The following is a 227,726-nucleotide window of genomic DNA, read 5'->3' as shown; positions in this document are numbered from 1 at the left end:
ATGCCTGGTTGAAAAGGTGTGGTCTTAATTACTTTGGCAAAGGATTAAGTGTGGTATGGAAGGAGGGCATTTCTATTGGCCAGAGATATGAACAATATTGGTTGCTTAACAGGTGGACTTCTGCAGGAAGGGTAGAGAATCATAGAGTTGGAGAGGACCCTTGAATCCAAGTTCCTGCTGACTATAAGAAACTGAAGCATTCTGGCCAGATGGCTATCAAGTTTCCACTTCAACATATTCCCTGAAGGGGAGCCCACCGCCTCCCCTTTGGAGGTGTCACTGTCAAATTGTGGTTAGGAAGGTTTGTTTAGTTTTTGTTTTAACATTCAAGAGGAATCTGCATTCCTGCAACTGAAACCCATTATTCTGTGTCCTGTGCTCTGGAATGAGAGAGTACAAGTCACGATCTTCTTCTTTGTGGTATCCTTTCAGGGCTATCATATCTTGCCCAACCCCCATGTTTTCTCAAGACTAAAAATACCCAGTTCCTTCAATCTTTCTTCATAGGAGTTCATTTCTACTTCCTTTATCATCCTTGTTGCCATGTTCTGAACATGTTCCATTTTCTTCTGAATCTTTTTAAGCTGTGGTACCCTAAACTGGACACACAGTTCAATGTTATGTTTGACCAAAGCAGAATAAATGGCAAATTATACCTCTGTTGAGGCAGCCTAAAAGTGCAGTTGTCTTTTTTGCAGTCACATCACACTGCTAGCTCACATTCAACTTGCACTCCAATACTATCCCAAGATGTTTCTCCATAAGTATTGTTGCCAAGCCAGCTATCCTGTATCCTGTATCTGTGTATTTTTTTCTTTCTTTCACATGAAGAATTTTGTATTTGCATAGCCTCCTGGGTTCTCCCCATCCATTACCATTTGCCTCTGTTAAAGTTAATTCTGTTACTTTATAATTAATTTTTCTGTCAAGATATTTCTGATTTTTTTTGTTTTGTTTTTCCATCTGTCTTCTAGGATATTGGCAATCCCACACAATTTTATGTCACGTACAAGTTTGATAAGCATTACCCCCATCTCTTCATCCAAGTCTTTGATAGAAATATTGTAGAGGACCAGGGCTGGTCCTTGTGGTACTCTACTGGATGGCTCTGTCTAATTTGATGAATAACCGTTGATAAGCACTCTGAGTATTTAAAATTCTGTGGTAGATCTTAAAGTTCATAATGACAGATTTAATTTTCCACTCTCTGGAATTCCAGGTTTCTTTTTAAAAAACCTGAACAGCACACAGCTGTAGTAGGAAATTATGAAAGTAGGTCCTGACTACATTCCTACCTTGAGAGGGGCTATTCTGTGCATGCAAGATCCAGCTTGTACACACTATTTTGACATCAATAGAGCTTTGATTTTATGGTAACCTAAATTTTGAAGGAATGTTTTGAAAGCAGCACTGTCCTGATTAGTTCTACAGTACATTTGCTTAAGACAAGCCATGTTCAGTGGAGTGGCTGGTATAAAGCCATGTAAACCTGACTGCCTTTTTTCTGGATTGGAGCACAGAATAATTATCTAGGACTAACAGTGGTTTCTCTTAAGAACAAAACCCTCAACAAAGTTTATAGGATGATCTCTGCATAATACCAGAGTGTTAGGGCATGTTGTCTCACTGTTAAAATCAGACATGCATCGTAATGTAGGAGTGCTTCAGCCATGGCCCTTTTCTATGTGGGATTATAGCAAATGCAACATTTGCTTAGAATTGGTCATAAAGAACTAGGGCAGTGCCTGGGCATTACAAAAAGCTGACTTCCTACAGACTGAATTGTCTTGCTGAACATATAGCTCAGCATTATGCTTTTTAAAAAAATATGTATATATTAGAATGAAATTACATCAACAAACATGTAACACTAGTCAGATGTTTTTCCTGACTATATTGGAATGTTGCTATGATCTTGTCTTCTATTGTTAATACATTTTCATAGTGTAGCATATGGAAAAGCAGTTTCTGGAATTTATGTTATCCCCCACAATCCAAAAACTGATATGTAAGGATATTATAAATACCACAGAGTTGGCCCATCTCTTACCAGGTTTGCATATGTGTCTGAGTTAAAAAAAGCTTAGAAATTCCACTGGCTTTGCAAAAGGAGATGGTCTCTACTTTCCAATTATCCCTCTCTAATTTTTGGAATCGTGATTCCTTATGTTCAACATTTCAAATAACACTCTAGCAAACTTTAATTGGCAATGCTGTACTGTATGATCACCAACAAGATGTAATCATGTACTTCAAGCCATTTTTATTAGAAGTCTCTTCAAGGAAAAAGAAACACAGAGATCCTTTGCAAGTAAGAATTCAGAGTCAATTACCTGAAAACAGGTATGAAAAACATCTTCTATTAAAATCAGATACAGAATAGAAACAGTGCTTTTTAAAAAATACCACCGGTGACAAACAAGTCTTCCATCATAAATGGCATCAAAGATCATTACTGATTTCACAGCAAAGCTGCATGCACATTTAGCTTATAATGAAAAGCCTTGGAAGTATCAAGCTTTTGCCATGAAATTTGCAGTAATAAACACATGCAGCACAAAGATGTTTCTTTTGCCATCCTATTGATATTTCTCCATATTAAAGACATATGTACACTTTAAAAATTTGGCTGGTAAACCATATTGTTATTCATAAAACTTTTGCTTTAATTGCTAATTTACAGAAATGCACTATCCAAGTGTGCTTATATGTTGGAGGAGGGACTAACAAAATGAGGAGCCGATGTTTTATTGGTGGAAAAGGGATGAGTTGATTAACAACATGATTTTTTTCCTTAAAAAATCAACAATAAAATGGCTCTGTACAAAAAAGCAAAGATATGTACAAAATGCTACAAGCCTACAAATTTATGAGATCTGTCCTTTACCACAATAGAAATGCAGTAAAAGATTTTCTGCTTTGCTGGTAAGGTGCCAGCAAAACCAAATCTGGACTGCTTTACATAAAATCATAGATATGGTAAATCCTGTGTTTTCATCATCTGCTACTGATGTCTAAATTTGCACACACACAAAAAGATATTGCGTTCAATATTTTATACTGTTCCAAAAATGAAAATCCATCCACATGCACTAATTTTCCTGTTTGTGCCTTTTTTGCTTCTTTGTTTTAATGCTATGTTGCTAGAAAGAAAACACAGTTCAGGTCAACTAGCAAAAGATCAGCATCACGTAATACTCGGTGTAGATTTCCCCAATTCTCCTGCCTACTGTGACTGTGCTACAATCAAACAGAACATTAACGTTGCTCTTTCGTTACTGAATTTTCATGTGATAAATGAATTAGACTTTACATACTCTATTGCATGTCCAACACTTTTTTTTACATATAGCAGACATTTATTCATGGTTAGCTTGCTTCATAATGATTCGTGATTTTCCAGTATTTCTGAGCTTTCCTAACGTCAAGTAGCAAACCTAATTTCCTTTCCATGAGCTTCAGGAGTTAGATACGTGTAACTACAGGATACATGCCTACTGCAATTACACATATCATAGCTATCCCTCTTTTCCTGCAGAGAGATCCATATGCTGTAACTGCACTGGAATCGTCCACTTCATCCTGTAGAGACATGCGCACACTTCTCTTCACTTAATTTAAGACATTAATTACATGAACATAGAAAGTACATCCAACTCAAGTTTCCTGTATTTGCACATATCAATAGCATATGACACATTTTCCCTATTGAGACATCACTGCATTGGGAATTTTTCTACTTTATATATTCGTACATGCAGGTGCAGGAAATCTAACTCATGCTTCTGTACTTGCTAAATTCATGTCTAAAGCTCTTACTATTTGGAAAAAAAATGATTTTAACCAATTTATGACCCTCACTGACCCAATTCTAATAAAAGATCTTATGAGATGCAACTGGAAATCATGGCTTATGAAGTATTCTAGTACCAATTCTCCTTTGGATTATTTCTGCTTAAAAATTTACAGGCATTCTGCAGATGTTGCAACATATATTTGGAAACAACCTATTTTTAGTACTTATGGTATCTTGCAAATTGGTAAAAAAAGAGGCAAACTTGTGACACAGCAAACTGACAGCAAGATACATTTGCTGAGCTAAAAATGTGAGAACTCAAAAAAAGAAAACCCATTAAAATGTAGTAAATCGCAATCCGTTCTATATATTAGGTGAGAGTAGATAATTTTTTTTTTCCCCGCAAGGATACTATTGCAATTTTCCCCAAATAACTGGTAACATTTTGAAGTGCCATGCTATTTCTTCCATGAAGCATTTTTTATATGCGCTTTCCAAATTGGCATTGGCAGACAACAATCGAAGGCATAAAAAGACATATTTCGCATAGAACTAATTCCTCTTGTTTCACAAAAGCTCAGGGATTCCATTATAGCTGTCGAATAATACTGCTGGCTGGCAGATGGAGATGAAGATGGTGAATGTGAGCTAGGTGACGTCTACCTGGAATTGCAAAGCAGGAAAACTGAAGGCTGGTGGAGGATGTTTTCTAGCAGTTTTTATGCAGATGTGTGGCAGAGATGCAGCATAAATAAGAAAGGAACAAAAACAAATAATCATTTCACAGCCTCTTGACATAGTTTCCAGGGAAAGTACCAAAAAATTTTGTTCTTCTGGAGGTTCCTGAAAGTAGAAGTAATAAATGAAACATGGCAGCAAGAATACATATTCATGCTCTAAAGACAGCCTTTACATTTCATTTTAGGATTGTTCATGAATATATTCAATGCTACCCCAGTAGGAAAACATGGAATATTGCATTACATAGCCATACAATTTAAGTTAAGCTACAATACTATAGGCATGAAAAATATAATCATAATAGATAATGCAATACTATCATAATATATTTTACTAAGTAACTCACATGGCTGAAAAGACAAACCACCATTAAACATTAAAATGCATCTTGTCTCTTTGGCAGTTATAACATCCAAGAAACCTTTGCAACGTCTTAATTATCCACTGTTTTTTGAACAGTGGCTTGTAAGGAAGCAACAGTTAAATTATAATGTCAAAAACTAGGTTTCAATAAATATTGAATCAATCATTTGTAAATAAAACAACTAAACAAATGAATGCTCTCTCAAAGATTTTCATTCCAACTTAGCAGCTTTTTAGCAGATATTTTGCACATCAGCTTCCACAGGAAGAAGGGAATCCTTAATCCCCTATTAGAATGAGAAGTTCTCTCAATTTATGAGTATGTGACAATGATACTTTCTCCATCAAAGTTAATGGAGAAATCCACTATGTCAAGGTTTAGGACATTACAGTTGCAGGCATTTGCCAAGTCCCATAATATAGTTACCTTTCTAGTGCGGGAGACTGCCCACACATAACAAGGAAGATACTGAGATACGGGTAGATCTCATGCAGCATGTATTCTTTGCTAACCAGTTCTGCATGCTTAGAACTGTGCCCCACAAACATCATTTATTACTGGATATATTCCTCTAGTATTAGAGGTTAGATCCAAGTGGTTATGGAAGATGGTCCAGATGATGTTTGATTTGGGGAGCTCACCAAAAAAAGAAGAAGAAGAAGAAGAAGAAGAAGAAGAAGAAGAAGAAGAAGAAGAAGAAGAAGAAGAAGAAGAAGAAGAAGAAGAAGAAGAAGAAGAAGGAAGGAAGGAAGGAAGGAAGGAAGGAAGGAAGGAAGGAAGGAAGGAAGGAAGGAAGGAAGGAAGGAAGGAAGGAAGGAAGGAAGGAAGGAAGGAGAACTGCTCTGGTGTAGAAACTGCATTTTGCAACAAGAACTGGAAATCTCTGAGGCAAAACAGCAAGGTAGGGGTGATTATATTATACGTGAAAGGACCAATGGCATTTGGGAACATCTCAAGAATGTTCTTTATGGCTGGCAAACTAGACATAATATGATCAGTGCAATAACTCTGTATAAAAATTTGCCAGGCCTAATAAATCAGAGCGTTTGGCTTTCCCTAATATGGTACCCTCTAAGTGCCCTGCTGGATAGAAATTCTGAGACTGCAGGCCTAATAAGATTGAGGGCACCAGGCTAGGAAAGGCTGGGCCAAGTGGTACTTATATAACCTAAGGCTCTATTAAAGTTAAGGAAAACGTACCCACAAACCATCCATCATCACACTTTTCCATCACATCAATGACATCTCCCTCTCTCAGCTCCAATTCATCTTCGTTCCTAGGAGTATAGTTATACAGAACCTGAAACCTTAAACAGGACAAATGGATGCATTTAAAGAAAAAAAAAGCATCTTGCATTTTCACTAAGCTAAGGCAGGTTGCTAAACAGTCCTGCGAAGATAAAAATAAGCTATGGGTAAAATTCAAGTCAGCGACAGATGGAAAGGCCTATATTGAGTAACGCATCAGCTATTGAAGCAGAATATTTTTATTTCAGTCCAAATAAATGGACTAAAATGGAAAAAATCCAAATGAGCTTGGTTACAATCAGTCTTAACTATTTGACACACCGGCAAAGCATGCAAAATTTAAGTACACAATAAATACAAATTTAAAAAAAAATTGTTTTAAATGTATGTGTTGGGCAGTGCTTCGGATTCAGTTCCCAAAAGGCGCTTTGGAGCATGCAGGAGCATGACCATAGCACCTGTCTGCAACTTATTAAAGCAGTCACATCTTCCTTGGATCACATTGCAGCTGTGTGCTGCAAAGGACCTTTTGGGAACTGAAATTTGGAATGCGTCACATCTTAGTATGGAAGAATGGGGAGATAAATTTCAGTTCTATGAACTAAAGCAGACATGTTGACATCAACAGGAGGTAAAAAACTTAACTCTTAAAATGTTTCTTAAGTGACTTGCAGTTTCCTAATGAGAAACAATATGCTTAATATTGTATTGGGTGGTGGGTTGGGTAACCCAATTAATAGGCTTAGGAATTAAACTATTACCTTTTACAAACTGATCAACAGATTTAATTTGGGTTTAATTCCATTGGTGCACTTTTTTCAACTGGATTTCCAAGTAAACAAATGAAACTTCCTAAAACTTTGCAAGCCTAAGTCTGGTCAATGTTTGGATGGAAGATGGCCTGGGAAATCCCAAAAGTGCTTCCCTAAGGGAAGAAAGGTGGAACATAATATGCACTAAATAAGAAGTTATTCCATTTAGTGCAGATCTTCATATCTCTGTGTGTAGTCTTACAGCCTATTTCAACCTCACATCGCCACCACGCTTCCCAGTATGGTACATGGCAATGCTGACTTCCCTTACAATTTCCAGAGGCTCCAGCCAACACTGCTAACAGTGAGAGATGCTGGGAGCGGCATTTCAGCAACATCTGAAGGGCCCCGGGGTCCTTCTCCTCCCTTACAGTTCTGTTAGAAGAATTATGAGATAATCCTAAGTATTTGGAAATTATACTAAAAAGACAATACTGATGATTTAATTAAATTAGCTCTGTTCCTCTTCTAATTACGCCCCGTTCTTTGGTAAATGACTGGTTTATTGCTTTTATTATTATTATTTTTTTACACAATAATAGCAGAGCTATTTGCCCAAGAATATCATTTTTTTCTTCTTCAAGGCAGGGCATCTTCCATGAAGATGTTGTATTTCTTGACAGAATTCCAAGTATATTATCTGGTAACTGGAAAATGTCTTAACTTTATTCCTCCTACCTATTTAGTTCATTCAAACTATTTGTTTCATGACATCTTCAAGGGTGCTCTGTTCCAAGAACAGGCAATCTAAGACCCCCCCCCCCGAGGTCTTCAATTCTTGCTCTCATAAACACCAACCAGCATGGCCAATGGTCCAGCATTATGGAAGCGGTAGTCCAATACATCTTCCCTAGTTTTCTATTTCATGGCCACTGATTTGCATATGTACTGTACGTTGCTCACTTATGTTATTTTTCTGTTGTATTTCTGGAAATGCTAGTTTCCCCCCAAGAATGTTAATAATTCCCTTTCACTATAAATTTGCCAGCAGTTAATAGCCATGCTGCTCTTGGGAATGATATACTCTTCTATTGTTATCTTTCCATTAAAAATATCTTATTTATTTAATAACAGCTTGTATTCTGGAAGTGAATTGTATTTGCTTCCTATATCTGTACCAATATCTGTTGGATAAAAATCAAGTTAAAGAAATCAACATGTTAGTTTTTTTAAAAAATTATTTAGATTTTTTTAAATTATTCAGATTTTTTTTTAAATCTAGCTATATGCCATGCCATAAAAATATGTGGGTTAAAAGAATTCCAAAATAAAGTCTAATGACAGTTATTAACATTTGGATTCATGGCCTTCTTAGGAGATACACTGAGATAAAGTCTGAGATATATTATCAATCATGTATTAAGTCACAAAAATATGGCTTTATCAGTTGTGTATTCCATGCATTATTGTCCCAATTATGCATATTTAGAAACTGTATTATATTATACAATGCCTAATTGTATACATTATAGAGAAACATCTGCCCATTCACTGTCAGTTTTTGCCTCTGGAAAGATCTCTGAGTTCACATTGCAATTGTATATCCGCTCTCTTGGAAATAATCCCCCCCCCCCGCCCTTTGAACACAATGGATGGTGCTTATGAATGGAAACAAAGGATTGCATTGCTAGTTTCCAAATAAGTGATCTTGCTTAATGTCATTATCTGACCTCTTAGCCTAACCTGAGGATAAAATCGGGGAGAGGAAATCATATTCTCCAAGTTGAGTTCCTGGAGATTAGGCAGGATATAAATGAAATAAACAAAAGTCAACAAAGAATACCAATTAAAAATCCTTCATTTTTCAGTTTCTCCTCTATGAATAAATTACAGAGAAGGGGAAAAAATGAATAGGACTGTGAAGAGACCCACTCCCACGCTTCCTAAATAAATCAAATTGCACAAAGTCCTAAGGGCTGTGTGACTGGAAGTGGTGGAGGATTATGACCCTGGTTCAGTAAGGAATCTACTTAGTTACAAACAGATATGCTTTATTTGTTGTAGCAGCCAATTACTCTTTTTGTTTGTTCATGATATACATGAGTTGGAAAACTTGGAACTTGATCTGAATGAGTCACCAGCAGTTGAGCTCAGTGTAAAATATGCGTTCATTTTAAATACAGTAAAATAATCTACCTTGTTAAAGTCTAAATACAGACATTATATTCTAAAGTTTTAGTACCTATACTTTTCTTACTCTAAACACTATGTCTAGTGTATCACCTGGGAGTATTAGAGTACAGTAAATATTGCTTCTCCACAATACACTGCAAATCTGGCCCTCACTAATGATAAATAATATGTGTGTACTCTAAGTTTCATTCCTGAACAAAAAATAACAGATTGTAAGTCTCTGATAGATTTAAAAGCTACCTTCTACCCAGGGCTCTTCCAGACAAGAATACAGTTGTAACATTCACATGAACTCAGACGTTACTGAGCAACTCATGAGGTCACACAGGGCATTTACTATGCAATATATCCTGTAATCTTCCTACTGCAGTTGTGGTTTTTGACAAAAGGAGAACTCCTATTTTCATGCAGTGAGTCTAATTTTAATAGTGGGAAGAGCTTACAACTTTGTCTTGCATGAGAACGTCTACACAGTCATTAAATGGGATGATTAACTTGCCTGCCGCCCAGATCTTATTAACTATATCCCACTTTAGTGGAGACACGATATGACTGTAAGGGGGTCCAAATACAGAACTATCATGTCAAGGTAAGCAGATGGGAAGCTGGCAGTTTCCTGTCTGTTCTAGCAAGAGTGGTGTACAAATTCCTTTAGAGTGATATCAGGCCATGGACATCAGGCATTACATGAAACTGCATTTCAAAAATGGCTGAGATCAGGGTTTTAAAGGGTTAAATTTTGTCCTTTTAGCTCCCTAACCCCCCCCCCCCCGCCCAAATCTGGGTATTTGGTCATGCTTATTTTAAAGGGACTTGTTGGAAATTCTTGGACTGAGTTACGGTCCACTTTCTGATGACTATATTTATTTGCTTGCTTCAACTTTGGTCTCTCCTTATGAGACAATACATACTCAATTTTCAGGTAAACCTGTTGCAGGTCAGTCTGACACAGCTCTGTGACCGTGTTTTGTGTTTGATTCCTTAGCATAGTGCGACACCTTCATTTTCACTAGACACCTTGATTTCTCTTTAGTTCAGTGTTATCACTATCTTTGGCCCCTATAGAAATTTTAAACATTTTGTGGTTTGGCTTATGCCTGCATTCTCTCTTCCTTTTGAATAGGGATGTACAAAATTCACCAGTTTGAGAAGGAAGACTGTTCTGGAGATCTCTGGAATTTTGTATTCTTCCTTCAGACCACAGAGTAGTTCAACATTTTCTGGAAGTAATTTGGAATGGAAGCAATTTTAGATAACCTGAAAGTAGTCCTATCAAGCAGTTCTGTTGTGTTCAGAATGCCATGCTCAGGACACCATGAATCACTTGCAGAGATTGTTTCCATCTCTGGTCCAGAGAAAGTTTTTGCATGGTTGGGTTGAGGTCGGAAAATAACATTCTGGAGTTCTCTGGAATGTTCTCTGCCCCAATCAGTGAATTTTGAAGATCCCTATGCTTGGACTTAATAGGAGCTCAAAGTGTTCAAAACATTGTGAATGGATGGAAATATGGATTATGGGTCCATGTATGCATCATGGTAAGAAAGAGGAGCAGACAGGACCTTAGTTTAGCTCCTCCCTGTTTCTGTTGTGTCCATTCCTATGTAGGGGACCCCGGGATGATACATGGTTTCTAGGATGGCTATTTCTCCCCTTTACTCAATTAGAAATTTAATACTGTTATTTAAAGAAGAACTTGAGTAGATGAAAATACTTACGGTTCCCCCCCACTGTGTATATTTTCATGAGCAAACACAGGGCGCTGTGGCTGAAATGAAATGAGTTGAAATGTAGTAAGAGTATACACTATAATCAATTTAATTTAGCACAGTCTTCCATAAAAGTCAGCTCACTAAGTCCTTTAAACCAGTCCCTGATCTGGGGCTGTATGAAAACCAGGTTTACTTAGCAGCAGATAAGATACAGCTTAGAACTGTACACACCTGAGGGGGCCATGAGTTGTACAAGTCTATTCTAGTATCTGCCCATATTTTATTTGGCCTCATTAAGAAAAAAAAAGCTGGTTAAAAGATGGGAAAAAAGAAGAAACTCTAGGCCTTTTCCACTGTGCAAGCCTCTTTATCTTTCTCAGCCTAAACCTTGCCATGCCAAAGAGAGCAGATGAGTTTTAGCCTCTGTGTTTTCAAACACCATTAGTGTCACAGAGATTACAATAGCATTACATAAGCAAATAGTGGGGGAAAACAGCCTCATTACAATTCAAATGCTTTTCATCAACAAGGAGCAGCCATTCCCTATGACTAGTCAGGAGGATAACATTCTTAGAGAAGTACCCTCTCAGAGAAACTCTGCTTTCATGCCACCTGGCCTTGAGAGGTTTTTGTTTGTTGGCTTGTTTGCTTAAGGATTCCTTAGAAAGGAGAAGAGAGCAAAAGAACAGCAGCTGTTTATCAAAAATCAATGTAAATGGGTTCTACCCAGTAAGTCATTAATTCAGTATTACACACTCCTAAAAAAGTTGTAGAAAATGGCCTGATGACTGGAAAGTTAAGTTGAGGTTATAAATAAAACTTAAGGTAAAGGTGGGAATTTGGCAAATATAAATGGGAATTTATATTTTAGGATCCATTTGTTTCTCTTGCCCAATCTATTATTCCAGAGAATAGCCCTTGAGATGTATCTATATAACCTCTCTGAAGTTTCCTTATGATTTAGGTTTACATAAACGTCAATCTTACCAATTATTTCCAAAAAGACATTGGCACAATTGGAATTATGAACTAAATCATACACCACAATCTTGGTAGCTATTCAAAGGATGAATGCATCTTAATAAATTGTTTAGTTGAGTTGTGATTCACCAGTTTCTGTGTCTAGTCACCTGTGCCAATATGGATTGTGCAATTTCTAAATTACTTCAAACTTCTGCTTTAATTCTATGGGACATAATTTAGCTAAAGACGACTCTTTCAATCCTATCGTTTTCAGTAGGAAAAAAGGAATGCTTAATTAAGAGAAAAACTAGATTCTATCCAAATTTGTTAATCCAGATAGAGAACATTGTAATCTCCTCTGATTTCCATGCAATAACATGTTCATACATTAACCTGAACTTGTTTTATAAAAGACACAACAGTTCTGGTTTGTTACATTATACAGACTATGTCAAAACTAACATTGAAAAAGCATGAGAGCCATTTTAATTTTCTAGACAGAATAATATAACTATAAAACATGTTGCTTGATAGAAACAGTATACAACTGTTACTCTAGAATATTTTTCTAACTGTCTGCAGAAATTAGAAAGCAGTTTATTTGTTGCTTCAAGATTTCCTGAATGGGAATACATGCAATGATATTACTTGAGATTCAGACTTAAAATAGGACCTTGCAGACATCAGAAGTAACTCAAACTTCATCGATTTTGGAAGGATTACTTTAAATCTGAATCTAAGTCTTATGCAGTTGCCATTAGGTACATGCTAGAGCCTAAGAGTTTAACACATACATTTAAAACATTCTCCATATGCAAATAACAATGCAAACAAGTGAATCAGTCAAAGCTTGAAAATAAGTTGATCAGAGGCTGTTTATAAGAAAATGCATTACACTCTTTTGTTTAGTACATGCATGAAACTCTCTTGTGCCAATATGCTCATTTGTTTAGCTAATTTCATGGCTAAACTGCTGTCTCTCTTGACTATGTAGCACTTCAGATTGGATTTCCAAAATGCACTTTGGAATGCACAGGAGTGTGAATATAGACCCGCATGCAACACCTTAAAGCAGCTGTGCCTTTTCTTGTGACTGCATGCACGAGAGAATTAAAAGTAAACTCCTGAAAGTTAAAATAGGTTAGATTTATTTAAGCTCCACAGATATCTAAGCCTGCTATTACATGTTAACTGTATATTTACTTTAGAAGATGCTCAGATGAATTATGTTCAATCATTATAGGGCACATGTGAACACTTCTGTGACTACCAATTATTATTTAAAGCCCCTAAAATGTTTTAATAAGAAAGGTCCTGACATTTCTTCATCAATGCTACTGACTGTCCACAACTGAAGTTATGATGGTGCCTAGGAAAGAAAGGATATTTTATTATATCTGATCTGAGCTCTTCAGAATTTTTTTCAGGTCTATTCCTATGGTTTGATTTTTTCCCAGAGAGTTACAAGAAGATAGCGCAATCACTGGAGCACAGGTATATAGTGGAGGACATTAGCCCACATCAGTTACAGAATCTAATCAGTGCTCAAGAATGTTCCTGTCAAATTGCAATGGAGGAATCAAAAGCAGAGAGCAAGGAGTCATCAACAATGGTCAAGAGCTATGAATCTAATTGAAAACACTTAAGCTTTCATACCAGATGAAATTGGTTAAGCAGCCCTACTTAGTATTAGCTTTACAGGTGGGTATGTAGTAGTTCACCCATTTAGTTGGATACTGTTACAACACTCAGCAATTTTTCAAATCTGTTCACTTCAATCGGCCCCCATCTGGTACTCTTTTATAACTTTGAGCCATTATGAGCCATTCAAGTTGTTCATTACCGGAATTGACACCAACATAACTGAAAGTTCTAGAATGCTTTATCTGAATACACTGTTTTCTTCTTCCTAATCCTTTCCATGAAGTTCAGACAAACAAATCTTATTATGGAAAACAGACAATTGGATATATTTAACATCTGGCTTCAACACAAAATGTGTAAATCACACGTTTATCTATGAGCAGAGGAGGTTGAGAATCAAGTTACTAAGAAGAAACTGCAATTTGAAAAGGATATATGTTTTTAAGCATATATGCATGGAAAAGCTAATGCAAATGACAACTCTAGAAGAAGCAATGCTATGAGAAAGCATGTTATCAAATCAATGCAATATATGTTGCTATAGCAGCAAAATATTTTGAAAAACAGGGGCATGCAGTTGAAAACAAAGAACAATGACTTAAACATTATGGAACCCATGAAAGGTACAAAGAGGCTTTCTTATGTAGCCACTGTTAACAGCCTCATAAGTAAAATACTTTGAAACAAGAGGAGCTATTTACAAGGGGAGAAGTTAAATACAAATTCGAGTGGTTAAAGATTTGCTTTTTTAAAGGATGGTTTAGTGGCCACATGCAATAGCTTCACTTTACATTCTACCAATGGAACTGTGCAAATCAAGCACAAGGTACTATGGCTTTCACACTGTTACCACTCAAAACATTTTCAACAGCAGCACATTAGAAAGAAAGACCATTAGAATTATTTGAACATGTGAATTCCAGATCCAGTAACCAGTTCCAAATTCCGGTTCCAGCTAGGGGGAAACCTGGTAATACATATGGGGCCATGTCGTACCATACCCTATGTGAATAGCTGTGCCCTCTGACAGCTGAGCCACAAGATCTCCTAGTCAAAACAGGGCTACGAGGAGGTTTGCCGATGACAGAGATCTCTCTTTTTAAATCATCCTGGAAAAACCATAAACACTAGTCAATTCATCTAAAAGCCTAGATGGGCAGTCTCTTGTGGTTTCATTCCTGCAAGCTGGGAAATCAATTTTTCATCTCCAAAGAACACAAATGACATGCAGATCTGTTAATCTACTATGCCTGAAAATGACTGCTGTCGCCTTCCTTTCAAAGAGAATCCCTTGCATTTAAATTCATAATGCCTATACAATTGGACTGCTTTTCAAATCTGCCTGGGATAGAAGATTTGATCAGCTATGCAGATAACACTGGGGGGAAATCCAAGGCTAACCCACTGCTAACACTTCACAGCCCGAAAGAAAAAAATAACACACAAGAAAGATACCTGTAAAAATCTATATATGTGCTTTGCATATTCACCTGTGTCTCCTTAACTTGTGAAATGCTAAAGCCAAGAATGTGGGTTGCAGATTTCGTATTTTTGTTACCACTGAAAAAAAACTCAAAATAAGAGTTCTCTTTGAATTAGAAAAAGCAAATGATTGGCAATTTCTTGGTGGTATTGCAGCAGTTCTTGCACGTATAGCTGTTAAAATGCCAACAGGATTCCTTGCTGCATTAACAGTTGATGCCTAACTTTATAATGGGCAGGGACTTTTAAGCGGAGGGTTATAATTGTCACCTTCTACTACTTCTCAACTTTTGTCCATATCATCTGTACGTTAATCTGGGGCTGCTGTAGTCTCTGTCTCTCTCTGAACCAATCATGAGATGAAATGACATTAATCCAAGAAGAGACCCAGAGCCATGTGAAGTCTTTTCCTAAAATGAATTAACTAGAACAGAGTTTGTTAATTGTCTCCTCCACTTGCTCATTCCTAGAGGGTTTCCCAGATCCCAGATCATTTTCCTACTCATCTTAAGAAAGACTGCTAAATGCTTCTGTCAGTTGGGAGCAATTGCATATTGAGATGTTGTTTCTAGGCTAGCTTCTTTATTCACTTGTTCTTGATTTCTGCTGGCAGAGACCCATGAGAGGAATAAGTCTCAACAGTGAGAGGGAATACGCTGGCTATAGTATTAAAGAAATTGATTTTTGAATATGTGGTTATTAACGTCTTCAGAATTTCAGCACCTTCAAAATCTATACTGGCAGATAATTCTAGCATTAATGGGACTTAGCAGGTAAAGGTCTTGGCCATGAAAATGGATGGTAATTTTTTTATTTGATTTAATAGATTTTGAATGAGATCTTAATTGATAAAATTTATATAAGAAATGGATTAGAAGAACTGGGAAACATAAACATTGCCTGATACTGTGTTCCAAAAATGGACCTATGATCATTCCAACCCCCTATTTCAGTGAGCCTTGCATACTTGTAAGACTTGGGTACTAAGTAATTTCAATACATTTAAAACATTCATCTAAAAACATTTGATTTGATTGCATGCTTGCAATATTAAATATTAGTCACCAGCAAATCCAAATTTTAATAATAGGTTAGTCTCCAGGCTTTCCATTTGTCAAGCAGTTGAGAAGACGTGCAGTATCTCCATAGTTTGCAGGTACTATTACCTTTAACTTGGATGAATGTTTCTCTTGTCTGTATGACAGTTTGGAAAGGAGAGGGGGTGAATGGGTAGCAGTGGCCTTGGAAAATGCAGAAACAGATTCAGGAAAAGATGCTTTGGCTGAATGAAATGGAGAACTAGAAGCAAGGCAGGAAGGAGAGGTGGAAGGTGCTTGCATCTCATGGGAAAGTGATGCTGGCTTAAACATTTAAAGAGAGACAACTGTAATTCTGTGGAACAGCAATTACAAAGGGAGAGATTAAAAAACAGAGAATACTGCACCCCCACCAGTGAAAGGAAAGGGCCCCACCTGGCCCACCTGCTATGTTAAGAAGATTTACTTAGTACATATAGGTAAAGACAGGATTATTATGAGAACAAAGCTATGATCTCCAGGCTAAACTTTCTTAAACAGCAGGTCCCACCCACTTTTATTGAGTGTACAGTGCTGCAAGTTTACCTTTTGAAAATAATTCATACCTAAATACAATCCACAGTGAGGTTAAGAAAGAAAACCCAGATCTTACATTGCAATACAACCACATCATGCCTACAAAAGCATGATCATGGCTTATGAAATAACAGTTTGGAAGACCAATAGCTTGAATCAAGGACAGCTGTGTTATTCTTGTTTCTGTTTTCCAAGTAAGGGTCTGGAGTGTATTCGGTCATAAAGATAGGCTCTTAAAAAGATCTGCAGAATTTCTAACTTCCCAAATTGAACAGGAGCTACTGAGGGCCTCAGCAGAAAGCTTTTTTCTTCCTTTCCTGTACTAGATTGCAAAAAAATGCATTTATGTAAACATTGCCAATTATACCAACATTGGTGGTATAAAATCACAAGTCTCAGTGTTTGCTGTATGAAATCAAAACACTATTTAAGAAAAAAAAAGCCCACCTACCTAGAACCTTAGATTTACTGCCAACAGCACATAATTTACGGTATATGCTTATTAGCCATTCCTCCTCCTTCATGCACCAATCAGGAGGCAAGCTGGGTGACACACTTTCCCAGAGACTAAAGCTGGAAAGCATCACCCCCATTTCCTCCTGACCGTTCTACTATGTCAGTGTTGTCCAAACTTGGCCACTTTAAGATGAGTGGACTTCAACTCCCAGAATTCCCCAGCCACCATGGCTGGCTGGGGAATTCTGGGAGTTGAAGTCCACTCATCTTAAAGTGGCCAAGTTTGGACAACACTGTACTAGGTGTTGCTTGTTACTGCCCATTTATGACCCTTCCACCTCAAACATTTAAGGACCAATTTTCTTCCCAGCTGGATGAAGCACGGCTGGGGTAAAAGATATGTCCAGGGAAATTTAGATTATGGTAATCCTAGTTAAACTGTGGATAATTCCTATTTCTTATCATTTTAAATATTCTCCTTACCTTTTTAATGAGATTGCGAGCAAACATTTGGCTACATCCGGATTAAATTTGCCTAGAGACACCAGGATTATTAAAATGGCTCGGGAACTAGAGAGCTGATTGGACATTTTCCTTAATTATCCTTAATAGGACTGGAACAAGCAATATGAATGATGCTTTATTCAGCAAGCTAATAGAGGCATTTAGGGAAGTAACTGAGCAGAGAAGGATCACACTTCTCTGCACTGCAAACGGGAGTCTTGCACTGAAGTAGAGCTTATTTTAGAATAATAAAATAATAAAAGGAGCCAGCGTGTTACATAATTTGCAATTACATAAATTATCTTAGTGCTACATGTTTCTTCTTTGTTATCAAGCAGACAGAACTTTGTACTCAGTGATTATGTAAACTGATTACCACCCATCACTGTAAAATAAATAAGTGCCATTTATGGCTCACATTTCACTGAATTCAGCATTACATATGCTTGAGTGCCAGGGATTTTGAGGCTCTGTATACGGATAAGAGAGAGCAGCAGCAACTTCAGTCAGAATTTTGGAGAACACTCAGACTTAAGTTAAATGAACTACATAATGAACTATTGTATTACTAAATAATGTCTTGAAAGCTCTCTGTTAGCCTTCTTCAACCTGGCATCTGCTAGATGTGTGGAACTAGGTACCCATCATCCCCATCCAATGCACCTTAAAGACATTACATTTGGGAAGACTACACTGAATGCATAATTGCATGTTCATGTATGTGAGAAAATAGCAAGGGGGGTGGATCTCAATCTGGATAATGTACAAGGAGAGGGAGGAATCAGCAGTAATCAGAAGCTGCTATCTATCTCTAGAAGGAAAGTGCTATGAACACTAGGCAAACAGCAACTACTGAGTGAAAGTGAAGGATTTTCAGGGGTAAATGCAATTTTATCTCCCCATCCTCCATACCACAGCTATAAAAAGGCTTTCTTCTCTTTCTGCATGCCATGATTCCTATTCAAATAGGGCCCTCTGGCATTTTGTTTAAAATGTAATTAAAATATGCCACCATAATGAGACATTAAATGCATCTTCTGGTTTGATGTAAAGATCCACCTAGGGACTGCTTGTTATTCTTGGAAACAGCCAAGGGTTCTACATTCCTGGTAAAAGTCAGAGTTAATGGTAGATACAGTAGCTGTTTTCAAAATCAGTTAAGAAGCAATTAGGGTAGTCTTCAGCCCATCTCCAAAAGGAAAGAACCAAAGAAGGAATTTTGTGTGTTAGTGTGCTTAAACGGTTCTTGAAAATTGCAATGTATAGTAGAAAGCCACATGCGAAAACACATTGAAAAAAATGGACTAATGATGTAAATGCAGAAATTTATTGTACAATGTTTAAATACCTCTTTTTTAGTAACTGCTGAACCGTTGCCTTCAAAAGTTATCCTAGGCTCTCTCTTATTTGCCACTGGTGACTCTAAATTGTCAAGGTCTGGCTCTTCCTCTATGTGAAGTCTTGCCAATTCTTCAGTCACATCAGGGGCACGTCTGTAGAAACCTAAATCTTTCCTTTTTGACTGTTCCTCTCGGATTATTGATAGCAGCTCCTCACAGAGTTCCTCCTGTTTGCCAACCTCTCTCAGTGTTTTGGATAATAGGTCTTCTTGGGAGGGGGCAAGAGCATGGCCTGCTATTTTTTGCACTTCTGGAAAGGGATTTGAGGAGCATTTCTTTTCCTTGATGGTGGGAATTTCTTTCATCCCTTTGAAATGGTTCCACTCAAGCTTATGCGCTTGGTCATGAAAACGAGTTGCTGGAGGAGGCGATATACATGTAGATGAAGAAAATGGCTGAGGTGAAGAGTCAGGGGAGGAATGGGAGGCCTCTGGCGAGGTAACTGGAACAATGTCACCATGCTTTATTTGAGGAGTGACATCATCTGAGAGGCCTACTGTCCTCTCCAAACCTGTTAAAGGCAGAGAGCCAAGGTCCTCTAAATCAGAAAGAAAGCTTTTAGGAAAAGGAGGAGGAGGAGGAGGAGGAGGAGGGGAAGGTGTGCTTGAAGATGAAAAGCCAAGAGTCAGTGACAACCATTCATCAGTGATGGCCTGAAGATTTCTTTTATTAGAATCTGGATAAGAAGAGGATCTGTATCTGGGAGGAGGGGGTGGTGCTTTGGTATCCCACTTGAGAAATAAGGGAAAGCACAGGAATTAAAACAAAGTGAAGAAAAGAACTGGGCTCATGAAGGATGTTTTTTTTTTTAAAGTTCTATGTTAACTCCTGTTTATAAGGTATTACTTCACTGAGCATAAATTTCTGAATTCATTAGCACATCAATCAGACAGCAGAAAGCATATCTGAAAAGTGAAACTCTATCAGGTTCTTGCCCAAGACTAAATGTCAGACATAAGACAGATTTGAATCACCGAGTTCCTGAAGTGAAACTATGTAAGCCAGTGACTAATGGCCCAGATGTGATTACCAGAACTTTCCTATCCACAGCCTTATTATTTTGAGAGGAGAATGGTGCTGCGTAACAAAGGAAAATGCAGTTCAGACTGGGATAGTTTTAGAGATTAATCAAAGTTAATCCCAGGTGGTGCAAGCGTTTAAGTTTTTCATCAACTGACACAAGAAACTTGCAATAACAGATTCGATAAAATTGCACATTATGATTTATGTTCCCTGCAGCTACACAATCTATTTTTTTAAATTTAAATTTAGTATCACTTCGCACATCATCACATTTCTTTTAAAGGTAAACAGCATCCAAATGCTAGTTAGTGCATATAATAGAAAATTATTTTAAACTCAAAACTGTTTTTAAAAATATTGTTATTGACTGCATAATACAGTTAAGCTGAAATATTGATTGAAGTTTTCTTCTGGTAAAATAAAAGTCCTTTTGTAAGCATGGAAGAGCTGAGATTCATACGTATATTGCATCAGTAGATATCCATTGCTTCAGTAAATACTGAAAATGTAGTTTTTGTTGTTATTAATTTTCCAAGTTAAATCTTCATTTGAAAATAAAAAAGTCTGAGATTTTTCTTAGAATGGCTGATATTAGCATTCTTAATATGTATATAATTTAGGTACACAGGGCGAAAACGTATACATTGAACTAATTGCACAGAAAGCCCAAAGTTATCATTCTTAGTCCTTAAAAATGGAATTGAAATCATATAGAAAGGATCTCAGCTGTCACTGAGAAACAGAAACAGAAGAAGAAATCCTTTTGTAAACTTTAAAAATAGTCTTACTAACATGGTTTTAATTAGCACCAGTTTTTAAGTCATACAGACTTAATATGGACAATGACAGCCAATGTTTCATGCAGACAGGCACAAGATGCTGAGCAAAATTTGAAAAATAGAAAAATTATCCTTTTTTAATTCAGAGGTATTTTAAAAAGAAAGTATTCTTTAAAAACTAATTGCAGTGATACAAAAGGAAATTCACCCTACAACCCATTGCAGATATAAAAAGTTTATTAGATAAATTATGTAATATGTTATAAATACAATACTACCACATTTAAGTATTTTATTATAAAGTTGTTATCTGTTTTGTATCTTATGTTCATCTCTGGCATTATGCATAATGCTTGTTTAGCAAGAACTGGAGGCCAGAGACAGGGAAAACTGAAGAACTACATTATGTTTCCATGAAGATTTGAAACCAAAGAGTACTAAATTGATTATTGGGTATCAGCACGCAGATACACACTAACTTCCCTGGCAAAGTGCAGACTGAAATTTGATGGGCTGCTGTTGGTCCCCAATACTAGAAAAATCCCTGAGCAAAAGTACATGTAGTATTTGCATCATCTGTGTAACTATGTGTTTGTGCAAGAATGAAATTTAACTTATGCTAGTTACTGTTACACTTAGGCAAAGAAATCACCCAATGCTAGTTACACCTTTTTTACTGAGAAATTTTATGGGAGTGAGACCTAGTGCTGGAAAATGGCACAGTTGGACCAGGAATCTCTCAAGTCTCCCCTCCTTTTACAAGCCAAGCATGAAAACATCTGGTGAAGATCCAGTATTATCTTAATGGTTTCTTCTTGGAGGATCCTAAAGCAATTATAATTCACATCCGTTATTGTTATTTCCTTTCTTTTTCACTGAAAACTATTCCGCTTTTATCCAAGTTGAACAATGGTAAAATATACAAGTGTCTATGTACATGAAGTTTTACAGACTAAGCATATTCATGTGGTAATTTATATTGGGATCCTACTTGCTGGCAGGTTGTTGGCTGGTGGCCTTATTTACGCTAGTACATTCCCTTTTAGAGAAAAATAAAGAGGGAGATCTCCTGCCTGGGCACTGTAGCCATTTTGCACAGCACTTTCCCAACAAAGGCACTCAGATTTACCATGATTTTGACTCTGATGAACAGTCTGATATAATGACTGGAGCACTGCACAGCTCTCTTATCTGGGACTCCTTTTGGCCTCTGGACTTTGAGGAAGTGGAGAGGGTGCTCTTTGGTATCACCTCAGCCACTTGAAGGCTTGGTCTACGCTCTTCCTGGCTCCAATGTAGGACTGGGTGAGTGTATGATGACCTGGCTCTGGGAGATTATTAACCCCTCTCCTTAACAGAACCTCCCTGGATCCAGAAGTGTTTGACAACCACTGTCCAGTCTCCAGCCTTCCCTTTCTGGGAATGTTGTAAAGAGCACAATGGGATACAGCCAGAGAGAATCTAGAGAAAGTGGATTATCTGGAACTTTTTCAATTAGAGTTTGGATATGGGCATGGAATGGAGACAACATTAGTCTTTTTAGTTGGATGACCTTTCTCAGGACCTTGATGGATGGAAAGTGATCAACAGGTCTTACCAGCAGTTTTTTTTTTTTTTTTTACCATCAAGCATGGTATCCTGGACTACAAGATTTGGGGATCAGAGGCTATTGTCTGCAGTGTTTGCAGAACACTGCAAACCTCAGTGGGCGATTCCTGTCAATGGTAGTGGAGGAGGAGATGTTGGCCCACATGCTTCCCCCTTTTTGGGTGCCACAGGGGTCAGTCCTTCCCTCTCCCTCACATATGAAGCTGCTGGAAAAGGTCATTTAGCAATTTGGGATGTGATACCATGAACAGGCTGATGGTATTTGGCTTTATATTGCCATCCCAAGCCCAGCTGAAGATGCTGTTGATGTCTGTCCTGGTGTCTGGAGACTGATGGGATATGGATGGGACAAAACAGATTAAAGCTGAACCCTAACAAGATGGCATTGCTGGCCGTTCATCACAGGCGAGCCAGTTGTGGGAAGGCCTTACTGTTCATGCTCTAATCACCATGCAAATAGAGTGCAAGGTGCTGTATATGGGGCTGCCTTTTAAAACTCTTCAAAAGCTGCAACTGGTCTAAAATGCAGTGGGTGTCTGGCAGTAGTCAGTAGGATGATATTATAGCCATCTTCAGGCTGCTACACTGGCTCTGGGTGGAATTCAAAGAACTAGTTTTGGTTTATAAATCCCTCTATGGCTTGGCACCTACGCACTTTAACGGCTGCCTAGTCTTGGGAAAAGCTACTCGTGGCACGTCACTTCTGTAAGCTGAGGGAGGCTGAGGCCAGGAAGGAGTGCTTCTCCAAAAGAGTGCCCCTCTAGAGGTTAATTGACCCTGCTCTGCTACAGCCTTCTAGCAACTCTAAAAGACCAAACTATTCCAGGGGGCCTTTAGGGAATGGCTATTAGTCATCTTTATTCAGATATTATTCATTTATTTGAAAAAAAAGTATATATCCACCTATATAGACAATAGTTCTAGGGCAGCTAATGAACAAATACACAAATAATAAAAACACAAAATTAAAAGTCTTACACATCACCAGTGTCATAACTGTATCCGCACAAACCAACCAACCAACACCCCCTCATATATATATATTTTTAAAGTGCTGGTCTCACTTCCCATCCTGGTTCAATTCCTGAGGGTAAAGTCAAATTTTCAAAGCCTCTGGAAGGCAAGGAGGGTAGGGGCCATCCATATCTCAGGGGGGAGGCTGTTCCAATGGTAGGTGCTACTATGGAAAAGGCTTACTTCCTAGGTCCCACCAGATTACAATACTTAATGGAGAGACCTGGAGAGAGCCCATCCTATCCAGCCTAGTGGGACGGGAAAATATCCTCAGGAATAGTTGGTCCCTCCAATAACCTGGCTTCTTGCCATATAAGGCTTTAAAGGTAATAATCAGCACCTCAAATTGCCCTTGGAAATAAACTGTAAGCCAGCGCAGCTCATACACCAGCAACGTAGTACAGGCGAAGTGCAGGGTGCTCAGAACTGCACATGGCGCTGCATTCTGGACCAGTTGAAGTTTCTGGGTGGTCATCAAGGGCAGCCCCAGTAGTGCATTGCAGTAGTCCAAATGGGAAGTGACTAAGGCGTGAGTGACCCATGAGTAGGTCCAGGAATGGGTGCAATTGGTGCACAAGTGTGATCTGTGCAAAGGCTCCAACTTGTGCATCATCTCTTTAATTTATTATTAGGCAGCATATTATTGGTTCTTGTGGTGTATTGTATTGTGTTACTCTTATTTACTGTGTCAAATGTTATTGTGTTTAGTACATTGTTTTAAATTATTGTGAGTCTACATTTGGAGGCATACACATTTGATAAATAAATTGCAATAAATAATACATATTCAAAATTGTCATATCCAAATTACAACAATTAATGGTCCTTTAAAGAACTGGTTTAAGAGAAATGGCTTCCACCATTAATCTGAGGCAACATTCATCTGCCAAACTCCTTAAAAATATATCTTTGTGTGTACTTTTTTTTTTTCAGATAAGAAATTGGCTCAGGTCTGTAAAGCTAAAAAGAGTAAGTGTGCCATTTGCATTATGTAAATAATGTAGCAAGACACTGGATCAAGTTAAACTAGTCTGCATACAACAGCATCAAATAAACTGGGCTTTCAAATACTTTTCATGGGGCTTAAACTGTGCAAACACATCATTTTTAATATAAAAATGCAAAAATACAAGAACATCATAAAAAAATAAACATCAAGGTAATGTAAGAGAGTAAAAACACTGCAATCTTCACTAAGAAATAAAAATGGTATAATTTATTCTTATTATATATTTGATAATTGAAATAAATAAATATTAATGATTATTTATAACCGGTTTTCTCAAGATCTCGGCATAGGATTAAACTCTAAAGATGATAAAGAGAACAAACCATTTCTTACCTTAGTTGAACTTAAATGGTGGATTCTGTCACTTGAGTAACTCTGGGGTATTGGAGGAACAGGATAATCGTCTTCTCCTCTGGCCACACTCTTTTTGACTTCTACATAGGACACTGGGAAGATTCCTTGCTTATTTGTTCCTGGTAGTTTGCCTTCATACCAGTTTTGATCAACCCGTCTAAGAAGAATGACTTTGTCTCCCTGAAAGGCAACACTCAATTACAGCTGAAAATTTTTTGTCCTGCATGAATGTATTCAATATATATTTATGGCAATGGAATATGAATTCCTTAATTGCAATGGAATATTAATGAAAGTGAATAGAAAGGCAGGGTCCAAAGGTTGCATTTACTTCAAAATGTTTGTGATGGTCAAGGAAGTTCACCAAGAGTTTTCTTCCTTTGAGGCACATTGGCCAAGGAATCTCTGTATTGACCTTTGAAACATCCCTTAGCACAAAACTCTGCATGGGGAGACTTTCACATGGTAACATGGCAGTCCAAGAAGGGTTACAGAGGGAGAAGCCTCTTTTGAAGGGCCACTAGGGAAGGTACAGAGTATATTAGAAATAGAGAGATTTCTCTGTCAGATGTAGGGGGAGAAATGTCTTTGTAAAAACCTCACTCCATTGGCAATGTATGGGGAACTTTAAAAACAAATGTTTTTAAAAGAAAAGTATGAAGAGATTTCTTGATCTCATTTTAAAAAGTAAGAACTAGCCATTTTTTTTCCCCTGTGGATCTTTAAAATACAGGCAGTCCTCACTTAATGACCCTAATTGAGACTGGTAACTCCATCGTTAGGCAAAGCAGTCATTAACTGAAACATCACATGATCACCCTGCATAGCAACGGCAGTTCTGGCAGTCCTAGTTGTGGTCATTAAGCAAATCACCTGCAGTCATTAAGCAAGGCATCACATGACTGGGACTTGTGACCTCCTGCCAGCTTCCCCATTGACTTTCCTTGTGGGAAGCCAGCTGGGAAGGTTGCAAATGGTGATCACAGGACCGTGGGACACTGCAACCATCGTAAATGCACGACAGTTGTCAAGCGCCCAAATCCTGATCACGTGACTGCAGGGACGCTGCAACAGTAGTAAGTGTGAGGACTGGTCGTAAGTCACTTTTTTCAGTGCCATCATAACTTCAAACAGTCACTAAACAAATAGTCGTTAAGCGAGGACTATCTGTATGCAAGACCCCCCCCAAAAACTGGACCAGAAAATGGCCTTCTCAAAGTGGGTTGTAAGATGCAGCAGATTTTGATGTTATGTGTAGCTTACATGGAAAAAAATAAGCTTTAATCCTTTGCCCAATATACTGTTCTGAGACAGATTACAGTCTAGCATTTGCATTGAAAAGAAACTCTGATTTAGTCCCAAACATCTCCAAATACAGTGGTACCTCTACTTACGAACTTAATCTGCTCCGTGACTCTGATCGCAAGTCGAGTTGGTCGCAAGTCGAAGTAAATTTTCCCATAAGGTTCAATGTAATTACCATTAATCCATTCCGGCATCCGTGGACCATGCGTCAGGGGCGGAAAAACGGCCGCTGATCATGCGGCAGGGTGGAAAATGGCCACGGACCACGTTGGACGGGCGGGAAAATGGCTGCGGACCACGTGGAATGGGCGGAAAAATGGCCGCGGACCACGTGGAACGGGCGGAAAATGGCTGCGGACCACGTGGAATGGGCGGAAAAATGGCCGCGGACCACGTGGAACAGGCGGAAAATGGCTGCGGACCACGTGGAATGGGCGGAAAAATGGCCGCGGACCACGTGGAACAGGCGGAAAATGGCTGCGGACCACGTGGAATGGGCGGAAAAATGGCCGCGGACCACGTGGAATGGGCGGAAAATGGCTCGTAAGTCGAGGCGAGTTCGTAAGTAGAGGTAAATTTTTGGGGCTGGAGCTGATCGTATCTTGAAAATTTCGTAAGTAGGGGTACCACTGTAGTATATAGGTAGTCGTCATTTAGCAACTGCCTTAGCAACTGTTTGAAGTTATGAAGGTGATGAAAAAGTAACTTTGTGACCAATCCTTGCATTTATAACTTTTTCAGGTCTGTAAAACAAAGGAAAGCTGAAGTAAGATCATAAGCACAGTCACTGTTTCACTTAGTGACTGCTTTGCTTAATGACCAAGGTGCTGATCCCAATTGTGGTCACTAAACGAGGACTACCTGTATTGCACAGCACTCTCTTATTTGCATTGTACCAAAGGGAGGGGCAGGAGGAGGAGGAGGAGGAGAGAGAGGGAAAGAGGGTTGGTACCAATATAGGAAAAAAGAGAAGATTAGCAGAAAGAAAAACGGGCAGCAGAAAGATGTAGTAGCTTTACCTAAAGCCAGAATATGGCCCAGGGTAATGTACACATGGGTGAATAAGCCCCTTAACAGAGAATCTTTGTCAAACAATCTTTAACAACCAATCTTAGCAAATACCTTTCTCAGTGAAAGTTCCACATTTGTGTCTGCATTGAAATTATATTTTGCAGTAGCTTCTCCAATTTCGGCAACATGTGCTGGGGGTGGTGGTCTTGCTGGCTGTGCTTTTTCTGGGGGAATAAGTTTCTGAAGAGAGAATGGTGGTTATTTTAATCAGCCTATTCAATTTGTGCGCCTATTTGTAAAACTCATATGCACAACTGTCGCAGGTGTAGAGACAAACCTCAACGTAAGAAATAGGAAAGATCCCCACTCTTCCGTAGTGTTCGCCCTCATACCAGTTCTGATCCACTTTCCTGAGGATATAGACAGTGTCTCCTTTCTTAAAGGGCAGCTCTCTGTAACAAATGTTTATAAACAGTGATGCAGGTTTGAACTTTGTAACTACATTTTGAACTGAATTGAATGTTAATTGATTATTATTTTAAACAATAAAAGAAGAACCAGAAATACCTAGCAGTTGGAAACTATATTTGGTGATAAGGTCAAACAAAGAAGCTTACTATCTTTTTCTTGAATACTTTCTTGATTTAAGTTGATTAACATCTCAGATGGAACATCAACCTTGGTTATTTTATCAAGGAAACTAGCTTTATCTTCTTGTAAACATGACATTGATTGCTTTATAGTTTGCAAATGACAAACTGTGAATTGTGGTAAATGAAATATAGAACTGCTTTGGCCCTTTGCAGAAATAATACCTAGTTATCTCTGTTTTTCTTAAGCATGGTTTTATGTTCTATCTTGTGATCACTCCTCAACCATATTAATCTAGATAACGACAATAGTTTAGTATGTACAGACCAACATAGGTGTTATTTGTATCTAGGACTAAAGGCTCTTTCCTTTAGGTTCTTTCTGTGCTGTCCCCCCAATTTTTTTTTGCCACTACTATCACTGTCAGAATGACGATCAGAGAAACAGAAGAGTTGGCATAAGAAGCAGGTTTCTTCGAAGGAAAACTCAACTCAGCCACAAAATGTGACCTCCTGGAGCACTTTGTGGATAGGATGGGATGAACACACCAGATGAAAATACTATCAAACCAGAGAGTGGGATGGGAAGTATACATTTTTATGGTGGTCTATGACCATAATGAAGATTTGATTTGAGGAAACTTTTAAGCTAGCACTGAAAATGGTCTTCCACTTGAATAAAGCAATTTATTCTTCAGTTTTGCTATATCACATTCCTTGTTCCCTTAATTGTGTAGGTGTAGAAATTTTCAGTTCATAGGCAACCCTGTACTGTTTCTGCCACACATAAAAGGTATTTATGTATTATTTGAATATGTACAGGGATGTAACAAAGAATACAAGCATACGTTCAGTTTCAATGTACACATTTGTTGTTACAGTTTTTGATGGAACCTCATTATCCTGCAGAGTTCCTTAGGATGAATTAGGTTATTGAGTTACGGAAGACCCATAAAAAGAGGAGGGAGAAGGAAAACAAAATAGCGGAAGACTCATCAAAATCAAACTACTAGTAGAATAGGGGAGGGAATTAGGTCGGCCCACTTAGGAGGCCTGTTGCACAAATTCACCTTGTGTGCCAATTGTACCTGTTTCTGAATCAGGAGGCCCCGCTCGTGGTAATTCATGCCTTAATCACCTCTCACCTGGACTACTGCAACATACTCTATAGGATGCTATCCTTGAAGACCACTTAGATGCTGCAACTGGTCCAGAATGCGGTAGCGCAAGTAGCATCTGACACAGCATTCCCCCATCCCACCCCAAACCTCAGATTGTCCTGACTCTGCCAGCTTTAAGAAAGGCTGGACCTCTATGGACTTTGGCAGGCTTAAAGAGATTGTTTTTCTCATAAGACTATAGGAATCCAGCCTAAAAGCACTTTTTGTCGATCTTAATGCTAATAAAATAGCATCAAATATATTCAATATAATAAAACTATATTGGTGAGAATGTATAAGAAAAAATGAAATTAAACCAACATTGCATATTTGAATCCCACATTAACAACATGTATATAAGCCCCTTTTATTTCACTGTAAAATTGTTCCCTCCAAGGTAAATAAGATACAAGAAAACAATTTCAGTTTTAAAAACCAATGTTTTATGTATCCTCTATTTTATTATGCACTAAACACTTTATGGGAATGAGTCATACATTAGTTAAATACTGCAGAGACTACTTACTTAAATTATTGAACATCTGTATATTGCAGAATGCTTAAACAGTAAAACATTAGTTTAACTACATTAGAAACAGAGACTTGTTTGTAACGATTATAATACTATTGTACATATACTTTTCTGCCTTGGAAAATTGCTTTAACATTCATTATGATTCTTCTGGATAAAAAAAAGGGACTAATACTTACTTAGAGGTCTGAGCCTTAAAATCATATACTGCTCTAGCTGGCAGTCTCTGAAATAGAAGCAAAGAAATGAATCTAAATAACATTTAAAATAATATGTAAAATTGAACAATATGCATTAATAAACATGCCTCAGCAGATACGTAGCAGCACAGAGCTGACCTTGGCTGATCTCAGAAGTTCAAACTGGTCAGTCCTGGTTAGTACTTGAATAGACAAGCACTGAGTATTCCAACAGATTGCAAAATTGAAAGCACACACTATTTTATCTAAGCTAATTGAAACTTCTTGGCTGAAGTCTTAAAATGAATACTGAGTATTACTAGAAACAGCTTTGGAAGACTTCACTCAGGGTCAGACTCTATTCTATGAAATCTGTGGCCACATTTAAGGTGTCTGGGTTTGGTATATTTGTTTCCAGTTGCAATGAGGAACATTTTTCTGATGGGGGGGCACACACAGAGGTGGTTTTGTGTCTCTCTGTGTGCATTTAATTTGGCTTCCAAGGGCTGCAGGGGACATATCGGTAATTCAGTGTTTTTGGAGGGGACAATGTTGAAATTGTCATTTGTTTTTAAAAAAATTGGGGATGTCTATACAGAACACATTATATCACATGGGTGTGTCAGGTGGTTTAGCAAATTTTGGTTCCTTGTTATTGTTGAAAACATATACATATGGAAGATTATGCCCTTCTGGTGATAGCCAAAAATGGGCTGTGGGGCTGCATATGCTTTGTATGCTACCTACACTTGCATTTAAGTAACTGTTGCAGGATGGCTCTACTTCATGGTCCCTCCATGTAATCCTAGATAACCTGCTTTTATGGTAGCCGGGAAGAGGAAGTACCAGCCTATTCAGTAGCAGTATTTACTAATTAAGATTTGGTTCCAATTTACTGGTACATGTTGGGCCCTTATATAATGAAACTATCTTCGGACACCCTTGATAGTAATAATTTTTAGTATAGCTACAGTGAAAGTAAGCATATTCCATGAGAAATATTAACGAATCTCTGTACGGAGACTTACAGGCCTACATTTATATTTCAAATATTGTTAAAATATTGATTTTATTGGGTAAAAGGAGGGATTCACCATTTCTGCTTTCCCAGCAGAAGGAGCAGAAACTCTGAGAGAAGGCCTGAGATTCACTGACTCAAAGTTGTTCTGACTTTTAGATAGTAAAGGCCCAAGGAGCAGCATCAGCAAAAGGAGCTGGTTTTGGTATCTTAGAAGGGAGCTGAGTGCTTTTATTGGGTTTTGGTTTCTTTTCTGTGTGAGCATTGGGTACCTCTTGGGAGGCCCTAAAAATGTACTGACATTAATTGCTTGTTAAACACATGTTGCAATTTTGGTTTCAACTTTCATCTGCAGTTCCATTGCATACTCTTTCTATCATCCAATCCCTCACAAAGGAGTTTGAAAGCAACCTGCAATTATCTTCACTTTTCTTGACCTCAAAATGCAGAGGATATACACAAATCATCACAAGCCAGTCTAATCAACTGTAAAAAAGCAAAGGGACTGAAATCCACTAAAGACTTCCTGATCACCTTGTCACTGTTCCTTGGTTCAACCTCAAAGCCCTGTGAGATGGAATGCAAGTGGCTTGGCAATTTAGGGCATCTGTCTGAACAACTGTGATCATAGTTGCATGTACTGTATAATGTGTGAATTGGAGGAAGGCAAAAGGGAAAGACAAGTTCTAATCAGCGCATATAGAAAAAGAAAACTCCAAGAACAAGATTCCAAATCTCTAGGGAACTGAGCAGAGAAAGAACAGCTCAGTCAAATGATGAAAGAATTCCTGCCAATAGCGGGGAAATGAAAAGCCCAGAAGGGCTGCAGAGCCACAGGGAATCAAAGGAAAATACCAGCTTTGCTGCAATTTCAAATTCAGAAATTAATTGATTCGGCGGTTCAAAACAGGTAGATCAATCAGTTCTGGAACCAATCCTGAAATGGTACAAAGCACTTATGCAGAAATGCCCTAATTGTGGTCCATGCTCTGCTTCTCTTTCTATTCCAATTGCACTGTTTGCAACCCTGGGTGATGAAAGATAGCATTGCCAAGAAGCAGTCATATAAATGCCTTCTAAAGGTTTCTAGGTTATTTCAGAAGTACACTTCTGGCTTCAAACATGTTTGCCTTAGTATGATTTATTGCAATTACCTCTCTGTCTGGAGTTCCTCTTCTTTCCTTTGGAATACATCGATTCACATCAGTGAAAGCAGAATAGTTTCCAGGAGATTCCTGGTCTACTGAAAGTAAAATGCCATAGGATGAAAATTCATGAAAAATAACTGTGGAAGCTTATTTCAAAGAAAACTACATCTACATTCATATTAATGTGAATCTGAGATTAAAATAACATAATGACAATTACACAAAAACTGACAAACAAAAGCCTACAAAGAAGCTATGGAAATATTTCATATACTACTTATACAATTTCAAACTGAACTTCAAGCATTAAAAAGAAAAATCAAGACCAGCAATATAGCATCTTCTCTGATTCTTACAACTCTTGGTTCGAGAGGAACAGAAGAATGAGATACTGAAGATGCAAAAGGTAAGAAAGCATAGCACTGACCCATAAAGATAATAAACATGTACCCACATGCAAGGGAATGTGTCAAAGCATGCCACAATGATGGAATGAATTTTTGAGGTGATCCAATAGAAGAGAAATGCCTGACTCTTTTATGTTAGACCGGACTAGATTATACATTTGCCACATTACAGTCTGTTCTGGGCTTCTTTTAGAACAAGTAGACACAGAAAGATGATCTCCAGATTAGGAGTGCAGGGCTATCAATAAATAGCTGTGATATTTTTCTGCTCTCCTGCTCTCCTATTTTTCCCAAAAATGCCATTTGCTGCAAGGGAAACTTTGGGGGGAAAAAATAAGCTTTGGGGACACCTTTTGGAAGGGACTCTGAAAAGAGAGGATAAAAACTTCTTGCATGCCACGCCGTCATTCTGAAGCGCTCCTGCTGCTATTTTTTTAAAAAACCATCACAGGTCAAACAAATCATCTGGTCTCCAGGCAAAACGGTCTCTAGAATTCTATATTTCTAGCTCTTAAAACTCAATTGTTTATACAGAAATGTCCATGAAAAAGGATTGCACCCTCTGAGTGTGATCCCAAAGTTTATTAGAGAAAAAGTCCTATTAAATTCAGTGGATCTATTGCTGAGTAAACATACTTAAGAGTATTATATGACAAGCTGAAAATACCTGTTTAAGTACGGTACATTGACATGAAGAAAAAATAATGTAGTTCATTAATACTTTCCAAGAAGCTCCATAAGTCTATACTTCAAATTTACAGAAATCCTAAATGAGAAATAATTCTTCTATTTGTTATTTTCAAATAATGGTTTGTATTTATGATACTCTAAGCCAGGGTTTCTCAAACTTGGCAACCTTAAAATGTGTGGACTTCAACTCCCAGAATTCCCCAGCTGGCTGGGAAATTCTGGGAATTGAAGTCCCCACTTCTTAAGATTGCTAAAATTGAGAAACATTGCTCTAAACTAACAGTGACTTGGGACAGGCAAAGACTGTAGACATTAACAATCAGAATCTTATGACATAATTCTGGTACAAGATAATCTCACCAGCCAATGTAGTTTCAAGTGCAACTTGTATTAGCTATACCTCTCATGTCAGAAATTACTACTGCATGTAAGAAATGGCATAAATGCATATATAGCTTGACATCTAAATAATATGACCAATTTATTACATTTACATGGAGCAAGAAAAGCCATAAGCTTCTAGACCCATTTTGCACAATAATTCTGTTGATTTATGGTAGATGCAAAAGCACAATGAGGTTTGGACTCAATTCTTCTCCTTTCTTTGTATTCTTCCTGGGCAAAGGAGACTGGCACATCCATTTTTAAACTAATCAAGCAGTAGGTAACTCTGTAAACTCTGGCTAGTGTAAAGCAGTGTTGGTTTACCAGTAAGCTAGAGGTATAAATTATAGCTTGATCCTGCTTTATTTCAAATGAGGGGGTAATAGGTGACTTTACAGATGTTGCTAAACTATAATTCCCTGCATTGCTTACCAAGGGGATCTGCTGGGAACTGTGGTTTAGCAACAATTGCTGAACGTTGCTCACTCCTGGTTTAAAATAACCAGATCCACGCTCAAAGTCACCATCACAGGAAATTTGATTTAGCTTTAAACTAGAAGAGGATGCTTCCAATCCCAGCCTCACTGGGGAAGATGTGAGGGGCAGCAGATGAACCCATAGCCTGCTGTTGCTGAGGTAACCACCAAAGGATGGTTGAGCTATATATGCAGAGGAGACCATGACTGAGTTTATTGTTGAAGGATTCTATTCTATACTGTTAATAGAGATCATTTGCTCATTATTATCATTTTTGTTGAAACATCAACTTTCACTAAGTAGATGAAATTGCAACTGTAATACTCCTTACCTTGGTTTATCCCATGGGACTTGTCCCTCTCAATATTCACTGAAGCCATTTTAAAATCAGTAGATTTTAGTTTTGCCACCCTCACTGCATATATGAACATTTAGATTAGTGGGCCAAACATTTCATTCACACAGCCATAACTCTATGTTTCTACAAAGCTGAACTATTTTGTAAACTTAGATGGAAATAATGGGCTTCTTCCATTATGATTTCATCTTACGCTTATATTTAGGTGACCATATATTTTATTAGGAAATCTTTGTACTTTTTTCCCCAAAAATTACTGGTATGAAAATTAGATCAATTCTTTGAGTAGAGATCTTTTTTCACTGTATGAAATTAATTTCTGTTATGAATCACTGCTCTCTTATTTCAGTAACTATTCAAATACTAATAACAAAAGGCTACTTTTTCCCTTTGCTGGCTAGTCTGAAAAACACAACTTTGTACACTGTTGCTGTTTTCCCTTCCTGATTTTTTTTTTCATTCCTATGACTTACAGTACAACAGACAATTTCTAGGCTGTATAAAGTGCACAACATATATGTAATGGGAACAAACTAGAAATGAAAAGGATAAGGGTGGATGACTCAAACACAAGCATAGAGAAAAGGAAGTAATCCACCTTGGAAACATAGTGCATTATCATGTTCCTGGTTGCCGTTGTTGGTAGTATCCACATCTTGATAAGAGGCACTGAGAGGTGAACTTCTGCATTCATTCTGGTACAACGGACAGTGAACAGCACCATCGTGAGGCAGTGGATGAAAAGGCTGGCGCAGGGGACTCTTTCTAAAAGCTTTAAGGGAGGAATTCCTTTCAGGAATGTCTGGAAGCAATTCAGAAATAAGTCTGTGCAATATACTATTGTCAGGCAAGCTTCCCCTTCTTTTTTCTGCTTTGATTTGGTCACAGATATCTTTAAGAGCAGAGTCCAGGGCATCAAAGACAGATGATTTGCATTTAGTCTTTTCAGCCTGCTTTTTGGGGATTGTATTTTTTTTCCTCCGGAAAGGCACTGGGCTGACTAGGAATGCAATTTTAGAGAGGCCGGCATCAGAATCTTGCCGTCTAGGATCTTCTGGGGTAGTTTCCTGTTTAGCCCTTTCATGCTTTAGCATGGTGGTGAAGCGTGTATATGATGCTGGGCATCTTCCTTTGCAGGAGCTGATAAGATGCTTATGGTGGTGGTGGTGGCCTGATCCATAAAAGCTTTCTGAGGATGTAAAGGAAAAGTGATCAAAATCACTTTCACTGCAAAAAGATGAGCCTTCTATCTGTATGAAGTCACTCATGTCAGAGACCACCCCATCTTGGTCACTGTCTGAATAGTCCATCTGAGATCTTTGTGGTTCCTCGCTAGTGACTTCAATGTGAATTGGCACAAGGGTTTTAGACTTGTAATTCCTTTGCACCTGAGTAGTGTGCCTATTTTGATTTTCTTCCTCCAGCAAGGATTCAATAGAAAAACGTCTCATTGCACAAAAGCCATTTTTAGGGGGTTCTAGGAGGCTAACAGTTGCTAATGCTTCTTCCCCTAAATTTGGCATTGATTTGGATTTCTGAATTAGCTTTTCAAATTCAGATATTCTATTGGGCACCATGTCCCTCGGCACCTCCTCAGTGGAGGATTCTTTCCAACCACGTAGTAAGCTTTTATGTTGTTCCTTTTCATACTGTAGCACTCTGGATTTGACAGAACAGATCACCTCGGAATTAAGCAAGTCTTTGCGATTGATGCGGTGCATTCTTTTGTACATTTTTAGGAATCCAGGAGCATCATGGGCAGACCTAAGATGCGCCCTCGACCGACTGAAACCACGACTCTCAGAAGAATATGGGGAAGCCCAGGTGAGGGAGGAATCACCTTTGGAATTGTCTGCACATAACAGAGACACCATGCTTTCAGATTTATTCTGTGTCTCAGAGAAGCGACAATGATCATCAGCTAGTAGGTCGTCGTAGCTGCGAGATTTACGTTTGGGAGAGGACGTTTCTTCAGTGCTGCTCCAGACTTCTGCATTCTGACGGGCCATTTGCCAGCCATTCTTGTAGCTGATGGCTCTTCGTGAGTCGCTTGGGACAGCTAATTGCTGCCCGTAATTTCTACAATAATCTAAATCGTTTGAGGTGTTCTGGTTGGGGACTGAATAACTGGAAAGGGAGGAATATATTTTGCTAATATCCCCACCTTTATAATCCACAGAGCAGCATGGTGAAAAAGAGACATTGCCAGAAATTAACAAATTCAAAAATAGATAGAAAAATAACAATTAATACATTCCAGAAAGAAACCAGGGCGGAAAGCACGTTGATTTTCCTAACACAGAGTTAACCATTATTACATAGTATTTATTCTCAAAACACACCATAACCATCAAGCTAATTTTTAGATTGTACTGTTAATATAGAAAGTTATCTAATAATAAAAGCCTTCTATATGTCTTTAAATTTTTGAAATGGAAAATCATTTCTCATCCAAGCTCCCTCATCCAATTTCATTTCTGTCATGATATAAAACTGTGGATCTGCATTATCATCTTTGTCAGTCTTTAAGGTAAGATAACTAACAAATTTTAATTGTACCTCCTGTTCAGAAATCTGATCCAGGCAATAAAATGAAAATGGAAAAACAGCCCAATAGATTGCTGAAAATGGACAAAAATGAACTGGTGATTTCTGGATTTGCTGATTAAAAGGGTTGAATATGGGAAGAAGGGAACTATATAATGTAACTCTAAAGGGGGAGAAATGGTAAAAGTTTGTAACTGCCATAAAGAAGATTGGAAGCCACTTTTTAAATTTTCTTTTTCTTTCTTTATCTGTACTGTTTCTAGCACCTTTTCCTTTATCTTCTTTCTTTTTCTGCTTTCCTTTTGTATATTTTTTCTTGTTTATCTTTTAATTATGTAAAAGCGTTCAATAAAAATTATACATAAAAAAAGAAAAACAGCCTAATAGAAACCCAGATATAGACGTACCCCTTTGGAAGAATTTGGAACAGTTTAGAAAATAGGTAGCCTACAATAACTTTGTACCCCTTTGGTGTTTTTTCCATTTTAAATTAAGTTTCTCCTTTGATTTCCATTTTTCCCCACACTCTCTTTCTTTCCTCCTCCACCCTTGATATTTTGTTTTTACCTTTCTCTATTCTTTCTCTAGTTGTTCTCTTGGATTGGTAATGTCTATAATTTAACATAGTGAACAAAGGGGAAGTTTTTAAGCTAAAAACTTTAATCAATGGATTTACAGGGAAGAGAAAATAGTTAACTGAGGACAGCTTCTCCCAACCAAGTGCATTCCAGACATGCTGGAATACAATTGTGGTAACAATGGGAATGATGGGGGTTGTCGTTCAAGATTTGAAGATCATCAGTTTGGGAAAAAGCAGAATTTAAGACACCTATCCATAACTTTCCAGAATCCATTGCCTGGATTAGATTGGCCAAGGCTGTATATTTGCACATTTGAAAGCATCCTCGTTTTGAACATTTGAATGTAGACAAATCTTCTGTTCCAGCGGCATGAAACAGTAGAGAATGTCCAGCAAATACTAACTTGTGCTATTTGCCCAAGCCACTAACACAGATTCTGGAATACTACATAGAAAATGTTGCAAATATATACAATTATCCCATCTTGCCTAAAATAATATTAACCCAGTATTAATACTAATTACTAATTCTGTATCCTGAGATATTAAAAAAAGAAACATGTTAAATGTTAAATTGGCGTGTAATTAAATAATAATTAGAAGAAAGTATCTTAAAGGCCTCAGATTTTAGGCTGCTTTTTGTATAAATAAATAGTAACACACAAATAAACCCTGTAACAAATGATAAAGATTCAGGCAGAAAAATGCAAAGGTCCTGGTATTGATCCATTCACTATATCATATATATAGTATTTTCAGATGGGAACCATCTGCCATTTTAACCCAAAAGGAAGACAATCCAAAGGAAGAGCAGATTAAAAAAAATCATAAACACTGACAAAAATCATGTGCAATGCCTAGCTTTCCCACTTTTTCAACCAAGGATTGTCAGCTTTAGTTGAAACCTATATTAGAGATTGCAATGAATGTGTGCAAATGATACACACGTGTGTGTGTGTGTGTACACACACATGCACATAGACACACACACGCACACACATACATACACACATACCTGCCAGAAGCCAAACTCCAAAAAAGATAGGTCCAGGAAAAAAAACCTACATTTATATTATTTGACTGAATACTATATTTTTAACTGCCTATAAAACAAAGACCCCATTTATGAAGTCAATGGACCCTCTATATACATATGCATTGCAACCGTTCCTTCTCTCACCATAAAGTACTCTTACATGTGTGTGCACATACACCCCTCCCTCTTTCCAACATAAACAGCAAAAAAGAAAAAAGAAGGCAGAAGCAAAAAATAGAATATAAATGGGTTAAAGGGGAGGGGTAGCTGTGTTGGGAAAGGGACAAGAAGGAAAAAGGATAGAGAGAACAAAGCTGGATGGAATTAGGGCAAACAGATGTACCTAAATAAGGATGAAAAGAAAAAATAAAGGTCTTTTTAGGTATTACAACAAAGACTAATTCCACAGACAAACAGCCTCTCCCACACAACGGCTAATCTTCACCCATTTGTTTATCTTCAACAGTCTTGTCTATTCTTCTCAGCAACTCTAAGATAATCTTTACTCTCCCTTCCCCATTTCACAATTACGAGGATGTCTGCATTAGTCTGGTCCAAAAAGTCAAGATGGCAGCTATGATGGTGCAATCAAAGTGACACACCTAAAAAGTCAGGTGGAGCTTCAATTGCGCTGTTATGGTCATCTTGGCTTTTTTTTAAAACCATACCCTGCAGACACCCTTGGGTAATTATTTGGGGAAAAAAAGTCATATTCCAATTGGGTAAATGGTACATGGCTGCCTTTGTCAATGTAAAATTTTGAATCATTATGGTGGCATTGCAAGGGTGTGGGGAACCAAAAGAAACACTTCTGGTGCTATAGGAACATATTACAATAACCAGGAAACATTAGCATATACGTAAGACATGAAAGTACTGCTGAAATAGTATATGGCAGAAATAAACCCTTACTGAGTGCATAGCTGGAAGGTTTTACTAAACCACCCGAACTGGCCTGTGTTAATAGTTCATTTCCCATAAACATTTGCCACAGACAGTAATTCAATTTCCTATTCGGTTATTAAAAAGGGATAATTCATTTACTAAACATTAGGAGGTATACAGACTTCATTTCCTTTGGGCACATTTATGTTTGTGATTTATGTCTTGATTTAGTGGTGTATGACAATCACACTTTAAAAGATAAAATTATTTCTGGGAGGATAAATGCCACCAAGCCCTGTCTTATCTCAACTTAGCTGATGAAGAATAATTAATCAACTTTTAAGTTTTTTTAAGCTTTTAATCAGCTTTTTTTTTTAAAAAAGAAAAGGCTACGAAATCTTCATATGACTTTCTGACATTTCTAGATTAGGAGATTAATATGAATATAAATACTGGATTTCTCCTCCTTTGCAAATTGGAGTGGGGAATTTTGATTGTCAAGTAGCATTTGGAATCCGTTCATATTGTTTTGTAATTCATGAATAATTAATTATTCCTGCTTATTTTGTAATTCATGAATAATTATTCCTGCTTGTGTTCATTTCTTACCTTTTGCTCTTGACGGAGAAGATGGAGAAGAGGTTGTAACAGGCTTCCGAAGTGTTGAATAGGTGCTCTGTGTATCTGTACGACCAAGAGTGGAACGATTTGCATTCTGATCTGTGTGGACTTTCTGATGAGTTACCGCAGGCTCTGACTTCCTTCTTTTTCTGTAATCACTTGCAGTACTTGCAGAACTGGGGAAGAAAATAATAATGTAGAAACACATCTATAAAAGGTCTCCTTAGCAGTGAGCAAATAGTTAAGCTCATTAGCATACAGTACCAATACTAAAAGTCAAATTAAATAAGAAATTTAGCTATGTCAAAAATGTCACACATACTTCATGCTCTCTAGCAGTACTGTGTTAAAAATTTATTCTGCCTTTTTTCTTCTGCCTTGTTTTAATCTTTTTTTTTTTTTCAGTGAAAAGAACATGTTTGTGAAATTCTTCAGGATGAAGGGAAAGGTTCTAGTATTTGCTTTCCTTAAGAGGTGGCCAAGTAGTGTCTTGAAGTCTTAATCACATCCACTTGTGAAAATTACTACCTACGCTAGTTCTGAAAATCTACCCTACAATTTCCAAAACTACAATGTCTAGCAAGAATACAAAAATGCAGTGTTTGTTCTGATGCAATATTATTTATAAATAAGTGACAGAAGGGTAACAGAACCCTAAGAGGAAGCTACACCAAGATAGAAAATGAAGCATTCCACATTTTAGCTATCCTGTTTGCTTATTTAAAATGTTTATGCCATTGTTTAGAATAAAAATTGGAAATAAAAAGCATTTAAAATCAGTATACAAAATATTTTATTTCAAAGCGACAATAGAAACCCATTTCAACCAGACCAGTGTAAAAACATATGGTCATTAAAAACAGAGATAAATGGCATTTTATATGTAGAAGTTCCATGCTACTCTTTACTCTGTCAGACAGTGAAAAGAAAACCACGTTGGAGAAGAATGGAAGAATGGCACCTTCTTAAACCATGTTTATGAATGTTTGCCTGCTTTACATCAACACACATATGCGTTTGTAGAAAAATAACATATCCAAAGTGTGACATAAATAATTCTTCTAGTGCTACATATACTACCTAGTCATCTTTCTTTCTCTTTGCTTTGCAGGGACAAGAATGTTCTTGTCTTGAGCAAATCAAAGCTAATATGGATTCATAGTATCTCTATAAATATGAACCGTTGTTGCTAATTTGCTAGGAATGTAAATTAGGATTTCTGAATGTTATCACTCATATTTTATTTTATTTTGCTTTACACGTCAAAACATTCTCGCCCAACATGGCCCCTCCATACATGAATCAATGTAAAGACTAAGATTCCCAGAACTGTGAGTTGTAATCCCAACATATCTGCAAGATACCAGGTTGAGGAAGGCTGCACCAAAATGTATATCTGGATTAAATACATTTAGTTGAATTCAAGTTCATATTAATACATTACTACCATAATTAACAGCAGTACTTACTTATATTCTTTTATTTAAAGTTTGGCATTTCTAAAGCATGCAATATTATACTGATCGTAAACTATTTGCCCACTCTTGTGTAATGTCTCTATTGTGGGTCCCTTTTCTTGTTAACTTTTTGCTATTAAAAATTAAAGCAAAATCCCATTAACTCTGGGAGATTTATTGGTCTTGCTGCTATCAGCAAGCTCTTGCTGGTTGAGAAATTCTTTTGCTTTTCTGCTTTGTTTTTGTATGACTAGGTAGGATGTGGGGAAGATATATGATGGCACAATCACTTTGTTAACATTTACACAAAGAAACAAATTAACTTTTCCTAAATTATTTAAAATATGTTGTAATACTAAGTGAACTGGTTGCAATCTATCTATCATCTGTTAATATTTACCTTCCCTGGCTCTAATTCTATCCATAACTCTAGCTCTCTGATAGATGGAGGTTTTTCCAGAACAGGATTCTGAGCCTTCCCCAGATCTGTCCTTCCCCCTACAGTTCCCAACCCCATCTCCCCTCAGTTCCCTCCTCCCTCTGAAATATAAATTGGGGGGATATACACTGTGTTGCCATGCTTTGACTGGAAGTTCCACCATCCAGTCATCACACTCCCTTTACAGAATCTTCTGAAAATGACAGAGGATACAGGATGGTCGGGAACTCTCATCCCATAGCACATGGGGACAAATTATGTTTAATTCAAAGAGAAAATGGCACAAGGAAGTTATTGGAGCTGTACAAGGGTGAGAATCCTTGTAGGAAGCCTCAAGTCTACACTGTGCTTGAACCTAAAGAGGGACATGGAATTATCTTTCTGTAAGGAAAAAAAAATCCAAGCATATACTATAAGAACTGTTCTAAGGATGGATGGAATGGGGGATTTTGGAATAAAGAATTATTATGCATGCCCCAGAATTGACCTTAACTAGTTGTTAAGATAAATTCTGGGGCATGCATAATGTTTCTTTATTCCAAAATTCCACATTCCATCAGGATAAGCAAGAGGTTTTTCACAATTTGAAAGAGCTTTTTTCTTCCTACTTATATTTATATATTTGATTTCTCTTACCTAGAAGGTCTGTCCATGCCTCTGTCTGTTGGACCGTAATATAAAGAGGTCTGAAGAAATAAACAAGCATCTTATATTGAATTCCAAAAATATTCACAACAAAACATTATATATTGACTGTTTGAAGACTCTCAAAAACATTAGTATTATTAACTATGTAATTAAAATTTAGGTAGCTATCAAAGCTCATTTCAAACACTGTTTTTAATGTTGGACCTAATGTCCAGCAGCATTTTTTTCAGTCAGTTTCCCAAATTAAACTTTATATCCCTATATTGTATAGTATTGGAAACTGTATCAATGAAAAAACAGTAATTAAAAATTACAAGGTATTACTTGCCACAATATTAATGTCAAATCAAGATGGAAATTCTCTGCGAACATAGCTTAAACATCTGTAATTTACAATGCCATTTGTTGACCTTTTAAACTTCATCTTAAGCACACAATTTGGTTTCCCCAACTTAAAGATTTTGCTTTGCAACAGGAGTGAAATTAAAGTGATACATGGGAATGCAAATACTTTAAACTTGTCAATATAAATTCAGACTTTAGTAACAACCATTTTTAATCCAGCATTAGCAGTTGTTAAAACTTGGAATAGATATATATACAGGTAGTCCTTGTTTAACAACCACTTGTTCAGCAACCATTCAAAGTTACGACAGTACTGAACGAGGAAGCTTATGACTGATTCTCATAGTTGCGGCCATCGCAGCATCCCCCATTCACATGATCGCGATTCGGGCGCTTGGCAACCGGCTTGTAATTATGTCAGTTGCAGCATCCCACAATCACGTGATCACCATTTGTGACCTTCACTGCTAGCTTCTGACAAGCAAAGTCAATGGGGAAGCCAGCAGAAGGTTGCAAATGGCAATCACATGATGTCATGCCTAATGACTATGTGGGATTTGCTTAACAACAGCAACTGGAACTGCCACAACTGCCATTGTAAGTCAGAGCGGTCATGTGACATTACCCTTTACGACCGCATCACTTAGTGACAGAGTTGCTGTCCCAGTTACCATCATTAGGTGAGGACTATCTATATAACTAGCAGGGGTTGGAAAAAGAAGAATCTCATGTCAGGGACAGCTTGTCATATACATAAACCACCTGTGTCATTCACGGTACACATATTTTATGTTCAGGTCATGTCATTTCAGAGATTATTTGAGAAATCACAATCAAAATTTCAAACTCTGAACTACAGATAGTCCCCAGTTTAAAAATGAGTTCCGTTCCCAAGGTCCTTAAGCCAAATTTGTATGTAAGACGGAAGTATTACTGTATAATATTGTACAAGTAGTATTGTGTAATGAACTCAAACCATTGTATATTTAACTCGAATTTTGCTACAATAGGCTCTGTCCTTAACTATGGGTGTCTGTAACCCGGGGATTCTTAACCCAGGGACAACCTGTACTGTTCTTTGTACAAAAGCAAAAGCATTGTGGAAAACATATAGAAAGACATTGCTTTAAATTGCATTACAGCCCCTAAACCAGTATTGCATTGCATTTGTGCAGAAAACCACTGGAATTTTACTGTGGGAGCTGGTGAACTGTATCCCAGTCCTGTCCACCAGGGCTAGCAACAACACTGCAGGGTTTCTGTGAGGCAGGATTTCCCCTTCTATCACTTGTTACCTGCTCCTTCTAACTGGAGGTGCTAGGAATTAAACTTCTTAAGACAAAACTTACACTCTACAGCAGAGCTACAGTTCTTCCCTAGTAAAACAACCCATAAGTTGATATCTGAAAACAAACTCTTAGCATAGGTATTTCTTGACATACACATTTATCTTACTGTCAAACATTATTTCCTCTCAGGGTGGTCTAAGTCATTTTATTTGAGGCAAAGGACAAAGATGATTTCAGTGCGATTCTACCAATAGAAGCAGTATGGACTGACAAATGTTACTTCATTGCTTGGGTTAGGAGAATGTCCACTATTGCACCTAAGACAGGCAAATTCAGGGGTGTGGAACTCCCCTTTTCTATTAAAAAGGAAAGTTCAGGAGGCTGCAATATAATCTCTGCCAGTTGAACGGGCTGTATACTTTGCCTGGTAGGATAGCTCTAATTCCCTTTATAAACCCAGAAACACTTTGTGAAAAATATCAATATGGCTATATTAATATATTAACAACAACAAAGAAATAAGTAAATAAAATAATGGCAATAGTAATAAGAAGAGAAATTTGCTTTTTTTTAAAAAAATGTGAATATATTTCATGAAATTTGTTTGAAAACTAAATGATCAACATTGAAAAGAAGTTCAGGTTAATTTAAAGTGTACCAAGTTATGGAGTAAAGCATTTCTATATTAGCAGGGAACTAGTTTTGAAACAGATTTAAGCAAAGTTAGACAGCATTAAATAAGAAGATAATGGCAGTAAAATTTGCAGAGAAAGTATTTTATAATTGCATTACACACATCTCCAAGAATATTTGTTTTTTATTTGCATGAAATTCTTTGGACTTTATTCAGCATTACTCTGCAAATTGTATCTGCAGAAGATGTATGAGAATGTAATTCTGTATTCAAATTGTAGCACGCAGGTAGACATTGGTCAGACTGGGTTTTCAGAAATATACACTAAACCTAGCCGTTTTTAAAAGGCAAAATCAACTATTAAAAAAAGAATTTGGAACACAAGCCTTTAAGAAGAGCTCATGAAGAGCTCATGAACACAGTCTCAATTTAGTACTTTTATTAGAAAGACCATTATACATATTAGTAGGCCTTTTAATACAAAGTTCTCAAATTCATTCTTTGACTATTGCAGTTTACATAAAGAGTCCAGATGATAAATGCTTGTCTTATATGGGATAGAAGCTGAGTTCATCATTTTCTTTCCATTTTGGCTTTTGTGCACCAGCCTCTTGGAATTCTTTGTGAAAATCTCTCCTATGTATGCTTCAGGGATATCCAGTAGACAAGACTGGCTTTAGGCAGAGTGAGTTGGTATTCTTGGGTTCAGATGGACAGAAAATATCAGCAAGATCCACCCTGAAAATTGCTCTTAACTCTCTAAACTGCCCAATAAAGGTGCATATTTTGCTCTGTAAGCTAATTACAGACATGCAGTTGGAAAGCCTGAAGAACATAGTCTGTGAAGAAGTACTTTATAGAAAGACGACCAAAATGGCTTAAGATGTTCCTCATTATCCAGATATATATTGAAGGTGTTTTATTATCATAGAGGTATATGAAATCTACTGGAGACGTAACACACCTATTAGTTTTATTTCTTGGGTATGCAAATGGAAACTGTGCAATACTATTGAAGAAAACTGATTTGGGTTCTTTAAAAATGCTGAGTTTTTAAGGAAAACTAATTCACCTGATGCCAGAAAGATCAACGTTCCATAATAATCAAAACATCCAAACTAAAAAACAAAAAAGATTGGAGAAATGCTATCTCCTTTTTCAAATTTGGCAAGTTAAATTGCAGTGAAGCATCACTGTGCAGCAACTATGGTTAGTATTCTGAAGATAATTAGGCTGCATTTAACTTAGATACTTCTAGTAATCAATAAAATGTATTCATTACAAAAGTATTTTATTTGTCATCAATAAAAGTTGTACTATAACTTTTCCATTGTAGACTAAATAAGGTCTTTCAGTATCTTCATTAAGACTCCCACAATCCTGATGTTCTGGATCTACAGTAAGTTCTTATTTCTTTGTAGATGCAATGTTTTTGAACTGTTTATTGATTTGATTTCTATGACTATCCATTTGTACATAACTCTGGGAGGCTTAAAAAGGTTAAAAATAACAATATAGACAAATTAAGACTAGGAATGGGCATGCCTGGGGGCAGGGTGGGGAGGAATCCACAACAATTAACAATAAACAGTTCAAACTCAGTAGTGGGCTCACATGATATTCTGTCCTGTACCACTGCCTGTGGAAAAAGCCAGGTTCTCAAAGCTCTCTAGAAGAAGGCAGGGTTGGGCTGCATGGACCTTGGGGAAAATGCTATTCCAGATGGAAGATCCAGTGACAGAGAAGGAATGCCTCCTGGGTCCCACAAGAGTGTAAGATTTTACCAGACAGGCATAGACAATTGGAGACAGGTAAATTATTGTGAAATTGTTGTTTTAAAGTGCTATACCTATTCTGTTATTTTTTATTTTTAGACTATATTCCATTTTTTATCCTTTATTATTCTGATGTTTAAATTGCCACAAGTATACTTTGTTAAAAAACATGAGTAGAATCAGATGTAAATTAAGTTATCACTCCAGATACAAGATAGGCCCTAAAGCATTTCAAATTATAGGGACTAACACACACACAGAGGGAAAAAAGTCCTTGTGTCTAGAAACTTTCCATAACTTAGTAAAGCCAGCCAAAAGATGTGAACCACTGAGTATCTAAAATCATTGCAGAAAATAAAGATAAAGTTTGTGGAATCCATCATAAATTCATTTTTATATTACTTTTAAATTCTTAATTCTCTTCTGGTTATATCAATTTTGGATTCTAAACCAGTATTAAGACTTTTGGAATTAGTAATCCACTCTCCCAATTCCCAGCAGATTACTGTAGGTAGTTTATACACCCTGATGGAACCTCAAATGTACGGCTAGATTAATGAGTAGACATAACATGACGCCTTAAATTCATGTCTCTCTAATGTCCCAGTGTAGTATTTTGTTCAAATAGCAGAAAACAGATTAATAACACCTATCATTTGTCATTTCCCTCCCGTTTCCCATCTCCTAGTGCAGCAGCAATGCTTATTGTTAGATGGTTATGGAAATGAGGATTTTTCTATCCCAAATTACCTTCCATTCAGCAAAGGTAATTGTTATATTCTTTCTGTTCAAAAGTGTTGCCGAAGTCAAAGTCTTGTGATAAACTGGGTTGAGCTGGGAGTTTGTTTGGTCTGGTGCCTGGGGAAAGGGTGATTTTGTTTTTATCCTTGTTTTTATTGATTGTTGTGAGCCACCCAGGATTATTATATGAGATAATAGTGTAAGTTCTGTAAATAAATAAATAAAATAAGAAGAGCGCTGTTATGTTCTCATTGAAAGATATTTCATATTTCTGGCATTGTAGCTGGGCATTTGTGTATGCGCTAGAAAAAAGAACAAAGTTATAATTGTATAATTAGAAGGAGTTTTGCAGAATAATATGTAGGTGAACAGAATATACTAGCAATTAAACCAGAGAAAATTCATGACTTCAATATTCATGTTTTTCCCAAATTTAACCATCTATAGAAGAAACATGCTGATTTACCTCTTTGGAAAGACCTGGAGGATTGTCTTGAACATAATCCAAAAGCTTTTTAGGAGGCTGCATCATATAAGCAGAATTGCGAGATGAAATGGAGGAGAATCAATGGCAGCAAGGAATGAAACATGTGGAGAAGGTGACATAGTTAGAAACTGAGTGTTGACAGATTACAAGAGTGGTAAAATGCAACAAAATGGGAGGATCAGACTCAGGTAAAGAATATGTGATAGTAGCTAACCAACTATTTTAATAAACCTTCCACTGTTAGTAAAGCCTTAGGTAAAAAACAAAAGGAAAACACAACATCCCCAAATCCAACAGCATTAAATTGGGAAAGATGGAAGAATGATGGGGGCGGGGAAGGAGAGAATATAATCACTTGATCCTGTTTGAGGCTTTGCTGTGTTTTGAGTGAGGCTGATGCTTTCTGGGAAATTATGGATACAAACAATCCACGTTCCGCTATTCTGATTGTCTTCATTCACTGGGTTAGACCTGAAGAGAAGTTGGGTCTGGCATGGAAGCACTCATGATGGAATGTATTTCAGGTCATGGGGTGAATTGTAACAAACACCTCTTTCCAAGACCAGATAAAAAATACTAGTATAATTAGGCTAGGCTGCTGGAAAATAAAGAATAGAGCGTAACTGCTTAAAATAATTCCTTCAACATAGCAAATTGTTACAGTACATATCTGGAAATGGTATGTTTGAGATTTAGGGTCAAAGTACACTGAGATCCAGAGACCAAAGTAAATGGACAGCTATCATCAGAATAGCACTGAGAATATGTTTCCCCATTCCTCTCTGTAATGTCTAGAAGAACATCCCTTATCTTCCTGATACATGGAAGCCATTTATATAAAGGGGGCAGAGATAGGTGGGTGATTGTAATAAGTAAGGATACAGAAAAGTGCAAGGCAGAACTTTGCTGTGATTTCCAGTAGAGGCTGAATTTACCAGAATACCTAGTTTGGCCACAGGTTGCACTGAGATGGTTGTTGCAGAGGAAGCAGCAGCTTTTGAGAAATTGAAAGGTCTTTGGTAGACAATTAACAATGAAACTGTCAAAAGATGAGTCGTTAATGACTGTTCAAAGTTATCTTTCGTTTGTGAGAAATAGGCATCTATTTCTTTTGGTAGGGTTCCCAAGGGAGCTTTCATATTTGTTAGTGTTGTTCTGATTGGATTTTTCTCTTTATGGCTAAGAAAGCTGAATTTGTGCGAGATTCTTGCTTAGTTTGGTGGTAGATGGACAAAGCGGAAGGATGATGGAGGGCTTCTCTGTAACATCTTGTGTTATGATTATGAATCACAAGAAATAATTATGTAACTTTCCAAATTCAAGATTGTCTGGCTATTGTAAGCATTATTATTTCAGTAAGCATTACTGAAAATGCGACCAAAAATTGGTCTTATTACCTTCCCACAGAGGACTGAGGAGTACCTAAGTTCAGTTTGAGACCTGTTCCTCAACAATTCCTGATACACAGAACTGTCCTAGCTTCTAGCAGCTGTGCTGTTTCATAGTTTTGCCCTCAAACCTGGGCAGCTTATGCTTAACATCCATCAAAAAATTGCACATTTTTGGTGCTAATAGTTTCCTTCACACCTCATAACAGCAGTGCTATCACAGAAGCACAAGGCAGTTGTATACCAAATGGCAATGGGTTCTACAAAATCTGCAGATGGCAATGGCATTGTGTATTCTATTTATATCTAGAAAGATAATAAAAGTGGAGGGCTGATGCTTGATAATACCAAAAAAAGAAGAGTTTCTTTTCAGAGAGTGAATATTTATTCTCTTTAAATTTTGGTTTATTTCTGCAGGGCAAGACTCCATATAACTTTGCACTAGACTATAGTAATAATTATTCTCTGTTAAATCTAAATTAGATGATAGCTAGTAACACAAGGTGCTATTTGTCTAGCTTTTAGTATGTAGCTTGAATGCTCACTCAGTCCAAAGAATTGATTATTATCAGTTTCTTGTAAAGTTAAAAAGCTTCTTCAGCAAACATATAAGAAGTAGTTTATTAGTGAACCACCATCGAGCTATTCTTAAGCATCCCTATAGGAACTCTCCCCACCCCACCAATGAAATTTATATATGACACCTGCAACACAGAAACATATATTCCAAATACAATTGCAGTAATTATTCCTTTCTGAATGCACTTTCAGAATCTAGGGTTTTTACTCGAGAAATGTGTGAATTGGTCCAATTCCTAAAACTGATATATTAGTATTCTAGCCTCACTTACCGGACGTCCAAACTCCAGTTCTGAAAAGAATTTATACCAGGGTTCATTTTCTAAATCTATGTCATCTGGATTTATGCGATCAGTCTGGAACAGTTGTGAAGGAAAAAGGGAAGGAAAAGGCACACACTGATGAAAGTGTCAGAAATGATGTCACTCTGATGACATACCAACATTAAACATGCATAATAGGAAGGGAAGAAGGTGGAACAAAAACAAAGGAGTGGAGAAGGGGGATTTCATGGTGAAATGAGATTTGATCTGAGAGTTGTCACACACTGACTGGATTCCTCCTTTCCAGCCTGTCCTCCAAATAGTTGTGGTGCATGCACACACTACAAAAAATGCAATGTACTTAAAATAAAAAAAAACATATAAGTTTTATTATGCAATTCTTGTAACTTTTATGGACTTTTATGGATATACGAGTAATAAAAGATTCTCATGTTTTTTTAAAAAATAAATTGTTTCCTTTTTAGAATGTGTTACAAATGTTAGACAACTGGTGATAATTAGATGGACACGATTTGGAGCTCTACTTGGACCACCCAAGCAAAGTGTGTTAATTCTACATTTTAAAGCCAAGCATATAGTAGTAGTATAACAACCACTCAAACATCTCTAAACCTTGAGCCAAAGTTAAAAAAAAAAATCTCCCCATAATACTGATGGGTCCTCTGTGTGGAAAGTGGTTCTGTGTACTTGTAAAAAGCAGGATGGAAAGAGAGGAGCCACACACAGTGTTCAGGATAACTACATGATACTCAGCCACTCAATTAGTGCTTACCAACAGTTTAACGACTGAAAATAAACCTAGATATCCATTATAAATCCCCTTACAAAAGTATATCAGAACTAATCCATTCTCCAACATGCTTGAGATTAGAACCTATACTGAATATATTTCAAACCTCACTCAGACTTGATTTTCTTCATGGAGGAAGGATGGTATAAAATGTAATACACAATATCTTTTATTGCCAATTAAATAGCATTTCTCCAGCTCCCTGATTTGCCTCTAATGCTGATAATTCATGAAGCAAGCAATGGCAGCTGAAAGGAGGTTTCTGCAAGCTCAATTCCTTATCTTCAGTCAGGCTTCTTGTGTGTTATTTAGAGTTGTGAGCTATATTTCTCTTTTTAGAGCATCTTTAAATATACAATTTAAAGATCTAGCATTTGGGGCATGTCAGTGTTTTTTTTCCCTCTCAGTGGACGGCAGAGGGCAGCAAGAAACAGGTGTTCTGTTTTCTGAGCCTTTTGTAGGTTGGGAGCTACATGCTGGAATACGTCTATAACTGTGAGGCTGAACTTCGCTTTTCAAGACAGAGAATTTATATTGAAAGTTAAGAGAGTTCTGACAACATGATTCATGTTCGAAGCAGCACAAATATTAAATACTGTAGCACCTTCCATCCTATATTCTATGCACAGGCAAAAGTGCAGGAATAGCTGATGTTCCACTTTGTCACAACTGCTGACTGATGGCATGACTTCATAATAGTTTTCTCTTCTTTTCTTGGCTACTTAATACATTTTCCTGAATGCTGATGGGAATGGCAACTGCTGACTCTTACTCCTTGCAGGTGTTAGAAGTGTTTTATTCCTCCTGAATGCTAAAAGGTATTTCCAGTCCCCCTCAAAATAATAATAATAATAATAATAATGATGATGATGATGATGATGATGATGATGATGATGATGTAATTGCTCTAAACATGTTTCCTCCCATCTGAAGGACAATGCCATGGAAAAAACAGAATAATAATAAATGAAGCAAGATCAGCAATGCTTTTGCCCTGCTCTTCCCTTACCAGAATATAAATACAGCAGGAGAACAACTGTTGCAGGTATCATGAATCAAGGACAAAAACAGCAGCAACCTAGTTAAACCAAACCAGAGCATATGTCCAGGCACCACTATGAAAACTCTTAATATCCTTCTCAATCCCTGAAAAGTTAGTGGACTTTATCAAAATCCTCTAACTTTTCTTTCATTTTTATTCACCTGTTATTCTTATTCTTCCCATTGTTTCTTCACCGGCCATCACCATCACCATGAGCAGCATCCTGCATGTTTAAGCAAGAGAGCACCAAATACCTTTGCTTGTGGGAGAGACCACTGCCTGCTGAGGAGCACAAAGACAAAGCAAGACTGGGAATGGCTGTAAGTAAGGGAGTGTGCATCAGAACACTGGGCAGCCAGTACCTGCTGGAGCAGTGTCCCAGTGACCTGAGTGGATATATATTTAATAGCAAATATTTGCCGGTCAAAGGCTTCTGAGAGTTCCTAAGATTGGAAGAGTAACATTTATTTATCTTCAATGGCTGTTCTTAGAAGTAGACAATGGAAATCCTACATAACAACTGATAGGAGAGGCTATGAAGGACCATATTTGAACAGAACAGGCAAAAGAGGCTTTGGGTTGTAGAGCTAATAAGAGGTAGGTTGGAGGGACAGACAAACTCCTATTTTTGAATCATCTATCAACAATATCCAAATGTCCTATGAAATGGGAAGATGTTTTCTGGTCTTAGAAAAAAAAAATGAAGGGAGCTAGACTATCGGGTAGCAGGAGAATTCCTGCATCACTATAGGGAAAAGAAAAAAAAAGGCAAGCAAACCCAACCCAACCCAACCCAACAATAAAACAGCTAGATTTGTCCCCACTTCAGTCTTATATTATTTATGAGTGATGCTCCCCCATTTAAATTAATGCAGAACATGCACATCAATAAATCTGGACTTTAAATTTGTCTTGAGAGCTTAAAGCTTGATCATACTGTTTATGTTATGAATGCTGATACCCTCTAGATGTGTTGGATTACAGTTTACCAAATTCCTAACAAACAAGACTAATTATCATGTTGGTGTAAATTCTTGGATTTACAATCCAGCTAGAGAGTAAAAATTATTCTAGAGGGTTATTCTAGTTTGGGAAAGGTAATTCTAGAAAAATTCTAGGAAGAGGTGTTTTTTTTCTGATGTGTCTGGAAAAAAACCATGCATATATTTTCCAGAGATAAAGATGGTAGGAAATTATGAAATAGTATACTTAGGGTTGTTGAAGATTCATCCATTCTTCTGCAGTAACTAAATCTATTTGCATCACATGTGCTGTTGATCTCACAAACTGTCCCAAATTGAGACAGGCACTCTATCCAGATTCACAAGAAAAATAATTTATCATGTAACATTTGTATTATCAATGTATTGTACACATTTGTGAAACAGAAACTAACCAGATGAACTGTACATTATATAGCTGTACATATTCTTATATGCAACAATAATGAAGACAGAAATAGTGGACAAAGGCTAAGAAGAGAGACCTTTATCCAGATCAGCTATCAAAAGATTTTGTTCCCTTCATGAAGGCAACCCTGCCTGTAAGTAGTGAGTATGTGTGTGTGTTTGTGTGCATTTGTGCAGGTGTGAAAGGGAATAAGAATTAGCAGGCCAACAAGATGCAGATGGTGATGAAATGCTAGGAGAATTGGAAATGATGAAAAAAAGTCAAGAAGATGATGATCAACTGGGGCTAATCAGTGAGAAGTCCAGGTTCTCCTGGTATTCATAATTTATTTAAATGCCTATATTTCCTGTTCTGTTTCAAATAAAAATAATTTTTAATAATGGCAGAGTGCAGTGATTAAGAGGCTGAGGCTGCCAATTGCTCAGTAGTATCCCAAATACTACTTGTGGTGTACAGAACAGATTTATTTTGCTACATTAACGGAATAATTAAAGAATAGAACTGATGGAGATGTGTAAAATGAAGCTTCCAACAATTGTGAGAAAGTGACCATTACAGGAGAAAAACAGCTGTACATTTTTTCCAGTAACTTTTTAGCTCATGCTGTGTCACAACTAGCATGCCAACAAAACAAAATCACAACCAATTATACCCTCTATAATTTTTATGCAAATAGACTGTTGTACAGTTAACATTACTCATATAATGGAGACTTCTAAATTCTCCATTCTCGTTAATTGATTTAGAAACTGTCCAAAAGAAAATGATTCATGGAAGACCATAAATATTGTATAAGATCATAATTCTTTAAAACATAATTATTCATTCTTTTCACAACAGGGAAAATGCTTGGACTAAACAATACTTGGCAACTGTACTTCCAAGCTTAATTTGAGTAAAACCAAGAGAATCCCATGGGTCAAGGTTAAATTAGTTAGAGGATATATACTTTTTCCCCTAATTTAGAAAAGCTGATGGGAGAATATTTTGGCTGGAAAGATAGCCAGAGGGAAAATGGCTATACATCTGGCTAGCGTGCTTCGTTATTTTTCTGATTAAGTTCACAACCTCCTGGTGCTTTTCATGAAAAACGGACAAGCAGCTGTGCAATTCCCTGTGTAATTTTGAGTCAGATTGCCAGGACTGATATTTGCAGGGTAAGTATGGACTAGAATAATAACTTGCAATAGGACATAAGGTTAGATCTCATTTTGCTTGCTGGAAGTGCTATTTACTGAATCTAGATAGTCATAAAATGTTTCTTAAAATGGATGAAATCCCAATTTATTCTCTGATTCTGCTTTATTCACCATCTGGGAACTGTTTGCAGTTGAAAACATTTTTAAAAGGCTCATCTCACATTACACAAATTCTACTGTAGAAATGCCAACAAGAGCGCCCCCCCCTTCCAACTCCGATAAAACGTTTTGTAAATACCATCCTGGGCAATAACCACCAAATTTCTAAGCCCAGGAAAGCCTGCATATCATTAAAATGGCTAATTAGTTCAGTTTGTTTGGATTCCACCACTGAAACAAAGCCCAGATTCTAAAAATTAATCAGATGCGCAAACAGAGGTCACTGAAATGTAAATTGATGCAAATGTTTGTGGATTTATGTCCAAGAAAAGTTGTGTAACCTATGCCAAAATCTCATCTCACTCATCCAACATTTTATTAGCAGGCTTTGGAGATGAAGTTTGGTTTCTCAAATGGCTACCAGAATTAGCCCAGTGAAAGTTAATGCTGAGATGAAGTTAAGCAATTTTACCGAATGACTACATCTCATTAAATATTGAAAAGTAGAAATGTAATTGCAATTGCATGGAATTGAACATTGCAAGATGCACGGCATGATCCCCCACTTAGACATGATTCATTGTCATCATTCCTTTGCATATCACAAGAGGCAGGAAAGTACTTTCCTTAATAATCTCTAAACATTACATAGGATGAACTACACAGTAGAGGATGTTATGCAATAAATCATTATATAGAATAGTGGTTTTCAACAGCAGCCCTGTGTATCTTATAGGGTTCATTTACCCAGATTGAAGACACCCTACTAACCATTTGCCAAGGACATGTCCTGACAAGTGAATCTCCATTTTGTGGCCAGCTTGTTACTGAGGCAGGCTGGCACTGAGACAAGGTGTTCTGGCATCTTATGTTGGCATCAGATCTCCCTCATGGACAATCCACAACACACACAGGAGAGACTTTGGAGTTGGCAACTTGCTTCAGTGGCCTAGCAGGTCTACTATAAGACTGACTCTCTTCTACAGCCACTAGGTTCCACTTGTGTTGCAGCTGGCAAAGACTGGAGACCTCTCTTGCACAGCTATTCCTTTCTTTCTGATGTGTGTGCGTGTATATGTGTTCAGAGATGGGAATACTGACTTCATGTAACATGTGTTCCAGAAAATCAATATTCCAATTCTTCCATAAAACATGTGATTTGCTGAACTCAAAGATGAGCTGGATTCAGAGATTCAATCTTGAGAGAGCATGTGTGATATGTATCTGTGCATGTCTGTGTATCTGCATATATGGATATATATATATGTAAGTAGGTCTGTATGTGTGAACATGTATACACACAGAGAAAGAATGTGAGATCTGCAACAGACAGACATTCTAAAATATTCTTCCCCTCCCTCTGATAAACACAAGGTGGATTGTACCACCATTCCACCAGCTGCATTCTCCAAGATTTGACTGTGCACGAATCCATTCAGGCTTCGATGAATTTGCTGACTTCAGCCAGATCAGTAAGTTAAGCGTCTCCTCTATTATGCACTCAGGGAAGAGGCAGCGTCAGAACCATCAAAGCCACAATTCGGGGTGGGTAGAGAAGACAACCAGTGCTCTTCTACCACCATAGTATGATCTCCCTGACACAGAGCCAGTTGGTGATTTTACTTTTGATCATCTCTACTTTTAAGTTTGTCTCATGCCAACCTGGATGTCAGCTGGATTGTGTTGTATTTTTCCATTGACAAAAGCCTGGAGTTTTCAACTGCCTTGATCACCTCACTTCCCCCCTCCTCTCAGCAGCAAAGTAACAACAACAGGAACAACAACCAACCCAGACCCTTATTTTAAAGAATATACAAACTGATAAAGAATCTGAGCAGGCTGCTTTAGATTTAAACAAACAAACAATGGTACAACAAAAATAAGTATTAAATAATTATGAAATACCTAAATAAATAAATGATACTTAATGATAATACAACAAAGACACACCAACCACTGGTTAACCTGACAGGACACGTCCTTGGGGACAACCATTGGGGTGGCTGAAGAGGGAAGGTGAAGGCAGGGCAAGACTTCCAGTGGGGACAAGAAGGAGTAGCAAAGTCTTGGGATGCCTTTGTGGCATGCTTTAGCACAGCTGCTTTGCACTACACAGGCTATTTTTGTCACGGGCATATCAACCACCCAGTCTTCCAGGAGAACAAGAGACTGATAGTTCCCTAGAATTAAACAAAGAAAGATAGGAATACCAAGCCTGATCTATCAAAACCAAGCAACCCTCCCCACCATCCCTGAAAATATTCTAGCTGACTACAGATGAAGGGAGAGGGAGCACCTGGAGTCCCCAGCCCCCACTGGCCACACGCTCAGGATGGTGATAGGCAGGTCATTTTCCTGCTGTAGATGATACTGGAGGTGGAAGAATGGCATGGAATTCCTCAATCACTGCCCATTATACCAGCATGTGTGTGGGTAGCAACACTGACCACTCCTATTTCTGAGGGCAGCACTTTGGCTACTGATGTACTTTCCTTCAACAGAAGGACAGAAGGAAGTAGCATGTAACTCAAAATTTCTCTGGATGCCATTGCATATTCCCCCAAGTTGACACTTTTAAAACCCGGGATAAATATTTTCCATGATACTCACAAATTTCCCTGTCTAGAGTGAATAAGACTTGATTGCATCTATGTCCAACTCATTACTTAAAAAAAAAAAATCACAGGCCATGCTGTATTTGTTATGTACTCTGGTCTGTTACAATTAACTGATGAGGATGAGGATGATTGGGCAGTAGCAGAATTGGGCTCCTGGTGCTCTCTGAGCTTGGTTGTTTTCTTGCAGACATTTCATTACCAGGCTAGGTAACATCATCAGAGCAAGGGAGATTCAGTTTGCTGGCCATTTATATACAGTAGCTTGCCCTATCAATCCTGATGGAGATGTGGCTTCCTCCTTGATGATTCCTTGATAAGGGTATTGTTTTTTTCCCTGATTGTTTATCTGGTGCTGTTTCCCATTACCCCACTCTACCTTGCACTGATGATGTAATTTAGACTGGGGAAAAAATGTCTGCAGGGAAACAACTAAGCTCAGAGAACACCAAGAATCCAATAGTTCAACCCTGAGTTACAGATATTCTCTGCTATTAGCAATATATATATGCCAAATATAATTTCATCATGAAATGTGCTGGTTTGAGTTACCGCCCAAATGAAAAGTTCTCCACTTCTACATAACCCATGTTATAGATACATCTTAAGAAATATAGGAAGGTTGGAAATGTATAAACTATGGTCTTTCCCAATCCAATACTCTCCAGTTGTGTTAGGAATTGTCACATCTGGAGAATACGAAGTTGGGGAAGTCTATTCTAATTTATGGCATATGTAATATGACAAAATACAACTTCAAAGATTAGCATCACAATGTTACATCATAAGATAATAATAATAATAATGCTTAATAATCCACCTTGGCATTTAGCATATAAACCAACCAAGACAAAGCTGAAGTTTCTGAATGATATTGACCATGTTTAAAGGGAGCAATTCCAAAATGCTATATATTTAACTTTGCAATTAAAATATTTAGGAACAATTGTTGCTTCCATGTTAATCAGCATAAAATGTACTGATCAAGTTAGAATCAGTTTGTTTAGATCAAGATGTGGCAGTCACAATGCCAGCACTCTGCATGTGTCTTTCTATAAACACAGTTACTCCATGAATTAAGTACTCACGAGCAGACATAGTGAAAGAAGCCCCTTGGGTTACTGGAAAGGTTAGCGATCAGTATCAAAATGTAAGATTGCAGCCTCATTAAACATGCTTTTAATTAATTTAATTCTTAGTTTTAAAAAATTCTAATGAAGAATTTTAGTTACCAGTTAGTTTGCACTGAGCTATTATATGTGAAATATCAGTAATAACAAAATCACATGTGGATTTAATTTAATTCCTGGAGTGCTTTGGAACAAAGGTTTGATCTGCAGGTGTAACAACTCTCATGTTACTTCTATACATGCTGAAAAAACTACAAGGACAGTGACAAAATCTACACATTTTCATATTGCATCTAGAAGCTTGCAAGTATTAGCTAATCTATGCAACAAAATGAATGTGCATGTGTTTTACACTGAACCCACAATCCCCACAGTACCATATCAACTCAAGTAAAATAATTTTGTCTCATTGTTCTATGTTAAATCTTCAGTTAAACATTCTCTTCAAGAAAGGAACCCAATATTAGGAATGTATTATTGGGATAGGGGATACTTTATTATTTATTACTGGGGGTAGGTCAAGACCAGGTCCCCACCATCCCCTTGGGACCTTCTTGAACGGCTCTGCTATTATGGATGTTAGCAGACCTCTGTGAAAATTAATGGACAACTTGGCGGAAGAAGCAAAACATCTGCTCAACAGCAAGTTGTGTGGATGAGTCTCTAGGGCACTCTCTTGCCTTGGGTGTGAGTAAACACCTTAAAGGCAGACGAACCCATCTGATTTGGTCAGTTGCATGGAATGTGCAAGAGATCAAGGCAATCTATAGTCAACATGAGTCAAAGCCGACACAGTGAAGACTCATGGTCATCAATCTCCTGGAAGGAGAAGTCACTTGAACAGAATGATCTTATTGTACTTGTTAAAAGCACCTCATTACACTTAACAAAAGCATGTTAGATTTAAAGAATAAATGTTTCATTAAACTATTTATTGTGCATAAAAGTGGATAAACTCCACTCACTGGTCTTTCATGTTCAAGGATTGAAGACTTTCCTGGCTCATATTCAAAAATGCTTCTTGGTTCTGAACGAAATTTGCGGGTATCTACTTTTCTATCAGGAGGCTCCCACTCGTTTCTAAAAATAAAAATAAATTGACAACTGATTTATCTTCCAATGCATGCATCACAAAGGTTTTTAAGGTCAAATTAATGGATATTTTTCATAAAACTGGAATAAAAGTTCCACTACAATAGAGATTCTCTTGATTTTGAATTGAATTTCTAAGATTACTACACAGAAAATTATATGCCATATTAATATAATTATATTACATTTAAACATCAAAAGGCAAAAAGGTACTTTTTTTTTTTTTTTAAACTAAATAAATACTGAAACCTGGCTGAGTGAGATCTGCCTGCCTAGGTTTTGGGACCTTCATTGGCCATGATACCGAAGGAGTGAGATGGAGTGGTGATCTGACTCCACCACTAAAATTGGTGGCAGCCAGGGGCTTTGCGCATGAGGTAGTGGGCTGTGAGTACCTGTTTGTAAAATTGAGCTATAAGGACAAGTTGGGCATTTAGCCTGCGTACCACCCATCTTGCTGCTTGACAGAAACCCTTGCTGGGCTCCTAGAATAGTACCAGAGCCTCCCCAGCTTATAGTGCTGGGGGGCTTCAATTTACATGTCTTATGATGGGCTCTGAGTAGAGTTCAGGAATTGCTGGCCTTCCTGGCCTCCATGGCAATTGTGGGCTTGTCCCAAATAATCTGTGGCTCAATGCACATAGGTCGTCACACATTAAAATGAGTCTTCACTTTATAGCAGTAGCATCGTGATTAAAAAATGGAAGACATAGTTCATGATTCTTTGCTGTGGCCAGATCATTCCCTGATTCCCTGCAGGGTGGAAGGACCCATTAAATTGGTCTGCTCTAGGTGTCTTCTGGATCCAAATGGATTCCAGCAGGTGCTGGGGATTTCCATAGCAATCTTAGTCAACTCAGCCAAATCCCTAGTTCAGCTCTGGAATACAAAGGTGACAAGAAGGCAAGGCCAATTGTTCCTAAGTAGCCTCTCGTTGTAAATCCTGAGCTAACCTATGTTTGCTAAGTTACTCTGGGAAATGAACTAGCAGAAGAAATATCTAGAGCAGTGTTTTTCAACTTTGGCAACCTTAACATATGTGAACTTCAACTCCCAGAATTCCCCACCCAGCATGCTGGCTGAGAAATTCTGGGAGTTGAAGTCCACATATCTTAAAGTTACCAAGGTTGGGGAACACTGATCTAGAACATTAGACAAAGGCTAGAAGTGAATTTCACTGAATATGTCTATGATGACATGGTGATAATGGTAGCAGAGTGCTCCCTCTTTGCCATATTTCTTGCTTTGGTAGACAATGCCCCAGCAATTGTGTTTAGAACTGCTCCCTTCTAAGAACTGGCAAAATCTGCCTATAGGCTGCTGTGAGAATTTTGGGGCATGGTATGATAATAGTATTGGTCATATTGATTAATGACCTGAGAGCTATTTTATATGTATACATAACACTGGGGCTGAGGGCTCTCCATTGGTTACCAATAGGCTTCTGGGGATAATTGAAAGTGCTGGTTTTGACCTTAAAAGTCCTCCATGACCTAGCTCCTGGGTAACTGCAGGGCCATCTTTTTAAAGTAAATCCCACTCTCCAGTTTGCATGTCTTGGGTAAGGATGCTGAGGGCTCTTTCCCCATGTGAGATCTAGGGGAAAGTGAGAAACTGTTATTTTCATCAGTGGCACCCATCCTTTGGAAGAGCTTCCCACCAGAAATCCAGATGGCTCCATTGCTACTGACTTTTAGAAAAGTCTTTAAAACAGAGCTGTTCAGAAGGGCATTCATTTAAGACATGTCATCAATGTATCTATACATTTTGTTACAGTAATTCATGATATAGTTAGATAGTTTTAAATAAGATTATTTCTGTACTATTTCTATATTACTATTATCTTCATTGTGGTTTATTATACAGCACTATGATTGCACTGGAAATTGGCAATATATACAAAAAGTCAGTCAATCAATCAAATGAATCAATCAGATGCTTCCATGGAAAGTCATGCTGTATCTCTAAATACAAATCCAAACACTGAAATAATAGCTCTAAAGCTAGTATTGAATCTGCCACTTCTGGATTAATTGTTATAAAGTACTACAGAGCTTACTTTTCTGGGGCAGATCTTTGCCAAGGACGAACTGGTGGTACTGGAGGTGGTGGAGGTGAAGAGACCTTAAAGGCCTCAGTGCCATTGTCAGAAGTACTTTTTCTCAGTGGTCTGTATGTCTGAGTCTTTGCAACAGGGTGTGCTTGAGTAGAAAGTGATGGACTGAAGTTACCTAGTGAAAGACAAAACGAAATCACAAAGAATCTAAATATTAATACCAGACAGACAGGGGTATACACACACAAACACATGCACACACACGCACAGAGCAGTGTGTAGTATTAAGATGCTGGACTAGGAATGGGGAGACCTAGGATCTAGTTCTCCCTTAGGCATGGAAGCTGACTTTGGGCCAGTAACTCTCTCTCAGCTCCAGACTGAGTACATGGAAGACATATGTCTACCAATTCTTACTGGACCACTGTGTTACATTATAGTCTGTAACCTTTAATGAAGAGGCCTTCATGCTGCAGTGGACACAGACCCTCCAAACATGGATTTAATGGAATGAGCTTTCCTATTACCCTCTAATCTCCAGGGCTGAATAAAGGAAGTATCTTCTATTTACTCACCACTACTTTTGGATTGAAGCTAGTGGCCTTAATTCAGATCTCTCCTGCCATATTGGCATGAAATATGACTAATGCTACTTCTTCCCCAGATAATGGTGATCATCCATTTAGTGGGAAAATAAAGTTGCCTACATTTTCTCTTCACCTTTGAAACAGATAGTTTACAGCCCATAGTGCCCTCCCTTGAGCATCATGAACCATAAAGATCAAGAGTATTGTACATGCATACTCTGTTGCTGGGGATAAAGTTGCCTTTCTGTGTCCTCCTGGAATCTCTATGATTGCACCAGGCAGACTGAGCCATTTGTTCAATATTTTTCCACGTAGACTTCTTTCTTACTGAATCAGGATGAGCATTTGAGAAAAGACTTGTACAGCAAGTGAACATATGCTGTCTTGTCTATGGCTTAACTATTTTCCTTTTTTTATAGTATACACCTCTGCGATAGTTTAAAGATAGTTTAAGAACAAATGCACTGATGAAAACTGAAACTTGTCTGAGCTATGAGATCAAATGAAATAATTTAATGATGGCCTCTAAGGTTAGCCTGACTCTTGACCATTACTAAAAACTCAAAAGGAAACAAACTGATGTATGTTTATATATTTGCATATGTACTCATGCCTTATTAATATTGTTAAAAGATAAAGCCTTTCTTGTTAGTAATAATTTTCAGCATTAAAAAAAATATTATCCAGGAATATCACATTAGATGAAAATTTCTTTTTTGTGCAAACAAATACAGAATGCAGCATAAACTTAAAACTGAAAGGATATTTAAAATACATGCTATGTTCTGTGGTACAGTATATTTCGCATCATTGTGAAGCAAGGTGTAACATTCACATTTCAAGTAGGCTTTCTGTTTGAATAACAGAAACTTAAAATATTTTCACAATTCTTCCAATGCGTTCTTACCATATTGTCCATGTTAGTAAAATGGACGGACATTTATGGTAGATGCAACTTTTTAGAATTCATGTTTTGTCTTGTAATCCAATGAAAATTAGAGAAGTTAAATCACTGCTTTCAGTGCTCATGCTCAATGTGGGGCAGAATATATGCAGGTTTTTTGGGTTGTGAACATCTTTTATGCTGTGCTTAGAAACAAAGTAGTACTCTACATTGCTGCTACCTTCAGCACAAGATGTTATAGGAAAAGTTGTTGCAGATGCTATACTTTCAAACTCTGCTCTAATGAGTTATCTAACACATTACTCTGTATCAAAAGTGTTCTTGTCCAATCAGTACAAATCCAAAAGACAAGGTTAATAATATATATTGGATTATTTGTGAAAAGAAGCCAATAATGTTTGCCATAATGAAACAAAAACCACATACAAAAATTCAATACAGTGATAAACCTAGTTACTGTATGCAAGCACAATAAAGTATGGTCCAAGGGGGTTAGATACTGTTATGAGTTTCTGGCACTAAAAAGAAAACAGGCATGTAAAAGGAAGAAATAATTCCTACCAGTATTATATGCATATGAAGTATTATACATGTCAGTGTCATCATCTACAAAAAGAAAGACAAATGTTATAGCAGCAAAATATCTGTCCATTGATCCACAGCAAGGCAGCTTTGTCTTTGCAAACGTAAACATTCTCCCTTCAGGTAAACATTTTACTATTTGTGGTGTTTATTCTCCAGGGGGTTATCTTATTTTTCAATCATCACATCTTGGATAGCATAGACCTCAACCTTTATAATAGCATGGGTACTCCTTCTCCTTGGTTTTTCTCCCAACACTTTTCTAATATACACCTCAAGAAAGTCCCTGGACAGGATCGATAACATTGATATTACCTTGGAGGTCAGTGTGAAACTAGCATTAGATATAACAGCACAGGAACAACAACTCTGCATCACTAATCTGAGTCTCAGTAGGAGTATAATCCAACCAAAATTAAACATTTTTAAAAAGGCCCACTGATTTCAATAAGAAAGATTTTGATAAGAGCTCAAGTTATAAAATAAAATATGGCTTACTCAATATTTATTTTAAACACTGGTGTTTAAAAGCCCTGGGTGAACAAAAAGAATTTTCTCTTCTGCCAAAAAGACCAGAAAGCAGAGACCAGGCTGGCATCTAACCCTAACCCTTTTGAGACAGACCAGATTAGGAAGCACACTCTACCAGAAGATCAGAACTACAGTATAGTTTATTGAGATTGGCTATAATAACAGAATCTTGCAAGTCAGCTTGTGTCCCCCCTGCCCTCTTCTACCCTAGTAATTCAGGAAGGAGTCAGCCTGAGTCTACTCTTAATATTCTCTCTTCCCAGGCCTTAAGGAATCCTTCTGTCTTCTATGTTTACATAACAGGTTCTGAATATTTGCTTCAAGTCCATCTTCTGGTCCAGACTGTCTGATGAAACTATACTTACAGCACCATCTTTAAAAAGACTTTTTCCTCTCACCTCAAGGATTTGTTTTCAAAAAGGACAACTGAAATATCTGTTAATTGTTTTGTGAAAAGATTATTATTAATAAACAAATTAAGTCATCAGGGATACTGTGATGCTTGCAGTAAACCAGCCAGTTATGAGTGGAAGAGGAATTAACTGAACATTTCCTCATGTCTCTATCAAAAATATATTGCCTTAATTTCAATGAATGTAGAGTTATTTCAAACTCCACACAGAAGGTTAATGAGTATTTCCTGAGAAGGCAGCTATGAAGCGATACAGAGAAAATCATGGCCGACCCAGTGTGTCTACTGATACAGTTTCTGCTTCCCATAATGGAAACAGGATAATTAAAAATGTGCTGCTGTATTTATGCAAAAATTCAGTGTGATGAAGCGCTAGACTTGTACTCACAATACCAGAATTCAAATTAAGATGCCACAGATGAACTATAACGGATATGCAGAGAAGCTTTAATTTCATTCCATTACTGAAGCAGTTAAAGTGATTTGTTGCCTCGGTAGACAGTAGCAATGGGAATCATGCCTTGCTAATTCCAAGGAATGCAAATGAAAACTTGTTTTGTTTGGTCTCCTTAACCCATTCATCTTAAGCCCTTCACTCTCTTCTTCTTGAAAAGACCGCTAAGTAGGGGTTTTTTTAAACTGAAAAAAAAATAGTGAACTGCATTTGAGAGACTTACCGGATTGAAGATACAGTAAATAGACATTTCATGACATGGGACCCGAGTCTCTAAGAGATTCCCAAATAGTTTCTGCTGCCCAATCCAGGTAGTGAGGGAATGTCTACTAAGAGTTCCTATCTACTAGGTGGTGTAGTGGGAGAGGGCCCAGTCGCAGGTGTGAGAACTCCCCTGCTGTGGAACAGCCTGCTCCTCAGGCAAGAGTAACCTTACCTCTTGTGGCCTTCTGGAAACTGGCTGTTCTAGAGGCCTTTGAGAATTGTTTGTAGAGCCATTTGGTGCCTCCATTAATCCAGTCTATAGAACAATTAGTTCTGTATTGTTTTCAATGTTGGAAGACACCTAGTGTTGTGCACAAGTAGGCAGCCATGGAAATGGAAATTATAATAATTATAATAATAATAAAAAATAAAGAAACAAACACATAAATAAAAAATGGAAAATGTAATTTATGGTTGTTATTATTATAATTAATTGTTGGGCATTAGTGTTGCTTTTCTTACGTTTTTTAATACCTACAATCAGTCTACTACCCCTCTGGATTGAGGTGTGATGTATCACACCAATAAATGAACAATAAAAGGAACATCTATATAAATTCTAATCTGTTATGTAGCAAGTCTACAAAAAAAGGAAGCAAGAAGTAGAAATTATACATACCAGGCTTATGAACCATATGGATTTGCTTGAACATTGTCTTATACCAATCCTTTGGCCTGTCAACAGTCTAAAAAGAAATTAAGTTTTAAACAATCAGCAGGTAAATAAGCAGTACAAAAGCCAGACTACTTACAGAATAGGTAACTAAGTGGTTCATTTAGCTCTTGATAAATCCTCATAAATAGTTGGTGTGTCTTGCTTGATTTAGGGTTAAAATGATACAGTATACTGATTATACGCAAAATAAAAATGTGGTGGGAAAGGATCCTGGTCAAATGAAACAAATAAGATGGCAGTGCCTTTCATCAGATTCCATGTGTCTGAAGACCAGTACTAACATCAGGAGTTAATGTTATCTATTGATGCATGCAACTGAATTACATTAAACTACATTAGATTGTTAGGCATATTTTTTACTGTAAAAGACTAGATGTCACTGTTACATTATCATGGAATAACAACATAAAGGAAAAGAACAAGTACTATTTAAGAGTCTGACGGAATATATATGTGACATTTATTGATGATGATTAATCTGGAAAGGTACCATTAACAGAAGCTTTATTCTCACTAGAGTTTTTCTTCTTTTCCCTACATTCTTCCAGTAACAGTCCATAATCAAGTAACCCTTTGTCAAAGTAGGCTCCTAATTTTCATTGGCCAAAAGCCCTTGTTAAAACCCCCAGAAAAGCAAGCTACAGTATTTCAACACTACTTACGTCAAACTAATCCAGATGGACCAGGTTTACTTATTCACATATAAATGATAGATTTATTTATCATCCAGATAATCAGAAGGCTAACAATGAAGCCAACAGACTGAACTGTGTGATTAAAACACATACACCACCAACTATGCAGACTTTTTGTGGGCAAAACCCTTTTTTTGACAAGAAGTTTTGTAGTGACAACAAAATCCAGTTAAAGTAAGAATCTTTTGTTCTTTTTGTGGGAACAAGCACACTCAACATTTGTTATTAGGAAAAACAACATCACTCCATTATAACTGGATAAATTATAGAGTGCTATTAAAATTCCAATGACCAAATGTTGGAAATTTTATAGAAGGCAAGGCAAGAAACTAAGCTATATATAAATTTAAGCTGATTTCATTTCTCTTGAAAGCAATGTAGATAAAAATTGGCTTCAGCCCAAAGTCTTTGCTTAATTTGTACATAAACTGGTAAGCGGTAGAGAACATAAATTCAGAGAGAGTGCAAGCAATACCTCTTTATTTTCTTTAACTTGTAGGAAGAAGAATGTATTATTGCTGTTGATGCTTTCATTAGTTGAGTTTGGGCAAGACCTAATTTTCTCCTAAACATGCATCAAACAAATTTCTATAACATGCGACAATATACATGGGTTTCTCATACTTTCTAAATGGACATTATTTTCCACACAGGTGATTAAGCTGTGATACCAATAGAAGAGAATATGTGTAGCTCAGGGTTGAACTGTGGAGTCCCTGTAGTTCTCTGAGCTTGGATGTTTTCTTGCAAATGTTTCATTACCCGGCTAGGTAACATCTTCAGTGCACTAAAGATGTTACTTAACCGGGTAATGAAACGTTTGCAAGAGAACAGCCGAGCTCAGAGAACTCCAGGGACTCCGCATTAAGCTGTGAGTCAGCTCTTTGAAATTATGGATACAAACCCAAGTAATCCAATTGGAACGACCCATTATTTCCTATCCAGCTCCTCCCTGCCTCCCCTCCTCAGTGGAGGAATTCCCAGGCAGGATTCTAGGAGTGGTAAGGTCTGTCATAATTCTAGGGACAGATATTCCACTATATTCCCAGAAATGCAACTCCTCATTTACACTGTCTTCTCCTGCCCTGGTGCAAGACAGGAAAGAGGGTTGGTGTTCAACAAGTACTCATCAGCCTTTGGTCAACAGGCAGATTGTATGCTTGCATAACCTTACCTCCTTTGGGGAAGAGATCACATACGCCCAGAATCTAATAAACACACAAACATTTCTAGGAAAGCATGAATTGAAACTAAGCTACAGCCACATCCATATTATTTAATGCCCATAATTTTCTTGAAAGTTCATCAGCTATCTGTAGTGTGGATGAGGCAAAATTACGACAAACAAGAGCAAAGCAACCAAAGGCTGCCACTAACAAGTGCAGCTTTAAGAAAACACACTTTGTAAACTGTCGTATTTGGAAACAAATCCATATCTTCTGTTTAAATGCAGGAGGATGCAGATGGATGGTTAATCGTGGTAAGAAAAGTAAGTGCAACTTTCCAAAATACTGGATGGTGGAAGTGCAGATTTTCATTGGATAAATGGATGGCCCTATACATTTGCTTAGTAAAAATAAATAAATGAAATGCAAAACCATGTACAACCAGTATCTCTGGAAGTGATACAATGTTATCTTGTAATATGATGTAAATAAGCTAAGCCTGTGCCCCTGTATCCTTTCTAGGAACAGATTAATCATTGCACATAATAAAAACAGAGGACATAATTCTATTAAATGGAAATCATGCATACGTATGTACTTCATATCTTACTATTTGGAACTGTGCTTTTAAAATGTACTTTAATACATTTATTTCCAAAACCTTCTTCTACATCTGAAATAATTTATTCATACATTTGGGTAGGGGGGATTCCATTATTGTTCTACATTGTATCTAGCTCTACACTTTTGCCATATATGAAGAAATCTAAAATTATATTACAATAACTACATTTATATTCATAAACTAGCTTCTATTTTACTCATAATGCATTTTAATATTTACACTGCTTGGGTCCCAAAAAACACAGAAATGAAATTATATGAATTCTAAACATGAAAAATTAAAAAGACCAATGTTTTCCATAGCCAGCATGTTGGAATCTGTATTTTCCAAAACAGCTTCCAAAATCTAACAGATATCCTCATACTTTATAGTATTTTCAGTGGCCAATTATTAACAAGTCAATACAACAATTCTAACATAGTCTCAAATGTTCGAAGTATTTTAAGTAGGCCTTAACAGAACTGCTGGAGATTACCCAAGTTAGAATATTTTATTTCCATCCTCCAGAGGCTAATAGGGTGCATAGCTGCTGTAAACTCTTGGAAAGAGATCAGAATTCCTAAATGGGTAGACATTACATGTTGCAAAAATATGCCTTTCCAAACCCTTGGCTGAAAGATACTTTTGTTCAGCAAATGGCACAATATACAGTAGTCAACTTTGCTGCACTATTAAAATCTCCTTTTCTTGCAGCTGGCCTTTACTTGATGTAGCCAAAACTTTTAATTTCACACTTCATTGCAGAAGTCAACAAGCTTAAAATATGGCTTCTTCTCATTCAGTGTTCTGTCTTTGGGCAAAGATACCAAAGAATAAATATGCATGATTCTGAAGTGCACAGAAGTGCATCATATTCCGCTTGCCCCATGAAATGCGCAGATAAATTACTTTAGGCATTCAAGTTACTGGGAGGTCCAGACCAATACTGTTGAGACCGTCTGAGTAAAACTACCATCAGACTTGCTTGTATTCACTAATTCTACTTCAAAAATTGCATGTATATTCCTGTAACTGCTAAAACAATAGACAAATAACAAATGGCAACAAATGTCATTATTTCAAATGTAATATGTTTAACTCTCTGACTGTTTAGGACTCGATGCTTATATGTTTTCTTATCACTGATACTTCTAGTGATAGTGACTCACATGCAGTTGCTGAGAGGAATCATAAGGCTATTTCAGTGCAGACATCAATATGTTAAGCATCCTCAGATATAATTTTCTTTTCTATCAAGACTGGAATCTGAGTATCCTGGATTGGATGAAGAAAGGCTACCGGTAAATCCAGGTTAGTTGGAAGGCATATTCATTGTGGCAACTAGCAAAACCAATTTCCATGTCAATTAAGGGTCGCGTTCAAAGCTACTTTTAAAGGAGCAATGAGCACTTTGGCATTCTATGAGTCATCCAGGCACTATATTAAGTATATTAATTTCCCAGCAAAGAATAATATTTCTCGCAACTGAGCTTGAACAGAGCACTGCATACATATTTAATGAAAGGGCAACATAGATCAGAAAACACATTTGATTTTAAAATAATACTCTTCTATTTTCCATAGGAAGGGATAAACTGGAGTCAAAGGCTAATGTAAGTAGCTGAAAACAATGACACTTACGTAATCATCATGAAGTTGTGCCATTGATTATAATAAAATGAGTTGAGGTCTGGCAGAGCAATATCAGGCATATCTACTTGGAAGTAAGTCAGACTGAGCTCAGAGGAACAACTCCCTGTTCATTTAGGTTAGAGCAGTTACCTACTACCTGTAGTTATTTATTTATGAATTTTATCAGCCCATCTTTCTTCTACCAAGCTGGGCATGGAGATGCACACATTTCTTTAAAACAAGCTTTAAAACAATAAATACATCAAACCCTGTTTAACTTAGGAATACATATTTGCAAATAAATGTAAATATCCTCTGCAACTGAAAATACCAGTGAAGTTGTAGATTCACTTTATCTGAATCTGAAGGTGAATTTGTGTGTATTGCATTTTTAAAACAACCTTGTAAATAGATCTAAATTGTGGTGCATGAAACATAATGCTTTATGCCTCTCATCCTTGTGTAGTTGTGCTAAGATATAAAAAGTCTACTTCTATGCATACTTTCTCAAGAATAAGCCCTCATAAACTCAGAAGAGTGACTTCTGAACAATCTTATGCAGAGTTGAACAGGGTATCATGAAACATTTATGCAATTTTTTTTAAAATGCTAACCAAAACAGGATATCATTACAAATCGTAGATAACCAAGAATTAATTTGAAAGATTTTAATTTATAGCTGGTTATAAGCCCAGTCCATTAAATACAAATTGGAGGAATTTAATTCATATGTTAATATAAATAATAACCATTCTATATAATCAAGCTATGGCTTTAAAAAATCATAACAATCTCCTTGATATCATTAAAGGAACTGTCAGTTTTAAATGAGACAGAAATCTACCATGGTTACAATGAGAGTTAGTTGTTTTAAAAAGACTGCATGAAAACCATACTTAAGGGAAGCAAGGATCCACTTAACTTCCGCCCATCTTAGGATTTAAAGGATGTCTCATCTTACCTGACTCAAAACTTCCCAGAAACTTTGCTTCTCTCCATCAGTTTCCCCCCTCTCTCCCCCGGCCCCCAACTTAATCTCCCCTGGAGCCATTGGCAGGTAAGCTACTCCCACTGCTGCTGTAGCACTGCTTTGCTCAAAGAAGTCACCTGAAATCTGAACAGCTCTGCTGGTTTCATTCCTGCTCCTCCTTGTCCTTTTATTCCTCTAGCTGAGAAGATTGGCAAACTGTTTTTCCTACCAGTTGCAGCAGCTACTGCTGCCGCCTGGCCCAGACCGAGCGGGCTGCTGGAGAAGCAATATGGAAAGAATGCTTCAGCTGAAAACAAAACACTTCAGTGGGGCTTCCTAAAAGCACTCAAGCATTAACTAGTGGCAAGCTTTCCATGTTGACCTGAAAATGTACTTTCCTCTCTGCCTCTTTCCATGTCAGCAAAGGAGAGAGCGTAGTTCCGTCCCGCGCTTCCCAGTGCTACCAGCTAAGTCAGAGATTGTTTAGTGTGGGGGTGTGTACATTCTTTCATTCATTTTATTTCTGCTAACTCATGAATACAAGGAATGGTAGGATATGCAAGGGCATCTTGATAAAAGTGGCAGAAGGTGCCAAACTTTGAGCAAACTTTAAAAGAGGTTGGAAAGATAGAGCAAACAAAGCTTTTTCTAACAACTGTATAGTGGAGAGTGAAAATAGCAAATTAAAACAGGGCTTTTCATGTATACCTGTCCTTTTCCCCACTGCTCACGTTTTATTTCTGTGACTGTGTGCATATTTTACTTCATGTTATGTAAAGCCAAGAAGAATGTGAAAAAGCCATTACCAACAAGACAGTCATTGTATGAAGTGCACACACACACATTTCCTACCGTTCTAATTGCTGTTGGAATTCCTGATTCATCGACTGGCCCAATTCCTGCATAATGTGGTGCTTTAATGACTGTGACTTTCTTCTCTTCCTCTGAAGTCCTACAGATCGGTATGGTGGTGGCGGTGGTCATGCTGCTGCTGCTGTCACCACCACCAGCAGAGTGTGCATGCTGTGAGTACGTCTCTGTGGATTCTACAAAGATAACACAAGGTGCTACAATGGTTGAATTACCTTGTTTTGCTTGCATATTTGGCAGTGCATTTTCAAAAAGCAGACAGACACACATTGATGAACTTCTCTGTACCACTAGACGGAGAGCAGCGTGAGAACACAGCAGACAGCTCTCCAGGGCAGAGAACACCTGATCTCTAGGTCTTTTGCTTCAGATGCTGGAAGGCTTCTACAAATCAGGGCAGATAATTTGGGCTGCAAATGTCAGGATGGCTTACCGGTAGCAACAAAGAGATAATACTCTTTAACTTCTTGTCGCCATCTTGCGGCCATCCAGATTTTTGCAGCCTCAAACTGGTAGCCCTATGTTCACACCCACCACTAACCCATGGTTTATTTTTTCATAAATTTCTAAATGATGCACAACTGGCTGAGTTCTAATCCATAAATCATAGTTTACAAACCATAATGATTAGGTGCAAGCCAAGCAGACCCAGGACAAATTCTAGGCAGATGGGAGTTTGAATAGTAGGAAGGGGAAGGCATTTTATAATTGTAAAATCATAATAATGACACTTGACTTTGAACAGAAACCTCAACAGGCACAGCGGTTGCTGCAAGGGCTGCTATTGTAAACACAGCAGGTTAAATACAGAAGCTGCTTTGCTTTGCTTTGCTTTGCTTTGCTTGATCTGGGAGACCCTCACAAATATCTATACCTCCATCACATAGGAGCTGCAAGTATGTATAGAGTATACCATACTTGTTTTCCCCACCTTGAATTCTTGAGGAAAGAATAAGATTATAGCAAACCTTTTAATCCATTTTGTAATCTGTGGGTTAGATTTAAATTTAGTATTGCTCTAAGAAGATCTACTGAAACAAATGACTAATGTAAACATCAATAAAATTGGATACAATCCCATGTCATGGGAGTATTGTTGCTATGACAATAGAAATACATAACTATGATAAAATGTGTTTTTGGGGATAAATGTTCCTGAAGGTATGCTGGGTCCCATCTTTTCAGGTAACAGGAAAGGTTCAAGGAACTCCTGACTAAGACTTTACTGTATGAGGGTTGCATTAATGGAAGCTTATTAGGACTGTAGTTCCAGGTTTAAACCCTAGCTCTCAACTAGTCAAAAGTTATTAGCTAATCTGGAAACGTTTGTCCTGAAGAACATGATTAAAATGATTTCTAACCATCAAATAGATTACTGTGGTTTCTCCATCTGGTAGCTATAGATTGAGGTTCCTTGGGAGAAGGACAAGGTTGTAGCTTTCCAATCCCCAATTTTGCACAGCTTAACTGGGCTGCTAGGCTCTATCTCTGCAGATGTCTCTAACTTATAAGAGTAAAATTCAGAACAATGGGGAAGTCACATATCCATGCACTCCCCCCCCCTCATTTTTTAAAATACAAAATTAAATCTGAGTCCTTACAAGTCAGATATTTTCACAGAAAATTTTCAAAATTGCAGAGCAGATTTGATCAAAGGCAGTATCTCAACATTCCCATTTTACAGATGAGAAGGACAAACACTAATCAGGACAGAAACAGCCATAGCAGAGTTTTGTTAACATTCCGATTTAATTGTGTTACTATTATAAACTTTTTGAAATCTTGCTGATGTACTGCAACATCACCTATGGTTCTAGAGTAAATCTAATCTATTTTCCTGGTCTGAAGTAGGTATTATTTAATTAATGTTTTTAGTTGAACTACTAAATGAATAGTAGGGCTATTAATATCTGACATCAACTCTTTTCTTGTTTGTTTAAATTTGCAAATCTATAAATAAGCTAGTTAGGTGCATATATGGTAAGGTGGTTTAGCGTGTATAAAGTATCTAGATATCTGGGCTTTTCTCCAAATACGTATAATACTAAATTTAGGAAAAAAAGGAATGTGTTTCTACAGCCCAAGAATGGCAAAAACAGCCTGCCTTCATCATGAAATTCTAAGGCACAACGAGACTTGACATCAAGTGCATGAGTTCAATTAATCTGCAGGCTTTTAAAAAAATGTAAATATAATCTGCAGGGAGATTGAAAAGGGACTTTTGCAAACTGAGGAGAGAATTTAATCTTTCTCCTTATTATGGCTGTAGCAGAAAAAAATTCTCAGAAACTTTGCTCATAATAGGAAGATTATTTAGGAACCTTTCATTCAATCTGTAATATATTTTTGATGTATATCTCTAGCTATACGTATTCAAATATTTCTCGCCACATTCAAGGTCTAAATTATAATGCACAAAAGGGAAGGCCAGATTAAAATTTAAAAAAAAAACCCCAAAACAAATGTTCTGAGGGCATCAGGCCCTCAAATATAACCTCGTGGAGGTTCAGTGATGTAGAATATCAATTTAGAGGAGAAAAACTGACAATTGATTGGAAGAGAACATGGACTGCAGCAGGTAGAACAGAAAGAGACAGAAAGATATAAAAAGGTGAGAAAAAGATTCTCTTTGACCATGTTCTCACTTGTGCTCACACGGCACAAACATGCCCTGGTCACTTTTGTTTTTTTGTTTTGTTTTTTGGCTTTTCCCTAGACACTGTCTTCATCTCATCTCTAGTCCACGAGTGAGACAGGCTTAAGCCGCCACAAATTATACCCATATCAAAGTATTTTCTCCCTTCTCCAGCCCACTGAAGGACAGCGTCAGTGAGGTACATTTTGTCACCAATTTCTTTGGAAGGTAGGCAGGTGAGTGACAGTGATTGGGAACATGGCAGTAGAGGCAAGATTGGGAGTGCCAAATTTTATGCTGGTATGGTTTTCTGCAACTGAGGGACAGGGGGAGAGGATTTTTATTTGGCAGTGGTGAATGACCCAAAGCGTGAGCAAACTGCACTGTTTTTAAATGTTCCCAGGAATAAAGGGAGGGAAAAGTTTATGAAGAAACCTGAGTTTTTGGTGGAAGTTGGACTGGATACTACCCAATGGTCTACACATTTCCCAAATAATAGTAATTTTAAAAAAGGATTTAAAAAGGAGAGGAAACACCATTGTTATGGGAGAATCTGTTCGATGGGGATGGGGTACTACAACTGATGGAGGGAATATTAAAAGAGAATGTGTGGGACAGGAGACAATAGAATGAAATTGCTGGTAATGTAATCCTGCATATTCCACATTGCAATATTTTGTGGCATGGACTCAGTAGCTTTACTTAAAAAATCTACAATACACTACACTTGATTTAAGTTCAACTTTATGAAGAAATATTTAATCCTGCTCACAGTTGTGAGGTTATCGTTGCTCACAATTTTTTCAAGATTTTTTAAAAAAAAATATTGGAAGAACAATTGTTATAAATTCATAAAGGATATGTTGACCTATAGTCTTAATTTATATTGTGGTGGCAGGGATACAGTGTAATGTTTATTTAAAAGTTTCATACAAGCAGTACACTTCCACTCTCACTGAGCAAATTTACATATTCTTAACTCCAAATGGTCCGGGTAGGGTTTCTTTCCAGGTTTTTGTAGAAAAACCTGCTGGCTGCCACAAAAACCTGCTGCCATATTTTCTATCCAGGAGGACAGTATTTCCAAGTCCTTTGGAAGCTAAGAAAAGAATGGGTTTTTCTGCTACCATTACCAGTACGTGTGATAGCAAAATAAGAACAACAAGAGCTAGAACCTATTATGAGAAAAGTGAATTATGAAGCATACTGTCTGCTGGAAATCAGGGACAATTTCAACGTACATTCCTATTAATCAGTGAATAATGCTTACAGACTTAAAGAAATGTGTCATTTTCATTTGCATGCCAAACTCACCCATTGTCCTGCTCTGTTGCAGGAGAGAGGTGCTTGAACTGAATGAGACTGGTGGAGAGTACGCCAAAGAAGGGGAGAAAGGTCTCTGAAAGTAACTCATTGGGCTGGTTGCCAAGCTAGAATTCCCATTCACTGTTATCTGAGCCTGAGAGGAAAAAACCAAAAACGAAATCCCAAAATCATATCCAGTCATATGCAATAAACCACTGAAGTCTGAATTCCACCATCGAAATATAAAAAATGAAGGAAAAAATGATAAAATGTGTAACAGTAGCCAGCTTTCCAGCGTTTACCTACAATCCATAATTATTCCTGTTACAAAAGGCAGCTAGAATTACAGGGAAATTAGATTATATTTATAGACTGACTTTTTCCCAAGAGTTCATGATACCTTACATAGGAATTGGATCTCCCTTTGTTTTATCCTACAGCAAGAATTCTGTAAGAGAGTCTGGTCTGAGAGAGACCAACAAGCCCATAGTTTCTCAGTGAGTTTTTATGGCTGAGAGCAGATCTGAGCCTGGATCTTAGTTTTAATACAACACCTTAATCACTACATTATATTAGCTTTCACAAAGGCCTCAGTTAAAGCAGCATCTGCATAACTGCTTACAAACTGAAGAGAATAGTCAAAATTGCACTCTCCATTCTCCTGAAGATCTAGCTTGACTCTTACTACTATTCACTTGGAGTTCTCCAACCCCAAATATGCCAAGAAAAATAAGAAAATCTCCTTCAAGTGACAAAAATCAGTGAATATTGGTCAGGTTCAATGAACGATATGTACATTTCTATAAGAATTACACACTACCTGCTGAATTCTGTCAATATTCCTACTATTTTCTTTTGAAAGAGTGCCAACATTTTAGACATCCTTCCATTTCTTATGATCACACTGCTGCAACTTTTTCAACACTTAATGGGTTGCTAATTTTTTGAAAAATCCAGATAAGCTTTGGGCACTGAAAAACCTTTTCAAAATCAGGAAGAACTGAAGGAAGATTACTTTGAGTGATGTGTCAATTCACTCTTCTCCACATTTCTACCTGTGTGGATGGAACTGAACTTGTAACCTGGCACATGATAAGGAGGAACTACAGCATGTATAAAGCTAGCTACAGTTTCCAATGTAAATATATTTAATTGGAAGCAATCCCCTCTACTTTCCACTATTCTGGTAAATGATGGGTGTTGTCTGACAAATATTGGGCTAACCTAAAAACTTTCAGGTATTCCATATCATGTTATGGTCTTTGGTTAATGTTGTTTTACTTTTTGACAGGTCATTTACAATTTAAACTGTTGTACTTTTGGAATAATTTGTTTTATTAAGCAAGAGTCAGGGGTGTCTATTGGTCATAGTCAAAAAGCCAGGATGGTGGCCATGATGATCAAAGCTCTGCTGGTTTTGTGTATAGCAACATAAAAAATAGGCAGAGCTTCAATTGAACCATAATGGCCACAATATTGACTTTTTTTACCATACCCTGAAAACTCCTCTGTGTAAGCCCTTACCAGTTTACTCTAGCCATACAGCTGTCATCTATAAAGTACACAGAGTGGCTACAGGTAATAAGAATAAATGGATGCTATGATTAAGTTGCTGATTCTAACCTGGGCACAAATTTTATTTATTCATTTATTGGATATATGTCTTATCTTTCTGTCAGTTTGATAATTAGGGCAAATGTGATTGTCACCTGTTTAGGGTTTTTTGCTTTTATGTAAAGATTTAGGCTTTTAGTCTGTTACTTTCCTTGAATTTTTTAAAAAAGATAATAAAACAACTCATATGCACTGTAGAAACTGGAATGTAAAATTATACTTTATTTCTGTCACACACACACATACAAAGGGCAATGTTAGTTCAGGGGAAAAACTGACTCAGAAGCAATTTCATGCAGTCAGTGATTACAACTACTAGATATCAAAGTTGTGTTACATGTGTAGTCTTCAAATATTTTAAATTCCATTGTAGGGGCAGGTACAGCTTTCTCACTTCTTTCTCACTTGTTTGCAACTTGCCTAAGGATTCTGTTCATATAAGCTAGCATCTTACTGTAGATTTGCTTATATTCTAAACTCTACTCTTCTTTAATATGAGGGACTGAAGAATTATAATCACTAGACTCATTCACGACAGTTGGAGCAATTGGAGCAAGGGTGTGTTGCAGTGAAAAAAACTTGATACTGAAATGTAGAGAGCAATGATAAATCTCTAAGGCTCATTCCACACAGACAGTGATTATACCCCCACCCCTGGTAATCATTTCTTGTTAGAGGCCCAGTTGATGTTCCCACCTACCTTTCCTTGCACCACCAATTGCTCCTTCTAGCCAATGGTGAATCTCCCAAATATTAATGCCTTTGGGCAGGGGGTAAATCAAGCTGGCCATTTTTGTATTTTCAGTTGGCAAGAAAGAAAGTTGGGTGTGGGAGGGAATGAAAAGCTAAGATACTTCGGTTTTTGGAGGTGGGCGAGGAATCCAGAAGCAGAATGCAGGATGTGGCAATGTTCCCGCCAATGGAAAGCCATCTCACCCCCACAGCTCAAAGGAACTGCTCAAAACTGTAATTGCAGTGTTTTCTGGATCAGGATCCAAACAGATTAATTTTGGAAACTAATCAGCTCAGGTTTCCAAGACAGCCAGAAGCTTCACAGTAAGGGTTCCACTGAGCTCAATCTGGAACATTGCATCTGGAAGGTGCCTGAGTTTGTGTTAGTTCCTTTTTTATTTTCTAATAAGCAGTGTAATAAAGTTACAAACTGAACACATGTGTGCCTATGCATGTGTGCTTTAAGCTTCCATCACATTTCTGTTACAACCAAAATACAATCTTTGCAAACTGTAAGTTAGAGTCAGATAGCACACTGATGACAGAAGGTCAGTTTATGCATTTCTTAGATATGAAAGGTCCAAATAATAAATATGAAGTCCTGTGTGAGGAGGAAGCAAGCACAAATCATGTGTATTTTCTTTTTACTTCACCAAATCCAATCCCCAAACTCCTTGCCCTGTAGTGGTGGATTAGGGTAGCTGGAGTTCTATGTAGAAAGTTAAATGTTTATAAAATGTATTGTAAAAACACTTTTCATTAAAATATTTATATGTTGTTCTTAATTATGGCTATTATCAGGGCATCTATCAATAAAAAAATACTTAAAAGTAATCTACAAATAGAAAAAAAATTAAAGTCAAGAAATATAAAAAGAAAAAAACCCAAGTGTGTGTGAGTATATGTGCATACACACACACACACAATAATGCAATAGCAACTGTGTTAGTAAAAACATAGTAACCACCATCACCATCACAAGAGCTGATAATTGCATATTATCAAAAAGCTGTAAAATGAGCTCCCTCAGGAAATTACTGCAAACATTATTTTAAATGTAGAGAGTGATTCAGGAACCCCTAACTTGGAAATATGAATACTGTCCATTTTTTTTGGGACCAAACCATCCATAAATCTGAGCTACAAGTATAATGATAACTCAGTCCAGAACATCTGAAGGACATTTGAAGAGCTATTGCAACGGTTGGCATCAGAGGACCCTCTCAGCATTCCCCAGAGATCACAAAGTGGGCAAAAATTTTGTTCTTGCCTTTTTTGCCCTGAGGTGTTTGGAGGATTGAAGGGACAAATGGGCGCCTTAAACTTTCATCGCTTAGTCTTACCCCCAAATGGGTATGGTTTTTCCCACTAAGGGCAAAATAGTGTATTAAGGCTCTTTTGCACCTCCCTAAGCCTCAACATGCAGAAAAAATCCAGTTGAACACTCCAGCACCATCCAGTTTGGAAGGCATCACTAGCCGTGCCCCTTGCAGGCCCTCAGCTGGGACACAAAGTACAACCCCTGGGCCAAAGTAGGTTGCTCCCCCAGACCTAATTGAATAGATAAACAATTGCTTTCTATTTCACTGATATTGTAAAAACCACCATTTTAGAATGTTGGAACCGCCTTCCTCCCACCGTATTCTCTGATGCACAGAAAAGGCTGAAAATCTTCATAGGACAAGGTACCACCACTGACCAGCATGTCAATTAACTAAATGAGGTGACAGACCAAAACTAGTTCTTTTCTGCCTTGACAGCCTGGTCAAACAGAATGGAAGAGAAAAGAGGAAGGATAATTACATGAGAGCTGGCAGCAGTGGAGGTTAAGGTGGTGCCGTCAGACGCAGCAGACGTCTGGCTCAAGGTTGGGGAAGGTGTTTCAGAACAGTCAGTAGTATCATAGTTACAGTTCTGTAGCTCATCTAGCATGGCAGTGGAGAACTCGCTCACTGGCCGAGAGGAGAACTCACTCATGGCTGACAGAACAGAGTCAGTTTCAGTCTTGTGGAGCGTAGTGTCAGGTGCTAGGAAAGGGTATGTATAGGAGAACGGTGAAAGGACCGGGGTTCTATAAAAGTGTGACGGCCAAAAATCATCACGCGGTGATAAAGGAAATGACGTTGCATGGGTGCCACTGTCAGGTGAGAGGGAGGGTTGGTGAACTGGTACCATGGGAGAAGGAGGTGGTGAGGGAGACAATGGTGCAGCTTCAGCTGAAGTTTGTCTGTGTGTCTGGGAAGCATTTACCTCCATCACATTGGCAGTCACTTTCTGGTTTCCAAGCTGAAGTTTGAGAAACAAACAAACAATCAAAACATAAAACATATTACTAAAACTGATTTTTAAAAGCGCTTTCCTTTTGTTGTGTTCAAGAGTATACAAAAAAAGACACACACACTGTGTGTGGTTTTTTTTCAGGCTTTGAAAATAAAAATCAGGTAGAAAAGAAAATAAAGTTTATTTTAGAAGGAAAACATACTAAGTGAATTTGTCAAGTAGTAATAGAAGCAACGCCAGAAACTACAGTGTACTGAAATAAACATTTATATTGGTTTCCCCGGCTTAAATTGTTTGAAGTTTTGTTTAAATTAAGTATGATTAAGCTTAATTTATCTATCACTAAAATTAGAGGGGCATTTTTAAAACACATAATTGCATCTGCCTTTTTTGATGGAAATAAACAAAAACAAGCCCTAATTCCTAAAGGGCTCCTCTATCACGGTTTCAATGGATGGAAGCAGTGTACACTAGGAGAGTACAAATTACGTGCCATTTTTCTAGAGCCAATGGCAAAAGATACTCATTCCTTGCATGTGTAGGAAAACTCTATGCCATGAAGAAGAAATGAGATTGTGCCACTGAGTCTTCTCCTGGCATCTGAATGTGGATATACAAAAAAAAAAGAAGTCCATCTTAATATCTGGATGGGGGTGGTGGAGGCAGGCAAGAAGAAAGGGATGCTTGTAAGACTAGGGGCAAGACCACCCGTCTGATTTTACTTCCCCTTCATCTCATGGAACGCTTTCACCAAATAATCAACAAAGAGGAATGGGCTTACAGCTTATTTAGACTCCATGGAGGGAGACAACATGGGATAAACAGTCTCCACCAGCTGAAAGCTTTCACATAGGTATCTTTCCCATTATTAAAATACAACTCTTTTGGAAGTACATAGATTTCTAAGAGCAAAAGTCCCAAATCTAAATTTCATGCCAAAGTCATACAAATTTCCACAGGAGACTAAGACTGCTAAGGTCTTGATTCAAAATCAGCTTACACTGGATAAGTGTGCAGGCAACATAAATATGTATAAAAGAAAAACGTCTTTATAACAGAAAAATATTTGTATAAGAGTAAGGGAACTGGGCCATTGGTAATTGCTCTAATAAGCCATCCCCCTTTCTAAAAGAAATAATTCTTTGGGAAGGAGATGGAAACCAGGGATGGCAAAGGGACCTTTTTAGTTTGTCTTCTTCTCTGAAGAAACTGCGGGGGAGGGTCTGCCCATATTTAATTAGCATATGATTACTGAGCTTACTAAACATATTTTTGCCTCATCAAAATAATTATACTGCATTGTGTATCTGCTTTTTTTGTATATACACTATTTTGTCTTAGGAAAGTGTAGAGAATTTTAGAAGCCAGTATTAAACTGGAAGGGTGGAATGAAGAATCCTAATGGTCTAAGCCATCATTATAGTAAAGGCTTGTAATTTACATGATATAATCAATCTATTATATCTATTATAGTACACCGGGACCAAATAAACAAACTGACTTTGATATTAATTTTTCATTCTCAGATTCAGTACTAAAGTAATAGATGAAGTGGTTGGTCAAGGATCCGCTTAGTAGCTGCCAGCACCAAGAATATATTTAGTTATTACTGGCATACTATGAAACATAATTGATAGGAAACTGCTCTTGATTTTTAGCGGCAACGTGTTCCCAAAGTTTAGGAACTGTTAAGATTATTTCAAGAAATACAAGCTGTTAGGTATAGTTTTTTATAAAATATAAAACATCAATTATCTCTCTACATATTCTCATATCAGAATTAATCAATGTACAGCAAATATTAATTTAGTATTAGCACAAATGTAACTGAGATGTTGTACCCTAGAGTTGGGAAAGCTATGGCCTTGTAGTATCACTAAATTACAATTTCCCACATTCTAAAACCTCTTACCCCGACTACGGGGCTGGGATTGTTAGGAAGTGTAGCTCAGCAACATCTAGATGGATACAGATGATATAGCTGGTTCAAAGCATTATAGTGGGAAGGCAAAATTTGAAATTATGAGCACATTATGAATTTGGGTTTGTACATTGCATATGCCTGCCAGTTCATGGGATGCAGGTAATGGTATGCTGGTTTGCAAGATGTTCTCTAGATTACAGGCCCCAGCTTGCATAAAATAGCATGAACGTGGTTAGATTAAAGCTAGCCTTTGGTAGGACTTGTCCTTACTGTTAGAGGGAATGCTACACAAAGCATGGATTTAACAAAGACTATTAACCTAGTCTATATCAACTCTATCTTACTAAAAAGTTATGTGAAAAAAAAACCCTTAACTGATGAAAGCCAAAATGGATAGTGGAGGTCAACATCTATTGGCCCATCTAGTGATGAACATAACACATTGAAGAATGAGACTGGAATGCAAGAGGAATAAGTGGTAAAAACCTTGAATTAATAAAAGAAATTATGCAACATTCTGAATGAATATGATCCAGGGGAAAATTATTTTGCTAGGTGACATGAATTGATGGGTGAGAATGAGACAAGAGACTACATCATTTTGAAACTCCTAAACAAATGAAAACAATGTCAAGTGAGTATCTGTTTAGAAAAATGTCTGTTTTAAATATGTGGTTTAAGTATATATATACTTATACATGGCAAAGGAATTAATATAAATTTCAAATGATTGATTCGATTGTTTATGACAAAAAATTGAGAGAAGTGAAGGATGCAAGGGTAACGAATTGTTCTGATTGTGGGACAGGCCACAAGAAAGGAATGAAAGGAGTGAAAGAAACAAGATTGAAACTGTAGGAACAGAAGGTAAGAGTCCTGTAGAAAAAAGTGTCAGAAAATAGATTAATCTCCCAACATAATGAATGGAATGTTGACATAAGAAAGATAATCTGAACTGGCCTCCTTTGTTTATTTCCTTCCTAACAAACCATGTTTGATTTGTGGAGAATCAGGGCAGGAATCCTGATTTGAGTAATAAAATGATAAAGTTATCACAGAATCAATTTCTGCCATTTGTTTTGTCCTCTCAATTGGCAGAAGGAGCAGAGTGGAAGCAATTGAGCAATGTGTATCTGCTCATTTATGATAAGCTGAAATCCTTGGAAATTCTGGCTTATTGTATTTCCTTTACATTTTCAGGCTACATGAAAAAAAGCACTCAACATACTAGCAATTTTTTTTCTTCCTAGTGTTTTTTCCGCAGGTGAAGGGTCCATTTTTTTCCGGATCAACTGAATGTTGATCCATTGGTTGCAACAGGAATTGACCCACTGGCTTGTTGCCTGAATCTGATGTTGTGGGCTGAGAGAGAGTGCCTGGCCCAAAGTCACCCAGCCACCTTTCATGCCTAAGGTGGGACTAGAACTCACAGTCTCCTGCTTTCTAGCCTGGAGCCTTAATCACTAGACCAAACTGGCTCTCAGCTCAACATACTAGCAAAGATTTTACAATATATTTCTATATATTTCCTGAGAAATAGTCTCAGTAGGTGGCAGCACCTGGCTGACCTTAACATTTGGAAGCTAAGCAGGGCTGGATCTGATTAATATTTGGGTGTGAGACCTTCAAGGAATATTATCCTGGAGCTGTAGGTTAGATCATCTGGGAAGGTGATCAAATATACTGAAATAAGGCAGTAATAGCCCACTGCCATACTGTTTTGAAGAAAATTACATGGATGTATCCATGAAGTTCCCAGATTTCAAAGGAGTAATAAGTCTCACATAATTTGGGGGCATAGAGTTAGGAATTCACCTTGTATTTCCAATTTATCTCCTACTTTATCTGTGAGTCGGTGACTGCAAATTTCATAGAATTTCCTTCCTGCTTTAGTTTTGCAAATATACACTTTATCTCCCTGAAAAGAATGGAGGTAGCTAGAAGGTAGACTTTCACCTCTCCTCCATTTGTATTTCTTACAAAAAAGCTTTGTTTGGTTACAAAAGAGGTGCTTCAACTGTCTCTGCTTAACTTAGATCCCCACTCTCAAGGGATACAAATGACTTCCTCCAATAAAACTTTAAAACCATTATGAAATTTATTATTTCTTACAGTCTACAATTTTTACTAATAGTAAATGTTCTGGCTAGACCCTAGTAACAAATAGCAAGTGTGACACTTAATTGTTTCCGAGCAATGCACCTCTTTAACAGTACAAAACCTAGTTCGGTATAACTGCATCTGACTCTAGGATCTGAATGTTAATTCCATATGCTCAACCATTTTTTCCTTTAAAACCTGCTTCTGTTAGTCTGTAATCATTTTTCAGAGCACTCAAAAGTGCTTTAAGTATTCTGTAATATGTAAAGAAGTCTACTTTAATCATTGCATTAATGAGGGACTCTAGTTGGCTTTGAGCAAATCCATTAAGCCTTTCCATTGGTAAAGCTTATTTTTGTTCTTTTTTCCAGGCAAGGGACAAGGACCAGACTGCAGCTTTTATTTCCAAGATTGCCTGGGGCCCTATGGGAGGCCCAGATGTATTATTGAAAATAAGGGTAATTATAGAAACTGGCTCTTGTATTTTCCCATTTTAAAAGAACCCCTAAACAGAAAATTATAAATCAGGGTGGAGCAGAGAATTTGATATGTATCAAGAGAAGTATCCAAGGATACTATATTGCTTATCCCTTTGACATTATAATCATTATAACATAAATTATATTTATATTAAAACCATGTATATAATTATGTATATAATACAGAAATAATGTCTTTCTGTTCTACACTTTTTAAAGTCTGTACAAAATTGTGAAAATTCATTATAGATTCCCATTATCTGGTAGGATCCAATGTCCTAAAGCAGTTTGTTATTATCATGGCTCCTCCCCACCCCAGCAAAACAACTCTCCTTCAAGCTTGCTGGTAAAAAATGGGAATACTCATGTCCTCTCTCTTTTTCACAGCAATCTGCTTTTCTTCTAGGGATAGAGAGGTCACTTGGAGAAGGGAACCTATTTACTTCTCTCTCCTCCATGATCCTAGAAAATTAACTTCTTGCTGGTAACAGTGGTCATTCAGATTGTTGCACCCAAGTTTGGTAGCCTAAATGTTTGTATGGGGGTTCATATTCATGCAGCCCTTGACCTGACAGTCAATGTAGAACTCTGGGACAAGAATATCATCTAAATCCAATGACTGAAATTTTACAATATGGGTCACATTCATAGGAAATTATCTTTGCATTAAAAGGTAAGATAACAGTCACCTTAAGCCATAAGTCTTGCATATCAGAAAGATAGCACCCTGTAAGACTTCTGCTTATGAAATTATAGACATTGAAGTCCAAGATTTAATTCAGAGCACACGGTATCTATTCCTGTACTTCTGAACAGTGGTTGTGGGCAGTTCATGGAGTGCTATTTCTCAAAACAGCTACACTGAGATACATTTATCAGGTTGTCTAAGCTTTCATGAGTAAGGAAATTAAATATGCAAATACAAGTGGATTACAGACACTGTGGACAATATCTCCAATTTTAATGTAAGGTTTACAAGAGTGCAAGGTAAATAATGACACCACATTGCTGGCCTTGCTTCAAAGGACCAAGACACAAATAAGAATTTAAGATGAAGAAAGTGAACTGATTTTTGTTAATTAACGCATAGAACAAAACAGCACAAAAAATTCATCTTTTAACACACACACACACACTCACATGGGTAAAAATACCTTATTCAGAGCTATGCTCAATTTTTAAAAACATGGTTGTTTATTAGAATGTATGAAAGTATCAGGACAGGCTTTATATCACTTCAGTAAGGGTTGGCTGATGTTATGAAGATACTTTAAGTGACTAGTGGAAAAATGGCTTATATAAATAACTGGTGATGGTGACCGTTAGATATCTGTTAGATATCTTGCATTTTTTATTGCTGTTTTCCTAGAAGCTGAAATATGTCATCAGCCAAATGACACTTCTTTTACTGTACATCAAAGATCAAAGAGGTACCTCCTCCATGTTATCCACATAAATCTAAATAATCATGCCAGTGATATTAGAACTACCTCAGAGACTTCCATACTAACCATGTGGGTTAAAAACTACATAGGGGCCAATGAACAATGCAACTCAGGAATGCAGAAAATAAAGATACAAATGTTGCAAAACCACTACTGCTTGTCATGGCTCTATACGTAATGTCTTTGTAAAAGAAACCTCCATATCCTCAGAAAAATCCCAAGCTACTATTAGGAATAGCCAATACTGAAATGAGTTTCTTCAAACAATATAGAGGTTCTGTGTATAGAAAGGCAGCTTATTTTATGACATTCCCCTACAAGTAGCTATGCAGTTAAGTATTCTTCTAAAGTTGTCTGTAGTCTTTAGTGGCTGTCTATATGGTTTGCTGTGGGTGCTCTATCTCTTTTTCAACCATTCTGACGACTTACGAGTGGTTAAGGTGCACTGCTAAAGTAATGCACTGCTAGTTAAGAGTGGCTTTCCTCCTTGTTAAACAATGCACTGCCCTTCTGTAGGATGAGGTACATAGTTTGGAGAAATTCTTGGACTCCACAATGTTACTAGATGCCTAAGGGACCTTGATGACATGAAGGACCTTTATCAACTGGCAAACACTATTCCAGTTGATTGTAATAACCTTGTAACAGTGATTCACTTTTTAGGAACTTATGTTTGTAGCATTAGTTACCCAAACTAGCATATATGTAGTATTAATCAGCAATGTTCATACTGTACACATATTATTATTATGTAGTATTAATCAGCAATGTTCATGCTGTACACAAAATTATTAAATTATGAGGAATTATACAGACTGTCTTTCTCATAAAACAATATGTACTTTTTCCTTCTCTGTGCACTCCTCTAAAACCATTGCCATATTTATCTTTGGCCTTAATTTATATGGCTTCCTAACTTTTGTTTCCCATGTTTTTTTTGTGATATATATCATGCCCTACATTTTCTCCTTTCACATGAAGAATACAAGTACAATTACAGTCATTTCTGCCATTTTGTCTTTTTTTGACTCCTGCTCTGAAGATGTTGCTAGTATCTACCAATAATTTCTACTTCAGTATCTTTGAACCAAAGCAGGATGTAAAAATATAACATATACTGTATCAGACAGGAAAAGCCTAAAATTTAATAATGACAAACACTCATATGGATGGATAACCTTGGGCACTTATTTAATTTTATTGAAGTAGTGTTGAATTTATCAGAATCTGTCATATGTCCATCCCATCAAAATGAAAAGAATTTAAGTGAGAAGTTTTTAATGAATATTATGCTTGATTTGATAATACAATTGCTGAGCCTATGTTTCATCAGAAATTGAAAAGTGGTGATTCATATTATACTGAAGTGGAGAAATATGCATGAGTGATTCCTACAACTTGTATGAAATGAACCTCTGATGAATTCTATGAGATCCTTAGGTCTTCTGGAACCCATCAGTCCATAATGGATAAAAAGCATTAAAACCCATTTCACTCTATGCAGTAGAATGGGAATGCAAAGAGTGATGCAAGAGAAAGAAGTGTGAACCAAAGGTGGTTTTTTTCATGCTTCCAATAACACTGGACCTTATCCTTTACTAAGGATTTTCTGAAAAAAAAAAAAAGTTTTTGCAAACCTGGGCAACTTTTGAAGAGCACTAAAAGTAGCTCTTGATTGGAATGAAAATCTCCAGGGAATGTAAGTAAAAATATGCCCGCTTGCTTTTTTGGTTAACTGCGTAAGCCACAGAATGTGACATTTTATTCATGCCAGTTTCTCAGAGATAGAGCAGCATGATGAAAAATGCTCAGTTTAACTTTCTGCTTAGATTAATCCCTTCTTGCTCATTTAAACATTCCTCTATCAATTGGTACATCAATTTAGTTGCCTTCACCTTCCTGAACAGCTTGACTGGGATCTAAATTGACTTTCCTTTGGAGATGGGAACTTCTGTCAGCTGAAAGTAAAGAAGACTTAGAAGAGCTCATTCTGAAAGTGAAAATGGAAAGTGAAAAATCTGGGTTAATATTAAATATGAAGAAGTCAACAGTAGGTTTAATCTGTAAATTATCTACTATTGCTGTTTATTTTATATGCTGTTTTATTTTCTTGGGCCCAAGAATAGATAAAATAGAAAACATGCTGAAGATGTAAAGTAGAGATTAATATTATGAAGTAATGCAGTGAGGAACTTAGACAAGAACATGAAAGATAAACTGCAAAAAAGATTAGTTATAGCAATGGCCTTTCCAGTTGTAACATATGAAAGCTGGGCACTTAAGAAAGAATGGGAGAAGCAAGATGGACACTTATGAATTATGACTCTGGAGTCAGTTGCTAAGAGCAGCATGGACCTCAGGAAGAACAAGTCAGTCAGCCTTGAACCAAATAAAAACTGACTGCTCCCTTGATATGACAATTAGAAAGCAGAAACTCAAAAAATTATTATGACTGGGACACTGAGAGAAGAATAAGTGAAGTCAACAGATAACATAAATGAACAGGATCAAAGAGACTACTGGAATGACCTTGGAACAGCTATGAGTTATTATGAAAGAAGGTCAAGATGGTGAGCATTTGTCCATGCAGTCACCAGGCACTGAATCTGACTCAATGGCATATAACTAATTAACTATTAATCTTCAAAATCAGCCTCAGAGATAGTTAAATTCCTTGGTTCACAAAAATGCTCTATGTATTACTTCAATCTAGCAGTGAATTACTCTTCTGAAAAATAGCCTTGGAGTCAGACATTATTAAGTACACTTTAAATAGAAAGTGTTAACATAATTTTAAAATAAGAAGGGAGTTAACTACTGGACTTATAAAATGATCCTGCTTTTAGTCAGATGTACTATATTGGTTGGTCTGGTATTTTCTCATTGATGCATAAATAGGAATTGTTTAAAACCTGCTCTTCTCTGCCAAGAAGCATGACTACCACAACAGCCTCAAGTGAAATATGCCCACGTTCACTATTAACAGTTATTCCTATTCATTCAAAATCAATACATACATTACTGTTCAGTTTACGACCTTCTCTGGAGAATTGAGAACTTCATGGAGAAATGTCAAAAAAGTATGGATGCCTGCCCACCCTCCCTTTTGTTACTTCAGTGCAATAAAAGGAGAAACCTGAGAATGTCCTGTTTTAATAGTGCAGATACAGAACATAGACATCTTACACAGCAAAGCTGAAATGCTGTTTGGAATATTCATATATTTTTCTGTAAAATGGGAACAAAGTCACTGATTTCCTAGTTCAGTGCTAAATCCTTGTTCTAATGAAATGCCTTATTGCTGTATCTCCTAACTTTTGAATGCAACTTGAACTGTGTGGGAAAGGGATAGGTGAAATCTTTCCATGTAAGCATAGGAGACAATAGGTGACTCTTTTGATTCTGGGCACTGCCTTTCAAAATGGGCAGTGCTGCCAATTAATGACAATCAGAAAGTTCATAATCTGTTTTTGGATCGAGTGTCCTTTCTATTGATCACAATTTTGCCCCCTCTAGAACACAAAAATGTTCTCTTTATATGACTGAAACATATTATGCTCTTTGCCTCTCTCCCTTCCTTGGACTAAGATGGGCTGGAAATGTATTTGGAATGAATAATAATAGTAATAGTAATAGTAATACAGTGGAATGGATTTTTCATTATTGTGACAGGTAGTTTTACCCAGGAATTGTGGACATTGTCAGAACCAGGTGAGTATGCTAAAGAGAAAAGAGTTAGGTGATACAAGAAAGAGCTAAAATTAAAAAGAGAGAGAAAGAGATAAACATAATATACCACATGGCATTGTGCAGGCGGAGGATCAGACATTTGCTGCATATTTTCTGGTGGCATCTTTGAAGTTTCTGGAGAAAATCTGGATGGATGATGTTGGCATTCAGGCGCTGCTTTACAATCAGGGATGGGAGCTATCTGAATGGAGAGAGATGCTTTGTGTATCTCAGGCACGGGGTTACAGACAGGTGAGGCAGGCCTCCGTGGAGCTGCTGAGGCACCAACAGACTCAGGCTTTTGCTGTGTACGACAAGGAACACTACTAGATGCATTCTGTGCCTGAGTTAATTTCAGGGTAGAAACTCTACGCTTTGGAGACGGTTTGTGGCCTTGATGAACAATAGTTCTAATGCCAGCTATTGTTTTTGTGCTAGAAACCGAGGCCAGTGGTTTTGTGCTTTTTTGTGTGCAAGACATTCTTGTGTTAGACTTTTTAGAATAAATTGTCCTCTGAAGAAACTCCTTGTTAGTAGAGTAGGCAGCATCAGGATATGTCTTAGTTTGGTTGGTTGTTATGGAATAGGAGTTACTTCCACTCTTCTTCAGATTAGTTATTCCAGATCTACCAAAACTTTCTTTCCTAGGGGGCGGGGGGGGTGCCTTATTTGCCAAAAGCATCCACACAACAAAAGAATATTACAGGAGAAAGAGACAAAGCAAAATGTTAGCAGGAAAGTAAACAGAGTTAAGATATGTCTTTTTAAATTTAGGCACCAATATAAACACAGGCATAGCAACCACTGCTCTTGAAATACAACATTCCAGATGAAAACATTTTATTTTGATAGATGGAAAATCAGTACATATTTACTGACACCCTACATCTCTACCTTTAAAAAAGCAACATGGAGTTGAATGAGGCTTTTACTCAATTCAGTGCAGATAGGATTGCATCAAAAACACTCTCTGTGTAACAATATGAATATAAGATATTTTACCTTTAGAGCAATACTACTGGTTATCAGAACTGTAAGGCAGAGAGAAAAAATACACATGCATGGGACAGATCATGCAAGCAACAAACTATTCTGGTGGAAAACTGTATGTGTGTGCGTGCACATACCCCCAAATTATTGATTTACTTATTTACTTACAATTCTTGTATGCTGCCCATTCCCGCACGCTGTAGGCAGCTAACAATGCAAACAGATAAAATACCTCCCAAACTACTAATATATGTAAATACATACATACATACTTACATACATAAATACATACATACATACAAACTTCCAACAAATACAAATATCATGAGCCTGCAACCCCACCTTCCAATCAAAGAGCACCCATCTCCTGTGTATGATGAAAAGGTAAGTCTTCAAGGTTTTCCTGAAGACTAGGAAGGATAAGAATTTCTACTGGGGGGGGGGAGTTTGGAAGAGTTGGAATAATGATTGAGAATGCCCACCTCTGAGACCTGTCAAGTGACAGTTTCACAGAGACAGTACCTAGTGGGAATTGTCCCTACTTGATCTGACTGGATGGGCAGATTAATACAGGAGAATATGGTCCCTCAGATAACCAGGTCCGAAGACACGTAGGGCCTTAAGAATGACAACTCCACCTTGAATCACACTTGGAAACCAACTGGTAACCAACACAGCTTATAAAGAAGTTGGGCCACTTGAATATACTGAGATACATCCATTGCTAGCCAGGCCACTTCATTCTGCACCAGCTAAAGCTTCAAGATGTTCTTCAAGGGCAGCCCAATGTACAGTGTGTTAGAATAATCTAAATGGGAGGTGACTAGGACATGACTAACTGTAAGTATGGCCTCCTGGTCCAGGACAGACCACAATTGGCAAACAAGATGTAAAGGTAGTCCTCGACTTACAACCATTTGTTTAACGACCAAAGTTATGATGGCACTGAAAAAAGTGATTTACAACCAGTCCTTGCACTTATGACCATTGCAGTGTCCTCATGGTCACGTGATCAAAATTTGGGTGCTTGGCAACCGGCATGTATTTACAATGGTTGCAGCGTCCAGGGGTCATGTGATCACCATTTGTGACCTTCCCAGGGGCTTCTGACAAGCAAAGTCAATGGGGGAAGCCAGATTCAGTTAACAATCATGTGATTCACTTAATGACTGAGGCAAAAAAGGTCATAAAATCAGGCGCAACTTACTTAACGACTGCATCGCTGAGCAATGGAAGTTCTAGTCCTAACTGTGGTTGTAAGTTGAGGACTACCTGTACTTGTGTAAAAGTCTTCCTAGCTACAACTGCCACCTGCTCCTCAAGCAGCTATATTTCTAGGAGAACTCCCAAATTGTTGGTCACCTCTGAGCAGGGGAGTACAACTCTGCTCAGAGTCAAAGATGGAATTTCCCTAGAATTGTTAGGCCCAAATCACTCCATTTTTGGAAACATACATCATTTCAGTAAAACAGCTTCTCCTAACTTGGTGCTGAACAACACATTTTCAAGGCTGAGAATTGTGGGCTTTCAGTTTAATGCATGTTGAAGACATCTGATCACAGGAGGATGGAACAGGGTTTTTAGAAAAAGAGGTCTACACCTATATTTTTAACATGAAGGAGGTTTCATAGCTGGATGCTTTACTCCCTGAAACAAATTTAGAGTAGGAGATAATGACAAACTGTGTGTAAGTAGTATAATTTTTGTCCATATAGCCAAGACATACACCTGACTAATATAAGTAAGGTTAGGAAAGCATCCAGGAAACTTTCATCCAAAGGAAACAACTCCTTCTTTCTGTGAAATCACAGCATTGGAAGTGGAAAGGTGAGTGTACGTAGCTTCCTGTTTACCTGAGTTGGTGATTTCTTTTCTTGTAGGTTTGGCCGGACACTTCGAAAGCCTTTTGCTGCAAGAGAGGAGCTGCTAGTGTCTCCATTCAGTGTCTCTCTACTTCCACTGTTAAATGATCTCCAAGCTTTTATATGGAAAGAAATCCAAGCAAATTTATTTCTGATACAGAAATACTTTGATAATGTAACAAGTGAAATCAGTTTTTGTTGTTGTTGTTGTTAAGGAAAAAGTGGTCTCTTTGGATAGAGATGGTAGCACCAGTGTGAAAAATGAAAGGGTATAAATACATATGAATCAGCAACAAAGGACAGAGTTTTATTATGAAGAACAACGCGGAAGTGATGGTGGGCCCACCACTATTGTTCAGCTGAGACAAATCACTGTTTTGTCCAGTAGCATCCATAAGACACCAGAATGGCATAGATGACAATATGAACATGATGTCATCACACATGTATCATCATTTGCCCTTCCTTGCCCCCCTTCACCCCATGAATGCCCTATGACTTTTTATAATAGTCTTTCTCAGTGGCCTCTCCACCAGTTCATTTTATAACTTAACAAAGAACTAAGCCTTGAATCTGCTTGTTTTCTTTTTATCTGGAGGTGGGAAATCCAAGTTCCATCTATAATCCTGACACTGAGGAAATAATTAGGACTCAGGTAAAGATCTCTTTCAGAAGAAATGTCAGGAGATCTATCACATGCGTTCTTATAAACAAATTACAGGTTTTCCAGCAAAAATGACCACCTTTTGATTTTTTTTTTCTCTTGCTATGGAGAAATTTCTACAGTTTTCTAGTTCTTAAATATAACTGCTAATCAAATAACATCAGCTGGAAAACTCACTTAATTTCACATATGGAATGTTCCTAGACTTGGGGCACATTCAGACAGCTGTTTTCCAGGCTCTGAGTCAGCACAAAGTATGCCAGCATAAATTCATAGCTGATCTCTGTTCAGCTTCGTTAACAATGCCAGTGGATGGACTTTCTTTTAAGAGTATACTGTGGAAACAAATAAGGTGCAGTGATTGCTGAATATCCCTGCCAGCAGAAAAATTAATCAGTTTTCCTAATGGAGGATGGGGCAAAGGCCGATGGCTAGATCGGTGGGTTTAACCATCTGTGAGAACCTGAACTGAAATAGGTTGGAGCTTTCCATTTCAACTTACCTCCCATCCTGCGAATCACCTGTAATGACTGATCTACAGTGGTGAGATAATGGAAACCTTCTGGTAGAATAAGCATGCGGGGGGGGGGGCAGTCCCAGTAAACCAGGAAAGGCTCCCTCTTTATGCTTTATTGGAAATTCCCAGCCTCCCCCCCACCCCCGGCATGGAGTACCTGTAGCACTTAATTCACAGTGGTGTGTGACAGAAGTTCGCAGCCTCTATCACTCTACCCTCTGCTATAAATCAGATGGTTCAAGCCATCCATAGGGTAGGGTGGAGCTGATGGGCAGGATGCTTGGAAGACTGCTTCTAGTGATGGTAGCTCATTGTTAATTCACTGAACGTGCCCTGTTGAGTGACCTGCTTGTCAGAGCTGTCAATTATGCTACATGTGTCAATCTGTATAGAAAAAAATACTCTGCAAAAAAAGCAGGTGGTTTGGGGTAATGCAGGCATGCATACCCCACACACTCCCAGTTCATGACTTGCCAGAAGCAAGTCCCACAGCTTGTCTTGTCATCACCATGGTTGCCACCAAACTGCCGCACCCTGTAAGTATCTCAGGCTTGGGTCGGAAGAAGATGGAAAACACCAATTTCACACTGGATCAGAAATTTCTGAAGTCAGATGGCCTCTTCTGTGGACTGGGGATCAGAAGAAGGCTGCATTATGAGGGGATGGCTTTAAACACTGGTTATTGAGGCATCCCCAACATAAAGATAGGGGAATGTGTGCAATAGTTGATCTGGTGTGATGGAGCCCTCAAAGACTAAAGGGCCTGCTTTTCTGTTGGTAACTGACTGAAGTTGGACAATTGACCTTATGTAACAATTATTTGATAGCTTTTATTATTATATTTAAATCTCTCTTTGTGGTGGGTGGGGGTATAAGAATAAAGTATGCATCTAAATATGTCACATTATCAGATATTTAGGAAAAACTGACTTGAAGAAGACAAAAAGTACAGAAACCCCAAATGTAAATGCACTGATTCGTCTAGATGGCAAGGACAATTGTAAAAGCAAACTGCAGTCACATATTTTAAAAGTCTGTATCTTTAATTATAAGGAATTTTCCAAGAACTTTTGCTAATGATAAAACAGTTACTTCCTATAAGCAACTTTTTTTTGGTTTTATGCCATTTTCTAATAACAAAAACATATCAAGAATTATCTGTTGAAACTGATGGCTGCATTCACATGACATTTTGGTCCAGTGTTAATTTACCCAAGTTAATTTAGTCAATGAATCCAATCTTCTGGGTCTGTAATGAACTGTAAAATTAGCCACACCAACTGAGTTGACCCAATATATTAGACTAAAATGTGGTCAGCAAATTTTGTGGATCAATGTGTTATGTAATGTAGGGTTTTCCTTGATGAGTTGACTGAATCTAAGCAAATCACTCAGAATTAGAAGAAAAAGATTCAGTAATATTAAATAAAATGCTTTTAGGTCACACATTCACAAAGTTTCTAGTCCAGGGTAAGATCAGTCTCAAATTTAGTAAGATTCATATAGGAAAACAGCATTAGATAAAAGTATGTCTTGCTTATTCCATATACACACCAGCATACAGTACAAACTCTGTAATGATGCAAAAATGAAAACGTGTATTGTGACAACATGAACCCTGGACTTTTGTACTTATGTCCTGACATTGGACAGAAGAATGTAAGTCATGAGGTTTCAATGAAATGTCACGACACACATTTTGTCATGGATGCTATACAAACACATGCAATACTATAATTTTTTAAAAAAAATTACCTGAATCTGGTGAATGGGAATCAAGTCCTAGAAAAAGTAAACATTGAAGTTAATATATGAGGTTTGATTAGTATTCTTACAACTTGTTTTAGTCTCTGAAATTCAAGGAAATTTACTTACCAAACATACACTCTTTGAATTTAATGAGATTTTTAAAGATTAGCATTTAAAACATCTACTTTGGGAACAATCGTCATGAACTCAGTGGGATGTACATGAAAATAAGCAGCATAGAACAAGGGTTTTTTTAAATAGTTTTAACTTTTGCTTGGTCCAAACTCTCTTTTATTTATAAGAGTTCAACAACTTGGTTCATACACATCATCCTAAACCATTTGTGACTAAGTGTTCTCTGAATCAGTATTAATTCAGATACAATACTGAGCCATAAACCACGGTTTACCACCTCTATGGTGGCAAGAGTAATATAATATTAATGTCTGTCTACTACTATATGAAACAGCTAATATTTATAATACTTCTATTTCAAAACCAAAACTCTCTGGCAATTACAAATTGCTAAAAACATTTAATATTAAATACATGAGAACCAGCAATGTTTTGAGGGGAGACTCATGAAAAATGAAGAATAAACGATCTGGAACAAACCTCAACAACCTTCCAGCCAGGGAATTCTAGGAGCTGAAGTCCATATACTTTAAAGTTGCTGAGGTTGAAAAACACTGATCCAGAGCCTCCAGAACACTGTTTCTCAGCCTCGGCAACTTTAAGATGTGTGGATTTCAACTCCCAGAATTCCCCAGCCAGCCATGCTGCTCTGGAAGCTCTTTTCACTTTTATTGACCATATTTTGGCAAGATCACAGTTAATCTGTGATGTCTTTCTCTGTAGAAACTATTTTAAAACTGTGTTTAATTAATTAATTTTAATTTTAAAATTAATTCCTTAATTATGTGAAAGATATATTAAAACACTTTACAGATAATTTGATAATTAATTTAAAAGGAGCCATAATGGCTGTAGACGTTAACTTCTCTAAAGCAGCTGAACAGTCAATTTTATATACTGAAAACAAGAGTGTTTTCTCAATGCTTAAATGCATTTACTCTTTGCAAATTCCCTGCTTAAAAAATAACCATGAAGTATGCATGGATTATCTGAAATTACTCTTCCCTTCTGCTACCTACCCACTGCTCAGGAGACTACAAAAACACTGAGTCAATACCTGTGGCTCCATTCAATTATACTCAGAGTTATAATTCTTCTTCTGATATAATTCATCTGAAATAATTCATCTGATTCAATTCCCTGGGCTACTATCAAACGCATTTGTTTAAAAAAGCATTTAACTCAGAATTGTTTTTGAATGTTGGTGACAAAATGACTTGACACTTTTAAGAAACACATGGCTTTTGCCATTTTGCTATCATAATTTTTTTAAAGCAAAGAGCTTCATTTTTCTATGTTGACAGTGTCTGTGACAACATTTAGCTAAGGGTTGAAGGTAATTGCTAAAAGCTGCTAATATCTGAAATCTAGTTTATGATTTCTAATAGCCAAAGGGAAAACCTTTCAATCCAATGTTCTAAAGGGCACTCAGAAAATGACAAATGTTCCACTGCTTTCAGTTTGGTGAAATTGTCGAAGCCTGAAAGCTACTTCCTAGTCTTGCACTACTGAGTGTCTTCTACTCCTTTTCAATAGGGAATTGTAAACAGTGTCCATCTAGTTGAGCAAATACAATCACAAAATAGAAAAAGTAAAGACAGTATTTTACTTCAACACACAAACTTTTGGGGGCATGCTACTAATTTTGTACAGTTGTTCTTAAACCAGTTTATTCTTCAAACTATTACAGTGCCCTTGTTCTTCTATTGTCACTGGCAATATTGTATCCTGGAATGGGTAAGTATTCCTCTTCTTTCCTGAACATTTGAGCTGAAGACTCTCACTGAGGCCTAATTGTAGACTCTGCTCACATAATTCCTTAAAAATGCCTGAGGCTAAGCGGAATTAAAGTTCAATCAATGGTTCAGCATGATAAGCAAGTATCATTGCCTGGATTGCTTCTGTTGAAGCCTCTACATCAGAAATGTGCAACCTCACATGATCCCTCAAAATAGCATGTGTGCAGCCTACAGACCCTCCCAAAGTTGCAGTGGAATTGAATTGAATATATGGAAACATTATCTATAATGGAATAATTGATGTTAACTGAATTCAATTAATTTTCTTTAATACAAGTAGTCCTTGTTTAGCGACTGCCTGAAACAGTGACCATTTGTTATGATGGTGATGAAAAAGTAACTTTGTGATCAGTCCTCGGATTTACAACCTTCGCAGGCCTGTAAAGCGAAGGAAAGCTGAAGTAAGATTGTAAGCACAGTCGCAGTTTCACTTAGAAACTGCTTTGCTTAATGACCGAGTTGCCAGTCCCAATTGTGATTGCCAAACAAGGATTCCCTGTATTAATTACATCTAATTTTAATTTAAATGTAATCAAATGTCATGTTGATCCTGAACATTTGTACTTTTATCTCTGGCTAACATTCATTTTCTAAATAATAGCCTACCTATGAATAAAGTATGTTAATCTGGAATTCCTTTTTATAGTTTAAATGGGTGGACAGTGTGTGCAACAGCTTCTCATGTGTTCAAAGTCTATTATTTCATATAAATGTTTGGAATGTCTGTAAGGTCTAGTACTACGTTTAGGACCACATTAAAACATCTGTGCTTCCTTTTTATTTCTATACTACATTTCCTAGACCACTGATATCTATCTGATATGTGATGTCTCCATATGTTTGCAATACAAATGTCACAATTCTTTGCCACAGTATATGCTGGTGGGGGCTAATTCTAAAATATCTAAAGGATATCAGGGTTACCTACCCCTGACACAAACAACTGGAATGTCCTGTATAGCACACTGCTTAATTCTAATAATTAGAAGAGAAACACTGAACAGTGATGGAATGACAGACTCATCACAATAACAATTGTGAGGATCTGTGGTTACCAGTTCTAATATTCAGTTCTAACGCACAACATATAAAAAACAACACAACGACACTGAAGTGTGGCATTCCATGGTTAACAGCTATACCTGCAGTCAATAGGTTTGGAGAACTCTGAACTCTCTTCACCGCTGTTAATTTGACAGACATGGCAGCACGTTTGCGAGCACACCCACCACTATCTGAAAGCAGAAAAGGACACAGGCACAAGCCCACAACGTAGAACGCAAGCACATGCGACGTACACAGTGAGGATTATTGAGATATGTAAATGTGGACATAAATCCATGCAGTTAGAATTTGTTGTTGATCCTTAGATATTTGTACATACGTACCAAAAGGTTGAGGAAGCTGTTGTTAATTAATACTGCCATTCCAAAGAATACACCAGCCAAAGAGATTTAGCGTGTGCTTTCCAGTATTTGAAAAATCAGTTGGGTGTACCTAACTCACCACAAAAAAAGACTAAAAGGCAGGATTAAAACTGACACATTGAAGTAAGGAACTAATCATAACGCAGAAGTAGGAGGTAGTGTGTGGCCATCCATGGAATATTTTGATACAGATTATTAAAATGATAGCCTGAATTATTTACTAGAAGGCAGATGTGCATGGACAAGTAACTTTTTACTTTCATCTAACTATCTTCCAGCTCCATTAGAAAGATTAAAAAAAAAAGTTTAACATTAATTTATAGTACTGCATAGCAAGTAGCCTTTTGGTGGCTCAGGGCCACCCTTAATATTTGTTGATAGAAGAATTGTAGGGGACAACAACGCAAAATGGGTATAGCTGCTTTTTATTTTTTTTTTCCTGGATTTTTGGAAACAAGTTTAGGTTTTCTCTTAAAAAAACAAAACACCTTAAGCCTATTTTAGAAACACGACAGTCTCTGCCTAAAATGGTGAGAAACCACAATATTGATTTTCAGCAGTCATGACTCTAGGATGCTGCAAGTTCTTCAGAAAGAGTCTGGGGCTGTAACTATTCCTGATTTATAGTAGTTTATGAGGGATGTGGAGAATGCTAGAATTTGGTTGTGAGCAAATGCCCTTTTAGTTCTTCAGAAAGGGCAATGAAATTTCTCACTAGGGATTATTAACTACTTAACAGAAACAAATGTGGCAGAAAGTTCTGGCTGTAATTGGAAAAACCATGGGAAAGGATTTTCCCAGTCAGAATTTATAGGATTTATGCACGCAATAATTTTGAATCTTGGAGATTTTGCATTTATAAACTTCTTATTTTAAATCTTGAAATTAACTCCCCTCCCCCACCCAAACTACTATTCCCAAAAGTAAATGAAAGAAGAAGATGATCAGCTTTGATGTTATGTTATGTTTAAACATATACAAAGACATAGCTGTCAATCTGCCTGCTGTTTATTAAGATGCTGGCATATGTTTTAAAAGACCTAAAAGCAAGTGAAAATATTAATGGAAAGCACCAAAGTAAGAATGACCAAAGTAAGAAGTTAAGAGTAATACTAGGAGAGCTCACTCCAACAGATCTTGAATCAAATTTCATGACTTAATATAAGAATGAGAAAAGGGCCAAGGAAGAGACCAGTGAGGAAATTAAATCAAAGCAACAGGCCAACCCAAGCAATGTTATTATCCTCAGCCAACTCAGACTTTAGCATATACTGAGTGATATGATATTGTTTAAACTTCCCAACCTGGTATCCTTCAGGTATGCTGGACAACAACTACAATTCAACTGCCAGAGTAGTCCAACACATCTGGATGGCTGCTATAATACATTAAGGTCCTTTTCTCCCCCTCCAAATTAATTTCATTTTTTAAAGTCTATCAGTTCTTGTGCATTTTGCCCTGCCCTAGATGAATAATAATAAACAGGTAACCCATTCCATGTTCCTGAAATGCAAGAACGTATCATTCATAGCAAGGGACCTCATGTGCTGTAAGGCCAGTATAAGAAGCGGCCTTCCCTCTTTGTTGGTGTGGCCCTCTAGGGCAGAATAAAATTCTAGAAAATGTCCGTCATACTGGGGTGCATTATACACATTCAAAACCATCTAACACTTTCATCCAGGGTCTTTTGTGTGCATCATCTTATATAGCCCATTTTTTGGGGGAAACACAAGGAATGTACCAGGATATCTAACCACAGGTGAACTGTATATTTTGTATACAAGGCGATTTTATTATGAGCACAAATTCTGAATTTAAGTTGCAATGGTCAAATTTTTACAAGTACTTGAAGATTTGGCTCTTGTGCTTCCCATATACTTCATGGCAAAACCAATTATTGGATTACTCAGCCCTAATTGTGCATAAAGAGAAGACAATTGCATGGGGCATGCCTACTGGATTTAAAGGAAATCCAGTTTGGTTGATTAAAAGTTTCTGTGATAGCATGCAAAGTTTTTTCAAAATCAAAGAAAGCCCAGAATATTCTGATTATCCATCGCTGGAAAGAGTAAGGTTTCTATCTAAAGTAGGTGGAATCTGCAATACTAACGCTGGTAGAGCTGAGCCTCTAGGATACATACTATTCTAAGTTTAGGAACTGCTCTCAAAACAAACTGTTTATTCAGCAGTGCATATAGCATGCAGGCTTATTTTGATGTGTTTTGAGAACATACCAGATGAATGGCAACAACTTTGCATGATGACAATTTAACACTGACAAAGTTAAACCTCATAGATTTTTGCACTCTCCAAGGACTGTGGTTGTTTTTACAAGGTTTGTATTTATGTCTTTCATTTATTATAAAGCAGTTGGCTTATTTAATCATTTTAAAATGAGATGCATTTATCACAATATTATCCTTGCCTAAATATTTATGGAAGGACACTAAGGATCCATTTTAGCAAGTTAACTTTGGGCCCTTCATTATCTATGTGTGAAAAAGGTTTGCATATAAACAGTCTGCCCACTTTATAAATTATTTGAAATGTTGTCTTCTTAGAAGGAATTTGGGTAAGTGGAAAGCTTGGTCTACCGATCCACTTAAATCCATTTTAAATTAATGCATTTAGATTTAAACTGTTTAATCCCACTAAAGTTAAAGACAAGAATTCTTTTTACATCTGGCGAGAGAATATTTACTGGTAGATTGTGGATGTGTGTTATCTCTGCCAAGCACTGTACAAGTAGCATCCTAGAGATTTTTAAAATCAACATTTACAGTCCCTTTGGCGTTTTGTTTTACTACTGAATGGAAGAAGCAATGCTGCAGCCATGCACACTTCTTTATGAATAAAATACTTTTGTTCTGGGATCCAAAAAAAGGGGCTGAACTCTCAATTTTTGCAAATTGAGGTTGAGGAATTCAGATCTGCAGTTGAATCACTTTCATTTAGCCCTTTTGGAGTATTCCTTGAGTATGCATGAATAGTTTACCATGGTTTCACATAAAAATATGTCACTTATTTAGAATCAAATTATTGATGCCTACAGTGTTTGTAAAATACTATGAATGAAAAAAAGAGTCAATCAATGAGAAATGACTATGATATACCTACTTGAGACATCTGGATATACAACTGTGCATGAATTTTGCTTCGATCATGACATTGCATATTTTACACTATGTACATTTGATCCTGGGCAATAGGAAAAGTGGCTGTATCATTCTGCCTTAAATGAGTGGTTAGAGGCTTGTTCAGGTGCCTCATAATCAGCAGTCCCCAAACTGGAGCAATGTCTCAAGTAAAGGTTGGCATATGCTGAAATCTAGATGTTTTAGATTTCAATTTCCATCTGCTGGGTCAATGTCAAAAGATAATGGTACTGAAATCCGAACCATCTGGATGTCATTGGATTGCTTGTACATCTATATAATGGAAAAATCGGAGAGAAATGGAACATTTAATTTTTTTTAGATTTTTTTTTATCCTGCCTTTATTATTTTTATAAGTTGGCGAACATACCTAATACTCCTTCCTCCTATTTTCCCCACAGCCCTGTGAGGTGAGTTGGGCTGAGAGAGAATGACTGGCCCAAAGTCACCCAGCCACCTTTCATGCTTAAGGTGGGACTAGAACTCCCAGTCTCCTGCTTTCTAGCCTGGAGCCTTAACCACTAGACCAAACTGGGTCTCAATTTTGTTAAAGACAAAATTAAGAAAGAAAAGAAAAACAGTTTAAGAAATGGGCAGGGTCCAGCCCAACCTAAGTGCTAGTATGTCACTTTAATTTTTATAGGAGACATTCATGGATATACTTAATACTTGTCATAGACTTCAACAGGATTTGCACTAATTTGTATTATAAACACATGATGGTTGCTATCCTTCAATTATATAGATTAACCTTTAATTGATTTTGGAGAAATGTGTGGATACAGGATTTTTAAATGGGTAATGCTTGAATGCTGTTTTTTTTAAGGTGGCTGCTTAAAGGCCTACTAGTGAAATATTTATTAAATTTCCTCTCACAGCCATGTTGTATCCTGTTTCAACAGAGGTGAACCTCTATTGAATGTCTTTAGAAAACTAAAGGGTGCAGTTATGGTCTAAAGTAGAGGGTAATCAGCTATCTCTAGGTTTCATCTCTACTGTACTCTAAAGTCTTTCTAATCTTTTGCCATAGAAAAGGATGTCCCCATCTGGCTGCTTTAAAGACAGGAGAAAGAACCTTAATTCTTAAGGACTGCTTCCTCCCATATATTTATTTTCATACAGTTGGTTAGATATTTCAGATTTTGTTTCCACTTTTCCATTGCTAAATGTGATTCAGAGGGTGGGCAAAAGGGGCTATGCTTTGGGGGTGGGTTGTGGCCAAGACTTTTGGATGTACTCCCTGTAGTAGTCTGTACAGTCACATCAAAATTTGCTCCCAGCAGCTGGTGGACATCTGGCTCTTGAAAGAGCTCTTTGGAAAGACACATAACTGAACATTTGTTCTCTTTGATGGTTCTATGACTAGGTTAGATTATTAAATTATGTTTGACATTGTTTGGACTGTATTACTATTCCCTAGATTGCAGGACAGAATTTACACTTCCCAGAATAAAGATATATAGGCATCAAAAAGAGGTATTTGGTCATTGGTGGCCATCACAGAAACTGATACCGATAGGTTTTAAATACAGTTTTCCAAAAGGCGATAGATAATGTAAGACATATATCATGTATCTCAAACACTATATATGAAAAGTTATTTAAAATACTCCAGTAGGTGAATTTAAAACAAAATAAGTAAGCGACAATTAAATCATTGTAAAAGTAAATGGTTCACCATTAAAAAAAAAACCCTCTTGATTTATGCCACTGTGTTAGACTACATGGATATGCTCTTTGCCCCAATATATTTTACTAAATACCTGAAAATATATTGAAACAAAATGCAGATGCTTATTTACATATGCATGTATTAATGCATATATTTATACATACCAGCACATCTAGACAGATATACACCAAAAGTTCATACGCACACATGTAAGAAAGCAAAAAACTTATCTAAAGTTCTTCAAAATAGCTTTAACTTGCAAAACAATTTGCTTATTTCTTGTCCCATGAAAATGCATACCTGTGTTCATTTTGACTCTGGAAGGTTTGCTATTGAAGTCTTCAGTTTGCCTAGAGAAATAAACACAATCCGTTCATTTATCGATAGTACATGAGATAAAAGTCTTTTGAGTAGGGAGACAGAAGAAGAATAATGGCATTCAGGCTGTGCATGCTTCAAAAATGATTTGGGAAAACTATTTTGGAGTGAGAACACCGCACGTCTCCACTTTTAATTAAAGTATCCCATCTTTTCTCTGGCTTCTGAATAAATCTGAAAAAAAGCTACTGCTTTAATGAGAGAGGTGCTGTACCTGTGTGAGATCCAAAATGTTTCTTCTGATGCATTTTCAAAGTATGCACAGCCCTAACTGGTATATCTGTGTTATATCAATATATATTGTGTTTGGGACCAATCTTTATTCTATGCCTCCTTATGGTAAGTCAAAAGATCCACTGTTTCCTTCATTTTTCAAGAAGGAAGAACATTTCAGAGAAATTATCATGGATGCAATGGATGGCTGAAGACTGCTGGAAGGTGTCTGTTCTTCCCTTGTTCAATTTCCTCTTCATGGTCTCCAGCCTCCCTAGCTTCTCACACTTTGATTCAGTGTAAAGAGAAGACTTCATGAGGGAACTCTTTCATTGGGCTTTTTCAAATCAGAAGCATGGTCAGCCAGGGAAGCTGCAGAGAGTTGGGGCTGTCTGCAACATAAAAACACAACACCAGCACTCTTCCCTACTTTTTAACAGAAATTAAGCCCCAAATCACAAAAAAGAATGTGAAAGAAATGAACAATTTAAATGGGGGGGGGGGGAAGGCCTTGGGTACACAGGTAGAAACTGGGAGACAAATTTCAGGCAATATTATTCCCCCCCCCGCCTTTTTTTTCATTTGTTCTGCACTGTATTTGGACACACTTATTAGAGAGTGAAAGTAGTCTTCAGAAACTTGCTTAGGATTGCCCAGGCCCAAATTCACATCCTTAAACTTAAATGATTTGAAATTCTTTTTAAAGCAGGTATTGTTATGGTCACAGACAGAGCACTTGTCCATCCATCCATCCATCCATCCATCCATCCATCCATCCATCCATCCACCCATCTTAAGATGGCAGCTACACTCCTTTTTACCTTCTCCTTCAGTGTTTGAATTTGGACCCTTTGAGGGTCTGTAGCATGAAAAACAATTCCAAGATATTTAAAGGACTGAACCTATTCAATAACATTCCTGTTAATTTGCCATCTATGTTTATATATAGGGGGTCTTTTTAAAAGACCGTAAATTTCATTTTTTATAGTTAATAGACAAATCATTATCAGTGCACTAGGAGTAAGTTGATCTTAATGCTCTCCTCAGTCCAATAGGTGAAGATATGATAATCATTGCATCATATGACTATAAAAGTAAGGCAATAAGTCTGCCAGCCCAACCCAGCAAATGATGTTCTGGATTTGTGAGTTTTTATACCATATCATTGATACAAACATTAAATAGGAAAGGGGCTAAAATACATCATTGTTAAACATCCTTGGAAGTAGGCACCACAGCAGAAAGCTGACTTTATTTGAATATATTTTATTTGGATATATTATTGTGCAACAATAAAATAAGTGCCAGCAGATGCCAATCAGTGGATGAGGTCTCCAATTAGTCCCATAATGGTTCTCTAGAAACAGAGTCAAAAGCTGTTTCTAGTTAATGACTGCCATGTACAGGCTCCTCTGGGGACTGGTAGGTATTTTTCAATAAGATGTTGTAAAACCAAGCACTGATCCACGGTTGATCTTCCCATCCTAAACGCAGCGAAGAGCTTAGCAAGCATGCTTTCCTCTTCCATGCAATCCATTAATTACAAAATAAGTATCTGATGTAGAGCTTTCTAATAAGATTTTATAAACTGATTGGCAATAATTAGAGGGTCAGACCTGTTTCCTTTTGTAAATATGAGGACCATAATACAGATATTCCATTTGGGGGATATTTTCAGTGTGCAGTTTATGGCTGTGAACAAAACCACCTAAACTTTGGCCAGCCAGATTTTAACAGATGAAGTGGGATTCTATTTCTTCCTGGGGCTCTCCCATTTTTCAGTTATTTATTTATTTACTTAATTTATTAGCTGCCCTTCTCCCTTTATCCAAGCAGCTCTTGGCATGTACAAGGTTAAAAAACAAGCAATAAATACATTAAAAAGTATGAAAAATATAAAAAAACCCCAAGTGAAACAAAGTAATAGATGAAGGGATGTTAAAAATAATGGAGTCACCTCATAAGATCACCTGTCCCCTGGGGTCCCCAGGCCTGCTGACACAACCAGGTCTTGAGGGACTTTTGGAAGCTCAACAGTGAAGAGGCCAACCTCACCTCAGGGGAAGAAGATTCCATAGCACAGGCACCACAGCAGAAACAAACTGGTAACCAATGCAGCTCACGAAGCAAAGGTATAACGTGTGTTCTACCAGGAGCATACATAATTGCTCACACTGCTGCATTTTGCACCAGCTGAAGTTTCCGGATACTCTTCAAGGGCAGCCCCATGTAGAGCACATTGCAGTAATCTAACTGGGAGATGACCAGGACATGAGTGACCATAAGTCCCCCTGATCCAGGAATGGGTGCAATATGGAGTTATGCAAAGGCCCTCCTAGCCACAATTGCCACCTGCTCATCAAGCAGGAGTCGTGAGTCCAGGAGAACCCCCAGATTGCGCACAGGGTCTGTTTGGGGCAGTGTGACCGATCCAGTACCAAAGATGGCAAAGTCCTAGAACCAGAGGGATTCAAAACTCAAAGCCACTCAGACTTGCCAGGGTTCAGTTGAAGCCTGTTGTTCCCCATCCAGACTCTCACAGCCTCCAGACACCGGGACAGGACATCCACAGCATCGCTTAGTTTGCCTGGGACTGAGATGTTCAATTGAATATCATCAGCATACTGATGATACCTCACCCATGGCAACAGATGAGCTCACCCAGCGGTCTCGCGTAGATGTTAAATAGGGGAAGAGAGAGCACTGATGCCTGTGGCACCCCACACAGCAGGGGCCAAGGGTGGGATCTCTCCTTCCCAATCACCACTGACTGAAACTGACCCCGTAGAAAGGAAGTGAATCAGCACAACACCGTGCCACCCACTCCCAATCCTCTGAGTTGATCCAGAAGGATACCATGGTCGATGGTATCATAAGCCGCTCAACCACCATCCTTCCCATGCCAGAGATCATCCAAAAGCATGACCAATGTTTCTGTACCGTACCCGGGTCTGAACCCTGACTGAAAAGAATTCAGATAATCCGCTTCATCCAAGGTCCTCTGAAGCTGCTGTACAACCACCTTCTCAATCACCTTTCCCCAAAAGGGGAGGTTGGATACTGGACAAAAATTGTCCAGTATCATGGGGTCCAGAGACAGCTTCTTGAGGAGGGGGCAAAGCAAAGCCTCCTCAAGAGGCAAAGGAACAACCCCTCACTCAGAAGAGAATTCACCACCACCAGAACCAGCCCACACAATACCCCTAGGCTGCTTTCGCAAACCAGGAGGGGCATGGATCCAAGGAGCAGGTGGCTGAGCTCACAGTCCTAAGGGCCCTATCCACTTTCTCAGGTCCAACAGGTTCAAACCATTCACAGATAACAAGGCAAGATTCCGCTCTAGGCATCTCCCCCAGACCTGCAGCAAAGCCAGCATCCAACTGTAAACAGATCTGAGCGATTTTATCCAACAGATGCTGAGCAAATTCCTCTGCACAACCCTACAACAGGTTCTCCAGGCCCCCTTTACCCAAGAGGGCTCATATCATCCGGAATAGGGCTGCGGGTGGCAATCTGCGGATGCAATAAGAGATGAGTATTACTGATGCTTTGCCACCCTTACTGCCACAAGGTAGGCCTTAATAGAGGCCTTAACCCATGTTTGGTTGAGTTCATCCTTAGATGAGTGTCAGCGATGCTCTAGAGTCTCTTCTCTCATTTCATCTCCCTCAACCCCTCCATAAATCACAGGGAGTGATGGGACCCTTGAGAGAGGAGGGGTCACATAGGTGCGATCCAATCCAAAGCCTCACCTGCCCCTTTGATTCCAGCAGTGACCAAGGCTTCAGATGGACCGTGCAGCAGACCAGCAGGAACCAGTCTAATGGGTCCATCCTCCCTGCAGTGGATAGTGTTGGCAGAGAATCCCATGGTAATCAGGGCGTGATCTGACCATGACAAGAGGGACACCAAAAGCTCCCCCAATTGCAGATCACATAGCCACCGCTCTGACAGGAAAACCAAATCCAGTGTGTGACCACTGTCCCATGTTATAATACAGTATTAGCTTAGCAGTTTCTATTGGGATAATAGGGGGCCAATTTGGCAAGTCTTCCTGTGACTCTCCAGCAGCAACAGATGTGCAGCTTTCTGATATGTAGATGGACTGATAAAAAGTTTCCTATCTGAAGGCAAAGAGGGAGATTTCTGATTTTAACCCAACATCCTTCACGTGGGCAAACCCAATATTTCAAAATGTAATAATATTATCAGATTTGGAGGCCTGGATCAGTCTTTGAACTTCCCCTTTCTTCTTTTTCTGTAAAGCTTTATACTTCATTTGTGTGTGTGTGTGTGTGTGTGCATGTGTGTTCATGAAGTAAATTCAAGAATAATGGACAGTTGTTATTCTTATACACACTAAAATTTTTAATTGGTTTTTGTATATTCCTCATGCTACCATGATTTGGATCTTGGTTTTTTGTTGCTAGAACCCCACACAGTTTTACAAATTAGTGCTTCTTTAAATGAGGTAATTAATACACAATATTGGGTGTAAATGTATAGAAGGCAGAGGGGTTTTTTTTGCAAAAAGGGCCACAATGCCAGTAGGTGGCTTTACAAGGTGTAAAGCACATTCTGTTTCAAGTGCTCATGCGCCATTCTGAATCTAGTTAATACAAAGTTGCTTTTCTATTGACATTGTGAGAATTAACTGCTGCTGAAGCAATGTAGTTAAAATCTCTGGGTACAAGGAATGCTGAATCAGGCCCCAGACGGAGTCTGCCAGATACTTAACATGCACTGAAAGCAAATTATAAACACATTAGTCCAAGAAGCTGTCAGTGTCTGTGGTATTCCTTTTGGGGACTTGATGCTCCATGGCATTCAAAACACATACAAATATATAAACAGGAAACACAGCACGATAAGCAACTGAAAAGGAAAGAGGGTCATGCTATCATAAGGCTGCCTTTGATTTCTGACATTATTGTGACTGTGGTTTTGTATACAGAAGAGAGGCCCGAAAAACTGTGCCTAATACTGAGCTAGTGCTACTGACAGTTATATAGCTAGTGAAGATTTCCACTTTTATCTTAAGTAGGAATTGAGATCAAAAAGAAGTACGGAGCTCCAGTTTGTCTCAAGCTACGGTTACTTGGGCACTTCAAGATAAATTATTGTATGATAAGTTATACAATTAAGCATCCTGTTACAAAAAATCCAGAGACTATGCAATATCAACTAAAATGAATTCTTTGAGACATCACCTTGTTGGGTCAAAAGTTATTTAATCTCCTTCTCCATAAAAAGAAAAGTAACTGTGGTCCTTCCACCTTTGTCTGCCAAGTGTATCCCAAGCAGAGAACTATACAAGGGCAGACGAAGAGTAGGTGAGATGGCTGATCTGGAGAAAGAATGAGTGGGAACAGCAGCTCTAAGTTGGTGCCTTACAAATATTTATTTATTTTATTTATATTTCAAATTCAGTTACCGCCCATCTCACAAAAAAGTGACTCTGGGCGGTTCACAATAAAACAACAATAAATATTAATTAAAATACAATAAAAACAATACAAAATATAGTAAAAATAGAATAAAACCAAACACATATGCAAATAATATCTTCCAAGATGTTGATGATCAGTAAGATGTTAACATATGGGAGCATCTTCAAGGTGCTAGCCACCCCCAAAGCCAGGTCTTATATAATATAGCAGTACTGTCCATCAAACATCTAAAGGCAGTTATGAAAGAATGTTCTAATGGGAGATATTAAAGATTACAGCCAGTATTCAAGTTGTATTGAAGGCAAAAGGAGAAGAGGACCGCAGAGGATGAGATGGTTAGATAGCATCACTGAAGCAATGAGCATGAAACTGAGCAAACTCAGGGAGGCAGTGAAGGACAGGAAGGCCTGGCGCAATATGGTTCATGGGGTCACGAAGAGTCGGACACGACTTAACGACTGAACAACAAAAATTCAAGTTGTAAGATGATGGCAACTCTGCAAGTACTACTTAAATACTTAAGTACTGCTTAAATACTCTTTCAACCACTTGATCTTATGATGTCCCAGTACTTCTTGCACATTTTAGGGGGGGGGGGAATCACATCATCTATTTTTTTTTTAAATCCTGGCAACCCAAAGAATACAACTGAACCTAAATAAAAAAAAATCAAATCACTCTAATCACACTGGGAAAAAGGTCCTTTTCATAGAAACACTGAGCACAACAAGGTGAATAATAAATTAAAGGACAATTGCAGGGATAAAGGGAATGGCTTATAACTTATCTTCTTGACGTTTTGAATAAAACCATCTTGCAATTAGCCCCTCAGAATTCTATGTGGATGATTCAAAGATTATAGTGACCCCAGGTTGTTTTGTTCAGTTTCAATAAACTGGCTTTGATTATTACACTGGTTTTCAAAACAGCCCACAAATTACTCCTGAAAGCGGCAAATTCCAGAAAGCTTTACTTGCTGCCAGAGGAGACAGCATTTTCAAATGTTCTTATAGTTGGGAACTGAACAAACAGTAGCACTGTGAAAACAAAGTATAAAATGCTACACTACACACCAAACTTTAAAAAGATATTCTGAGGCCAAAACTCTTTGTACAGAAAGATGTCAGTAGGATTTTTACTCAGAGCTTCAATTTGTTGACATAAATATTCATACAGCACCTGGCTAGACACTGCATGAGTACAGACTTCATCATATCTTGCAAAACTGAATGTGGCCTTCAGACCCCAGTATAATAAATATACTGCATTCAGCTGAGCATTTATATAGGGATGGACCTGTCATGATCTGTTATACCCTCCATAGGAATAACTGCATTGCATGCTTTGGAAGATACATAGTTAAAAATGCTGAAACAATGAAGTTCCCCTGGGACTGTTCAGACCAACTTTGCTGATCTTACCATTCCCATGAAACCAGGCAAAGGGGGTGGGGGATGGCAGAAAATGGTCAATCCATGCTGAGACGAACACCGGATTGAAAACTGTAGAACTCTCTGCCCCACCACTTTTGGTGGTTTCATTCAGAGGGGTCAAAGGTCGATCAGCTTTTCTGACATTCTTAGTCCTGTTCCAAAATTCCAAACCTTCCTTTGAATTTTGAAAATGAAATCCCCTCCATCAAATGGACAGATTCTAACTGAATCCACCACAGTAGAAAAAGGTGTGTATTAAGAAGCCACCCAGAGTCTGTTGAAGCAGGTGGCTATAATAAAGTTAACGAAATAAATAAAATAAAAGAAGGGATGGGGGGAGGAAACATGTATAATAAACTTTGTTATTATATTGTCAATTAAATGAATATAGAGGAGATACCTGTATAAACGATCCCTTCATTAAATACTTGTCCTTTGCAGATGATGAATCTGTGCTGAATGAAGATTGGATCCACCGGCCTTAGCTTTCATGTATTCAGTCAGTTTTCAAGTGCAACCTGTTTGTGATCTATTTATCTGTCTATCCATCCAACCAACATTCAGTTTATTCACATGTGAATGCCATCTGATGTTTCTAAACATGTGAAATACAGAGAAGACTGACAGATATGAACTCCTTCCCCTTCTTTGTTCATTTAATGCAGATTTGCTGTAAGGAAATATCTGATTTTGTTCATGTATTTCTGTATACAGTTATTGAGTATTGCTGCCTTTGCTGTGATGAACTTTGATTTCTAGTTGCTAGTGATAAGACCAACAGGATTGTAAAAGACAAGATGTCTAAGCTTTACAACGAGCTAGGAGGAGGGATTACAAGTAAGAATCCCCCAAGAATGCCTCCTAAACTATATTTTGCAGACTATTTGCCATTAAACCACTAAGTTATTGCAACCCTCAGTGAATACAAAATAAATACGTGCTTTTACTTAATACAGTAAAATAGGTAATTTTATTTAATATGGGTGGCGTAACTCACTTATTTTATTGACTCCCTCCACTACAAAGATCAAACTACAGTCCTGTTTCCCCCAGTGACAATACTGTATCATTGCCCTATTGCAAATGGCCCTCAAGAAACTGAAATAAAATAGCCATAAAAAGTGTGGCCCTGACACCAGAAAGCTCAGCAAAACACTGCAAAGAATAGTCCCACAGAAACACCTTGTGTGCAAGGTATGATTAAAAAAGAACTGTTGGTTTGGAGTTGGAAATGCAGGAGTAGGAAAACAGAAGTGGCAGGAAAAGAAAGGAAAAAACCTAGAGAGTTGGAGAAAAGAACTTGATTATTGGAATGTAGCCTCAAAGAATCAGGCCAAGCCAAGTATTTGGGAGCAAGCCATTTTATAACATGAAAATGATTCTCTGAGCCAAATTAAAATAATCAGATTGGCCCGTGGATATTTGCAGCCAAGGTAAAACCCTGAGGTGATAACAAACAATGTTAGGAAGTTTGTATGTTCTATTTTCCCCCATTACTTTATAAAGCCCATCTTGATTTAATTCCCCAAAACTCAAAATAGACACTGATGGAATTCAATTACATACCATATATTGATAGTCCCAAGGCAGGTTGAATGGAGAAACAAGCCTGTCACCCCATCCTACCTTTACCAAATGAGATGTTGATCCCAGACTCAAAATTAATTTGCTGCTTCACTGGAATGAGCCATGGTTTACGTTTTATGGAAGCGCAAGTATGAGAGATCATTGCAAAGAATGTCCCCTTCCCATTTTGTTCTAAACCACAAGGAAAGACTGTTTGGTACATGATGTCAGAGAAATGATCTAGAATGTATAAAGGCATTTCGAATGTATGTTGGAAATGTGAACAACACAAAGGGACATTTTATCATGCTTGGTGGACATGTAAAAAAGCTAAAACATTTCACAACAAAGTCACCCTTAAAAGGTTTGGTGCTCTTCTTTTGTTTTCACTGAAAGGCACACTATAATTGGTTGTAAAAACATCTGACCAACTCAAAGGTACTGTAACAATTTGATCCTTGACCTTCTGTACTAAAGTGGCAAATCCTGTCTCTTAATTTCTCCCCCCTCTCACTGTTGCCCAGTGCTCAAGATGTGTCTCAAACATACCACTTGAGATTCAAAACATTTTTCTGAAAATGAAACCAGGAGCAAGTATCAAACCAAAGACATCAAAGAAGTCATACAAGCTTAGTGTGTACATTTTATGGGATGTTTTTATAGCTATAAAGGCAGCCCTTTGCAGGACGGTAAGTAATAATAAACAAGATACTTTGGTATCCTCGGTTTGCCCAACAAATTAAGGATTATACAGCTGTGCAATTTTTTATGGCTTCAAAATTAAATCAAAAGAAAATGACTGTTGAATAAAAACCTTTCTTTGCATTCCCTGAGTGAAATTTGCTTCATATAAAATTGCTTGTTCATACTATCATGCTTGTGTTCATTGCCCAAAATGAATTAGACAACCTTACTTCTTCTTCTTGCTCACCACCCTGAAGTTCAGACTATTTGTGCAGAAGAAAGGATTGCAGAATCCAGGCCAGTCTTCTAAAAGGGTCTGGCATGTCCCCAAAGCCACCAATTAAGTAGCCATAGAACTCATTATAAACGCACACTCTCTAAAATAAATAAAAACGTTCTGTTTTCTTCCTATTTATAGAGGGAGGTTGATGGCTTTATTTTAGTGACACAGTACATTTTTTATGCATTTTTCACCTGAACATGGTGGAGAACTGGTGTTTGGTGAGGGTCTCCAAGGGCCACCTGTAGCCCTGGACTGGCAGGTAATCCACTTCTGATTTACAACATGAAATGGATGCAAAGCGTCTTTTGATCCTACAATCTATCAAAATGCCTTGTAGTGGATTTTAATTGTCTAATACCCCCTTCCAAGGGCTGTTGTAAAGCCCAAGATTGCTGGTATGATGTATATGTATTTTGTACAAGCTGTAATAGGATCCAGTGTCAAATAGAAAAGCCAGTCTCAGTACTATGGTTTGAGTTTTGTTACCTGGCAAATTGGAAGATGCCACAGTGCTTGGACTAAGTGCCTTGGTGACTAGATATTGATGCCCTACTCAACATGCAAAGCTAACATGTGCCAAGTGGTTACCAAGAGAAAGTTCATGAGAATAAAAGATGAGTTGTTTATTCCAAATACTGTCAAGCAACGGAAACAGGAAGCACTTAGCTGGCAGACTGAAACTGGGATAGGCTCCAGTTCTGACTTTATAGATATATAAGCCGTTGCATGGATGTGTCACTGTCCTTAGTCATGTTCTCAGAAATCCACCTCACTCTAGACATTTTAGTGGTGGAATATTACATTTCTGAAAAGTTTAATTTTACAATTACATCTCTGTCCTTGTAAAGACTGCCCAGGTCCCAAGTCAAATTTCACTTTAGAATTGCCCCTTGTGTAGAAGTACCTCATCTCTGATACAACAAGAGTCAGGCCAGATAATATGCTGCTTTAAATGTAACTCAAACATGCCAGCCTCTCTCTCACATATGGAAGCAAGTACGTCTCAAAAGTATGTATATATTGTGCTGTGTGTTGCTCTCAGAGCCTCAGAATCTACTTTCAATCCATCCATTTAATAACTTCTGTGGGAGGAGTTTACACCAGCCCGAAGCAGCCTTATGTCTGTCTGAGAACACACAAAATTAAAAGCAGTAACACAATGGTCTCAATGTTGTACATGTAATGTTTACGTATATATTATGCCCTGGAGATGGAACTAAACCTTATCCAAGTGCAATCAAAAGCAACAAGTTGTTCCATGCATCATTATTAGAACGGCATAACATGTCAGGGCAATTTGTCCTTGGTTATTTGTGTGAACTGGGCCCTGAAATGTTTGTAAGTGCTTAACAATTTTTATATCAGTCCAATGGGCATTTTGATAAAGCTTGCAATTTTATTCTATCAGAGGAAAAAATGACCATTAAACTGTTACAGACTTCATTTCTCCTCCATATTTCTCCTTCTTTTACATGGCTTCTGGTTTTATACCTAATATAGTCCTATAAGCTTTGTCACTATATAAAGCAAAATAGCTGCTATTCTGCCCTCTATAAATAGACAAAGTAAACATGACCAAAAAAATTAAACTTGGCAGGCAGTAAAATCTCACATGATTAGAAGCAGTTAGAACAACTGCTTGCCTTTAACGGCTGGCAATTGTTAAATTTAAACTGATATTCTAAAATAGGATTAAGAAACTTGGAGAACTCCAGATGTTGCTAAATTATAACTTCCAACATTCCTCCAAAATGCTAGATGAGCTGCTGGGAGTTCAGCCTCAGAAGGATTACAGGTATCTACTATTTACGTATTTGTTTGCTTCATATCCTCCCTGCCATAGAGGAACTTAAGGTGGCTTACACAGTACTCCATCCTTGGACTTTTTTTCTTACAAGCACAATCTTCCATGGTAAATTGTGCTGAGAGTGAGTGACTGGTGCCAAGTCTTCCACATGGCTGAGAATGAAGTAGAATTTGGGTCTTCCCAGTGCCAATCCAAAACATCTTACAATGAAAAGTTGCTTTTCTTATATAATCTTATAGATTTCCTTTCGCTGTTTTGCCTCAAACAAATTAATGATTGGCAATGTTGCAAACATTTTATTATAGTTAACATATTAATTAGTGATTAGGAAGAAATTGCACCAGCATTTAGTAACTAAAAACCAGTATATATTAAATCAATGTAAATCTGCTGACTTCAGTAACAACACTGTACGATGGAGAGTAGACACAGGTCAAGGACCACCCTGCCATAGTGCAATACAGCTGATCAGAGTAGTTCAGAGTAGTGTCAGCTATCAGAGTAGTGTCATCAATGTAACAAGGTTATTGATGTTTCTTCCTCCAATTTTAAAACCACACTCATATTCTTCCAATCCAATTTCCCTCAGTATATATTCTACATATATGTTGAATAAAGGGAGAGTATACAGCCTAGTCTTACTCCTTTGCCAACTGGAGCCAATTTATTTTGCCACATTCTGCTCATTCTATGGCTTCTCGATCTGTGTATAGGTATTGCATAAGGACAATGAAATATTCTGGAATCCCCATTTTTCCAAGCATGTTCTCAAAGAGCATTCTATAATCAATGAAGCATATGCTGACTTCTTCGTAGCATTCTTTGGCTTTCCCAATTATCCAGTGTGCATCAGCAATAATGTCTCATGTTCCTCAGCCTTCTCTAAAGTCAGCTTGAACATCTGGCATTTCCCTTTCCATGTAGGGCTCTAATCTGGTTTGTATGATCCTAAACACTATTTTGCTCATATAGGACATTAAGAATATTGTACAATAGTTTGCACACTCTGTTAAATCTCTTTTCTTTGGTATTGGAATGTAGATTGACTTCTTCCAATTTGTTGGCCACTGTGTCGTTCTCCAGATTTGTTGGTATAGCTTGGTTAGAACCATTACTGATTCTTCTGTTGCTTGCCATACTTATATAGACTTTCCATCAATTTCTGCAGCCTTCTGATTTGGTAATGACTGGAATGCTGTGATGGACTGGAATTGTGGGGGCCAGAATCGGGGAGTAAAGAATGCTCTTTCATCTCCCAAAGCACGGGGAAGAGATAAGCGGATGAGGCTGGCACCTCCCTGAGGAATTCACTCTGTTTTGACTGGCTGACTTTGGGAACTGAGGTTTCAGTCTGGGAAGATTGATGTCAGGTTTAGCCCAGGGAACTCCAGGAGACCATGCAGATTCAATCCAACAAGGTTTATTAGCTGCAACCTCTATCAAGAATCTTTTCAGACAGAGTGAATTCCTCAGGGAGGTGCCAGTCTCATCCGCTTATCTCTTCCCCGCACTTCAGGAGATGAAAGAGCATTCTTTACTCCCCGATTCTGGCCCCCACAATTCCAGTCCATCACAAATGCTGATCTAACTTCATCTTCCAGTATTAGAGGTTCTTGTAAGTAGGAAATATCTTCAAACGTATTGTGGATGTTGACATCTCTATTGTACACAGTTTCTGTATATTCTTTCCATCTTTGTTTGACCTTCTTTGAATCAGTTACTATTTGTGCATTCGTATCTTTCACATACCAATTTGAGGTTGGAACTTTCTTCTGAGTTCAGACATCTTTTGGAAGACTTTCCTTCCATGTCTGTTTCCATCTTCAATGTCAAGGATGTAATTGTAATACTGCTTGTCTCTTCTGACAACTCTCGCTAATTCTTTGATAAATTCCTTCCAAAGATCTTTATCTTTCTTGCTTCAGCTTCTCTTCTTATTAATTTCCACAGTTTGTTCTGACATTTAGTTTGGTTTCTTTCTCTTTTCGCATTCATCTTTAACAATTTCTTTAAGTTCATTCCATAATTCCTCTGATTTCCAATCAATGACATTCTGCACTTCAAAGTGATATAGGCTCAAAATTGTTTCTTAATTTGGAACTTGCACATGAGCCATTTGTGATATGTTCTACAATCAGTCCTGGCCACATCTTTGCTGTTATAAATTGAGCTCTTCCATGTCCTTTTACCAATAATATAGTCAATCTGATTTCTGTGTTTTCCATTTGGTGATGTCCATGTACAGAGGTAGTTTTGGTTGTTTGAAGACTGTGCTAATCTCCCGTTTAGACTGCTGCAATGCACTCTACATGGGACTGCCCTTGAAGAGTATCTGAAAGCTTCAGCTGGTGCAAAATGCAGTGGCATGAGCAGTCATGTGTGCTTCTGGTAGAATACGTGTCACACCTCTGCTTCGCGAGTTACACTGGTTACCAGTTTGTTTCCAGGTCCAATTCAATGTACTGGTGTTGACCTTTAAAGCCCTTCACAGCATGGAACCGGGTTACTTGAGGGACTGCCTCTCCCTAATTTCATCTGCCTGTCCTACCAGATCTGGCAGAGAGGGCATGTTATGGATTCCAGTGCCTAGGGAGCTACATTTGGCAGGCTCTAGGTGGCAGGACTTTGCTGCTATGGTGCTCATGCTGTGGAATCTTCTTCCCCCAGAAGTAAGGTTGGCCTCATCGCTGCTGAGCTTCCGGAGATCTCTCAAGACTTGGTTGTGGCAGTAGTCTTGGGGACCCCAGGGGACAGGTGATCTAGTGAGATGGCTCCATTATTTTTAACATCCCTTCACCTATTATTATCTGTTTTAATTTGTTTTTTTAATATATTTTTATACCTTTTAATTTATTTATTGACTGTCAGGCCTAGCCCGAAGAACTCCAGGAGACCATGCAAGTTCTGTTCAGCAATGTTTATTAGCTACAACCTCTATCAAGAATCTTCCCAGACTGAAAACTCCATTCCCACAGTAGCTATGAAAACAGAGTGAATTCCTCAGGGAGGTGCCAGCCTCATCCTCTTATCTCTTCCTCGTCCCTCTGGAGATGAAAGAGGATGCTTGCCTCCCTGAGTGTGGCCTTCATAATTCCATTCCATCACATCGACTGATTTTTTTTAACCCTGTTGTATGCTGCCCAGAGTCACTTGGGAAAGTAAGATGAATGGCTAATAAATTGTGTAAATAAATAAATAAATATTTTTCATTAATGATTTTTTGTATTTAATATCACATTTAAGTTTGGTTATATCACCAGTGTTTTTCACAATAATTTTGTACTGAACACAGCTTCCCAAACCAGATGTTCATAGAGTCTTCATACCTTGTTATAATTTCTTAATGGTAGTTATCAACTATATGGTGTGCAGTGACAGATTTTCTCAAAACCTTGAAATACTTGCCCATCTGTTATTTGTGTCCTAGAAATATCTGCAATGAAGTTATGAAAAGCATAGAAAATGAACATTAGGTGGAAGTATGCTTGAAATGAGTAGTTTCATAACTATTTTCAAAGTTTTTTTAAAAGAAATTATTTCTTATATTTAAAATATAAATAGGCTACCCCTAAGGATAGAACTTCTCCTGAAGAGGCTTATAACAATAAAATCACGTGCTGTAAAATGTATTTTGACAAAATTTTAATAAACCTGACAAGTATCAGCATCTAAAACCTTTCCTCATTAGACTGAGTCTCATTTGTAGTTAAATGTCGTAATACAACCATATAAACAACTGAGGGAAAAGCTTTAGGGTTTTCTCAACAACTTCCTGGGATGAAGCAGTGCATATTCAGGATGGCAACTTATTGCACAGGCACAGAGCTGTGCTGCTAGCCAATTTCAAAACTCTCAGAGAAAGGCAACCCAAAGGCTCTCCATTCCTGATCTTACCAGTTCAGGGCAGTTCATGGTCCCAAACCGATTAAGGTTTTATGGGTCAAACGAAGGACATGTAGTGGGTTGAGAAACCACCAGTAAGCAATGCAGTTGATGTAGTACAGTCTCATAAAATCCGTCAGCTTGACTCCCAGCAAGATTTGGGTAGCTGCATTTTGCTCCATCTAAAGTTTCTGATCATCTTCAAAAGCAGTTGCGCACACAGCATGTTGCAGCAGTCTACTCTGGACTGCACTAGTGCATGGTTGACTGAAGTTGGCTTTCTTAAGTTACAGAAGGGTGTCATTTTGAATGCTGAATGTTTTTGTACTTTTACAGATTTGCGCACTGAGCAGAAAAAGTTAAATCTATTATGTTCAAAGTCAAACTCTTGCAGGTGGAAATAGGTGAGGTCCACTTCTAGATTCAAATATCAACAATAAGCCTAACCTGAAAAAAAAATTGGGCATGCATAGTTCCTAATGGATTCAACAAAAAGGATCAGTGGGATTGCACAAGTATAGGCAAATAATTTAGGTATCATTTCTGTTCAGAAGAGGGTGGGGTTTTTTTTGTTTAAGTTGGACTGGCTTGCCAGAGAAAACCACAGCAAAGACAGAAATAAACCCTTAGTTTAGAAAACAAATTGCATTGCTTTCTGAGGACGACAGATTTTCCAGTGTGGTTGGAAAAAGAAGTTCCACTGTGAATTGATCCACTAATTTCTAGCTCAGATTGGTTTCATATGAATTCATCCATGAAGCTATTTTATTTTGCTTCTGTATCAGTATGTGATTCTTTTTAAATGAAAATTGGTATTATATAAGATAATTTTAAAATTCCATTTAAATCTAACATACATGTTTGTATAAATTCCATCTGAAAATACAGATTTATTCGTGCATATTAATAGTAAATATGTATTTTATACACATTTTGGTTTTGTGTTTTTATGCCAAGATCTGTATTTAAAACTTAGAGAAATATGGAAACAAAATACTAGTGATAATCTGGTTGGTTGAATGGTAAAAAAAAATAAAGGACTTTTATCATTTGTACCACTCGCTGTCTTGCATAGATAAGAAATGGGAAGATATACATATATCTTGCATTTTTCCCTAGTTCAATATGTAACAAATGAATTGATTTATTTATACATTGAACTAGGAAAAAATATGCAGTATATATTTGTTGATTAATTTTAAAATGGTTTCAACTGGAAAATAAATACTTTTACAGAACTTTTGTCCTGAAGGTTTTAAAGATAAAGTAGTTGAGGTAGAAATACTTTTCCTGTGGCCAATTTCACAATTTTATTCAGTCTATTATTCAAGCCAATGGAATAATCCCCCAATTACCAAAACAATCAGAAATATTGTTCCATGGGATTTGACTATTTATTTACAATATGTTTACTACTCTATGTAATTTCAAATGTACTGTTTCAGTTTGGGAACAGCTATTTCTTGTCAGACAATAAATCATAAATAATACATTCTACATAAACATTCAATAATCTCTTCTGATGTGATTTTGGAATGATTACTAATGGTTTATTAGTGTAAAATATATAGTACCCATGTATTTTTCATCAGTTTTTAAAAAGTTGTCCAACAATGAAAGAGCTTTGTTTCTAGTCTATAAAATGAACTATATTCCTTCTTTTTTCATCTTTCTCCTTCTGTTGACATCATAGTCAATTGCTGTGGATTTTCATTGTCCTCTGGGAATGGAAGTGAGCAAAAGTATAGATCATTCTATAATGGATGCAGCATATATGACAGAATCGATTTTAAACAAAAAATAAAACATAGGTGTCAATTCCTATGTTAGAGAGAGAGGTCATATACTTCATACAGAACTGAAAAACTAAAAATCCATAAAATGGTGTGGCCAGAAGTAGGCTGTATTTGAGGGATCAGAAGAAGAAACCTGGTCTCCTGACCTGGCAGGTCACAGGACACCACAGTGATATCACAGGAAGTGGCAAGTCATTTTTTAATGAGCTGGGAGAGTTTTAAGGGTGGGAATGAGAGTGGAAGGCCACTGGGGTGACACTGCTTCCTTTCCCACCCTTAACTGTCCCCCCAAATTCAAAAACAGCCCCAAATTAATCCTTTCTCAGCACCCAAAGAGCTACTACTATTCATTCACATTTGGGGAGATGGTGAATGGAAGAAATTTGTTTCTCAGAAGCTTCCTGTTCCCTCTCCTGTCCTTAATTTGCTAAAAATATAAACACTGGAGAGTCAAAAACAGATCCTTTTGCCACCAAATTTCAGCAGCATAATTTCACTGTGTGGGGAAAGGGGCACAAATTGGGTGCTGGACTCTGTATGCTGCCCGTGATTTCCTATCCCTGCGGTAGGATATGATGCAGCAATGTAGGTATTTCCAATGTTGTTATATTAATCAACAGTAGTATAAGAGGAGCACTCCTGTGCTTGAGTGGGATAATAAAGAAATACATGGTTTCAAATAATTGGTGAAATGTACTGTATATAATTCTTAAAATAGTTACAAACAGTTTCGCAAATGAAGATGTACTGGAATGGGGAATTATACAATAGGTGCTCATTTAACTTTTAACAGAACACTTTACAAAATTGGGAAAACATTACACGTTCATAGTGAGAAAGTATTGGAATGGATCCAGACTCAGAACGGTCCCACTGAATTCAATGAGACTTAAGTCAGTCATGATTAACTAAGATGGAGTACCTTAACTAATTATTTGGATGGATCTATTCCAAGTATCTGAATTTAGATCCATGAATGTAAAGAGGTGGGGGAAAAAATGGACTCTCTCTGCAAGACAAATCCCAGAATCAGAAAAGATCTTGGTCAACAACTAAGTAACAACAGTTCCACTAAAAATTCTACAGAAAGCCCCCAAATTATAGACCTAAGTGTTTTTTTGTGGGTGCAGTTACCCTTATCCAGAAGCATCCTGATTAGATTAGTTGCAAAGCACAAATGAAAACATGAAAGCACACCTTTTTTCTATGCTTGTATTTTAAAAGAAGAAAATTAAACTTGTGCAAAAAGAAATACTTAACATTTAAAAAAACAGCTGGAGGTGATTTAAAAAGCAGTTGCATGGCACCAATTTTATGTGTTTTTTTTAAACATGATCATTTTGGAAGATAATATTTGGCTAATCTTCTACGTCCTGATCTGAGAGATATTATAAAACATCATGAGAAAGCAAAGAATGAAAGGAGATACTTTGCCTGCTGTCAAGTGTAACAACTTGAATACTGTCAAGTGTAATAACAGCTTATTAAAGTAGCCCCACACAGAACACACTGTAGTAATTTAACTGGGAGGTAACATGGGATTTTGGACACAATAAACATTATCCTTTCTGAAAATTCTTAGAGTTCCTGTTTTGTCTCCTTGTACACACTTGAGAATTAGCTCATTCCACTTCTAGTAAACAAGCATAAGATTGATAGAAACGGTATTTGCATTTGATGGGATTACCTCTGTGGAGGAAGTAGGATCAATGTTTTATAATTAAATCATAAAATGTGGAGCTGTAATCAACAGGACTGTTAATATTACTTTAGACTGAATGGATCCAGGATAGATATGTTCTTCTTGGCAACCATGTATCTTTAATATTTGGAATCTATCAAGGCATCAAGAACTGGTTGTTTTAAGCAAAGGGACTGGCTACATGAATTATCATACAATATTGGAAGAAGTTGTAGAATAAGAAATCTACATCTATTCTGCAACAATGGATTAAGGATACGTTGTCAAGATTTGAATTCATTTTTCTGAAAAAGGAAGCAAACTTTCAAGTAATATGGTCAATGTTTTTAAAGAAGCTTTGAGTATAAGGATTTTTTCTTTTCTTACCTTAGAAACACTGACAAATCTTAGGTTTTATCTGGGATAGTATAACGTTATCCTTGACATCTTGCATAATTAACTGAAGGTAATTTTTACTAACCAAGTTACACATGGCTGTCAGCCTAATTTCATGTCATTTTTGGATTACAGGTAGTCCTCACTTAACTACCTCAATAGGCACTGGAAAATTGGTTGTTAAGTGGGGTGGTCGTTAAGCAAGTCATCACGTGACCAGACCAATTTTACGACCATTTTTATGTTGGTTATTAAGCAAATCATGTGGTCGTTAAGTGAATCCAGCTTCCCTAATGGTTTTTTTGCCAGAATTTGCTTAACAACCACGTGTTTTGCTTAAGGACTGTGGTGAATCACTTAATGACTGCAGTGATTTGCTTAATGACCATCATAGAAAAGGTTGCAAATGGTGATCATGTGACCATGAAGGGGCGATGGTTTGTGACAGTCATGTGAGTACAAGTCGTAAAGCACTTTTTCCGAGGCCGCTGTAACTTTGAACCATCATTAAAGGACTACCTGTAATTTCAAAACTCTCCTGCAAGGATCACAACTTCCTTGGCAAAATTTCACCAGAGAAAGAAGAAAAAAGGAAGACTACTTTAGGATACAGTGGACCTTTTTTCTTATGTCTTAGTACCTGTCAAAGATACAGGGACAAAATCTTTCCAGCTGTTTGAAATCTGCATTTCTGGCATCCATCTCTGAAGATATTCCACAACTCCCAAGCCCACAAGAATGGTGTTAGTTCTGAATATGGAACAACTAGAGCATTGAAGAAATTCAAGGCTTCAAGGCTTCTTTTCTTAAGAGGCAGGAAGTTGTCCTGAGTAGATCTCATTCTACAAGGGTTATGTCAAAGTAATTTCTCATACTGATCAGAAGTCTTAGCAGCAATTATCAAAACAATACAGATGAAGGCTGTCTTGCCTTCACTCCTTTGCTTTCAACTCCTAAATAAGTTTCTCATTTGAAAGAATACTTGCTGAATTCTTGCATTATAGTCTTAACCTTCCTTCTAGTAAATATTACAGATCAGAGCTCTGAGATACTTGTTCTTTAGATTAACTGTTTCCAGTCCAGATTGCTAAGGCAGAAGTCTCAGAACATCAGTCTTGTTGCCAATACCTTGGGTAGAATAATGGAGACAAAATCAAGTATAGCTTTTCCTTCTATTTGTGTACCTAGACTCCAACCAAACTTTTTTATCTGGGCCTTGGCCTATTTCCTGGATATTCTCTATGTCTACTTCTCAAGTTGTGTAGCACTACCTCTGCTATTTCTAATCATGGTCTGGAATATTGCTGCTTTTCCAGACCTGGACTAGGTTCTTTGTTTGCACCTATAATGATCAGTATATCCACAGGTCTCTGGCAAGAGGAGTCTGACTGTTTTGTGGAAGTGTGGTGCATGGAAAAGATGGGGAGTGCAAGGAGTTTGTGGCTCAAAAATGGATCAGAAGAGAGAAGGTCACAAAAAGAAAAACCAGTGGTCAAGGAAAAAGAAAAGAAAAGAAAAGAAAAGAAAAGAAAAGAAAAGAAACCACCTACCTCTAGCACAACCCTCTGCTTGCTTCAACCCACTTTGGGCCCTGGTTCTGCCCAACCTATATGCCTTCAAGGAAATGCCTGTTCCAGATTTCAGGCAGGTCTGAACAGATCTACCTATGAATGGATTTTTTTCTTGCTATGTTCTGTTGTCCTCCCACTTTATGTGCAGCTCTAAAATTAACGCCATCTTCTTCTTTTTGCACTTCCTTGCCAAACTTCATGTTGGATTTTGGTTTTACAAAATAAGAGTTTCCAGTACCTTGTATATTCATCTAGTTAAACAGTCCTCCACTGCTTAAAAACAAGAAGAGACAAAAATGCTTTATAGGAGTTTGTCACAAGAGCCAGTTAATAAACAATAGATGGAGAGTGCCAGATCAGGAAATATGGTGGTTTCTAAATGTAGTTATTCTGAAAGGTTCTATGCTTAGCCAAAAGAGAGTAAATTTGAAGTTAACTCCTCAACCCCAACACATTTAGCTGAACTCAGTCTATTAAAGGCAGATTATGATCAGCAAAGGTGGAAATGTTTGGTTTCAGCCACCATAGCATTTATGGTTTGTAGCATAATTAGAATGTCTTATTTTCTAAAAAGTAATAATGTCAAGATGGGTATTTGCTAAATTATCTGCTTTGGCTTCTTATTAAAGAATCTTCTGCAGCATATAGTCTTGAGAAATATACTGATCTACCATGAACTATGACAGTAAACTCTCCAGAATTTTGCACACCAGTGGAAACAGCAAATTAACACACTGGGAACTTACGATGAAAGAAAAAAAAAGCAGGGAACTGAGAAATTAAATACATCATTCAAGTGGCAATTCTGCTTCACAGTTCAACACATGGCAGGAAAAAAAGGCAACAGAGCCTAAGTCTTAATAGAACTGTAACCAATAAATAGTAACTTATGATTGTACAGCATTTTGGAAACAATTCAGAAACAATGCTTTGGAATACACAGGAGCATGAACCTACTCCCTGCCTTAAAAGTCTTTAAACCAGCTGCATCTTTTCCTTGAATGGCAACTGCGGCTTTAAATTCCCTGGATGGCAATTGCTGCTTTAAAGGATTGCAGACAGGTACTATGTTTGCACCTCTACCTGCTCTAAAACACTGTAAAATGAAATATGAAGGACTGCAAATAGGACTGTATCTGATGCACTGTTCAAATCCACAAGATGAAAGTGTATTTTTAATAGACGTTTTATTTGCTGTTACTAAATATTTTAGCAAATAAGGTTTCCAGAACTTTCAGTAAATGTATCTTTGGTGACCCCATTGAATCCAATGGTATCCTTTTGTCAATGGAAGTGGCAATGAACAAAAAATGGAGAAGGGCAGTATCTCTTCGAAGTTTTAGACTTGCATGGCACTGGATTCTATCCTATTACATCACATTACATACACAACAGATTTATATCAGCACGGAAGAGATGCAGGAAAATGTTCTTGAAAGAACAGTTATATGTAAATGACATTCCAAAGTTAATGATGATTTATGATAACTGAAATGAAAATCTCACCACAAGCTGTTGAATATTGGATTTTAAATGTTACGTTGACTTTACTTTTGCTGTGGAAGTATTTTCAAGTGAGATATATGTTTATACACATGCTATGAACAAGAACAATTGGATCTTCAATCTGAGGGTGAGAGTTTTTTGGGGGAGGTTAGATTGAAATGCTTTCTCTTTTGAAGTGTTCGTAGGTTTTCTGGTAAATTGGTTTTCTATTAAAACTGGGTGAGCTGCGCCACTGTTAAATTTGACACTTGGAAAAGCTCCAGGGAAGTTCACACAACACAAGTTCAGAAAACTAGTCCTTCTGCCTGTTTGCAAAAGTGAATGTGCTTTATATCCAATGTTCTCCAGGTAACAGTGACATTTAATAATAAGCATAACCTTCACTGCAGATACATGATCTGTGACTAAGTTAGCTACAAGACATGTTATACAGTATTTTTCCCATATTAAATATGTAACACATTGTATAGATGATATCTGCATTTGTATCCTGTATCTGCGGAGAAGGGAGAGGAAATACTGGAAGGATAAAATATGAGAACTCTGTACCACACATGAGAAATATATTTGTAACCAATGGAGGTGCAACTAAGCCCTATACAATGCTTGGATTTATTCAGTGGTTCCAATCCAGAGGATAATAATATTTTCAAAAATCCACTGAAATCAATACATATCTACATGTGTGACTAAAATGTAGTAAAAGTGGCTGATAGATACCTTGCCCTGCCTTGAATCTGGATCTGGAATTCACCAGGACATTTTTGCAGAACGTCCCTTTCTTTGATATCAGCACTTTTTCATCCACACTATACATTTTTTCCCTTTATGGCACAGTAGGACAGGTATAATGGAAGTAAACCTAGCTCTATAGGGGTAGTAATTCAAAAGAGCCAAGTTATATGTAAATGGAAATGACTGCTATCTGAAAATAAATCACATAAAGGCATTGATGGCATACCATGGCTACAGCTAATATGCTTGGGTAAATCATGATTTATAATGGTCTGTCAGCATTAAAATGAAAAAGGGGGAGAGATTATACTATTACATTACAGGGTGGCAGACAGGAGGCGACAGAACAGCTGTGATTGTGTCAGAATTATATCTTGTACCCAGAGAAGGCTGAGACAGGGCATTTGTATCACAGTCCAAAAGCTCCTGGAAGATGAAAACTTTAGTCAGTCAAATATTGGGACATGGAAGAACTCTATTCATTGGCTCAGAAGCAATTCTTTAATCATCTCAACTCAATAATTTACCATTTTTATATATGTGATAGGGAGAGATAGGGAAATACCTACATTCCTCTTCCTCTTATATACAGAAGTACAGATTTAGTAATTTTTGGAACCATCAGAATGACCTGCTAGAGGAATTTCTGTTTAGAACTGCCAAGCACATCAGTGTCCTGCAACTGTCAAAGATTAGTCTTTTCTAAAGTTGTTAGTATTTTCTAACTTCTGAGTCACTGGTGACTATGGCAAAATAGCAATGCTATTTTCCAGTAATATCATGCTGCAGTTTACTTGGGGGTAGGAACCTAACTGAATGTTCTAATTGGTGTACACACTGAAATTATCAGATTCATAAGGAATTTTAGCAATAATCCTGAGCATTCTTAGCTGGGACTAAATTTCATGAAATTAGCACTCAAAATGAACAGGATCCAGGTCTGTGCCTGTTACAACTAGTTCTTCCCTTTCCCCTTCATTATGATATGGTATAATCCCAACGATGAAAACAAATAAGTGATTATACAGTATGTTCTAAATTGCATATTTTTAATGTGTTCTCTTCTCATAAATTCAGTATAGGATCCTGAACCAAAGACTGCATTCATAAAGGTGTAATAAATCTTCTTCTGAGGGGGAAAACTACTCTATTTCAGGACAAGTGATGTTTTATTATATTCCAGGCAGTCAGCAAGACGTAAATAGAGCCACCTGGGAAAGCAGACCGACCATTATATTTTGATAATTCCATCATCAAGCTTCTGTACTTGTGATTGAAACAAACCCTAAGGTGTTGTTTATACCCAAAGAAATTTGCAAAGTCAACTTTGCTGTATTCAGACAAATAAACATTCATCTCATAGAACTACCTATAAATGCTTAGAAATATGAACTATCAAATAACTGATGTTTTTATGAAGCAAAAAAGCCAACTAGAAGCCTATAGAGACCTTTTTCTAAAGAGGAGGAAGAGGAGGAGAGCATTAGTGAAACTAAAGAAATATCCCCATGCCTCATATAGTACCCAAATAAACAATTGCTCGGTCTTTGAGACAGTTTTTATCATTACAGCCGCATAGTACTCACCCATCAAAATCTAGATATCAGAAGAAAGCCACCATGCATATTTACACTATCACTGTCCCACTCTCAAATATTTCAAATATCAGCAACTTTTTTTCCATAGTGTTTCTAAAATAAAAGCAGCAAGGGAGCCCAGGGAATCCTTTGCTTTCACTTTGATGAACATAGCAGCAGGAGAAACACAAACTGCTCTACAGTGATCCACAGCAGTCGGTCGTCTCTTGGCGCAGTATGTTTAGTAACTATTTGGTTTCATACTGTTTATTTGGATGACTCATGCAAAAGACACATCTCCTTTGAAAACAATCTTGTGGTATTTTCAGAAATCTGGCTGCTAACAAGTTTGTAAGAGATGATCTTATGTTTTTCATTGTGTCTCAAGTATGGCTACTGGAAATTGTCAAAGGCCACATTCCCATGTGCAGTTAATCATGTTCAGTCATGCCCTGGCAATGCCAGTTTTCCTCCTTGATTCCAAGATATCACCCTCATCTGATTTCCAGAGCAAAGCTGTCTTAAGATATCCTTAGATGTACCAGTATTATATTGTTCTCCTTGTTCTGACAGCAACTAACAGCCCTAAGATAGGTAGCATCTGATACAGCCCACTACCCATTACTTTAAAGACAAAGTCAGATGAACAGTAGTAGATATGATCAGAGAAGTGCTTCTTGGTTTCAGACAGATGTGGGTACACCTCTCCCTCTCTGATCCTTGGTCAGCCTCCCCTGCCATTTTTCTGCTGTTTTCTCCTTAAAAATAAGACATAGCCTAGTGCATGATATACCTAGAAAACTACCAAATAGCATTAGTGAAAATAAATGTTATTGTGTCTTATTCATAAACTTCAGATAGTAGTCTTGTTTCAGCTTTTTTAGAGTAACTGGAACTGGGCAACATGAACAAATCTTGCCAATTCACTGACTCCTTGTTCATTCCTGGTCTCAATTAAAGAGCTAGTTTTAACCTATTAAAGTCCTTTGCAATTTTTAAATAAGAAGCTGTGAATAACAATTTGAAATAAACACATACATTAAAAACATGCTCATTTTTACGTCTTTAAAAACTTATGAAAAATTCCTTCTTCCTCACATATCTTGCCTCAGTATGTATTGGGTTACTTACTAAAACTGAGGCATGTATTACTGAAATCAAAGCCATAATGTCAATATCTTCAAAGTACAAGTATACAGCTCCAATATTTAGCATTTAAATAGTTATGTTTCCCAGAAATTTCTGGAGTATTTTAGCTAAAGGTAACCTTGTCAAAATTCAGCATGGTGTCTACTTTTCAGAAGAGAAGATGGCATACTGCTGTAATATATAGACTAAACTATCCTAGGTTTTTAATTCCTCAGAACAAGGAACCATCTTATTTCTAATATGTGTTGAAGAGGAGTGCTAACATATTGAACAAGAGGTTAAAAAAGATAAGAAAAATAAATATATTTTGGTTTCATTTACTATGGGAAAACAGCTGAATATGGTCCAAACATCAAATGCCCAAGTTGTTTCTGAAATCTGTATTTTTCCCATACATTTAACTAACTATCTCAAAAGACCCTAACAGATCAAGATAAGTTGTCAACTCATAAGGAATATTCTGATTATTTTAAGGCATAGTTTTGACCATCTTCCCATCTCTGAACAGTGTTTATCTTATTTTAATACAGAAAATACAGTAGATCCCATTGTTCCAAATGTATTCTTTCTCAACCTGGTGCCCTTTAGATTTTGGCAACTGTAGTCCAATACATCTGGAGAGTTCTAGATTGAGAAAATCTGCTTATGTCCACAGATGGAGGGTGATCGATCGACCTACCTACCTACCTACCTACCCATCCATCCATCCATCCATACACACACACACACATACTAAGGGCCAGTAGCTAGCAAAATTCTTGCTCTCAATAAAGGGTTAAGCTCCAGTTAATGAACTATAAAGGGGTTGAATCAATATATGAAATTAATCTCTAATATATACTACCTCTTGGGATGTCTTGGCTAAAGCCTTCAAGACTGTCCTAATCTATCATTCTTTTCTTGCCAGTTATACATTCCCCCTTCCGTATGTCCTCAGCCTCTCATCTTTATACTTTCTTGCCCCTTTGAATTTTTTTCTTTTGTTTTTCTATTTCTCCTCGCAACACTTATTGGTTCTTTCAGCTCTGCACTCTAATTCTTGGCTGTTTTTCTGCTTGGCTTCACACAGTACTGACTAATTGGAGTAAAAGGAAATGTAAAAGCTTCTGTGCTTCTTGAGGTAGTGATTAGCAGAGGAATTTTTCTACCAATTCTCATTCAATTTGATAAAAGAGAATTTGTTTCAGAAATTCTTTCAAAGATGGTGATGGTATTCAGTTGGAGTTGGGCAGCATCAACATTGAATGAATATATAAATAACATAATTCAGTTACAAGCCCAAGATACATCTGTGAATGTCCTATCTTTCACTGTACAATAATCTTTCAAAGAGTTGCAGCTTCTCTAGTTTCCTACATTACAATTAAATCCCAAGCAAAGACACAGGAGGGAATTTATCCTATAGGATTTGGAACAGATTCTTTATCATTACCGGGTGGATGAGTCTTGTCCTTAAGAAACTGAAAATTTCTCCTTTCCCTGGAGAAATTTTGAGATATCATCCACCCAATTTCTCAGCACACAACTTTTAAAGAGAATTTCAAAGGGTTATTTCTGCCCAGCTCTGTGAAGTCACTTAGTGCTGTGTAATGAATATTAGAGAGCCCTAGAATAAACCTCTTAACTAGTTTATTTACAAATTGTTCACTTGCTTTAAAACAACATATAATATCTGAGGGAAAAAAAGAGGAATGGACAATCAAAATATACTTCTCACCTGAGATTAAGTTTTATTTGACAATAGCAAACGAATAACATTTGACACATTATCTTTGTGAATGTAACTGCTTTGAATGTTAATGGTGAGTCAGTCTTATAAAACTCTGAATTTGGCATGGCTCAGAATATCACCAGTTTGCCATCTTTTGGTCATGGAGACAAATGATGATGAGTCTACTATTGTAGCAAACTAGTGGAGAACACAGAAGGAAGGAAGGGTATTGGTAACCCACTTGCCAATTTCCTAAATCAGTGAATAATCAGGCAGACACGGCAGCATGTTCTGTGCATAATTAGGTTTGCTATTCAGTCCACCAATGTCACAGTACAATGTACTTTATCTGTCAAAAACATGATGGAAGATATATTTAGGGATTATGAACCAAGAGCTGCAATGCGTGACTCACAAACCTAAAAAAGCTAAATAGTTATTTACTGTTGCCTGCAAAGGCTCAAAAATTCACACATATTTTTGTGCCCAATGAGACCAGAACAACAGAACTACAGATATTATTAGGCTTTTGGTAAGCCATAGTATATTCTATATTCAGTATGTCACGAGTTTGCGAAAGTGTAAAAGAACTATCATAAAGACATGGAAGGATGTGAGCAGAGCTGAAGCAAGTAGACTTCTGCTAGTCTTGAGATGCTAAATGTTGCAGCAGAAGAAAGAGGTATAGAAGCTTGAAGCCTGAGGAGTGCAACTTAACACTCAGATTCCCACAAACATTTGCCAACCTACAGTAGGTTTCATTTATATGCAGCTGGTTATATGAGTCTTATAGATGTGGATGTGTCCTTAAAAGACTAGGATTTAAGCTCCAGCCTTCAGTTTAAAGTGTGATAGTATCAAAGCAGCTGCTAAATTTACAATCCAGCCTATTTACTGGATTCATTCCCACTTGAAGCATGTAGTCTCATCTGTGCAATGCTGCATATTATTAGAGCACTGATGCTCTCAGGGATTACTATTTAAGAGTACATAACTCAATATGACTTTATAAAGATCATAAGTTAAAACACATCCAGCTGGTATATTGATGATTTTATTATACTGGCTAATGCTGTTTCACAGCAGTTTTTAGAACATATACTTTTGAGAATGCATGGGTATTTTATTACTAATGTCTGCTCTTGGGCATTTAAGACCAGCTTGAGCTCCAAGCTTTGAACAGGTGATAATGTTTAACTGCAGGCCTTGAAAAGCTTCATACGTTGACCTTGACAGATTAGGGCTACTAGTTCTGGCATTCAGGAATCTGGATGACCAGTAGATGGCAGCAAAGAGATACAGCAAATTCTACATCTTTGTTGTCATCTAGTATTTCCCAGCTTTCTTCACTCCAGATCGAGTAGCCTTAACTCTAGGTGCATTAGAAGACAACTGCTGGAATCTCAGCCAGTGTGGCACATTGCAGGACTTTGTATCAGTCAAAGTTAATATCCTCCACAGTTTAGATAAATGGAAAGCGTTTAAAATACTTTTCTTTAAAAAAACTGCTAGCATGTAAGCATTGAGTATTTAAAAGAAAATAGGTAAACTGACATGACACCTAACACAAAGGGGGACTTACATAAGGTGATAAAAGTGAATGGTCAATTAGGTTTCAGGCTATGCACATTTCTTTATAGCTTTATAGCTGGCGTGCACAATTCTTTTCAAACTGAGTTGGCTCAGAATTGGTGGGTTCTCCTGAATCTCCTGGACTAGTATTCTTCTGCTGGAATAGTAGGTAGAGGCTGTTGTCAGGAGAGCCTTCACACAGTTACATCTTGTCTACTAACTCAGCCATTTCTGGACTGGGAAATTTTGCGTATGGCCACTCATGCCGTCATCACCTCAAATTGGACAACTGCAATTTGCCCTATGTAGCATTATCCTTGAAGGCTATTTGGAAGCTTCAGCTGGTAAGCATGCAGCCTGTATAATTATGGGCATTTTGAAATCTGCCCATGTAACACTGCTATTTTGGGAATTGCACTGCTGCCAGTCAGCTTCAGAGTGGAAATCAAGATCCTTCTCTGGATTGAATCTGCCTGCTCAGTAAGATCAGGAAGAGAGAACTAGCCAAGCCATCTTCAGGAACCCTGAGTGTAAGCCTTCTTAGTGGTGGCCCTCCTTCAATGGAACAGACTATCCTTGCATATCCAATCCTTCTAAACAGCAATAAAGACCTGGTTGTTTGTTTATTTATTAGATTTATATCTTGCCTTTATTTTGTACAACTGAAGGCGGCATACATTATGCTCCCTCCTCCTATTTTCCCAACAACAACCTGTGAGATGGTACAGCTTAGGGAAAGTGAGTGGCTCAAAGTCACCCAAAAGGTGTGACATGCCTAAGGGTGGACAGAACTCACCGTCTCCCAGTTTCTAGTTCAGCACCTTAACCACTATACCAAACCATTTAGATGCCAACAGTACCTTGTGCAATGGATTAAACTATATAATGTTTTGATATGAAGATTTAATTTAAAGAAATACTTTGTGTGAATTACCTTTGAATAAACATTCTATTGATTAACTATGTGATACAGTGCACATAGTGATATTTTTAAATAGCTCAGCAGAGCTGGTGTCATCTTCCCACCCTTTCAGGCAGAGCTATTATGCAAGCTACATCTCTTTTCTACTATAGGGCTTTCCCTCCTAAAAATACAAGATCAGTTGCATTTTGGCCCATGCTCTGGATGGTAGAGACCCAAATTCCTGGCCACAAAAGTTTTTTTTTTTTTTGGTGCTTAGTCATGTTCACTCTTAGAAGAATACAGTAGTAACCCTGTTCCAGGGTGGAGGATGGTGTCTTATAACAAATGAGCAAGAATCTGTATTTCATTGAAACTGAAATATGATTGAAGAAAATTCTTCCTCCTAATGTCCAAAGCCAGAGCAAATTTGAATATTATAACTCACTTGTGGTAGAACTTCCCTGGGTCCAATTAGAAGTCCTCCCCAGAGCTTTATCTCTGATAAGCAGTTTGAGATATCAGTGTCTATAAGGAAAAGAAAGTCACATCCATCAAAAAGGCTAAAAACATTATTTTAAAATATTACCTTTTGGCATCTCCTACTATTCAAAATGAAGGGTGTATTGATTCAGTGACTGCTCTGAAGTCAGAATGAATCTTGTGAACAGAAGCATCTTTTGTCTGTCTCAGCTCCTTAGGAGTCTTATGAAAAGAATCATACCACTTGTTTACATCACTGTTTCCAACTCCCATTCATAGGAGTTGCAAGAAGTTTTGTGGTTGTTTACCTGACTGACTTAAGGACCACATTTTATTTTGTAGGAAAGATGAATGAGTTTTACCCTTCTCCCTGCCTCTATCCCCGACATCACTTCTAATTCATTCATGAAGGGATGCTATTAGAGAACATAGAGAACTTAGAGAAATTGATCTAAAGATGTATATCTTATTTAAAAAAGATATCTGAGTGGGAGGGGGAAGAGAGGGAATAACAGGTTATACAGTAGTAAGATTAGCAGATCTGTATTGCAAAAATCCAGAAGGCCACTAGATGGCAACAAAGAGTTATGTGTTTTTTGTATCATCTTGCTAGTAATTCAGATGTTTGCAGCCCCTCTCTGGTAGCTCCACCTAGACAGGATGAGGTTGGAGGTACCCTAGATTCAAATGCTATGGGTCTATGTTTTCCTGCTTCTGTCAGGACCTGGGTAAGGGCACAGTGGGAGAAACAGTAACAGACCCACATGACCTAAAAAGCATGGTTTTATTAATATAACAAGAGGCTATTCAATAAGAATTCCTTCTTCCTCTTCTTAAGAACATTCTTTCCTTTTCCTTGGTGTTTTAATCTCACTCAGTATTTCTCACTCTTGCCAGGCTTAAGTACAATTTCACACTGAGCCATGTGGTGTTTCTTTAAATGCATGTTATAAAAAGAACACAAGAGCACACACACATGCATACACATGGACACACACACACACACACCACAGAACCAACCATGTATCCACTTAGCATGGCAAACCTAAACGAGCTATGCTTTAGAAAACCAGCAGCGCCAAAGGTTTTTTCCCATGGCTGCTAGCAGTTTCTGCATTGCTAGAAAAAGAAAATTCTAAGTCCAATTGTACCAGATTTTAGCCTTTAAAAATCTTCTAATATACTCAAAGTCTGTTAAATTCTCAGAGAACAAGGGTTACTTTTCACAAAAGTAGTCTTAACGTAAAAAACATCATAGACAAAATCTTCTGAGTGTTAATAAAACTAAATGGTAAAGAACTCATGGAGCTGAACCTCCTGATTATACTGAGACAGCAAAAAAAAAAAAAAAAAAAAAAAAAGGAAGACTGTATGGCTAATCATATTTTGATTTAATCCTTTAGATCAGTGTTGTCCAAACTTAGCCACTTTAAGATGAGTGGACTTCAACTCCCAGAATTCCCCAGCCAGCCATGCTGACTGGGGAATTCTGGGAGTTGAAGTCCACTCATCTTAAAGTGGCCAAGTTTGGACAACACTGCTTTAGATAAACAATGAACTGGACACTCTTCTACGGCTATTGCACTGCTTTATCTTTAGAATACCTGTACAAAAGTATAATCATGAACGGGCTGAATATGCAAAGAAATATATTTTAATTTGGTCACTATATATAATAAAAATTGGATGATCTTCTGGTACCCTGGTATATTGTGGGCTAACAAAGTAAAGTCCATGGTGTAACTTTTTGAAATGCCTTTGTTCTAAATGCCCTTTGGGTTCTATCTATCTAGAGCTTCTCAAGAATATTTATAATTATAATTATTCTTTATCCTGGGCTTTGAACAGAAACAGGAGTATGTAAAAGAAGCCACTCTGCCACTCTTTAATTAATTCTTCAGGGTCCTTCAACATTTGACAAAGGTTAAATACCTGCTGGCTTTGATACTACTGTCAAGGGTGGAGTCTAGGTACAATCCTTAAGAAAGTATTATTGAGGATTTCATTAACATAAACATGCTCATGCTCACTGAAAAAGCTCAGGGTAAATAGAAAGAAAATTAGTAGGAAAAAATGGTGCACAGAGAAAAGGCTAGATTCTGTCTCTCTTGCCTGATTATATACACACAAATAATTGATTCAAGCTTTCAGTTCTCGTTCACAGATGCTGAGCCAAATCATATGCCAAAGAATAACTTAGCATACATCTCACACATTATTAAATTAACTATCTCAAGTCAGTCCGGGGCAACCTGCAATAAACTTTTCCCACATTACTGTTTCACAAACCCTTTATTTCTATACAATTTTCCACTTTGCCTCTGCACATTCTTGAATATCACAGAATGACACAGACTGTCTGCATTTCTCAAAGCACTTTCTTTGGAAAAACAACAACACTTTCAAAAATTGATGAAAGAAAGATTTGCCTTGGCCTCATCATCAGTAAAAATACCTGGGTAGCTGATTAACTTGATGGCTTCTCATGGTATTTCTCTCCTGTGGCTCAGATTTATTATGCAGAAAAAGTGGTCAGCAGTGAAGGCAAGCAAACTAATTAACAAGATAATGCAGGGTTTATAAAATCTCATACATAGAAGAAATATTTCCCATACTCTTCCCTGGAATTTAGAACAGATATTTCATGTCTAGATGCTATAAATATATTATAGATTTATTTGCACAAAACTCCCAAAATAATCCTTTCAATTTTTTAAAATTTAGCCCTGGGGATATAAATAAAAAGAGAGTGGAATCACATATTGTGCTAAGCCAGAAGATGGTTTATTTGGTTTTGGCATAACGTGATATGAATCCATCTCATTGTGGCTTTTTCAGAAAACCACAGTTAAATCTTGTATGCTCTCAGATTGTACTGAGCCAGTCAGAAGACCGGGAGCTAAATTATAGGCATTAGTATAAATTCCAATTGCTCCAACAGGCAGTAGACCTAGTGAGAAAACAGATACTATCAAACCTGTTAAATGACTATTATTAAACATTCCTGTTAAGTTACACATATTTTTTATAAAATATGAGAGTTTGGTGGCAGTAGCTTCTTCTCCTAAATTTAGTCTCTGAATAATGAATGCTCTTTCTCCATCAAACTGTACTGTTTCAAGAGTCTGTTATTACAGCCATGTTTAGCCCAGTTAAACATTCCTATTCCTGTTCTAGTCACACAGAGACCTCTAATCTATGGGGTAATTCTGAACTGTACTCTGTTATCTGTCAGATATGTTTCCACTGAGCACTGTTGTATTATCTAAGAACATCTCAGCATTAAGTTGTCATTACTCATTCTTTGATCCAGAAACTAAGAAAGTGTCTCACACTTTCAGAATAATTTAATTATGATTAAAACAACGGAATGAGAACCCTAATTTGCTAAAAAGCATGAAAAGCAGAAATGATACCACTTCTTCCTACACCTTAACATTACTATAGCAGTTCACCTTGGATTTGGGTATGATTCTGCTGAGCAAAGACTAGCGTTCGGGTTCTTATACCTCCCTGAATTTCAAAACCCTAGCACTTAACAAAGTTCTCCCCACCCATGAAGATCCCATTCCTCCAATTTATTACAATTTCATATGATAGGATAGCATCAGAGTTACAAAAATCAATGCATTGTTAAGATTTGTGTGTCATCCACCACACCTCCGTTATCTGGAAAAGCCCTTATTATACAGGAAAGGAAATCTTAGGCATGGGCCAATCAAGTGAGGCACTAACAAGTGCCATTGGTCTCAGCGGGTGAGATTAAGAATTAGATGCCAACTTGAGATAAACTCTTGACAACTATGCCATCTGGACTGTCTGTAGTAACAACCTGTAGCTCTTTGGAGGACATCCTACTCCTAGCTTTGATCCCATCCGTCCACCTTATTTACTGATATCTTCTACTTTTCTCAACCTTGCAAAAAAAGAAAGAAAAAAGTGTGAAATTCATTCACAAGGCACTTTGCTTGGAAGCTAAGCGTTTCTTCCTATCTGTTCCTTGAAATGACTTAAAAGCTTGGTGTAGCAACTTTTAAAAGCCTTCTCAGCCTCCCATGCACATCCAGAAGGAACATTTGCCAGGATAGCTGGCAAAGGAAAGTAGTCTCTGCTCAGGCTTCAAGCATCCTTTGTAGTTTGTAGTTCTGAGAAATGGATCCAGAATAATCTGCAGAGACTGCTAAATGTACATATAATTCTCTGATTTTAATGTCAACATAACTTAATGGTCACATTAGGCTTAGTGGTGCTTAATGGTCATATTATGCTTTTCTAAAATCTAGTTTAATTATTTTTTAAAAAAAAAATAATTTACTATATATCACAGTGTTCAGATATCACAATCAGCCATCATATGATTTGTAGGGTTTGCCTTAGCATAATCGTATGAATAAAAACATTGCGATTTACAAAACATGGGTTTGTATCAGGAGTACAAAGAAGTCTACAGGCCATAAAGTAGATGAATCCACAACAGGTAAGTTTGGGGATACTTTCATTCATTTTGTAAACTGTGACAAGTCTTTATTAAGGGGTTTTGTTTTGTTTTGGGTGCCTTTGAATCAGGTTTTTGACCCCTGGCGACTGCCTGGACAAGTCCTGCAGTTTTCTTGGCAAGGTTTTTCAGAGGTGGTTTACCATTACCTGCTTCCTAGGGCTGAGAGACTGACTGGTCCAAGGTCACCCAGCTGGCTATATATCTAAGGCAGGACTAGAACTCATGGTCTCCCAGTTTCTAGGCTGGTACCTTAACCACTATACCAAATTGGCTCTATTAAGGTTTACAAATAGTTTTTTTCTTCTATTCTAATAGATAAATGATGTAAAACTGTGCCATCTGTTTTTAGCAGTCATGATCAAAAGAGATTCCAAGAACCACACAATTGGACTATGGGGGCTGCATAACTCTCTACTGCAATCTGCCAAGCCCTGGTTTATGTTTATGCATATTCTATGCGCCTAGCCAACAACATTTATTCAACAAACCATGGGATGAAATTATCAATGGTTTAATATAATGTATCAACCAAATAGCCAGCTGGCAAGATGGGCTGTAATAAAACTGTTGAGGTTTACATACACATTCACTTCCCTGCTTAATGGAATGGTGGGAAACTGTGCCATCTGTTTTTAGCAATCATGGTCAAAATCATCCTAAGAAAGATCATTTGTAGGTTTGGCACTAGTTGTCATCAATAGGCTGATGATACTCTGTTACATTTCTCCTTTTCTGAGAATTGGGGCTCTGGGGGCATTTAGTGATTGTGAAACAATGTGGAGAAGATTAAGTTGTTTCTGACTGAAAGGGATGGATTTCAGAATCAAGAAGAATCCTTAAGGATAAAGCAGTGCAGCCTTGGAGACCTCTTGGATCCAGCTTTGGTGCTGGACCACCATATAATATCAGTGGCATGGAGGGTATGGAAGGCCTTTATCAGCTTTGATGGTAAATCTTCAAACTCTGTCCCTACTGGAGAAGAGAAACCTGGCTTTGAAGATTTACCATCAAAGCTGTTAAATTATTGCAATGTGCACTTTGTTGGATAGCTCTTGAATTGGTTTGAATTGGTAGAATGTTGCAGCACAGGTGGTACCCTCAGAAGGTCTCACATAATCCTTATGTTGAAACAACTTCACGAATTGCTAATTACTTTCTGAGCTCAAGTCAGGTTGTTCACAATGAAGGCTTGCATGGCTCCTTACATACAGAACTCCTGAACAGAACATTTTTTGGAAATCCTACCAGGGATACACTTGAATCTATGGTTAGTTTGTTTTCTCCATGGCTGGGTTCATGTTGTAGAACAAACTGCTGCTAGAATCAATGGAAGACCCTTCCTTATTATAATGTAGAAGAAGGCTCAAAACATATTTGCTTACCAGGTCTTTCAAGTGTTTTATTTGTTTTAACATTTTAATTGTAATAAAATATGTTTGTGGTTTGTTTTGATTGCATTCTCCCATTTTATCAGTATTTCTACATGCTGTCCTGAGTCATTCAGAGACTGGGCAGGATAGGAACACTCTTAAATGCCTAAATCACATAACAAATTGCTCTGAAAAATCTTACAATGAAGAAAAAGATTACTCAAATCTGGTCATTATTTCTTAGCTACTTTAAGAATGTATTTTTTCTTACTATTTTTATATCACGCTGTTCTCAATAGAAATGTTGAAACTGGATATTTAAAAAGTTTCTATTCCTCATTGGTTAACACATAGAAGCAAACACAAACACTTCTTGTCCCTGGCTAATTTTTTTAGCCCCATAACTTTAAAAGGCTTTTGTCTTGATTTTTTTATTGTTCCATAAAAAAAAGAAGGAAGTTATTCCCAGCAGCTGAAATTTGATTCCTATCTCTTATTGTTTCTTCAGGATTAAGCAAGGTACTGTTGTGATAAAACACAAGAGTTATATTGTAACTTTCTAAAACATAAGAATCTTCTTCCACTCATTGGACAAAGAATTTGGATTTATGATTAATGGTTAGTAATATAAATCATCCATTAACTCTAATTGGAACCAGAAAACATATATTTATCCAATTGTTTTAAAAACGTATGAATCATACTCTCTAGCAGCACCTGGGGAAAGACATAGCATCCAATTAAAATGTACAGCTAAAAATTGTATGGGGTTTGATCACATCATTTCTTAAAAGTGTAATCATCTATTTTCAGTTTCACCTGCCCCAACTCAGTGTGGAAACAGGTTTCAATGTGTGAAGTTGATACAGCTGTGTGCTTCGATATTTTGGATTTGCTCTCTATACAGAATCCGAATTCTATGGAGCTAACTACATGTCTTTGGAGCCAACTATCAATACATTTTATTAGGGAAGGCTGTTCATTTTTCCTTGCTCTCCATATTAATTTATTTGTTTCATTTATATCCTGAGTTTTCTCCTGTCAGCAATCCAAGATAGTCCAGACAAGAAGCACAAACCATGAGTACTAACGCTACCTTTATTGTAAGGTTACAGTAAAAGAATATTGCAAGCCTGAAAGCATTTCTCCCTTCCTTTACTTTTACTTTCCAGAAAACTAGGGAGGGTCCCTTCTGAGATGCTTCCCATGCCTCTTTTCTTTCTGTGGGCTGAGATACCTTTTCCATGATGGTTGTCTAGTCTGCGGTTCTTCCTCTTATCTCCCAAGGTCATTCCTACATACAGTTGCATCTTCAGAAGCTCATGGCAGCATGCACAATTTGCTCATCTCATCTTATCCCATCCCTATTTTTATCCATGCAACAATCCTATAAAATTGGTTGGGATGAGAGACAGCAACCAGCCCATAAACCATACAGTTAACTTCCTGATTGTAGAAGAACTTAAATTTGACAGAGAATTTGAACTTTAACTACTAGTCCATAATGGCTGTGATGTGCCCCATAAATTATACAAAACATTTGTAAAGCATTGCAGCCAAAAAGAAGCTTATAAAAAAGCCATTGCCTTCTGCGTTGCTACACAAATTAATAAAATGATTATCTGCATCATTTACAGCAACTCCTGCAATTTTCATCTGATTAAAACAAATATCCAAATACCTGTTTTGAGTACATGGGTGACAGACACCCTGGAAATACAGCATATGTACCATAAGACAGCAGTGCAATTTAAAAGCAATAATCCAGTTGACTATTTCTAGTCTTGCACATAACTCCTTGCATAGTTAAAATTCTTCTGACTCACTGCAATTTCTGCTGTCTTAGACCTGCAAAGGTCATTTCCATCCTGGAGATTTTTAACTGTTCAAACGAGAAGATATTTTTATCCATTTCGCAAGGATGCAAAGCATTACTTTTTCTCCCCAATTCCTTTCCGAAATATGGCTTGTAGATATTTTCCCCTTGTCTAGTCCTATTACAGTATTCCCCACCCTAGTTACATAAACATGTTATGTGGAGATGAATCAACTGCATCGTAACATAGTAAAAGTATCCAAAGCAATTCATCAGGATGTGATTTCTGCTAAAGGATCAGAAAACTTACTGTACTATATGGGTTTCTTCTGAAGTGGATTCCTTTGTACTGAAAAGAGGGTTAGCTGAAAAAAATAGGCACTGATTTGCAGCAGTTTTATCTGTAGCCTCTATAGCTTGCTCTACAGCTTTAAAAATGATTAGCGCATCTTACAAAGAAATAAAAATGAGTGCTTTTCCTCACATTTACAGTCTAAAAGGACATGACACAAAAGAAAAAAGTGATGAAGAGGGAAAAAAGAAACTCAAGCACTAATGTTAATGTCCTTGTAATTGCTCCTCGTAATTATTTAGAATTACTAGTCATAAAAACATAACATTTGCCTGACATGGTTGGTCATCTAACAATAATAACCAGCTAGAATGCCACGGTTCAAATACAGGAAGGACAAAAAATGGTTAGTTTCAGCTGAGCCCAGCGGAGTGCCCCTCTCTCATCTCTTCATCTGGAACTGCAGGAGAGGCAGCATGTGGCAAAGAGTTTCTTTGGTTTCCTTCTTCTACAGCTTCAGTTCTGTTTCCTTTCATCTCAGGGGTACCGGTGTGTGTGTGTGTGTGTGTGTGTGTGTGTGTGGTGGTGGGGATATGTGTGTGTGTTAAAAGATTGAGATAGTGGTCACAATCAATTCCTCAACCTATTTTAACATGTGTTGATGGCATGCTATTGGCCATCTTGACCTTTTTGACCCCCCTGCAGACACTCCTGCTTCTTTCCTAAACCCCCTTTAAAAGGGCAGTAGGATAAGGAAAGACTTCTATCTAGAAATTAGCATAAAATACACCTTATTTTAAAAGCCTTATCTTTATACTCTTTTCTTTAAAAGGAGGGGAAATGTTGGATACGAACGCAACAGACAAGTGGTTTGAAGCATATGGGCCAAATAAATTAACCAGAGAGGTAAAATCAATTTTTGAGTAAGTTGTTGCAGGGGTAAAGTGGCAAATGCACCCTGGAATTCCTAATGTAAATTACAGGTTGCTTTTCCTCATACAAATAAATTAGAATGAGAATTAAAATTACAGTTTTATCAGAAACATTATCTCCCTCCCCTTATCGAGGGTTATATACAAAACGATCCTGTTTTCATGATGTAATTGCATATATTTAATATCCAGCAGTCAGAATGTTGGAACGTTTGGGAGAAAGAACAGAAATGTTTGGGCATTTTCAAATGGGTTGTAAAGAAAAATTAAACAATAAGCTCAAAACCTACCAGGACTTTGCTGGCATTTGGACTTAAGTAAAGCTCAGAATGTTGCTGCACCTGTTTCTGAATACTGCTTAGTAAACATTGGTGTACTGCTAAATGCAGGGAAATTTTTTTATTTTATATAGCTTGTAGACAAGCAAGCATTTCATTTTCTATTTTAGCAGTAAAACTTTTTTGAACATAAATTTGGAACTCTTGCATAATCCTAGTAATAAAACGTTCACTGTAGCTGTATAAGGAATGTTGTGATTGTGATGATCCAAAGCTAAAAATGTACTTCTCCTCTTTGCCCATTTGGCACCAGCAACCATTAAGTAAGATATACAGGCCTAACAGAGAAATACAGAACCGCAAGCTGGCCAGTTTGATCTATCAGTTAGGCTATGCTAATGCAAGTAAATGCTTGCTTTCCTTCCTCACAATTTCCTCATGTGTGAACCCATATTGAAAAACTGGGAGTCACCTCTTATAACTTGGTCTGTTGAATGTAATCAACATCAACCACTGTAAGGGTACTTTTCTGCAATTGTAAACATGGCTACAATCTATGTTTGGATACAGCTTAGTCATTATAATAATTGCCCCATATGTCCTCTCCTTGCATGGTTAAAAAAAATAAAATAAAAAGCTAGCCCTATGTGAACACCATGTTTGTACTTTGGAATGCGAGGATAGAAAATGTACAAATAGCCAAACAGCTTTCTGAATTGGCCTGTCTTCTCAATCCAGTCACTGCAAACTGAGGCTCAATCAGGCCAGAGGATGTGGTCTGGCTCAACTACTTTTACATTATGGGTAAATAATAAATGGTTGACTATCAAAGGAGCTGAGGAACAATGTAGGACTTCCACTGTCACAGCCTCCCAATAAGGCGGTTTGTGCACTCCGTCAGCTTTCTTCACCTCCCTTCAGCCCAAGGAAGGGAAGGTCCAGAAGCAATGCAATGCAATGTCAGTTTGTAATATTTCATATTAAAGACTACCCTACAATATTTTTCCAATAGATCATCTTTTCTCATTCTTTCTTCCGCATAGTATGATATATAAAGAGAACACACAGTAATAAAAAAGTCTCACTAGATGTGTAAATGAGATGACTCACAAGGCCTTTTGAGAAAGAGCAGACTTCTGCAGAACCTCACTTCTTTCATAAACAAAATGTTAGAAACATCTTGCAGAGGTTTCAGGACCAAAAAGAAAAAAAAATAAGGGCAGCATGGAAAAGAGATTTCAACATATGGTGCTGCTGTTGACATTCATTTTTTCACCAGCTTTGAAGAAATGGCATATGCTAACCCATTAAATATATTTGGGAGTGCAAACTACCAGAACTGCAGATACTTTCTATATATGTTGAATGCAATCAAAATGAAGGGAAAAAATAGAACCCATTTTTTTTATCAGTATGAAGTTTGGGTTAATGGCTTCAATAAGTGCACCTTAGTAAAGAAAGATGACAAGAAATTAAAAGATTTTGCTGAAAGCAGATAAGGAAGCAGATATGGATGGGATGGAGATCTGTGATCTGCCTCTCAATATCTGCATTTTTATTTAAAAGCTGGCAGATGAGGGTTCTGATTTTCTTTGGAGGATGGGACTAATTTTCCTTTCCTCCATGTATTTTCTCTGTCTGAATCCCCCTCTCAAAGCTACTATGAGAAGCAAGGTAGGGCAGAATATTTAAATCACAGAAAAGGGGTAACCTTTCTCTATGCATCCACAGCTTTTCATCTGAGATAGGATGGAGATAATACATGTAAATTATAAATGAAAATTGTGAAATGAGCCAGAAATGTAGTAAAAATTAAAGGTCAGAAGAATGTTAAAAATAAGCCTCTCAGGCCATGTATTATGGTTGATTGCACAGTCAGCCAGAGGTTTAGACTGGATTTGGCATTTTAATCCACTTATTGAGTCCTTCCCAAGGACCTGGGATAGACAGATGTTGTTGTCTGATGAAGTTAAAGGTATAATCACAGGATATAAGCGGTTTCAAATAAATAAATTCTTTTGCAATTGACTGATGGTCATTTTGTCAATACCGATGGTGTTCAAGTGGTGCTCCAGATGTTTTGGGATTGCACCTAAGCCGCCTATAACTATTGGTACTATCCTTGCTTTCTTTTGCCATAATTGTTCTACTTCTATTTGCAGGTCTTTCTATTTTGTGATTTTCTTCAGTTCTTTCTCTTCTCTTTTGCTGTATCCAGGTATTGCAACGTCCACTATCCAGACTTTTTTGTCTTTCTTATCAACAATTGTTAAGTCTGGGGTGTTGTGTGGCAGGTGCTTGTCTGTCTGAATCCTAAAGTCCCAGAGCACTTTAGCTTCTTCATTTTCTATTACTTTCTCTGTTTCGTGGTCCCACCAGTTCTTGCTTGCAGGCAAATGGTATTTCTTGCAGATATTCCAATGCACCATTGTTGCTACTTTGTCATGCTGTTGTGTGTAGTCAGTCTGTGTGATCTTCTTGTAGCAGCTGACTAGGTGGTCCACTGTTTCTTGCTTCTTTGCAGAGGCGGCATTTGCTGTCTGTTGCTGTCTTCTCAGTTCTGGCTTTACATGCATTTGTTCTTAAGGGTTGGTCTTGTGAAGCCAGAATTATCCCATCTGTCTCTTTCTTCAACTTTCCTGTTCTTAGCCATTGCCAGGTCTTGTTGTTATCTGCTTTGCCTGCTAATTTTTTTGTGTACTGGCCATGTAGTATTTTGCCTTATCATGTGTCTTTTCTATTCTTCATTTGGTCTTTCTTATAGGCCAGTTTGGTGGTAGTGGTGTTGTTGTTCCAATTTATATAGCCACTCTGGAATGTTTTGTTCAGGTTTTAGATTTTCCCTTTAATGACATTTTGATGTCAATGCTCATCTATAGAAGAGGGAATTTCAACAGACTGTGAAGAATTCCAGAGTGTGCAGAATTAACCTAATAGGAAAAAGAAGTTACGGAAGGAATCACAGAGATGAGTCTAACCATTACATTGGAGAAGGAAAAACTAGCTGGGGCAGGGATGGAATGGAATGGCATATGGAGAAAGCAGTGAATGGACCACTTTTTGGTACCATTTGTTTGCAGTTCAAGTTGATCCGTTTCTATTGCTCAGTTCTGGCCATATGAAACTGAAAAATGGTTAATTGGCAAATCACTGACCTACTTCTGTCCCAGATCATTTACATGTAAATATCCCAAGCAAATGTCATTGGCTATGCTGTTTAATATTATCTTCATTAAATTGCAAATATAATTTTATTAGGTCATGGAAGTCAACTCCCTCTGAGACCAATTTTAAAGGCAAAATTGTTCATGATGCTCAGTCCTGAGTCTCAATTTTCTATCTTTTTTTTCACTTCTTTGGATCTGGTAATGCTTTATTCGCTCAATAATATTGAGCTTAAACCCTACCTTATAATGTCATGCCATTCTGGATCAATATTCTTTATTATATCTGGAAGAACATCAAACACATTTTGTTTCTTTTTTATCTGTCTATACTATCTTGTCTGGATTGCTGATCATATATTTAACATTCAGTTCTGGCTGCCAGCTGCTTTTTATTGAATATAGTTAAATGAGTCACGGTATCACACAGTTAGGCCTAGAAGAATCTATATCAGGTGTCAAAACTGATTTATGTTTCTAGAGAACCAGCCAAGGAAAGAAACTTGTGACAATCCTCCATGCATCATCAAATTGCTCTTAGACTATCATCAGAAATGGGACATTCTGACATTCCTCTGAAGTCTCCACTATTCAGAGCCTAGATGGATCAGGAAGCAAATCCTACTTCTCATGGCATCTCAGATAACACTGGGCTCCCCTTTTGTGGATCCTGATGCTAGTTGAATCAAGAGCAAAGTAGCTTGCTTATAACTAAAGTTGCTACTACATAGATCTGGCATCATGAATAACAGTATAGCAACAGATAAACATCTAATTCAGCACATGCCTAAAAAAGTGTACTTGCTCTCTAGCAATATTTTTCTCTACCCCAGTTTCTCATGTTCAGAAGACCTTAAGCTGACTCAGTAGCCTTTCAAGTACTGAACTAAGACTGGGAAGACATAGTTCAAGTCCATCCTCAACCATGGAAGCTCATAGAGTAATTGGGTACCTCTCACTATCTCTCAGCCAAATGTACCTCATACCATTGCTGTGAGAATAAAATTGGAGGAAGGAATGCTATGTACATCATCTTCTGGAGGAAAGGTGGGAGAGAAAATGTAATGAATAATGAATGAATACTCAGGAATAGGATCAAATTTTAAATTTTCCCCCTGGATTTTGATGTTTTTTTAAATTGACTATCTTAAGAAATACTTTAGCCTACATTTTTCATCCATTTCCTACGTCAACATGGGAAGAAACTGTTCTGCCCAATTTGAAGAGAAATCTAGAAGATGCAACAAGGAGTTGAACTGAACATGTTTGAAGAACATACTGCATATGTAGAAAATATTATCTGAGAGTTCAAATCAAGAACTACATAAATTATCTGTAGGGTTGTTGTTTTTTTCCCATCATGGATTCTCTATCTCTCCTTTCATAATTGTAAACATTTTGCTCAACATTCTGCAGAACTAAGGGATTAATCTCAAGTACTGTTCCTGGACAAAATATCACCTTTTCTGAAAATTAATACTCCTAGAGCAACCTTTCTAGTTTAATATCTTTGGTCATACTAGCTGGGTATCAGAGATCTACATATTTGATGGGGACTAGGTGGAGAACACTGTCTTAAGGGATCCCAAATCAATTAAACTCTTTCTACCACTGATATCAAGCTGATATCAAGATAGTATCCGGTGAAACACATGGGGAGGTAGAGGAAATTATTTATTATTCTTTTCTTAGTCCCATAGAAGTTTGTGAAATAAGAAAATTCAGTACTCTGGAACTTCTTTCTCTTAAATGTTTGGATATCTTCAAATATTCAATTAATAATATTGTGAAAAAAATCATGCACCCACAACATTCATCATATGAATTTAAATTTACACTGCAAATAAAGTTTGCCCCAAAATGAAAGAATGTGGGAAAGTAATATGTACGGAAAACTTCAGCTTAACTAAAAGATACTCCAAAAGGAGAGAACAATATCTTTAGAGGTTTATTCAACCAAGCATGCTTCATTTGTTTCTTCTTCAGCACATTACTCCCAAACAATTTCTCAGCTCTATGCACATACTAGACTTAGCTACTTGACATTAGATTTGATCATAATTAGAGTTAATGATCATGTTTGTTTCTCAGTCTATGATTCTGTAGAGGCAATATTTGGGTTAATCCTGATGAGTGCCCAGAACCTGGTGTGGAATGTACACATTCTTCAGAAGGTCACAAACAATTGTTAGATTGCAATAAAATCAACACCTATGTAATTGGAAAGCCCAGCATAATCGTATTTAATTTCAGAAATGAAAAAAAACCCTTAAAATAAAGGATTAAACAGAAAGTAAAATACAGTATAATGTATCTCTTGAAATTGAGTAACATAGACCGAGAAAATTGCACTTAAAGCACAAGAGGATAAAAGACAGTAAGGGTCCCTTAAGAAAGTATAATGTTAACAAGCAGAAAACCAGCCAGGAAGATATACCACAAAAGCATGAAAGATTACTGAAACAGAAGAGGAATGTTACCCCAGCCTAAGGGTATTCTTCACATTGCATTTCATTGTAAGATTGGTGGAGGTGGACATGGAATTCCATAAAGATTAATATTGAAAGGAGTCCTACTGAACTTATTAATAAATTAATAGATTGGATAGGTAGTGAAGCTACCAAATTTGAAAGCCTTACCGAAACAATCAGTCTAGTTAAATATTAAAAATCGTGTAGAACATAGAGTATATATTTTAACTCAATTAACAGAATCAAAGAAAGGCTGTTTGAAATTTGTAAAATTGTTACATATTGTTTGCCAGAAAGTACAAGCATTTTATCCAATAGGAAAAAAAAAAAAAAGAAGGAAAGACTACTTTAAAGAAAAGCTGCACTCTGTCAAGTATCTTCACTAGCTAACAGATGGGAGTGAAAATACTTTCTTTTTTTAACTTGCACTGCACAGCAGTCACATATAAAATCTCTGCACATGATTTGTGGAATTTGTGGGAATTGCCATTTTACAAGCAAAATAAACCCAATACAGCAATAATGATATTATAGGCTTATCTTGGGTAACTCAGGGAACTCAGTACCATGGCTTGATGACAAACTGCACAGTTTTTTTAAATGTGGAAGCACCTGACATCTCTAGTTAGATGATCTCAAGTACCAGAAGTCAGGATGACTACTGGCTGGAAATTCTGGAGTTGAGGCTCCAAGGTATCTAGCAAACATATACTGGGGCCACAACTCTTAGAATTCCCAGGCAATGCCATTAGCAGTTTCACTGGTGGGGATTTCTGGAAATTGGAGCTCCGACACCTGTAGAAAGCACTAGGATAAGGAAAACTGATCGAGACAGCCTTTGACAATTAAACTTGACAATGCTTCATTAGAATAGCCAACAAACTTCTTAAAGTATATTCATGCAGTTAAATACGATGTGCAAATCTGCTAAGCAGGTATGACTGCAAAACCAAATCAAAATAGTCCATTTCTAGGTAAAAATGCTACTGATAAGATTGAAATAGCATCAGAACATTTTTGGTAAGGTCAAAACAACAATGGCTGTAGAATAGGATGCTTCTGAGTGAGAACATTTCAATCCCCAGAATATTTTGCCTGCTCACATCTATAAACAGTTCATAGATTTAAAAAAATAGTTTAATATCTTTACCAACATCCTTGTTAGTTTGGTCTTCATACTTAGGAATTGCCTCCTGCAGAAAGCATAACTAATGTTCCCTAGATGACTATATATACATACTTTAAAGCCTAGCAGTTTCAACCCACTTTTAACTTACTTTGTTTTTGACTCTGATATTTTTATTTGTATTTTATATGCTGTTGTTTGAGTTGTTTTTATGCTTATTTTTGTTAATAAAAAAGTCTTTAAAAACTGTTTAAAATTAATATAAAATAATCATAACTAGATATTAATTATATGCATTATGTTGTGGATTATATGTGCTTCACAATGCCAGGAAACGTGGAGGAGAGCGTACTTTCTGGAAAGGGAGAGGACTGACTATATGCTATTTACTCACAAACTGGCTACCTGCTGTACACGTTTCTGTGTCATCTCCCTCCCTAACAGCCACTACCTCTCTCTACTAGTCTTTTACTTTTCCAATGCCTTAGAAGATATTATGTTCTCCTTCATACTAAAATGCTATGAACTCCCTAGTACTAAGTGATGCTACAAGTTAGGATGTGTATATATTCAATTTCAAAATACACCTAAAGTTCTAAAGCTTAAAAAGCTGATGAGTAATGCCAGAGAGTGTCCACCTGCCCTAGATACTTTCCAGGATATCTGTCACTCAATGCAGAAATGTATAAAGTTCACCTCTGTGCCAGTTCAGAATGCCACAGTACATTTCCAAATTGTGATTCAACAAAGAGTGTATCCACATAGAGGCCTTAGTGATTGCTATGCACAAAGCCAACAGGGCTAGCAACAATCTTCATTCTTAGGAGGGAAGTACAATGGTCCTTAAAAAAAGGTTACAATGCTCTTCTGAGAAGGGAAAAGCTAAAAACCCAACTGGCTGAAGGGGACAGAATGGGAGAAACCTAATTTTTCCAGGCATGTTAAAATTAAACCCTGAATGGTGGATCTTTTTTTGGCCCCCTCCCTTTCATCTACATCAATAATTCCTTGCAGATTCCCCAAATTACTCTATAGTAGTTCCTATCTATAAAAAAAGTGAAAAGACTAACCTAGAGAATTTCTACCCATTCAGCTTACTAGGTATAATCAGAAAATTATATGTGAAACATCTTTAACAAAAGCTTGCTGGCTAGATGAACCACAAAGAAATCTTAGCTGTGAAACAAGCTGGCTTCAAACCAGGCTTCTCAACAGCAGATCAATGTATCACCTTGCAGCATTTGTCTGTGTAGTACACCGATCTACCCTGAGCTTCCGTTTATGTCGTCTTTGTAAACCTGAAGATAGTATTTTATTCAATTCCTTGTGAGAGGTTATGGTGAAAATCAGCAGTCTCCTCCTCTAACCAACAGCTTCTCCAACTAATGCTGCTGCTGTGTGAAAACAATACAGCGCAGGTTAGATGCATCTACAGCGGAGAATTGACAGTGCCTGTTCTAACCTCCAAGAGAGCCAACCAGGGATGCATCATCCTGGAAGACCAAAATACTGGAAATCAGCAATGCAAAAACCAAGGTAGTTGTATTAGTTGAATACTAATCATCTTTGAATTTGAAAAATTAACAACTATCAGATTGAGCAGGAGCACGCTGTTATATATCTAGGCATTTGTTTCATTTGACTACCTCCCAGAAATTCTAAACTTCAAAGCTGACACTCCTTGCACAGAAAGCTTCTAATGCAAAAGTGAGATACGCAAGCTGTAAGGGAATCAACTATGCGCCCGCAGCAGGGAAACTTTTGAAAGCTAAAGTACTTTAGCCTTTACTATATGGCACACAGTGATCCGTGTATAAAGATATCTTTGTACTAGAAGCGGTTCAGTCCAAATTCCTGCAATTTCTGTTCTGAGCAAATGCTTTGTTGCAAATGTGCTTCTTTGGCTAGAGTTTGGATGCATCTCTGTTGAAGTCTATTTGATGCTCTGCTAAACTAAGGACTAGCTTAAACAAATATATAGGCGGTGAGTCCCAAGTCCAGTTTATATTGCTAGACAGATACTTTCCCCATCAAAGAAACAAATAATATCCAACCTGCTTTACTGATTCCCAGCATAGGACTTAGATAAAGTCTGGCGTGAGATTAAGCAGAGTGTCTTGATATACAAAGGGACAGATTTTACACCTTACATCTCTGCTATAATGAGTTTGCATATTCACGTTTCACTACCCCCAAATATTCTTACCATTTGTGCCCTCACAGAGGAGAGCTCTTAGAAGTGGCAGTTAGAAACTGTTGGACGCAAACACAACCCAGGTACTGTATATTTAGTTTCTGCTTTGAGCAAGCCTTTATGCTTGATATTTTAATCCTCCTTTTTTGGCCGATGATGATAAGCGTTTGACATATATTGATCGTTGCAATTTACCTATGCTGACAAGTTTCCAGGTCACTACTATGTTAACATCGTATTATATTGTACAACTGACTATACTGAATCCATGTTAATGTTTCAGCTCCAACAGACAAGTCTGGTAGCGTAATACTGCTACTGAATCAAGAGATCCATGGTCACCAGTTGCTCTAGATGAGTGTTTCTCAATCTTAGTGCTGGCTAGGGAATTCTGGAAGTTGAATTCCACACATCTTAAAGTTGCCGAGGTTGGGAAACATTGCTCTAGAGCACAAGGAAGAGGTCTGGGGTTCAACCCCCAAAAATTCTTTTTCGGAAGAGCCACAATGGGATATTTGTCAGGTTATAAATTGCATGCCCTGCTATCATTTGTAGTGCAGTGCCTGTTCATAAGCAGCTAAGCTGCCACTAGGTTTTCAGAACATGTGAGTGTTCATGGATAAGGGAAGTGCGGTGGCTGGATATCTGTGGAGTCATATTCTGTGATACTGTGCAAAATTAGCAGTAGTGCAAGATATTATAAGCACTTCTTGAATTTTCCCCTCCATCTTGTCCATTTCACACTTGTTGAAGAGGGTGAAGTGTTACACAGAATATGTACTTTAATTAAACTAAGGGAGTGGAAACAGTCTTTTCAAACTGAAAGCTCTGAATGGTATTGAATATATATTTCTTTCCTAAGAACTAAGAGAAATTTTTAATAGTATGGTACTTTTCTATTAGATAAATAGTGTGTCAATTTAATGGACTAGTAAGAGAGAGAGAAGTGTGTCTGTTAAAGCCAAAATCTAAGTTAAATTGAAGGTTTACCTTACTCTCAACAGTATATAGAACGAAGGCGGTGCGTACTGACCAATGCAGCACAACACATCCCAGCAGCTTGCCTGCTCCAACTCTTCCTGGTGCCTTTCCTCCCTCTCTTTCTCTTCTCAGCTGATGCCACTAGTGTCCCAAGGCAGCACATCCTCTCAGCCCACTGACCCCATAATTTCCCGACACCCTCTCCTCACTCCGTTTCCTGCCTCCCCATCTGCTTCTACAACTGATGTCCCAGCATGGCATATCCCTGTTCAGCAGATTTTTGTCCATTAAATCTGGAGTCCGTTAAACTGAGGTCTGTTAAATTGAGCATTTACTGATATGCTAAAATACTGAATATAGGTTAATTTAAATGTGTGAAACTGTATGGGTTACAAAAATAGCTAGCTTCTTATGAGTCAGTTTTGCCCTTCCTAAAGTTATCTAAAGCAACGGACTCTATAGAATCAGATGGTAAACAGGATAAAGATGTTCTGAGTGTAATATCCACTTTTAAAGAGTGTATTACTTGTTTTGCTCCAGAAGGGGAGCACGTTTACCAATCAGTTATTAATCCCAGAGGCTTTATTACTGTTAAGTGATTATTTGCCTTTCAGGAAAACCTGTAACTGTTTAATAAATATTTGGAAGAGAAATTGACCATGTAGACAGCTACTCTATTAAATACACTTTAATGGTAATTCACAGAGAAGAGCATACCGTAGTTAATCATAATGGAGTCAAGGAACTTGTATTGCTTTTATTTGAATCTGGGGTACTGTATTGTAAAAGATGGAAGGAAAGATTATAGTCATCTCCTGGTGACTACATATATAATTCAACAGTTTTCTTAGCAGCAGAACAGTTTGTCATCACTTTCTTCTGAGATGTTTTTCAATTTCTCAGGCTAGTCTGCTGTCCTGGTATTCACTGGTGGTCTCCCATCCATGTACTAACCGGGACCAATCCAGCTTTGCTTCCAAGCCCAGTCAAGGTTGATCAGAGGCTACCAAGGCTATTCTAAAGTTACCATTGATATTACTGAAGTTGTGAAAGATTTACATCTCAATGTCCTTTTTGTAGCTTCATTTAGCATTTGCAAGCCCAGAACAAACTGTGTGTGTGTGTGTGTGTGTGTATTTGTGCTCCAAATATATAGACCTTCTAATAGATTGGCATATGCTGGAAGATCCTATGTATCTTCTAGCATATGAAAGATATATATAATATGGTGGTGAGAATTATGCATTTGCCTGCACACCTATGATATCTATACATGAGAGAAACAGTGTGGAAATAATGCTGTGACGATGTAGAAAAGGGCCTTTAGCTTTGCCGGTTTTTAAAAATGTAATTATTTGAATCTGGTTCAAGGCTATAAAAAATACATATATTTGTTGAAAACATTTAAGACCACAGTTAGATTGCCAAGGTATTTTGTTCACTTTCAACAGCTAATTGAGCATTCCGGCTCCCATGATCCAGCATTACTGAAGATGCAAGGATATAATGTATCATTTCCAAATATACATTATGATAGGAATATACTGCAAAACAGATATTTTCCTCTACCTCATCCATTACGTGCTCATCTTCCTTTTGCAAGGAACAATGGTTTGAAACTGATATAACATAGATTCATCAGTCATTCTACAAAAAAATTAAATGGCTCTAATAGAATAAATGTATGGTAATGCTCCATTGCTTTATACAGATATTTATGGATAATAATTTAACGAGATGCTAACATGAACAGATCTTCATTCACAACTATCTGGATTCTTTACTGTAGTGAGAAAATGGTCATTATCCTTTCAGGAAAGAATACTCTTTTGCTACAGCTATTCTTTGCAAGGAGCTCTGCTCTGCCACTGTCAGATGGCCCTGACTTTATTGGCCTTCTGTTAAGCTGTAAAGACTCGGCTTTTCCCACATGTGCTGGACTGGGATGGCAGATGAGCCCATTCTAAGATGAGAGTATATATTATTCTTGCCAGCCTCAATAACAGCAACAACAACCTATTAAATTTGTATGCTGCCTGACTCTTAACAACTCTGGGCGGCTCACAACAATCAAAAAAATTATAATAAAATCAATTTTAAAAAACCCAATAAAGATAAAAGATTGCAAGTGCAACGAAAGTCTCACTGTCCTTTGCCAAAGGCCTGGGTGAAGAGCCAGGTCTTCACAGCTCTTCTAAAGAACAGCAGAGTGGGGGCCATCTGGATCTCGGGGGGACCTCATTCCAGAGGGCAGGCGCTGCTACAGAGAAGACGCACTTCGGGGGTCCTGAAATATGACATTGTTTAATGGAAGGAACTTAAAGCATGCCAACACTGCAGGATTCATTTGGACAGACAATTGTTATGGGAGACAGGTAGTCCCGCAGGTATCGAGGCCTATGCCATGTACAACTGTATAGGTAACAACAACACTTTGAATCACATAATCACCTTGATTATGTGCTGATTATATGTTGTTTTTGCTTGCTTATTTTGGTTTCCTATGGCATTTATTCCTTTTTTTTTATTGTTGTATGCCACCCAGAGTCACAAACTTTGAGAGGCAAATCACTTTAATAATAAAATATTGTACGTGTTAGAGACAACTTCATGTAGTGAAACATGAAAATGTTTCATTCCAAATCTTCATAAAATATATAATAGTACTTATTAAAAGATATGCTTTCATTAATTAAGGGGTAGCCCCAGAGGTGTTAAGGCCAAACATTTTTGCATTTGAGAGGTTGGGGTTTGAAGAGAGAAAATTGTACTTGTTAAAAACTCCAACCTCCTGAAAGATTTGCCAAGGGGCAGGGAGCTATAGGGCAAAATGGAAGCCCTAATGCCTCTGGAAAGATTAAAAAATTCAATTAGCACTCTAAACTTCATCAACTCCAGAAAATACCTAAAATGGCCTGAAGATTTAAGTCTTACATACCCTGGTGGTATCATAAAGTTACGTCAGGCAGCTCAGAAAGTTGTACTGTACTGTAGCTTTAAAGTTGATCATAAGTTGTCTGCCTAGCAGACACTGGAGACAAAACCACCTTAATGATTGAAAAGATCATTCATTCATGCTTTGGGTTTTTTTTATATCCAGTTCAAAAAACATACAGTCCAGTTCTGCTGTCTTAGAATTTGATTAGACAGGAGGCATGTCTGTTTTGTTCTATATAAGGTTTAAGATAAAAGACTGGATTGGTCTCTAAAAGAAGGACTCCATGACCCATAAATTGCTTTGTGTTCATCTCTGACAAACCATTAAAACCCAAGGATGGCTGTCAGCCCCCCAACATTGTGCACTCCTGATTAAGCTGTTTACCTAGCCAGAGATCCAGAAGAAAACAGATTTGCATTCTTTCGGCAAGTTCTTGGAGTAGGAATTCATTACTATTATCTTCACCATTTGGCAAGAAAAATTATAACAGAGAGAACCAGGCTACTGACAGTGAAGTCATCCTTTCCAGTATGCTCTGCAGAGATCTGTCGAGAGCTGAACAGATATCACAAACCAACAGCATGATAACGATTACTCAACACAGCTTCAATAATTTACGTAGAGTGGAACTATTCTGATCTTAACCATATGCCCAAGCACAGAACATCACCATGGGAGCAGATTACCCAAGGGCAATTGCATTAGGGACACTTCAACTAGTGTTTTACTGGATGAGATTAGAGAAGAGTGAACTCCCCCCACCAGATACATTCATTAATCACAGTGAACAGTTTATTGACAGTAGATGCTAAAGAAAGGTATGGCCAATTATATTCCAAGATGGTTTTAATTTGCACAAATACACAAAACACTCCTCTGCCCCCAGAAACACCTACTTCAGATACATGTAGCATGTAGGGTTATCCAGATTTTATTTCCCCCACTGAAACACAGAAAATGATTGAACTGGCTATCCTTCCAAATTCTTTGTTACTTTAATCTAGGAAAGGAACCTTTTGTACTAAATCTTGAGAGAACAGATAAACAATTTAATAAATGGTATGGTATTATAATAGTGAAAAGTGTACTGGAAAGTGCCTATTTAATAAATTCCACAGGAATACTAAATACAAGAAAAAAAGAATAGCCTATTATAGTATACATAACACAATAACCATTTTCTAGCTTTCTTTTCATATACATAGTACATAGTTTGTAACTCTGTAGTAGAGAAGAAGGAGAAATAAGCTTGGTCCAAATTTTTAAACAAACTCACCCTAAGTGTACTTCATGAATAATGTACAAACAGGAACAAAGATGCACATTATATTCCTCACAAATGAGAATCCAGAAAGACTTTATGGTCAGAAAAATGACAAGTAAACAATACTAAATTTGATAGATTCATCAAATCTATACCTCCATGGAGCCAGTCATCAGCTTGGCCCCAAGCCAATTAATGCTTGCCTATAGTTTCTGTCTCATTTCAGTCAATCCTCTTGCTGAATGGCTTCACCCAAAGATAATTTTAATACAGTGGGAACTAAAAACACAGCTTTGGACATGACAATGATCTGGGAAAAAAACAAGAAGCCAAGAAAAAAAAAGCCCCACCAATAAAACCATTTGACATTTGATGTTTTATCTCCACTGCCTCACATATAACCAAGCTGCTTCTGTATCAGGAGGTTTCATCATCTGACAGGCAGGAAAACAACATGATTTCTATTTTAGCCAAGTGGAGAAACATGAAAAAAAGTGTTGCCATATACTTCAATATCATGTCCAAACACACCTTCATCCTGTACTCAAAATGGCACTTGTGTCAGTACTCAGCTGTTTAAAGCATCTTTGGAGAGGTTTCAGAGATAGAAATGACTAATATAACCTTCCATAATCTGGTGGATTACAATCCAGACTTGCAATCTTTCACCATTCTCAGTTGGCATACTTGTGACCTCATAGAGGAACAGCTTTCCTCAATATAATATTGTCCAAATTACAACTCCCATCATCCACTGAGCATAAAATTAATCAATAGATTTATGGTCCTTGGAATTCAAAATGGGGACTGGGAAAATAAGTGTTGATAACACAAAAAATGTAATTGAAAAGTCTTTTGTGTGTTAGGTATCATAACATGGTTTCTCAAAAATCTAACATTAATCACTAAAATGAATGCTTCCTTCTTCCGTATTTCCAGAAAACCTGACAAATAATCAAACTAAATGATTGTTTGTATTACATTCTCTTCTCCCACAATTCCCAAGGAGTATAGGTTGCTTAAAGATTATAAAAGTATTTTATAAACAGACCACCACCACCACCACCCAAAATCAAAGAGGAGCGCACATGTTCTAAAAGCATAAAAGTGTTTGTGTTTTTAATAATAAGATAAACAAGTTGAATATATTCTTCAACATTAAGAAACCTAATATGTATATATGCAAAATGAGTGCTTCACAATACTGAACAAACACATATTTGGCAAAAAAATGTGTCCACAAGAATTAGTCCAAGGAGAATTGCTATTCAGAATGGTCCAGAACATGGACTCCAACTGTAGTTCAGCACACACATATATGAAGCCCTAGATTTGTTTTATTTTAAAAATAAAGATGTGAAAAGCAGCTTTGTAAAGGGATGAATTGATGATTATTTTAGTATGGAGCAGAAGAGAGAAAGCAACACTTAACCTTTTCCTCACAATTCCTCTGCTCCCCCCAAATTCTTTTCAGTTTATGCCATTCCAGCCATATTTCCATTTCATTTCATAACTCTGTTTTGCTAATATATATCCTATCTTTCTGATACAAAATTATTCAATACAATTTACAGCAAAGAAAAATAGAATAACATTTATTCATCTGCACAAATATGCATTTGGTGCTCTGGAAGAGAAAAGGAACTTTCTTTACTAATAAATAAAATCCACCATTGGTGTTTCATGATATGCATTTGTCCACAATGCATAGCTTCCCCCAAAAGATTCTTTCCTTATAGCCAAGAAAACATCTTAAGAGTGTTTTCTCAGTGGAAGCAATTAATGATCTCCTTTATTCTCTTCCCTTAAGTATTAACTTATGCTAACATATTGAAATCAAATAAAGAGCTCAGTCTAATGCTTATTTGGTAAAATAAGAGACTGAATAGATTGACTCCATATTTATATATAGCAAACTGGGTGACAGACATGATGATGCTCAAGTTGTTTTCTCTGTGGCACTGGTACAGTCTGAAAATGTTAGAAAAAGTATTGGGAGGGGATTCTGTAAGGTGGCGTGGGTTGCTGAGCAGAAATCAGGCAGAAGCACCATCCGTTTATTGGGTGGATAGGGGGAAGGACAGAAAAAGATTGCAGAGGAAAGAAAAGTATAGGAAAATCTACTTCTATGAGTCCCACTGTATGCACTTAAATCTAAATCCAGATTTAGATTTAATCCAGATCTGAACTCAATGTTTCATTCACTTAGAAGTCACATTCCCTTCTCCAGGAGATCTTACTCCTAATCACAAGACTATGAGAAATAAGCTGGTTGCGGTTTCTCAGAAAAGGAAAGGCACAAATTTAATTTCTTCATCAGGATTGTTATATGAACTCTTCATAAGCCTTTGCTAATGTCACATTGTGTTAGAATTCTATTTATTCTTTGAGCTTCTTCAGACCAACTGATCAATCCACTAGTCTACAAACAGAATTCAGTGTAGGTGTAGGACGGGACCTGGTTGGTACCTGGAAAGGAGACTGTGAGAAAATTCAGGGCTGTAAATTTTGGGAAGCAAAACAAACAAACTAAACAAAACAAAACAAAAACAACAACAAAGCATCTATAAGCAAACCATTTCCATAAAACTGCGTGGATATAGTCACTCAGGAGCCAAGTTTGGCTTAAGGGTACCTTCCCCTTTTTATTCAAACTCATTGCAAATTCTACTATGCATACAAAGCTCCACTACACACAGGGAACACCTAATCTCTTCACAGAAAGAAGCAGATTTGTCTGTTTGGGGGCAAAAGTTCCATATATGTTGTAGAGGGAAGGACAGAATATAGAGTGGGCTGAGTTGATCATGGGTTGATGATTGGTTGATCATGGGACAAATGCAGACTTTCCCAATATGGTGAGGATATACTGGCTAAATATTATGGAACTGAACTCAAATATTAGCGAAGGGTACTGAACTAGGGAAGGCTACCCTAGGATTACAAATGTTTGCCATGGGGCAACATTTATGCTCTAAAAACCTAGCAATTCATGCACGTAAGTTCCCTATTTGAATAATTATACAAACAAACACTGGTGCCAGTTCATATTCATTTACCAAGCAATCTTATATAGGTTTTCTCAGAAATAAAGTTCTCTTATGTTCAACAGCTCTTACTAAGTATGCATTTCTTTAACTAATATCTGCTATGCTAATATTTCTTCAATTCATGACACTTCAAGTAATAACATTACAGAGTTCCTGAAGACTGAATCAGGTAATTTTTTAAAAAGGCAAATAGTGATTTTTTAAAAAAATTATTTTTTCCAATAACTTACTTGACACCAGTACTGGAGAGCGAACAAAGAACACACTGTCAAAGAGGAAATCTGGACAGAATGTTACTGTTTGTCCTCTATGAAAGCAGAGGTATATTTGCTAAAAGAAAGGCATTCCATTCCTCTCCAGAGATTTCCCCTTCATTCAGTGCAACGACAGCACTGGGTTCACATCCCTTCCATTCAAGTTATGTCAGCCTGTCAGTTACAGACCCTTATTTGCTAGGCAGTACTTGGCTACAAAAATGAATCCTAGACTTCAACTTGGCTTTACTTGCTTCTAATATGAAAGCAATTTTATTTGTGTGCAATTTGCTTTTGTAAGCTAAGCAAGGACATTTAAATATTGAGCTCGTGGAAAATTACTGTGCAGAAAATATCCTTTGGCACTTCATTCCTGCCACTCAATCATTATTTTCGTGAAAAGTTAATACAATAACTGGGTATTAAAGTGCTTGCCAGCTTCCCCCTTCCCCTAATAGACAAACTGAGGTAGGATTACTCTTATTCGGAGAACAGCTTTCAGACTCTCTAATTCTTATTCCAGGTTATGGGGGGGGGGAGGGCTTGGCTTTCTTCTCTGTTTGCCCCAATCACTTTGTTGCATCTGACTGACCATTTTTTCCCCTTAAATTTGCTCTGCCTCAGTGAAATATAAAGAACCATACAGCTGGTAGTTTCCAGAGAAAAGAACATATTGGTGGAGCATCTTATTTGCAGCAACCCTTCTTTAAGATCTTGCAAGGTCATTCTCTATTTTTACTCTAATTCTGAATCCCTCTTTATTCTAGCAGATATCCTGTGACTGATTGCTGTTGTTATTCTTGGCTGGTGACTATAAAATACTACCTTCCCCAACCTGCCATCCACTGTATGTTTTGAGAGAACAACTCCCAGCATTCCTAACGAGCTGCCATCCCAACATTCATCAGTCTGCTAAATGCAGCACAGTAGACAGAAGAAAGACTTGAAAGAAAAGAGAAAGGGATGATTAAAACAGGCCTAAAGGAGGATAGAAGTGATATTGATGAATCGTTATTCAAAGAAAAGAATGGCCCAAAGGAATTTTAGCCAAGGTAAGGATAGAGTTAATAAACAAAAGGAGAGCCAGCTTGGTCTAGCAGTTAAGGCTCCAGGCTAGAAACCGGGAGACTGTGAGTTCTAGTCCCGCCCTAGGCATGAAAGCCAGCTGGATGACTTTGGGGCAGTCACTCTCTCTCAGCCCAGCCAACTTCACAGGGTTGTTGTTGTAGGGAAAACAGGAGGAGGAAGGAGTATTAGGTATGTTTGCTGCCTTCAGTTATTTATAAAAATATAAGGCAAGATAAAAAAATCTTAAAAAAAAAAACACTGAAGGAGGCAAGTCAAAACCAGTTCATGTACTCTGGAAGAGATGCAGCTTTTCTTGCACCACAAACCTGACATACAGGCGGCTGTTGGCTGGCAGTGGTTTACTGAGAAACTTAAATGAATCCAAAACAGGTATTGTATCAGGATATGGTGGACAGAAAAAAAAAACACCCTCCTTTAGGATTTTGCTGATTTGATCAGCATACTGCAGAAATTAGGCTTTCCCAAATAAATGTCCAATTCTGAAGAGCAAATCATTTGCTGCCAACTTTACACTTGTTTAAATCTTTTTAAATGCAATAATCAGACAGAAGATAGAAATTCAAGAGACTAAAATCATTCTCCCCTTAGAATAAACTGAGAATATAATTGGCATTTGATAACTTTTTTTTCTGAATAATTATTAAGAATTTAACAAAAGTCACCCACCATCACAAAAGTTGTGTTGGGTGTGTGCGTATGAGAGAGATACGGAGAGAGAGAGAAAGAAAGAAACATAACTCTTTGTTGCAGGTTCTTATAGATTGATAATTTATGGTCTAGGAATGTCAGCTAAGAATGCAGAACAAAACTGCAGATCCTTAACATACATAACACAAAAGGAGGAGAGAATTACCAGTCAGACGAGTCTTCCTGTTTTTCAGATGTCGGAGATATTAGTATTTTTGTTCTTGTACATCCAGATCTTGTTAACCCGGTCTTCTCTTAATGCTTAGTTCCTCTAAAGGTCTAAGTTTAACTGAAGAACAAGAACCTGCAATCAAGAGAAAAAGAGAAGGCGATAAGAGCAGGAAAGAATTTCAGCTGCTGGCTGCTGCTACTGTTCTAGAAGCATTTGAGCTATTTTCAGCACCCGACGGGCTCGTCTGCAGTAAGAGAAACCAGAAAAGCACATAGGCAGGAAACTTAGGAGAACTTGGTTTGCTGCTCAAATTACACACCCACTTTTGAAATGTTGAGAAAAATCAATTTTCAAGCCATTCCAAAAAGCATATTGCGTATTTGCACCAGAACCAGACCGCAATCACCTTCATTTTTCTTGGACCCAGTGACCAGCAGGGTAAGCACAGAAAGTGTGCTTCTAGTTTCTAATAGACTCAAGCCAGTTCTCTGAACAGGAGCTCAGTCTCCCCATACTTTATTTTGCGTCCAAGTGTTTTGGATCCTTCTGGCATCAATGTCCAGAAACAAACTCAGCTTCCTAAAAGGGAAGCCAACAGTTTATTTCCAGTTTGCAACTAAATTTTTGGAATCAGCCGCTCAGCTATTTCTGAATGTTAGTGACCGGAGGCTGTTGACATTGTAGTATTTAACTGACAGGGAAACCAGGACCCAATCTGTACTGCAACTACATTTTCACTCACTGCTATGGAAGATAAACAACCAGTCTCTCTTCAATTTAGGATGGCATAATGATTACATATCTGGTATATTTAGGCACTTATCATCTTCATGTGTTCAAAACATTAATTTTGTTTTGTTTTAAATTTTTAATCTTTAGATTAAGACTTTTGGTATTTTTATGGATTTGAATCTTTGATGTTGTAGCCTGCTGAAAGCTTTGACTATTGGGTGCTAAACAAAACAGTAATTAAATAAGTAAATAGATCAATAAATAATGCATTATTTTAAAAACTTTTAAGAAAAATCAATCTTATCCCTCTTTGCAGATGGAAGGCTGTGACTGAGAGAAAGGTGGAGATCTTGGCAGGAGCAAATTTCAGAAAAGACCTCCATTTTGAGGGCAACATTATTATCAGGAAGGAAAAAGTAATTATTTGTGAATTAGCCCTTTCCCACATGTCAATGAACTTTCCAGGATGTCTAGAAGTCTGTATATTGTTTGATTTCCTAACTGTGATTTTCAGAAGAAATCCTACATACCAAGAAAACACCAATTTACTGATGTTTATTCTGAAGTGCTCTTCAAAGGATTTTTTCCCATTAGATTGGAAAATTAGTACACACACGAACTTGGATTTCTAAATCTTCCACTCAGGTGGCCAGGTCAATCAAAATTTCTGTAACCTTTTTAAAAGGATAAATTAATCCTATATCATAGTGTTTGAAGCACAGGATATTTTCTGGAAGACAGGGAGGGACAAAGTAATACAAAACTCAACAATAAAAAACCCACATAGGGGAGGGTTTCTTTTTAAAGAAAGTACTCAACTAACGGATTTCCTAGAACTCATATTTTATTCACATATGACAGTAGAATGAACATTCTCAGGAGCAATATCTCTTATTGCTGTCCCTGATTAAATGTAAGTGATATTTATAAAATGCTGTTCTAATAATTGGTCAATACTCTGATTCATATATAATGCTAAGCCATAATTTTGTTTGCTTTTGCCAAAGCGCTATGTAGGAGGAAGGCCTATGAATATAGCCAGTGCTGCATTTACCAAGCTGCAAATTGTGATTAAGCAGGTGTGAAAGACCCTTTCATATTAAACTGTGATATTACAAAAGTATCAGAGCTCAACCTCTGGGCTGATTTAACCATCAGTGTTGCTGCTGCTTTTATGGATGCCTCTTGCATTTCACCTCTCCAAATTGGAGGATGAAGAACTATTAATGGTTTAATAATACAGTACCTAAATATCTAAAATAGGAAGGAAGGAAGGAAGGAAGGAAGGAAGGAAGGAAGGAAGGAAGGAAGGAAGGAAGGAAGGAAGGAAGGAAGGAAGGAAGGAGAGAAACAACATGCTTAGTTTCTTTGGCATCCACATTGGGCATCAGTAGGAACCACAAATCAATGATAGATAACAGCTGTTGTATAGAAGTTCTTAGTTTCAACTCCTAGTAAGTCTCCAGTTAGAAAGGATTGGGAATAGGTGATGGAAAGGAGAAAACAGTAATTATGGGCTAGATGGACAGGTAGTCTAACCTGGTATAAGGCAGGTTCTGGTGGAATCTCAGATAGAACTGACCAGGAAACTAGTTATGAAACTCAAAAATTATAAGGCAATCCTCATATTAGTTTTAGCCAGTAGATTACTGCATGACTAAGCTAATTAGTGCATCTTTCTAATTTATATCATTGCTTGTGCCACTACAACTAGCAAGGAAAGTTTAGATTGATATTCTGATTAACTGACCCTTTTGTTTTACAATAAGCAGATCTATTTCTTTAGCAAAAAGAGATGGCAAAAATACAACAAATAGAACTTTTTCCAGCACCCTCATGGAAAATTAGAATTAAAAGGATAATTATAGGCGAGAGAGATGCCTTATTATTTATATCTACTATTTGAGTAGTAGCCAAATTAACTTTCAGCCATGTGGGGAAGAGAAAGCACATGACGGATAGAACTATACAGATTTCTAGTTTGTGACCAGAGAACAATACACTGAGGAACAACAAGCTCAAACTGTTTCAGCACTGACAGATCTGTGTCTCATTATTTTTGATCCAAAAAAGAAATAGCGATGGAGTCCCTAAAAGACAATAGAGGGTTTTCTGGTACCATAGCTACCACATCCTATCATGTGATCTAATTTATTATCCAGAAAAGAAGTACATATATATTTGACAGTGGACATTTTGCACTGGCTGTGTGCAGAATTTTGCCTATTGTAATGCATTACCCCTAAACCTTAACTACCTAAAAAGCTTGACAATAAACTTTACTAAACTAACAGGCCAATTACCAGTTCTTGCTGATAAATACTTGTCCTATTTTCTTCTATATTAGGGATGTATAATATCACTTGGGGACTACAAATGGATAGGGCCAGGACGAAACCAAGTATGATTAATTTTAAATTTGCCAGTCTGGTATATTTTAGATGTATTGTAGCTACACTTGGTTAATGGAAAGAATGGATGCAAGTCACATCAAAAACAACTGGAAGGCACCAAGTCACCAACCCCTGTTGTAAGCCCCCCCATGATGAGTATTAATTTTTAAATATATTTTCCTTAGTATGTATCAGCCTTTTCTCCCTTCAATTATATATTAATAAAGTAATATGAAGACATTGGATCAAACTATTATTTTCATAATTGCATACAGATTACAAACGGTTGGACCTGGATACATACAAACACACCTATCACATAGTGAAGAATCTGAATATGGACAACTATTTTCCCATTACCGAGAGTGGGTGAACATCCAGTGGGGCTACAGACTAAATAATTGCTTTGAGCAATTATTCAAAGCACGATAGCTCATAAATTAGTAACTCTATTCTACGGTTCAGATTAAACCAGAATAGTTTTTTCAATATGATGTCCTGACTGAGGCTGATAGAAGTTGTTGTCCAGCATGTCTGAAAGAAGTTATAAGATGGTTCAAATACTTTGAAGATAACAAGTGGCATTTTGATAAGTTTGAAGGTTCAACCCTCTTCCATATTGTGGTACCAACCCTCATCCTAGCTAGAGGCTTTACAAAGCTGATTGATAATGCATTGATCAGATTCTACTCCATTCACTTGGCTTTACAAAGCCATAAGAAGAAAGGTCAGGGACATACGTCTTTGGTGTTCTACCTGTAAATAACTTGATCCACTATATGGAGGAGGAACAAGAACTTTTTTAACCATCGCTAATGCAGTCTACTCAATTCTCAACTATATCTTTCCAGACAATAGATAACAGCTTACACAAATAAATGTTTGAAGTGTTAGGGCTCTATCAGTGGCCAGGAAGAAATAGTCTGGGCAGGAGTGAGCCAGAATGTAAAGAATGTAAGCATGTGATGTGACTTCCTTCAATGAATGAATCTTTGGGCATGAAAAGAGGAAGGCTAAAATTTCTCTTCATAAGGTGATGTATAGAAAAAAATGTGCACAGAATTTGAAGGAGGACTGGGTGCCATAAATTCTGTACCATCTCTCCAATCTTCTCAAGGATGTCAACTCTTTATCATTGCAGAATTAGAGTAAAGATTTAGATTCTAGCCATGTTTATCTATATCTCCAGGGAGTTCTAAACTAATTTATACCAATGTAAAGAAAGCATGTACACAGAAAAGCAGGTGTCACAGATAAGGACTGCAGTCCACTTCTTTCTTTGATATGCCAATTTTAGAGACATTGAAGGAAGCCAAGGAAAAGCATTCAAATCAAACTCTCCCTCCACCTGGAGTACTATCCAAGAATAGGCCCATCATATCATTTGTTGTGATGTAGGAGTATCTGGTTCTCAGAGTCAAAAGAGTATTGCTTTGCCTTGAAAACAAAGGTAAAAGGAAAACCAGTATGGTGAAGCAGTTAGGGTACTGGACTGGCACTGGGGAGTTCTAATCTTTCACTAAGCCAGAGAAGCTCACTGGGTGGCTTTGGACCAGTAATTCTCCTTTAGTCCAACCTACTTCACGGGGTCGTTGTGGAGGAGGGAGCACTGAGTATGCTACCTTGAACCCATGTACAAAAGGCAGGGTATCAATAAATCAGTCAGTCAGTCAATCAAATAAATGAAAGACCAGTGTCTTCAGGATCTAGACAAGATTTATGGTGAGCTCAGGAAGCAAAGCTGCCAGTAGTCCCATCAATACTGTGTTGTGCCTGTAATTATATTTTTGTCACAAAGAACAAGCGACCTTGCCTGAACCATGAAAAAGATACCTTAAGAACAAGGCTTAATAATAAAAAACATCTGAAGGAAATGTCAGGTTTACAATGCTAGTTCTGACTTAACGGCAATTCAAGAAGATGGATCATAGTAAGATAAGTATCTCCTGCTGTTTGTGACCCAGAACGGGCAAAATAAAGAAGAAATTATGGATGCGGAATGACAAGGAATATATAAGGCATTTAGAATCACAAAGTGTTCTGTGTTCTACAGAATGCACTGCCAAAGAAAAGAAATCATCTCAGGTGTCAAATTCCAGGAGGGAAGCTGTGGAAGTCTCTTTCCTGTGAAATTCAGAAATTAAAGAGTTCTGTTGCTGAGCTACAGAAAATGTCCTCAGTTTTCAGGTACTTCTTTCTTTTAAATAGCTGTCACTATTTTGCATCTGAAGGATGCCATTAAAAAAAAAAAAAATTGGGTGCATACTCATTTCCCAATTTTTAGAGGCAAACAACATATTATTTATGCTTTTAAAACTGACACGTGGACCTGGCTTTTTTTGGAGGGAGGGGGGATAATTGAGGCCATGATCCACATAATGCTTTGAGTCCTAATATGGGCCTTAAGCTACTGTCCTCAAACTGATCTCCCACTCCTGCTATTCATGCATCTTCCTTGCCAAACAACAACCATGGAAAATATGTGTTTCAGCAATATCTGAACAGGAAGCATGTCCTGAACGGAGTCTTCTATTTATTTTAAATGAAACTAGTCAGTTTAAGCATTATTAATAATAATTTACATAACTGTTTCAGAAGATACTATAGATTACCATTCAAACAGAATGAAGTGGTTTAACTCCAAATTAATTATACTTAAAGCAGTGGGATGAAGACATGTCCATGATGATCAGTAATGGGACACCTAAGAGCTAGGGCAAAGAGACTGTGTAGAAGACACTTAAGGAAGTTGCATGTAATTGGATCATCAGAACATTTTAGGTAAAGATGTATAAATAATTAGGAGAATGGCAACACTACTGGTTAATATTAATATCTGTTATCAAAGAGTACTGTTTTATTGACTTTTCATTAGATATTGTTTTAAGTGTTATTCATTCTAGTTACACAACAATTGTTCTACCAATGAAACCAGGGATCACATTTCAAGATTTGTAAAGAAACTGCTTTTATTAAGAAATTACTACTGTCACATATAAAACACAGCCAATTAATTGCCACAATTTCTTTACAGGCAAACTTACAAAAGAAATTCTTCCTACTGGGGATGAAATGGACAACACCAGAATGGGTCTTCCAATTTTAGGGCATGTGGGGCAAAAGTTCTCTTTGTCATAAATTTTAACAGAAAAATTCCAACTTCAAACAACCGAAGAAAAGAAAGCATTTTAAATCATCACCTGGGGGAACTTTACACTAGGCTATAATTTGGCAGCACTGACAGTCCATTGCAAAATAAGGTTGAAGTTTCACTTAAAAACACCTTTCTCTGTCTAGGAATTTCAGCCTTAAAATTCCAAAATTAAAGCTTGAATGTATAATTGATATCCTTTTTATCTTCGTGCATTTGTAATTTTACATTTCTAAATTACAATAAATATATGAAATTACTGTTACTTCATGTAAGCCTACTTCTACAATCTAAATCTAATGGTTTGTCATACCATTAGAAAGCATCTTACTTAATAATCTAAATACAAAAGGGTTTCTCTTTTAGTTGCAAGATGAATGTGGAAGACTGAAACTGTACATACATGGAAATTTGCAGAGCACCAGGAAGTAACATTTTCAGTCAGTCCAAAAGGGACATACAGTTGTAATAAAGACTTTGGGAATGTTGCTGTGAAAATGGAGACAGTTGCATTTTATTATTTTTTTTATTAAAAAAATAAAATAAAATAAAATACTGGTGAAAGAGCAAACTAAAACATTTTTTATGCACAACTTTCTAAAAAAAATTGCTGCACAGCCTAAACTGATGCCATTATTTCCATACACACAAAAAGAAACCTGCCACATTGGTTCATGATGAAAAAAATTCCAAAATTCATTGCAGGATAGTAATATTTTTAGGCTCAATGAAAGGCAAAAAGAATGTGCAAATTTTTGATCCTTTGTAGTTTTAATTAGAATGGCACAAAGCCAGAAGGAAGTTGATTAAGGCCCCCCACCTGAGCCAGTGTTGTGAGACTGGATAGGCTTAGAGCTGCTTCTCAACTGCCTCAAAGTCCTGACACCAAGGGGCCCATATTAACTTCTTCAGGAGAAAATTTCAAGGTAACTAGATTGCTGGATGCTAAACCTGCCAACAAGCTTCTAAAGCATACTATAGTACCTTTTTGTAATACTGTGAGAATGTCCTTGAGAGACAGGAGGAGGAGGAGGAGGAGGAGGAGGAGGAGCTGCAGTCTAGGCAATGGTCAGATAAGAGGCAGCTGAGCCCCTAGAAGGAATGGGGGGCATGGCAAATGTCTTAGAAGGGACTCTCGCTAGTTTCTTGGACTATAAAGGCAAGAGGGGAGAGATGTACTTTCAGTCTTGCAAGACTGATATCAGCCCTTCAAAGTAGTCCAGACAAGAAGCACCAACGATGACTACTAATACTACCTTTATTGTAAGATTACAGTAACAGAATCTTGCAAGTCTGACATACTACAGGTAGTCCCCAGGTTAAGAACGCCTGGGTTACAGATGACCCATAGTTAAGAACAGAGCCTACTGTAGCCAAATTCAAGTTAAATACACAATGGTTCAAGTTCATTACAGAGTACTACTTATACAGTATTATACAATAATACTGTTCTGGCTTACGTACAAATTTGACTTAAGGACAGACCTTGGGAACGGAACTCATTCTTAAACTGGGGACTGCCTGTATTCTATTTTCAACGTTACCAATGTTCTATTTCTGGAGTTAGGGAAGGGCTTATAGAGATTGATGGCAATGTATCTCCTTCTCTGACTCAGACAATTTGGCACCTGCCCTTTTTCTAGCAAGTAGGCTTCAGCCCCTTTTGCCTCAACAACGGTTCCTGCATATCTCCATCAAGGCCATCTTCCTTAATCTCTAAGGGTTACAAAGTTGAGCTAGGACATCCAGTTTTAGCCACTGGATGGTCAGAATAATCACTAACTGGATTCAGGTATCACATTAAGCCATGGTCTGTTTGACCATGATTTGTCCAATAGTTCATAACTGGTAGGCTTCACTTTTTTTAAAAAACTAAGGTCCATGATTTATACACCACAGTGGCTTGGTTCACAAAACACACTATCCCCACACCAAGCAAAAAACATTAGCCAACTTTACAAACCAAATGTGAATTCAATTATACTTAGCTTAACCCATCTCACAAGGTTGTTTTGAAGATGTAATGAAATACCACTTTGACCTCCTAAAGAAAGGTGGTGTATACAGTATTAATGTTGGGCAAGATCCCTACAAGTATTCCTAACCTGCATCAGACTTTCTCAAAAATAGGTCAAACTTATTTCTCCCAAAAGTAAAAATAATTTGAGTAATTTCTTACCTGCAATTTATGAAGCCTGTACTGCAATTATAATTCCAATAACTCTTGGAAAACTTACAACTCTTAAAAGTCATCAGAATGCCAGAGACGGGAGGGGCTCACAAGTGTGCAATGAAGTTCTGGAAGTTATGAAAATCTGACAGACAAAGTAGGCTTTCTTATCCATGCCAAAGGTTTGTAAAGTTTGGTTCTTCTCTCTGATACTGGAGAACTTTGGGGGCTACTAAAACACTTGGACAAAAGATATTGGTTCTCCTCCTCCCTTGCCTTAGATATTTTACTTAACAGTTTGTTTTCTTTTTTAAATGTACAGGGTGAATCAGCATACCGACATTTTTCACAGGAAATACAGAACAGAAGCCTATTGTTTAATAAGATATCTGGAGATGCTGCCAAATCACTGCTCTTTATGTTCAACAAGGTCAGTTCTCTTTATATGTTGTTATTACTGTATTCTTGAACAAGGGAGGGGTAAGTATAGAATGTGATATAACCAGCTCACTATCGCAAAATAGAATGGAGAAGGGAAACGACCCATCTTTTCCGAAAGTGACAGTGTACCACCATTTGCTTAAGTTTACCTTCAGGAAAAGAGCCAGATGAACAGAGATTTAGGCCTATTAAAAGTTAGCCTGAAGGGTGCACTTAAGTGTGATCCAAAAATGGAATCTAGGATATAAGTAAACAGAAAATAGAGAGCAAAATTCTTAATGGCTCCTATATACAGGGAGTAAAAGCAAAATAGTTGCAATATGAAGATTTGGGGGGGTGGGAAGAATGGAAGAAGCAAAAGTTGCTGTCTTTGAAAGATGTGTTATCACCAGGGGCAGGTTTAATTGCTCCCTAATAGTGAATCTTTTACATCCTTCTGTTTAAGTGGATGGCCCAAATTCAGTCTTATGGTGAAGAGTTCTGCCTTTGGTGATATTGTATCTTAGTGAGAACAAACTAGTTCTAGAATCCAGATTGCCCAGCTTCCAAAGAGAATGATTTCACTGATATGCTATACATCAACTGTAATAGTTGGACTCTCATTTTGCCTCTTTAGTAGTATTGAATGCCATCATTAACCTACAGATTTCACTATCTGGCTGCTGATGGAAACAGGACACTGGCCTTGATGGATCTGGATTTATCCAACAAGCCATTACTTAAACTATCATGAACATAATTTCGCTATTAACTAAACTGTGCTGCCATTTTTATTCTTCACAGAACAATAACTCAGCATTCATCAACCAGGCACCTTCCTAGATTACAGCATCTGGAATTCTCAAGCTACATATCCATGCTGCCTGGGAACTGTCAGAGTAGCAGCCCAAAACCTCTGGAAGACATCAGATATAACCTGGCTCAATATCTACAAATAGCCTCAACAATCCTGTTTCAAAATTACTCATTAATTTCTAATAGGTAGATTTCTAACTGATGAGTATCAGCCAGCCAAGCTACTTTTCCAGATGTAAACTATATTGGAAGCAATTTTGTGGACCAGATTTGGAAGCCTCATATGCGGTAAATTAGGAAAGACTTTGAAAGAATCATCAAGAGAATGAATATAAAAATGGAAAGCTTGATATTATGTCGAAGAGAAAACAACATTCTTCTAATTAGAAACACTACAAATTATTAGCCTATTAAAAATTAAACTGATGAGCTTAAATAAAATCAGATTGAAAGAGATTCTTAAAGTATCAAAGCACATATATTTTAATTAGTAAATTAGGAAAGAATGATGAATTAATATTATATATCAGTTTATACCAAGGTGTGTTAGAGTATTCACAGAAAGCAAGTAGACTAATATATATTGTGTTCAAGATTGTGAGGACAATTATTATGAAGATAAAAAATTGTTTATTCAATTAATTGTTCATTAAGTATGAACAAATCTTGCATTAGGCACAAAATAAGATTCTTGGCCTAAGAATCATGAAGAAGTAAAAAGAATATAGCACAGGTCATCATAAAGAGCGAACATTCAAAACGTACTGATTAATCAATATTGTGGTATTGGGTTTCTGTATGGAAATTGTTCACTGACTTCCTCCAAAGGACATTTTATGTATTAGAACTTACAGCAAATCCAAACAAGAATGTATTGGAGGGGAGACAATTATCTCCAAACAGTTCGCTCAGGGGGAAGACAGACTTAATTTGAAAAGGGGATTCAAAGTGCATTCCTCAGGAATGCTGCAAGCCTCCCTTGGCAACTGGGCATAAACACAACAGCCAACTGAGTTGTCATCCCTCCATCAGCCTTGACCCTTGAGTCTCTTCTCATTTCATTTCCATTGGAAGTTAAAAGCATCCTACAGCTGGGGGCTGAGAAAGGCAACTGTGATGCTGCTTCTCTGCTTCCCTGCTCAGTCTGCTGGATGTAGGAATGGAAAGAAGCAGACAATCTTATCACTAGGAGTGCCCATGGGGGGGAAGGGGGATAACAGTCAAGATGGTGGCTGCAACCATGCAACTGAAGCCCACTCCCCTTTTTGTAGGCATCTGTGATGACCACAGAAAAGGGGCAAGGCGCTGATCACATGGTCATCATCTTGACGTTTTTGACTCCCTGATGGACACCTTGCTTCTCACTTCATTCAGAGTGCCAAAGAAGGGCAGAAAGAAGCTGAAGATCCCCAATCTTCTTCCATCTCTTTTCTAAATCTGAAATGGAATGTTTTGAAATTTGTGCTATGCAGAAATTCTTCTGCATTTTTCTTCTGCCAATTTTCATCCAGCTTGATGGAAGAAAATTTTCTTCTGAATTTTTTTTGAAAAATGAGTATTTTAATGAAATTCTAATGAGCAGAGTGGGATTTACTCTGTGTGAGGGGGTGAAGACATGAATGCTCTGTCTTTTACTGAGCAATCATCTCTCCCCACCCCCTCCCCCTGACTTCCTATACTTCCGTTAAAACTGAGGGAAGCTATTACGAAGGAACTCAACCCACTGGGTTTTTTCAGATGAGGAAGCATGTGCAGCCAGGGAAACTTCAGACCAGTGGAAAACAATTCCAGCAACAGTACCTTCAACCATATTTGACAATAAAGTAAGTTCAAAAATACCACGAGAAAAAAAAATCAAGTATATGGAAAATAAAGTAGAAAAGAACACTTTTTCAAAGGGGAAAAATACCTGAAAAATTGCAAGGTAGATTCGAATGTGAATTAAAATTGCAAGACCATTTTAAAATGGATGTGATCTGCCGGAAAATGGCAGTTTTAACATGGTAGAAGAAAATCTTTAAATACAAGGGCCAGGAAAATAATCAGATTACACGTATTTAGTCTAGAATTGCTGTAGAATTTTGCTTGTTTTCAATTTATAAGCACCACCATCATAGGAGAAGAAACACAGCTAACTATAGTGGATTTCTTTCAAGAATAAGTCTAGTGTAGTTTGTCATATTACGCCAGATGATGTGGAAAATTTTTCTGACTATAATATACAGGGAATGCGAACTTTTGCCCTGGATAGATAGCCATAAGGTTGATACCTTACCATCATGCTCCCAATAACTACTTCAGATGGTAAAGCTTCAGTGGGTTAGATGAAGGCAGGAAAAGCTGCAGGTGGTGACAACATTCCTATAGTTTTAATAAAAGCTAACATTAATTAGTGGGCATGTAAATTAAACTCTTTGGATGCCCAAAGATTGAGGATTAACAATGATCATCCCAGTTTATAAAAAGGGCAATAAATTATATCCATCAAAAGATAGCTATATTTGTTCCTGAATGCCCTTAGAAAAACTTATTTACTACAAAAAAATTGAATATAGCCTGATTCACTTTAGGTGGCTTACATAAAATACATCCAAGGTATCTATATTGGAAGTTGAGTGAACGGTGTAGAACAACAGTACTGGAGATGAATAGACAGATTTTAGGCCAGGCCATTCTACCCTGGTGCAGGGCTCTTTCAGCATCTGAAGAAGAAATATATGAATAAACTCAGATAAATGTTACTATGTACCCTTTATTGATTTTAATGTCCTTTTAACTCACTATTGAGAAATTGATTGTGGAATAAATTTGAAGATACTTCCCTAGACAAAACTGTGTTGTTACTTACAAGGAAATTATAAGGGGAAAATTCCTTCTTTAGGTGCCCACATTAACTTATTTGGCCATCTGACTTCTGTAGTATCAAATGACAAAGGGGCTAGACAGGGCCATATACTGGCTCCATTGCTACTGAAGTTTTATGTCAATTCTATGAGCTTGGTAAGCCCTATTTTCTCACACACACACACATGCACCATAGTTAATAAACATTTTAAAGCCAATCTCTATGCTAAATGATATCATGTTAGTGAAAATAACACGAATAACAGGAATAAGAAAGTCTTCACATGCCTTGGCTAGTTATTGAAAGAGGGACTGTTGGATAACAGAAAGGCAAAATACAAATCAAGGATAGAAGTGAAAACTGCAATGTTACAAATATTTTGGTATCATTTTTCACATCTCTAGAAGCTGGAAAGCTCATGTTCAATATAACATAGAGCTTGAAGGAGTGCAAATGCAATTCTTAAGTCCTGTAATACCACAAGAGTATTATCAAACCCCACCAACAATTTGAGTATCGTGGCAAAGATGATGGCAACCATGGAACAGTTGAGCAAAGTTTTTATTTATCAGTATTATTGACTTCTGGAGACTATAAACACAACATTCTTGAGATCCATTTTAGCAGCTCTTCAGTGTGCTTCTAATTTATTATCATATTTATCTAGAAAATGTATATGTCCACTCATCTTACACACACACACACAAAAATCCTCTGGGTGGCTAGCAACAATACAGAAGAAAAAAGACCCATATTATAAAACCCATAGAAAATAAGACAAAAACTACTATGAAAAAAATAATAATACAATAACTCAGGCACCTTACAGTCAGCTTGTATCACCAAAACCACATACTGGTCTCAACTAAGCACCTGGCTCTAATGCCTGAGCAGCAAATGTTATCTTAAGATTAGAAGCAGGCCACTTAAAGGGGAAATGCAATCCAAATCCTGGTTATATCTCCCTAATTTGGGGATGAAAAATGCTTTATTTTCCATCAGGATTAATTCCTCTAGTATTTTTTGGATCCTGCAGATTCCAAATGGAATAAAATTCTTACCAAGCAACTGGAGCTGTGGCTGATCCATTGAAGTGCTGACATCAACGGGATACAGAAATGCTAAATCTCTAATCAAACATTTCCAAGGCAGAGATTTACAACAGGAACAGACTTTGGTTTATAAATATCCCACCTGAGCTGTCCAGCAGTCAGACTGAAGCCATCTAATTATTTAACTAATATAGTGAGAGGAAACAGTGCAGGGCATTTAGTTTGGCTCATTTCAACATACTCCTCTCAGCTGTATCAGAGGATTGCTATAAAAAGATTCCTTTCACCAGACAAGTGTGCCCTTGAAGCTAGCAGGAGGATAGAGACAAGCTGATCACGTACTTCTGTACTGCCTCTTTTATTGGGGATGGATGGATGGATGGATGGAGATAGATAGATAGATAGATAGATATATAAAAAAATCAGAAGTTAAGTTTCCCCTACTTTAAAGAACTGTGTAGGCAGGTCTACTGAGTTTTATAGCTCCTTGGTGTTCTTAGATCAAGATACAAACATCTCAGACAGCATTTCTAGGTCTTGCTGGCAGCTCGCAGCATATGTAAACGAGTTGTTTATAAGGCTAAATAATTAAAGTAAGCAAGATTTAGGCAACTAGCAATAAAGCAAAAAGAGATGACTGAAACGGAAATGTTTCAAACTACTATAATTATGTATATTAGTAATGAATTTGATTAGTTTTTTCCTTTTTTCCTCCATTTATTATAATTAAATACATGCTGCTGTATTTTAAAATCAGGTGTGTTTTAATTTTTGTTTCTTTTCCTGTTCTGGATTCAACTGGTCATAGAACATAGAAAATACTAACTGAATGATTAATCTGATTTTTTTTTAAAAAGTTACCCCTGCCTATTTCTTTGCCCTGGGTGTAGCCGCTCTATGCCTACTGTATATAATTTAAAAGCCAAAATCAGGCTTGATCCAAAATAGTGTATTCGCACCTTAAAGTAAAGCCATTCCTTCCATCAAAAAAGAGTGAAATGCTTGTGTTCTGATTGCTTTTTATGCAGGAAAAGCTTTAGAGTTTAGTTGCACGGGCACATAGCACATACACAGAATATGCTCACAAAAACCATCATTGGGGACAATGGTAACCTCTGAAAACAACCCAAAATTTAAAGGCTATTCTTACATAACATCCCACCCTGAACTTACTCTTCTGGTTATTCTCACCAACACCTTTACCTAGAATATCACAAACATGGAGAATGCCCACTAAACACAGAAACGTGTACAAAAATACAACATACATAAAGTAGGGTATCTTTTTAAAAATGCAAATATACAAGTTTTCTGCATGTCTTCTCTTTGAAATTATCTGACTAAAATGTGGCAGGTTTCATCCCCTTAACAAGAAATAATTATTTTATGCAATTTTGCCACAAGAGAAAAAATAGCAGCCATATCTTTATTTCTCTAGCCAAAGTGGGAACCCAAAGTGTTGCCATGGAAACTTTCAGAGGTCAGCCAAATGTCTGAACATACTTTTGAAACAGGTACTAACTGAATCTTTTATTTCTAAGCTTTAGCAACACTGCTAATATCTTAACCAGATCCCTGCTATTGTGAAAATAAGAAGCTTAACATAATAAAATGAAGCAGAGTGGGAGCACTATGAAAGATTTTTCCACAGTATGCAATTGAATCATTTCAATCTTGCTATGAGAAGTTGTTTTGAATGTAATTTTACTCAGTGGTTCTTCACTAGAGAGTATGTTTCAATACTTACATACAGCACTTTTCAGCCTCAGAGGCAACACTGACAAAAATGTTCATCCGCTATGATGGCCACTGCAGATGTTATATCTTTGGGCTTCAGGGTAAGAATTTAAATGCTGAAGTCGCTTTTTTTTATTAGTAAATGCTGTAATAATGGATACAATATTTAGTAATTTGTCACATGCTACTTTGGCTCTTATAAGCAAAAGAGAGAAACCAGATGGATTTTGTTTACCACAACTTTCCCTCAGAGCATAATTAATTGTAACACAGGGCATGTTAGTTTGAAACACTTATTGGAAGTATATATGTCTTCTATTCTTTTGGCTGAGAAGAGATGGGCAAATGTTCAGACCAGCAGAGGAGGCTTGGGACTTGGCTCTGCTAATTAATCACATTCTTCCCACTGAGTAGCAAGACTAAATTAAATTTCAGGACTTCAGGGAACTCACATTGGATGGAGGAAGGTGACTGCTGCTTGAAAAGCCATGGCTTAAAAAAGACTCATGAAATGACACTGGGCAGCATTGAATCTCTTCTTCTTAATGGAGTAGGAACAGCTGTTTCATTCTTCCCATTTTGCTTTGATTACTACAGAAGACTACAGTCATTTGGACAATGCCCATCTGAACCCTCTTCCTCTGTGACATCTGGTTCAAGTGTGACCAGGTATCACAAGAAGGAGATCTGGCCCTGAACAAAAACATTTTTGAATGCACTGTGGGCTTCTAAATCTCTTTAGGAAGTCTTTGACTGAATGGCTTAGAACAGTGTTGTCCAAACTTGGCCACTTTAAGTTGAGTGGACTTCAACTCCCAGAATTCCCCAGCCAGCATGGCTGGCTGGGGAATTCTGGAAGTTGAAGTCCACTCATCTTAAAGTGGCCAAGTTTGGATAACACTGGCTTAGAAGAAAGAGATGTGTGGCTGTCTGTACAACTGCACGTTACCTGTTGAAAATTCACAAGCAGTTGTCACAAAGCAAGTGGCTGCGTAAACACACATAGGAAAGGCAGTCTTTTATTCAGTTTAGCTGCTTTCTTTTAAGACGGGTTCAGATGGCAATCTTCCTGAGCAAAAAAACCTGCAGAGCTTTGCTAGTCCAACAACTCTTGAATGCTAAGATAAGGGTGACTTCCAGCTCATGTTTATTTTTTTCTGGAATGTTAACATCCTGCAAGGACAAAACTGCTCCACCTACTAGCAAACAGGAAATGGCATCTGGTACTTTGGCTCAGAGATCCCAATGAAGCAGAAAAAATCACTCCCAAATTCTCAAGCAACTCTTAATTTAAAAAAATACCTATCTTAGAGCACATAAACATTGAAACGTTGGGGAAATCATTAACGTAGGAGGATTACAGCTGCCATTAGGATCTGGGCTTCAGATCCTTTCCAATATGTGCTCACAGTACCATCAGAAACTGAAAAATCAGAGGCCAAATCTGAACAAAATAACTTTTACATGTCCTCCACGTGTCCATTTAAATATTGTAAGGCTGTAGTAACTGAATGATTTGAAATATATAGAGACACAGTAGCAGATACTGACACAGACCTTGAAATGTCATTTTTTTAAAAAACAGAAGTATTTGTTCAATTAGGAATATTTTTTACTGGGTATATCTTAATATGCAATCATTTCTCTGGTTGAACTCACTGAATTTTTCAGAAAATTTCTTAACACACAGTAACTGGACTTCAAAGCATTGTCAGGTGCATTTATACCAGATGTTAACTTTAAGCTAAATCTTTCCAGGCATTTGAGTTTTACTGTCAGAAAAATGCCATTGTATTTTACAGCAGTTAACTTTCTAGGCTTTGTCCCATGATATGCCACACAAATATACTATATTTCATGCTGCCTTGTGTTGTTCAAACAGGTGCAGACTTCATCAGAATTTTTTCTTTGGGCTAATAGCACTGAGAATACTTTATCTGTCTCTGACTCTGGGAATTGTGTTTAAGCACAATCATAAATCAGCTGGCAGCTTTCTTTATGAATCAGATGCTGGCGTGTGCAACTGTAATAGGAATTAATGTCCTTTCCTTCGCTTGTTTAATGATTGGGCAGAAATCGTCACAACAAATCAAGTTGTAGGACATTCTATTTATAAAGTGACTCCTAAAATAATAAAAAGAAAAGTCTTGTAAAGCATTCCACCATGAAGTTATATCAACAGGAATCAAAAATGACTTGAGGGCAACTTCTTTACCTTTGTAGTAAAAGTTTGAACCTGTCTAAAGACGTTGAAGTGTTTGTCACAGTTATCTGTTCTCTCTGAAGACTGTACAGGGCCTGCTGTGGTCATTCTATAACATCTGCTTGAACAAAGTAAATGCCCACATAGGGTATCAGTAATGGAGCAATGGACAGAGGCGAGGGGATATCTATTCCATTTTGTTATTCCAAGGGTTCTTTCTAAGGGTCCCCCACTTTAACTTTCTAAATTATTTCTAAAATTAATTTTGGAATGAGTACAGCTACAGTTTGTAAGTCTTATTCCTTTAAAGTCTGTTGATATGTACAACTGATTACGCACACCGATAAGAAAAGAAGGCAGTAAAAACGCTAGGAAGAAAAAGAAATTCTAATTCATACAAAATACTGTACATAATGGGAACAAAGATGCAAATGAAAAGCTACTGAAAAAACAAGGAAGCATTTCTTGTATTTTTACATCACAAATGTTGTACATACTGGAATACAAGTTGCATGTGCATCCCAGGCAATGGAGTTAGTCTCACATTGAAGCTAATTTCAGAACAATGTTGACTTAAGCATTGCACATGAAAACAACAGAATCTTAACTTCTTATAGCAGTAACATGTATGCTACAATAGAACTAGGCACATGAAATACACTAACAGCTTTATATAGGTAGTCCTTTGGATTCAAAGAAGACACGCTGTTGTGCAGTTCATCTGTGGGCATGGAGGTAGCTCTGCAGTCCTAGTCTGGAAGTGCAGAATCTAGCACAATGGGAGCACTGGAAATCCATTGTTGTAATAACTGTGGGTGTTATTCTGTGATGCCACTCACGGTTTTCTATCAGTTTTTGGAGGCGTCTGTCTTCAAAGCCAGTGGAAGCTTCATAGCAAATGAATGGTGACATATCACCATTATAAAGGACCTGTCCTGTCATTCCATCATGGAGTAGCTGAATTTCCTCGGGCATCTGTAATATCTCAGGATGGTCCAGAGAGCCTCCCTGTTTACAGTGTCAAATGCCTTTGTCAGGTCAATGAAGACAGAATGAAGAGGTTTGTTCTGCTTGATGCACTTTTCCTGGACTTGCCTCACAGCAAATATCATGTCTGCTGTACTCCAGTCTGATGCGCCTGGGTTTTCAGTCCAAGTACAGTTGTTACAGTCTGCATGATGACATCTTTAAACTGCGTCCACTCTTCAGAACAGGTTCCTACAAGCAGTAAATTGCCAGAGAGTTTTCCATGAAGTATATCTTGAAAACATTGGACTTGGCCTGGGTCTTGGAGTCTTCTGATGCTGAATGACATTCTGACAGTCCTTGGTTGCTTATGATGTAAAGGGGCTATGCGTGTAATGGAGTTTTAAGTAGAGCAGCTATTGCACAGAGGCAGTCCCACTCTCTTGGCAGAAGAGTTCTTAATCTAATGGCACGGACAACTGTTATGGCTGCTGCAGTGGATGACCAGGACATCTAAATGTCTTGTCATGCCCTTAGCACTCCACAACACCTGCTGGGCTTGCCTTCTTGACCTTTGGGCCATTGATCGGTCTGCTCTGCTCAAACTGCCAGGGCCAGACTTCACATGCTGGGATAGAGAAATCCCCTGTCTCAACAAGGGTCAAAGACCCGTCAGCTACCCTCATCTGGTTCGGCCTGTTTGCTGAGATGGTTTACCAGGGTGTGGCTACTGCGCATGTTACAGCTACTTGGAGCCACAGGAGAGAGTTGAATGCCAGGTGGGAACCAAAGATGAATGAGCAACCCTAAAAAGGCACGGCAGGCCCCTCCACCAGAAGTGCTACCTGTCCCTGGGCAGCCCACACGTCCTACATTCTATTGTAACATGTATGCTACAATAGAACTAGGCACATGAAATATACTAATAGCTTTATCAACTTACAAAATGCATCTAAGAAACAATGTTCCAATTTTCTGTTGTCCATGTTCAGCAGTTGTAACTCTTTCTTCAAACTCAACAAGATTTCTATAGTGATTAAGGAATATTTCCCACTTAACTGTATTTTCGAATAAACATGGATAGTATTGTACTGTTTTTTTAATTTAGATCATCCCATTGGAAACAGATTCTAATATATGCCCTTCGACCATTTCCCCTTCTTTTTGTGTCTTTTATCTCCTTTCTCACCTTATTAATATTGCAATGCCTGGAGAAAGTCTGCTTTATGTTTTTAATTCTTGTGCTATTCCTCTATCTTTGATGTATTTATAATCCATGCAAGTAGGGATGCCTGAAAAATCTCTGCAAATTCTGGAACAAACTGACCCAATTAATGCCTGAGCTAATGTTCAGAATGGAGGACAGTTTTCCTTTGGAGTGTGCTATTCCCTCAATATTCTGATGCAAATCACAACTCTAAAAAGTACCAAAATAATATATAGATGTATATTTGTCCTGTGTTTAGAAGCCTGCACTTTGAGAAAAATATATTGTAAATGCAAACTTGAAGCCAAGTTTTTAAAATCCCACATAAATGAGATGAAAAAGAAGAAGGAGCAAGCACATGAGAACTCATATAAGATGGGTCTGCAACAAAATGCTACAGCTTGCAGCATTCCAATTCAGGGTGACAAATATTTCATTCTACCTCCTACTGTTTACTTTGCTTTCCTAAGTATCTGTCAGCATTCTGCGGCCATGCTACAAGCTCAGTTCTGTACATGAGGCTCCACCTCCCACAAGCAGCATGAATGGCTACATATGGAAACTCAGAAACTGTATAATTCTTTGATTACAAATTCCACAGATTACATTACTGAACAAATTATGGGATAATTTCCAGTGTAAATTATACAAGACAGTTATACAACTGCTTTTAAAGAGATATTTACAAATGTTTTAATTTATCGTATGTTTGCCTGTATGGCTACGAATACAGCCAGATGTAGAGATGATTCATATGATGTCTATAATACTTGTTTCTAGTTAAGGTTGACTTCCATTTGACCCAAAGACTAAAATTGATCAATTAAAGTATGCTCCCATAATCTGTTGTGCAATAAATACTGCACAGGAGCTGTTAACACAGATTGAAAACAATGAATACTAAGCAAAGAGAGGGTGTGAAACAACTTTGCCATTTGTGTTTGACCCACGATGTGATAGCAGTTAGAAGAATATATTAAAAACCTTTCTATTTATGCAGAAGAAAATGCCCGAGATGCCAATGTATGGTTCTCTGAATACCAGTTTCAGCAGAATGCCACAGCTCCCACTCTTATGCTTAGATCTACCCCTTCAGTTGATAATTACATAAAGGTAGGTAAAGTCTGCTTTGATCTGAGCTTGATGTCTGCTCAACTTCTTGGAAATATCCACCTAGTTTTCTTGGCAACAATATGAATTTGCTTTGCCATCACCTTTCACTGGCGTGTTTTTTGACCTTTCCAGTCTAGTGTCCCTGCTTAGTTGTTTTTTTTTTTTAAATCAGCCAAGATTAGTTAATGTGGCTAACTAGCCAGGGAGTTACTCATGCATATTAAATGCTTATATGTATATTTAACATCATGTATAATCAGGATGGATGCCAAAGGTAAACTTACAAAACCAGTATGTGAACATAGTAATGTTTTTTTTTCTTTTGTTTTCAATACAACAGATTGACCCCTATCTACCTACCTACCTACCTACCTCAACATACATTTCATAGATTAAAAAAAAAATGATTCTAAGCAATAATGAGTGTATTCACCTCAAATATGTACAGCATCACCCCTAGTATGTAGATCTGGCACATAAAATTATTAAGGCTTTTGATTATGTAGCTACATTTAAATCTTAATTGCTGTAAACTGGGAAATAATGGGAAAACAACTTTAGTTTTTAGTTTTCCCCTACTATGAGCAATCGCAGCAGATTATAGAACCTAGATGACTCTGGCCAAGCAGGGCCATTAATACTAAGATGCCAGAAGTCAAAAATCAGAAATCTGGTAGCACCTTTTCAGACTAACTAATTAAAGGCATAAACTATAGCTCATGATAGCTCAGCCTTTTAATAACACTAGTTTGAAAAGGTGCTACCAGGCTTCTGATTTTTGGCTACCATAGACTAATATGGCTCTTCTCCTATAATACTAGGATGGGGGACTACTAAGAGACATAGACTTAGAAATTGGGGGTAGGGGAGGAGGGGGAGAGAAATCTCAGAAGGAAATGACTAATCATTTCAGTATTTTCACCAGTAAAACAACATGGATATGTACATGTAGTTACCGAGTATTGATCTTGACTCAAGGGAATTTTTAATATTTGCTAACTCTGCTACAATTTTTGGGGGGGAGGGATAGCTTTTTTCAGCTGGCTACTATTAGCTATTTAAATTATTTTATGTATTGTTTGCCTATTCTGTTCCTCTTTTTTTTTTTTTTTAACTTGTTGCCTATAACATAAATTATGGGGCTAGGTGGGCCTCTTTGGGAAGGGCATTTCATAAAATTGGTGCCACCACTGAAAAAGTTCTACTTAGGTTATGCCTTTCACCAAATTTCTGTCAACAGGAAAATAGGATCTCAAATGATTCTGAATCTACTCACTTCCCATGATATTTTTTTTTCCACTGATACATCTTCTATTGGAGCTTTTGCCTATGCTTGAATATGTTATCTGACCATTTCTTTTATGGTTCTTATGGTTTACTTTTACACTGCTTTGACATTCTATTATTAAACATAATGCTCAGATTTTCATGCTGAATGTAAACTTTGTTCCATTTCAGACTATAAAGCTATGGGAGGTTCATGTCAATGAATGTACCTCCATGGGCAGAAATTCCTCCACATAGAAAACATCTAGCCTAGCTTTCTCTGGGTTTGTATTTTGACTGTTTGCAGGGAGGAAGCCCAGACAGAGATTTACCAACTCCAGTACAAAGCAGTCCTTAGACAAATTAGACATCAGACAAGCTTCTATAAATCACTACCAATTAACACTGAATGCATTGACAAATACTTTATATAGCTATCAGCTATACAAATTCCCTTTTTATAGATTTTTACCATAATATATCTGTAATTATTGGCATGTCATTAAATGTCAATTTTATTCCTACTCCATGGAAAAATGAAAAAATATAGATGACCATTTTTAAGAAGCAACTTATCAAGTTATATGCTGTACATATAAGTGATCTGATAATCTGCTTTGGTTCTGCCAGTCCCTGTTGAAGACTGTTGTTAAGGCTGGCTCAGAGAATGGTTTCCTACCAATTATTCTTAGTGGACTGTGCATTTTATCACAAGTACAACTAAGTACAATATCAATGGTCAAGAGCATTCCAGTTTTAAGTATCCAGAGGAGCTACTCCATGGATATGGGGGAACGGCATATATTTCTTGACGTTCTAAGATATAAGATGCAATGTAAGTGCTCTAAAATATGGTAGCCAACATTTCTTATTCACATCTAGACTTAATTTCAATCTACTAGTCTTTGACCCTACAATGACAGGTAGCCCTGAGACAGGCCTCATTAAATATGATGGGGTAGTATTTATCTAGAAGTTTGTATTTATGTATTTATATAGAAACTTGACACATCAATATATAAAACTAGGGACATAGGACACTTTTGGTTCCCAACTCCACTGATTCCAATTTAAAATGCCCTTGAGCTGTTTTGATTGCTGACAAATTCCATCTTCCTCTCCTTGTAACTCTTCCCCTGTGTATGGTAGCCAAGATGAAGCAAGCGGGGCTGAAATTGACCAAAGTGAAAGAACAATAAACTGACTGGAATTGTTTTCTTCCAAGTGGTCTACAGATAAAAAATAGCAGATGAACTAATACATAAAGGCCAGCTACTTGCTTTTGTTTTGTTTTATTGTTTGTCCATTTCAGAGAACAATGGATATATAGCATGACTGTGTGCAATTGGAAGCCTCTGGTCGCAAGATAATTTGATCGCTAGGCAGGTCATTGCATGACAAAACCAGGATTGCATCTTCATATCTTTTCTTCAGCATATAACAAAACATAAAGTAAGGGTAGCAGAAACATTCCTCCTCTTCTTAGTCCCTAGCCACATTTCACTGCACTCTGTTGCATCCAAGGAGGAGAACCATGTTAGTCTATAGTGGCAAAAAAACAGGAGTCTGGTGGTACTATGGAGTTAGTCAGAAAGGTGCTATCAGACTTTGGATCTGTTGCATCCAACAATTTGTTCCCATTCCTTTTGTCCTGAAGGCAGCTTAGGTCAAAAGCAGTGTTTGGGATTTTAAATATACTGTAAGAACAGAGAATGATCCTCCTCAACTCTGTTACAATTGAATGAGAATTTGGATGAGGAAGAATTATGTCACATATCTTCCCGTAAGTTATTTGACATGCAAGGAGCACAAGAGTGATCTCACACAATAATGGTAAGTGGGCCCGAGAAAGTAACAGAGAGTAAATTGTTAAACAAATCTCTGAAGAAAATATGGTCTTCCAAGAATACATTCATGTAGAACAGGACTAAACAATCCTGTACCTTTGAGATGCACAGAGGAAAACAAACTTATATCAGATCTGGACATTACTTGATCTCCCACCCAAAGGAGGGTATCATCCAGTCTGTTTCACAGCTTGGGTAGAAGAATGTGCTGCAAAAATAGGGAGCTCTGAATTTGTTATATATAGGATTTGATTTTGATACACTGCAGTTATTGGAATTCTTTCACAATGACTTCTTAGCTTTTCTATACAAAAAATTCTTTATCAGAATTTGTGGATTCTTGTGTGCCTGTTAAATGTTCCTGTTCAACCTACCAGGAAGAAACCTGACATTACCCTCCATATGTCTAGGACAACAGTTCATCCAGACCCTGGGAGTTGGCAAAGATGATTGGGAAAGGTATCTGGGGAGCACCAGGATTCCTATTCCTTATGCGGATAAAATCTTAACGCTCAGATGTGTTAGTTCAGTTTGAGGCCAATGTGTAATTTAAAAAAGCATCAGCGTATCTCCATGCAAACACTGTTCTCATCATTACTTGTTAATGGAGAGAGTGTTCTATGTTTTACTTATTCACAGAACATAAATGTACCACTTCTCAACATGTTTACAATTATACACAGAGAAATATTCATGTGTACAAACAGCATCTATTCTGACCCATGTAGAGGGTTTGCGTTTATAGACACCAGTATGTGAAACAGTATTTGTGTTAGTAGAGTTCTCAAGAGAGCAGTACATTAAGTTATCAGAATAAGTGTGCTACTAAAAAGAATTTCACATCACAGAATATAAGGCAAAAAGTTCAAGTCCCATTCTTGGATACCTTGGAGCATAATAGATAAAAGCAATGAGAAAATGGTCCAATTCAGAGCTTGGGAAGAAATTAATAAGACCAGAGACAGAGGATGCATTTGGTAAGGACTTGGAAGGCAAGAGTTCCTAAAAGTAAATATCCACTTTTGTGTACAATGAGCATACCTTGCATTATATATATATATAAAATTCATAAGAAGTGAATTCATTCCATATACTATAAAATCTGAAAATCATTTGGACTTTGATACCCTTACAGCTTGCTTCATTCACCAGCGCATCAGGCCCCTTCGTTACTAATTTACCAACTGACACAGGCATAGCGACTTTTAATGTTTAATCTATTATTAAAGGGTAAAAAATTATTCCCTGTTTTTTTTTAAGCAAACTCTATGAAATTCTAGAATGAAACAGCAGATGCATTCCAGATTTTCTTTCCAAACAGCCAAAAATGATGACATTTTGCCAAATAAAATAAATAAAATAAAATCTGGGATACATTTCTATCCTCTGCTTTAAAGTATACATTACTTGGTCTCTGCTCAGTTAACAGATTATTATTATTATTAAGGGCCTGGTTTATGAATGATTTCAGGGAACAATTCATTCAGGAACTGGAAGCCTACAGAATTAACACTAGATATATGCTAGAATCATTTTGCTTTGGACAGCTATGCAGGCATTTCATGCTTATGTTTCATTTCCTTTGTCCTCTGATGCTCTTAATAGACACTCTGCCACCTGAGGTAGGTTTCAAAGGAGTCCACATGTGGCTGAATTTATTGTGTGGCACTGTGGCTTCCTTTCTTTCAAGTCAACTCCAAACTGAGACACACAAGGGCTGCATTGTGCATCTGGAGATGAATTTGGTACGTGGGTGCTCTCTGAAAAGGTGTGAAGACTTCTCCCACTTACACACCTCGTAACAGCACAAGCCTCAGAAACTAATCAAACAAAGCAATGAACCACCTCCTCCAGAAAACTAGTGCACACACTGCTTTCCCTTATGACCTACTTATGATGACAATACAATACCCGGGCAATAGTGAAGGAGGGTGGCGGTGCGCCTTCAATCCACTTAGATAGTAATAACCTCAACGCTGGGCAAAATGTCTATAAGGAAAGAGACACAGTGACAGATTTTGATACCCGAGCGTTTCCTCTAATCCTAGGAATACCGATTTTTCTTTTCAAAGTACGGAGAGCAGTTTATATAAAAAAGCCGCTGAACGCTTCAAGCCTACACGAACGACACACGTAACGGGCGACAGCAGATTCAGAAAGCAAATCCTAGCTTACAATAGATGGCAAACCGGCATTCCCATTCTGGGCGTCCGGAAAGGAAATTGCTCTGCAACTGAATGGAAAATCGAGTTTTTTTAACTGAAAGGGTTAAAAAAAAAAACTTCACCCGAGCACCACCTAGAAGATCTTCCAAGGCAAGCAGTCCGTACGCCCCAAACAAAAGCTTACCTTTCTCCCAGAGCGGTTCAGACGCGCGCGGACGGCAGCGGGCTTTCTTTGACTAAATCCTCAGCCAGATGCTCCCAACCCAGCGATCTCTTAATAGGAAGTGCACGCCAACCTGAGTGGATCCCCGCCCCCTCCCTCCCTCCCCCCCCCCCGGCCGCCTGCAAGGCAGAGCCCGCCGTGAACTGCACACCTGCTCGCTCGCCCTCCGCCGCCGGTGGGGCTGCTCGTCGACCCGCGGCCGCCCTGGGCAAGACCAGTGTGGGCAGGGAGGGAGGCAGGGAGGGAGGCAGGGAGGGCAACACCCTTCTTTGGGTCACCACTTGGCGCTCGCAGGGCAGCGGGCGATCGCTCGAGATAACATTGCGGGGAAGAGCCTCGCGTTCTTCCTTCCCCTCCTCCTTTGCCGAGATGCGCCTCCGAGCGCGCGCCCCAGCCCGCAAAACGCGCAGAGAGACGTAGAGCGGATCACGCTGCATTCCACCCTTCCTCCCGGTGAGCGAGAGCCCGCTTGTCAAAATGGCAGCTTGGAGACATTCCCTGCTCTCCTAAGGAGACGCGGATAGGCTTGTTTCTTCAGCTTCCACGCAATAAATCACCCCCCCCCTTTTTTGTGTGTGGTTGTTTACTCCACGGTAAACCCAGCATAATATGCTACAGACTCCTTCCCCCCCCCCACCCCCCAGCAAAATGGCAGTCCTTTCAGCACTGCTGCAGACAGCTCATTGGGTTCCATGAGCTTTCTGTAGTCATGGCAACAACCAACGGACGGATCTCCCAAGCATGGTTGATCATGTGCAGCTTGTCCCCCTCCGCTCCCGTCAACGTCGAAGGTAAAATGCGGCTGGGCTTCATTGTTACGCGGGGAGACCGCGCGCAGACCTCTCCAGCGCCGCGCGGGTCGCGTCGCTGGCTCCTAAGCGGGGCAAAGTCGGGCAATAGTCTGGCCTGCGCGACACCGCTCTAGAGGATCAGTACAATCCCGCGGAGTGACTTTCTTTCTTTCTTTCTTTCTTTCTTTCTTTCTTTCTTTCTTTCTCTCTCTCTCTCTCTCTCTCTCTCTCTCTCCCTCCCTCCCTCTCTCCCTCTCCCCCCCTCCCCCCTCCCTCCCTCCCTCCCTCCCTCTAAATGATTAAAACTGATCTGTGGCTTGAAAAATGTTTAGAAAGCAACTCAGACCCATTTATACCAAAGTGCGCCTTTTACAGCTATGCATTAGTAGGGAATCTGAATCAGGGGCCCTCTAGGTGCAGGACTACAGCTCCCATCCCTGATTTTGGTCATGCTGGCTGGGGCAGATAAAAGGAAGAGTTCAAGAACAGCTCTCTGCTCCAGACCTATAAGGTACTTGCTGTAACTGTTAGATACTGATATCTGTAGCACTAGTAACAAGGCTTCACAATTGTTATTCAGGAGATTGGTACTAACTTTTGTAGCCTAAAAGGGGTAAAGCAAGAGCTAGATCTAAGGTTTTAACGGGTCATCACAGATAATGAACATAGTCCAAAATGGCAATAATTTCCAAATGAGACAGGCACAGCAACGCACATTAGACAAAGCCAATACCAAATGACATCACACTTAAGACAGTGTGAGGAGCCCACCATCGTAATTTGTAAGGCATAATTTATGGCTTAGTGATACGTGAGAACACAGCCACTGCATACGATTCAGTAAACCTTGGTTGGAACAAATCATTCTATATTACAACGTATGGATCCAAGCTCTTTCAGAAAAACATGGAGCAACCCCAACACTGCCAAAATGTTGAGGCAAAGTGGAGATATCTGTAGGAATTCTGAGAAATGCAGGACATATTAAAGCAATGTTTCTCAACCTTCACAACTTCAAGATGTGTAGGCTTCAAGTCCCAGAAGTCCCCAGCCAGAATTCTGGAAGTTGAACTTCACACATCTTAAAGTTACTGAGGCTGAGAAACACTGTATCAGAGTATTGAAAGTCTGTATCCAGCTACACAGAGCCAAATTATGCTGCCCTTGCAGGTATCCCTTTAATTTACATTCCGAAGCAGCGTTTCCACTATTTTGTATAGTTTGAAAAGTGAAGTGGAGGTGGTTTTGGTATTTTGCAAGTTTTAAGATAGGCTGGTTGCTGATTAGACAAGAATGCAAATTTTCTCTGTATTTATGTTGCTTGTGATGGCAACCATTTTTATAGATACTGACTGCAAATAGCACAATCCCATTGTGCTAAGTAAAAATAAATAGGGTCAAAATTGAGGTTGACTCTAGATGAATTCATGTCAGTGATGTTGCTTTCTGGGTGAAAATAAGCTAGTGAGCGCTTTAAATGGACAGCAGGAAATAGATGCTTTTATTTTTTAATAATGTTTGTTAAAAAAGATTTTACAAAGATTTTAAAAACTACAGAAACATAAAAGAAGAAGTAGAAAAAGAACAAAATTATATAAGGGTAAAAGAAAAAGTGAAGGAGAACAAAAAAGAAAGAAAAAGATATCTAAAGAAGCAACTTCTGATCTTCTTTGCAGCAGTTACAAACATAGCAATTACCATCTCTACCCTCCCATATTGCATATCATGGTTCCCTTCTTCCCTGAGACAATCAGTAAATCCCAAAATCACCTCATTTTTATCCATTTTCAGCAAAAAGTCCATAAAGGGTTTCCAGTCTTTTATAAAAATAGTGTAGTTCCCTCCTTCATCAAACAGGTCAATTTAGCCATTTCTGCAGACTCAGCCATCTTCACAGTCCATTCCTCTATTATTGGTGTTTTTGTAGTCTTCCACCTTTAGGAAATAGATGCTTTTAAATAAAATACATATTATAGTTTTATCAAACAGGAAGAGATCTATATTTTACATTATATTTTGTTTAAAGGACAAAAGGCAATTTGAAGGCTTGTGTTTACCCCTCATTTTCTATAACATCACAAGTGAACAAATATATCACATGGTTGAAAGCTGCCAGAATAACAAGAACAAGAACAAGAACATGATGATCTGATAATATACAGTATCTTTCAGCCCTGGGTCTCTTTTTGGATGAGGGTTAAATTAGACATGGCTACTTTAAATGTTCTATAAACTCATAAGATGAGGCAATATTTGCAATAAACGTATCAGAGAGATGATTGGAGAAACATTTCATGCTACATGTATTCAGAAACTATATAGAAAAATAGTGATTTTGCATTGTTTAACAGACAATTTTGGACTTGAACTTTAGCCATGAAAGTTTAGTGTGCTGTCCTGTAATTTATGGTAAGCCAAATCTACTTCACATAGCAGTGGTAAGGATAAAATGGGAAAAACTAGTTACAAATACCTTTGAATTCCATGAAAGACATATTTATTTCTGCATTTATCTCCCACCTTTTCTCTGGGTTCTTAAGGTAGTATGCATAGGAGCTCCCCCAATTTTATTTTGACAACAGCCCTGTGAGATAGATTGACCTGAGAGAATGCCTAGCCCAAACTTACCCAATGAGGTTTTGAGTTTGCATTGCCAGTCCAAGTTGACTGCTTAGTATACGTGATAAATGCACCCCAATATGGAAGGAAGGGGCACTGCCCAATGACTCCATAATTTTATACAATTGTTCTCAGTAACAATGGTAGAAAATACTGAGATGGAAACTAGGATTTGAAGTACGCTTTCTGCATATTGTACAGTTTCTAAACTAACTGCAGCGAGTGGTATTTGTAAGTGATGCAAAGTAATTACATGTCAGTAATAAATTGTAGAAATTGCTGCATGAATATATGCCAGCAACTTTTGAGTCAGCTGCAAAATGGCCAAATTGATGTAAGAAAGGACTCAAACTGGTCAGAGCCTGTATGCCATGATTCAGAAGAGAATTTCATTCATAATATTTGACATGTTTTCTGTCTAAAACTGCTAGGCATCTTTTCTTTTCCTTCCTCATTTGAAAATATTATTTTGATTGTTCGCAAATAGTATATTAATATCCTGTTTTAGATAATGAAACTATTCATTATTTCAATAGTTTGTGTGTCTTCCAAAACATAAAGGCTAGATTAAGATGCATAGCAATTATATTCACATTTACTCAGAGGCAAGTTAAATTATTTTCAAAAGATTTTACCCCAAAGTCAACATGCAAAGGATTATAGCTTCCAAGAAGTTTATGGAAGAAAAATTTCTAATACTGACATCCCTTTACAATTCTTGCAGAGACATTTTAGAGGGTTGTATGTGGGAGAAGAGCACTTGAATAATGTGAAATTGATCTGGTGGGCTTTTGATGGAGGGAAAACTTTGTTCTAGGAACTTCTTAGAAGTATTATTTATTTTATTTCTAAATGTATTTAACATATTTATATGGCTGCCCATTTACTAAAGCACTCTAGGCAGTGAACAAATAAAAGCAACAGTCGCAATCCATAACATTAAAAATGTTATAAAAAAGAAATAGCCTTTGCAAATGAGGTCCCTAAAAACTCTTGCAACAATAACAACAGATAGCCTGCTCCCACAGCAAAGATCCATTAGCACCCTCAGCGCCTGGAGGAATATCAGGTCTATACAGCCTTGTGGAAGGCCAGCAGTGTTGGGGCCATCCATATCTTGGGGAGACTTCCACAAGACAGAGGCCATGACATAGAAGGCATGCTTCTGAGGACTCACAAAGCAACATTGCTTCAACATTGTTTCATGGTCCCCCATTATAAAGTCCAAATCTGCTTTTTAGATGGTTTCCTTTCCCCAGAAGCCCCTAAACTATAACCCACATTATATACAGATCTAGTTATTTAAACTTTTAATTGTACTTTGGTTGCAGTTGCAAATCTTGTGAAAAACAGTGAACATGGAAGCGTGTAACTGATTTTGGTTGACTGTGAAGAAGCTAAGCAGAGTTGGATCTAGTTGGTATTTGGGTAGGAGAGAACCAGACAAACCCAAAGCTGTAGCCTAGACTGGGAACTTGGGGAACATTTTGGGAGACAATGGTAAACTACTTCCATATTGCTGCCAAGAAAACTACATGGACATATCCACATAATTACCAAAAGTCAAGCTTGACCTATGGGAAATTTTATTTTTTTGACTTTAATAAATAAAAAAAATCAAAATTTAATTGTGCAAGTTAGAGCTCCAGCTCTCTTTTTTCCTGAAGTTACTTCTACATTTACCATGAGCAATAGTTACAGTCTTTGACATATTGCAAACCTTGTCAGTGATCAGCTTTACTTTCCTCCCTACTTCTCATGGAGAAGAAGGAAAGAAATCTGCACTGCGTAAGGACTGACCCCAGGCTGCCTCAAATACCTGATGTCTGAATGGTGCTTGAGCTATAACGTTTGACAATTCTATCACTCTCGCATATTTACTTACTTATTATCCTAAAGTTAACCAGAAGATAAACAAGCGAAAACCATTTCATAACCTTCCATCTGTTCCCAACCTAGCTGAAACAGCCATACATTTATTTTTTTCATAGAATATTAAAATGAAAACTAGTAGTGCCATAAACAACAACATACTAAGCCATGGTTGCTTAACCATGAGTTATTGAATAAACCACATTTGGGGGTTCAAACATTGCACTAAGCCATAAATCATGATTTACAAAGTACAGCGGCTATACAATGCTCTAAGCCCAAACCAAATAAAGTACAATATGACTTAACATGATGTGTGAACCTACAGTCCTTTTCATGCTGTGGGGCACAGAGGGATTGGATTCCTTGCAATCATTCTACCCCATTTGATAATCTCAATCTCTTTTCTCTCTCTGTAGGTTTCCTATTACCTGAGAGTTTATGTTTTATGTTTTGACTAAGAACTGCAAATGGTGACCCCACCTCCCCAAATCAAGTTACAAAATAGCATTCAAGGATAGCCAAGTTGTTTGACATCCCAGGCAAGAATCCCAGAAACACCTTGGCTCCTTTCTGAGAATCAAAACAATAATTTTTGTACCTTTTCTTGATATCCCAAATTAGCTACCAGAGGTGGCTGCTGGAAGTCATGGGGCTTTTACCTCCAAAGGGCCATTTAAGACTTGCAATGTTTATTTTTAGTGAAGCTTGAGCTGCCTGCTAATTGCCTCTTGGTTATTCCACAAATAGCCAAACCAACCTTCTGCATCTGGCAGAAGTTCACAATCCAGTACTGTTTAGCTCAGTTCAAATTTGTTTGCTGGGACTGCTAGGCTACTTTTTAATGATTGCACAAGCGCAGATGCAAGCTAATTTCTTGGTCTAATGTTGTCAGCAATGATATCACTCTTCTCTTTGAGAACAAGAAGGGCAGACATTCTTCACAGCTTGTCTCCAGACAGTTACATTTTCCCACTCATTATGTGCTGTTCCAGATGATGGCTTCCAGTTGCTATGTTCTTATGTCAGCAGAACCATCCGCATTCTACTCAGTTGAAATCTGCAGTACTTTCCAGCACCAACAGAAGGGTCATGCAGTCCTATGTTCTCGCCCACCTTAGAAAATGTGTTTTGTGAGATTAATATAAAATATTTTTAGCTTCTATTTTTTTTAAAAAATGAAGGGCATATTTGTGTGTCTGTGTGTGTGTGTGTGTGTGTGTGTGTTTCAGGTGACCATCAGTTGTTACATGGAGTTAGCTGCAAATGCCAGAAGACTAAATCTTACTGAAGTGTAGCAATTACAGGAAATAAAACTATCCTTCTAGATATAGGGTTGCTATAATTATTCCTGAGGGTAACCAAATATCTAAAGTGTTGGAAACATTCGGGCTGATCCAGTTGGTTCATTACATGTGCCATTTAGTAAGAACAGCTAATCCATTCATGGAAGAACTGCCAACAGGGAGGGATCCTTTTCTCATCTAAAAGGGGTGAAAAGATGCTGCAGGAAACTTCATGTATATAGTCATACATAACAGCTGCAAACAAAAATGGGACCCGGGGTGCCACATCTGAGATAGGAGTACATAGCCTTTGCAATGATCAGGCCATTTGCCAAATAACACTTTTAAGAACGCAAGAAGGGAACAATTGTGTTGGGAGAGACCATGGAGGTAAGTGACTGATTGCAGAAATACAGATGAATTTTCACCAATACATTTTAGAAAAATAGGTACAGTAAGTGGGAGTGTAGATGGATTTGATTCAAATTCAGTAAGGAAAAAAAACCCCTAATCCTTTGCCTGAGTCATGCAATGACATATACCAATTTCCCTTAAGCTACTGTCTCCTTGAGGTGTTGAGTGACATCTGCTATCATCCAGTGAACATGGCAATTGGCTCTACCTTTATAGCTCAGAGCCTGGATATCTGCAAGACCACCTTTCTCCAATTGTGTCTCGTGTCCTCTCAGTTCTAGTCAGGTTGACATGCTCCAGGTCCCACTGATAAAACGATGTCATCTTATGGGACCTTGGAAACATGTCTTCTGTTTGGCCACCTCTGCCCTTTAGAACAGTATTCTTCCTGAAGTTCACATGGCAGGGAAGATGTTTAATCCTATGGCACTTACAGTGCTTTCCACCCCATATGTAGTAGTTTAATATCCTTTTTGTTATTTGTTCTCTAGTTTTGTTTTTTGCTTTGTTTTATAGTTTTTATGTATGGCACATTACCTAGAGTTGCTTCAGTGAGTGAGGTGGCTTATACATTCATTAAGCAAAGAAAAGTATGTCTGGAGGATATCATTTGGGAAAGGCTGGCATAAACTGAAATTCCTGAAGCAGAGCCTGAATTATAATCTTACACTTCACTAGATGAAATGACTGGCACCAAAAGGTAAATGGTGTTGCAAAAGACAATAAACCTGATTTGGCTTCTCTAATAGAATACAAGCATGGGAATACATTTGGCTAATTACCACAAATAGAATAATGAGTATGCTTGACTTGCAAGATTTTTCTTTCATTCGTAAATGTATGTAGATATGGAGATGTGCCCATATCTCATGTGGCACTTTATTTATTTATACACATGCCCATACACACACCCTTAAATGCCACTGTGTCTACTGAATATATTCTCGGACTTAATACATGTATTAATAAGTCGTGGTTTAGCTTTATGGATGAATGCTCCCATTGACTCAGAACTTGGATAACAGAAGATCAAAAGCTTCTTTGGGTTAACTTTACTGGGCCCTTTCACTTATTTGCAAGTTAATTAGAAGGTAGTTTGAATTACATTTTAAGCACCTAAGAATTTTGGTTCACTTCAATTTTATTAGACCTTCTAGGAAGTATTTTTTTGGGGAAATATTAACCAACATTTCAAATCAAAGTTCAAAGGCACCGTAGAAATGGAATCAGTTTGGAAATATCACATGATTAATAAGTAGCTTACCCAGACTTTATGGAAATGAGATGGTAGGTGGGTAAAAGGAAATAAATATTTAAAAGATATACATAGCTTATTCATTAAAAGATTTCTTATAGCATAAAGGATGGTTATGATTAAAAAAGCTTCATGTCTAATTGTTAGAATATTTTTAAATGTTGAATCTTTGGCAGCATTAGAATATATGATCAGTTTCAAAAATAGGCAGTAGCTGACTTTAGTCATTCTTGTTAAAGTATAAATACCAGTGAACATCATACTTGGATAATGTTAACGTCTAGTTGACAACATGACTATAATTGTCAACTTGATAAGGAGCTGATCAGCTTATCTCTAACATTCTTTTCATTAAGAGGTCATTGTTCATTTGATTCTCTGAAGTGCAACTATTCCTGATCTTTCCAAAAATGTCTTCATCAAACTATATTAATAGTAGCATTGACCTCACTCATGGTTTTAAAACTAGCAGTGTTGTGACATTTGTGTTCTTTGAAAGAGCAATCCCAAACATTGGTATTCTTTTCTCTCCCCTCGTGCCTTTGTCGTTTTGAATCTCAAACACATAATGGAACACTGCTTTCTCCAGTTTCGTTTCTTCCTGACTTTAATTTAGCATAGGATACTGCTTCATTTTGATTCTTATAATAATAACAATAATAAGATACTTTTTGTGCCGGACATTTGAAACAGACAGGAAACAACAGGAGGCCATACCTGTTCTCACAACAAATTCTGATGACCTCTACTTTTAATGAACACAAATTGAAACAGTGTACTTAAAACTTAGTTATAAAATGTGAGTTGATGAGAAGCTAGTATGAAAGATGCAGGAAAAGAAATCAGCACACCTCTGATTTCTATCCTCCTGAGTTCCCACAGACTATCTTATATCTGTTGGCACAACAATTATGGGTATTACAGCATTTTGTAATTCATTGTGTTCTTGTGCAGCAGTGTGTATTCATCATTCTAAATACTGTATCTGTCCTTGAATCTTTACTACAGAACATGAAACATCAGGATTCCTAAACCAAGCCACAAGAATACTTTAAAATTGCAGTAGGGGTATATCAGTATATGATATAAATAACACTTTTCTTAGTAGTAGCAGCAAAAATCAGGCGTTAGTTTTCAACGAAAGACAGAGACAGAGACAAGTGACAAGAGAGATCCTGTCCTTTTGGTGTGTTTTAGACTCCGCAACCTTTGCATCCTTTAATATTTTCTGGATAATGCTTAATTGAGAGGCACCTCAAGGACTAGGCTTTCAAATCAACTATTATCAATTGAATGGGCAATAGCTGCAATTAGAGATTAATATAAGAAGATGGTGGCCAAATCACTTATGACTGAGAAAAGATTGAATAGTCATCAAGGTGTCAGTGATTTCTGTTCTCTTACATATTCTAATACCAGATACATAATTTTTATACAATACAATACGTGTTACATATTATCATCTGAAGGGGACTTCACCACACATATTTAAGGTTAGAATAAAAATTAACATTATACAGTTTTGGAGGGCAAGTCATTTTCTTTCACATAAAAAGCAGCAGTGGACAACAAAGGTGTCATTTCTGTGTAATTAGTAGGATGATCACATTATTAATGTTTGCATTATTAACACACATCCTTTGTGGTGTCAGATATGGAACTAACTTCCATCTTCTAAGAGCATGTTTACAGGATACAGACAGTTAATTCTTTCTCTTTTTTTGTAGGGATGGATGAAAAATAATACTGTACCTCCTTTCCATTGATTTGGAAGCTATTCCTGGGGCAACCTATCATCCTGTACTCGTCAGAATGTTGCAGTATGGATAAGTTCCAAGATCTACACACAGTCTTCAAGACATTCTGTCTTGTATTTTCTTTATGTAATGTCTTACAATGAATATACATATAATAAGGATAAATAACTTTTTAAAGGTGAGCTAACAGTACATAAGTTAGTCATCTGTCTATAAATACAACATTTACAAATGTATAACTAAATAATAATTTAGCCTGGTAGTGTTTCATCAGTATCGCTAAACTCTCCCCTGTACTACATGGAGAAAAATATGTATGTATAGTTTTCCTCTGCATTGAATCAAAGCCTTATGAAATGCAGATGGATGCCTGTTTATTGATCTGTGAAAATTCCAGAAGCAGCTGGATCCTGAACATATCCACTGACCTCTATCGTGGGAATCAATTTGGTATAAAATAGCAGAAGTGTGTTTCCTGGCCATCAGGAATCACACTCATGAAAGATGTAAATCTTATGTTTCAAGAACGTCAGTCAAGGAGTCTGATATTATGTCAGGGACGTATTTAGGGCTGCAAGTTTGTTTATTTTTTTAAAAAAGGATCTTTTTTTAAAAGCCTGCAAGAGTCATCTTAGTGACACACTGATATTGCCAGAGGGAAGGGGCCAATTCCTCCCCCATTGGGGGGGGGGTATTTTAAAAATTAACTTCAAATAGACGGAGGCTAACAGACCTATTCTGAGCATGAAAATGCATACATGAGCATAATACAAAAAAACAGTTTGCCACCAAATTATTGCTCCTGAGGCAGCAAAAACTGGAAGCTTCAAGTAATCTGCAAGCTGCTTTCCACTGAATATGATACATTACAAAGATCTCCTGAAGGTCAATCATGTAAAACTTTAGACACCCTTGGTCAACCTGCACATTTTAACGAATCCCTAAGTAAGCAAAAGCTGACACACGAATAGAATTTGGGTTAAGATTTTTTTCCCCCACTGTTAGTACTTGCAGAACTCTTCTAACCCAGAAACATTCTTAGGTCTCTCTGCATGTTTGTGATTTCCTGACAGATTTGTAATAATATTCGAGTTTGGAGGGTATGAAGATTATCCCCAAATTTTTATCTTTCTTTCTTGTAAGTACTTCGTTGTTGATTTGAAGGAATCTTTAGGATCTTTTCCTTCTGATATGTCAAATCTCTTTTTAGCTTCAATTGCTTCACTGACAGTGGTATATGAGCTTCTTGGACATGTTGATCTAGTTGAATCCATTCTTCTTTCCACCTGCACAATATTTCCTGCACCACAGGCTGCCATACAACCCCAAAGCATAATACAGCCCCTGCTCCCTTCAAGTGGTTGATAAGATGGTCTTTTCTTCAAATGTTTCACCCTTTTTCTTCTAAATGTATCTTGTATTGTTAAGGTTGAACAGCTCAGTGCTTGTTTTATCAGTCTAAAGCACTTTGTTATAAAACATTTCAGGTTTATCAAGGTTTATTTCATACATTTGCATTTGCAGTGATTGTGGGTTCTGTTTTTTAGATTTGGTCAGTTTTCAGGTAGTTCTAGTAGAGATTTTACTTTGTCTTCTAGGTTTTGCATTGATTTCAACCATACCATTTTGGAATTGCTAGTTGGAAGCATTTAGATATTTTTATAGTCTTTCTCTGCTCTGTAAGAATGACTTATCTTCATTTTCAAATGTTCAGACAGCTGTTTAGAGGAGTTTATGGTTGTTGAAAGTAGACAGAACAACAATCACAGCCTGAAAGCTTAGAAGGGTCAGGGTGTTTGTTCACATGTAGAACTGTCTTTACCTGGCTAATTATAGTTTAGCTAGTCAATAGTCTTTTCGGATCTTATTAATAGCTTTAGAGTATAAAAAAGGACTAAATTAACTGGAAAGGTGTCCATATTTCCACATCTGCTATACTGACAGCTTAAAGAAATGGGTTGAAAGTAACAGCATGAAATTAACAGAGATAAGTACAACATTCATCACTTAGAACATAAACAAATTGAATGCACAGCTATGAGATGAGGAATACCTGGTTTGGTAGTGTAAAAAAGATCTTGCAACAGTGGTTGTTTGTAATTTGAATATGACCCAGCAATCTAACGTAGCTCAAAACGGCAAGTGCAGTTGGGCTGCTTCACAAGTATAATTTGGAAATCACAGGAAGTAATATTTCCATTGTATTCTACTTTGGGCAGTTCTGATAGAATACTAGGTCCAGTCTGAGTACCACATTTTCAGAGAAATTGGATCAGGTTCAGAGCAGGGCTACAAGGATGATCAGGGAACTAGAAACAAAGGCCTATGAAGACAGATTGAAGGAACTGGGAATTTGAGAAAAATCCACTGACCGGTGATATAATAGAGCACTCTCTAAATAACTGAAATGATGTCACTTAGAAGACAATCAAGACCTGTTTCTCTTGTTCCAGAGTATAAGACATGAAACAATGGATGTAAGTTTCAGGAAGGCAGATCCTAAGTGAACTTCAGAAAAAAAAAGTTCCTAAAATTAAGTGTAGACAAGTACAGAAATGACCTTGAAGAAGGAATTCATCAACTGTTATGTAAGCATAAAACTAAACAAATAAATAAAACAGTGCTAAGCTTCCCTTCACTTCAAGAAGAGGCTGAATAAAACTTGTCAAGGATGGCTATTTTGGATTCCTGCTATGCGTGGGAATCGCTCTTTGGTTCTATGACACCAAATGCAACAGGGAGAAGATAAGTATGTAATACCACACACAAATTCTCTTCTCTCTCTTTACATTCTCACTCATCTTGAAGCCTTCAAACAGTTCTTCAGCAAATCCTTCACATCTTAGTCAACTCCTGAGTGGATTACTGCAATGTGCTCTACATTGGGCTGCCCTTGAAGACCATCCAGAGGCTGCAACTGGCCCAGGATGCAGCAGCATGGGCAGTTGTGAGCACACCTTGGTATGCCTATGTAATACTTCTGCTCCGCAAGCTGCACTGGATCCCACTATGCTTCCAGGTGGAATTCAAGGTGCTAGTTTTCACCTATAAAGCCCTTCATAGCATGGCCCAGGTTTTTCTGGGACCCCTCTCCCAGGTTGTTTCTGCCTATTCCACTATATCCAACAGGAGGGGCTCAATCCAGGTCCCCTTAAGGGATTTCATCTTATGGGACCTACAAAGTGCCTGAATACCGTATTCCCTGAGATTAGATCATCCTCAAGCCTGTCAGCCTTTCACAAAGCATTGAAGACCTGAATGTGATCCAGGGCATGAGGGCTGGGAGGTTAGATGGCCCATGCATTGTTGTTGTCCTGCTGATTGCTTTGGTTTACTCTTGGCATCCATTGTAGATTTTTATGTTTGGTTGATATTTTTAAAATTGTTTTTAATGTGTTGTGAACCACCTACATCTCATCTGCAAGTTGGGTGGCCATATAAATTGATTTAATAAAATAAACACCTAACAAATGTAGAATTGATGAGAAGCATAAACCATGGACCCAATTTGGCAAAAACATTTATCCATTAAACCTCTTCCCACATTCCAGATGCTTTATGCCATTTCATAACTATTCTGACAAGAAGTCCAAATACATCTGAGCCAATTGGCAAAGGCATGGTAGTTTTGTGTTAGCACATATGCCAGTCACCATGTTGCTCATCTGATATATATAATATGAAAGTATTTAAGAATAAATCCAGATGCAAAAATGTATGTACATATTTATATACTGCCATACCCCCATAGATTCATGGCCTGTTAATAGTTATAAAACATATTAAAAAAACACATATGGTGTTCCAAAATAAAATTAGCCACACAGAATGCTGATCAACACTGATTTATTATACCTTCCTTTAGTAAAGGTGATATGTTTGGAAATACTTAGGTCTCCAGCATTGCCAAAGCTGGGGTCCTCTGAATATACAGAGGACTACAGCTGTCAGAAGTGCATTGCAATCCAATTGGAAGGCATCAGATTGGGAAGGTTAGATTAAATACAGGCTGCATGTAGCTATGAGGATTTGCAGAACTGGTCTAACTCTTTTGGCTTCTGGGCAGAAAATTTAAATGTTACTCCAACATGTCTAAAAATATTTTTAAAAGGAGATAAGTAATCTTGCCTTCTAAAGATGTGATTTCTGAGGCATGTGGCCAGCTTTGCTAATGTTTCCCTTCCCATTTGGTTATATGAATACCAGTAAGTACCTTCTCACTCTATGGGAGAAATAAAAATACTACTTTGGGGAATGAAATTACAGTGGTAAAGGTGTTAGTTAAATAGTAACGTTAATTATTGGCTATGTATAAAATGCATAACCTTACCATCAGTGGTTATGAGTGTATATGAAATTCTTACTCAGTGATTTTTATAGGTGTACAAGAAGATTCCCATGCTGTATAGATAAAGATAAAAGAGCTTTAAAATATAATTATATAACATAAAATGATAACATGTAACGATAATTACATAAGATAGAACAATATAGCTAGCATTACCTTGCATCTCCTAACCCGTTTTGCACTGTCCTCTTCCCATTGTTTCTTTGCTTTATGAAAACTTTTTTTTTCATTCAGAATTATGCTAGTCTTTCAGGATACAAATGTTCCAGCCTTAACACACCCATTTCCTTTTGAAATGATTTCAGATTCATTTCATATTAGTGCGATTCAGTTCACTTCCTGGGGTTGGGTTTGGGGGACATCACAAGTTTTTAAAAAGTCATTATCCAAGCTTGGGAAAAATTACTTGCTTCAGCTTGGGAAGATGTATGGATAGTAATAAAAATGATCCTAAAAGAAATGCAGAGTAATGCTGAAGAGTTTACCAAGCAATTATGTATTGTAAAGAAAAGTCACTTAAATTTACAATTGGAACTCTAGGGCACAGTAAAACAGTAAGCAGATTGTAAATCACTCCCATTCCTAGCATGATTCTCAGCATGACTGTTCTTGCTAGAGCAGGAACATGACTGACAGACTGAATTTTTTATAAAAGTTTTTATAACTAATGTCATATTTGGTTTTAATATATTAGGGATCGAGGAACAATCAATTTTAGTCTTTTCATTTCTCTCAGTTTCTGTGTACTTCATCAATCAAACCCACCCTATTTTATTGGCCTGCAAAAAAGTTATATATAAAATGGTTTATATATAAAGGATGTTCTCATACAAATGTACTTCTGTTAATATTTTTAGGCAGTAGGTTTGCGTACGGTAGTAGCTTGGTCCTTATGGAGACAGCAGGTACTACATCTACAACAATTCTGGAGTACTAATTCCGATTTGACCCCACCAAATATACAACTTACTGCTCTGTCTTCATGTGTGTACATGGATCCTAATATTGGATCTTGCAAGTAGTGCCCTCAATACATACAGAAATAAAATATACTAAAAAAAATCAATGAAAAAGTAACTATGGGATCATGCGCCTAAAGAGATGGCACATCAGGAGATATGTGGATTCACTTCTGGGTTTTTGTACTGACAAGTATGTAAAGGTTAAATCAAAATAAAACCATCTTTGCAAAGTTCTCTTGATAAATTATAAGTCAACATTCCCTTTATACTACCTCTGTTAACATCAATACAGTGTTGTACCTGAGTTCTTCTGTAGTTCTACAAGTAGAGGAATTATATTGAATTTTTCAAATATCACATCATTTTGGAATCAAAGAAATAAAGCAGTGATGTAATAACTGCTTTCATATAAATATTTCTCACGCTTATATACTGCCAGAAGCCAATACTGAATATTAGTGTCTACTCATTTCCCAAAGGTAAATTACATAGCACAACACTCATTCTTAGCAACTCAAAAGTATTTCACCCCTACCAAAGCTGGTATACATTAACAATATTTGGCATTACAGAAGGTGATGTGGGAGCATAAAAATGTGGGAAAACACTCTTTGAATACCAGAGCACAGACCATTAAGACTAACTTTTGTTACTGAGTCACTTATCAGTATTCACTTTATAAAACTTCAGTAGCTCATGGGAATTTGAGGAATGGTAATATACTTGTTTGCTGGCACATTTCATTAAAAAGTGCAGACTGTTGATTCTTCCTGAGGAAGATCATGAAAATTCAAACAAAGCATTTACTCAACGTAATCACCTACCCATTTTAGCGATTCAAAGACTGAGGCAGATGAAATATTACCATGCCATGAAAATCACCCATGTCAGGCAAAATAATATCGATTAAGGCAAACAAACCTATTTATTTATACATTTGGAAGATTTATATAGGCCGGAGTCCACAGAGAAAACCATTCCAGAAGAAAGTCCCCAACACATCCTTGTGGGAGAGGCTGTTGGGCCTCAGTTTGCAATGCTGCTGACAGTTTCATTCTATGCCTCTTCCTTCCTGGTTGCACAACTCAGAGAAATGTGTATGCAGCCTGTCCTGTGCTTCCCCTAACATCGAACTACACAGACACAACTAGCATAATCACAATTCTAGGTGGTATACATCAAGTACACAAAAAATAATATTACACAAATACGATACCATATCAATAAAAATGAATTCTATAAACCAGGCATTCCAATGCCCAGAGAATGGCTCATCTTTTGTCCTGGCCCAATGCCCAAGGGAAAATCCATGTTTTTAAAGCTTTCTTGAAGACTAACAAGGCCAGGGCCATTCAAATCTTGGGGGCAGCTCATCTAAAGGGCAGATGCCACAAAGAAAAGGCACACCTCCAAGGTCCTATCAGATGACGAGGGGGGACCTGAAGCATGCTCATTGTGAGAGCATGTGGTATAAGCAGAAATAACAGGAGGCAGGCTCAAATAACCCCATCCTGTGCCCTGTAGGGCTTTGTAGGTGATAACCAGCACTTGAAATTGCAGCCAGAAATCTACTGAGAGTTAGTATAGCTTGCAAAATAGTGATAGTTCTGTGGTGTGCCCATAACTACCTGTGCCACTGCATTCTGGAACAACTGCAGCTTCTAGATGGTTTTCAGGGACATCCCCACGTAGAGTGGGTTGCAGTAGTCCAACTGGGAGATGACTAAGGTATGAGTGACTATGGAGCATGGCATATTCGACTGTGGGAATGACCTTGGGAGATAGGAAGAAGAGCCATAGCCTAGAAACCATCATGCAAAAGATATTTCAGTTCACAGAAGGAAAAGCATCTCGGAAGGGACCCTCCCTAAGTTTTCAGGAAAGTAAAAGTAAAGGAGGGGAGAAGTGTTTTCAGACTTGCAAGACTCTGTTACTGTAACCTCACAATAAAGGTAGCATTAGTACTCATGGTTTGTGCTTCTTGTCTGGACTACCTTGAAGGGCCAACACATGGCATACAGATCAGGAATGGGTGCAATTGAGTTGTGCAAAGGCCCTCTTGGCCATGACTGCCACCTGCTCTTCAAGCAGGAGTCATGAATCCAGGAGGACCCCCAAATTACGCACCGGGTCTGTCTGGGGTAGTGCAACCCCATCCAGAACCAATGATGGTAAACTTCCGGATAGAGAGGAGTTGGTGCAACATTGGATGGTTGACTCTAGACAACACTATAGGTCACTAGTGCAGAAATGACCTTAGAATAAATGAAAAGTTTAAATTTATTTCTTCCATAATCAGTGGTTAAAATTTACTTTAATCCAACACTGGGCAGTATAGTTTCCCAATTCTGTAGTGGCAAAGCACTGCATTACAGCAACACAATTTTCTGCTTTTATGTCCATGAGGTGTCCAGGGATGATGATGATGATGATGATGTTACTAGGACAAGAAATTCCTGTCCCCCCCTCAGTAACGTCACTGTGGTTGACATCCCCTACCTGTACTTGTTGACAAACAACAAATGGGAAAGAATTTGGCCTCTAGCTACAAGAATATCATACATCCTGCTTTAAACTATGAAACCCAAATTTGAAACAATGTATTTTGAATTAAAGAATGGTTAAATGTGTATTTGAATTGAACTATTTCAGCCTGGAATGGCTACATGATTCTGTTCCCACTGCTAATTGCATTATCAGCTCTTCTAGGGTCTTATTTAACAGAGGACACTTGGTAATTGGTGATGAGCCATTAATTTCATATATAATCTCTCTCAACACTGGGTGAAAGCTACCAATGAACAATCTAATTTTACTTTTTTCCTTTAAGTTCTCTAATTAAATTTAACGATTAACTTTATTCCCTTAGCAAGGCTGAAACATACATTTTATTGCTCTTTGTTTCAATGAAACACTAATTATTATTATCATTATCATAATATCAGAATTCCAAAGTATTTAGAATATAGAATATTTAAATTTAAATAGGCAAATTATATTATCTTCAAAGTGTAATAAAATACTGTTCTGTTTTTAAAAAATGAGGTTTAGAGTTTTCTTTGAATAAAATTTGCTGCTAATTCCTAACTTTTGAGTGTTTTACAAGAAAGAAAAATATAGCTAGATATGTAATCTTGCAATAAAAATTATCCCATAAAAATCTTGTAACACAATAATCTAGTTTATAGGAAGTGCAGTTCTTTCCCCAAACCTTGTTTTTTCCTGGTTGCCATTTTTATATTTTTCATCCGAATGGAATTTTGGAAAGAAATTATTTAAATGGATTCTGTCCATTTATCTGTCAGCAGGATTAATATGCAATTCCATAATTCATAAAATTTATATTGCTCATTGTAATTTAATGATTACAAATGTTACATTGTATAAGTTTAAAGGGCGTTTAAAATGATAAATGTTGATACCTTTTTTTTTTTTTTTAATCTAAGAGCAGGCTGAGAGCCAGTTTGGTGTAGTGGTTAAAGGCACCAGGCTAGAAACTGGGAGACTGGGAGTTTTAGTCTCACCTTAGGCACAAAGCCAACTGGGTGACCTTGGGCCAGTCATTCTCTCTAAGCCCTAGGAAACAGGCAGTGGCAAACCACTTCTGAAATCTTGCCAAGAACACTGCAGGGATTTGGCTCAAAGGTATCAAAAATAAATAAAAGAGCAGGTTAAAAGTCTCTACCCAGTCCCTAAACTGAAGAAGTTCTTCCTGCTGATCATTTTAGAATACAAGAAAAAAAAAGTTACAGAAGAAATATGTTTTAAAATAGCCATGTTTTAAAGTAATTAGAAAAGAAAACTGAAAGCAACTTAAGTGTCACCTAAGGGCGTTGGATTTTCTTTCAACACCATAATTTTAGGACTGGGAGTCCTGTAGCCCAATAAAGGTAAGACTATCTAAGGACATCTGTTTAAGATTAATGACAGCTCCAAAGAAATACATTATTAAATATTGATTTCTATAAGTTGGCTTCAATTATAGTATCCCAAAGAGAAGAAATTAAAAATAGGTTGGGGCAAAAATACTTCACTTGTGATTCAACTGTGCATTCTGCATGGAGAAGAGCTACAGTAGGCAGCTCAGTTAAGCACCTCATACATCCTTTTGATTTCTGTAGGAGGTAATTATGCACATGTTTATGGTCCTTTGGTTGGCATCATGGATTTTCAATGTGCTTTACTTTGTCCCAAGATCTATACCCAGGCAAGGGTTTATATTTTGTTTTGTTTGGAAATGCTGGTTAGATTTCAACTGTGATTCTTGCATACGGTTGTGATGGAAGTAGAAGCACATTCCAGCCTGAACAGTATAAAACAAAACCATACAAAGGAAATGTACGGTTCTGTAGCATTGGAATTAAATTTCAAGACATAGTCCAATTTGCAAAATAAGGCATAGCCCAGCATAACAGTTCCATAATCTGTTGTCTACTGGATGCAAAATAAAAATAAACTGAAATTTAAAATATCTTAATGGATCAGTATTAGACTTGTGTCTGTCTTCACACATCACACTAACATAGGATGTTATTTAGCCCACAATATGCTAAGCTGCACATGCTTTTGGTTTACTGTAATGCAGCAATCCAGCCTATATTGGCTGATTGCAAATTTCCTAGAATTGCTCCAGTAGGAATTGACTGTATACAATTTTACTGAAGCATATTCACTCAAGAATCCTCAGTGAATGTGTTTAAAATTGCAGACAGGATAGCATCCAAGGCTCAGAGCTGATAAATGTAGGATCTAGAACATGGGTTGTCAATGCAGCATATATGGGCATAATAGCAGTTTTTATATTTATTAGATGGTGCCCAGAGTCCCCCACAAATTTTTTAAAAATGGGCAAAATCTTGCAAAAAAAAAAAAAATCTTATAAGCTTCAGCGATCTTAATTTAAAAAAAAATCAATACATGATTTTAGATGTCTACAACATCATGCAAAATTCTGTAGTGGTACCTGGTGCCTGAAAAGTTTGCTGACCCCTAACAATATCAGAGCTGTAACACAAGCCAGGTCTAAGGGATTCCTTGATACTGAGCCCAAAGTAGTTGTGCTATTAAATGCATCATTCCTTTAGCGCTCTACATTTTAAGAAATGCATATAGCTTCTATAGGACAGAGGTCTCTATGAGATAAATATGGTGATTGCAGCAAACCCCAGTAAAGATGCTCCTCCCATTTCAGGTAATAATTTCAAGAGGAACATTCCTTTGGGTTGCAGTGGAGGGGAAAGGATAGCATACACCTGTGCACTGTGATCTCAGTAATTAATACCCTCTTCTAGCAGATGCTATCTGCACTTTAAAATTACTGTGCACATTACACGCAAACTTTAATTAAATGGTATATCCAGCAGAAGTCTTAGGTCCTGGTCTGGCAAATTTTTTTCCCCTTCTTTTTTATTATTGTGAGCCACCCAGAGTCACCCATTGGGGCAGATGGGCGGCATACAAGTCTGAAAATAAATAAATAAATAAATGAATAAATAAATAAATGAATAAATATAAATAAATAAATAAATAAATAGGGTGAAGTAGTTGTCTCAGGCGTTAAATGCTGGGAGATGGGTAAAGCTGCAAAAGATTGGAAGGCAGAATTGGAGGTGTCTTGTCTCTGGACCTCTGTCTCCTAAAGTGTGCTGTACCCAAAATGCAATGAAGGATGCTGATTCAATGCCGTGCTGAACTTTATGTCTAACAGGTTGAGTTTTGCACCATCCTGTTCTTTGCTTCGGGAAGCAAAAAATCAGAATGGAATAGCAAAATACCAAGGAACATTAATGAAGGTCAGAGAATTATTTCTTGACCACCACCAAAATGGAAGGTTTTTTGGAGATCTCTCAGGATATCTATTCTATGGATTTGTTGCAGGTGCCACTGCTCAGACCTGAAGCTAAAGTATGGGGAAAACCTGCATTATTCAGAGCAGTGTTTCTCAACCTTAACAACTTTAAGATGAAAGAAACCGTTGCTAGACCCCACCCTCCTCGACAATTTTCGTCCAGTCTTCCACCTCCCCTTTTTAGGGAAAGTGGTGGAAAAGGTGGTCGCGCGGCAGCTTCAGAGGATCCTGGAGGAAACGGATTATCTGGACCCCTATCAGTCAGGATTCAGGCCCGGTTATGGGACAGAAACAGCACTGGTCGCACTTTTAGATGATCTCTGGCGAGAGCGGGATGGGGGGAGTGCATCCATCCTTGCTCTTCTTGACCTCTCGGTGGCTTTCGATACCATCGACCATGGTATCCTTTTGGGTCGGCTGCAGGAGTTGGGGCTGGGTGGCACAATGTTGTGCTGGGTCAGCTCCTTTCTCCAAGGCTGAACTCAATCGGTGTTGATAGGGAGCGAGAGTTCCAGCCCTGGCCCCTACTATGTGGGGTGCCACAGGGGTCAGTGCTTTCACCGCTCCTATTTAACATCTACATGAAACCGCTGGGTGAGATCATCCGGCACCATGGGGTGAGGTATCATCAGTATGCTGATGATACCCAATTATACATCTCCATCCCAGGCGCCTTAAGTGATGCTGTGACTGCCCTTTCGCGGTGCCTGGAGGCTGTGGGGGCCTGGATGGGGGGGGACAACAGGCTTCAGCTGAACCCTGGTAAGACGGAGTGGCTGTGGATATGGGGAGCCTCAGAATCTAGGAGCTTGTCATCTTTGGTTCTTGACGTTGCACTACCCCAGACAGACCCAGGGTGTAATCTGGGGGTTCTCCTGGACTCATGACTCCTGCTCAAAGAGCAGGTGGCAGTCGTGGCTAGGAGGGCCTTTGCACGACTTCATGTTGTGCGGCAGTTACGCCCCTTCCTGGATCAGGAGGACCTCCGCATGATCACTCATGCCCTGGTCACCTCTGGGTTGGACTACTGTAATGCGCTCTACATGGGCTACCCTTGAAGAGTATCCGGAAGCTACAGCTGGTATAGAATGCGGCGGCATGGACAGTTCTTAATGCCCCTAGGAGGGCACGTATAACACCGCTGTTGCGTGAGCTGCATTGGTTACCAGTTTGTTTCCGGGTCCAATTCAAGGTGTTGGTCATCACCTTTAAAGCCCTTCATGGCACGGGACCAGGTTATCTGAGGAACCGCCTCGCCCCGGTCATTTCAGCCCGCTCCACTTGGTCCAGCAGAAGGGGCAGGTTGCAGACCGCACCAGTCAAGGAATTTCGATTGGTGGGGTCTAGGCAGAGTGCTTTTTCTGCTGCAGCTCCCGCCCTATGGAACATCCTGCCTCCTGAGATCCGGTGTGCCCCCTCCCTCATGGCCTTCAGGCTAAATCCTGGCTCTGCCAGAAGGCCTGGGGACCGGAGGGGGGCCTGCACCTGTGGAGATGGCTGGTGGGGTGATGGGTTTGTCCCCCCCCCCCCCCAGCATCTTGCAGGTTTTTAGGGCTAAAAATTATAGGAGGTTTTAGGGCATTTTTAATATATGTTTTTTTCATTATTTATAGATTTTATCCATGGTTGGAGGGACTTGTGTTTTTTCTTTTTTATTATTGTGAGCTCCCCAGAGTCACCCGTTGGGGGAGATGGGCGGCATACAAGTTTGATAATAAATAAATAAATAAATAAATAAATAAATAAATAAATGAGTGGACTTCAACTCCCAGAATTCCCTAGCCAGCCATGCTGGCTGGGGAATTCTGGGAGTTGAAGTCCACTCATCTTACAGTTGCTAAGGTTGAGAAACACTGATTTAGAGGTTCACCTGTTTATAGCAATGCAAGAGATATAGGACATTTACTACCTGAAACTGTAACGGCAGGACAGGTACATGACCTTATTCAATATCAAAACCTTGTGCAATTTCCATTCAGTATCATTTAGTTGGTTCTATAAGATACACTGCACGATAGCCTCAAGTATGACAGTTAATTTTAACCTCCCTATCAATCTACAGCTGCCTTTTAAAGTTCCCCCCATCCCATGTTTTCCACTGTTATCATCAAGCAGGGCAGCATGCTATCATTTGTATTAGTACAGCTATAAAACTGACACAAGATTAAATCCAAGGAAAGACATTTATCACCCCTCAGGCAGCCAGATCAGAAGTAGAGGCTCTTCAGATATTAAGAATCCAGTTGAAATAATCCAGCACTAAGCTAGGAAATGCCTTGCAAAGGCATTACATCCACTATCAATGTTAAAAAAAAAAAAGAATCTGTGGAACAAATGAAGTCATTTTGACGACAAGAAAGAGAGTCCAAAGGAAAGTGCATTCTTTTAGTGCTTGTCAACATACTTTCCCCCTTTGTGCGGATGACTTGTGAAGAGGTCTTAACATTTTTTAAAGTTGTGCTCATTATTAAATACTGTTATCCTTTTTTTTTTTTTTTTTTGGTGCCTTCAAGTCAGCTTTTGACTCCTCATGACTGTCTGAACTAGGCCTAGCCGTTTTTTTGGCAAGGTTTTTTGGAAGTGGTTTGCCATTGCCTGCTTCCTAGGGCTGAGAGAGTGTGACTGGCCCAAGGTCACCCAGCTGGCTTTGTGCCCAAAGCAGGACTAGAACTTATGGCTGGTTTCTAGCCTAATGCTTTAACCACTACAGTACATCAGACTGGGTCACTATTATCCTACTCTCTACTAAATATGTATTAAAAGAACAGTCAGGATAGGATATACAAATGATTATAACTTCCTGAAAATATTGCTTTATTATTTTTCTTTCACTGACTTACTGTATAGAGCAAATGAGACTTTCTTTTTACTTCCATATAGCAATACGAGCAGGATTATCCTCAAAGTACAAGCAGGCTGCTGTTAAAACCAAATTGTGCAACTGAGTTCCGGGCTAGGATAAATCACTTTCATTTCTTATTCATTAATATTTGTTTGTTTTTCAATGAAAATTAGCAAACATTGTAAGAAGATAGCAGATCCTGAATCTATCAAACCAATATTGGATGTTTTTCCTTTAAGAATAAAATATAATTTGTTTTATTAATTAAATATTTCAGAACTACCTGGCAACCAAGCTTGCATCTCTCATTATAGAAGGTGCCCAGTTCTATCAAATATATCACCTTATATTGTCCAGATCAGTCTCTAGGTACCGTAATTTGTTACATTTATGGATTTTTTGAAAGGTCTGTAGCAGTTTATTATATTATATTATATTATATTATATTATATTATATTATATTATATTATATTATATTATATATTATATAATATTATAATTTAATTTAATATAATTTAATATAATATAATTAATATAATTAATATAATTAATATAATATAATATAATATATTACTGGAAATATGTTTTCAATGAATGCATGCACAGAATCCTGGGAGACTTGTGAAAAGTTTTTGCTATCCCATTTTTAGCCTATAGTCTTGACAATATGCTGATTACATAGAAGTAGATTATTCAGGTTTGACAAGAAAATGCAGTTTTCTTGGCAACATTTTCAGAAGTGGTTTGTGTTACCTTCTTCCAGGGGCTGAGGGAGAGAGTGACTGGCCCAAAGTCAGCCACCTGGCTTCTGAGCCTAAGGGGGGACTAGAGCTCATGGTCTCTCAGTTTCTAGCCTGGTGCATCTAACCATTACAGCAAAGTGGCTCTGAATGGATTTTATTTCCCAATAACTATCAGCAAATATTTGTTCCTGTCGGAGAACACTCATAGTTTCATCTGGGAGAGGACAGAGGGCCCTTCTATGTAATTTGCTAACTGCAATTAGCAGTTGCCTTAGCAATTGTATTTAGAGGACATAAACAGATGACTGTCTTCAACTCACCCCTACTCAACCAAGAAGCAGGGTGAACTCACCTTTTCCTGTTCCACTTTTAAAATGACATTGTCCAATTTCTTCTGTTCTAGTTTATAACACTACAGTACCCAGTTAGTAAGGTGGTTAACAAATATGTTGCAAATTTGCTGAAATGAATTAAATTTGCTGCAAGATTAACAGCGGCAAATTTAAGAATTTACCAGGTGTCAGATTACACCAGGCATGGTAATTACTGACTCCCCAGAAACTCAACCCAACACTGGAGTTTATATCCTAGACTGCCTTCTCCCACTCTGTCATGTCAAGTAATTCTGGCTGTCCTTTCCTGGGCCTTGAGAGCCAGCAACATCTATTCCATGTTTGAATAATGATTTTGTTTAGCCTGAGCATCATTGCTTCCCACCTAAGCAGCTTCATTCCTTACACTGTGTTTCATTAGGGCAGCGTTTCCCCATATCTATTGCTATTAGCACTTTCACACTGCTGTTAAGCACACAAAACAAGGATGGAAACAAATCCACAGCTATGAATCATTTATAATAGGATAGGCTGAACATATTTTGTAGCACAAGAGGCCAGTTCTTGCTGATGGGAAATTTGACTATCCTATGTGCCGGTAAAGCATTCATCCTCACCTTGATGTGGGGTCAGCAGCTTGCATCATGAGGACCGCATGCAGCTCCCAGCTTTACTCTCTAGCACGCTACTGCTGCTTCCTACCCACCCATCCCAGCATCTGCTGTCTAAAAAATTTCTCACTCTACCTAATGGTAGAGCTGGTCCATTTCCATAGTAGAACATGTGCCTGAAGATAATTTCAATTTGACCTTTGCACTCATCCTTAAAAGGATTTCAGAGTTTGGATAATCACTGCAAATGAGAGTCTGATTCAATAGAAGGCATTATACTAATCTATCTGTCGTGGGCTCGAGACAAAAAATATGCTAAGTGTCACCAAAACATTTTTAGGTAAAGTTCAGACATCAGTAGTTCAAACACTGCACTACATTTGTTAGAGCAGGCAGAAGCAAGGCCTATCAAAACAGCACAATTACATTTGTCAATCACAGTGGCAGAAAAGTGGGGATGATGAACTGATGTAGCCTTGTTCCCACTGCAATTTGTATAACTCTTAAAAAATGTGGTCAGTTTGACTAACATACCCTATCTGTTCCACTTTTATTCCCTCTCCCTTCTTGCACTTGGTATGTTTACAAGCAACCAACAACTGCTGGGATGTCAGCAACTGGTCACAGGGGATTACAATTAATAGTAAATCTGCTTTATAGCTGACTCTCAGAAGGACCTCCTCTCTTCTCTGGCATGCATGAAGGTGGCAGCTGAACCAACCGGTAACTCAGGGACTCAAGAGAATCAGTCTCATTACCTTAATCTAACCTAATTTATCTTCCTTTATACCTAAAGATGCCCTTGATAAGACTCCAAAGTAAATTTCCCTTAACTTGATTTGCAGGTGATTTGTAGCACTGAAATATTTAGTGAGCAAATTACTTCCTCATTTTGATTTTTCTTCTCCTGAAGTGGTTTTGCCTTTTTTAAAAACAGAATAGAAGTATTGTTACTGATTTGTATTTTACTTAAAATATATTGCAAAGAAACTAAGAAATGTTTGCATATCATTTGGTGCCACATAATAATTTTGGGACTGAATTTAAAGAGCTTTACAGTGAAATGAGGGTACATTAAGCTTTCATAAACTCTGCACAATAAGACAAGGCACAGTCATATTCATTACTTTTAAAACGCTATAGTATTTATTTTTTATTTAATATTTGTAGTAGTTTGTATAAATTGTTACCCTAATTACATTTCTCTGGAGCAACTTTGTTAAGCTGAAGTAAAATATGATAATGCAGTGTTATCAGATGATTTTCGCTTGTACAAGTACTGTTTTGTTTGAAAGAAGATTGCCACTAACTGTAACTTAAGTCTGGCAGCTGAAATACAGGGACCGCCAGTAGTGAAAATAGAGCTCTTTGCTCCTCAAGGCAAATCCTCCAGCTGGGGCTCCCCAATACTGAGAGAGTCAATGGAGATTCCCCCAGTCCATGCAACCAAGGACATGCAGGAGAAGGCGGCCCAGGCAGTCATTTCTTTCCCCTCACTAGTTCCACAGGGGTGAGCATACACCACACAAAGGTCTTCCCTCAAGCCCTCAGTCCCTGTAAAGTATTTCTTCTCTGACTGGGGAGAGTAGACCGAGGACGCCGCTGTCAGACAACTGACTTGGGACTAGCATAGAGAAGTAGGCGGGGTAGTAATTGCAGTGGCTCCTCCTTCACCCTCTTCCCCTTCCATTCGTACTGCTCCCGTTATGGCTCTTATGGGCCTTAAGTGGTTGCCTCTCCTGCCTCCTATTCCCCTACATGCAGCTTCAAGTTCCCATGCTAATCTATTCTTTTTACCAACTGCATCCAGACAAATATAATAACTGCTGCACACTTTCTTTCTCCCTTATTATTTTTGAAACTGCAGCTGCATTGCTAATGAGTTGAAGACAATTGCTACTGGAGTGGGAAACTGATCCCCATCACAATAGATGGCTGCAAACTTTCCATTAAGAATGAGATCAGACACCTAAACAAACAGGCTATGCACATTTTAAACATGAGTTGGAAGAAGCCCTTTGGACCTCATGCAAGTTATTCTTTGCTGTTCATTAAAAAAAACACTGGTCTTTTTTCAGACTTCCACATCAGGCTGAAAAAAGATGTGGCTGCTCTCAAACTCGCATTAACTCAGGGGATGGACAGGGAAATGAGAGAAGAGTCAGAGGGCAAGATAGTCTGGTCAGAGCTAATTTAGAAATCCTTGGTGCCCTGAAAGTTGCAGAACAGAAGAAACCCATTCTTCTTAGTCCCTCTTTGACTTTCCACTTCATCTCCTGATGATCATTTAATCTGTGATTCCACCTGGACCTTCTTGGTTGGAAAAGCTCAAGTGGAATCACAGATGAAGTTCACACACTATATAAAGCCATTATTGCAGTTGATTGGTTTGGCATAACTTAGCCCAGGGTTTCTCAAACTGAGTTGTGAGAAACTTGGGAGGAAGTGTAAGTTTTGTACTTGCAAAAATTTTGTCCTAGGTATGACTATTGGACTTTTTGAGTATTACCAAGCTGACAACTCCATTTTCTAGCTTGTGGAGTGGCACAAAGAATTTGTGAACTAGAAACAGTCCTATATTCTTTAGTCATTTATGTTATACATAGAACGAAACTGAACCCTAGCAAGACAGAGTTACTTTTTGTTTAGTGTGGTTTCCTGCCAACTCCAGGGTTGTCTTTCCAGGGTGGCACTGCCCAGTCACAACTTGATAGTTCTCCTGGACTCAGGGCTACTGCCAAATGGTCAGGGAAAGGCTGCAGCCAAGATGACCTTTGCCCATCTCTGGTTGATGCACCAGCTGTGGCTCCCTCTGGAGCAGGAGGACCTGGCTTCTGTGACTCATGCCTTTATCAGTATATAGTTAGGCTTCTGCAATATGTTCTGTTGTAAGACTACCTTGGAAAAATAGTTGGTCCAAAATGCAGCACTTGTAAAATTTCTAGCATTCCCACGTGACTGCTGCTAGTTACTGCAATCATATTATATGAATTGGTAGGCCCTGCTATGAATTGGTTTCCAGGTGCAATTCCAAGCACTAGTTTTGACTTAGGAATCCCTATAAAGCTTAGTATCTAGGTACCCTCAGGATTACCTACTTCATTTAGAATTGACCCATCCAAGGAGATTCTCCCAGGAGTAGCTGCTTGTGGTTGCCCATTTTCAGAGGAGCTTAAAACAGAAAATCCTGTTTTTCTACCATGGACCCATATTATGGAACAGGTTTCATTGAGGGACTTTGGGGAATGACTGTGCCTCATCTAAAATTGGAATATATTTGTTAAATTATTTTATATATATAAAATATATTTGTTAAATTGTTAGTTGATTGGTATTGTGCATTATTTTGTAGGCTTTTTTTCCTGATTTGTTGATATTGTAGTCACTGAGGTTTAGAGTATGATGCTGGGAAAGATTGAAGGCAAAAGGAGAAGAGGACGGCAGAGGATGAGATGGTTAGATAGCATCACTGAAGCAATGAGCATGAAACTGAGCAAACTCAGGGAGGCAGTGAAGGACAGGAAGGCCTGGCGCAATATGGTTCATGGGGTCACGAAGAGTCGGACACGACTTAACGACTAAACAACAACAAAACAAAGCTACTATAAGGTGATTACAGTTCTGCAGCAAAAAAAGTTAGATAAACTGCAAACAACACTGCATTATTTAAATAATCATTTCTGTTGTGTTATAGAATGTAATTTGAAAATGAACTTTTTGCATACGTTCAGATCTACCGTACAACATTTAACATTTATCTGTTTAAATCCACAGTTATATTAAAATGTTGATAACGTTCTGTAAGCTACTTACTTACTTACTTACTTATGTACTGCACGCAAAGACCATTTCACATGATTGAAATGGATAAAAATCTCGTTTCTACAGTGTATAGAATATTATATATATATATATATATATATATATATATATATATATATATAATAGAATAGAATACAGTGTATAGAAACATGCTGGCTGGGGAATTCTGGGAGTTGAAGTCCACTCATCTTAAAGTGGCCACGTTTGGACAACACTGGTGTATAACAACTGATGTCTATTGATCATGTGACAAAACATTACTGGATATTGGCAATCCATTGACATAGGTCATTGAAAGCTGGGTTCAGCTCAACCCTCAAAAATATGTATGTGTCTGGCATCTCAGCTGGTGGCATGCCTAATAGTATACTCTTACTCTACGGAACGTCTTTAAAATGTACGCATCAGTGAAGTTCAGTATTTTTATCTGTTACTTTAAATTTCTAGCATTCCCACATAGAAACATTTTTGTCTGCATAGAAGAGAAAAAAAAAAATAAAGATGAGCAGTCTACTACTAGTGCTGATAAAAGTAAGCCTAAATTACTGAAGAAGATCTTTGGTTTAATTCCTGTAATATTACACACTAATGAATGAACTTTTCACAAACGGCCAACATTGGATTAGACAGAAATTTTCTACTAGGTTTTTATTTTTATTAAATACTGGGGGAGGGGTGGAAGTAATTATGCTTTGACTGCTATAGTTGTATCATCCTCTGCCATATGCACTATTTTCTGTACTTCTCCATTAATAATTATTTGTTTACATTATATGTAGCTATTCCTAGCAGGTTTCCTCTGTTGCAACATACGTTTTTTACAATATCTTGGGTGCTTGAGTGCCACATGTCCCTCCTTTTATATTTTTTATTACTAGATTACCGAATTTGTATCTTGTGTGTTTGTCTTTTTTGCAAGTTTTCCAGATTTGAATGTTTATTTTCCCATTAGTGCTAGCCACAGTTTTATCATGATGCATGAACTTCAGTAGCTGATTTAAATTTCATATGATGATGCATTTAATTAGGCATCCTTGGGAATAATTATGAACAAGCAGATAGATGTATTTACACACACACACACACACACACACACACACACACACATATATATAATGAATGGGCTGATATATAATTGAGGAAACAACTATTATAATTGATGTATTCAGAATTTCCACCTCTGAATATCTCAACACATAAATATCAACATGTTCTGTGTCTAATTATTTACACATTCAAATGATTTTTTTAAAAATTCTCCATGCAGCTTTTAGACATAACTAGAATTCTGACAAAAAATAAAATATACATTTACCAGATATAATGCTGAGCTTTCTAACCCTGGGAAATCACTAAAAAAAAAAAAAAAAGCACTAGATATTTTTGTATGTGCACACACTTCTTATCCCTAGGAACATGTTCATATTGAGGTATCTAATGTATAAATCAACTGTCACAAATATGGTAGGCAGTAATTAATGCAGAAGTCCATAATTACATTTTTTCAGCCACTGCAGTCTTGTTATTTCCATTACCTGTCTGCATGAATGTTTGTACAGATATGTTTCTTGAGCTCAAGATTACTCATATATAATAATACATTGTTTGAACCTGCTGTTGACCTTCAGGGTTAGGGCTTTAGCAACTGGTTTCATTGTTATTCCCAGGCTCTTGGGAATGCAATGGTGGCCGATTGTATTACAGAAGACCAATCGCCGTGGGACTAAAGCTGTTTAGTCCTGTGATTCATTGAATCAGTACTGGAGCTCTTCTATTATCCTTTAGCTAAATAGTCCACTACCATTATCTTTAGCACAATAACGTTATACAAAGCTAATGAATAGTAGAATGAATAGCAAAGAGGAGAGAAAAAGCAAGAATATAATAAAGATGTGCTGAATCTTGAATCAACCTGAAAGACAGTGGTGGTGGTGGTGGTGGTGGTGGTGGTGGTGGTGGTGGTGATGATGATGATGATGATGATGATGATGATGATGACGATTTCTCATTTATTCCTTTCTGTCTACACAGCTTAAATTCATTTAGCAACAGGACTGGGCAACTTTGCTCTCTGGCAAGGTGTTTCCTGTTCTTACCCTATGTCAACTTGGTGTTCGCCAGATATGTTCAATGACTATTCTTGCAATCTCTTGCCACTGACTATATCAGCTGGAGCTGTTATGCACTGAAATTCCAAACATGGAAAGCACCAGGATGTTTTCTTTATTGCTTGTTCCTTGAGTGGACAGGTGTGCATGTATTAACACATAGCAGTGGACGTATTCCCTCCCCACAGCTCCTGGTATTTTGATTTGAGGAAAATATAACCCCAGTTTCTTCAAATGGCTATTATTTATTAAACACTTGATCATTTTCCCCATTAATACTACCTGTTTAAAAAGTGAGATACTGTTTGAGTCTGTATATTTATTAAGCCATAGTCATTTTAACTGAGATTTGATGAACAAACTATTGGGTCCTGGTTCATATAACATTACGCTATAAGCTAGAGTTTAAGTAAAGCATACTGTCAGCTGGGTTCAACGTCGTGCTAAGTCAAAACTAAACAAATTACAATTTAGCAAGACTGTAAACCGCCCAGAGTCACCCCACGGTGAGATGGGTGGTAACAAATTTGAAATATAAATACATAAATATGCATGAATCCAGCTAGAAACTTATCTCTTGCAAATGGTAATGTTGAGTACAGTAGTTCCAACTAGAAGACTGGTTCTTCTCTTAGAAACTGGACACATTATTTAATCTTCATTTACTATCTGATCACTTTGTACAATAACTAAATGGATGAATATATCCTGAAATCCTGTTGCATGACAGAACTAGATAATTAAACTATTATATTTTAAAAGTCATAAACAAAGAGGAGAAAAATGCTTTGTCTCTTTAAAAATTTCCTTTGCCTAACTAAGGTTCTTTCTAAAAGCTATATTCATGTTTCAAATATTTACACAATGGAGGCTTAAACTGCTACCAAGAGAGTTGTTTTCACGTGGACATGGCAAAAGCGGGATGGAGAAAGATCAGCTACCTAGCTTGATTTATAGATTTCTGCACACAGTATATTGGCATTGTGGCCTGGATCTGTTTCAACAAAATAATAGATGGATTGGTCTCAAATATTTTTGTTAGCATGAACATCAAGATTATGTGTTGAAGCAATCTGAGGAATGAAAATCTTAAAAAGAAACAGATTTCTTAAAAAATAAGGTCTTTGTTCTGTGGTTTCTTGAAAAGTTGTTTTAAGCACATATTGTGGCAGAAGCCTTTTCCTTTTCACATACTGTATTTATCCCAAAGGAAAGCAATGCTGAATTAACATAATCTATCCAAAATGGAAGAATAGAATCACTCTTTCTCCATCATGTGCAATGCCCAGCTTTCCACCACTGTGGCAGGTTATGAATCACTAATTCCTGAAAAGCCCAAGAATAGCAATGACACCAAATGCTAAAACGTTAATGCTGTAATCTTAGGGTTGCCAGCTCCAAGTGAAATCAATCCTAGATATTACACCTCCAAATAAAATTTGCATGTGACATGTGTCTTTGATTTTGCGTGCTTCTGTCAGAAGTCCCATCCTCCCAAATTTAATTGAATTAATAGCTACTAATTTATTTCTATCATCAGGTACCCCATTTATCTACTTATACCAATCATTCTCTCTTCGGAGTAACACATAGATACGTACACAAATACTCTTTGAGAGAGAGAGAGGGAGGGAAAGAAAGAGAGAGAGAGATGCAAAACTGAATGGAAGTTAAACATAGGGAAGAGTAACTGATCAGGAAAGAAATGAGAAAAAAAAGTCCTGTTTAAGTATTACAAAAAAGGCTACATTGACGAGACAAACCTTTCCTCCCAAGCAATGATTTAATCTTCAAAAACATCCAGCTTTTCAACATCCAGGCCTACAGATGTTTTATCGTCTTGCACATCCTTTTGTTTTCAACAGTTATTCTATTTTTATCAGTGAATTCACAGGTTATTGGGTTTTTTTTGGGGGGGGGGGAAATCTCCTCTGAAATTAAATATATATTTTACCCTTTTTTCTGAAGTATTGTAGTTTCCAAATAATGAAAATAAATGCTCATATTTTATTCTTTTGTGTCACAATGAAGGTGGATTTACTATAGATGCATGAACTGATTTAGCAGTCAATTCATGGGTTATATTTTAATGTACTGTTAATCATAATCAGCTTGGATTATTGAGCAACCAGCTCCCTGTTCAAAGATCATGGGAATTTTACTTCTGTGAAGAAAACTGGAAATGCAGTCCAAATCCTTTGGAGAAAGCTATTACTCTCAATCACCTTTAACAATAAACTTAAGAGGTAAACTATCTGCACTGTTCAACATAGTTTCAAGAGTCCTTGGTGCTCTCTGAGGTTGTTTGTTTGCTTACAGACATTTTATTACCCAGCTAGATAACATCATCAGTGCTAGTGAGTGTGGGGTTTGCTCCCTTCCTTCTTGGCCTTTTTTTTTTTTAATTGTCTCTTTTGAATGGTGTGTAAATGTTCTGTAAATGGTGTGTAATGTACAAATGTGTAAATGTTTCTCTTTTGAATGGGTGTAAATGGTGTGTAATGTATAAATCTTGTGTAAATGATGTATAAATGTAAATGTCTCTCTTTTAAATGTATAAATGTTGTGTAATGTTGTGTAAATGGTATGTAAATGTAAATGTCTCAAAAGAGACAATAAAAAAACTAAGAAGGAAACAAAAAGACCAGAAAACACCCTCTCCAGCAGCCAACAGCCAGATAAGCAGGAATTAACACCAAACAATCAAGCAGAGAACAATACCCTAATCAAGGAACTACCAAGGAGAAAACCATACCTCCATCAACACTGGCAGGGCAAGCTACTGTATATATGTGGGGAGCAAACCCCACACTTACTAGCACTGATAATGTTACCTAGTCAGGTAATGAAACATCTGCAAACAAACAACCAAGCTCAGAGAGCATCAAGGATGCCACAGTTCAACCCTGAGCTACATATATTTTCTTCTATTGGAAGTTTAAGGAAGAAAGTAACTAGGACAGCTTTCTCCTTATTCCTTCCAGTAACCACTCACTATATGCTGCAATACACTGGAAAAAAGTACTCCAGTTGACAGGGTGATAGTCAATTGCAAATAAACCCATAGAATGGCTTTATATCAATAATACTCTTGATCTATCCCAATAATACCCTGGATCTTATACTGAGTAGCGGTGCCTCTCTTTTTCCAGACAGGAATCTTTCTGAGTCCTACCAGGAGATTCCAAGGATGGCAGGGGAGATATTTCTGTAGAAAATGGGTCTGTCCCTGAGCTCAGCCTTTTCTGATAGCTGTGATGGCTAAGCTTTTTTCCTACAAAGAGTGTTATTTCCTCAGGGGTGGGGATCTATTAAGGGCTGCTTGGTGGGGGAAAGCTGAACAAACAGCATAAATGCAAAAGTGGACAGGGATGATATCCCGGTCTCTTAGGTATCCATTTCTCCCAAGCAGCAGGTCACAGGTAAGGGACAGATAGCTCTTCCCCAGAGATTGGAAACAACATTTTGCATGCCAGAGCTAAAATTAGGCCAATGAACACATAGCATTAATTTGAATGGTTGCACGGCCTCTAAGGACAGAGACTGTCCATCCATACCCAAAGGCCTTTTGCACTGTTTAATATGGTGGGGAAAGAAATGGTACAATTTCTCAGGAGACTGCAAAGATTGGAATGAGGTGTGTAAATGTGCCCCAAGCAGACCTGCAAACAGGAAACCTGCCTTATCGGAGTTCTTGATCACAGATGTTTAGATCCCCTTTCAGATTTTCTTTTTCACTAAGTGGTCTAGACTGTAAAAGTTGCCATAGATGACGTCAATGGAGAATTGTTCACAAATTTCTTTTCCCCTTTAACCCTACTACCTGTGAGTAGTAGGCAAATGAGTGCACAGAGCTGGTATACAATAATTGTGTGTGTGTGTGCATGTGTGTGCCTTTGAGATAGTGTTGATTCCTGGTGACCGCCTGGACTAGTCCCCGCAATTTTGGCAAGATTTCCGAAGTGGGTTGCCATTGCCTCCTTCCTAGGGCTGAGAGGGGGTGACTGATCCAAGGTCACCCAACTGGCTTTATGCCTAAGACAGGACTAGAACTCACCGTCTCCTGGTTTCTAGCCCGATGCCTTAAGCACTACACCAAAGTGGCTGTCACCTAATAAACATTTAGAAAAACATTATTTGTGCCCCCTGTCCTTGGCTTGCAGAAAAGACTGCAAATTCATCTGTATCAGGAAGAAAGCTTTCAGCTGAAGGTATTTACTGCTTCTAATTCTCTGAGGAGAGATACCAGTTTTGACACAAAGTACATATATTGCCTATGCTGTTGTGAATCACACTGAGCGAATGGAGAAGGCTATAACGTTCTAATAATAAAAAAAAGCATTGTTAATGAGGCTGCACATCTTCATCCACATGGCAAAGCAAATCAGATTGTAAGCGAATGTGCTGATTGTCAAATCTGGCTAGGATTGAGGGCAACGCAATCAAGGAATTAGCTATGAATGGTCAAATGTCACAGGTCACCCAGCTTCAAGTTATAAACATGCCTTAGACACAAATTGAAGCCATCCTAATGTAGTATGTGGACCGCCATTGTCCCACTATGACTTAATGCATCTTCATTGCGCCATAGTTGAAGTGATATAATGCCTGTTTTCACATGACTGTTATTTTGGCACAACAATGGTGGATGACTAGAAGATGCTGTAGGTTGCTAGTGGGGGAATAACTTGTTTTAACTAAGGGCTACCAGACTGGGGCTGCAAAAATCAGCATAATTCCTAGATAGCAGCAAAGGGGTAATTACTTTTCTCTCCTGTCTAATGTCATCCGGATTTTTGTAGTCCCAATCTGACAGCCCTATTTCAGCCTGGCCCTAATAGATAAAGTTCAGTGTTATTTTTGTTCCAGGATCTATATAGTATTGTGCTACCAATTCCTTAGAGAGAGGTCATACTAGAGATATTGATGCTGGACTCTGCCAGGTTAATTAAACTCCATAGGTGAAAATCAATGCACACCCACTAGCCCATTTTTTTTTCTTTTGCCTTAACATTTCTTTGGATCCCAGTTTCCAGCCAGTAATAATCCCTGGCTTGTTGATTTTCTTCCTGCCAACAGAAAACAGGGTCCTTTTCCAAACTGACTTCACAGCAGCTTCTCTCTTCACCAACATCTTGAGGTCTGTATTTCTGACCATCTGGAAGATTTAAGATCTTAATCTTTGAGTAACCATCTGTAGATGCAAGCCTCCAAGTCCCTGTATCCCAATGCCATAGTATGACATGTTAGTTCATAACTCAGATACATTCTTCTCTTGGTTAGCATTTTAAAAGCTCATATTTTATGATGTTGACAAGCTGTAACCAATAAATTAGCCTTAATGGGTGACAATCATATGCAAATGTTGATGTTCAGTTACTCTCCAGGTTAGATTTGTATGAAAGTCAAGGTCTAGTGTTGGAATTTTTATTTTGTTAGGCAGTGAAGAATCAGTGATGTACTACAGCTTTCAATATTCATTATACCAATACTTTTATATAATTAAAAGAGTTGCCTGGTTACCTTTGTTCTAGAAGGCATGTATATTTGTTCCAAGAGTGAGCAATGCAGTTGTGTGTTTACCAAAAAGCCAGGTGCAATGGCTGTCAACCAGGATGCAGATGGACTGGCTTGTGTATAAGCTGCTGATATTTCCTTCAGCGCTAAGGTACTTAATTCAGAGTCTGACTGAAATTCAGCCTTTTTTTTTAAATCACTAGTGCCAGACCCTGAAGGAAAACACTGATTGCTTTTCTACTGAATGGCAAAATTAACAGAGGGGAATCAGAAGCCCCTAATGACTACCTAAAATATGTAAATTATCTCCAGGCCAGGGTGGAATTGGCTGAAATATTATATATTATAAATAATGACACTGATTATGTGTCATCTATTTCTCCAGGATGAATTACTGACATCATTTGTTAGTATTTCCCTAACAAATCTTGAATATTGACTCAAGGTGCTAAATGTTTGGAAAGAGGCCCAATTCTTTTGAAGTACAGAGCTTCAGTTTTAGATAGCGATGGCAGGAGATCACAGTAAGAAGGAGTAAATCAGCAGTCAGCAAAAGGTAGTGATCTTGTACCTGGCCAGATGGAGCACTTGGAGTATGTGATTGAGTATTAACCCTCTAGGCCTAACTATAAAGCTCTGGAAATTGCTCCAGACTGAAGCTGGGGCAACATGCTCCTTCTGTCAAGTGCAGAATTGGTATGCGCTGTTCCAACCTGTATCAGCTGGACTTTGAACAAACACCTTGATTCGTTTCCAGACTCTGGGCCTGCTTTTTTCAGACTTGGTTAAAAATATCTCTTACTGGCAGAAATTGTAATGGACTGGAGCAATAAACAAGCATTTAATGCATGCCACCTAACTGGAGCATCAAGGAGAATTAAATTCTCTGTCCTTCACTGCATTATAATTGTCACCCACTCTCAAGCCTGAAGACAAGTTATCTGGACCTACTGGGCTGAAGCAGAGAGGCTGGAGGAAGGCTTAACATCTCATGGCACAAGGATAAGTTCATGTAACTTCTTTCAGGGACAAATTACCCAGATCGGAAGAGCAAGTCAGGTCTCAGAGTCTTTATAATAACCATTAGTCCTGGGAGGACTGCAATATGAGGTGACCGCCTCAGCTGGAATTTCTCCCACCCTCCTTTCCCAATAATCTATAGCACTTGTTCTACAGAACTCCTGGTTTGAGCCACACAATGAATAATATAAGGATCCTGAAGTTCTGAGTAAAACCATCAGCTCAGAGCAGATAACCACTACATGGAGATCACTTGGAATGCTTCTCTAAAGCAGCTGTTTTGA

General features: G+C 37.6%; 1 protein-coding gene across 12 annotated transcripts; it reads right to left on the bottom strand.

Moving 5' to 3' along the window:
• Positions 1-2,243: 2,243 nt before the first annotated feature.
• Positions 2,244-189,412, bottom strand: SORBS2 (sorbin and SH3 domain containing 2). 12 transcript variants are annotated; one of them, XM_088131576.1, is made up of 31 exons: positions 189,257-189,412; positions 162,984-163,121; positions 134,379-134,458; positions 103,940-103,989; positions 95,458-95,484; positions 93,363-93,520; positions 92,513-92,637; positions 89,737-90,333; positions 79,963-79,998; positions 75,376-75,520; positions 71,409-71,602; positions 65,433-65,499; positions 63,132-63,176; positions 61,083-61,254; positions 58,897-59,011; positions 49,635-49,718; positions 47,375-47,431; positions 42,113-42,162; positions 39,569-39,756; positions 34,510-36,075; positions 31,602-31,687; positions 29,430-29,476; positions 27,306-27,420; positions 27,080-27,208; positions 24,632-24,832; positions 18,814-19,596; positions 16,059-16,253; positions 14,412-14,519; positions 10,810-10,859; positions 6,102-6,208; positions 2,244-4,639 (listed from the first exon to the last, which is right to left on the bottom strand). In XM_088131576.1, the coding sequence occupies exons 6-31, from the start codon at positions 93,400-93,402 to the stop codon at positions 4,578-4,580; spliced, it is 5,364 nt and encodes a 1,787-aa protein (XP_087987702.1). In that variant the 5' UTR covers positions 93,403-93,520; positions 95,458-95,484; positions 103,940-103,989; positions 134,379-134,458; positions 162,984-163,121; positions 189,257-189,412; the 3' UTR covers positions 2,244-4,577. The 12 variants fall into 12 exon arrangements, with proteins under 12 accessions (XP_087987702.1, XP_087987642.1, XP_087987650.1 ...); XM_088131516.1 differs by lacking the exons at positions 14,412-14,519; positions 34,510-36,075 and adding an exon at positions 90,828-90,866 and having other exon boundaries at positions 31,602-31,690; positions 89,737-89,973; positions 189,257-189,411; XM_088131524.1 differs by lacking the exons at positions 14,412-14,519; positions 34,510-36,075 and having other exon boundaries at positions 31,602-31,690; positions 89,737-89,973; positions 189,257-189,411.
• Between the last annotated feature and the right edge of the window lie 38,314 nt (positions 189,413-227,726).

Source organism: Python bivittatus, unplaced genomic scaffold, assembly GCF_059951505.1.
Source record: "Python bivittatus isolate LINGU-HERP-01145 unplaced genomic scaffold, Pbiv_v1 ctg000070_np1212, whole genome shotgun sequence".
Taxonomy (NCBI): Eukaryota; Metazoa; Chordata; class Lepidosauria; order Squamata; family Pythonidae; genus Python; species Python bivittatus.
This window is presented reverse-complemented; position numbering and strand designations above follow the sequence as displayed.

Excerpts from the sequence above, each read along its gene's own strand:
- SORBS2 (XM_088131576.1), bottom strand. The coding sequence starts at position 93,402 with ATGTGCCCCAAGTCTAGGAACATTCCATATGTGAAATTAA. Across the intron at positions 61,255-63,131 it reads TTCATATGCATATAATACTG|GTAACTTCAGTCCATCACTT; the intron begins GTAGGAATTATT and ends GTCTTTCACTAG. Across the intron at positions 47,432-49,634 it reads AACTGGAGTTTGGACGTCCG|CCTCCTAAAAAGCTTTTGGA; the intron begins GTAAGTGAGGCT and ends TATATGATGCAG.